General features: G+C 48.7%; 1 protein-coding gene across 2 annotated transcripts; it reads right to left on the minus strand.

The window, feature by feature from the left end:
* Positions 1-41781: 41781 nt before the first annotated feature.
* On the minus strand, positions 41782-191660 carry CRTAC1 (cartilage acidic protein 1). 2 transcript variants are annotated; one of them, XM_087432397.1, is made up of 15 exons: positions 191530-191660; positions 173726-173925; positions 109679-109875; positions 96782-96918; positions 91641-91797; positions 82635-82769; positions 79216-79361; positions 76427-76563; positions 72653-72735; positions 71701-71801; positions 71082-71250; positions 60749-60894; positions 59485-59527; positions 56915-57058; positions 41782-42488 (listed from the first exon to the last, which is right to left on the minus strand). In XM_087432397.1, exons 1-15 carry the CDS (start codon positions 191551-191553, stop codon positions 42349-42351), a joined length of 1959 nt encoding a protein of 652 aa, XP_087288523.1. In that variant the 5' UTR covers positions 191554-191660; the 3' UTR covers positions 41782-42348. The 2 variants fall into 2 exon arrangements, with proteins under 2 accessions (XP_087288523.1, XP_014641119.1); XM_014785633.2 differs by lacking the exon at positions 41782-42488 and adding an exon at positions 55748-56030 and having other exon boundaries at positions 191530-191658.
* Positions 191661-276728: the final 85068 nt, after the last annotated feature.

Consider the following 276728-nt stretch of genomic DNA (forward strand, 5'->3'; position numbering starts at 1 on the left):
GCATGGGCTGCAATTGTAGTGACTCTAGCTATTTTTTAGTATTGGGCTGAAATGAAAAGAGATCTCACTGCCCAGCAGGTTAGCTTCTCTCCTCTGTCCAAGGTTACAATGTGTCAAAACCCCAGATCCCTGAAACTTGTGGCTGTGAAGGGCAACAGTGCTTTTTGGGCTAGCTTTGGGCAATCACTGATGAGAGATACCTGGCATAATGAGAGAGACACTGGTGGGCCAGTGTAGCAGATTCAGGCTTCTGTTGGTAGGCCAGATAGCCCAGATAGCCCAGGAAACGCTGAGAAATCATTCCTTGGCCTGGTGATGCCACTGCGCTTTGCCTCCTGTTGCCCTCCAGGTCTTTGACTGGCCTGCCACTGATTCTTATCTGGTCTCATTCATGTGACTTAAATCCTGCAGCCTGTGTCTATCTGCCTCTGCCCTTTGTGTCAGATAGGATCCATGTAACAGAAGACCCAAATAGACAGTGGCCAAAACCATAATGACACTGAATTATCTCTATAAGAAATCTGATCCAGAGTTGACGAACATCTCAAAAATGTCGACAAAGACCCAGGCTCTTTTGATCTCTCTGCTCCGCCATCCTTACTGTGCTTGCTTTTCTTAAGCTTATTACCCTTTGGTGGTACGATGGCTGCCACAGCTCCAGCCATCATGCCCTCACGCAACCACATTCAAGGTAGGAAGGAGGAGGAAGGGGTAATTTCTAACAGTAAGTGTCTGTCTCTTTTATCAGGAAGCAAGAAGCCTTTTGGCAAATTTGTCTTTATGTCTCATTGGCTAGAACTGTATCCTGACTGCTGGGGAAACTGGGCAAGTGAGAATCTGGGAAAAGCAAATGAGATTACTGGGTTGGCCTTAGCCCAGTCATGATTCATCTTCTGGGACTAGAACAAAGGCAGGGTCTTGGTGAGGAGGAGAGGTAGATGGCTTTAGGGCAGGCACTAACAGTGTCAACCACAGTCCTTCTAATTTCCTGTGTCACCATCAACCTGCTGGCTCAAGTTGTTGGGTCCACCCCAGGCCTGTGTGAGGAGCCCTCAGGTTCTGGAGAAGGGGTAGCACACCTCCTGCATCGTCACACCCTCCTTGGTAGCTATCGATGCCCTCTCTGGGGTTTGTTATAACATCTGTGAGATGGAAGAGATGTCCTTCAACACGTCTCATGGAGTTGCACTCCGCCAGGTCTGTAAGATACGGGTGAGTGAGACAGAGACAGCTCTCACCTCGACATACCTCGAAGACTGCTGACTCTGGAGAACAGAGATTTTTCTGAAGAGAAGGTTGACCATTAGCCCCATGCAAAATTATTCCCCAAATCAAGTGTGGGTAAAATGGCTGTCCCTAGCAGTTGGCTCTTGTTGTAGACAAAGAATTCCACATGTCTGCAGTGCTTTCCCTAGGAGGGGCGTGGTGTCTTCTGCAGGCAAGGACACAGGCTTGGTAGCCCAATGCTGAGATTTGAGTCCTGGCATGGCCAGTGTGACCTTGGGCAAGTCCTTGAACTTCCCTGGGCCTCTGTTTATGCTGCTCTGAACAGCAGACGTAACAGCCCCCTCCAGGGTTGCTGTGAGGATGAGCCGGACCGACCGAGGCCAAAGAACTCTAAAGGGAGACAGCTCTGGTGCTCTAAGTGCCATAGTTATTTCTTGCCTTCAAGGCTTCTTCCATAATTTTCAATTACGTATTTGCACTTGAACTTGGCCACCTGCTGGCTGACTAACTTTGTTAGAAATCAGGACTATGGCTCATTTGGGAGCAAGGTTCTTACACTTCATTGTTCTTTTTGCCTCTTTTTGTTTTCCTAAAGAGCTGGTACCAGGTCTCCAGCTTCTTGATTTGTGGGTACCTGTGCGAGGCCTTTTCCCTCTTTTCTTCTGTTTCTATTTTTTTTCTTTTATCGTTGAGGTAAAATTTATATGCAGTAAAGTCCACAAATCTTTAAATGTACTGTGTAGTTTATGTGTTTTTCCATATGCACACACCTGTGTAAGCTCCATCCAGATCAAGGCATGGAACATTTCCGTCGCTCCAGAAGGCTTCCTGGTCCCCTTCCGTCAGTGCCCCTCATTCCCCCTGCCCGGCACCCACCTTCCGCCCCGTTAACCCAGCTTGTCCTCACACCACTCAGCAGCTGTCCCTGAACTTCATGTGAAGGGGCGTATACACCCTGTACCTCACACTATTCCCCTAATCGCTTCACTTCTCTTTTTCTTCTTCTGATCAATTTGAGGCAGCCTGTCAGCCACTCTCCCTGATGGGCCGAGCTCCTCCCTTCTGGCACATCACTCTTGACGGTCTGCTCTGTCTCCTGAGATGGGCAGAACCCTCAGATACGCCTCCTGTAGCAGGAGGTGTCCCAGGACACGTGGCTACCTCCCGGACCCCCAGACTGGGCCCCTCCTCCCTCCGCCCTCTCCCAGGGGCAGCTGTGGGGCTTCACAAGCTCTGGCCATTGCAGATCCCAGAGGGGCTGGGCCTGGGCTGGGGGCTGAGCACCCTGAGCAAAGGTTTCTGAGAAGTGGCCTCAGAAGAGGACAAGCTGGAAGGCTCTCGAAATAGGGCCTGGAGGGCTGGTCCAGGTACTGGTGGGAGGCAGGAGAGGCTGGGGGCCTTTAGGGAGGGAGTAGACAAAGCTGGAGACCCAAGAGAGGTCTGCAACACAGGAGATGCTCATGGAGCATCCAGGGATGGTGGGCGTGGCCATTACCAGGTGTGAGTGAGTTAGGCATTAGCCCGGGCCTCCTGTGACAGTGCGGGGGCATGGGGCTCTCAGACACGGCCCTGCCTCTGCTGGCTGACGAGGCCAACCTTGGGTGTGGTGGGGCAGGGAGTCCCTTTCCGCCTGCCTGCCACACTGTGTCTTCACTTATTTGCTCATGTAGCATCATTTACTGGGAACACCCTGGGTGAGCCAGGCAGCGTGCTGGGTGAACATAAGGCATCTTAGCCCAAGGGTCTCCCTGTCTAGACCAGGCTGCTAATGGATGCCCCTCAGGCCAGATTTGCTCAGACATGCTTGCTTTGGCCCCCATAGTTTAAAAATTGGAAACTGCCCATAAAAATCTGACTTCTGGCTTCTCTTGACAAATCAGAAGACGTGGCAACCCTGGTCTGCGTTCCTACATGGTAGCAGCTGGCGGGGGGAGAAGTGGCTGCTCCCTTCCCTGACCCCCTAGATGGGCATGCTCGCTCCAGTTTGCCACGGTCCCCACTACTCCCTGTGGCATCATGCCTAGTCCTCTTCACTCTTCATCCCATAGACATTTAGATGACTTGGATGGGAGGAGTTAGTGCAGGCTTCACAGAGGAGGCAGTGGGTCTTGATCTCCTGTTAGAGTGTGCCCCTCTCCAAGTCTTCTCAGTCTCCCACCCCTCGGGGTGAATGAGTCCATCAGATGGTTTCCCGAGGGAGGATTTACAGTGTGTGCTGGGGTGTGGGGGGTGAGTGGGAGAGGAGATGCTGAGGTGATGGCACCAAGGCCCCTAGAAATGGTTCTCAAAGTATTGACCTCCTGGATCAAAATCACCTGGGGATGCTGGTTCAAAACGCATCCTGGCTGCAGCGGATCTGGAGGAAAGTTCCCCAGGTAATCAGTGAGTTCACTCAGATTTGGAAACCACAAAGAGGAGGAGACTGGGACTAAGAGGGCAGTGGGGCCAGAAAAATCCTGTTCTCTGGGGCAAGGCTGGGAACTCCTCTCCACCTTCCAGCCTCCTGATGGAGCCTTGTTCTGAACACCCCCTTGGGCACAGCCGAGGCCCCCACCAGGCTAAGGGCATGAGAAACCTCTACCCCAGCCTTCCTGCCCCTGCCTGCACCTGGAGGGAAGGGCACGCTTGCCTTTGCCAACCTTGTCATTTCCCAGAATGTTTGAACTGTCACCAGGGCAGGGGGCCAGCTCCAGGGAGTGGGATGGTGGCTGGCTGGCAGGTGAGGGCCACCTTGTCTCCCCTTCACCTTCACCATCCAGGTGGCCTGACAAATGCTGGGCTCTGGCCAGTGGGCTGGACCTATAGCTCTGTGCAGGGAAGGAGGAGGATTTGGTGATTTGTTCAAAGAGAAAATGCTTTCCTGAGTCGGGGGCAGGGAGTGGCCTTTGGGGCCTTCAACTATGGGGGTGGGGAGGTGTATCCGGGGTGGCCAGGGCAGGGACGGGTCTGTGGGGAGTGAGTGAGGAGGTGCTCATTCTCAGGGTCTTGCAAGTGAAGTGTGCATGACCCCCAGAGTGAGGGCCTCCTTAGGAGAGAAATGTGTGGGGAGCAAAATGTGAGGAAGTGGCCACCCTGTACCCGAGAAAGAGTGAGTGCCTCCTGCAATGTCTCTCTTGCCTCCGCCTGGTCCCGGTCCTGTGCCCCTGGTCGCTGCACCTGAGGGAGCCTGCGAGATGTGCTGGGATCGCAGGCAAAGGAGGGCATTCTTGTCTCTCAGATGAGACCACTGGTTCTCGACCTTGGCTGCACACTGGAAGCACCTGGGAGCTTTACAAATCCTGTTGTTTGGGCCTCACTCCCAGAGGTTCTGATTTAATTGATCTGGGGTGCAGCCTGCTGTTGGGGTTTTTAAAAGCTCCCCAGGGGATTCTAGCGTGTAGCAAAGTTTGAGAAACTCTACTTGGTGCAGAATGGGTGCTGTTTACTGGTTTTTCTTTCATCGGTTTTCATTGTGAGCAACAGACTACCAAGCACGACACAGCGTTTTATGGATAATACACGAAAACCTACGGCAAAGTGGATGCGATGTGAGGAGAGTGGAAAGAAAGCCTAAGATTCAAGTTCCCAGTCTGTGCCAGGTGCATCGTGCTTGTTATTTAACAACCACCCCTGGGAGGTGGATATTCGCATGCTCAGTTTACATGAGAAGCCCGAGTCTTGGCCACGTTAACATGTCCCACGGCTGAGGAATGACAGAGCCACATGTGACAAGCCGTGGGTAGGAATGAAAGTCAGTACTGTTGCTTTCAGACTAATTTCTGAAACAAAGATTTCTCGGGTCAGCTGGGCCTGAGAAGCCTTCGGAAAGAATTGAGCCCCAGCTCCTTGGTGCCCTCAGGACAGAGGGTGGGGAGGAGTGAAGGCTATTCCAGTTTCTCCTCTCCCCTCAGATTCTGCTCAGAGTCTGGCCTGAGCCAGCTGCCCCAAGTGATTTTAAGGAGAGGTACCACTCTCTCTCTCCCTCTCCTTAAAGCTAAATAGGTCCCTGGACCTAAAGTGAGTTGAATAATGTGATAAGAAGAGGGGACCCCTTTCTCGCCTCCAATCAGTGCGCGCGCATGCACACACACGAGTTGCCACAATTCCATTAGGTCATGGGACTCAACCGGAAAATACTCATGGAAGGGTGAATGGGGGAGACTGTTCAATCAGTCCCGTCATATTGTGGATTACTGAGTAACTTCGTGGGGAGCCAGTTCCAGCGTCCTTGGCAGACCCTCACCTCCTGGCAGACAGACGGTAAACACCACAGGAACAGAGGCTCCTGAAGATGCAGAGGAGGCATTTAAGGTGAGGCTTGCAAGATGCTGAAAGTTGCTATTTAATAAGTAGCTTTATGCAAAAATAATCGTCCCACTGGATCCAAAGCCAGTGACAGTGCTGTGGCAGCTTGTTGCAGTGGCGGCAAAAGTCTGCTGTGTTCTCTGCAGTTCGTTCTGCTTCCTCCGGGTGGTTTAGGCTGGTTTATGCAGGAGCAGTGGGGCGGGGAAGAAAACCAGCCGGGTGTGGGGAGATCGGGCTGCGGTCCCATCTGGCCACTTCCTGGCTACCTGGCCTTGGGCAAGGGGCTTAGCCCTGAGTCCTGGTGTCCTCACATGCATACTGGGGACTTCTACTTCCATCCAAGATGGAGTGACAGGGGCTGGATTTACCCTTTCATCTGAAACAATTAACAAACCAACAGACCAAATACATGAAACACTGGTTTTCAAGACACCGGACATTAGGCCACAAAGTTTAGTGACCCAGAAAGCTCAGTGGTTACCTCTGCTTACTGCCTTGTGAGAGCTTCTAGGTCACAGCCCAGGGAGGGGGACTGAGGCCGGGGTGAGGGGGAGATGTGGAAGCATACTATTGTTAGTTTCTTGTACTCCATGTGAAGTGGTACAGTATTATTTGAAGGCAGATGGTGATAAGGTCAAGATGTATGGTACACACACCAAAGCAACCACTCAAATAGCAAAGGGTTAGAGCTAATAAGCCAATGAAGGAGACAAGATAGAATCATCAAAAATACTCAGTCCAAAAGAAGGTGGGAAACGGGAATAAAAAACAGATGGAACAAACAGAAAACAAATAGCAAGATGACCCAATCAAGCCTAACCATATCAATGATCACGCTAAAGGTAAATGGTCTAAACATCATTTCAAGATTGTTATAGATTTTGGATATGAGCCTATGAGCCCCTTATCAGATAATGGTTTGCAAATATTTTCTCCCCTTCCATAGGATGCCTTCTCATTTTGTTGATTGTTTCCAAGAAACACACTTTAAATATAAAGACACAAATATGTTCAAAGTAAAAGGATGGAAAAAGATATACCATGTTAGTCAGAAGAAAGCTGGAATGGCTGTATTAACATCAGACAAAGTAGATTTCAGGACAAAGACTATCACCTGGGTGATCTATGTCTATATATCTATGTCTCATCTCTATCTATGATATAGGAAACAGTGATCCTTGTCTCATTGGAGTTTGGTAAGAACCAAGTGAGTTAATATCTGGGAAAATGCTTCACAGAGTGTAAAACCTGATACAGATGTTATTGGACCTTAATTGTTAGAAATTGGACTATCTGAATCCTTATAAAGATCCAGGCAGCTGGGTTTAAACTATTTGGTTCTCAAGGGAGAAAAGGAGAGACCAGACAGTGGCTCCGAGGAGGGCAAGTAGGGCAGGCCAGAGTAGCCGGGGCCCAGAAACAACAGTGCAATCGTGCCCCGCCAGCACTCACTTCTTAGACCTGCGAGTTTACTGGGGCCTACGGTAACAAGGGGGCTTGCCTCAGCTGCCGGAGGAGAGACAGGCCCGGACTGAGCCTCAGTCCCATGAACCCCAGAAGCTTTGGTCATCCCAGTGGATGCTGGCTAAAAAGAAAAGACAGTTACTGTGCTAACTCCTTTTTGAGCCTTTTCTCATTGATTAGTCTTGACTGGTTAGAACTGATATCGTCTCCATTTAACATTTAAGGGAATGGAGGCCCAACATCACAGAACCATTGAACCATTGATTCAGGGTTTGGACCCACATGGACTAGACTAGAGCCCAAGACTTAAACATGACCCTAACCACGAGAAGAGGCAAAGGGAAGGCCTCGGTCAGCCAGAGGGTTACATCTGGACTCCGAGGAAGGGAAGCAGGGGGCAGAGGTAGGACAAGCCCCTCGGCCTCACACTCCAGGCAGGGCATCCCTGCACCTCCCTCATCCTCCCTCTTCCCTGTCCCCACCCCTTAGCTGCCTTCAGCAGAGGCCAGCAGGTGAGGAGTGGGGACCAGCAGCTGGAGGGAGCCGGCTCTGGGCAGCAGTGGTGAGGGGAAGCCTCGGGGGCTGCTCCAGGTTCCCTGGACTGCCCTCCACCCACAGTGCCCAGCCCTTGGAGTCAGGAGGTCTCAGCCTGCCTCCTGTCACGCAGAACCTTGGTTTTCTCTTCTAAAGAATGGGATGATAGTACTGACCTCTTGTGGTTGTCCGGAGGTTCTGTGAGACCGAGGCAGTTCTTAATGAAGTGCTGACGTATTGAGACAGGCGTCTAGGTGGGCTAGGTGAGGCCCTAGGTGAAACAAGTCTGCGCAAACAGGAAGCAACATCTGCCTGAAGTCAGCCACACATCCTGTAACGTGGAACAAGTCAGCAGCCGGTCCATGCCTGCCGCAAACCACTCGGTTTGCAGAGAGACCACAAACTGAACATGCAGCTCCAGAACCAATCAGCCAACTGATCATGCGTCCAGAGGGCCAATCCCCAGCTGCGGTGCTCACTTCCCTTCTAGAATCCCATAACGAATCCCCCTCGACCCAGCTCTGCCGCAAACCACTCGGTTTGCAGAGAGACCACAAACTGAACATGCAGCTCCAGAACCAATCAGCCAACTGATCATGCGTCCAGAGGTCCAATCCCCAGCTGCGGTGCTCACTTCCCTTCTAGAATCCCATAACGAATCCCCCTCGACCCAGCTCAAGTCTGCTCTCTCTGCTTTCCGAGACAGTCCAGGCTCTCTGTAGCCTGTCCCTTTCCCTTACCTAATTCTTGCGTAATTGCTTAATAAATAATTAATAAATTATTAATAAAACAGCTTGATAAAGCTGTTTTTGTACTTTATTCTGTGGCTCTTGCTTGAATTCTTTCCTGAGGGTGCCCAAGGACCCACGTTCTCGGGCCTGGGGCCCCGGGTGGGGTACCTGGCCTGGCGACAGTGTGATGCAGAGTTGCAGCCGTGCCTCCACTCTCTGCCCTCCCCACTCCTGACCCTGCCCTCCGCTCCCCACTCAGCATTGTTCTCCCCTCAGACCCTCCTCTGCCTCTTCATTGTCTTGGAGCCCTTGGCTCTGCCCTGCCAAGGGGCAAGTGGGAGGATTCTCCTTCATGACCCTGGAAGGCGGTGCTGGTGGTGAGGGGCAGGAACTGGAAGGTTGGGGGGAAGGTGTGAGGGCTGAGTGAGACTGAATTTTTTTTAGTTTCAGTGGTCTTTTTTTTTTTCGGTTGAGGTGAAATTCACACAATACAATTAACCATTTTAAAGCATACAATTCTTGGCATTTAGTGCATTCACAATGTTGTACAACTGCCACCTTTCTCTAGTTTCAAAATTTTTCATCACCCTAGAAGAACACCAGTACCTATAAAGCAATCACTTCCCATTCCCCCCCTCCCCCCATCCCCTGGCAACCACTAATCTGCTTTCTCTCTCTATGGATTTGCCTGTTCTAGTTGTTTCATATAAAAAGAAGCATACAGTGTGTGACCTTTCGTGTCTGGCTTCTTTCATTTAATGTAATGTTTTGAGGTTTATCCAAGTTGTAGCATGAATCAATACTTAATCTCTTTTTATGGCTGAATAATATTCCATTGTATGTACATATCACAATTTGTTTATTCACCCACTGATGGACATTTGGGTTGTTTCTACCTCTTGGCCATGGTGGATGGTGCTGTATGAACACTGTGAGCAAGTATCTGCTTGAGTCCCTGTGTTCAACCATTCTGAGCCTGTACCTCAGGGTGGCGTGACTCCACGTCTAACTTTTGAGAAACTGCCACACTGTTTTCCAGAGTGGCTGCACCTTCCTTCAGTTTTAAGATTATGTTATTCTAAGTGCAAAGATAATATAACACCGTAGAAAATTTGGAAATTATTTATTGAGCAATTTTTAAAAGTTTTAAAGTAAGTTTAAAAAATTATATATAAATACATGCCTATTGTAACAATTCAAATAAAGAAATTTCTAGAAGAAAAAGGCTCTCTTATCTGTTCCCCCACCCCCATCCTACCCCTTTCCCTGTGGCTGACCAGTGTGAACCCTTTGCTCTGTATCCTTCCAAACATTTTCTAGGCATTTATATAGTTTTTGAATTTTTTTAAACGTAAACATGTTATACTATCCATATTATCTTGCTTTGAAATCTTTCTATTTTTTTGTGTGTGAATTTTTTTTCTTCTTTTGAGGGAGATTCTCCCTGAGCTAACTTCTGTGCCCATCTTCCTCTATTTTGCATGTGGGACAACGCCACAGCATGGCTTGATGAGTGGTGCAGGTCCACACCCGGGATCCGAACCTGTGAACCCGGGCCGCCAAAGCAGAGCACGCCGGACATAACCACTACACCACCAGGCCGGCCCCTTTATTTATTTTTTGTGAATTTTGATTGTTCCGGTGACTGTCTTGGAGCTGAGCTGAGGGTCCCTGGGACCCTCAGATCTGAGGCCTGAGCTTGCCCTGTTGAAAAAAAGTCTGTGCCTCAGGTATGGCCAAGGCTGTCCTTGGGTGGCTGGATAACGTATTGAATTTTCCTTTTGTTTTCTGCATTTAAAAATTTTTTATAAAATGAGTATGAATTGCTTTTATAGTAAGAAAAATGAAGTCGGGAAGAAGAACTGAGGGTTTGCAGGCCCAGGGCACAGCTCGTACCTTAGTTGAGCACTTTATCCCTCCTTGTTTCATAAGGACTTGTTTATGAGTTTGCCTCCCTGGAGGGCAGACAGCGGCTTCTTCATCTCGTGACCCTCCCGACTCCTGCGGAGTGTGCCAGGCACACAGCGGGTTTGCTGAACACACACGTGGCCCCTCCAGGGTTGTGGCTGAGGCTGCAGAGGAGAGGGTGGCTTCCCAAGACCCCCGGGTGCCCTCAGTGCAGGCTCAGAGGGGCACGTGCATCTTCTCGCGGGCCAGGCCCTGGCTGGTCACGCTCCCCCGGGGCATCTGGACTGGCCTCCATGGAAAGCTGGGTGTGAGCACAGGGGCAGTTATTTATGGAGGCCCTGGCCACGGTGCCCGCGGCAGGCGGCACCCGCTGAGGAAGTAATTAGAGTGCTGCCAGGAGCAGGAAGCAGGGAGAACTGGAGGCTCCGGCTCCCTTTCCAGAGAGATATAAATAGCTGGTCTGCTGGCGGAGGTGGGGAGCAGTACACACAGGAATGGAGGTGGGAGCAGCCAGCGCCTGGGGGACTTGGGGGCTCCGGGGTGGGAGCTGTCTTCTTGGACTCATCTGCTAGTCTGGTTTGGGAAGGTGCAGGGGGAGTTGCCCTGGCTGGGAAGGGGCATGTAGTCTGTGTGGGAGGGTGCCTGGCCCAGGCCCTCCTTCCCCTGCCTGGGGTTCCCCCATCTGTCGCCGCAAGGCTAGCCTCTGGGGCTCATCTTCCTGCTCGGGGCTCAGACCACTAGTGGGGGCATCGTGACCGCCCTGCAGACCCCTGCTGGTCCAGCTTCCTGCCTCAACCTTTCCACGAGGAGCTATTAAGGGTCAGGGTGGGATTCCAGAGCCCAGGATCATTTATAACGTTTCCGAGGGAGAGGTCTCTGCGGATGCCGGGCAGCTCTCTGCCTGACTCATCTGAACACTTTATAAATAACCCGGAGGACAGATGTGGGCTGTCCCCCTCTGTGCCCCCCACACTCCGTGAGCAGGTGGCAGGCAGCAAGGGCCCTGGGGCTTCCTAGACATCAGGGCAGAGAGTCCCCACTCTGCTCATGTGCCGGGGATGCTGGGAGGGTTGTTGGTTTCTGGTGCTAGGCGCTGCAGAATTCTGGGGCCCCATGGAGTCCTCCTCTCAGCTAGGTTGTCAGCACCCCACCTTCTGTGGGGTGCTTTGGGGTTTCTGGCTGGGCAACTGAGCCTGTATGGGCTGAACTTTGCTGGGTGACCCTGGACAAGTCGCTTTCCTTCTCGGTCTCAGAGCCCTCTTTGGTAAAACGAGAGGGTTGAACTAGGTAAGTACTAAGGTCCTGTCCCGCGGTTACATTTTTGGTCTGTGTCTAGCACATTGTAAGTGTGGGTGAGTGGCTAGACATTCCCCCACTCGCAAGGCGGGTGTGGGGGTGGGGGGCAGGAGGAGGAGCAGTGACCCACATCTGGAGCCCCGTGTGCTGGACACAGAATCTCTCTAGTCAGGGCCAAGGGGACTCTGGGAGCCCCCAGCCCAAGGACAGCAGCTGGGAGGCTGGGAATCTGAAGGGTGTGCCTAATTATTGTCCCTGAGGAAGAAGAGATATTTGACTTGTGTTGCCACAGAAGGCTGACTAGGACCTGGGGAGCTGATTTCAGCGTGGCATCTCCTGTGCTCTCACTGCTAGAACATTTCTAGCTCTTGAGGTAGTGAGCTCCCTGTCCCTGAATGCATGTAAGGATATGGAGGAAGGGATTCCTCACTGAGTGAAGGGCTGTGGTTCCCAATGTGGCAGGGCATCAGGATCCCTGGAGGAGTTTGTTAATAATACCTACTGAGTGGGACTTCCAGGAGTGGGGGCCAGCAGTCTCTGAGCTATATGGCTCCATGTCAGCCCTACAGTTTCATGATTCTGTGGTGCTGACCCCAGAAGGCTGCAGGTACATATACCCCGGCTTCCCCTACCCTGAATGTGTCCTGCCATTAAGGTTTTGAGCACTTTGCAACCACTGACATAGTGACAATAGATGACGATCACATGGCAACCTCAGGAGACCATGACTATGAAGCTGAATCAATTGTCTTGGCAGCTGCCACAGAACCTGGACAAATGGATTCCTCAGAGGCCACCAGGAAACAGTGTCAGGCATCATGCTTTTTGGGATTATGTGCTGAAAGAGTTTTGGTATCTTTTGAGGGAAACAAACCAGAGGGCCTTCAACAAGACACTCAGCTCTGGGTGCTAGTCCAATTCAAGCTCAGCCCCTGACCAGGGGGAGCCTGGTACAGTAGGAAGAGCGTGGCACAGCAAGTCTGCAGCCCTGATCAGACTCCCTGCTCCTCCTCGCTTGCTGTGTGGCTTTGAACTAGTCCCTTACCCTCTCTGGGCCTCTCATTTGTAAAGTGAGGGAGTTGGACTTTCAAGTCCTCCCTGACCTGACAGGTTACAATACCTCAAAAGACCGGAAGCTGGGATATTTGCCTAGTTTCTGGCATCAAGCGTTGTTCCAACCTGTTTCGTTGCTGCGGAGTCCCGCCTCCTTCTTGCTTCCCTGCTCCCTCCTATTTTATTTCCCAGCATCCGCTGGAAGTGTGGCTGGCTTAGCCAATCAGGCAGGAAGGCCTTGAGCAATGGAGCCAGGATAGTTGGTGGGGAGGGAAGGAGTGAGCATGTGGACATAGGCAGTGCAGACGGGCTGCGAGGTGAGGGACCTCCTACACAGAGGGAGGCCTGGGGCCAGAAGGGGGATTCAGGGTTAATTATTACAAAAGCTCCCAAGGAGTTTGAGGCCTCCCAAGAGCACAGTGGCGAGTGTTAATGTACACGACACTTCTGAAGACAGACCTGGGTTAGCCATGGGGGTGAGCAAGGAGACATTAATGCCGCCCCAGAGGGCACGCTTATGGCCAGGCATTGCATTTCCACTGTTTCCCACTCTCACAAAGCCCACGCGAGAGGCTGTCATTTGCCCTGGTGTACAGATGACAACAGCAAGGCCCAGGTTAAATAACGTGCTCACAGCCACACAGCTGGTGAGAGGCAGAGCAGAATTCGAACTCAAGTCTGGCTGATTCTGAAGCACACAGGGCTCCCTCTGCATCGTGCACCTCCTCATCAGGAGTGTCATTCTCTTAGAGCGTGATGGCACCCATCGCCCAAGGTTCTGCCTACATCTGTCCAGGTCAGGGTATGTGCACATAAGAGAACACATATGAGTTAGGATAAAATTGCACTGGAGAAATTTGAAATATACTAGAAATTTGAAAAATTCAATGTCTGCAGGATTTGAACCTGAGGCCTATCTGGTTGCCAAATTGACTGTTGGCGAAATGGAGGTGAGTAAGCGCTGGCCCCTGGCTCAGGAGGTCAGCTGCAGCGTTATTGCAATGCCTCCTATTCCGGGGAGGAGGGCATGAGCCACGAGGCTGCAGGCAATCAGGGAGGGCCCTCCGAAGAGGCAGAGCTCGAGTTGTCTCTCAAAGGATGAGCTGGAATTTCCATGGCAGTTCGTTGTGGGAGAAGACAGTTCTAGGCAGGCGGGACAGCAGATGAAAGCAACTCAGAGGCAGGGAAGGATGCTTGGAGTTGGGGAAATGGGGGGTAGCTCTCTGGGGCTGGAGGATGAGGCAGGTGAGAAGTCGGGGTGTGAGAGTCAGGGCTGGACAAGAGAGTGGGGCCGCATTGGGAGGGGGTGTGTCTATGTGACTTTGGCTGAGCCTCAGTTTCCTCAGCTGTAAAATGGGAAGAAGAAGGCCCTCTCTCTGTGATGAGATTTAAACCAGATCATGAAAATAAAAGGGGTGGCCCTGAGCCTGGTGCAGGTTTGATAACTGGTTGTTGCTATTGTAGTTGTTGTTGATGATGATGCTAATAATAATAATAACTGGGCTTCTTAGTTCCCCTTTGGTCTATTCTTAACACAGCGGCAAGAGGGATTCTGTTAAAACAAGAGGCAGATCATGTCCGACCCCTGCTTAAAAGCTTCAGGGGCTCCCATCTCACTCACAGTCAAAGCCACAGTCCTTGTACTAGTCTTCCAGCCCCTACCTGACCTGACCTTCCCCTAACCTCTCTCCCATGTGTCCAGTGCTGCTCCCCTTTCACTCTGCTCTAGCCACAGTGGCCTCTTTGCTATGCGTTGAACATGCCAGGTCAACATGCGTTGAACTCCTGCCTCAGGGCCTTTGCCCTTGCTGTGTCTTTTTACTGGACTGCTCCTCCTCAGCTATCGACATGGCTCACTCCTTACCTCCTTCAGGTCTTTACTCAAATGTTTTAGTGAGGTCTCTGGCCAAGCTATCTAAAATTGCAAACTGCCTCCCCTCCCCTATGCCGGCACTCCTCATCTCCCTTCCCTCCTTTATATCCCTCCTCTGCATTTATCACCTTGTAGCATACTGTGTATTTGTATTGCTTATTGCTTGTCACTCCCATTGAATGTAAGCTCCATGAGGGCAGGGCTTTTTGTCTGTTTTGTGTCCTGCTGTATCTCCAGCATCTAGCTCAGAATTGGTGCTCAGTAATATGTGTTGTTATTTTTATACTATTTTCTCTGGAGCATGGAGGGTAGGTTGGACCAGCCTTCCCCTACTGTGACCAGGGGCCTCCAAGCTGGCCTTGCTTCTTTGCTCCTGTCTCTTCAACAGGAGCCCAGGAGCTGCAGCCTTCTAGCCCACAGCCTCGTCCCTCTCTGCAGGCTTCCTCGCGTATTTCAAAACACAGCTCCCTCTGCTTGCTCTGGGGCTCCCTCCCTGCCAGGGAACTCAGTGAGCCTGGGGGTGGGTAGCTGGCAGTCTGTGTGCCATTTCATTCCTGAGGAATTTCCCCAGTTCCCAAAACAGCCCGGGCCTGGGAGCTGCGGAGCCTGCGTGGCCTGACTTGGATCCTGGGAGCAGGGCCCCAGCTGCAGCCCTCCCCATCCAGCTGGAACCCCATTCTGAGGGCTCTCCCTGGCCTTGTGCATCCTCGCTCTTTCTAGATCACTGGGTTGTCTGAGCCTGGGAGGAAGGTACCACAGTCACTCAGTCACTCCACTGGGCCAGGCTCCTCCTCCTTGAGGAGGTCTCTAAGATCCCCTCCTCTCCCAGTAGATCCAGTCCCAGCCCCTATCAAACCTTGTTGGCTCCATGTCCCATTTGCTTCTGGCCTGTCGGAGTGGCTGACAGTCTGGTACATTTCCCGTTATTGTGTCCCCTCTGGGACCTTCAGGAGATGCAATACTTTAATTCCGAGATGTGGCTAATGGAATTGCAGGCTGGCAGGGCTGGGATTTTGGAATAGGCTGGGCTTTAGTCTCTGAATTCCCACCAGGGGAGTGCAGACTCACTGGAAAGAGGACAAGATCTCATATCAGACAGACCAGTGTTGGGATCCTGACTTTATTACCTAGCTGTGGCACCTTGACCAAGTTTCTTGCCCATCTGAAAAATGGGTATAGCAAAGGTACCACCTTCCTCTTAGGGTGGCTGTGAGGATTAAGCAAGATGATGTATATGAGGCCCTCAGAGTGGGGCCTGGCACAGAGTGAGGCCTCAACAAACAGGAGCGCTCCTGCTGCTACGGGAAGCTGGGTCTGTCCTCTTCCTGCAGAGTGCTGAGTCGCGGGCACTGTCCAGCCATCCCAGCAATGCGGGAGCCAGCCGTCCCCTGGAACTCGTCCTGGGCGTGAGGCATGGGCTCCTCCCTCTGGGGCCCAGTTTCTATCTGGCTGGGGGTCTCTATGCAGAACTGAAGCCATGGGGGCAGAGGAGACCACCACCACCTGGTCATTCCAGCTTGCTCTTTCTGCCCGACCAGGCAGGGTCCCTGATGAGGTGGGCCACCCTGGAGCCCATGAGGGAATCCCTGCTCATTGTGTTGGGTGGATCCTTCTGACACTCGGTGACTTCAATTTCACAGAGACCTCTTGAGCATTCCAATTTCCTGCTGTCTTGTATGTAAAATGACCCTAATGAGTGAGAGAAATCCAGACATATATGAGTAGCCATGAGAGAGGATAATTTGCAAATCTCAGGGTGTCAGGTCTGGGAGAGCCCTGAGAGTCATGAGGCCCACCCTTCTCTTTTAAATGATGGAGAACCTGAGGTCCAGAGAGGGACCATGACGTGTCAAATGTCACACAGCTAGTAAGACACTGAGCTGGGATTCAAACTTGGGTTTCCTGACTCCTCATCCAGTGCTCTCTCCACTGCACCCCACCAGCCAGGACACTGTGACTGGAATCTGGCTCTCTCTGACCACAGAGCCTATGCAAGTAACCATTACACCACACTGCCATCAGTTACCTCTTCCCCCCTAACACCTGACCCAGCCTTCTAGAATGAGGCCACCATACTTGTAGAGTCTCCCAGGCTTGGCTAAAGATGGGCTTAAATGCCATTAGGGGTGGCACTTTAGTCCTCCCATTAAGAAACTGTTGCCCAACCTCAGAGCTTTCACGGGGAGGAAACACTTCCTGCCACTAAGCCTAAAATTCACAGGGATTCATCTGATTCCACTTCACTTAACTATACCCTCTCATGTCGTCCTTGATGCTTCTCCTCCCATGGAGGGCTTCACACCCTTAGACTCTTGCAGGTAATTATCCTATTCTGCTTAACTTGGCAAAGCCCAGACTGTGGGTCTTTTCATCTGTTATAATTATTCCATTTCCCATGTTCCTGCATTGTTTCGGGTATTTCATGTCTGAGCATCCTCCAATTTCAGGATATCTTTCTAGAACAGTGGTTGCCAAGAACGCAAAGCCGCAGTCAGGAAAGATCTCATTAGGAGCAGATAGAGGAAGGGAGGGTCCCCACCGGGCAGAGTTGTGCCCAGGCTGCCCATAACAGACCCCTCTCAAAGGTCTTCCCTCCTCCCTTCCTGGATACCCAGGGCTGCCCAGATACCAGTCTGAAGGCAAAGGGGGCTTCCCAAACGCCCTTCAGGGCACGGAGTGTGGACAGAGGCCTCTCTGAACAGGGACGTGGGTTTGCATCCATCTCCATGTCTCCCCTCTCAGCCACTCTGGTCCAACCTTTTATTCATTCAACAAACAGTGATTAAGCATCTGCTACACGCCAGACCTAGAGCTAGGCACGGGGATACTATGGCAAACAGGAGGCATATGGTCCCTGCCCTCAAGGAGCTTATGTGCTAGTGCATGGGAGAGAATAAACAAGCAAAGCAACAGATGCATGTGAGTAGGTGAAGCACCAGGAGGCCACAGGCAGAGTTCAGGGAAGGAGAATATGAGGGACTATCTGGAGTGGGTAGTCCAGCAGGGCCTCTGAGCAGGGGCATTGAAGCTGGGACCTGAAGGTGGGAAGCACCTTGTCAGGGAAAGATGTGGGGAGGTAGGTTTCTGGGAGAGGGGACAGTATGTGCAAATCTCCAGGCAGGAAAGACCTGGTTGAGAGGAGGGATGGGTGGATGATCAGTGTGGTGTGAGCTGGGGCTGGAGGGGGAGGCGGCCAAGACCCGGAGGAGTTTATGCATTATTGCAAGTGTCCGGCTTTCCCACGGACTCATCGTGTGGCCTGAGCAAGTAACGTAACAATTAAGCCTCTGTCTTCTCTTTGGTGGAATGGAGAAAGTAATTCCCCTTCATTAGCTTGTCAGGAGGCTTCGATGAGATCTACGAAAATGCCAGTTTTCCTGGCACAGGGCAAGCCCTCCAGATAGGGAGCAATTCTTATTCTTATTTTCCCTCCTACTTCCTCAAGGAAAAACGTCCCATTGCCTTGGCTCTCTCTCCATCCTACCCCTGTCCTCAATCCTTCCCCTCCCACATGTGGGGCTCCCTCCATTCCACCTGATGCCAGACAGAGCTGGTCAGACTTCAGCCATAATCAGCCCAGTTTTCTGAGCTCGGCAGTTTCCAAATGGTGACGTGATGGGAGGGCCTTCCTCTCACCTTGATTCTCTTCTTTCTTATCTTTAAATAGTTTAAATTAATTATCAGCAGGTACAAAAAGAATATTTCTGGAGTATGTGTGAAGTATGAAGAATAAGAAACTCACCCCTCAGTCAAAGAATGAGAAGGTTGCCTTCATCGGCAGCCTCCTTGGGTGGTTCCTTCCCTTCCCTACAGCCACCATTTTCTTGAATTTTGAGTGTATCTTTTTTTGCTTTTCTTTATAGTTTGCCACTTATGTTTATATACCTAAGTAACGTTGTCTTAGCTTTTGCATGTTTTGGAACTTTATATAAATCGAACCACGCTGTATATATTCTTCTGCTATTTGCCCTTTTTATTCAACGTTATTTTTCTGAAATTCGTGTGTGGTGTTACTGCTATATAGTATTCCATTGAAGGAATAGATCATGATTTAATTATTCATTCTCTGGTCTAAGGGTAGTTGGGTTGTTTTCAGTGTTTTTCTTTTACAAACAGTGCTGCTATGAACATTCCTGTTCATAATGGAACACACATATGCAATGGTATAAATCCAGGAGTAGAATTGCTAGGATTATACGGGATCATGCTAAATTATTTTCCAAAGTGGCTGTGCCTGCTGACACTCCCAGCCATGGGACAGAACTGTTTGCGTTGCTCCACAGCTGCCCAATGCCAGCTTTGTGAGTCTTTGTAATTTTTGCTGATCTGGAGGGTGTATCTCGTTGTGTTCCCCCTTAGTGCATTCCCCAAAGCAGCCATTTTTGGCTTTGCTGAGGTTGAGGTTAGTTACTCTTTTCTCTTCAGAACCTGTTTCCATCCCCACCTCTTCCTTTCTTGTCTACGGCAGAGAAGGATACAAATTTCCTCTCTCACACCCGGTCCTTTTCTCTCTCCTTTATGATCCTACTCCTTCCCTGCCTTCCTGTCATCTTCAGCATCCCTCTATTTGCAATTTCTAGATTTCGTAAATGAATAGTGTGGCAGACAGCGTTGGTTGCATATTCAACCTCTGGCTATTTTCAACCTTTTCTTCCTTGCCTCCCTCCCCCTGTAGAGTCTGAAAATGTTAGATACTCTCCTGGCTTCCCTTGCAGCTAGAAGTGTCCATGTGACCCAGTTCTGGCCAATGAGATACAGTAGTCTCCCCTTATCTGCAGGGGATACATTCCAAGACCCTCAGTGGATGCCTGAAACTGAGGATAGTACCGAACCCTATACATACTATGTTTTTTCCTATACATACATGTTTGAGATGCGACAGCAGAACTAGCATGAATTTCTTTTTCCTTCCTCATAATTTCATGGATAGAAGATTCGTTATTACCATAGATCTTAGCAACCTCAGCATACAATTTCTTTTCTTTCCTTATTAAGTTGAGAACTTTCACCTTTTCACTTAAAGGAAGTGCGTAACGGCTTCTCTTTGGCATGTCCGAATTGCCAGCATCTCCACTCTTGCGCTTTGGGGCCGTTATTAAGTAAAATAAGGGTGACTTGAACACAAGCACCATGATACTGCGACAGTCGATCTGATAACCGAGACAGCTACTAAGTGACTAACGGGTGGGTAGCATATACAGCGTGGATACGCTGGACAAAGGGTTGATTCACAGTACTCAGAATGGTGTGCAACTTAAAACTTATGAATTGTTTACTTCTGGAATTTTCCATTTAATATTTTCAGACAATGGTTGACTATGGGTAACTGAAACCACAGAAAACAAAACTGTGGATAATGGGGAACTACTGTATAAGGGGAAATATTCTAGGAGGCTTCTGGGAAATCTTCTTGAAGATTTATCTCCCTGAGAAAAAGAAGTAGGCTCTCCCCCTCCCTTCCTTCCTGCCGTGGATGTTTATGTATGAGAACACGATGTTTGGAGCTGCAGCAGCCGTCTTGCAACTACTAGGCAATAAGTCTAAAGGATGAGAAACCAATGTGCTTACGATGTTGTAGAGAAAGGATGGAAAAAGCCTGGGTTCTTGGGGACTTTGCTGAGCCACTGAGCTAATACTGGAGCTCCCACCTCCCAGACTTCTTCTTATGTTAATTAAATGTCTTTATTGCTCAAACCCATGTTAGTGCAATAATCTTTTTGCAGCCCAAACATCCTGACTGGGGGGGTGTCTTTGTGTGGATTTCTCTCTCTTGCTTTTTCTGTTCACTAGCTCTTCTTGTACTCCTACAAATTGCGCTCTGTAAAGATTCAGTAATGTAGTTCCTGCCTCTCCAGTTGCTCTTGAACTTTGTGTAATACTTGACACTGTTCATCCAACCTTCTGGAGGACTTTGCCTCCTTGGGCTTCTATGATGCTCCAGGGTCCTGGATCTCCATCTGCCATCCTTCTCTTCTTCCTTTGCTGACTCCTTCTCTTCATAAGCTACCCTTGCTGAAACCTGCTACAGACTAAGAGCCGAACTTGGCTCCTTCCAGAGCCCATTTTATTTACTGCTTACAAAAATCCTGCGACCTAGGTATTATTATCCTCACTTTACAGATGTGGAACCTAGGCTCTTCAAGGTTAATTAACTTGCCCAAGGCACTTCAGTTAGTAAGTGACACAGCTGGGATGTGAACCAAGGTATCTTTGACTTCAATTGCACCATCTTGCCCAAGGCTGGACAGTTGGTCCCTTTCTCATAGTTCTCTTTATCCCTCTCCCAAGGTCAAGTGACCCATTCTTATGGCATCAACTGTTACTTTTATAGAGAGACCTCCCAAGTCTTAACCTATGGTCTCGCACTATCCCCTTAGTCCTAAAAAAATCACTGAAGCTTCTCCTATCCTTTACATCTGGCATGTAGAGTTACCTAGTCTGCCCTTGTGATTTCTGACCATGGCATCTCCTAGCCGCAGAGATGGATGCACGGTCCTGCATCCTCTTTGTCCGCCCCTCCCATCTTCATCTCATGTAATGAGTCAGAAGCAGCAGCTAGTGGCGACTCCATTTAAAATGTTTCTTGAATCTGTCCCTTTGCCCTCATTCTTAGGCAGTGACCCATGTCTGGGCCCCCCCCCCCCGGTCTAGCACAATAGCTTCCTTCCTGCTCTTCCTGCTCCCTCCCCTCCCCTCTAATCCATCCCCACGCTGCTTGCAGAGGACTTGTTCCAGTACTTTGCTTGCCTTATGCCCCTCACTGTTTGGCTCCCTCACAGGCTCCCCATTGCCTTGCTTAATGACTCTTCATTGTCTGGCTCCAGGCTTGTTTCTCTAAAGAGTAGTTCAAATCAGCCAGCATGGTCTGATTCAAGTATACCTTCTTCTTCCTTAACTTCCAGCTGCGCATTTGTCCAACCCTGCCTGTCCTCCTCCTCTAAGTATCAAACAGCTCATCTTTCAGAAACCACCTCTGGACCCTTGGGCCAGGGGAAGACTCCAGTCACCAGACCACTGGGATCTCTCCCTCCTCAGCTTTCTCACAACACTCATTGTCTCTGTGGGTCACTGGGCACCTGTCAGTTGCTTGCTGTGTCATGGTGTCTAAGCTGGGTTTCCCAAACATGATTGGAACCATGCCTCTCCCTGCCTGAGGCTCAGTGTTGTGGAGCTGAATAGAGACATTCCCTTTCCTGTAAGTCAACCTACCTTCCTCTACAAATAGTGTTAGAGCATCTACCATGTTCCAGGCACTATTCTGAGCACTGGGAATGCAGCTGAGGAGACAAAGTTCCTGCCCTCAAGGGGCTGATGGTCTGATAAAGAAAACAGACAAATAAATTTCAGACAGTATGATTGTTTTGTAGGGCAAGTGTAGGGTGCTCATAATAAAGGCATCTAACCGTGGCTAAAGTGCCAAGGAAGGCTTCCCCAAGGAAATAAATTTTATTATGTTTTTAATTTTATTTTTTACAATTCTCAATTTTTTATTATTAGATTCAACAAAAAACAACATTTTAATAAATGTAATCAGAACAAAAAGAATATAGGGAAAAAGAAAATAAAAACTTACTACCCAAAGAAGTAAATTTTAAATTGGGACCTGAAGAGATTTATCCAGGTGAAGAGGAGGGAAAGAACATTCCAGGTAGAGCATATATGAAGGCTCAGAAGTGACACAGAGCATAGTGCGTTTGACGGACTGAAAAATAAAAGTCCAGTATGGCTGTGGCTGGCATGGAGAGCATGAGGAGAGGAGTGGTGAGAAGGGACTGGGAGGGATAGGCCGGGGCCAGATGGGCAGGACCAGAAAAAATAGAAGCCTAGGGTGTGGTGACCTTGGTGAAGAGAGGGTGATACTTTTTAGCTAAGGAAGCTGTAGATACAGGGAAATATCAGGGGGCCCAGAAGGGGGAATAGAGGACGTGGAGGCAAGGAACAGTGAAATGGCTGGCAGAAATCTGAAGACTATGGAAACATTCCAATCACTGGAACATGCCTGTGACTTGCCCAGGGGTCAGAAATTCCAAAAGCTCTATAGGAGTTTACCAGGCAAAGCATGGTATGATAAAAGCCGTGAGAGAGGTATCTATAAAGCTCTGCGTTGGGAGTGAGATGGTTCAAGAAAGGCTTCCTGGGACTGGTGGGCTTTGAGATGCATCTGGAAGGTGGGACTCACAGTGCTGGGGCAGGTGGACTCAGAACGGTGTTCTCTCCTTCCCACGAGTGCCTGGTGCCCAGCCCTTGGCTGATGGCCTCTGGCTCTGGGGCCCACAATGGCTGTTACCCCTGCAGGAAGCACCTCTGCCTCTCCTTCCACAGCAGGAGGTGTCCTTGGGAGAGTGGGGTTGGCAAAGGCCACTTCCTTGACATTCATTTCCTACCCAGCCTCTACCAACCTAAGCAAATAGCTACTCTCTTTCCAAGGCAATTGGACCAACTTGTCCAAACATGCAAAGCCAATAAGTGGGTCTGAATTGAAGTCTTTATCTATTATAGCATCTCCCTCACTGTCCAGAAGAATTTTGTATCATCTACAAAATAAAATTTTCATTTATCTTCATTCCTTCCCATAGAACAAATCAAACATAAAATGATTGGTTCTAACACTATCTCAAAGAAACCCTGCTTCTTTCTCTCCCTTTTCTAGGGAATTTTGCTTTAATTAATTCAACAAATATTTATTCAGCCAGACATTATTCTAGGCATTTGGATACATCAGTGAACATAACAAAGATCCCTGCCCAAGCTTACCATTTAGCAGGCAAGACAAACAGAAGACATAATAAGTGAGCTGTATTGTTTGCTAGAATACATGATGTATGCTATCGAAAAGGAACAAGAAGAGGAACTAAATAGAGATATTCTCTATTCCCATGAGCCAAGCATCATGGCAGAGTGAGTTATTCTCTTTGTCTCTCCCCTCTAAGTTACAACCAATTGGATCCATTGACCAACAAAAGACTCCCTACACAGCACAACAGAACACCTAAGAGATCCATGCATCTATTCCCATGAGCCATCCCACCTTAGTTGGAGGGAGGATGGGGACAGTGAGAGGGAAGGGATAGGACAGGGCTTCTGTTTTTCGCTCTAAGCCCTTGTCCCTGGTTGGAATTTTAAACTAATTGCATGTATCACTTTGATAAAAATAAAAATTAAGTTCAAATAGTGCTGTAACTATATTGGGAGGTGAGGGTGGCAGGGTGAGCTAAGTTCTGTCACTGCAGAAAACAGGACAAGGTTTCTAATGTTAATAAATCAAGAAATAGAACTACAAGCATATCATTTAGCAATGTAAAAAAACTATCAGAAGAATTTGAAGCAGAAACAGCTAAAAGAGTGAAAAGTCCTTTCTTCTAGGGGAGAAAAGACTGAAGGTAGGAAGGCGCAGGATACAGCACACAGGGGACTCTTGCCTTTTATTATAAGCCTTTCGGTGTGTTTGGATTTTTAAAACCATAGGCATGTGTTCCCTTGATGATTGAAAAAACATATTCTGCTAGGCCCTGGGGAGTCCACAGGGGGTGTGTCTTGGGGGCTTGTGCAGGGAGTAAGCGGGTGGTAGGATAGGTACCCTTTCATCCAAATCCGCTTTCTTTATTTGTTTTAGATATTTGACTTTCATGCAAGATTTTGTTTGAACAAAGGGTTCTACAGCTGAAATTTGTTTGAACTCCATGATCCCTTTTGCTCTCATAATTAATGATTCTTTAAAAGCACCTATTACTTTTTATGCTCATGCTTATTTACTTCCTCAAAGAACTTCCATCATTTAGTTAGAAGCCTGCAGTCTTCCCCCAGTGGGTCATGGTTTGAAGTGATTGGTGAGTTTGTTGCCAGTTTGCTTAATATGGAAGTTAGACCCTGCAGTCAATCATTCAATGATTGCTACTCCTGAGTGTCTCTGGAGCCCCTATTAGAACAGGGGCACAGACTTTCAGGTATTCTGCCTGGCCTCCAGCACAGCGGATCTTGTAATGACAGGTAAGCATTTTGGCTAATAGTCCCCTGGTGTCATCCCAGTATCTGCAATTTCCCTTGGGGTAGCTGTGAATTCTTATAAAACCTTGCCTCCCACTCCACTTTCTCTAGATGATAGAGAGAAAGAGATGGAAAGAGACTATGAATGAAGTTAAGAAAGGGAGGCAACCCTCCATTAGCTTAGTCACCTCCTAGTGACTCCACTTCCAGACATGTGTCACGGTCTGCCTGCTCTGGTACTATTTTTAGGGTAGGTCCCCTCCATTCATGTTTCTGGGGCCTTTGCAGTCATTCTTGTTACTGCCTGGCAGCTGCTTTCTTGAGTTTGAGGTTCCAGAGGTTCTGTGTTTCCAGGCACCTTACATGCCATCTTGCCTTTGCATACGTGTCCCTTCATCTGCTGTCTCGGGATATGACACTAGTCCTAGCAGTCCGAGCTCAAATGTCATGTAGTCTGTAAAACCTTTTATGAACCCCAACTCTGAGGAACCTGTCTCCACATTAGCCCTTATCACAGAGTCTGGTCACGACTTGATTATATTTTGGTGTCCTTGAGGGGCTGGAATCATCCCACGGTCATCTTTCTGACTGGCACACAGAGGGTGTTCAATAACTCACTGAGTTAAATGGAGCATGTTTCCTGATATTCTCTGTGCTTTAGGAAACCTTGCTGGGCCTGGAAGAAATGTCACTGTGGGAAGATCTCCAGCAAGGCATTTCCAAAATATTTTCCTGTTTTCCTTTTGAAAGACCAGATTTGGAAGAGTCAGGTAACATCTAGAGAAAGCCTCCTATACTTGGAGGGATCCTGTCTGGGGAGGGAGAATTATTGCCACCATTTTACGGATCAGAGAACTGAGGCTTAGAGAGGTTGCGACTTGCTGATGATCACATAGCAAATAGCAGAGCCAGAGGCTGAAACCCATGTCATCTGACTCAAGGGACACTGTTTCCTACCACACACTTCCTCGTAGTCCCCACAATGTGCTCTGAGATGACACCATTGAAGACTTTCCAGACCACAATTTCCCCCTCAAGCATTCATGCAATTGTTTTCCTTCCAGATCCAAGTGCTGAGAATCTGCCCGTCTCTTCTGCTTTTTCTTCATTTCCCTGAGATTTGCTAGCTCTTTCCCTTTCTTCTCTGCAGTCTACAGGAGTTCATTTCTCTCTCATCTCTTTCCAGATATCATGATTTCCAAATCTTTCAGTTGATTTCTTTTTCAGGCTGTGGTCCTTTTTTTGGAGACTTTCCAATGCAGCCGCAGATTAAAGGATGATAACAGTGAATTAGTTAGTGGATCTTCTTTGATGTTATTTTGTGGGCGAACTCATTAATTTATGACAAAAACATCAAAGACCTAGGCTCTTGCATAGGACTGGTTTGTCCCAAGGCAGCTGGGTAATAATGATTAGTCAGATTAAACCTCAACGTCTTCTCCTGCCTCAGAGTTACAGTCCCAATGACTGGAGTGTGGGAACATCCCATTCCGTAGCATCCCATCACAGCCTTGAGTCAGCACAGTATGAAACTCTCCCCACTCCGAATATGGATCTCTCTCCATGGCCTCTACTTTGATGCCTCCAAGCCTTGAGGTCTGTTGAGATTGTTATAACAAGCCTGGAGGTAATGTAGTGATAAAAGGCTGAGGCTATTAAAGTCTCTTTCCAGTCAGAGGAGCTGGATATTAACAGGGATCGTTCATCCTTGTCTGAATGATGTCAAGGTTCTCTGTAGAGTCCTAGTGCTGTAATTTCAATGGGAAAGAGAACTGTCTTTGGGCTACACAGGAAAGTGCCAGCACCATGCTTGGCACATAGCAAGCTTTCCATACTTAATGGTTGAATGTACTTGTTGAGAAAGGTCATAATGCATGAATCGTCTCTGGCTAGTTGAAGTGGAGTAAGGAAGAGAGCTCAGCTCTTTGCTTATACTGCAAAACCTCCTAACCTACTCACATCTGTGGCCGTTTACTCCTTACTCATTACTTCTTCCACTGTATCCATGGTAGAAAATGGTCTGTGCTCCTCTCCAAAGCCATCCCCTCCACATTTGCCTTGGATCCCATCCTCTGCTGACCCCTCCAGGGCTTGCTTCTGTGATTAACCCTCTCTTTTCTGAGCCATCAACGTTTCTCTCTCTACTGGATTATTCCTATCAGCAAACAAGCAAGCTCTAATGTCTCCCATCTTAAAAGAGCCTCCCTTGCTCCCACTTCTCCTTTAAGCCACCATGCTACTCTTTGCTCCCCTTTGCAGCAAAATACTTCTAAAGAGTTGTTTACATTCTCAGTATCTCTACTTCCTGTCCTCCATTCTAATTCCCAAACCCACTTCAATCAGGATCTCCTCCCCATACTCCACTAAAACAGCTCTTATCAAGGTCACCAGTGACCCTCTTGCTGCTGAGTCCAATGGTCATTTCTCAGTCCTTATCTTATTCTACATGTGAGCAGCACTCAACCCAGCTGGTAAGGTTCTGTTACCAGGTTTCTTGCTTGGCTCCAGGACACCACTCTCTCTTGGGTCTCCTCCTGCTTCACTAGCCACTCTTCTCAGTCTCCTTTTGTCTTCCTAACCTGTAAGTAATGAAGTGCCCAGGATCATTCTTGGACAATTTTTCTAGCTATACCCACTCCCTAGATGATCTCGTCTAGTCCCATGGTTTTAAATACTATTCACATACTGATGACTCCCAAAGTTATATCTCCAATCCTTTACCTCTCCCTTGAACCCCAATTGCCTACTCTACTTAGATATGTAACATGCACTCAAACTTCAAACCTAAATCAACTAAACACGACCAAAACTCTGTATTCCCCATCCCTTCAGGCCTACTCAGCCATTGGTCTTCCCCCTCAGTAAATGGCAATTCCTTTCTTTCAGTGGCTCAGACTTCAAAACTTGAATCATCTGTGACTCTCTTTCATACCACACCCCCAATCTATCAACAAATCCTGTCAGCATCACCTCCAAATTACATCTAGAGTCTAGCCACTTCTCACCACCCCCCCGGCTGCTACCCTGTTCTAAGCCACCACCATATCTTGCCGGGACTACTCTAATAGCCTCCTAATTGGTCTCACTGCTTCTATCCTTGCCTCCCCACAATCGTAGCATCCAGAGTAATCTTTAAAAAACTGTAATTAGATAATTCCATGCCCTGACTCTAAACCTTCTAAGGCTTGCCATCTCACTTTCTGAATAGAATCCAAAGTCCTTACCAAGGCCTACAAGCCCTGTAAGACCTGGCTCCTGCTACTTCTCTGATCTCAGCCCTCCTCTCTCTTCCCCTTGTGCACTCCAGTCTCTCCAGTTTAGCTATATTGGTGTCCCTGCTAGCCTTTAAACATGCCAAGCCCACTCGCCTCAGGGCCCTGGTACTCTGTCCTCTAAGCCTTGTCACTCTTCCCTTGGGTACCTGCGTGTTAAGTTCTTTCATTTCCTTTAGGCCTCTGCCCAAATTCCACCTTATCAAAAGAGCTTTCCCTGACTATTCTTTCTAAAATAGCCCCCACTGCCACTCTTTCTCTCCTTACTATGCTTGATTTTTCTTCCTAGCTATGATCACAACTCAACCTATTTTATACTTATTTGCTTATCTGTTATTGATTGTTACCCCCACTAGTATGTACATTCAATAAGAACAGAGTCTTGGTGCATTTAGTCATCACTGTATTCCAAGCTCCTAGAAGAGTGCCTGATACATAGTAGATGTTCAACAAATATATGTTGAATGAATGGATTTGTTGAATGGACTCATTCAGGTCTCTAGTCATCAGGCAAAGAGAGTGGTTTCCAGATGGTTGTCTAATTAATATGGTTGAAGTCAAGTGTGAGGAACTGGAAGAGGTGTATGGAGATCAGATTATGCATTCATTTATTACCAGTGACCACGATGGGATTCACAGGTATTTTCAGTTTGCTCCTTAATGTCAAATCATTTGCCAAACTCTAAGGTGGAACGAAACATCTGCCTTTAACTTCTTTGGCATGTCACATCCTCTGGGACTCAGTGTGTTCATCAATGAAATAGGCATTTGGAGATGTGGTTACTCCTCTGCCAGTTTATGGTCTAGAAGATGCTGGAGGGAGGCAGTCCACTGAGGAGGATCAACCACACAGCCTCTGGAGCTTGACTGCCTGTGTTTCAGTCCTGCCTCCATTCCTCACAGCCACATGACCTTGGGTAACTTACTCAGTTTCCTCATTTGTAAAGTGGAGATAACAAAACGATGATAATAGCATTTAGTTTAAACAGAAATTGTGAGGATTACATATGTAATACATGTCAAGTATATAGCATATGGCCTAGCATACAGTAAGTGCTCAATAAATGTTAGCTATTAAAAATTAAAAGTTCTGGAGGACGTTCTGAGGGTTCATTGCTATTAACGTGTTTTAGGGGCAGTAAGCTTTCCTAGAATATTAGATGATATGAAATTTTTAAAGGTGTTGCTAGTAATATTGTGGTTAGGCAGGAGGATGCCCTTATTCTTAGGAGATGCATGGTGAAGTAGTTAAGAATAAAGCCTTGCAACATCTGTCACTTACTTTCTAATAATTTAGCCAAAGATATCTCTGTGTTTCCATATCTATCAAGCAAATGTGGCAATACGTTAACAAATGTTGAAGCTAGTGGATACTATAGTTTATTGTGCTGTTCTTTCAACTTTTCTGTATGTTTGAAAATTTCAAAATAAAAGGTTGAAGAAAAAAAAAAAGAAAGAAAGAAAGAAAAGATCCTAGAAATAGTCTAGTGAAGTCCAGCACTCATTTTAGAGAAAGAAGCTCAGATGTGAAGCATTTGCCAAAGGTCATACAGCTGGAGAAGCCTGAGTCAGAGCCCAGACTGCCCATCTCTCCCTTTGTGTGGGTTGTTGCTGTTGACCCTCAGGCTGCAGTGAGCTGCAGAGGAACACACCCAGCTTCTCCTCAAAGAGGCCAAGGGGTTTTATGGGTGTGTAAAAAGGCACCTGTGCTGGTGTTTCCTTTTTTGTTTATTAAGCAAATAGATAGCTCATCTGTTTGGAAGATGTGATGTCGAACATGTGAAGGCAGCACCGGGGCTGGCCCTGCCATCCTTAGAGAGTGGGAATACCAGTTTGGCAGTATCTGCTTGTGGTTTTTGAGTGGTAGTGTGGTGGTGGTGTGTGTGTGTTTAAACTCGGGGATTTCAGAGGAGAGAGGGAGGAGTAAGGGATGGGGCCAGGGCCAGGAAGAGCAGCAAGGAGAGACTGGCTTCAATTCTGGAGCTCCCTGAAAGAAGGGACCCAAGGTATCACTGGGGATGAAACGCGAGCACATATTTAAAGAAAGGAAAAGATTCTCTGCAGTCTGCAGCATCCTCCTCTAGCTAATAGGGTTCAAGGCAGTGAAAAGGAGAGAGGGGAGAAAGGAGGGAACGTCCATGCAAGCCTAGGGAGGGGGGCACAGAAAAGAAAAGGGAGAGAAAGAAGAGAAAAAATAACAACATAGACAGCCTGGGCCACCGCAGGGTAGGGGTTGGGGGAGGAGGGGTGTTGGAAAGGTAAAGAGGCCGCACCTGGGGGCCTGCAAAAGCTTGGAGGACCGTCAGCCTCCGCAGGCTGGAGTGTCTTGTCCCAGAACCGTCCTGCCTCTCTCTCCTCCGGGTTTGGAAGTCCCTGGAGGCCGCGGTAGCGAGTGCACGGCTCCTGGCGCTCTTACTAGGGGGAGGGGCAAGCAGGAGAGGCGGGGCCTCCGGGCCAGGCGGGAGCGGAGCCTCTGGCCACGGGCGGGGCTCCTCTCCGCGGGCGAGCGCCCGAGACTGGGGGCCGCCGCTTCCCCCTCCCGGTCCTCGGAGGCGCCTGGTCCCTCCTCCACCCGCCACCCCCACCCCTGCCGCCGCTGTCAAAGCTAAACTCGGCCGTTGCCTGCAGGAGCAGCGGCAGCCGGCGATCCGGCTGTGAAGAGCCTCGGGCGCGGCCTCGCTTCCCGGCCCGGCGCCCGCATCAGCACCGCGGACAGCACAGCGGCCGTCTCCAGGACCTAGGTGCCAGCCGGCCCAGCAGCCCACGGGCGCCCGGGCCCGCGCGGCTTCCGCATCAGCACCGCGGACAGCGCCCCGGGCCCCATCTGGCCGCCGGCAGCCCACCTGCTTCCCGAGTCAGCACCGCGGACAGCCCTCCCTCGGTCGGCCCCGCAGCAGGCTCAGAGCGGTCAGCGTCCCCGGAATATGGCCACCGAGGTAGGGGGCGAGCACTCAGCCCACAGGCAGTGCCCGTCTGCTGCGGGAACAGATGCCCGCTAGCGCGGATTGGGCGGGAAAGGATGGCAGGGGGAGGAGGGGGAGTTGTGGCGTGGGGGAGATGGGTGTGTGGGATGGAGTGGTTTCCCGGGTCGGGTCCTGAGGGAAGGGGTGGGGGATGGAATTGCAGGGTGGAAGAGAAGGGCTCCTCATGAGAGCTCATCTCACCCCTCGCGTGTCAATCTTCCCCATCTGAGTCCCAAAGCTGTCCGCGCCACTTGTTGGCACTAGCGCCAGGGTTGCTCCAGGGCACCAGCTGGGATTTCCCCTTCCTGGGGACTGCAAGTCTTGAAACCTTTTCCCTAAAGGGTTAGAGATGAGCATGCGCCTGTTTTAGGGGCGGGAAGGCAGCCGGCTGCTGTTGCTATGCGGTGCAGCCATCCAGCTTCTGAACCCAAAAGCCTGGCTAAAAGATAACAGACTTACCTCCACATCCACATTTCCTTTGGGGGAGGGTGGGGACAAAGACATCTTCAGGCCAAAAAACCCAAATGGTTGGTTTTAATGAGCTGCCTTCACCAATCCCTGCTTTTGCATATAGCCCTTTCTTGCTTTTTCAACCCGTTCGAGTTTTCCTGGTGCACACGTTTCCCCTGTGTCTGATGGGAGGAGCTGTCTTCTTCAGGGTGTGCCTATAGGTGTGTCACCTTCAAGGGACTTGAAAGCTGAATCAAAGGACCTGTTAGCTAAAGGCAGAATCTTGGTGGAAAGCTTAAGACATCAGGAATTACCTCCTTTACCCCCTCATTTCATGAGGGCAATGGAGCTCTTTATGTTCTCACTTTATAATGGTAAAGCTAACACATGGAGAAGGGGAGGACCTCTTTGATACTCACACAGCATGTCAGCAGCAGAGCTGAAAGTTTCTTCCTTTGAATTTTTGGAGCGGAACTCGGGACACCAGGGTCTCCAGTTCTGATGTTGACTTCTTTTGTGGTGTTTCCCCATTTTCAATCCAGCTGGAACACAAGCCAGGAGGATAGCAGAGGTTTTTCAATGATTCTATGCAGCGCCTCTGGGCATCCTGGTGAGCAGCGTGACATCAATACCAATTGTTATTCCGCTGTTGTTGTCACCACAGAACAAGGGCAGTTGCTTGGCATCACAGGGTTTTCTGACAAGGTACAGGGTTAGCTATGAGAGCTCGCCCCCCAGGACGCTATGAGGGGGCAAGCCCTGAGCAGACCCGTGAAGCTTGGTTTCTAGGGTGGAGGAATGCAGAGTGCTCCAAAAGTGCCAAAGATACTGAGAAAAGCAGGAAGAACAAAGGGAGAAATGGCCAAGGAGCTGGTCACCTTCCAGACAGGGCTGCCAGACTGCAGCAAAGGCTGCTGGTGTTGGGCAGAAAGGGGAAACTTCAGCCACATGGGCATGGCTGGGCCAGCCAGTGTGGGCAGAGAAGGCGGCATGATGTGATCAGAGATTCCAAGAGGCCCATCTGTCCCAGCATATCCCTCTCAGGTCTGCTGTGGTCCACAGATTCCAACCAGCAGGCTCACATCTGTAGGTTGAGGTGGGGTTTCCAGGAGGCTGCTGTTAGGCATGTATGACTCTCCCCTGGGAGAGGCTTTGCTCATAATGCCTCTGTGAATATAGCACTTTCCTGTGTACAAAGCTCTATCACAAGCATGATCTCCTTTGAGCCTTAGAGCAACCCTGTGAAGTGGGCAAGGATGGTGTTATTATCCCTAATTAACAGATGAGACAACGAGGCTCAGAAGCTTGCCTGATCTTTGTGAAGGAGCCAAGGAAGGCATCATTATCCCATTTTACAGATGATGCAACTGTGGTGCTGAGACTTATTCAAGAAAATATGGCTAAAAAGTGGCAGGGCCAGGACCAGAACTTGAGTCTTCTGCCTCCCTGGCAAGTGCCTTGTCTGCTGCATCCAAGTGTATCCAATTAGCCAATTTTGTTGCCCATTAGAGAGGAGAGCACTAGGGGTCTGGACCTGAGGCTTTGATGGGAGAGGGATGCAAAAGAGTTCAGGAAGGGCTGGAGGGTGGGGACTCAGGCCCTCTGAATGGCCTGGCTGGGTCAGCTTGAGGGAAGAGGGACAGAGGTATGCCCAGAAGGGATGGGGAGTTGAGGACAAACATTGCCCATTTCCCATTTCGGCCTTGGGTGGACTCTGATGGCAACTCTGAGGCGGAAGCCTTAGTTCTGCCAAGACACAGACTGTGCGTATTATCTGGGCTGTGGAGTGAGTCATTCTCCCCAGGCTGTTTTTACTGTTAGGATTGAGTTAAGATTACCAGGAAAAACCTGTTGGGAGAAGGAGAACCTCACGCCAAGCTCCTGTGGCCATTCCTTTAGGATTCTGAATGGGAAGTCCTCAGCTCTAGTAGAAGGTGTTTTGAGGAGAGGGAGAAGGAGAGGGACGAAGAAGGGGAGGGGGAGGTGGAGGGATTGAGAAAGATGGATATCCTTGGATCCCTGGATGGAAGGCATGGAAACTGGATCTTTTCTATTCCCTAATTTCTGTTTAGGAGTTAGCATTAGGGGAGGGGTGTGTGTGAGGAACTCAGAGGAGGGATGAGGCCTCCTGAGCAATACACTGACCTCATTTGGAAACCTGTAAGGATCCCACTTCCTGAGCGACAAACTTCTCCTAATGTGTGTCACTGGGAGCAGGGTCTGCTCTGGGGACCAGTCCAGGTGGCCAAGGACAACTGGGAAATGACTGGCTGGGAGGGGCTCCTCTAAGCGGTGGAGTTTGGCCCCTATGAGATTTTTTTAATGCACCCAAGTAGCTTTATCCAAGCAAAGCATTTGGAGGTTTGATCTCTGAGGCATGGAATTAGCAACCAGCAGACAATGGGTTGGGTTTGGGCCCTAGTGTAGGCTGAGAAGGGAGGCCCTGTGCCCAGGCTTCCATCCTGACTTGGCTGCCTGTGACTTATGATCCTCACTCCTCCTCCACACCCCGGCCAGGGAGCACAGTGTTGGCTCATCAGTTGAATCTCTTGATTGTTGAGTTGGGGCTCAAGTGCATCCTCTGGAATTAGCTGGTTTTTAATGAGGATGGAGATGTGAACCAGATGGGACCTCCTGTTTATCTTGGGCAGACAGGGCCTGGGAGTGCTTGTCTGTACTCCAGGGCTTCTCCTCCCATCGCTGCCAGGTTGGCTCTTTCGGGTGTACAGGCCCTAAATGTGTGACCCGCAGTACCCACTTTCCAGGCAGCCTCCCCATCCCTGTCACACTGCAGTTCAAAAATTGGTGACAGCAGATCTCACCACTGATTTTCTTTCTTCCTCATGAAATGCCTCTTGGTCCTGTCCTTTCTCAGCTGCCAGCAGCCCAGGGGGATGGTGATGGGAAAGAGGGGAGGGTTGAGGAAGGTGAGAAGTTGATGAGAAGCCCAGGTGTCTGGGTCAGTTAAGAAATCTTGGGGGAGCCGCCCAGGGGAGACATAGAGGCTGTGGCCTCACAGAGGGGTGTGTGCATGTTCAGGGACCCTCTTGTGGGATTTCAGAGCATCATGGATCTCTGCGAAAACCCTCACTAGTTTCCTGAAAGCTAAGTAGCTGGCAGTGTCCTGGCTCTAGCTCTGGTCCAAGGCCCCCTGCCATGGTATTCCTTCTTCAGAGATCCTAAACCGGCAGCTCTAGGAATGAATCTGGTTCACAAGCGTGCCTTGTTTGGTCTGCTTAGTGTTTATAAATTTAACGAATATATTGGAAACATTTAAAAATCAGGATATTTGATATTAAGGAAATTCGGGTTTATGGTTTCTCTTAAAATGTCAGAAGTGTGGCAACCTGGGTCCACATTCTCACATGGCAATGATCAGCTGCTTTCTTGAGGCAGGGCATGAGTTCTCTAATTAGTCACAGTCTCCACCTGGCCCACTTATGTGCTTAGCCCCTGTAAACGTTTGTGTTCATAATCCCTGATAAAGCCTGTAGAATGTCAGAGCTGGAAGAGGTTTTAAGTGATTATATAGTTCCAACTTCTCCGTTTCTACTTGAGGAAACAGAGGCCCAGAGATGGGAAGACTTTCCCAGGGTCATGTGGCCAGGACTAGCACCCAGGTCTCCTGCTTCTGGGTCAGTAGGCCATCTTTCCACCAGGCCTTATTTGATACTTCATAACTGAGCCACCGTGGATAGAGAGAGCCTTAAATCCTACTCTTCACCAACTACGGTTGAGTCTGTGATGTGTGTGCTCTATACAGATCAGGGAGACTAAGGCTCTGGTATATAAAATGTGTCTTGATGCCATCTTCTAGCAACTCAAGACCCCACAGACACTTTTCAGGGAGGGACACAGACTCCTAGTCACCCAGAGCCAGGACAGTGTTCTAAGGCTCAGGGTATTGTTGGAGTCAGAAATTGTGTTAACCCCTCCCACTCTGGCTACTTGAGGATCAAAGTATGGATCAAAACCAAGAGGAGGTGGGACTGTATAATGTAAGGTAGCACCCTAGAATCTTAATGGCATAATACAATAGAAGTTTATTTTCTCCTTGGTGAAGTCCAACAGGTATTCCTGATCAGTGGGTGGATCTCAGTGATTCAGGGACTCAGGCTCTTCCTAACTTGTGGGTCCACCATCTTCAACATATGGCTCCATTGGTTTTTGTGGAAGGGGAAAGAGAATGAAGGAGAGGCGGTCTTTATGAGCCATGACATTCATCACTTTCTTTCACATTCCATTCAGTCATATGGCCACACATAACTGCAAGGGAGGCTGGGAATTAATCTAGCTGTGTGCCTAGGAGGAAGAAGTAGCTGTGGTCAACAGCTAGCCAGTCACTAGAGACACATACCTTCATGGTAGCACACATGTATGTGTGCACACATGTGTGCATGTGTGCATTCAGGCACAGAGAGAGGAGGATGTTGGAGGAGAGGAAGCTGAGTCTATATCAGAATGGCTGGAGCACGACTCTTTCCCTTTCTTTCAATTCTCACCACCACTTTTCTTGGTTTAAACCCACTTTAGTTTTCCCCTGGACTTTAGTCTTCAACTGACCCCCTACCCCATGCATGCCCACTTCCCATGCATCCCTCACAGAGCTGCCAGAATGATCCTTCTGGGACTAGGGGAATCCATCCTCAAGATCGACTTGCCCATGTGAGTTAGTTTTAGAAGAGCAGAGGAAGGGCAAATCCCCTTCCTTTCCTTTTGAAAATACAGCACTATGAAACCCTAACCAGACAGAGCAGACACATTAATGAATAACTTATTTCTATTACCAAAGCATTCTTTATTTTTCACTGTTATCACAGGGTCTTAGTAGATGTCAAGGGGACTTCCTCAATTAAAACCTTGATTAGAGGAGCACTTATACATTGTTTCATCAATCACGACACTTTGGGATCACATCTCTTACGTAGAACAAGGTTCACCTGGATTTAGGCAAGTCTCGTTAGCAGTCTCTGATTCCCACCTTTTCAGGACTTTGATCTACCAGTTATCTGCTCCTACTACCATACTGACAACCTTTCTCTCATTACTTATTCTTCCCCCAGCTTTTAAGCCAGTTTTATCTTCCATCTTAAATCCTCCCCTCCAGTAGAAACCCCTCCAGCTCTTTGCCATCTAACCCTCACCTCCACTGCATTCCCATCTCCCACTGCTCTTACCTGATCCGCAAACCAACTCTAGTCTTGCTGCAATCTGCCTCTAGTCGTTGGAGTAGAGCATTCTCTGTTATCTTCACTACTTTGTACAAGCTTCTCTCCCTCCCGGAGTTGTCTTTTCCTCCCTCTCTCCACCCCTCGCCTGCCCTCTACCACCGGTAACTCCTTTATGACTCAATGCAGACCTCAGGAAGCCTTTTCTGAGTGAGCGTTTCTGGATAAGAAGTTACTTCTCCGTAGCATTTATCACAGTTTCATTCATTATATATTTACTTGTCTTCCTCCCTGGAGCTCACAGACTGTCTTTTGCTCAGCAGCCCCAGAGCCTAGCAGTAGTAGGGACTCAATAAATGAGAGCTGAGTGACTGAACGGATTCACCTTAATTACACAGGATGAACTGGCCGTTTGTTCACTCTGCCTTTGGGGCTTCGTCTCCGTGTGGTTCCAGTGTCTGGCATATTTCACCCAGTGGGACACTCATCTGGAACGTGGGTGACTGAGGCTGGAGGTGGAAGAAAGAAGCCCTGTTCTTCTGTGGAATTGAGCCCACTCCCTTCAAATGCTAGAGTCTGTGTCAATGTCAATCTGTAGGTGTGGACAAAGGACAGAAGTCACCCCACTTCTTCCTACCAGGGTGGGGTGTTTCTTCAATTTCTGGCCTCAGCCTACTTTATCCACAATTTTGTCTGGGGGTTTGGACATTCGTAGGCCCCTCCTTTCCTATAGTGAGAAGTGCTAGACATGAAAACCATCTGTGGTGCTCTTTGACCTGGGCCATAACTTGGCCTGAACTCGAATCTTCTCTGAGTTAATGGCCACATCAGGTATTCCTCTGCCCCACACTCGCCCCTCCCAACCCTGTTATAAGCTCCACTGGGCAGGGTCTGAGGCTTCAGTCTTGTTCAGTGCTGGGTTCCCCAAGCCAAGGCCTGACAAGTTGTGAACATTGATACTTGCTGAATGAATGAAAGTGTGAAAGGCCACTGCGAAGTCTTTTCCTCCTGTTAAAATTTGTTTCTGGCTCTGTGGGTGGTTCCAGAGCCTCTCATTTTGGGTCAGCTTTGGCCCTGCTTCAGGCTTTTTCTAGATCTTTCTGGGATAGCTCGAAGCATCTTCTTGGGTGAACTCCACAGTCCTGCTTCCCCAGGGCCTTCCTGGAGCAACTGTAGGGTGGCCAACTTGTCCTGGTTCCCAGGGACTTTCCTGGTTTTAGCCCTGAGAGACCCACATCCAGAAAAACCCCTCGGTCTCGGACAAACCTAGACGGATGTTCACCCTGAGAGCGTGTCTCCTCAGGTCCACAATCTGCAGGAGCTCCGGCGGAGTGCCTCGCTGGCCACCAAGGTCTTTATCCAGAGAGACTACAGTGATGGGACCATCTGTCAGTTCCAGACCAAATTCCCCCCAGAGCTGGACAGCCGGGTAAGGATGTCTCTTTCTAAACTTGGAACACAGGCCGTGATGGAACTGAGGGCTTATTTGAATGTATTTTTTTCCCAGGATAAAAGTAATGTAGGACACATAACTCGTTCAGCCACTTCACATGGAAGAATAAAAAAAGTCACATTAGAATTTCCTGGGGAGCTTTAAAAAATCCCAATGTCTAGGCCACACTCTTAGACCAATTAAATCAGAGTCTCTGGGAGTGGGACCCAGGCATCAGCATTGCTTTACATTTCCCCAGGTGGTTCTAGTCTGCAGCCAGGGTGGAGGGTCTTAATTTTTAATGAGGAATCCCCAAGTGATACAGAATTAGGTGATTCATAGATCCTGCTCTGAGAATCGCTGGTCTTCTAGTACAGTGCTTTTCACACTTGACTGCACATTAGAATCACCTGGGATCTTGTGGAAAAAACTTTGCATGGTGTTAGCTTGGGTGGAGTAGGGCAGTGGTGGTCTTTGCTGCTCTGACCCATCCTCCCCCTTCCCAAACCAACATCTCTTGGAGGAGAGACTTGGGCATGTCTAAGTTTTAAAAGCTGCTCAGGTGACTTTAGTGTATCCCAGAACTGAGAACCACTAAGCCCTTGAACTAGAACTGTGGTCTGTGGACTGGCAATATCAGCATGGCCTGGAACCGCAGAATCTCAGGCCCCACCCTGGATCCACTGAGTCAGAATCTGCATATTAAAGAGATCCTGAAGTTATTCACCTATGCATTAAAGTTTGAGAAGCACCGTGCTGGTTCACCCCTCTCACTGAGGAGAGGGAACTCAGGGCCAGGAAGCGGAAGTGACTTACCAAAGTGAGTGAGTACCAGAAGAGCCTCGGTTCTGACTCTGCTTTTTCACAAGACGCATTTTCTTACCGATGCAGTTGCATCCTTAGTGGGCACAGATAAAACTGGATGCCTTCGTGATCAGAGTCTTGGCAGGGAAAGCTTAGAGACCTGGAGGAAGGGCTGGAGGCTGCTTTTCCCTCCTTCTCCCCACCTTGGGCACAGGGGAGAGCCTGATGCTCCATCACAGAGTCTGCTGAGGGCATCAGAGGCTGTCAACCAAGGGCTCTGCCTATGGCCTCTCCCTCCAGACTCAGCTACTTGGGTGTCTCAGGGACCACCGGCCCCTTGTTAGGCATCAGCTCCTTCTGCTGAGTTTTGCTCCTGGTTCTGGGAGTATATGTAGCCCTCATCCCAGGCTGCCTTAGAGCTGGCCTGGGATTGGGAGAGGGCAGAGGACAGACCATGATCCTTCCATTCAGCAGCCCAGGCAGATCTGAATGGGTTTGGGAAGGTGGGGGCAGGGCCAGCTTTTGCCGATCTGACCCCTAACCAGCTTTTGGGGAGCCATGTGTGTCTCCTCATCTTAGCATGCCTGCCCTTTGGGGTGGGGTGACCCCTGGGGTACAGCAGCAGGGCTTGGGTCATGGGCCAGATGAGCAGAATTTTCTCCATGTGTTCACTCCAGATCTGTGTAGGGACGGTGGCCAGGAACCCCAAAGCTTCTGATTATTCTTGGGAAGAGCTTTTGTCCTAGACAGGCAAGGGAGGTCCCTAAGCTGTGTGATGGACAGTTCTGGTCCGGTGGGGGCGAGTGGGGCAGGGGGTGCTCTGAAGAACGTAAAATATGGGGCAACAGACACTTGGACACCTGCTGAGTTTGGAGCGGGGCCTTCCAGGCTGTCTCGTGTGGGCTCCATGGTATAGAGCACAGACTCCGGTCAGAGCTGTGTGACCTTGGACAAGTCTGCTCAGCATTCAGCGAGTAATTATTGCGTATCTACTATGTATCAGGCACTGGGGATATAGGTGTGAACTCGTGGAGTTTACTGTCTATTAGAGGGTACAAAAAATAAAAACAGCAAGCAAGTAAATATGTAGTAGCTCAGATGGTGAAAAATACTAGAAAAATAACAGGAGAGGTCATGAGGATAGGGAGAGCTGGGTGAGGCAAATGGTGGGGGTGCCCATCTAATAAAGTGAGACCTGAGGGAAGTAAGGGATGAGCTGGGGTAGGAGGTGCCTGGGGGGAAAGCATTGCCGCCAACGACATAGGCACAAAAGACCTGTGGCATTTTCGAGGAGCAGTGGATAGTCGGTGTGACTGGAGTGGGGACTGAGTGAGAAGGAGAGTAGGAGACCAGCTCAGAGGGACCACAAGGCCATGCCCCGTAGGGCCTAGCAAGCATTGTAAGGACTTCTTGGATTTTACTTGGAGAGAGATGGGACAATGTGGGAAGCTCTTGATCTGAGCTGTAACATGATCTGAATTTAACAGGCTCACTCGGCAGGGCTGGGGGCAGGGAGACCAGCTAAGAGGCCAGAGATGATGGTGGCCTGGACCACAGAGCAGAGCTTTGATTGGTGGTAGATAGAATTCGCTGATTCTCTGATATTCTCTGTTCTCTGATAGAATTGTCATGAGGGTTAAGTGAAAGAATACACAACAAATGCCTGGTACATAGAAAGTGCTTAACAAATATTAGCTATTGTGAATATGGGTACAGGCAGGACAGCTTCCAGTTGTCCAGGCAGGACAGCTTCCAGTTGTCCAAATGCACGGGGCTGTCGTGTTCCTGGTGACCTCTCAGCTAGGAGGACGTGCCCCTCCTGGAGAGACACTCCTGAGATCCCACCCAGTCAGTCTCACGCAGTTGGAGTCCCATCCAAACAGGGAGAGCGCCTACCAGTTAAGTCCTGCGCTCTCTTACAGCCGTCAAAATGGGGTGGGGGGGGGATGACAAAGTCACTGGAATTCCTGCCTGATCTGCTGCAGAAAACATTCACATCTAAGATATCGTGGGAGTTTCCTGTTTCCACGGGAGGCCAAGTAGCCATTCTTATTCCCATTTTATAGATGTGGAAACTGAGGTTACAGTAGTTAAGTCATTAGTCCAAGGTCACACAGCTAGTTGATGGCCAAGTCTGCACTGGACCCCAGGTCTCCTGACTCCCAGTGCAGTCCCCTTTCTGCTCCATGGGCACCTGCATCCTCTCTGGTCCTGCCTGTGTGCCCCTATCCCCACTGTGTGGCCCCACCACTATCACCCTCCCTCCCACCTGTGACTGTTCACAATCCAGGGAGGCTGACCTAGGCGTGGACCCCTGTCCCTTTCTCCCTCCAGATTGAGCGGCAGCTCTTTGAGGAGACTGTGAAGACCCTCAACAGCTTCTACGCGGAGGCCGAGAAGATTGGGGGCAGCTCCTACCTCGAGGGCTGCCTGGCCTGTGCCACGGCCTACTTCATCTTCCTCTGCATGGAGACCCACTACGAGAAGGTGGCTCCCTCCCTGACTGCCCAGCGTCCCCTCCCCCGGGGCTCCCGTGCTTCACCCTCATCCTCAACCAGCCCCTCTCCTTGCAGGTTCTCAAGAAGATCTCCCGCTACATCCAGGAGCAGAATGAGAAGATCTTTGCCCCTCGAGGCCTCCTGCTTACCGACCCAGTGGAGCGTGGGATGAGGGTTGTATCCTTCCTGGCTGTTCTGTGTGAGGGCACAGGGCTGCTGACCAGTGGGGTCCCTGGTGAGACAGCCAGGAAATGGGGTCACCCTAGGGCCCTCCACTCAGGGATTTCCTAGGATTCCCCACATCCCTTGTCAGCCCCCACCCCAAATAAATTATTGGTGCTGTTTGTGAATTTCAGGGTTTACTTATACTGAACTGCACTTAAGCAGTGCTCAGTGCATGCCAGATATCACAGTCAGTGCTTTGAAACCATGAATTCATGTAGTTCTCATAACCGCCCCTCAGGTGGGTCACTCCTATTATTCCCCTTTGTAGATGAGCCCACTGGAGTTAAATCAGGGCTCAGGGCCCCCCGGGTGGTGAAGGTCAGAGCCGGGACTTGAGCCCAGGCCCACCCTTAACCACTAGGCTGTGCTGCCCCTCCGGGAACATGCACATCTCCACTTATGTTTACAGGTCCCCAGTCTTGTGTAATCCTTGTCTAATCCCGCGTGGTAGATCCTGCTGTCCCCCACTCACAGATGGGTAAAACAAGGTCTTGCGGGGAGGCTGGCCCGGGGCTGGGTTATAGGTCTGCTCACCACCTGGAAAAGTGTGGTCAAGGTATGCACCTTCCCGCCCCCCAGTTAGCAGCAGCAAGAGTAGAATTGTTGTAAAATAGCTTTTACTGGAAAACTGAGGAGAAAAAGAGTAAAGAAACTACAAATACCAGCATCTTGTGTTCACAAAACCCAAGTGGTGGTGCTCCTTTTTACTGAGGCCTCACCACCTGCCAGGCCTTGTGCTGGCAAGTCAGCGCATCCTCAGGACAACCCCAAGATTCCATTATTACCCTCATTTACAGATGCGACAACTGATGGGTAACAAGTTAAATGGCTGGTCTAAGGTCACATAGCTCAGAGTCGGCGAATTGGCATTTGAACTCAGGACACCAGAGTCCTCATACTTCCCGTGCAGTGACACCACCTCTTGGGCACATCCGAGTCCTGGGATTCCGTCATTAGACACACTGGAGTGTAAGCGCCTGATCCTGGCTGTGCGCCTGCGCAGTACCCGGCCCTACAAGTCTCTGTAACTGGGAGTGCGTGCGCGTAGAGGGCTGGGGTCCAGCTCCGAAGGCCTCCACATCCTCACTGTCCAGGAAGCAGCGCCAGCTCTGCTGCCCGCTCCCCTGCTGGCCTCCATCAGCCGGTTCCCATCCGCCCCTGCTCCGCAGCTCGCAGCCCTCCTTAACGCCGCCCCAGATCGAGATCTCCATCTACGAGGACCGGTGCAGCAGCGGCAGTTCCAGCAGCGGCAGCAGCAGCGGCAGTGGCAGCAGCAGCGGCGGCGGTGGCGGGGCGGGGGCCCGGTGACTGGCCGAGAGTCCCTGCAGGGAGGTGTACAGCCGGACTGAGGGCCTTGCAGACCTGCGGCGGCTGCGCTACCAGAGCACCCGCTTCTGAGTCATTCTCGGGACCCACCTGATGCGGGGGCGGGGGAGGGGGTGGAAGGTGACTGGCCCAGTGTTTCCTGCAGGCCATCAGCCCGTGCGCCCTGCCCCTCGCCGCCTGGTAGGATGGTCCACTTCCTGGCCTGGCTCTTTCCTGGTGGGGCTGGTCTTGGGTCATACAGAGCCAGATCTTCCAGGGGGATGCTGGGGGTGGGGACAACACAATTTGGACGGCCCCTTTCTTCCACAGCTCCTCCCCCAACACCCCAGAATGGGGCCCAGGTCTGTCACATAGAGAATTCCCATCCTGCATGATTCCTCAACCCTAATCCCACATCCACCAGGACTCTCTCCCCTTGGGGCCCTGCTCCTCCTGGCTGTCTCCCAGTGTCTCCTCTTCCTGATGCCACCACAGGGCCTCTGCCTGTCTGTGAGCCTGCCTCCACCGCATTTGAGGTCTGGGGAGACAGGAGTGGTCAGCTTATGGGCGCCGTGGTGGGGAGCTGTTCAGCCCCTTCCTGACCTCTTCTAGACTTGTGGCTTTCCTATCCTCCACCCAAAGCCTGGAAGGCCATCTTGGCCTTTCCGAGAAGTGTCCAACTCCTGAGACTTCGCAGGCCACCAGGCACTGGTGGTGGGGCACACAGCCTGGGGCTCTGGAGAAACACTTCGTAGAGAGATGTTGCCTTGAGGGGTTTGAACCTCCAGAACTGGAGCCAACTTCCTGAGATTAGAACCTCCATGTATGTGAGAATGAGTGTGTGCACAGGCAGGCACGTGTGTGAATGCATATGTGTGAATGCGTATGTGTGAGTGCATGTGTGTGTGTACATGTGTGAATGCACTATGTGCATGAATGCATGTGTGTATGTGCAGGAGTGTGCACGACTGAATGCATGTGTGTGAGTGCACACGTGTGAGTGTATGTGTGCACATGTGAGTGCATGTGTGAGTGAGAGTGCCCTTGTATATTTCCTTGGCTGCTAGGCCAATGACTGCCTCTCTCTGCATCCGGTCTTGTCTTCGTACATGATGGTCTGTGGCTGCTTCCCTCGTGGGTCCAGCCTGTTGAGCTGTAATTAAATGTCCTAACGCCCTTCTCTGCTTGCCTGAGGCTGCCAGCTTGGCTCTTCTTCCTGGCATCTCCCCACCTGCAAGGTTCTCCCCTCCTTCTGACTCGACTGTGTACATTCTAGAGAAGACAAGCTGGGGTTCTAGAAGAGCAGAGCCAAACTTCCGGGGCCTTCCATGCCCTCCTCCCAGCCCCCCATGACAAAGCAATGGGACCAAGGATGCTGCGTATACAGCCTGCCCAGGCTCTGGGCTCTCTAGAGCTGTGTAAGCCAGGCTGACCCTCAAAGGAGCCAGCAACTTGCCGGGGAAAATCAAACTCCTTTCTTGAAAGGAAAGAGGGGCGTCCAGCCAATGAGGTCCTGGCTGCTGAGGCCCAGGGAGGCTGGGGGGAAGGAAGGAACCCTGTCCTGGTGCCTGGGAGACGGACAGAGGAAGGTGCCCGCCTCAGCCGGCAGGAGGTGCTAGAAGCAGCTATGAAAGATCAGCCGCTGCGGTTAGCTTTCTGGAACCAAAGAGCAGACTGATTTTCTTTTGGACACAGGAGCAGCATGTGGGAAGGAGGCACCTCCCCAGTGAGCTGGAGTGAGCAGCCCAGCCCTTGAGCCCAAGTGGGGTCCACCACAGCCCCCTGACCCTAACCCGGCCTGTGCCCACCCTGGCCCACTGTGTGGCTGGACCTGGTGCCTGACCTGTGCCTCTCCCATGCGACGGCTGGGCACAGGCGATGTGGTGGCCTTTTGTTTTATTATTTCTTTTTCCAATAAAAGGACTTGCCCAGCTTGAGGCTCTCTGCTGCTTCTCTCCCCCATGTTGACGGGGGGCTAGTTCTTGGCTCTAGCATCACAGTGAGAGGATGCTCAGCTGCCCATCCACCTCACGCTGAGGAGGCGGGGCTGAGTGTGTTCCTGAAGAGGCAGCGTCCTGACACGGGGAGGATGGACCCTTTCTTCTTGGAGCTCGTGGTCTAGTGGGGAGGCAGACACTCCAGATCCCCTAATCAGGAGCCTTTACAAGGCACTTCCAGCCTTGGGTGGGGGGATCAGGTTGGACTGAAAGCCAGGGCAAAAGTAAGTAATGAATTAATTAAATAAATACCTATTTCTTGAGCTCTTACCCTGGGTTGGGCCCTGTTAGGGGCTGGATCACACAGGTCACTCAGTTCTAAAGACTAGAAAATTATGTGGGTGTTGGAACCTGGCAGAGTTACGTCTTGGATTTTATGAAACCAAATAACATTTACTGAGCACCTACTATGTGCCAGATACTTTGCTAAAACCATGTGCTAGAGCTGGGAGGGCATTTAAAGATCACCTAAATGAGGCCAAATAGAGGCCCAGAGAGGGTGAGTGACTTGCCCCAGGCCACACAGCTGGTTGATGACAGTACGAAGTTTAGAACCAAGGTCTCTGACCCAGTGCTCATGACACCATGGAGATGGCACCCAGATGGAAGTTGCCTGAGGGTGCAGGGTGGCGGGAGTCACACACTCACATCTGTGGGCCAAGAGAGGCTGTCACCAGACTGTGGCGGCAATGGCTCCAGCCTCTGGGTGGGGACTTGGGAGGTCCCCTGTGGACGGTGCTGAATGGGACTCTGGGTGGCTTTCACTTTTGTGCTTCCTGCTCCTAAGGGGCAGCTGGGCCTCTGCCTGAGCCATGGAGCGGGCTGGATTCACTGCCTCTGCTCAAACCTGGAGTGTGTGTGGGTTGTCACAATGGAGGCTGTTCTTTAATATGTGGGTAGGTTCACTCTTTCCTGTTTGCAATGTTAGTAGTAGTAGTAATAAAAATTAAATAGTAGTTAACATTTATTTAGCACTTATATGTGCCAGGCACTCGGCTTAGACTTCATAAGTCACCATTCAACCCTCACCACAATCCTCTAGGGTGTGGACTGTTGTTCCCATTTTACACGTAAGGGGACTGAGGCTCATGGAAGTGAAGTAACTTGCCCAAAGTTACACAACCAGGAAATGGTGGAGCCTGGCTTTGAATCTAAGCAGTCTGACTCCAAACTGTGGGGAAGATGGTAGATCCAGCTTCAGAGACTCTCAGCAGCCTGAGGTCCTCAGCCATCCTAGGGTTGGGATTTGGCAGAGATCCAAGGACAGATTTGGAGCTGTGCCTGGACTCCGGGGCAGGGCTGGCACCTCCAAGCCCAGGGCATCACGGGAGTGTGATGGGTTGTGCTCCCCATGGGCTGTGGGGCCCACAGGGACAGCTTGGTGAAGGTAGGGAGAAGCCCCGTGAGGCTTTCCTCTGCTGGCTCAGTTATGGGTCCGGTCGCAGCCATGTCCCTGCATCCCCCTTGCCAGCCAGGGACAGGCCCCATCAGGCCCGGGGGCAGCAGAGGAACCCCCAGGCAGCTCCAGGCTGCCGTTCTCCCCTCACTGCCGCCAGACACCGCATTCTGGCTTCCTTTGGCACCCTTTCACACCCGGGATGGGGAGCGGGGGTGCGGGGGAGGGTGGTGAAAACCACAGGGTTTACAGAAGCTCGTGGTGCCCCCGAGCGGTGGAATCGTGCACTGCACCCCGGAATCAAAGCGGCCTGGGCTAGAGAAACGCAGCTGCTGGGAAACTTCCCCATGGCCCTAAAACCATCAGCTGCTCCCACCCGAAAGGACTTTTCTGTAGCTTCTGGAGCCGTGAGGCAAAGATGGAGTCCAGTTGGTGGTGGCTCTTTCTCCCTACGGCCAGTCCCTGGGGTGCTGCCTTTTTCCCAGGGGCTCTCACAGCCTGGGAAACCCCACCTGGCTTCTCCACAGCTCGGGCAGGATGTACAGTGAGGAGGGTCCCCTGCAGGAGGCACCCACACCTGGTTTTGGCTTTACCATTCACCAAGGCTGAAGGCATTGCAAACACCACTCCAGGTCAGACCTGAATTGGGGCTCAGGCTTCACGGCAGTGGCACAGGATGGGGACTCTTGGAGACTCAGTCTCCACAGCTGTAAACACAGACACTAACCCTTTACGGAATTGCTGGGACCAGTGCTTTTCATCCTTCGTGCACTTGATGCCACCCAGGGAGCAAGAAAGACCACTCATGTCTGGTCCTATCCCCAGAGATTCTGGTTTCACTGTTCTCGGGTGCAGCCTGGGCATCAGGATTTTTGAAAATTCCCCACAAGATTCTAGTGTGCAGGCAAGGTGGAGAACCCCTGGTTTCGATAGTGCCTGAGACCTGAATAAAGAGCTTTATTGGTTCCACGAAAGCAGCCAGGCACAAAATGAGTAGAAACTCTATGATTCCACTTATAACAAATCGAATACAGGCAAACTAATCTATGGTGTTAGAAGTCAGGACAGCGGCTGCCCTGGGGTGGGGGGTGCTGAATGGAAGGGGGCCTGGGGGGCTTCTGGGTGCGAGCAGAGCGCCGGTCACACGGGTATACTCACTTTGTGAGAATTCGTTGAGTTGTACATTTAAGATTTCTGTATTTTTCTATATGTATGATACATTTCAATAAAATTTGCCAAAAAGGTTTATTGGCTCTAAAATTGGAAAAGAAAGCACAAAATGGAAATTAATGGTTTATTACATACCTACAAAATGTAACATTATGTCAAACAGTCAATTGCAGTTCAGCTGAACTCTGTGTGTGTGTATAATTTAGTGTGGGCTGTGGATATATACAAAAATGTTTGATATGCCAAGGGGTGGGGCCTCCAAAAGAGAAGGTCCCTGGTACCTAAGACAATCTTAAAACAGTCCAGGTTTACACCAGGAGCTCTTAACCTTGACCCCCTCTGCACTTATATGTAAAATGATGTACTTTTATCTGGGGAAGAGAATCCACAGCTTTCAGCAGATTCTTGAGGGGGTATGTGACCCCCTCCAAAAGGTTGAGAACAGCTGGTTTTGAGGAGTCAGGAAGAAACTGGCTACGAATGTGCCTGGCATGAAATTGGTGTTTGGTAATGTCAGTTTCTTTCTTTGAGTCCAGCCTTTCAAGGTTTCCACATGACCCTTCTAAGGTGACTTTGGGAGCATTTATTCTCCTGGCAGCGCCCAGGGCAGACTGTGCCGAGCTCACAGCTCTTCTTTTGTTGTGTGTGTCAGGAAGATTAGCCCTAAGGTAACATCCATACCAATCCTCCTCTTTTTTTCTGAGGAAGACTGGCCCTGGGCTAACATCTGTACCCATCCTCCTCTACTTTATATGGGATGCTGCCACAGCATGGCTTGACAATTGGCGCGTCGGTGTGCACCTGGGATCTGAACCTGCGAGCCCGGGGCTGCCGAAGTGGAGCCCGTGCACTTAAATGCTACGCCTGGCCCCTCACAGCTCTTCTAAGAGGCCATTTAAAGGGCCTGTCATTTCAGCATCTGCTGGACAGCAGAACTTAGCATGCAGCATCCTGGAGCTGCACCAGAATGTGCGGCTTCAAATCAGGGCTAATGGAGGAGGCAGAAGAGTATGAAAGGAGCCAGAGGGCTGCTCCGGTCTGCGGACACCCAGTAATTCACTTCACTGTCCTGAATCCCAGTTTCGTCATTTGTAGAATGAGAGCATTATGAGAATGCGTCTTTGTAAATGATAAGCTGTTTCTCCAGTGTAAGATATTGTTATTGCTGAAGTTACACTAGGACCTCATTCTACAGTGGCCGCATGATACAGATTTATAGCCAGATTTCAGATTCTTGCATAGAATAAACAGATATTTATCCAAGGGTTCACTGATTCCCTAATATATGCCAGGAACATTCGTATACATTATTATTCCATTTAGTTCTCTAACACTCTGGTGGACGGTTACATTTGAATTCTTATTTTATAGATGACGAAACTGATGTTCCAGGGGGTTAGGTAGCTTGACAAGCGCCCACAGCTAGTAAGTGTCAGAGCAAAGACTTGAACCTAAGTGTCTGACTCCAAATCCCGCTCTCATTCTGCCAGTGTGTCACAGTCAGACGAAAGACTCCATTCTACCTGGATTGACTCATGAAGACAGATTCCAGACCCAGAGAGAAGCACGTGGGCAAATGCAGACACAGAAAAATTAGCTTTGCAGGGGCATGAAGGGGCTAGTTATTTTGGAGTAATTCAAGTTATCGATTTCTGTAATGGAAAAGTGATTGGGGACCAGCTACCACCTGAGAGCAGCGCTGAGCAAGGCCCCGGAAGGAGGAAGTGTTACACACAGCTTACAAGACCTCGGGTATGGCGATGGCCTTCTTCCCTGTCCCGGTTCCTCAGCGAGCTCTGGGAGGCTGGGGACCTTGTCTTACTCATTTCCACCACCTCCCTCCCCTGGCCCAAGTGCCTGTCACAGTGCTTTGCCCTGGCAGGTGAACAGGAAATGCAGCCCATCACGGGCTGGCAGGAAGTCACAGGAATATACAGACTGGAAATCCTCAGGCCCCTGGGACAATGTGCCACTGAGAAGCAGCTTAGGCAGGTGCAGACAGGTAAGTGGTCCCTGAATAACTCAATTAAAGGCCAGAGGCAGTGACCCCAGGCCATCCCCTGCCCTGGGCAGCTGCTTTCAGTAATGTTGCTCCGGCCGTAGTCTTGTGGCTCTGCTCATGATCTCCATCTGTCCTGGGAGGGGAGGGGGAAGTGCGCATCCTGACCCACTCAGCCCCTGCCCCATGCTCCCTGAACACTGTTATTTTAAGGGTAAATCCTTGTGAGGCTGAGTGCTTTGCCTGGAAAATGTGGGCCTGGGGCCCTAGAGAGTGAAGTACCGTGGGTGGATGGATGGATAAGTGGATGCATTCAGAGAAGATGGGTACAGGGAGATGACTGATGGATCAGAGGTGAGCGAGAGGGCTGCTGGCTTGAGATGGATGCTCGCAGACCCTGGAGAGGCAGGTGAATGGATGGGCACCAACTGGCCCTGTGATCCCCAGTGCAGATCTAAATACAGGGCTGGAGCTCTTCAAAGGGAAGATGCTGTGCAACCTGGTCCCCAAATGAACTCCGCATTTGTAACTCTGAGTGATGGATGTGTCTCGTTGGGAAGGATTCTTATACATACGACATTGCCCCAGTTAATGACTTATGGATGGCTGTAAAATCAGGCACCGCTAGAAGTGAAACCAGGAGGTTAAAGGGCCTGGAACAGATTTTATACTAATACCTGCATTTTTATCAATCCGGGCACTGTAATGAGCACCTTATATACTTTATCTCGATGAAGCCTCACAACAGCTCTATGAGGTGGCTGTGCCTCCGTTTTGTGGATGAAGAAACTGAGGCTCAGGGAGGTGAAACAGCTTGTTAAAGGCCACTTATAGAGCATGTAGGTGGAGTGTCCATCTGATCCCAGAGTCTCAGTGTGAAGAGAAAATTTTAAGGATAGTTGGAAGGAAGGAAGGAGGGAGGGCCGTAGGATTTTTGGACCAGCTCTCTAAGAAAGAACGTGGCATTTTGGCACATGGGACACTGTCTGCATTGGGTGAAGCTTTGAGACCTCGCAGTTCCTCTCTCCCTCTTTCCTCTCTGTATCTGCCTTCCAGCCCTGTACATCTTGAGTCCGGGGCCCTGAAAGTGCAGAGAAGGCGTACATGGGGTTTACCTTCCTCCTTTTGGCCTAGGCTTGTCCCTCCGCCATGGTCCCCACGAGCAGTCGGGAAACTTGGGCGTGCTTTTCTCCTTCCTCCGGAGCTCTGCACCCAGGTCTGGGGTGGAGGGAGGAGAGCTAGCCCTTAGGTCTTTTTGGAGGGGGGGTGCACTAAATGATTCTGGGGGATAAATCCTTCATGGCTGCTCTGGGGCTGGCCGTGAAGAAGGAGAGTGAGTTACCTTTACAGGAATTATTTGTGGCCCCAGACTTTCCCGGGTTTCCTGTTCCGGGCAGGGACTCCCTGGAAGGGGTGACATGATTCTCCCTGTGTCCCCACCCTCATCCCCTATGCTCCTGGTGCTGCTGCAGCTGCCCTCCTCTCAGCTGAGCAGGGCCCTCTCTGCACCTGGTCCTTCGTTCAGCTCTTTCATCCCGGCTGCGCTCCACGGTCCAAGCCTGGTTCCTTGGTTCACTTGCTGGGCACTTACCCTGACTCTGTTTCTGCGTCAGCAAAATGGAAAGAACAAGCACCACCCCCTATAGATTTGAAATTGTTGATATAATTGTGCTTCTGAAATACTTCAGGCTTTTGGAGAAGGAGGCTGGGGCAGCACTGGGGCTGACTTCTTAGCAAGATTGTCTTTAAGCAGTAGGCAGAGTGAGCAGGGAGGAGCCCCGAGCAGGAGTCAGATTCCTGGCTGGGCTGTGGTCCTTGGGAAAGTCACTGCTCTTTTTTGGGCCTCAGTTTCCACATCTGAAAGGGATGGGGCAGGACTAGATGATTTCTTAGGTGCCGCCGGATTTAAAGATCTAGGCTTCGGTGATGGACGAGGGCCAAATCCCCAGGCCAGTTCACTAGCTCCTGGTGACCCCTGCTCTGTGCCGCCCAGTCGATGCCACGCCCTCCCTGCTCAGTTTACCTTATTTTATGATTATTCTCTCCGAGAATGGCACTGCATGCGAACTAAGCTGAACACATCAGCGTAGTCCAGGCTCTGGGCAGGTCTGCTCTGCTCTCTTATGGCAGTTTTTGGTCTTGAAGTCTCTTCCCTGCGAAGCTGTTAGCTCCTGTGGGTGGCCAGTGTCCTCCACTCCCACAGTCCCAGGTGACATGGGCCGCAGGAGGGTGTGCAGGGAGGCCCGTGAATAGACCCAGGCTCCATCCTGGATTTTGCTAGCTAACAATATTAATAACATTTCTAATTTATCGGGGGCCTGCTATGTGCCAGGCACCACATCAGGTGTTACATCGTCTTGTTTGATACAATACCTCTGTGACGCAGCTATTATCCCCCTTCTACAGATGCGAAAACTGAGGTTCAAGGACAGCTCACCTGCTTTAAGTCTTTGCTCAAATCTCTCTTCCTCATTGAGGCCCACCCTAACCCACCCTATTTAAAACGGTATTCTGCCTCTATCCCAGCACTACCAATTTGCCTTAATGCTGCTCCCCCCACGCCCACCCCCAGCACTTATCACTTTCTAACATAACAGTCATGCATCCCTAACAATGGGGACACATTCTGAGAAATGCGTCATCAGGCGATTTCGTCGTTCTGCAAACATCATAGAGTGTACTTACACAAACCTAGATGGCATAGCCCACTACACACCTGGGCTGTCTAGTACTAATCTTCTGGGACCACCACAGTATATGCAGTCTGTCATTGACTGAAACATCCTTATGCAACACACGACTGTATACCTTACTTATTATGTTGTTCAGTGCCTGCCACACATCACCAGGGCAGGATTTGCCAGTGTTGTTCACAGAAGCATATCCCAAGCCACTAGAACAATGCCCAGCTCATAGTAGGTGTCCAATCAATGTGTGCTGAGTGACTACTGGTTGAATAATTTGCCCAGGAGTCAGTTACCTGGAGACTGCACAGCATAAGGCTTCAGAACACAGGCTTTGGAGCCAGACGGTTGCAGGTTTGAGTCACAGCTTTTGCCACTTAACTAGCCGTGTGACCTTGGGTCACTTACTCTTTCTGAGCCTCAGTTTCTTTGGTAATAAAATAGACTAATAGCATTTACCTCACAGGATGGGTGAGGATGAATGGAGACACATATGTAAAGTTCTTGGCATACAGTAGCTGTTCCATAAATGTTAGCTCCTTTGCCCGAGGAGGGTTTTTTTCTCTTCTTGCTTCTCACTTTTCTGTGATGGCCTACCCTTTGACCACTCTGCTGTTCAACAGCAATTCCTTAAGAGGACAAGCAGCTGTAAGAGGGGGTTGGCATTATCTGTGGAATTAACCAGCCCATGCTCTCTCACCCTCCTTCTTCCTCCTTCTAGGATGCGCCTGTTGCTAAGGAGACGCAACATCAGCCCCTGACAGGATGTAGCTGGGGTTCTGGCCCACACCAAAGGAGAGAGATGATGGCTGACCCGGGGAGGGAGGAAGGGGGAGGGACTCGGCTTGCCTCCTGGGCTGGGAGGCTGGGCGGGGGTACCATTTTGGAACCTGCTGGAAAAACCCAGCTTGTTCCCTGAGAAAATGAACTGTTTGTCCTCCTGTCTCCATGTGGCTCTGGAAAGATGATCAACAGTCCTGTTTGGAGGCTGGAGTCGAGTTCCTGCTTGGGCTGGAGTCCAGTGGCACTGGTCACGGTGTGATGCCCAGGCCCTGGGAGGGGGCCATAGCAGCCAGAGTGACACATAACCAAACTCCTGGCCCTCAGAATGGCACCTCCCCAGAGCAGGGCTGGCAACTGAGTTGATGCTCGAAGAGGCCACGTGGGTGATTCACAGTTCTGCGTCCACGAAAGGGGACTCAACACGGGCACCGCCTTCTCTTCTTGCAGCTTGAACGTCACCGTGGGGAGGCTGTCTCAGATCCCAGGCCCTCCAGGGACTCCATTTCTTCCTTCCCAATCCATCCCTTGACCCTGGGCAGCATGAAAGCTTGTGGCTTTTGTGTAACTAGCTAGGCACCCCAAATGGAGAAGGAAGGGACGGCGGTTAGAGCACAGGCTAGGGGCCGGACTGCCCTGATCAAGTCCTGCCTCCGTCTGTCCCAGCTATGTGACCCCGGACAAACCACTTAGCTTCTCTGTAAAACTGAGATAATTAGAGCACTTTCCTCTTGGGGCTGTTGTGAGGATTACACAAGTTAATTCTTGTAAAGAGTTGAGATCCGACCCAGACACGCCGAGCTCGCTAAATGTAAGCCATTATTGTCATTTTAGGGGGTACATTCCTGGGAAGAGGAGTATTCTTGCGCAGAATAAAAATGGCATTATTATTATTATTATTATTATTGTTATTTGGCTTTTCTTGAAAAATGGGAAGTTCTGGCAGTGCAGGCCCATCTTCCTGCTCTGTTGGAGAGAGTCTGGCTGCCCATTTCAGATGGGGCACATCTCGTCCATTTGCATAATCCCTTCTAGGCCCCTTCCATTATTTGTCAGCCCCCAAAGGCAGTTCCTATTTCTGTTACAAACTCAAGTTCAGCAGAAGCCAACAAAGGTGTCAGGAGCCTGAGCGGGGCCAGGGGACAAAGAAAAGACTGAACTGGCTGTGCTCAGAAGGGGAAGGCAAGGGCTCAGGCTCCAAGGGCCTCAGAGGAAGGGGAGTTGGAAGAAAGAGGGGGATGGGAACCCTGAGGCTGCCCAGCTTGGGTGCGGCTGCATGTCCACCCATCTGTGGCTGGCTGAGCACAGACTAGTAAATGCACTGGGCTGAGCCACTTGGCTCAGAAAGCCTGGACTCCCGGCCCTTCCCACTGGGGAGGCCTTGTTATGTGGGGGCAGGGAATGTTGAGTTGGTTCAGTACCCACCTGTCCTCTGTATCTTTTAGCCTTGTATTTCTTCCAACATAAGCTTCTTGGGGGCAGGGGACTTGACCTCCTCACTGGAGGGATCTTGTCACATTCCTCATGGGACCCAGTGCTTGTCACACAGGAGGTTCTCAGTGAATGCTTGCTGAATAAATATTTGAATGAATGCAGAGAGCTTGCTTCTGGTATAGCAACCCAAGAATTTAGCTAGACTTTCTAGAAAGCCCCTCTGAGTCCCATTCCCATTCCAATGCACTGGGCTTCTCTGTCTGGCTGAAGGAAGGTAGTGTGGGGACAGCAACCATGTCCCCTTCACTTACCATTGTATGCCCAGAGCTTAGCTCAAAACCTGGCACACAGTAGGTGCTCAACCAATATCTGTTGAATGAATGAATGAATTGCATGGGAATCCTTGTCACCCTGGTGTTGGGATACTGTAGTTGTGCTCATAACAGCCGGGGGGATTCTGAACTCCTCTTTGTAACCCATCTGGCCCCACCCACCAAGTAGGGAAAATGACACAAATATACCCTGTCATAAGAAACTCAATGTGCGAGGTTCATGGTTATCACTTATAAGGCATCCTCTGAAGTTTGCTGTCAGCCCGAATCTCCTGATGTCCTTGGCAGTCTGTCTCACTGTCCTGTCCCTTATTTCTCATGCTGTGTGTGCAGCCCCTCAATGGACACTGTATTCTTGTCACTTACCATTGCATTTGGAACCATCGCCTCTGTGCATTTTGGGTTTTACTTATCTCACTATCTTAGATCCACCTGTTCATTTCTAAAATGGCAGCATCTTCCAGAATGACTAGGGAATAGTCTGCACAGTGACAGTGCTGTCTGTTACTCCCCTGACAAGACGAGGTGGTGGAGGAGGGCTCCAGCCTTGGCTCGGGGACCAGCTGGCTCTGTGACCTTGGGCAGATCACTTCATCTCTCTGAGCCTTGTCTCCGGGGCCCTTTCAGATCTTTAACCCTATGTCAACGCACAGGAGTGGGCTTCCCAGAAGGGGAGTGATTTTTAAATTGGTGTAGGCTTTTCTGTGAAATTGTAGCTGTTTTTATTTTAAACTTTTTCATTTAAGCTCCTGTTCCGAGTATAAAAACAGCACTAGCTACGAAAAATTCATATTTTGTGATTTATTGAGAGTATTATTATTATATCAGAAAATGGTAGGGTTTTTTTGTTCAATATTTTTTTAAAAGGCTTGCTGCATTCTTAAGTGTGATTTCATTATATCTTGGGGTGACTTTTTCCCCCATATAGAATCGATCTGTGATTTATAACGAACCTGCACTACCAAGGCTGGCTGTGAAAGCGCTCTCGGGCGTTACATTACTCTCAAAGGATGCTCTGGCTATAGGAGCTTCCAGGTTTCCAAGCATATTGCAGAGAGGACCAAGTTGCAAAGTTCTTTCTAGAAATCAGGGTAACCTGAGAGTAGCCATGCCTTTGTCGAGCCACACATTGAGGGGTCTTAGAAAGGAAGGTGCCCTTAGGGATACACCACCCAACTCTCTTGCCATTTGGATTAGGGAAATTGAGGCCCGGAGTAGAGCAGTGACTTGCCCAGGTAAAAGGCCCAGAGGACTCCCTCCACGTCTGCCCCTTGCTCATCCCACATCCCTCGCCTGGTCCAAACCCCAGTCTCCAGTGAACATTGGTGAACATACCCAAACTCATGCCCAGGGGCAGACATTTTGTCTGTCTCATGATTTGCTTTCCAAGTGCCACACTATGGAAGGGCTGCTGCTAATTCAGCTTTCCAACCAGCATCTACTTGCCCCAGACACATTTTTTTTTTTCACCAGCTAGGCACTAATATACAGCAGAGAGTTTATTGGCATAATTTCTCGAGAAAGAGGCTGGAAGACTTAGCAAGTTCAAACTTTAACATTTTTATCGAGTCCCAAAGCGCCACCCTTTTTCCCTCCCCTCATCACCACCAACCCCAGTAAGGCTTTCTCTACCACAGGAAGTCAGGGCACACAGAGCAGAAACAGCACAGGCCAAACCAGCAGGCACATGGTACGTTATCCAATCAACGGAGCAAGCAGCCACCCAGCAGCCATCTTTGTTAAGGGCAAAATAAGCCCCTCATGACACTGGAGGATACAGAAAAGACAGGACTGTCTTGATTCTTCTGAAGGAGTGAGGGAGGCTGGATGGGGTAGAGGGGAGACTTTCCTTTTCTGTTTTCTCAGAAAACATGCAAAGAAAGGCTTCACAAACAGCTAAGGTGACACAAATATCAGTATCTCCCAACCTTCCCTGTTCAAAGATGGCCACCCCTGCTGTCCATTCAGAGGGATCACGCAGCAGGATCTACTGGGGTGTGGAGAGAGAGACAGGCAGCAGGAGAGATTTAGTTTTCCACAAAGGTTGTTAGTTTTTTTTTCCTTTATTGATGGGATTTAAAGTGCATATAACTGAAGGCAAAGTCCAAGGCTTAGAGAAAGATAGGAGGCCCGAGAGAGAGGCTCAGAGATTCTAAAGGCGGCAGAAGGATACCCACCTAAAAAGGCCACTTGAGCTGCAAAAAGGATGGGGCAGAGAGATAGAGAATGGGAAAAACAGAAAGGAGGAGGGGGTGGGGCGGGGTGCGGGGAAGCGTTTGGGAGGAAGAAGACAAACACCAGTTCAGAAATTCCGACAAAGATGAGTAGTAGGAGCTAGTTTACATGCCAGGTAGGAAAAGATGGGCTGATCGTAAGGTAGGAACGTGTGTTTTAGGAAATGTGAGAAGGGGAGAAACAAGAAGAGCAATGGCCTCTGGCCAGGACACAGCACCCCAGGGGCCCTTCAGATGGTGGCAGTAGTGATGGGGCTTCTCCAAGTCTCTGTCATGGTCTTCCTTGGAGACCCAACAGGGGTACAAGGAGATTCCATCCAGCCAGGAGAAGACAGGGGCTGGGGATCTTGATCCGGGCCCTCTGCACTGAAAGGCAACTTCCCTTGGCTACTAGACTGTAGCCGGGTCCCCACTCACCCACACAGGCTGTGCCATCCTCGTTGGGCTCGTAGCCGCGACTGCACCTCTTGTTGGTCCGGCACCTGTAGCTTCCATACGTGTTGACACACACGGGCTTGTCTCGAGGGCACACAAATGGGAACTGGATGCATTCGTTGGTGTCTGAAAGTCGAGGGGAGCCACTCACCAGGGAGGTGTGGGGCAGTGGGTCCTAGCTCAGGCTCTGCTGCCCCCCTGCCCGCTCCCCCCGCCCCCCGCTGTGACCTTGGGCATGTCCCTTCTTCTCTCTGGGCCTCAACCTCCTCACTTCAGTCCCCTTGGCTGGCTCCTGTACTTGACCTTTACATGTTGGGAGTGCTCAGAGTTTGTCCTAGGTCTTCTCTTCTACCACACTTTCTCTAGGTGGTCCCTTCATACACGGATGATTCTAGACTTCCTATCTCCAGCCGCAACCTCTCCCAGGGGCTCCAGACTCATGAATCGAACGTGCATCTCAAATTTAGTAGGTCTAAAATGGAACTCTAGATTCCCCCAGCCCTCAACCCTCTTCCACCCCCTGTTCCCATCTTCCCTAACTCAGTTAACGCCACCATCATCCACTCAGCTGCTCAAGCACGAATCGGAGTGACCCCGATTTTTCTTTTTTCCTTATCCCTGGAAGCAGTTTAACAGCAGATCCTGTCAGTTCTGCTCCACAGTACCCCTCTCGTCTGTCCACCTCCTTCTCCCTCCTGTGCCACAGCCTATTCCCAGCCAGCACCATCTCTTGCTGGATTTCTGCAGCTGCCTCCTAACTGCCCTCCTGGCTTATACTCTTCCCTCCAACCCAATCTGCAATGCAGCAGCCAGAGCGATCTTTTGAAAATGTGAATCACATCATGCCACTCTCCTGCTTAACAGCAAATGGCTCTAAGGACAAAATCCAGACAGCTGACCGGGGCCTCGAGACCCTCCTTGACTTGGCGTCTTGCTCCTCCGTCCTCTCCAGGCACATCAGCCTCCTTCCTGTTCCTTTCACACACCAAGCCTTTTTTCCTGCCTCATGGTCTTTGCTCCTGCCCTTCCCTCTCCTGGGAAAGCTCTTCCCTTAGCTGTTTCTGTGGCCGGACCTTCTTGTTCTTCAGGTCTCAACTCAAAGGTCCTCTCCCTGACTACTCCATCTAGAACAGTCTCCAGAGAGCACCTTGCTTAAAGGGTTCTTAACTCATCTCATCCAGCTGTCGGGTTGCATGTTTGTGGTCTGTCTCTCCAACTAGAACGAACGCCCCTCCAGAGCAGGCGCTTGGCTGCATCCCCAGCACCCCGCGTGGGGCCTGGTGTGTGGGAGGCACATAAATGTCTGCTGGATAATGACGAGGAAGAGGCGGCTGGACTGGGGGTATCACAGGGTCCTTCCAGCACACAGGAAGAGGCTGGAATTTCTGTGTACATGCACTGTCTATCTTGAGTGGCCAGGGTGGGGACGTGGAGAGCAGAGGGGACGAATTTCCTCCTCAAGCCAGCCCTGGAGCCATGCCCTCCACTTTCTCACCTGTTGTCCTTTGCCCACGCAGTGCCCTCCACTGAAACACTTTCTCCCCTTTCATTGCCTGGCGAACTTATCACCCTTTAGGTCTCAGCTTAGACCTTGCTTTCTCTGGGGCACCTTCCTGGCCCCCCTAGACTGGTTTAGGGCCCCACCTTTGTGCTCCCACAGCCCCAGCCCCTCCCCACCCCAGTCCTGCTCACACCTTTGTGTGCTCATTGCTGTTTACTTGTGTGCCCCTCCCATCGGCTCTAAGCTCCATGAGGGCAGGACTGCGTCTGTCCTGTTTACTCCTGTATCTCAGTAGCAAACCCATCCGCCTGGGGCTGATGAGCAGCTGCAGAGTGGACTTGGGAAGAATGCTGCCTGCTGTCTAAAGGCAGGAGGCGTCCTTGGCTTGACCCCTCACTGCGGGTCATTAGGATGGAAGACATTGGGTTGACGGTCTTGTGGGTGCTGAGCCTCTAGGCTGCCTCTCTCCCACTCCAGGCCCTTAGGGGACTTGCAGAAGGTCACTGGCCCTCACAGAGCTGCCATCCTGGCAGTGCTGCAGCTACTGCCCCCCAGTCCTGCACACGGCTGCAATCTCCCTCTGTACTGTGACCACACTCCACACCTTGGTTTGCTCCAGTGCCCCTGGCAACGCCCACTCCTGCCTGCCAACACCCTTACTCACTGCTTCACTGGCTGGCCAAGCGGAAGCCGCCAGCCCTCCACAGAAGATGAGTGCCCACCCCAGCCACCACAGCCCCCAGTAGCCGGGCCTCCCTGTGAGCACTGTCCAGGCGACTGCGTGTCTCCTTCCCTCTGTATTCACGGCAGGGAAGCGCTGCCGAGGCCAAGGACTGCAGTGATGCAGCCTGCTGGTTGCTAATGTCATTCCCACCTTGGTGAGTTGCATGGTGGTTATCTTGGCATCTGGAGCCCCAGGGACAAACAACACGTTCCCCTCCCCACCTTTCCACCCCTTGTCTGCAACCTGAGCCTTGCCAGGGCCCAGGCTGACATTTCCCAGCAAGATTCTGGCCTCTGCACCATCCCCAGGTGCCTGCAGGCAACTCACCCATGCAATGGCCATTTTCCTGCTGGGAGAATCCTTGGCCGCACTGCAAGGTGGGCAGAAGCAGAGACACTAGTGAGTTGAGAACATCCCATCTCAGATCCCCTCCTAGTCACAGCTGCAGAGCAGCTGTCGCCCTGACCCCAGCATGAGGGGTGCTCTTAGCTCTGGGCCTGGGGGGAGCCTCCTCATTGCCAGGACCCCTTCCCTGGCACTGAGAATAGGAGACCGGGGGGAAGGCCAAGAAAAGATTCAGTTCAAACTCCTGCTCATTCCCCTCACCCCCTTCTCTGAGAGCCTTCCCCACTCACAGGGTGGGCACCTGCAGGCCAGGCGACAGCCCACCTCGCTGGAAAGGGCCGACTGGCCGAGGGGTGGACATCTCAGCAGGGAGAGCGAATCAAAGGCTTTGCAGCTAGAATTTGAACTAATTGAGGCTGAGACCGAGATTTGGGAGTCTGGTCATGCCAGGCTGTGGGGGCTTTGCTATGTCTACATGGAGGTCTTGGAGACAGCAGCCTGGTGCAGGGCGGGGGGCCTCGAAACATAACACTTCACACGAGACAGAAAATGTCAACTGTCAGTTCTGACGAATGAGGGAGGGCAGGGGGGATTACTGGAAGGGCAATGTCCCCCCAAGGCCAGTGCACTAATTACAAAGGTCCTTGAGCTCCTGAGGCTGAGGACGTCGAGCTGCCATAGTTCCTGCGGATCCTGAGCTTCCCTTAGATTCTGTGAGCTCCCCTAGAAACCTCCTTGTAAGGCCCCTCTTCTCTGTGAGTTGAAGTGGGTTCCTGTTATTTGCAACCAAATGATCCCCGGCGGAGTTAGAATCCAGAGCTGTTCCTCAGCGAGCCCCCAGGGGCCCTGCACCCCCCTCAGAAGTGGCAGGAGGCTTTGTCAGGGACTTGGAAAGAGCCTGGAGGAAAGCAGGAGATCTGGGGTCAATTCTTAACTCTGCTCACAAGTGGCTGGGCAGCCCTGGTGGTTCTCTCTCTCGGTCTCAGTTTTCCTCCTCTGTAGAATGGGTGCAAAAATACTTGCCCTGCCAATACCCCAGATTTCTGTGAGGAGCAGAAGAGACGTGGGTGTGATACTGTTGTGCAAACTATGAATGGAGGGATCATTAAGAAGCCTGCCCTTTGCTGAGAAGATTTCCAGCATTTCTAAAGGTGAAGTCTGCAGATTCCTGGGAATCCAGCTTCAGCCCACAGGGTTGTGAGTGAGGGCTGCTTTTCTGGTTATGAGGCCCAGATGCCTTTCTCACCTCCAGTGGGGCTGGGTCCTGAAGTCTGTCCTCATCCCGGGGGTAGGGGATCTCCAGCACCGAGTTGATCTCCTTGCCGGCCACGCTCCGGCTCACCATCTTGCCGTCTGGCCACGTCACCTCCACGCTGCTGGCTTCATCCTTCCCTGTGGGACAGAGGAGAAAGTGTCAGCAGCAGAGGAGAACAAGGTGTGGAGGGGATTCTCAGCAAAAGTATCATCATTTAATGAAAAATATGAATCAAACACTGTCCCAAGTGCTAGGGAAACAGAGAACACAGCAGATGAGGTCCCGCTCCTTTAGAGCAACGCTGTCCAATAGAACTTTCTGCAATGATGGCAGTGTTCTGTATCTGTTTTGTCCCATATGGTAGCCATTAGCCACAAGGGTTGCTGAGCACTTGAAGTGGGACTAGTGTGATAAGGAACTGAATTTTAACTTCTATTTGATTTTAATTAGTTTACATTTAAATAGCCCCGCATGGCTACCATATTGGACAGCGCAGCTCTAGAACTCACATTCTGGCAGATAGGCCAATCAGCATGAGGCTCTTTTGGGGGAGATGGAAAGGCTCGCTGGTATGCAGGTTGACTTTGGAGATCTGGGTTCAAATCTTGGCTGTACCACTTACCTGGTGTGTTGGAAAGGGAATGGTGGGGGATGGGCGTCTGGGAGACCTGGGGACAAATCCCAGCTCTGCCGCTGGCTTGCTGTGTAATCTCTGGCATGTCACTATCTATATTTACATTTTATTTGTTTATATTATTTATTCACAGCCTGCTAGGGGTCAGGCTCTCTTTTGTCACTGGGAATGTCCCTGCTTTCCAGGAGCTTCCACTCTCGTGGAGATAGACAGGCAAACAAATGAATAAATAAATAATGTCAGATATTGACAAGCTCTGTGCAGAAAACAAAAACAGGGCAATGGAATAAAGAGGAACTGGGGGTTGGCTGGGGGCCTTTGTAGCCAGCGTGGTCAGGGACAGCCTCTCGGGGAGAGGCATTTGAGCTGAGCTCTGAAGAAAAGCCAGGATGATAAAGAATTGGAAGGTGGACGGCACAGGGGAAAGACCATTCTACAAAGCCGGGAGGTTTACAAAAGCTGATGGGGAAGCTCAGAGAATATTCACGGTCAATCCATCCACACACGTCCTTAAAGCAACACGTTACATCACTGGCAGAAGGCAGGCTGGAGAGATTTGTCAGGTGTTTCGGCATTGTCAAAGCCGCCCGCTCCCTGAGTAAGGCAACAGGCCGTCACTGTGGCAAGGCCAGGCTAATGGAGATGGATTGGGGTGAGGAGGAGTGGGGTGGTGGGCCAGAGGGGGCTCACCTGCCGGGAGAGGCCGTTCTCCTAGTCAGTCACCTGGGAAGGAGGGCAGTGCTCGGTGTGGGTAGGAGAGAGGGTGCAGCCCCCTCGTTATCACCCACCAGGGCTGACTAGACGTGGGCCCACGGAGCCAGGGGTTCCACACATCCATATACTCCCCAAGCATCATTCGTGGGCTGAATAAATAATATGTCACCCACAGGTATGTGCTACTTTCCCCTTAATGTATACAGATATTGTTAGAAAACCAGTGAAACTGAAAAGTGCTGTTGAATTTACAGTAGCTTTTGGCCATTATTGTCCATCTGTGGAATTTACAATGATAGCTACTATGGGGGCAGGGAGGGGGGTAGTCTGTGAAGCATTTTTATGTATAAAAGGGTTTCCCATATTTTAGAAAAGTGCTGGAAGCCACGTCCAGACTTGGAGTGGAGTCTGTGTGTAGACTCGTCTGTGCAGAGGTCCACTCTGGGGTGGGAGCTCAGACAGCACGGCGTGGAAGGACCCAGCTGCATCTTTCTCCTCAAGTCCCAGGATGTTAGTCTGGGGATTCCAGAGGAAGCAGCAACTTTTTTTGTGTGTGTGAGGAAGACCAGCCCTGAGCTAACATCCAATGCCAATCCTCCTCTTTTTTGCTGAGGAAGACTGGCCCTGGGCTAACATCTGTGCCCATCTTCCTCCACTTTATATGGGACGCCGCCACAGCATGGCTTGACAAGCGGCCCAGGATCCGCACCAGCGAACCCCAGGCCACCGCAGCGGAGCGCACGCCCTTAACCGCTTGAGCCACCGGGCCGGCCCCAGGAAGCAGCAACTTTTGAGCCTCCTCATCTAGCTTCCCGATCCTCCCAGTGTTTGGTTTCCTTTTGCTGCACCACACCGCCCCCCACCCCCTTGGGTCTCCAGAGAAGTCTCTGGAATGTCATTGGAATGTTCCAGCCTCGCTGCTGTGCTGCGAGTTAATGAGGGCAGGGACCAGCTCACACTCCGGAAGTGTCAAAGGTGAGCAGCCCCTGTCTCCGTGGGCACAGGAGGGCAGCAGTACCAGGGAGCAGCTCCCAGAGCAGAGACTCCCACAAGCGTTCAGGTTCTCTTCCCACAGAGACTCCCAGCTTCCAGGCCTGGCCTTCCTGGTTTGCTTTATTAAGCCAGAAAACATTACTCATAAACCCCTGTTGCCCCACTCCTTTCTTCTACAATAATTCCTTTGGGGAAGGGGGGGCGGGTAGAAATGGGATTGGGCGTGTCAACTGCGGCCTTTTTTCTGTTTTGAAGTAGTCTCTTGAGGCTCAAGAGATTTGGCATTTTTAGTGTATACAGAGCCCAAATTAAGTAGCATATGTAAATAGTAAACATTTTGCCATTAAAAAAAAGGAGACAAAGAAAAGCAAATGTTTCTCACCTAAGCCAACAGAACAGCTACATGAATACATTTTCCAGCCTGACTGAAGCGCCACAAATAACTCAAGAGTCACCGAATATTCATAGATAATCACAAATTTACATCCTGTATTTGCAGCACAGAATTGAGTCCTGCTTCCTCCCTTCCTGAGACCGGGAGGGGCAGAGGCTGTAAGTAAGCCATGGAGAGCACATCTCAGTAGGGCTCCCTCCTCTGCCACTGATTATTTTGCTGACTTGGGCATCCCCTTGGGGCTTCAGTTTCCTCATCTGTAAGATGGGGGTGCGACCTAGAATTCTAGCACTCCTGGGAAGGACAGTCTTTCTTCCTTGGAATGTGAGCCCTGCTCTGGCTGATTGTCACCCTTAGCATCCCCATCCCCATCATCTCTTAGACACGGGGGCAGCCTGTGGTCCCAAAGGGCTTTCACTTGTTGGCAATAATACTAGTGAATATGTACCCAGTGTTAGTGCACTGGATCCTCACGGCAGCTCCTTGGGGAAGGTACTAGTTTATAATTTCCATTTTAGAGATGACAGAGCTGAGACTCGGCAGGTGAAGTGAACCGCCCATCCTTACCCAGCTAGGGAACGTGTGATCCCAAAGCCCTTGTCCACTATACCCTGGTTCTACCGCCCACCTCACCCCCACCCCCAGCCTGGCCACGGGCCAAGCATCACGCAGGGATCAGGGATTTAGCAGGAAGGAGACAGCCCAGTCCCCATCCTGGAGGAGCTGAGGCCCGTGGGGGCAATGAACATAGTGATTATGTTATAATAAATGGGGAAAGTGCAGCCACAGCATTGGTACCACTTGGTGAGAGAGGCTGGTGTTACAAGTCATTTCATTTGGGTGTTGCAGGAGGAATAAGAGTTTGTGAGACAGAGAAGGGAAGGAAGGAGCATTCCAGGCAGAGAGCACAGCATGGGCAGAGGTACAGAAGTATGAAAAGGGCGCGTGTGTTTGAAGATCAGGTAGAAGTTCAGAGTGGGGAAGGAGAGTGTGCGAATGTGCATTAGGTGGGGTGGGTGGGAGAGGAGACAGGGGAGGGCCTATGGAGCATTTGCATGTGTGGCTGGCCTGAATCCCCCCTACTGGTCTGTAAGGTGGGTGTGCTACCCCCACTCTCCAGATGTAGACAGTGAGGCTTGGCAAGGTGTAGTGACTTGCAGGTGTCTGAGCTAGGACTGGCACCCAGGCTCCTGTCCCGAGGTATTCCCTCTGCCCCAGACATTTCAAGTCTTCACGCAGCACACAAGTGAGGGGGCCCGGCCCCCAGACACTGCACACGGGCAGCCTTTAAGCCAGTCTGTGTGTCCAGGAGCAGGGTCCCCAGGCAGAGGAGGCCCCATGAACCAGCACAGCCGTGAGTCAAGAGCAGCAGGGAGTCGCCTCTGGCAGCTTTTAAGGACAAAGGCCAAGGAGGCACAGAGAATTGCGCTTTTCAGAAGAATTACAAGCAAAACAGATGGTGGGAATATAGTTGGTGGAATATTTTTGCACTTTAATAAAGCAGTTTTTATGTGGGCCACTGAATTTTCCTTCCCTAAATGAGCACCAGCCAGCTTGCAGGCAGCTCTGAGTCACTTGCAAACGATTTGCTGAAAGGAAGGCTGTGTGTGTGTGTGTGTGTGTGTGTGTGTGTGTGTGTGTTGGGGAGAGAATGGGGGGTGCTCGCTGAGTAGGTGAGCCCCCTAGTCGGGGCTGGTGGGGGCAAGTAGATTATTGGTACTTGTTTTTATTTTCTGGGTTTGGATGAGCTGCCTCAGCGCTCTGCCAGCTAGGAGACGTAGAGCCGGGGTGTGGGGGACGCAGGGGTGGGTATGCGGGGGCTGGGGTGCGGGTTCTGAGTAAGCAGGGTGCAGTGGGCACTCGTCAGGGGCTAGGGGCAGAAACGCTTATTTACGAGCTGAGCCTGGTGGGCCACCTGCACCAGGAGGAGCGGGGTGAGGCCAGGGCAGGGTGGAGACGGGCCACGAACAAGGCCTGGGGCTCCACTGAGCAGGGGTGGGTGGGGTGGGGGCTGATGTCCCCAGAAGGGATAGCTCTACAGGGTGAGGCTGAGAGCCCTCTGCACAACAGAATGGGTCCTCTGGGAACCCGCTGGAGAATGAAACATCGGGTGAGGTCCCTGAGTTTTTATTGTGTGATGGGATGAAGCCCAGACCCTCAGGAGGGAGTCGGGGAGAACACGTGAGGGTCTGAGAAGCTGGGTCCTCTAACCACAGCTGCCTGCTGACCCAGCAAGGCCTGCAGCGTGCGCGTTCTGCAGCAAGTGGATGATGTGGGGACAGGAAGTGCCGAGGAGGCTGTCTGCTGAGAGGCGCACGTGTGCCCCCACATACAGGTCCATGCGCTCTCCACCCCTTGCTGCAAAGGCAGGAAGCGGCAGGGGTGACTCAGGGAGGCAGGAAGGGAGCAGGGTCAGCTGGGGTGAGCGGGAGCATTGTCAGTGCTGGCAGGGGGGCTGCCTGCAGCCCTCTCCCCTTCAGAGACCTCCGCCTTCCAGCACAGCCTCCGGCCCCACATCTACTTCCCCGTCATTCGGTCATTGGGACATCAAGGCAGGCCTCCCTTGCATTCACGTTCTGGACATGCCCTTCTCACCCTCAACGCCACATAACAAACTGCTGGAAACTGAAAGCCGTCGACTGGCCGTCCATAGAGGACTGGCCAAATAAATTATGAATGCTGCCACACAATGAAATACCGCACAGCACTGAAGGAAATGAAGCAGATATGCGCAGACTCAGAATGATGTCCAGGATATATTGTTAAGAGAAAAGAAAAGCAAGTTTGGGAATAATAGGAAGCGTATCATCATTTTTGTTAAAAAAAATCCCAAGCAGTATTTATCTATAAATGTCCTGCTGTGTATATTGCATGTATTAAAAGCAGATCAGAACGATGGAGCTGGGCACAGGCCACCCCGACCACCGTGTTTGAACTGCTCCCTGCCCCTTCCCCTCAGCATTCCTAATCCCCTGACTTTGTTCTGCATTTTCTTTTTTCATAGCACTTAACATATGCTAACATTTTATATATTTACCTAGTTATTATGTTTATTCCGTATTGTATGTTTCTCTTCCTTCCACTAGAATGGAAGGTCACCCACGGCCAGGATCTTCGTCTGGTCAGTATTTGGGACACCGTGGGTGCTCAGTACATAAGTGCTGACTCAGTGAATCAGATGGTCCTGGGGGAGGGTGAAGGGAGAGACGTTTGCTTTTTATTAATATTCCAAACACAGTGGTGAGATTATGGGTTATTTTTACTTTCTTTTTTATGATGTTATATTTTCTAATTTTCCTATAATCAATATGCATTATTCTTACAATCAGAAAAAAAAAATAAAGTCTTCTAGGAACAGTTGCAAGTGCTGCCCCCCCGCAGGGCTCCTGGTGCTGGGACCCTGCCCCTGTGGGGGGCTCCTGGGCTCCTTCGCAGCCATGCCCTCGCTCAGCAAAGCTTGGCTTTGGCTTTCCGGGCTCTGTAGCCCCCGGTCTGTTCCCCTCCCCCTCCACCTGGCTCTGGGTGCCCCCCACAGCTTGGGCCTGGCCTCCCTTTCTAGGCTCCACTCTCAGCAGACCATTCTGTGGACACACTGAACACTCCCACCTCTGGGCCTTGATTCAAGCCAGCCCAGCCCCTGGAATGCTCTCCTCAGCCCCCATCCACACCTCCTAAGTTCCTACCACCCTTCTAGACCCAGTGCTAGGCCCACTTCCTTGGGAAAGCTGCCCTACAGCAGAACTGACTTCTCCTGCCCTGGTCCTCTCACAGACCCTGGGCCAGTGTGATGGTGAATCCAAACCTGCCCTGCACGAGAGCTCCTGTGTCCATGCGCCTTTCACGGGACTGAGCCTGGAGGGCAGGGAGCATTTCTTCTCTATCTCATCTGTCTCTTTCCCATGTCTCTTTGCATCTCTTGGTCTCCCCCAGCCCCTGCCTCTGTCTGTCTGTCTCCTCCCTCTTCTCTCTCTTTCCTCAATCCTCCTTCCATCCAGCCTTCCCCATCGGCTGCCTCTCTTCCTGCCCCATTGCTGGCCCTTCCATCAATCAGGAAGGCCTGTGCTATGCTAGATCCATGAAGGAGATCCTCCCAGATGCAGATGCAGGGACCTTGGAGCTACAGGGATGGAGCCCCCTGACCCTTGCTGTGTCCCAGGCTGCTGGCCCTGTGGCCTGCTGAGCTACCTCGGGGAGTCCCACTGCAAGCCCAAGGTTGACCCCCAGGGGCTGGTCCCTGAGAGCAGCCTTCCATCAGTGCCTCCCTGGGAGTGGATCTGGCAACAGAGAGGAGCCTGCAGGGGATGCCTGGAGCAGTTTGAGCCAGGGTTCAGTCCCAGAACAAATCCCACAGCCTTGAAAAATAGCAAGGATTGGCAGTCAGGAGGGGCTCCCGACTGGGTGCAGCATTCAAACCCTGAGTGTGGGAGGCAGACAGTCGTGAGAGGCGCAGAGGCATCCCACCCAATGGGATGAGAGGAGACCCAGTGAGGCCCGTAACATATGTCTTAAAATAGCAGAGGCGGCCCATGGGATGTGGGGAAGGAGAACCCAGCCCCCGTCCTGGCCTCGCCATTGATTTGCTCTGTGAGCCTCGATTTCCTTATCTGTACAATGGGGTGGGGGCTGATAGCCAGATACCTGGATAAACATCCCATCTACGATACCATGGCAGTCACCTGGGTGTGGACAGCCTCACTTGGGTCACCAGGTAACTGAAGGGACGTAGTTGTCCAGTAAGAAAGAGGCAGAGCAGGAGGACCTTGGCTGGCCCCACACAGAGCAGCTATGGGAGGTCCAGCAGTCAAGTCACAGTGGTCAAGAACTCAGACTGTGGTGTCCAAGGAGTTGAGGTCCAAATCCAGCCCTCCCCACTTTCTAGAGGTGTGATTTGGAGCAGTTACTTAACCTGAGCCTCAGTTTCCTGACCTGTAAAATGGGGACAACGATTCCTAATTCATCACGTTGTGGTGAGAACTGAATGAGGAATCTCATACAACAGCTCTGAGCCCCGGGCCTGCACACATTAAGTGCTTGATTACTGTTGGCTGCCGTTCTTTTTTTTTTTTTTTTTGTGAGGAGGTCTAGCCCTGAGCTAACATCCAACGCCAATCCTCCCCTTTTATCTTGAGGAAGATTGGCCCTGAGCTAACATCCGTGCCCATCTTCCTCCACTTTATATGGGACGCTGCCACAGCATGGCTTGACAAGTGGTGCGTCGGTGTGCGCCTGGGATCCGTCCGAACCTGCGAATCCCAGGCCGCCGAAGCAGAGTGCGCGCACTTAACTGCTTGCGCCACCGGGTCAGCCCCTTGGCTACCGCTCTTTTGTAAGAGAAGACTCTGTACTTGAAAGTCGTCTTGTACCTTTAGGGCCAGCCTAGAAGAGGGCCGCCTTACAAGTGGTGGACCTCCAACTGCAGGCCAACCCCTCCAGGGTGAAAGAGCCCAGGAACGTGCTCATTTAACCAGGCCCTGGGTCCCCCAAATATTTATGCTTCTTTTCCAGACTACATAGATATTATGAGTTTCCTATAAAAATTGAAACACACACGCAGAAACATATAGAAGAAAGTAAGAATCACATAGGCAGGTCTGGATTTGAATCCCAGCTCTGCCATTTACCTCTCATGTGACCTTGGGCAGGTTTCTTAATTGTTCTGATCCTCAGTTTCCCCATGTGTAAGATGGGAATAAATAACACCCATCTCACAGGGTAGGCATGAGGATGAAATGAAGTACAAAGGGGAAAGTACCACTGGGGCCAGAATGAGTAAGAGTTACTATATTAATCCAGACACTCAGAGAGAGTCTCTGTTCACACTTTTTGCATTTTCTTTCAGTTTTTTTCTATGCACATATGATGTGTGTATAATATTAACATACATATATTTATTAATTTGAGGCCATATTGCTTGTTATTTTTATGTTAATATTATATCACATCGTGAGGTGCTAACACATGAGGGAGGGTATCTGATTTTGAACCTAGGTGTATTTGACTCAAATGCTTTCTTAACCATTGTGTTTTAGTAAAGACACTCTTGGCTCCCCACCCAGTGTTTCTCAACATTTTTTCTATTATTGCCCCTGCTCCTCAAGAAGACTTTTCAGACTTTTATTCCCCTAATTCCCTCCCCCAATGTATTTCTTTAAAAAACATTTTATTTTGAAATAATTATAGATTCACAGAAAGTTGCAAAGATAGTAGAGAGAGATCCTGTGTACCTTTTAGCCAGTCTCCCCCAGTGGTTACATCTGATGTAACTACAACACAGTATCAAAACCAGGAAATGGACAGTGGTACAACGTGTGTGTGGTTTCATGTCATTTATGTGTAGATTTGTGCAACCACCGCCACAATCAAGATCCAGAACTGCTCCATCACCACAAAGATCTCCCCTGGGCTGTCCCTTTATGGTCACTCATCCCTCTCCTGGTCACCATTTCTAACTCCTGGCAACCACTGATCTATTTTCTGTCTCTATATTTTTGTCTTTTTGAGAATATTATATAAATGGAATCATTGGCATGTGACTTTTTTTTCACTCACCATAATGCCGTTGAGAGTGCTGCATGTATCAGTAGTTCATTCCTTTTTATTGCTCAGTAATATTCCATGGTGTGGATGGACCACAGTTTGCTGAACCATAAACCTATTGAAGGACATCTAGGTTGTTTCCAGTTTGGGCTATCACAGATAAGGCTACTATGAACAATCTTCAATAGATTTTTATGTGGACATGTTTTCATTTATCTGGGATAAATGCCCAGGAGTGCAATTGCTGGGTCTTACAGTAGTTGTATGTTTAGTTTTTTGTTTTTAAAAGAAACTGCCAAACTATTTTCCAGAGTAACTGTACCATTTTACATTCCCACCAGCAATGAATGAGAGATCCAGTTTCTCTGCATCCTTGCCAGCATTTGGTATTGTCATTATTTTTTATTTTAGCTGTTCTAATAGATATGTAGTGATATCTCATAAATACTACAGATATACTGTATATCTGGTTATGTACTGTATGTATACCTGTGTATTTATACATTTAATAAAAGAGTAGGATTTTTTCACTCCCCCTCCCCCAGCCAAGAACCAATTTTTGCCCCCTTGGGGGTGCCATCACTCATGCTGAGAATGCATGGCTTCCCCAAGCCTTCGGTACAGGGCAAGGCACCAGGGGTTTGGTGAGACTTTAAGCGCTGAGCCAACTCTCAAGAGGCCAGGGAAACAGCTGGTTCGGACAAGTTTGGTGCAGGCCAATGTTTGAAAAACAAGGCCACAGCCTTGGACAAATGGATGATTAAATACTCTGACCCCAAGGTGAACCAGTTCCACAGAGGCACCAGGGTGGGGACCCCTGCAAGGGGTGGGGCATGAAAACCTCCCTCTTGAGCTCAGCTCCATCTCCGAGCAGGGTTGCCTCCGATAGCTGGTGTCCGCCATGACTGTTGCAGTAACGCGGTACTGGTCGGCGCTCGGGCTGTGAGTCCTGCCTCACTCGGCATGCTGCGGGATGCAGTTTCAGGACCCACTGTCCTGACAACAGCTCACTGCATGTTCCCCCCATCCCATCCCCTGGGGCCCTGACTCACCCAAGCCGAAGTGTGCCACAGGCTCCATCTCGCACAGGTAACCCGAGCCCCCGTCGATGATCCTCAGGTGGGCCCCGCTCTTCTTGGTGTAGAGCACAACCTTAGCCCCCCTGGCGAAGGCCCCAAACCGGGTCCGTGGCACCACTCGCAGCCAGTTGTTGCTGAAGCCCTGGAGGAGGGAGGAAGGCAGGCCCTGGCATGAGGGGGGAGGAGGGAGGGAGGGAAACAGAGGGAGAGAGGAGAAAGAGGAAGAGAAGAAAAGGGGCAGGGGAAAGAGAGGAGGAGGAAGCCGGGCAGGGAAGGTGAGCAAGGCACACAGACTGGGTGAAGTCTGGAAAGAGAGGTGCTGGAAAAACAGGAGGGAAAGCCGATATTCAGGAAGAACGGTTTTTTGGGCGAGAGATGCCAGTGGAAGGCAGACGGGCAAAGGGCTTTTCCCGGGAGGCAGCTCTTCTAGGACGTTTACTGTGTTGCTGGGAATTTATTTGCGTCCTCCAGGCCCCGGGATTTCCACCTCCCACTGGTCAAGGAAGCACCCGGGGCTCCTCCACCTTCATCCACCCTAAGCCCCGGGGAGCACATCGGGTTGGATTCCACGGGTGCCGAGGTCCACGCACACCTGGTTTCCCCGGAAGACGGACAGCGGCTGAGCCATGGACTCTCCGTGGGACAAGATGAGGTCCAGCATCCCGTCTCCGTCGAAGTCCGTCACCACACCCCCTGCAACAACACAGATTTCACTCTGACTGTCAGCCAGGAGACCCAAGAAGGGGAGGGGCTCCCCAGCAGTGCCATGTCGTGACGCACGTGCCTGAGTGTGGGGCAGAGAAGAGCACAGCCCCGGGGCAGGAGACTGGAGCTCGAAGCCCATCTCCTTTCCTTTCTAACAGCCAGCTCACGGTAGGAATTCACGGAAGAGGGGCTCCCTTTCCTCTCTCATGGAGAGAGTGGGCGCAAACTACTCAGACCCTGAGGACTTCTTTCTGGTCTTTCTAGATACACACACTTTGTATTTGCACAGCTTTTGTCAATCTATCCAGTGTTTGAGTATACATGATCTCCTTTGGGTCCTCACTACAACCCAGAGAGGAGAGGAGGGCAGATGGAATTATCCCCATTTGATGGATGTGGAGACCAGAAGATAAAAGAACTTTTCCAAGACCACATGCAAGACAACGGAGGACTGGGTCTTGGGACTTCTAATCCAGTGCTCTTTCTCTGACACCAGGCTTAGTGCCAACAGGGGAAGGGTCAGACCGCAGGACCCCCAGCCTCTCCTTTCCATCCCCACCCATTACTAGAGAAGCTACTGCTCGTGGATTCCCAGGCCCCTGCCCTGCCGCAGAGTGGGACTGGGAGAATGGCCCATCCCCTCCTCTGCTTCCTGCCTGGCACTCCCAGGGGCTCCTCCAGCTCCATCTTCACGCCTGCCCTAAGGTCTCTGCCCTCAGAGAGGCAGGGACAGAAGGAGCCCTGCCATGAGATTCTGCCCCATCCCTCCCGCCCTCACCCCAGAGTGTGGGCAGCGCTGAGATCGGGGAGGGCAGGCCAGAGCCCTCAGGCGCCCTCACCTGTGCCCCGGCCCTCGGGCTCCAAGGCATCGCCAGGATTGAGCTCCTCGATGAGAGGGTCACCGTGTTCCCTGCGGATGACACTGCAGGAGAGGAGACAGGCCCGCGCATGGATGAGTAACAAGCTGGCGGGGCCCCAGTTGGCCCCCTGGACCTAGAGGCCCACTCGCTCCATTCTCTGTCCCCCGAGTGTCCCTGGATCCTGCTGTGCGTGGCCTGCCACCTGGATGCCTACAGAGCCACTCTCTGCTCACAGACCCTGCCTGTTCCCTTCTTGGGTTTTAATTTATGTTGGTAAATATTGATTTCTCCTTGTCTAATGGATGAATTATAGACAGCCTGGGCAAGGGCAGCTGATGGATCGACAAGGGGCAGGGACACAGCTACCTTCAACTGACCTTCGCTTTCCTTCAAGGGCCTCTGTGTTTCTGAGTTCTGGATGCTACCCAGGGTTCAACCCCCACTCAAATGCCACCTCCTGCAAGCCCTCCCTGATCGTCCTGCTAGCAGCAACGCCTTCCTGCTCTGCCGTTATCACTCTCTGCCTGTGTTAAAGCTCTGTGTGATGCATCTTATCTCCTCAGTTAGACTGGGAGCTCTCTGCAGCTGGGACCAGTATTATTCACCTTTGCATCTCCCACAGCCTCTAACACAGTGCCTGGCTCTCAGGAAGCCCCAAGAACATGTCCGTGGGATGCAGGGATGAATTCCAGAGGCAAAAGGGAGGAAAGGGGTCCCTTTGGGTTGCGGGGGTTCTGTCTATTTTGAACTCTGAATCGTGGAAATACTTGCTTCAGAAACGTCCATTGTGGAAGTCCAGCTCTTTCTCCACACTGAGGTGAATGCTGATGATGGTGGCGAGCTTTCCTCTCTAATTTTTCTCGCTCATTAGATTCTTGCAGCCTTGGGTGCTCTGCCCTGGATGTGTGCAGCAGTGCTGGGGGGAGGCAGAGGGCCAGGAGGATCTGTATCACTCCTCCCTGCCCCAATGCAGGTGGCTGTTGTCTACCCAAATCACAGAGAGTCACCAGAGGGCTGTGATGTGGCCGGTTTTCCAGGAGGGGGCTGGGGTCCCCTGAGTTGGAGCCTATGGTGGCTGGATGGCAGGGAGTGCTGGCAGAACTGCAGGGTGTCTGCGGGGTGTAGCAGACGCCCAGGGCGGGGGTGTCCTCTGTCCACAGGGCATCTGTGCTGAGCACATCCATGTGTGCAGTCGGGGCAGCAGGCAGCGTGCCTGGTGGGCACCGGCTGTGCGCACACCTGCTGGAGGTGTGTATGTCTCAGCTTGCTCACACCACAGTCCCTTTGACCACTCATGTGCTGCAGACTCTGCCACAGCTGGGCAGACACCCCCTGGTTCAGGTGACAATGCAGTTAAGGGTTCCTAAGGATAGAGCCCAGCAGTTCCGCTGTACGTACTCATTGAACAAATTCTTCTGCAGCAACCTCTGTGTGCCGGGCACTGCGTGGGGGCCTATAGCTATGGTGTGTCTCAGAGTCTGTGAGGACAGGGAATCCCACGCACAGCGCTGAAGGCCGACAGGGAGTGTGGGGCTGAGGGGAGTGCAGAGCTGGGCAAGCTCACCCAGATTTGGACAACCAGGGCAGGCTTCCTGGAGGAAGGGCCAAGTAAGCTGAGACCAGAACGATGCCTGAGTACCTGTCACTCAGAGGAAGAGGGAGGAGCGAGGGGTAGAGGGTGTGGGTAGTGTGAGGGTCTGGGCCTGGCCTAGCCCAGAACTGAAAGAAGCTGGGGGGTGTCTGGTGCTTAGGTGTAAATGCAGGACCATGTGGGACAGATCAGAGAAGGCAATGGGGCGCTGCTATAGGGTTTAGGTGGAAGAGGGGTGTGGCTGGATTTGCATTTTCAACAGCTTGCTCTGCGGGAGTAGACACAGGGAGCCGGCTGGAGGCGGGAGCAGGAACCCCCCTGAGAGAGAGACCGGAGTGGTGTGGTGGAGGGGTGGAGGGAGGAGAGCAGATCAGAGGCATGTTTAGTGGTGTAAGTTGTGTGACCACACATCTCCCAGTTGGCCTGGGGGCGTCTCATTTATGCCTGTTGTCCCACCATTAGTAACAGGCCCCCTTGACCTCTAGTTAAGCATCGGTTTGGGCGATGAGTCCCCTGGTCACCCTAGGCGTCACTGAAGGACTTGCAGACTCAGCCACACCTGAAGCTTTGAGTCCCCAGTGCCTCCTCCAAGGAGCCCACAATGTTCCCCTCAGCGACAGGTGAAAAGCCCACACGGTGTGGGACAAGTTGGGGCTCAGCTTCCAGAGTTGCCGCTGAGTGGCAGCCCCCGCTGTAGCCCCCACACTCTCTGCTGTGTGCTCGGACCCCAGCCATCTGCCACGGGGACTTGGGGCACAGCCAGGTGTACCTGGGAAGTGGCTTCTGCTGCCACCGCGTGGAAACAAACACAGTAACCCACGGGGTGACCACGTGGTGACCCTGTTCACGGGCAGCCCTGGGCCAGCCCACCCTAGGGTGGCCGGAGGGAGGCTGGGAGGTTTGACAGGTGGGCAGGCAGGCGGGGAGGAGAGGTGCCTGGGTTCTCGGGCCACAGAGATGAGAGCACTAGACTTCTGGGTGCTCAGGGGCCCTGGCGAGTGACACTTTATTAGCCCGAGAAGGAAAGCAGTGTCTCTGTTAACGAGCAATTGGTCTTCTGCAATTAATCTGGAAGTTGTGAATAAGCTTTTTGCAAGGCACCTAATTAGTAAATCTGGTGCCTTCGGGGGGTGATTACATCCAGTGAGGATTGATGCTTTGTTAATAATTATATTTTAAAACATGCTTAGTCACAGCTCTCGGCTTTTACTAATAGTTGGGGCCCTCCTGGGGGAGGGGATGGGGCCTTGGGAGCCAAGCAGGTGGTCTGGCCCATTTCCTGAGTCCAGGCCCCAGGCCCACCCTCCTCTCCCTACCTGGTCCTGAGCCCCATTAGCGTGTTTTAGGCCAGGAACAGGGCCATCTCAGGCCACATGAGTCCTGAGGTTTTTCCCAACAGCAGTTCTCAAACTTTAGTCTGATAAGAATCATCTGATGTCTGGTGCACTTGTTAGAAATTGAGATTCCTGGGCCTCAGCCCTCAGATTCTGCACTTTAAATAAGCACTCCCGTGACCGATGCCAATGGTCTCCCTTCTTAGAGAAGTGTTGCCTCTAAAAATCCAACCCTTCCTCCTCAGATGCAATGCTCATATGCTTTGATGCTCAGATGCTTCCATTCTGTAACTCCCTTTTCCTGGTCTACCATTAATTGTCTCATCCAGCATTTTTCAAAGGATATTTTGCAGTGCATCAATCCCAAGAGAAAAATCTTTGAAAAAAGTGTCCTGTGGTCAAATCTATTTGGAATACTCCACCCACCTTTTGGAAAGTAAAAATACTCATGGCCATGTTAAAGGCTCTGAGAAGTCCTGCAGTCAGTAAACCTCCCTGTCTTTCCTTAACCCAGGTGTGCCCAAACAGATTTGACTCTGTCACCCCTTTCTCTGGTTGTGTGGAGCCTGGTTTCTGGGCACACATTGGGCCATGTCCCTCTGCCCACTTGCTGCCCCCCCAACAGCAGGAGGCCAGCTTTCTGCCCAGGATTCGCCCTCCATTCTCACAGCCCCTTGCTCAATCCCTGTCCTTCCCTCTTCTCTGTTTCTTCATCAGGGGACTTTCCTCCGCCTTGGCCCTTGGAGCTTCCCTTCTGAGTCCTACTCCTTCCTCCCTGACCCCCTGCCGTCAAGGGCGATTAGCCTTGAGCCAGGCTGAAGCGTCTACCGGAAGAGGCGGTTGGCTGAGGAGCTGCGGTGGGCGAAGTTGTTGAAGAAGATCTCCAGCTCCTGGTCATTGTCAAAGTCAGCGGCGATGACTGTGCGGACAGGGGAGGGCATGGAGAACTTGGGTGAGGCGATGTCCTGGGAGGAGAGAGGGCTGCAGGTTAGCGGGCAGAGGTGGGGGAGAGTGGGAGTGGGCGACAGGCGGACTCCCCCCACTGTGTGTCTGTGGGGTGCAGTCAAAGATAAAACACAGCCCTACCTAACATCTCCCCTCATCTCCCGGTTAGGGACCTGCAGTGGCTGTATCAGGACCAGAGGGACCTCAGGCTGCTTGTAGAACAAGGAGGTAAGAGGAACAGTCCCAGTTCACACCAGTGAAGCTCTTCGCTATTCCCTAGTTTGGATCAGGTGTAGCCCAGCCGTCAGTCCCCGGAGGCAGCACAGACATTAGCACTCCCATTTTACAGGTGAGGTAACTGAGTCCTGGAGAGGGAGGGGACTTGCCCATAGTCCTAGCTAATGAGTGGGGCTGTAGCCAGGGCTTCTGATTCCAGAGGCAACACCCTTTCTGGTAGGCATCCTTCCTCCTCCGCAGTGAGAGTCAGAAGCTGGGTGGACACTGGAAAATGCTGTGCATTTGAATCCAGGCTTCTCTGCTGACTTGCTGTGTGATCTTAGGCAAGTTACTTAACCCCTTGGATCTCACTTTCCTCATCAGTAACATGGGGATGCTAATAGCCGCCCGGATGTGAGGACTGCATGTAAAATGCTTGGCACAGAGGGGCATGAGATGGATCACGGGCAGTCTGTCCTGGCCTTGTGTCTGCTGTCAGCCTCAGGGAAGGTGGCAGCGGTGGCCGTTAGCTGTTTTTGCTACCTCTGTTACCCAGTGTGGTTTCTTGGGAGTCTGTTGATTTTTTTCTTTTTGAGATGTTTGCTTTGGAGGGTTGCAGTATCAGATACAGCCGTCCAGGGCTCATGAGGAGACCGCAGACCCAAGACAGCCCAGCTTCGACCCCAAAATGCTGACAGGGCCTCGGTGGACCTGCCAAAGGGTCCCAGGTGTGGGACTTGCCTTTAAAACAGAAGAAGAGCTGTGTAGGGTGACCTTTCATTTCTGAGCAGAATACACATTAAAAGTAGGTTTGTCCCTTAAAGACCTCAGGAGCCTGTCTAAATCGCAGGCCCATGTGGAGAGGGCTGGGAAAGGCACAGGGGGTGTCTCTGGGAGTTCCCTCTGCCTCTGGGCCTGGCCCTGCCTCAGGCCTCTGACTGCAGGCCCTCTCTGTTGGCTGCAGGAATGAGCTGCTTGTTCTGGGGAGGCCAGGGAGGGAGGCTGTCCCCATCAGTGCAGTAAGGAGGCTAATTAAGAGCCTGGCCAGCTGGCCTGGGTGGGCTGAGCAGGGCCTTAAGAGCTGGGAACAAAGGGACCTCAGGATCTCTAAGTTGTTATTATTCTATTGATCCTGTAAAAATGGAAACCTACATAGCCCCCCTTGGGGCTGCCCCCTTGGATGCCGGGGCCTCTGAGATCATGTATGTAAAGTGCTTGGCACAGTCCCTGGCACATGGAAGGCACTTGATAAATGGGCGTCTATTATTATTATTATCATTGCTCCCTGAGCTCTGGGGAGCGGCCGTCAGAAGGTGAGCAGGGTTCCTCCGCCTCGGCACTGACATTCGGGACTAGATCGCTCTTTGTTGTGGGGCTGTCCTGTGCATAGTAGGACACATAGCAGCATCTCTGGCCTCTGCACACTAGATGCCAGCAGCACCCCCATCCCATTTGTGACAATCAAGAACGTCCCAGACATTGTCCAATGTCCTGGGGTGGGGGAAAATTGCCCCTGGTTGAGAACCTGGCTCAGAACAAAAAGCTGAATAAAGATGAAAATCATCCAGGATCCCAGAATCAACTGCCCCGAGTTCAGGACACACCTCCTCTCCACCCAGAGGGAGTGGATGGGCCTGAGAACCCCAACGCAGCTGCCTACAGGGGAGGGAGCTTGTGGTGGTCACCCAGACATCAGGTCCCCAGAGACTTCCCTGAGTCCATCAAGCCTCAGACAAATGTTGGAATTTTCTCGTTCTCTCAGAGGTTTTTGGCAAGACCTAGATACCTCCAGAACAAGCCTGACTCCCTGAGATCAGCTTCAACCATCCCATACCCTCCATAGCCCTTCCTGAGAAAGCCCCAAACCACGCTCATCAGGCTGGTGGCACCTCCACTACTGTCACCAAACAGCCCTTTTAAGGAATTCTTGGCATCACAGTTTGGAAAGCTCAGGGAGGGGGCACAGAGAGGGATTTGAGGTCACCTTGCCTACCATCTGCCATTTGTTCTTAGGGGGAAGCTGTTGGGAGCTCTGTGGCCTCAACCTCCCCCGCCCCCCATCCCCCAATGCACCCTTGGCCTGAATCTCAATTTGAAAAGCTCAGGCCGGGGCTACAGATCAGGTTTTCCAGGAGCCACCAGGAAAAATGCCCTCAATCCAGAGAATGAAGTCCTCCTCAGGGGGCCTCCTCTGCCCTGCACCCGCCCACCTTGGGAGGTCGCTCTCCCTCCTCTGCCCACCGCTCTCTCTGCTCCAGGAATTACAGACACCACAGCAGCCCAGGCTGGAGTCCATCGTCCCCCAGATGTTACCTTCCTTGTGGCCCCTGCCCTCAGGCTCTGCAGAGTCACAAGCCCCTTCTCAGCCTGGTTGGGGACACATGCCCAGGACACACCAGGGCCACTAGCAATGCCGGTGGCGGAAGGAAGGGAGGGAGGGAAAGGCCCCTTCTTACCCGAAAGCGGACCTTCCCGTGGGCACTCATCTGCAGATAGAGGCGGTGGGGGCCGTTCCAGTTGCCATAGACAATGTCCACTTTGCCATCACGGTTGAAGTCAGCCAAGGCGACACCTCGCCCATGCTGGTGGGGGTCGTCCACACCTGGGAGGAAAGGCAGGCGCCCTCAGGGCAGCGCCCCCTGCAGGCTCCACAAACACTCACCCTGCCGGAACTCCATGGAGAGCAACAGGGAGCGCCACCCTCCTGTCCCTGCCCTCCTGGGAGCAGACGGGGAGACACAGCTGCCATCTCGGAATTTCTCCTTAGGGGCAGGAGGTGGGACAGCCACCTGGTCGCAAAGGGGACCAAAGACTTATCTTCAAGCAGCATTTGCCCAGCAAGCACACTATTTTTGCTCAGTTTTGGGGTGCATGGGTGGGGGGAAGGTGGAAATTCTGGAGGACTGAAGCCCTCCCCAGCCACCCCCGACACTGCCACTAGGTGACATTACATTGATTGTCACTCTTTTGCTTAAATCTCTCAGTGGCTCCCCCATACTCTCGGGTCAAGTTCAGATTCCTGCTCGGGGAGTGCAAGGCCCCTGCCCGCCTTATCTGGCCTTTATCTGGTACCACTCTCCCCCTTACTCATCAGGTCTGGCCACCCCATGTTCCTTTCATTCCTCAAATGAACCAAGCTCTTTCCAGCTTCTGGGCCTTTGCTCAAGCTGGTCTCTCCTCCTGGAATGCTCTTCCCCTGGCTCTTGGTTATCCGGCTCCTTGTTTTCTTCTGCTCTCAGCCACAACGTCACCTCCTCAGGGAAGCCTTCCCTGACCACTCTCCCGAAAATAGCCCCTCCATCCACCCTATTATTCACCCTGACTGCCTCCCATTCTTTCCCTCCATTGTGCTGATCACATGTGCAATTATATTCCTTTGCTGTTTACTCGCTTACGGCCCTGTTTTCCTACTGGACCTTATGCTCCATAAGGTCAGGGGCTATCTTTGTTAACCTGTGTTCACACAGCATCTATCTCAGGGCCTGTGGTGGTTTTCAGTAAATACTTGCTGAATGAATGAAGCAATATAAATAATTTGACAGAAGGCAACTGGGGATGTTGGTGACAGCAGAGGAAATACCGCACCATGACAGAGAAACCCACAGCATGCCTCGTGAGATCTAGGAAGGGAAGCTTGTGTGTCCAACGTCACCTACTTACACTGTGCCTGCATCTGCCAGTGGCCAGTGGGACTGAGCCGATCCTGGGGGAGGACGGAGGGTGGCTTGCTCAGAGGACGGCCTGACCTCCTGGCTACCCAAGATAAACACGTTCCCTCAGATCAAGTGTGGAGCAGAAAGGTGGTGGATGCCAGCTCTAAATACCCGTGCTGACTCTTTCGGAGGACAAACTGCCATTGGTCATCAGGCCCTTGGAGATGGTAGGCAATAGGACAATATAGTGGTGGGTGGGGATCACAGACCCCAGGGCACTGGGAGACCTTCTAGCTGCAAACACGGAGATCTTGAGGGTGGGAGCCAGGAGAAGGCAGGGGTGGGGCCCCTGAGAACGTTGGAGGCCGAGCACCCTCTTGGGGGGGGGCGGATCTGGAGGATGGGTGGGGTGGGGGGAGAAGAGGGAGTGAGACCCAGGCTTGAGAAAGAGGGTTTGCAAAGGAATGGGGGCAGCCTCTAACCCCTAGGATTAATACCCCATTAATTCTCTGCAAAAATCCCCAGCCCTAATGTCAGTGGCCTTCTGCATTGGCCCATTTCTCTCCTATCTATGAGGCACCTTGACAAGGAGCTGGTTCCTTTTCACGGGAATAATCGGTGCCAGGCTGCATTTCACAGCAGCATCTGTTTGGGTGATGAATGCCCTCTTGACATGTCTTGTTAAACCCCTGCAATCATTCTGACTTTCAATTACGGGCCTAGCACCTCTCCTCTCTCCTCCCGCCTGATACCTTCTCCCACTCCAACTTGTTCGCTCACCTCTGCTTCCATCTCTTTAACACCTTATCAAATCCTCTAGCTTTCCACCACCACCACCTCCTCTTCATCTTATGACTTTGCAGCAATAAGAAAGTTTGCTGCCAGAGTCTATAGCGCCAGGAGGGGTGAGCTGGGTGGGAGGACAGGCAAGGGGAGCTGCCTCCAACTTTAGCTTTGCCCGGGAAGAGAAGAGGGAAAGGCAAGGATGGGGAGCCCACTGGCTACAAGTGTGGGGGGTGTTCAGAATGGGAACTCCCGAGCAGAGGGGGGGCAGCGGGCACTCGTAAGTCACAGAGAATGGACTGGCACATGCCCAGGGGTTTGATGCTAGCTGTCAGCACCAGCTGGAGCTTGCAGGTCCTTTGACCTATGTGTCTAGATCCCCGCTCCCCTCTTCTTCCGGAGGCCAGAGCTCGTCCCTATGCTGCCAAACCTTCTGTTCATTGGCAGGGTGGGGAGAAGTGGCTGAAGGGCAGACTGATTACATCCACAAACTTATCAAGTGTCCATTCTGTCATTCGGCAAAATTTACTGGGTGACCACCGCGTGCTGATCATTGTGTCAAGAATGAATAGAACGGTGCCCAGTCCTTGTTGACATAGACAGATTACTATAATGATGTAGAAGCCTGGGTGAGAGGTACATGCAGGGACAGTGGGAACACAGAGGAGGGACAGACACCAGTCTCTGCCAGGCACCATAGAGGGAGGCAAGAAAGGCTTCACAGATAACATCTGTGCTGAGTGTTGAAGGATAAATAGAAATTCTGCAGATAGAGAAGGGGAAGAGGGCACTTCAAGGAGAGAGAATAGCAGGTGCAAAGGCCCTGAGGCATATGAGGGATGAGCACAGAGGGAGGAAGGGGAGCACAGCTGGGAGCCTGCAGCACTGTTTTGCGTGGATTTTATTCTGCTTCTTATTATAGCGATTTGTTTATTTGTCTGTTTCCCCCTCTAGAATGTTAGTGCCTTGTGTGTATGTATGGGGCGGGGGTGGTTATGGTGGTCTTAGCCCATCCAGGTCAGCATCCCCAGCTCTTAGCACCAGCCTGGCACTTAGCAGGGGCTCAATAAATGGTTATTGGATTGAACTGAATGTTTAAGACAAATGGAGGGCGGGTGGAGAGAGGCAGCTTGGAGGGGAAATTGATGCTGAGAGACTCAAGCAGGACTCAGAGGAACGTGGGCCAATTCCAGTTGCTAGAAAATGGATAATGGTCAGGAGTTCAAGCCCCCACTCCCCCCCAGCAGCAAACATCCCGTGGCCTGAGCCATGGGGGATGTGGAATTGGAGGTGACAAGCAACGTTTCCCTATGTGGTGCAGAGAATAACTTGTCCCGCTCTCCCTGAGGCCTGTGGGGTCATGTGGGAGGGGGCAGGGCAGCCCAGAGTCCTCTGTGGGTGTGGGGGGCTGGGGGACACAGGGCAGTGGCTGCACTCACCAACGCTGGCAGCAGCGTCCACGAAGGTGCCGTCGCCCCGGTTGTGGAAGAGGAAGTTGGGCCCATTCTCGTTGTCACAGAAGATATCCGAGGCGCTGCTGCTGAGGATGGGACCCACGCTGACACCCCGGCCCCCTAGGAGAGGACATGGATCCACAGTAAGTGGCAGAAGCAAAGCCCAGGCCCATGTGGAGGATGGGGGCTGCCTCTGTGAAGCTGCTATGGTGATGCCTCAGAAGAGCCAGGGTGGGTGAATTCCGACCGTCTGGATATATCCCTGAGCCCAGATTTGGGCTCACAGCCCCATCAACCTGTGTGGAGGGTGACCATACTGATGATGAGGCAAGTGAGGAGCAAGATCGAGTCACTTTGTGCCAAAGGAATGATTCCATGACCTAAGGAACACAGAGGCCACCACACAGATCCTTCTCTTCCCCTTGGTGGCTGAATTACAATAATCCTAACCCCAGCTCTACCTACAACATCTGGATCAAGTCACAGATTTCCCTGACAACCCCCAGCCCCACCCTGGGTCACACATATGCTGGTCAAGACATGGAGTGTGTTCCTGTTCTAAGATCCTATAGGAGTAGCTTCCAGCTACAGGTACAAGGATGCTTACTCGACTTTGTCTGACGTAGTAAACAATTGGCAGCAATCTGCATGTCCATCAACAGCGACTGGTTGATGGATTACGGTGCATCCATACGACGGACCATTCTGCAGTGACTAAAAAGACTGGTAGATCCATATGTATTGACTTGGAGGAGTGCCCACGACATATTGTTAAATGAAAAAGCAATTTGCCAAGTAATAGTATTGTGTGATCTAACTTCTATTAAAAAAATAGGAAAATACATGATATTTCTGGACTTGTTTGTGCAAGCTTGTTCCTGAGTTTGGGGAAAAGCGGGACAGGCCACACCTCGAGCTGTTCACAGTGGTTACCTTTATAGGGTAGGAAATGGGGAAGGAAAGAGAGATGGTAGTTGGCCTTTTTCTTGAATGTCTTTGTATTGTTTGGCTTGTTGCAACAAGAATTGGTTCTGTAGTTTGAAAGGAAAAAATCCAATAAAGTGTATATTTTTGAAGACAGAAAGAAATCAAGCCAGCTCTACATTAGGTTTGAAGTCTCCAACATCAAGAAGTCCAATCTTTAGATGTCTTGAACAAACCACCCCCAACCAGTAGGTTTTAAATGAAGCCCCCGAAGCCACACTCCCAAACATTGGAAATACTGTGCAGAACACAGCCTGACCAGGATGAGGACATGGATTCTAGTCCCTGCCTGGCTTTTTATAAGACTGTGTGACTTTGGGCAATTTATCTTACTTGTGTAGCCTCAGTTTCTTCATCTGTAAAATGGGGCTAGCGTGACCTGCCTTTTCTATTTCAGGGTTTTTGAGAGGATCAAGTGAGGTGAGAGATGTGAAGGTCTTTGTGAATCCTACAGCCTCGCTACTCAGAGTCAAGTCCGTGGACCCGAGGTGGGCGCATCACCTGGGAGCTTGTTAGAAACGCAGAATCTCAGGCCCCAACCCAATCAGGACCTGCATTCTAACAGGTCCCCTGGGTGGTTTACGTGGACAGTAAAGTTTGAAAAGTGCTGCTTAAAGGGCTGTTCAGTATGATAAGAATAGTTATCAGAGCACTCAGAAGAACTTGGTTTTTTAAAAATAAATGAGAGCTCAGGCAGACATGAGAGTTGTTGGGCCAGGTCCCCCTGCCTGTCTGCTTCTAGATGAGGGAGAGATTTCCACAAAGTGACTGTACTAATTTGGGATGGAGGTTCTCTTGGTCCCCATGATCCTACTGTCCTCTGAGAGATGCCCCTGGAGGAAATCATGGGGCCATTCTCACCTGTGCAAATGGAGCCTGCCCACCAGGGCTGGCGTTTGGGGCCCGGGGACAGGGTGGGGCAAATGGCACTGCCACTTGAGTTGCTCTCATGGTTGGGCTCCTCGTTAACACATTCTGGGCCCTGTGCCTCCCGAGTCCTCCCAGGTAATCTAATTAGCTTTCAAGGAGAGCCCAAACCTCACGAAAACAGAGTCACTAAATCCACAAAGCTTCTGGGGAGCGTCATCCAAGATGTGGCATGTGCTTTTCATTAGGACGCTTTCAGCTGCCTTCCCTGAAGCCAGCAGGGAGGGATTCTGCGCTACAACCTGGGCGCCACTTCTGCCCATTCAAAGAGCTGCCGTCGAGTGGCTGCTGGCAGCTGCCCTGCCCTGGTCCTGCCAGACTCCAGGCCAGGAGCAGGCTGCCGGGAGAAACTCTCGGCCTCATCCGGGCCCCCAGCCCCCAGAAATTCCAGGCGGGGCTCCGGGATTTGCCGCCATGCAACTCCATCCTTCCTTCCGACTCCGGCATCCTCCCATTTCCTCTCTGCCTCTGGCTCCCAAGCTGTGACACATTCTCTTCATTTTCTACAAAGCAGGTTATTTCCCTCTTGGACAAATTTCTAAATCTTTCTAATTAACTAATTGGGTTGGGTTGAAGCCTTGCACCATTTGTAACCTGTAATTACTAGAAAATTGCCATGGTAACCACACTACTAATTAGTGACAATTTATTGCCATGGCAACCAGACCATAACAGAGATGTTACCCACAACTCTTTCTTGGCAAGTTTGCTGCACAGTTGGAGAGCAGGTGAGTCGACAGTCAGGGAGCCAGCCTCTTGGGCACTGGCCCCAGCAGCCTCAGGATGGAGGGCCAAACTGGGGTCTGAGGCGGGACAGCCAGGTGTCTGTACCCCTCGCTGATGCTGCGGGGGAATCTGCTCTCAGGTCAATCATGTAAGTCCTCTTTAAACCAATAAAATCCATCCATCCTAGGTGTAGCCTGACGCTCCCACTACCTGCCCGGTTCACGATCGAGGCCTCCTATTCAGCAAGTATCTTCTACCCAGACCTTTCCCCTCCTCCCCCAGCTCTTCTCCCTTCTCCATCACACCCACCCTGTCTTCCCCTCCTAAGTGGTAGCACATCCCTTATGGGGCTACCGAGGGGGCAGTTAGGAACATCTTCATTTAGCCTTGGGGGAATGATGTCCCATAGGGAGTTAAACGCCATTTCACATCAATTAATTCTTGTATCCTTGAGGCCAGCACATCCTCCTGGGGACAAGCAGTTCCCCACTTGGGGCTGGAGAGGCAGCCTTGGTAGTGGGAAAGACTGGGGATCAGAAAGTTCAAGCTGTGTGTCCTTGGGCATGTCACTGAACCTTTCTGGGTGTCTGTTTTCCCACCTGTAATGTGAGACTGATAATAATAATAGCTCCTTCTCAGGGCTGTCATAAATATTAAGTGAGTGTTTTTTGGAAGGTACCTTGGAAAATGTCAGGTGCCACATAGTCATTAGCTGGGACTATTTCCCACCTGCTGGGTGAATAATATCCCTTTATTTTCCTAGCACTTTCAAGATTCAAAGGCCTCCTTGTTCTGCTGTTGGGTGTGAATGCTGCTCCCTGCCCTCCCTTCCTGAAGTCTTCTGGCTCTGCCCACCAGGCTGGGTGGGAGCAGTGGAGTTACAGGGGAAACGTGCTCCCCCACGACCCCCTATTCCTCCTGCCACATTCTGGCACACCCTCTGATGATCTGCTCATTGGGTCTGAGTCCCAGGGGGCAGCCTCGCTTACCCTTAAGAACTGTACCCCTAAACCTCTGAACCCCCACACTTGTGCGATGCAGACTCAAGTCCAATTCGGGTGCAGGCGATCCATCTCTCGGATTGCATCTGGGCCAGCCCTTGGAGGTGTGTGTGTGGGGGTGAGGATGAGAAAGAGAGGCTGTGGGGAATGGGGGGGCACGTGCTGCTGAACCACCACAAACAGTGGGCCGGAGGACCCAGGGACGAAGAGAAAGGGGGACTGGCCACGCTAAGGAAAAGCCTCTAGGTTCTTGCCCCGCCTCTGTGCCCTCTCCGGCTGCAGGAACTTGGGAAGTGTGCTCTCCAGGCCCTGCTCTCCCTCCCTGTAAAATGGGTGGGAGAATGAGAAGATCTCCAAGGCTCCTTCCACTCTACTTCTCAGTGCATCCTCCAGGCTGGACCACAGGATAAGCGTGGTTGGGAGTGGATTCCCAGGACCATCTAGAGTCCACACCGTGGAGGCTCTGAGGCGAGGCCCATTGGCCAAGGAATTTGGACCCAGGGGATTATTCTGCTGATTAATTGATAGAAATATGATTCTGGTGGACGCCAAGGCCTGCAGGCTGCCGGGAACATCCAAGATATTGTAAAAGAGAAGCAAAACCACTAGAAAGTGTAGGGGTGGAGGAATGGGCAGTGCGTGTGTGTGCACGGCGCACACACATGTGTGTTGGAGAAGGCGGTGTGAGAAGGGCAGGATGTTAACAGTGTCTCTTATCCCAAACTTCCCGAAAATTCTAACAATAATACTGTGCTGGGGCTGGTGTTGCCGCCCATGAGCCCTCTGTGAGCCGTCTAGATGCTGGGCACGGGTATGGAGGGTATTAGACAAGGACATTCCTTTGCCAATCCTTCCTGCCTGTCCCTGCAGGACATTGAGGGGGAGGTGGCCAGGAGGACAGCCTCCATCATACGCCTGCTGGTGGGATTTCCAAACCTCGGGCACCTGGTGGGCACAGGAGGGAGGCCGCTCCTCTCTGTGCGCCCCTCCAGATGGTGAGGGCGCTGGAAGAAGCTGTTTCAGGAGAGAGGGCAGGTAAAGGAGTGGCAGAGATAGCTCCTCTGGCCACCTGTTGTTCAGTCCTGTGGACGAGGTCTCTCCGCGGTTCGTCTCACCTCCCCATCTTCTAGGTGAGGAAATGAGGCTCAGGGAGGCGCAATCACAGCAGGTAGGCAGTGGATCACAGTTCAGACCCACGTCTGAGTGACCCCAGAGCTGTGCTGTCCCCACAGCACGCTCTCAAACGTCTCTACTAAAGGCCCCGCTCAGCGGAGGAGGGATCTGTACTCTTGGAAAGGCCCAGAGTGACCAGCCACAGGCTGGACACTGCTTTAAAATCGTTTTAGCTGAAGAAAATGCGTACCAAGATTGCATTTGTATTGTATAACATAGCTGTGCTTGTTTTAAAAGAAAAATGATGTCCCTTTCTGTCAATCATCTAACACATCTGACATCCTGTGCATGCTGGTGCTTTGGGTACCCCTGGCAGGCTGTGGCTGCACTCCCTGGGAGTCCTGGGCCCTGGCCGAGGAGGCTGTCACTCTAGCCCTGCCTGTCCCCGCCTGTCAGCTCCGCCTGCGCTCCCACTGCAAGGCTGGTGCCCGCCTGGGAACCTGGGAGGCTCTGTGGCCCCCACTATGCCACCCCTGGTCACCTCTCTGGGGCCAGCTGGTGAGATCTGCCAGGAGGCCTCAGCTGGGCTTCAGGATCTCCATCTCCTCCAGTAATGACTTCCTATAAATCAGATCTGCCCTCTGCTTTGTTCTGCACTGCTCCCAGCCAACAGCAAAACTCCCTACCCAACATCATAAATCCACCTTCATTTTCTTTCCAAATTTCTCTTAAGGCTTCTTTGATCACCACCTTGCAACCCAGACAGATGCTCCCTAAAAGGATGAGGCCAAAAGGCAGGGATCCTGGGGATGGGGTAGAGGCCTGTGGAGGCAGGGTCAAGAGGGAAGAAGGGAAGAGGGATGGTTCCAGTGGAGAGGGGGTGAAGATGCCCACGCTTGTGCCCCGGGCTGGAGGACACACGGGGGGATACACAGAAAATGCCTCCAGGGCAGGGCTGGGCCTGCTTGCTTTGTGCTCCCCTGTGCCTAGCATGGCGCTCCCTACACCCAGGAGATACCCAGCAGAGGGTCCTGGCATCACTGTGTCAGGACCTTAGAGGAGGAGGGTGTTGATATTTGCTGCACTCAGTGGGCATGACCCCTGTGCCACGCCCCATGCCAGGCATGTCCTATATTTACCTCCTTTCATTCTCACAACACCCCCATTTTGCAGATGAGAAAACTGAGGCCCAGAGAGGGTAATAAACTGTCCACTGCTGCCTGGACTGGAGGACGTGGTGGAGGCAGGATCTGCAGCCTGCACTCTGGCTCCAGACCCTGTCCTCTTAGCTGCTCTGCTAGACCGCTAGTTCAAGGTGCTCAGAGAGGCTGAGAGACACGCCCAAGGTCACTGGGTGGCAGAGGCAGTGCAGAGCTCTTGGTCCCCACCTTCCCCCTCCTTGGGTTCCATGCCAGGTCCTCTGCCATGGGGAGAACTAGTTCTCAGGATTCCCATGCAGGGCAGTTCCCGGCGCGTCCAGGCTCCAAGAGGCTGCGGGCAGTGGGGGACATCAGGGCTTGGGATTCTCATGGAACCAGGAACCACGGGGAATGGCCTTCCCTCTGCTCAACTCAGCACCAGCGGCTCTCGCACCACCACCCTCCAGGGGCCCTTGAGTACCCCAGAGAGGGCACGCTGGCCACTAGATGGCACTGTGACCCAGCGGAGCAGCGGCTGCCAGAGGAATCCATAGCCTGGCGAGGAGGCCTCCCCTCCCCCTCCCACAGAGCTGGACAGCCCCGGTGCAGGCAGCGCCATTGCCTGGTCTGCCCACGGGGTTGCCGGGCCTCCCCCTGCTGCCCTGAGCACCCCAGGCCAGGCAGCGGCCTCAGCCTCAAACACCGGGACCGCAATGCAAGTCCTGAGTGCCAGTCCCCGGGGGGGGCTGCGTTCCCGGTGGGTGCGGGCCTTCCTCCTTCACCAGCCCCTCCAGTCTTGCAGGCTGGAGCAGGATTCTCAAGCTGGAGGTCATCAGAAAGGTCAGCTGGTTGTGGCAGTTTAGGCATCAGGGAACAGGGCTTTCCGTGCTAGTTTCTCTACAAACCTCCTGTGCGACCTTGGGCAAGTCCCTTCTCATCTCCGGACCTCGGGTTTGTTCTTTTGCAACATGCGAGGTCCTCCGAGGTCTGTCCAGCAGATGGGTGTTGTGTGGCTTGGCTCCGGACCTACAGCTCCCTGATTGCACATCTGGCCGTGGCTTCTTCCCTCCCAGCCTGCTCAGGGCCCTGCTCCTCACTGCCTGCTCCACCCCCCACAGCTTCCCAGGCCCCCTGGCACCGGCCTGGAGCTGAGCACTGGCCACGTGCCAGAGCCTCAGCAATCAGGCTGGGCTCTGCGTGGTGGCTCTTACATTTGGGGCCCATTCCTGGAGCTCAGGGGGGCTCTCTGGGCTAGTTTTCCAGCCAGATGTCCATGTGTTGCTAACGGAGTGACAACGGGGGCTGCAGGGTAGAGTTGGGGGGCTTGGCAGGCAGGGGAAGGGTGTGCTGAGGCAGGTGGGCAGACAGAATAGTAACTTGGTGGGCCAAATAGGTTCTTGTCAGCCAAATGGCTCTGCAAGTCTGCAAAGCTGCTCTAACGTGTCCTCTGGGCACGCCAGCTGCCCCGGCCTGCCTGCACGCTCCACAGAAGCTGCTGTCCCTTCCTTGAGCTGCTCTGTCCTTCCAGCGCAGCCCAGCACAGTTGGCTGGTGCTCCCATCCCCATCGGTGCTCCTCAGCTGTCTCCTCTTGGTCCCCTCCTTCCCCCTCCTCGGTTCCTGCCAGCCCCTCTGCCAGCCCAGCCAGCGTGAACAACGTCCCCTTCATGCTCAAACCCAGCCGCAACCTTCTGAATTCTTTTATTCTGTGTATAACCCTCTCTCCCAGACCTCGTCTCCCTTCCATCTCATCATTTTCAAGAGCTTCAGCTCTCCACCCTCCTTCTTCTGCAGATCAAGGCACTTAATTGCCAAGCCAGCCCAGTGCACAGAACTGGGAACTATTCAGAAAAATTGACTGTACAAATCTAGCTGGAGCTCCTGTGTGTTTCTTCCTTTTCCCAGGATAACGTGGTTTATTACTGACACGCAGCCTTCCCGCTGCACATTCACGTGTGGAGCTCTCGAGCACTCTGATGGGGCTTGAGCTGTGCAAACTATTTTATTGTCTAGTCATTTGTTCCCACAAACTTTGTCAGACAGGTCAACATTAATCTCCCCCTTTCACCGAGGTGGAGAGCTGGCTAGAGCAAGGCATCATAAACTCAGGGGAGGACTGACAACCCTCTCTGGGCAGGACTTTGAGATTATGGCACCACCCAGGTGTCTAGAAGCAGGGGGACTGCACAAGTGACCCCTCAAGTCCCGCCACCCAGCCCCAGGATTCGGATTCAGGCAGGCTGCCACTTTGGAAGTCTGTAGGGCAAGTTGGGACGGATACATGGGGAAGGTCAACCAACGGGAGAATTTCTACATCCAAAGCACGGGTTGGGTGTGAGTGAGGCCGAAGTTCACGTGAGAAGTTGTGCACAGCTCTGGCTTCTGATTCTTGGCACCCAAAACAGGAACTGGATTGCTCTACCATCAGCAGTCTATTGGCAGATGATCAGACTTTAGTCAGCAGCCAGGCTGGAATTAGAAAAACAGCTCTCCCTAGAAAGATCTCCCTGTCAGAGACTCTGACAATAGGTCCCCCATCCAGAAAGAAGCGGGGGGAGTGTGCCTTCAAAGAAAGTGCTGGAGAGGTTTTGGAACAAGAACACAATTCTTTGAGCTCAGTTATCCGAGACGGGACCCAGCTGAAGCTCAGGGATTTAGCACTCAATTCCTGGCCGCTTACGTGTAAGTAAATAATTGCATCTGCTGTTTGGCAATAAAGAATGCTTTAAATCTTGGCCTTTGCGATTTGTCAGTTTTCTGCTACAGAACCTGTTCACCCATCATTCGGGTTATAGCAGGGAACTGGGCAGGGAATGGTTCCAGGGAGAGGACAATGTTGTGGTGTTCTCAAACTAGGTCTGAGGTCCCCCACTGGGTCCCCCCAAAGCCCACACCTGCCAGATAGTTTGTCAGCCTTGGAGAGGCAGCACTGCAGGAGCCTTCTGTGGGTGGTGGGATGGAATACAGTCTTCATCCTCTCCTCCCCAGGGACACAAACCCACTCTCTCCTGGGGATCTCGGATGAATTAGACTTGGCCTGGCAGGGCCCGGACCCCAGCCCCCAGCCCCTCCAGCTCACAGCCTCTCGTGTCACTCTGCATACCTGTATATTTGCTGACCCCAGCCTCAGCAGCCACATCTCTGAGCGCCAGAATGCCACGGGAGAGGTCACTGGCCTCAGGGTCCATTTCAATGAGGGCATCAGGGCCCACGTTACCGTAGGCATAATTGGCGATGTAGATAGAGTAGCGTCCGGAGCCCTGAGGAGGAAGGGAAGCAGGGTGGGTGAGCGGGCCCGTCTGGGCTCATAACGGTCTTTTCCCCAGAAAGCGGCTCTCCCCCTCTTCCTGCAGGACGGTAGCTCTTTCACGGGGTGAGGTTCTTCTCCGCGGTCTGCTGTGCATGGCCTTGCAGGCTGGCCAGGGCACAACTCCAGAGGTGTTTTCACAGAAGCTACTAAGTGCATGACGCCCCCCGGAGTCCTACAGCAAAGCAGCCCTGCATCTCCTTCTATCCTGTTCCAGAAGAACACATCCTTCCCTCTCCCCCACAACCACCTTTTTATAGACAATTTTCTAATGTGCCTCCCTCCAGCTGAGCTCTCTCCAGCTGCCAGCCAGGGTAGCTGCTCAATAAATATTTGCTGATTGATTGATCTACCAGTTCTCATTATTCTCAGTCTCTCTCTCTCCCATTCAAGCTCACTCCAGCCAAGATGACAAGCAAATTCCTGAGCCATCTCCCTCCGCCCTTCCCACCCTGTACTTCTTCATTCCTCTATTTTGGTAGCACAAGAGACTCAGATATGCACGGGTCCTCCTTCCCTCTTCCATCTGCTTGTTTTCCCCATATTACCAGAAAGAAATATATTGCTTCTGCCTTTATAACACTGTCTCAAATATGTTTTTTCCTTTGCATCCAGGAGAAGCCCAGGGCGCCAGCTCCTTGCTGCTGTAGTCATTCTCTTCTCTAGTCCAAAACGTTGCTGATGAAAGATTCTTTTCTGTCTGTTATTATAATGGTGTTATTTCTTCAATGGATGCCTCCTTTCCCCCAAGAGATCCACACAATTTCCACATCAGTTTTCTAGCTTTCCTCTCACCCTGTTCATCATTTCCCTCCAATTAATCAGACAGTAGATATTTCTTGAGCTCCAACTACACGCAAGGTGCTCTGCTATAAATGTACTTAGGACAAAATCTTGATTCCTAGGTTGCTTATAGACAAGTTTAAAAGCAAGCCATAAACACAAAGCAACCCAAGAGAAGCAGCAGAGTTCCAGGCCATGAATGTGCTCTGTCACCCGCTCTTTACCTGCTTATATTTCTTACCCAGTGGCCCATGAGCAGAACCCCCATCTCATCTAACTGATCACTGACTTTGTACCTTCTTAGGGATCATTTTCTTTGGGGAAGCTGATTAAGAGCCACTGGGTCTGTCTGACTGGTGGGCAAGGCCAGTGAAGGAGCTCAGGGTCTCCTGGAGGATGTGGACACGTCAACAATCAGACAACTATATGCATGATTTAGAGAGAATGTCCAGGATTTCCTGGGTGCAACAAGGGGGGCTCCTAACCCAGAGGAAGGGCACCTAGCCATGGGAAGTTCAGAAAAGGTTTTCTAAGAGGAGTCTCAGCCAGGTGAAGTGGAGGGGAAAGAACCTTCCAGGCAGAGATGAGACAGGGAATGATGCATGCGGGGAAACCACAAGCAGTCCATTCAGTGTTGCTGGAATGTAAAATGCAAGGCAGGGCGTGTTAGGGGACAGAGCTGAGGAAAGGGGCAAAGCTGTTCCCTAAGACTTGTATGCCCCTTCTTTTTTACTTATCTGAGTTTCTAACCTGCTTCCTGGGAATCCCTGGTTTATAAATCCTGTTACTCAAAGTGGTCCCTGGGCCAGCAGCATTGGTGTCATCTGGGAGCATGTTGGAAACATGAGGCTCAGGCCCCACCCCAGACCTGCTGAATCGGAATCTGCATTTTCACAAGGTCCCCACGTGATCCCTTTGCAAAACTGAAGGCTGAGACACACTGCTTTACAATACGGCTTCATGATTAGGCGAGAACTTTGAAAGCTTCTTGCCCATCATGGGAGCCCAGTACATGTGTGTGGAATGATTAGATGAAGAGTGAATGCATGGGGCCACAGGGGCCAGTGCGCCATCGCCATGACTGTTCCCGACCCTGCCAGCTGTTGGCAATCTCATCAACAAATGGCAATTAAGCCCAAATGAACTGAAACGAACTCTGCCGGAAATTAGGATATTTATAAAATTCAGTTATACCTAATTTCTTACTTCAGTGTATTGGGGTGATGAAACTGACCAACACAGATGTGTTAGAGCTGTGGAAGAGTGCAGAGATTCACATGCGAACTTGACTGCAATTAATTCTGGGAGGGTGGGATGACTCCAGGGGAAGGAAGATGTTTCTGCAGCTTGTGGGTCCAGGGCAGTGGGTCTCACCCTTTAGCGTACATCAGAATCACCCGGAGGGCTTGTTAAAACATGGATGCTGTGTCCCATCACCAGAGTTTCTGATTCAGAAGGTCTGCAGTGGGCCCCGAGAATGTGCATTTCTAACAAGTTCCCAGGTGAGGTTGATGCTGTTGGTCTGGGAACCACACTTTCAGAAGCACTCGTCTAGGGATATTATCCTGGGTCCTATTCCAGGCTCTGCTCCTAAGGGGCTCTATGTCCTTGGGCAGGTTCCTCACCCCCTTTGGCTGCATCTCCTCACGTGTTAAATGGGGATCATATTCCCCCTGCTTCCTGGCAGGGTCGTTGAGAAGATGAAGTGAGACAACGCATGTGAAAGGTCTTTGAAAGATAGAAATGCTATATAAACATGAGGCATAATCATTACTGATCAGGGAACGCTTCTTGTAAGAGATCGGCTTTGAGCTGGATCCAGAAAGGTGGGTGAGTGATGAGGCAGCTGAAGATGAAGGGCAGCGGGTGTTCCAGGTTTGGGGCAGAGAATGAATGAGGGCTGCAAGGGGAGAGAGAGAGAAGGGCATGCGTAGGGGTGAGACATTTACCCATGCAGTGGCTCTCAAACTTGAGCCTGCATCAGAGTCTCCTGCAGGGCTGGCTGAAACCCAGATTTCCAGGCCCCACGCCCAGGAGTTCTGATTCGGTAGGTCTGAAGGGTGGAGTGGGGTGGGGCCTGAGAGTTTGCATTTCTAACAATGCTGTTGCTGCTGGAGACCACACTTTGAGAACCACTGACCAGGTAGACTAAAGGTGCCAAATTGGGGCTGTGGGGCCGAGGAAGGAGTAAGATGAATGCTGTAATAGAACCTGTGGTTTGAAATTTATGTCTGATACCGGTTTACCCAGAGGCAGGGTAGCCAAGGGGTAAAAAGCCATCTGATTCCTTTTCAGGCAGTCAGGGCTCAATTCCTGGCTTCGTCTGCCACTTAACTATGTGACCAAAGTCAAGTTGCTTAATTGCTTGAAGCCTTAGCTTCCAGATCTGTAAAATGGGGATAATGATGGCATCTACCTCATAGGCTTATGAGAATTCAGTAGGATGGTGCATGTAAACCACTGGGCACAGGGCTCGGCGTAGTGCTGGGTTAATAAGCATTAGCTATTATTATTATGACTGCTCTTGTGTTTTCCTACATCTTGCTGCATTCTTCTCTTAACTTCCAGACCGGCCTTGACCTCTCCCTACTCCTCGCCTCCACAGGTCTCAGGCCCCAGGGATTGCTGAGGTGGTGGCCAGACACAGAAAGCAACCCCTCTCCTGGTGGCAGACCGACTGTAGGGGTTCTTTCTAGTTCCCCGAGGCTGGGACTGAGCAGGTTGCTAAGTGCCCGCCTGCTGCGCTGCAGGGCCAAAACCTCTTTTTTTTCATTTCACACGGTGCTTTTGTCCTGTGGTTAAACGCGTGGGTGTGCAGATGACCTTGTTAGGACAAAGAGTGCATCTCCTTGTGATCAACCTTCAGACCCTCCCACCAGATCTGAGAAGGTTCCCACCTTAGCCAAGGGTGGGAAGCCTTGGTGCTGAAAGAGTGAGACGGGAAGCCAGGAGGAGGCTGGGAAGAGGCCTCCAGCAGCGGCCAGGCCTGGCACCCCCCCAACCTTCCCCACTCTCGGGGGCCACTCACAGAGCTGCCTTCCCTCTCCCTCCCACCAGGCAGGAGTCCAGGTGGCACGGATTCAGGTCAGGGCTAAATGTGGCTTCGCAGCCCAGCTTGGCTTCTCTTCCCAGCAGCAGCTCGTTAAGAAATAAATATTTATACCTGGCACCTGCCTTCTCCCAAGACCTGGAGGCCCCTGCTGTGAAGATTCACGCTGAATCCCCAATCCCCTGAGAGTGCCATCTCAGGCCTGAAATGAGCCAGCCCCCTTACCCCTGCCCCCAAAATGGGGGCCAGAGACACTCCCGTGGAAGCTGGGCAGCAGCTGGGTCCCTGATTCAGTGATGACCGTTTGTAAAGCCAAGGAGGGGGTGGCAGGGGAGCAGGTGACAGGAGGGATAAATCACCTCCACAGCAAGCCTCCAGCTCCGGCTGGGGCTGCCGAGACGCAGGCCCGGGAGGGGCCCGCCCCACAGGGCAGATGGCTGCAGCTGCTGCTGCCCCTCCCCGCTCGGCCTTCTTCCCCATCCACGTTGGGTTGGCACCTTCATGTAGGGTGGACGAGCAGGGCATGAAGGCACTGATGGAGCTATTGATCAACCAAAGTACTTGCACATTCAGGCAACCCTCCACTCACCCACCAGGAGCCCCTCTGTCGTGCCTTCACTTGTTCCATAAATATTTATGGGATGCGCTATGGCTCAATGCCTGGCACATAGTAGGCACACTTAATAAATATTAGTTGAATGAATGAATGAGCACAGGATTTACACCTAGAAGATTCTGATGCATGTCCTAGCCACATGACTAATCTATTTTGGGTCCTCAGGCAATTCACTGCTCTAAGCTGGGCCTCGGTGCCCTCTGTCCAATGGACACAGTAATGACAGCCCCTGGCTGGCCTCCTCACTGACTGCTGGGAGGGCCACGTGAGAAAGCATATTGTAGCTCATCCTGCAAGCCTTAGTTGTTAGTATTTAGCTCCCACTGTGTACAAGGCACTGAGGGAGCTGCCGAGATGGTGCAGCCCTGGGCTCCTCCCTTGAGAGCCATACTCTGTCCACAGACAACTGCCTGTTGGCTCTCCTCCTGGCCCTTACATGGCTGTGTGCCCCCACTTCTTCCCAGGCCCCCCATGCACCCTTGAACTCACCGTCCTGTCCACGCAGGCCACAGAACGCCCGGCAAAGAGGCTGGCCACGCCGCGGGCCACGTTGACCTCATCGCTCAGGATGTCTTCCCAGTGGTTATTGCGGAACTTGAACAACTTGTCCGTGTACGTGGCCACCCCTGGAGAGAGGAGAAAGAGAGAGCTGGTGGGCGGTGGACCAGGGCGCTCGTATGTCTTGGGGCACCTGCCACAAGGTGGTTGGGCCAGAGGTGGCTGGGTCATCGGCTGCAAGGTGAGCACTCCTTGCAGTTCTCACTCAAGCAGGTGAGACTCCTCTGTTTGGTGGGCATTCAGGTATTTTCAGTTGAGAGAAGAGACTCTGAGTCTTACGAAAATGGCCAGCCCAGGCCATAGGAACTAGGGAAGAAATGTCACTGCTAACGTGTGTCTGAAATGCCCCTCCACAGCTGGATTTCACATTCTGCCCTGTGTTCCTGCAACATCATAAAGGAGATCCTGGGATTGCCAATATTTCAGCACCCAAACTCAACCCTACATTCTCTGCTGGATTGCAGGACCTGATTTGGGTCTAAGTGGTCCTGGCTGGTGGGTGGGTCTCTAAGTCCAGATGGAGGACAGGGCTGGCAGGTGAGCTCTGACAGGTCTGTCACCTCCACTCTCTGGGAACCAGATGGCAGTAGGACAGCACTCAGGGAGCGCTGGGATGCCTATAAGGCAGTGGTTTCCACCTCTTTGGGATACTGACCCCTTTGAGAACTGGATGGAGACTAAGGACCCTTAGTTCAGGGAATCGCACATCTGCACCACACAACATGCCATATGTCACCGCTGGAGGTCTGGGGCCTCCTGAAGCTCACTCATGGCTAAGAAGCTTTGTCCTGGGGAAGTGGGGAAGAACTTTCGGTGGCTGGAGGCTCAACCCTTTAAGGCCGCCAAAGCAGAGCTCTCCCCTCTGCCCGCACCCTTGGTTTATTTCTTGTTCTTATGAGACGCAGAACATTCATATTTAGTTGGGATCATGGGCTATACTCAAGGACTAGCATAGGAAACACAGGAGGGGAGCAGCTGAAGGAGTCAGGGAAGGTGAGTGTGGGGAAGAGTGGACTTGGGGACAGGACCCCTGGACTTGACTCTCCGCTAGCCCAGGGAAGAGCAGTAGGCTTAGACTGAAAGGGGCAGCATGGCACAGTGGTTACGACCTGGGGGTTTGGAGTAAACGGGCCGAGTCCCAGGCTTGGTTCTACCCAGATTCTACTTCTAGCTTCTAGTTTTGACTTTGGGCAAGTTGCTTAGCACCTCTGAACATTGGTTTTCTTATTTGTAAATGGGGACAATGATAATAACCACATTCAAGTTTACTGTGAGGTATACTTGAGATGATGCACATTAAAGGTTTAGCACGGTGCCCCCCCAGAGTGGACGGTATCAGGAATGATTATTCCCATTTCACAGATAAGATACTCCCTAAGGTCGGTGAGGGACATCAGCTCCGTACTGCAGGAGTGTGGTGAGAGCACGAGAATGAACGAATGAGAATGAGTGAGAGTGTCCAGGTGAACGCAAAAACGAGCGAATGAGAGTGCCAGCGCCAGTGTGAGAGTGAATGCGGATGGGAGTGTGAGAATAAGTGAGTGTGAAAGTGAGTGAGTGTGAGCGAACGTGTGTGAGATTGAGTGTGTGAGTGAATATGTGTGAGACTGAGTGTGAGTCAAGGTGAGTATATGAGAGTGTTTGAGTGTGAGCGTGTGTGGGTGAGGGCAGTATATACAGGATCCCTCAGGTGGCTCTGTCCAGGAGAGGACAAAAGGGTTTGCTCTCTGAGCGGCCTCACGCGGGGACGTCCTAAGGCCACAGGGACCCACGGGGCCGTGCATCATCTGTGGGTCTGGAGTTGGCCTCAGGGATGCTCGCCAGACCCCAGGAGCTGGCACGGGAGCAGAACCATCCTGCCTTGCCTGACCCTCCCCGGGGCACTGAGGCCCTGTCCAGGGGAGGGACAGGCCCTTCATCAGGGGAGCCGGGGAGCAGATCCAGGAGACCTGCGGGTGTTTGTTCAGGTGGCGGCTTGGGCCAAGCAGCTGCAGCTGCTGCTCTGCACAGCAGAGGGATGGCCACTGGGGCAACTGAGGAGCAGGTTCCAGACAGACTCAGATGGCCCGAGCCTGCGTCCTGCTCTGACTCCCGTTAGCTCCGGGGCCTCATCCAGCTCCTGATCCTCTTCCGGCCTCGGTTTCCTGTCTGAGAGTTAGGGTAACAGCTGTGCTGCCTCCCTCACAGCGTCACTGTGGGAATTACAGGGGAAATCGCACTGAAGCCCTGGCCCCGGGTCAGGCACCCCCAGATTGCTAACCCTAGCTCTGCACCTCCCCAGATCCACAGCCCCTCATTGCAATCCCCGGGGACCAGATGTGTTTAGAAATTTAGTTTTTCCCTTCATATTTTAGAAAGGTAACACAGTGCACACACCATTTATTACATAACGGCCCCAGCAGGGACTGGGGCGGCACCCCATAATTAAACACATTAACATTTCTGCAGTGAAATATTTGAATATTCACACCAGTGGGATAAATAAAGGCTATAAATAGCTCACGTCAGCTCAGGACAGGTTTTGCTATCAATTCATTTTCCCACAAACTTAAAAAAATCACTTGAGGCTTTCAGAGCATTTTGGATTTCAGGACTAGGGAAAAGAGACTGTGGAGCTAGACTGCCACCCTCACGCTGTTCCCGAGGTGGTGGCAGCCTTGTCATCGCTTCCTGATGCCTGGAGGGCCTCTGAGGATGGCCCTGCTGGCTTCCGGGTCTCCAGCCTTCACCAGCAGTGAGTGACCCTTGTCAAACCAGAGCCCCTTTAGACTGTGCCTCCAGCAGGGCTAGTCCCCCCTGAAATACCGAGGTTAAATTCTACCAAAGCTTGGGCTGGGGTGAGAAAGCAGCTGCCGGCAGCTGGGGCTCCAGGGAGCTCTGATGGCACCTCTGCATTCAGTGGGAGAAATGTCTCAAGCCACCGAGTTCCTGCCTCAGCTAGACAAGAGGAGAAAATGGCTGAGGGTGACCTCTGTCCACCTCTGTTTGCCTCATCACCTCCTATTCCTCATGCTCACCCAAGACAACATTTCCCAAAGCGCGCTTTGTGGAACCCTTGTCTCTGTGAGCTGCCTGGAGAAAAGATTTCACGGTCATCTGAGTTCAGGAAAGACCATACATTCCATACCCCTCTTGGAGATTCTCAATGGGCATCAGTCTATTAAAACTTTGAAAAGTCCTGCAATAAATTACCTGCTTAATTTTATTTAATCCAGCCTTTCCCAAATGTACTTGGCCATGGAACCCCTTTCTGCAGCTCACCTATCAGCATCCTGCAGAACTAACACTGCTCTTAGCAAATTGCTGCCCTAGGGTGTTGATGTCTGGTCAGGCTCTGGGCTTTGTGGCCAGAGGGGTTAAGGTGCCACGTGCTATTAGCCTCTTCCCCCGTTCCAGCCTCCTGGCTTCCGAGCTGACCAGGGAGGCCCAGAAGAATAAACTAATTAAGGTAAAATGTGCAACAGCGATGCAGAGCTTTGTAGATCATAAATGGGAACGGCAAAATCAATGGCAGCCCTTCTTCAGGCAGAGGCCCGGAGGCCTGGGCGACAGGAGGGATGGGAGCCCGTGATTTAGGAAGAGCAAACACTCTGGCAGCTGCAACCTGGGTAATTAGGTGTGTCAGGAAGACAGATAAACAGCGAGCTGTGCGGGTCGATGGCACAGGCAATAAACACCTAGCACTGGCCTCCGGCCCGTGTCAGCACCTAATCCTGCCTTCTGGCTCCTTATAGCTGCACCCTGTCCTGGGGTCCCTCACTGAGAGGGGGCAGCTGCTTGGGAGAGGAGAGGCTGTTAGCTGCAGGAGAGAGAGGCTCTACTGAGTCCCTGGGGGCGACTCTGAGAGGGCAGGGGCCTGGGAGAAACAGGAGGGCTCAAGGGCAGGGCAGGGGGCTCTGGAGGTCACAGCCCCCGTGAGAGGCACTCTGGGGATTCCCATTCCCAGCCTGACTCTGGCATCTTGGCATTAAAGGAGCCTTGAAGGTCTTTGAAGGTCTCAGGAACCACCAGTTGCTGTCAGGCGGCCAGTTGGGAAGGCCTGCTGGGTGCCAGGTTGGGGTGGGAGGCCACAGGGAAGTAGGAGTCTTGGTCTCTGACTCAGGGCGCTTATAGTCCATTTGACAACACGAGGGATGGGTAGAGGAGACACCATGGGACAGTAGTAAGACCAATAATAACTGATATTTCTACAGCACTTTCTGTGTGCCAGGCACTTCACAGATATTCTCTCATTAACCCTCACCATAACCCATGAGATGGTAACTATTTTCATGCCCAATTTACAGACGAAGTACATGAGGCACAAGAGAGAAGGGGACTTGCCTAAGATCCCACAGCCAGCAGAGCCCCTCGGGGCAGGACAGGACAGTACATCTGGGAGATGACATGAGGACAGAAGAGGCCACAGTGATCAGGGAGGGCTTCATGACAGAGGAGGCAACTGAATGAGCACTTGAAGGGTCAGAGTAACAACAGCAATGACTCCCAATTATAGAGCACTTAGTACGGCCAGGCTTTGCATGAAGTATTCTCTTTTACAACCATCATCTCGCCTAAACCCTGCAGCCCACCCTAAGAGATGGTGTAGCCCCATTTTACAGATGGAGAAATTGAGGGGCAGAGAGGTTAAGTCAATTGCCCAAGGTCACAGAGCTAGTAAGTAGTGGAGATGGAAAACCCAGGTCTTTCTGACTCCAAAGCCTGTGCTTCTGAGCACGGCACTCTACGGCTCAGTCAGGCAGAGAGGAGGGGTGGTGCTCTAGGCAGGCAGGGTGGCATAGACAAAGACACAGAGGGGACACTGAGTTTGTCTAGAGAGGAGGGTTTGTGCAGACGGAGGAGGAGAAACATGGCGGGGCAGGAGAGACCCACTAATTCCAGGATTGGGGGCGAAGCGGCCATTGGTGGTTTCTGATCTGAGGAATGGCAGAAGAAGACAGTGTTTCCAGAAGATTACTCCGGCAGTGGAGTGAGGGGTGGGCTGGCAAAGGAGAAAATGAAGTGGGGCGGCCACTGTTGCAGTAGCTCCTGCTTGACCCAGGGTGACGACAGTGGGGGTGGAGAGGAGGCGCTGCGTGCAGGAGGCTGGAGCAGGGAAGACGGGAGGGACTGGCTGGGTGTGGTGGGTCAGAGCAAGCGAGTGGTCCGCAGTATGGGGACAGTGACGGAAGCAGGGGCATTAGGCCAGCAGGGGGTGGGAGCAGGAGCCTGGCTTCAGACAGTTTGCATTTGAGGTGGTCATAAGGGGGCTGAGAAGACACGTCCAAGAGGTCACTGGCCATGAGGGATGGCAGTCTGCACAGCAGTGAGGCTGGAGCCGGGGAAGAGGGAAAGACCAGGGCCATAAACCAAGTCCCAGGGAGCAGCCGCATTTGGGTGTAGGAAGAAGAAGAAGGGGCAGAGATGGAGGAGTCATCAGACAAATAGAAAAGGGGAAGGTTCTGCATTGAGGGCAGCAGTGTCAATCAAGCAAATCAATTCACCATCCCCTCATCCCCTCCACACCCAGCTCTGCCCCCAGAGGGCAACTTGGAGCCACTGGGAGGGTGAGTTTGGGTCACAAAGGGCTCTTCCTAAGGATCGTGGGCCTGAGTGCCTCCTCTCCCAGGGGCTGCCCGCACCCCGGGGAGATGACCTGACTTGTGGTTTGGGATTGGCAAAGAGAAAGGTGAGCCAGTGTGTGTGGCAGGGCAAAGGACTCAGCCTCCAACCTCATTCATAAAGCAAAGAGATACTGCCAAATAGCAGGGTTGGGGAGATAGCCAGCAACATCTCTGGCCTAGGCTGACCTTGAGAAAGTCACAGATTTGTCTTTTTTTATCTCTAAAATGGGATAATGATAATGGCCACTTATTCATCACGTTGTTGTGAGGATTAAATGAGATAATGTAAGTAAAGTACTTGGAACAGTACCCCGCACATGATAAGTTCGATAAATAATAACAGCAAACCATCATCATCATTATCACCATCCTCATCCTCATCATCACCATCACCACCATCACCACCATCATCCTCCTCGTCATCATCATTATCCTCACCATCATCACTATCATCATCATCCTCATCCTCACCATCACCATCATCACCACCACCACCATCATCATCATCTGATCATCATTATCATCCAGGGAATTACAGGGCATGACTACTGCAGGTGCTCATGAGCCACATCCCAAGAGGCAACTGTAACATTAAGTATAAAATGCTTTGTAAGAGTTAGTCAATGAAAAGCCAGCAAAGCAGGCATGGCCCCAGGGGAAGAAAGAACTAGTTCAGGCAAAGGACATTTTTAAAAAGAATGAACCCAGGCTCCTCCCAATGTCCCCCAATATAATTTCTGACCCCAGTCTTCTCCTTCCATCCCAGGGTGAAGAGGGAAATCTGATTAACCCCTGCCAGGCGCTTCACCCACATCAACTTGTTTAGCCCTCTCCATAGTCATGTCAGGAAGATAGATTCCTCACTTTACAGAGAGAAATTGGGGCTCACTGGGTTAAGTCATTTGCCTAAGGTTGCTGTTGTTAAGTGGCAATGCTGAACTTCAAACTGTGGTCTGACTGCAAAGCCAAACCCACCACGTATTAAAAAGCTGGGGTGGGCGGGGGCTGGTGGAGGGCAGTCCCAGCTCCCAAGGAAATGGCTTTATGGTGCTCCTTTGACAGCCTCACACTATCCTTGCAGCTTATGGGGCCACATGGGACCGAGGCACGGGGGGTTTGGGGGCGGGGCGTGCAGGGAGCCCGAGCAGTTCAGGAGCTCATCTCCCCAAATGGGGACAGGCTGAGTGAGCTGCAAATCAGGACTCTGCATCCAAGGGAAACATGGCTGGGGATCAGGAGACCACAGCATCCATTTTAGGGCCTAGAGGATCCTAGGAGAAGAGGGTGGAGACTCAGGGCAGCGTATCTCAGGCTTTACCAGGCATAGGACGTCCTGGACATCCTGTTAAGATGCAGATTCTGGTCTAGTAGTCTGGGATGGGGCCTGAGATTCTGCATTTTTATGAGTTTCCAGCTGTTGCCAATGCTGCTGGGCCAGGGAACATGCTTTGAGAAGCAAGGTGCAGAGTATCTAGGTACAGCCAGACCTGGGCCTGGGTGAAGGAGGGCTGGACAAGGGGTGCACTCTCAAGAGCAGATGGCTCCTCTACTGTGCAGGCAGAAGGGGCAGGAGAAGCAACCGGCCCCCAGTTCCCTCCTTCTCTCTGGCACAGTGACTGACGCCTCCTCTCCGAGGGGTGACAAAAGCCCCTGCTGAAGGCCTGAGTATACCAGAGCCCAGAAGCCATCAAAGAAAAGGGGGATAAATTCAAGCTCATAAAAATAAAAATTTTCCGCGTTGCAAAACCCACCAGGAGTGAAGACAGAAGAAAAATGACAAACAAGGGAAAACTATTTGCAACTTGTACGACAAAGAGCTAATTTTCCTAATTTATAAAGAGGTGTTACAAATCAATAAGAAAAAGGCCAATAATCAATAGAAAAAATGGGCAAAGGTTATGAGCAGACAAGAGATTCAAATATATAAAAATATGCTCAGCCTCACTCATTTTAAGAAAAATGAAAATGCAAACTACATTCAGATACCTATTTTTTCCTATCAGGTTGGCAAATAATAAAAAAAAATGATGACACATGGTGTGGGTGAGAATGTTGGGAAATGCTCACTTGCATCAGGGCTGATGGGAATGTAATTAGGACTGTCCCTCTGAGGGACAATTTGGCCACGCCTATGAAAACTACACATGTATATTCCTTTGATACAGCAATTCCATTCCTGTGAGCTTACCTTACGGATACACCTGCAATTGGGGAAAAAGGCATGTTGTACAAGCTTACTCATCTGATGGCATTCTTTGTAAGGGCAAAAGATTGCAAGCAATCTAAATGTTTATCCATAGAGGACCATTCAATGAATGGCAGATCTATACAGTGGAGTACTATACAGCCATAAAAGTGGGATGGTTCTCTGCATGATGCCATGAAATAATATTCAATATTGATTGTTAAATGAAAAAAGCAAGGGGCAGCACTGTGAGTAGAACATGCTACTATCTGTGCAGAAAAGGAGGGAGGTGCATATAGATTGAAGATAGCAGATCGGTAGTGACCATTCTGTGAACTGAATGAGTGAGAATAAGGTAAGTGGTGGGGCTCACAGTTCATGCCGACCCATCCAATATCATGCTCCCACTACCACAGGCCAGGTCACATGGACAGGAGAGCTCAGGGCCACGCAGTGAAGCAGCTGAGGTGGCCAGCGCAGGACCTGGGGCGATGGGCTCTGACCAGGAGCTGCAGGAGGTCCTGGGCTCCCGGGTGTGGAGGGACCACCTCTTGTCCCCCTTCGTCCTGCACTCTCTCCTACCTGGTTTTCACCAAGTAGTGTTGCCTGAGACACACTGGCTTGTATTTTTCCGGGTCAGTTAAGCCTTAAGCTGGTTTCCTGGTCCAGGCCTTCCTGGGATTGTAGTAAATCTTCCTCCATTTCCTCCCTCTTACCTTCTTTCTAATTCTTAACCCTTGACCCATGCCCACTTGGTACCCTCATCTGGGTGGTGTCTGATTTACACAATGGTCCTTTTCTCTTTCTGTTCTTTGAGTATCTCTCTCCCGTGGGCCAGGAGGGAGGCTGGTGGCTCCTCTGCCCAGGACACTTCCGGAGGCTCTGGCTTTCTTCATGCCAGAATTATAACAGCTATTGCTTAGCTAGCACTTACTAAATCCTAGACACCACAATATGTCCTTTTCCTTCATTATCTCAATTGTTCATTCAAATATATGTATTAAATGTTTACTAAGTGACATAAGCATTTCTCTGGTCCCAGAGACACAGCAGCAAACAGGATAAAGTTTCCATCCCCATGGAGTTGGTAGAAGAGATGAATAACAAATATATAACATACTTCAGACAGTGGTAAGTGGTATGAAGAGATATAACGCGAGTTAAGGGCACACAGAGTGAACAGGGGTATGATTTTAAGGTGTTCAAGGAAGACCTCGTGTGAGGAGGGTCCTGAATGAAGTGAAAGAGTAAGCCCTGAGAACAGTGGTGGGAAAAGCATTTCAGGCAGAGGGAACAGCAAGTCTGAAGGCCTCAGGCAGGAATGCTGAGCAAGAGGAAGAGGGGAGGACATGAGTTCAGAAAAGCAGCCTGGCTCACATCAGGGGGTGTTACAGGCAGTGGTAAAGACTTTGGATATAGTCTACGGAACCACTGGAGGGAGTGGAGCTGATGAAGTTGACATGATTTTTCCTGTTCTACGGATAAAGGGGTTGAAACTGAGAGAGGTCAAGTATCTTGCCCAAGGTTATCCAGTAAGTAAGGGGCAGGTCCCAGGTTGTACAAACTGACTCCCACAGGACACTGTCAGGAGGCGGGGTCTCAGCCCTCTTCTAGGGACTCCAGTGCTGACATCCCAAAGGCTGGCTGCGGGAGAGGACAGGGATGTCCTTCAGTGGGCCCCTCCAACACTCGGGCACAGGCTAAAGGGGCCCCCAGTTTTACGCCATGGGCAGGTGTGGGCTGGCTGGGGGCTCCGAGAGAGGATCTCAGGCTCCCCGCGGTGGGCAGGGTGGCAGTGGCTGAGTGCTTTGCCAGCTGGACCCAAGGAAGTGCTGACACGGTGCAAATGTCCCGGCTCCACACCCCACCCACTGTCGATGAATCAACTGACTCACTCAACTGAAAAATTAACTCAAACCCACAGACATCCCTCAAACCCACAGAAGGTCACTGGGAGGTACACGCCTGGGGCTGAGGCTGCTGGGCACTGTCACCATTACCGCAGCCCCGGGGGCCGGTGAACACTTGTGCCGTCAAACCCAGAAAGCCCAGGACCTTCTCAGGGCCCCTGCTGTGCCTGCCTCCCCTTCTCTCCCCTCTGTCGGCAAACCTTCTCTCAGGCCTCATGGCTCGTGCCCTTCTGCTCTTCCTGGATTTATTTATCAGGTGTTAATGGAGCTGCCGGGATGTTCAAGGGCCAGAGGGGGACACAAAATGACCAATACAGGGACTTTGCCCTCAAGGAGCTTAGAGTCCAGAGGGCTGGGAGAGGGGAGTCAGATACTTAGAGAAATATAAGGCTGCATTGGAGATAGGGTGCAAACTTTGCAAAGGCAGGATTTTTGTCTGTTTCATTCACTGGGGCATCCTCAGTGCCTAGAATAGTGCCTGACACACAGTAGGTACTCAATAAGTATCTGTCCAATGAATGAATACATTAGTGAGTGAATGGGGCTATGGTTAGGCTGAACATGGAACTAACATGACTCTGGGTAGTGGCCCTCAACCTCGACTGCACATAGGAATTACCTGGAGACCCAATAACCGGGTCCCACCCCCAGAGGTTCAGGTTGGACTGGACTGGGGGGCACCTTGGGAACTGGGAGTGTTAAAAGCTCCCCAGGAGATTCTAATGGGTAGCCTGGGCAGAGCACGTCGCTCTAGGATTCACAATGGAACACTCTAAGAGTGTGGGAGGGGCTACTGCTTCAGAGACACCTGACAGCTCCCACCCCAGGTGCTGTGTGCTCGGTGAGTGGGGAGGAGAGTCTGTCCCCTTCCTCCAGCATCCTGCCTGCCAAGCCCATGTTGAACAGCCCCCTTCCACAGTTCTCCCCATTTCTGCTTCTTCCTGGGGACTCACCCCTTTCACAGCTGTCCCTTGCTGCTGTTCCCCTCCTGACCTTGCCCCACATTAAAGGATTGATCAGCCCATCAATTAATTGTGTCCTAATCCAATCTTGGCTTGGTTGGAGAGAGGGCAGTAAATCCAGCTGGGTAATCATGCCCTGATATTTGTGTAGGGATAATTACTATCTCTCAGGCCTCACTTGGTGGCAAGATGAGATGAAAACCCATAAAACACTACTCGAGGCTGTGGCTCATTGTTTCTTGGCTGCACAAGGCTGGCTGCCAGCCAGCCAGTCCCGCCTGCCCCTGCCCCTGGCACCAGCCCCAACCTCTTCCCCTCCCATTCATGCAACTGGCAGGGCTCAACATCAGGGGCAGTCTAGAGGCTGGATCCTGGCTTGGGCTCAACAACCAGCAGGGGCAACATTATGGGCCCAGGGGAAAGCCAGCGTGTGTGGGGTGGGGAGAGGAAGGCAAGGTGGTCCCGCAGTCAGGTATCACCTGCCTTCCGGAGGTTGGGAGAGTCAGGATGGTGAATACACAGGTGTGAACCATAGGGCATCATCCAGACCAACACAAGAGGCTGCTGCCATCTGGAGGAGTCCAGTGCATGTCCAACTTGGCCCCACAGGGACAGGAGGCCCTGCATCCTCCAGGAGGATGTGGACTCTGACTTCCATGCAGATGTTATGGCCCCACGGTAGCGGACTTCATTCTAGTGGGCCGAGCTCAGGCCTAGGGAATGTGAGAGTCAGGGGCTGAGACTTACCTCAACCTGTAGCCCCAAGAACACAGCCCCCCAACACATGAAACACTGAGTGCCCACCATGAGCCAGGCTCTCCACTAGGCCCCGCGGACACAGGGTTGAGTAAGGCCATACAGTGTCTTGTTTAAAAGGATAGATCTGGGGACCAGCCTGGTGGCGCATGTGGCTGGCTAAGTGCGCGCTCCGCTGCGGCGGCCCGGGGTTCGCCAGTTCAGGTCCCGGGTGCACACTGATGCACTGCTTGGCAAGCCAAATGCTGTGGCGGCATCCCATATAAAGTGGAGGAAGATGGGCACGGATGTTAGCCCAGGGCCAGTCTTCCTCAGCAAAAAAAGAGGAGGATTGGCAGATGTTAGCACAGGGCTGATCTCCTCACAAAAAAAAAAAAAAAAAAAAAAGGATAGATCTGTAGTTAGAACCCTGGGTTTGAATCCTGGGACTTATAAGTCGTGTGGCCTTGGGCAAGTCTTGTAACCTCTTTGTGCCTCAGTTTCCTCAACTATAAAGTGGGATACAACAGTACCTACCTAATCGAGCTGTTGTGAGGCTTAAATGAGATCATTAATCTCAAGTGCTTAGATCAGGGCCCAGCACACAATAGGTGCTACTAAAGTACTAGCTGTTATCATTATTGTTACTATTATTCAGCCTTTTGGGTATCAATTTCCATTCCTTAGTGTGTAGGACCTTGCTACTCAAAGTGCGGTCCCGGGGCCAGTAGCATCATCACAGTCTGACGGTGTGTGAGCAATGCAGGATCTCCGGCCCCACCCCAGACCTGTTGAGTGAGAATCCGCATTTGCACAAGACCCCCAGGTGACTCGGATAGAGGCTCTGGGCTAGGAAAGCCTCCGCTAACTCAAGGTCTGTCTCCCTCCAAGCTGTATCCCCAGAACCCCGTGCCTCTAGTCTGGCACAGAGTAGGTGCTCGGCAAGAATTTGCAAAGTGAATAAATAAGCTCAGCTAAACACTGTAGGGGGTCTTGAAGGATTTCAAAGCATTTTGGAAAGGTCCCCTAGAAGCAGCATGGAGCGCGATCCCAGGGGCTCATCTGCTGGCTACGGCGGCCACCAGGCAAGAAGTGCTGAGTGGTTGAGCCACAGCAGGGCCAGTGGGCATAGATGGAGGGCTTAGGAGGATTTGGGGGCTGCTCAGAGTGGGAGGTGAAGAGGACATGAAGTCTGAGGGAGAGGACTGGTCACACCCCAACACCTCCAGGGCTCAGGAGGTGAGAACAAGCTTCATGCACAAGAGAAGGAGGGGTCCTCCGGGGGTCTCTCTGCTGGGGCAGAGCGAGGTCCCGGAGGCGGCAGGGGACTGTGCTGGAGGAGCCTGTGACAGTAGCCTCGAGGCCCCACCCCCACTTGCTGTTGGAAGGAAGAAGGTGGGGAGCAGGAAGAGCCCGAGGCCCCAGATCCTTACCCGAGAAGGCATTATTGGTGTTGAGGAAGTAGATCTCCTCACGGCCATCCCCGTCGATGTCGCAGGCTGTGACCCCGATGGCGTTGCCCTGCCGGTCCCGCAGCGCGTAGTAGGGGGAGCTGCGCTCGTCCACCGCGATGTTCACCAGCCGCTTCTGGGCCCGGTCGTACTTCAGAACCAGGTTGGGACCGTTGTACCTGGAGGAGGAAGCGGAGGGGGCGTTGGAGAGAAGCAGCTGGGCCCACCCAGTTCCACTGACCAGAGAATGGGCTCAGAGTCCTCCCGGCCAGGTCAACATGGGGTAGTTCAGCCCCAGAGCATTTCCAGGGAACCCTCGGTAGCCTCCCCTTGCGGTGGCGGGGGGGTCCCTGGGTGTTTGACAAGAGTCCCTGAGTCAGATAATGGGCCCAGGCAAAGTGAGTCGACTGGGCCCATGTGGGACACAATATAAGGAGCAGGGTGGCGGAGAGGAGTGGGCAGCCAGCGACAACCCCTAAGCACAGGCTTCCCTGAAGAAAGGAAAAACCTCTCTGACATGTACTTTGACCATTTCAGGATAAAAGGCACTTTCATATTTATGATATCGTTAATTTAAATCTAACAACAATCAAGCGAAGTAGGCTTAGGAGGCTGTATTATTAACCCATTTTATAGATGGGGCAATTGATGAGCTTCATCAGGGAAACAGGCTCAGAGAGGTTGAGTGCCCTTCCCAAGGTAACACAGTGAGTAAGTGTCAGGCGCTGGGACTGAACCTAGGCCCTTTCTGTTATCCCCAAAGCCCTTGTGAATGAGCCCTGGAGGAGCAGACGCTTTGTCTTTGAGGTTTGGAATGACTCTCTCCTGACAGAAGGTCCCAGCATTTAAACAGTCCTGTAGCATGAAATTAGCATCTCAGACAGGAGATTATGAACACATCTAAGTCATTAGGCGGGCCTGCTGGATCTCTTTTTCTAAGAAACTCAGGGATTAAAGGGCTCATCAGTCCTCATCTCTCCCGTCTCACTCTCCTGCAGCCACACGGCCTCCTTGCTGCAGGGAAGACATGTTCTTGCCTCAGGCACTTTGCACTTGCTGTTCCCTCTGCCCAGGACACTTGTCCTCCAGATATCCACATGGCTGTCTCCCTCTTTCACCTCCTTCAGGCCCTGGCTCAACTGCCCCTTCTGTGAGGCCTTCCTTCCCACAGTCCTGAAACTTGCAGCTACCCCCACCCTGCACTCCCTATCCCTCACCCCTGCTCTCTTTCCCCGCTTTTACCACCTGCTGACAATTCGCTGTCTTTTTGTGTCTCTCTCCCTTGTCTGTTGGATCCCACTAGATTGTCAGCTCCACCAGGGCAGAACTTTTTGTCTGTTTGGTTGCCCAGGGCCTAGAACAGCGCCTGGCACACAATAGGTGCTCAAGAGATACTTGTTGAATGACTGAATGAACGAAACCTCAGAGCTCACGTCTGAGTCTAAGGGCTTAGGTGTCCCATGGTCGATTTCTTCCCATTGCCTTTCCATCTGGAGAGAGCAGCCTGCCCAAGGTCACCCCCCGACAGCACAGCCACGAATGTCTGAAGGCCTCCTCCCGCTGCCTAGAGCACCGGCTTGCCAGGCTCTCCAAAGGAACGCGGCCAACCCCCATCCATTAGTCCCCGGCCTCCTGCCTTTGTCTTAACCTGAGTGCGTCCATCCTGAGTGGAGTTCAGCTGCGGATGGGCCCTGGCTGAGAACACTCGGGGGAGGGCGGAAAGAACTCTCCAAGGTCTTTGAGAAATCACTTCTTGCTTTCCTGAAACAGATCCAACTTGGCCCTTCCTTCCTCACCAAGATGCAGAGCTGGTGAAGTCTGGGGGATGCTGAGCAACTGGCCAGGCGCCCTTTGGCACCCACAGTATGTGAAAGGGGAGACGGAGCTCATGGAGGCTGAGTCAGCACCCGGGGACGGAAGGTGGCGCCTCACACGCCTTGACAAAGAGCGTCTGAGGCCGCACATCAAGGGCGCAGCGTGACCTACGGGGCTGTCTAGGCAGGAGTGATGGAACGCTAGGGTTCTAGCACCGTCAGCAGCTGGCTCCAGCCCCCAGGGACAGGAAGTGCCTTCTGGTCCTCAGAGCCTCTGGGGCTTCTGTTTACTGCCATCGCTACCGCTTCTCACCAGACACTGTAGTCCTTGAGGGCTAGGCCTTGCTAAAAGCACTTTCACATGCATTGTCTCCCCTGAGCCCCACATAATCCTAGAAAGAAGTAAATAAGGCATTTTTCTAGAAAAGGAAACTGAGGGTCAGAGAGGCAAAGTGAGCTGTCCAAGGTTGCACAGCTCGAACGTGGCACCACTGGGCCTCTAACTATCTCCAGGGTGCAAATCCTGTGTTCTTTCCACGCTGCCTGTGACGCCAACACTCTCAGTCCTCTGCGTTTTTTTTATGGCAGCCTTCCCCAAAGTAGAGACCATGAGAAATGCCCAGGAACTTCATGTAAATGGCGGAGATAACAACCCTACGTTTCTACAGTCCTTTACAGTTTACAAAGCACTTTCTCATCCTTGATCTCATTGGCTTCTTGCAGGTCTTGACTCTGCCACAGATTAGTTTTGTGACCTTAGACTGGGCAGGGACTCTCTCTCGGTTCTGGGTTTCTCTTCTGCAAAATGAGAGAGTTGGACTAAATCACAGGGTCACAGGATGTGTGGACAAATGTGGCCGTGGGGGCGGGCCTCTGGGCCCTCCACGCTGTTTCACCCAGTGCATTTCTATGTTGATGTGTTCTATTTTATGCACCACATTCCATAAAGCATTTAAATAAGGGATTCCGGAGCCAGCGTTTGAAAGGCCCTGGACTGGAAGCTCTGGGAGAGCCCTCCTCGGTCTGCGTCTCTCGGTCCACGCGTCTGACTCCAACGTTAGCAGGTGGGCAGAGCAGGCACATCCTCCCCCAGGCTATGGCTGAGGAGCCACCAGGTGAAGACCAGCGCCGACACCCCCTATTCGCACCCTCTGTCCCTCAGGTCTCCCAGAATGTCTTCACCATCCCCTGGAGCCAGCTCCCAGTGGGAGGTGGGGGCCATGGCCTCTGCACATATCTGGAGGCCAGGCCTTTCACCCCGAATCTGGGATAGCAGGTGTGCACACAAGGTCCCTGCTCCTGTGGTGGTGGCCCTGGGGGAGCAGATCACCCTGGATCATCTCTTCTGTGAAGAACTTGGGGGTGCTAGTTCCAGGGCACCCCCTAAGGGGATGGTAGGGTGGGGTTTCTAGGCTGGCTTAAATTCCCTCTTCTGTTACAGTGAGCACTACAGAGTCCTCCCCAAACCTACATGGCAGCCTGGGATGATTCCCGACACTCTGGCCCCTTCTCTGCCACCACCATCCCTAGGGCTACAGACACGAAGCCAGACCAACAGCTCCTAGGTAGGGTTCTTCACAACCTGTGGTGCAAGGCCAGGGGGCAGGGCACAGAGTTGCCACCCCTCCCTTCCACCCAGCCTGCCCTTTGCTGGGTCTGCTGGACAGATATCCAATCCTCTTACAATGTTCCCCCAGGGTAGCCAGCCTGATCCCCCACTCCCTTCTCCATGGAGCCGATGCTCCAGTGGGTTCCTTTCCACTCCCTGAAGAGGCTTTGCCCTTTCGGCTTCTGTGACTTTGCTCAGCTGTATCCGCCCCCTCCCGTGGAGAATGTTCCCTCCACCCTCCTGGCCTCCAATGAGCCTGCCCCGACCCCTCGGCTGGACGCGATCTTCTCTTCTCCAGGTACCCATAGCGCTTTTGCACTTTGCCTATTCTTGCGAGGGCAGAGTTGTTTGTGTTCCGACATCACTTCCCTCATTAAAACATGTGCTTCTGGAGCCCAGGCAGCATGTGGATGCCTCTCTGCATTAGATGTGCCTAGAGCAACGCTTGGCATAGAGAAGGTGCTCGACAAATACCTGTGTGAGTGGGCGAATAAATAAAAATAATCACGGGGAGCATTCAGGGAGCAGTCACCAGCTTCACAGGCACCAAGCACTATTCGAAGCACTTCATCCCCCCGATCTCATGACAATCCTAGATTTTACAGATGTGGAGACTGAGGTACAGAGGTTAGCCACAGTTGCTAACCCCCCCGCAGTCCCTCTGCGGGGTCAGTTCCCACGCCGAAAGGCCTGGGGAGCTGCATGGCAGCTACGTCAGATTTCACTTTTCCTCTCTCTGACACCTGCCACAGAACTGTTGGGCACTTCTAGAAATCCAGGAGACTTTGAAGCTCAAACGGAGTTAGGAAGTGGGACAAGGTCCCATGTTCTTGAAAAGCAGTTGTGACTTTGTAATACCCAAGGCTGGGCCAGCAGGCAGAAGTGACCGGCTCGGTGGCAACTGGAAAATCTGCTTGAGAGACACCAGCAGGGCACAACTCACACATGGCTGAGTGCTGTCCAATTTGGGTGCCAGTCCCCTGGGACAGGACAGCTGTGGGCGGGGAGGGGCCTGGGCGTGCGCTCCTGGCCCTGCCACCTCCTGGCTCTGACCTTGAGCTTGTCACTCAACTCCAAGCTTCAGCTTCCTTGTCTATAACTCAGGGCTGCTCTACACCCCACAGGGTGGCTGCGAGGAGAAGAGAGCGTGTGACAACACTCGGTAAACTGTGAAGAGCTACGCAATTGTAAGTTCTCATTATTATTTAAACAAAGACAAAAAAAACAAAGGGGCACAATATCTCACTCTCCAGTGATCATTTTGAGAGTTTCCAAACACACTCTAGTGTTTCTCATCCAAAAACATCCCACCCTTGATTTCTCATCCTCTGCGGGTATGTTTCTTAATTCCCCTTTATAACTAAACTTCTCAGGGTTATCTCCATTTTCTCACTGCCCGTTCACCCCACCCCAACTCCCGCAAAGCTGCTCTTGTTACTGTCATCGGCGGCATTCATGTGGCCGCATCTAGGGACGCCCCTTCCGTCCTCACCTCCCTCCGCCTCTCAGCCGTCTTTGGCACAGTGGCCGCTATCTCGGCCTCTACCACACCACCTCCTTCTTAAAACACTCTCCTCTCTTGGCTCTCAGGATGCCATCCTCCAGTTTTCCTGCTCTCTCTGGCTTCTCCTCCTCTTCTCCTTTGCAGGTTCTTTCTCCTCTCCCCTCTCTCTTAATGTTAGAGTCCCCAGGCCTGGTCCTGGGCCCCCTTCTTCTCTCTCTGGCCCCATTCACTAGGGGATAATATCCATTCCCATGACTGACAACTCCCAAATTTATATCTCCAACCCAAATCCCCAGTCCGAGCTCAGACTCATATATCCGACTGCCTGCACGACAGCTCCCCTTGCACGGCCCACAGTCATCTCTGATGGAACGTGTCCAAAATGGAACTATTGATCGCTCATCCCCCTCCTCCCTGCAACAGGCACCCAAGTACTAAAGCCAGAAACCCGGCGTCAGCCTTGGTTCTCCCTCCCCCTTGTCTTCACATCTAATTCATCGGCCAGTCCTGTCATTTCTAGCTCTTAAAATATTTCAAATCTTTTCTCTGCTTTCCTCCTCCACTGCCACCATCTCTGGAGAGCCTCCTTTCTCTGTTTCCTTGCTTGCCCCCACCAATCTAATTCCCCCACACCTGAGCCAGAGTCATCTTTTTAACACATAAATCAGATCAGCCACTCTCCTGCCTGAAACCCTTTGGTGGCTTCCCAATTATGTCGTAATGAAACCCAGATCCCTTGTCATGCCTGGCCTGGGAGCCTAGCTAGGTCTGCCGCTGCCTTGCTGACCTCCTCCAGCCGCACCGGTCTCCTTTCAGCTCCTAATATTCCAGCAGGTGTGGTCCCAGCCCCGGCCCTCTTGCAGGACTGCCCTCTGACCAGAACACTCTGCCTCCACTTCCCTCCTGCTTTGTCCCAGGCTGGCTTCTTCTCTTCCTTTAGTCTCACCTCCAAAGGCATCTCAGAGAGATCTTCCCTCATCGGTGTTCCGATCACTGCATCCACTGTCCTACTCCTGTCTGGTTATCTATTTATTACCCATCTCTCCTAGTAAACCATGAGCTTCACGAGGGCAGGGACTGTGTCTGCTTTGTTCTCTTCCATCTCCCGATCGCCTAGTGCAGAGTGAGTGCTCAATAAACACTTGTAGAGTTAAGAAAAGAGAAGGAGCCTGTGGAAAGTACCAGATCGTCCCTGGGTGGCTGAGCAAAAGGTCGAATGAGCTATAAGTCTCTTGATTTGTCTTGGACCCTCCACTTTCATAGTTCGCAAAAGATATGTACAAACATCGTAAGGACAAAGAGGAGGCTGAGAGCCAGTGTCCTGGGTAAGCGTGAGAGAGAATAACAAAGGGTTATAGATAGACACAGAGGATCCACCTATTTTTCTGTTGAGAATCATCGACCCAGGTGAACAAAAAAATCACTTAGGCAGTTAGATAAAGGAAAGCCGGATAAAAGGATGTAATAATTATTGGGTATCTACTATATACTAGATACTCTGCTAAGTAATTTACATATAATATCCCATTGTACATAAATAGGAAAATTTTTTTAAATTTGAAAGATATATAAAATATGCTTACCTACTTTGAAAATTAAGAACGAGGAATATTTTTTATATTAAAAAGGAAAATAATGAAAAATATACATTTATTCAACATTATAGTCAGGAGAGAGAGGCAGGGCAGAAAAAAGAGACAGATGTATATACACAAAGAATGCAAGATAGAGACACAAGAATATACAAAAATGGAAATTGAGGGACAGTGAAGCCCTGAGCGCAAAGAGAAAAGCACACACGCAAAAACAGCTAAAAAGACTGGCCCATATAGAAACAGAGAGACATGGAAAAAGGGAGATGCAGACCTATAGGGACAAATAGAGAGACCCCCGGAAAGATGCAAAGTCATGGAAATATCAACAGGACTCTGAGATGTTATCATAGAGAAACAACCCATCTTGTGGCCATTTGGGTCATTTCCTCTCAAGATTTTTAAAGATGTGTTGCCTTTTCACAACCACAGGCATAAGGGGGTATTTCATTCTTGGTCACTCTAATATCCTTATTTTATAGGTGAAGAAAGTGTTTCAGAGGAAAGTGACTTTCTGAAAGTCAAACAGCTAATCATTAGACAAAATAACCTGAAAGATAAGCTTATCCCTTAGTCTAGAGCAGGAATCAGCAAACTACGGCCTTTGGGCCAAATCTGGCCTGCTGCCTATTTCTGTAAATAAAGGTGTATCGGAACACAAACATGTCCATTAATTTACATCTTATCTATGGTTGCTTTTGCTATACGACAGAGTTGAGCGGTTGCAACAAAGACCACAAGACCCGAAAGCTGAAAATTTTTACCATTTGGCTCTTTATACAAAATGATTTCCAATCCCTGGTTTAAAGTGTTGTCAGCCTTATATTATGAGTATATTCCAAGTTCTAAGTGATCATTATCATAATAGAACACAAAATTCAAATAAGCTTTAGTAAAAATTAATTTGGGGTCGGTACCCGGGAACACACAGTTTTCTGAAACAAATATTTCAGGGAGAGTACAGGTTGAATTTAAGGGAGATTTTAGATTTAGCAAGGAGATTGTGAGGCAAGATAACCTGCGGGAGGAAAAAGAGACTGAGAAGAGTTGCCTAAGATGAGAACAGCGTTCTATATACGGGGGTTCATCTAAGGCTAAGAAATGAGCAAGAGTGTGTGCCCTCTCAGTGAGTGAAGAGGTGAAAGGGGTGCGGTAGTTGATCTCCAAAGACGGCTGCCATCATTTTCTTTCTTCTCTGTATGCATGTGATACTCCACCCATCAAGAAGTGGAGTCTATTTCACTTCCCGTTGAATATCGGATGGCTGTGTGACTTGCCTCCATTGGCAAAATATAGTGGAAGTGATGTTGGGCCAGTTCTGGGCCTAGCCTTTAAGAGGCCTACCAGTGCCACTTTGTCTCTGGGGGAAGCCAGTCACCATGTAAGAGATTTGACTACGTTGAGACCACCATGCTCCAAGGAAGCCCCATCTAGCCCCAGGGAGGGGCCATGTGGAAAAGCACCAAGGCACCGGATACGTGAGCAAAGACTTCTTGGACCTTCCAGCCCAGACCAGACAAGAGTTGAATGCAGCCGAGTGACACCAGCTGATGTCACATGGAGCAAAAGAAGCACCCCGCTGAGCCCTGCCCAAACTCCTGACCCACAGAGCTCTAAGAAATAATAAATTGTTTTTAAGCTACTAAATTTTTGAAAAGAAAGTAGATAATTATGACCTATCATTTCAGACCTAAAGGGAAGAGGAATTTATCCCTGGAAAATAGAAAAAAGGATTATTCATAAATCAGCGGGATTCTCTAGGATAGCCATTTGAATTCACAGTAGGCAAGTATCCCCAAGGGAGGTCCTGGATACTTGGATCTCAGAATATCTGAGGGTCTGTGTACAGCCTGAGGGTGGAAGGGTAATAAGAAGTAGAAGGGTTCCAGAAACCCTGTTTTTATGCTTCTCCTCCCCCTTCTTCTTTCCTTTCTAGTCATCTCTAACTGTTTCCCATTTTGCATATACAACCTCGAGCATAGATCATTTCTTTGGAAATGTGTGTGACGCTCTTTTTTACCTTTTTACATATTTAATTCTTTGAAAGCCACTGAAGTTAAATAGGATCAGAAAACATATGGGAAGGCATTCAAACAGGAGATTCACAGATTGTATCTTGGAGTAGAATATATCCAGAGGCCGGGTATTAGTTTAAAGGATGGAAACTTTGGTAATGGGAGCATTCTGGGCCTGATGAGAAATCTGAGGCTGGGGATTTTACAGGGGAGTAAATTGGATAAGTCTGGAAAGGGCATCCCAGAAAACAAACAAACAAATTTGATCCTGAATCAGGAGCTAACCAGGGTAGAGAAGACGCCACAAAGAGAGTGCAAAGAAGAAGGTAACTTCAAGGTGAAGGATGAAAAACTTTTTGTCCAAGGGGTGGATGGTTTTTCAAGAAAGGGATGTTTGGCACCAAAAGATCAGAATAAGCTGCAGCAATGAGTGTCTCTGTGTTCTGTGAAAGCTCAACGCAGACTGATTGATTTACGCCTTGCTCTAAAAAAGATCTGTGCTCAGCATGTGCTCTGTGCCCTTGGAATTTCTCACATTTTGATGAGCATGGAAGCACCCAGAAGGCAGAGACTGCCATCTGCAGCTCTATGCCCCACCGTACCTAGGACAACGCCAGGAAAAGAGAGCGCTCAGTCATGTTTGTTGATGTTGATGTTGATAATGATGATGAAGACCATGACTCCATTCCTCAATGTCTGTTTATCTCAAGAAAAGACGAAGACAGGGAGGCAGGAATTCCATGAACTATCAAAGGAGGGATTCAGGTGACAGATGAAGGCTGTGTTAATCAGGATTCTTTGGTTGCAAGTGGCAAACACTCCATCTGAACTAGTTGAAGAATTTATTGGCTCAGATGTCCAAACTGCCAGAACAGCAGGGGTACAGCTAGGCCTGGGGCCACTGGAAGCAGGGTTCTGACAGGAGGTTGTCAGGACTGCATTTCTCCTTTCTTCCTCCTCTCCTGTCTGTCTGTTGGCCTCATTCTCTCACACCATCCTTCTTCACAAGACTTGACCTGTGGCAACACTCTCAGCCTCACACGTCAGCTTCAGTACAGAGAGGAGATGCTTTCTTTCCTTGGTTCCAATATGAAAAACCCCAGGGAAGGGCTCTGATTATTCCAGGTTGGGCCACACGTGCATCCTCAGAGCCAGGGGCTGGGAGCGTATGGCTGACAGCCTTCAACGAGTACCAAAGCCAGTGAGAGTAGCATCTCAGGAGCCACATATTTTCAGGAAGGGAAGTGCCAGGAAGGATGAGGAATGTGTCTCTAGATAGACTGCCACTCATCTGGGTCTATACATTCTGGAGACAAACTTGCCAGGGCCTACTGATGGAAGGCAATGATTCCCTGGCACCACTGAGTCCCTGTGTCCTCTAGACAAACCTCATGGTCCCCTACTACCCTCCAGAAGCTCCAGAAAGAGGCAAACACAGAAAGCAGAATGACTGTTTGACTCACTATGTTCTGGAAATGGGTCCAGTTCTTGACCTCCTGCGTGCTCCTCAGGTCTCTGTTAAAGGCCTCCTTGCCACTTAGAGTGGTCAGGACGAGCCCAGTGTGGGGTGTGGTGGGACACGAGGTGAGCTCTTGCCCAACTCTCATCAAGTTTCCGTGGATTCAGGCAAATCACTTAACTGCTTGGTCACAAAATACTTTAAATCTCTATTTAAACTTTCTTTCCTTCATGCCATAATTACCTATAAGCTTCTAGCTAAAAAGCTGTTGATCTTTGTCTCTGTCTCTCTTTGGGTTGACGAGGTGGGTCAATTTAGGGGCAGGACGGTGGAGCAAATAGCCAATGGATGCTTCATTCTTCTTTAAGAGTAAAAAAGATAAACCAATCATTGTCCAATGAGTTCACTCCACTGTTCTGGGATCCTATTTCCAGGTTGGGCACTCTGCATGACACATGACATAATTTTCTGCTCAGACAGCCTTAGCCTAACATGGCAAATAAGCATTGGCCTCAATCCCAAGCTTTCAGAGGAGTGAGAGGTCACTTCTACTGGGGTAAAATCTTCATAAAGAAAGTGCATTTGATCTAGAACTTGAAGGATGTATAGGATTTTAATAGAAGATATCTAAGTTAGGCATTACAAAAGAAATAGTGTGAGCCGTGAAGCAGATCAAAGAACAGAAAAACATGCTTAGGGAATGGGGTAGACTAGCTGGACGACACAGAGATGTGTGTTGGACAATGGTGGAAAAGAGTGGAAGGCGAACTGGAAAGCGCGTGGCAGCTGAGATTGTGGAAGATGTGGCGTGTAAACTGAGACTTTAGATTTTATCTGGCGGGAAATGGGGAGCTGCTGAAGGATTCTGAACAGGGTGAACCATTATATCAAAGTAGTGTTTTGGAGAACGTTGTCTGGTGGCTGTGTGCCTGAAGGATTGGCCACGGGAGAGAAATGAAACAATAGTGCAGAAGAATGCAAATTGGGTTCCATGAGATTCTTCTGAATTATTCCAAAAACCTCTTCTGAGCTAACTTGAGCAGGTTTCTGTTCCTTGCAAGCAAACGACTCCTAAGACAGAGCTGAGCCAAGAAAGCCCAGAAATCAGGAAAGCAAGAGTTAAAAAGAGAGGCTTGGCAATAGTGCTAAATGCTTCCAAGAGATCAAAAGGTCAAAAGTGGGAACCAGCAAATGTTCAGTTTGAACATTTGGAAGCCATTGACGACCTTCAAGGAAGCTGTTTCCTTAGAGAGTGGATGGACAGCAGTGTAGATGACTCATTGAGGACAAGAAGGGCTCGGAGGGGCTAGGCTACTGGCCAGGGGACACAGAGGTTAAGTGATGGTTTCACCAAGCTCCGGGGCCTGTGCATGTTTGTGGGCAAGAGGAAAAGACCCAGGAGGGCAGTGGATTGAGAGGGCACCTGGGCAAGATACGGCGGAGGTGGAGGCAAATAGAGTATAAAGAACCAGCAGGTGGGTTAAGTCTGGGATTAAGAGAAGAGGAGAGGAGGAGAGGAAGCCAGGATGGGCAAGAAGACAGGACGAGGGGGAAGAGAGCGACTAGAAAGTTGATGCCCAGAGACCTTGGTCTGCTCACAGGTAAATAAGAGCTGAGGTTTTGAGCTGAGAGGAGGGTGTGGAAGTCACAGCTTGAGGAAGGAGGAAGAAGTTGGAATAGCAACTGAAGAGCTAATACATGGCCATTTTCCATTGTAAAAGGGACATGCAGAGTAAGCCACCTGAGAGGGTGAAGTCAGGACAACTTGAGGGGTGGTGAGAGGCAGAGGGCAGGTGGTAGGACAGGCTTAGTCATTGAGGGTGCAGAGAAGACACACTCTGCTCCAGGAGTGGAGCCATCACAACAGGGAGGCCGGAAAGGGGGCTAGGGAGTCCACCTGGGGAGAGGCACAGGCAGAGGTGGAGTACAGGCAGGGCTGTCTCAGGGAGCCGAGCTCAGGGTGGAGGCAGGTGAGGGCAGGCATTCGGGGTCTTAGATCCGGAATGGGTGCTATCTGCCCTCGGCCCTTGGGAGTCGTTGGGTAAAGGTGGTGGGAGCTTCTTCTCTCAGGAGTGAGCTGAGTCCTGTGGGGGCAACATAGAGCAGCAGAAAGTGCCTGGACTTGGAGTTAGTACAGAAAGGCTGAGAGGCAATATAGCTCCCTGAGGAGGACCCTGGCCCGGAAGTCAGACTGCCTGAGGGCAGATCCCCGCTCTGTGACACTCTAGCCACGTGGGCGTCCTTGACAAATCACCCACCCGGTCCAAGCCTCAGTTTCCTGATATCAGCTCCCCTGCCACAGGGTTGTGCCAGGGATTCAGGTAATATCTGTAAAGTGGTTAATACGGTGCTGGGCACAGAGCAAATGCTCAGTAAACACTAGTTAGTCTGTCTTCTTCTCCCACACACACTCAGTGCCTGACACATAATGGGAACTTGATAAATATTTTTGAAAGAATGAATTATTATGATTATTACCTGTGTAGCCTTGAGCACAGAAGACTGTGAGCTCCACGGAGTTCTAGACTATATTTTATTCTTCTAACCCCCAACACAGTATCTGTTTGATAAAAGAACCTGCTTACATCACTAGGAGTCAGTTTCCTTGTCTATAAAGTGGGGCTAATAACATTTGCTCTACCTCACGGTCAAATGAGATAACACACGTAACCGTGACACGGCTGTATGTTTGGCATGTACGTGCACACACACAATATATGGCTGTCGTCTGCAGCAGAGGCAGCTGCCTGGGCCCCCGGGGAGCCCTAGCTCTCCACCCTATTCAACAGGAGCTGAGTGATAGGCCCACTGAGCTGCAGAAATGCCCTGTGAAAGGAAGATGACAGGAACTTGTTGAGGGCCCGGTCAGAAGGCGGCTGTGGTTTTCTCCAGCAAGGAGGAGTCTGGCGCTAGGCACTGGACTGGACATGCGGTATGCAGGAGGCTGCTGTAAGTCAGCCTGGCCTGATGCCGTTGGACAAGCAAGGAGACACAGCTCACTAGACACAGGTCACAGGCCCTGGTGAGGGGCAGAGAACACACAGGTTTTGGCTGGTGGAGTGCAGGGCTGTCGTGTGAAGACAGGGACCAGGTGGGCTCCTGTTGGTCACAGCTCATGGGGGAATACAAATGGCCATCTTCAGATTAGAAAAGGCCTGTCCTTCTAGCCCAGGGCTCTGTCCAACCAGAGTCCTGGCCCAGACTCTAGCTGGGTGGCAGGCCCCTCTTCATGATGATGAGCTTCCCCAATGATGGCTATCTGCTTGGAGTTTCTAACATAGGTCACTGTTGGAGCCGCCTCATCCCTGTGCCTGTCAGCATACATGGACGATGCTGCATTGGCCCCTGCCCCCTTTGCGCTCATAGATCTCCACATGCTCTCTCCAGACCTTGTGAATGTGCTGGTCTGCTTGCTGGACTCCACTCCGTACTCAGCCTGGCTATCCCATCCCACTGGGAAAGTCAAGTTCCTTCCAGTTTCCCTCATGCTGCAGCTAACGGGGGCATGCCCGGCTGTGTCTTGAGAAATAATGGTTGGAGGAAGCAGCAAAAACCTTCTAGTTGCTATGGAGTGTTAACTGATGATTTAAACTCTTCATTTTGATTTGAATGAAATAGTCCTAGAAGAGACTCATGCCTTAAAAAAATATAAAGCTGCCAACTATGACAGGCATTCATTTAGAAGGGTCTTTGTTGCCAAGCTGGCTTCAATTCCCTTAGCCATGCATTAACACTAATCAGAATCTGGCTGTTGGAGCAAATGTGCATTAAAGTTTAGGGATAGAAACTGCTGTGTGTTAAGTATTAGTGAGAAAGTACCAAATGTACCTGGATATTTATTCTTTAAAGTGCCTGTAGTATAAAAATTACCTACCTGACTGGCAATTAAAAATAAAGTTATTTTAATGGCAAATGAAAGGTACACGACTGTAATCTAAGATATTAGGTAACGCAGACATTTTATGTTCGAACCATCCATCTAGATTAAAGCCCTTGCTAGAGCTGGCACATCCTGATGGCAGGAGACCCGCAGGCAGGTCCTTGCTACTCGAAGTGCGGGTGGGGATGGCCGGCACCAGCAACACTGGGAGCATGTTAAAATGCAAAATTTCACACCCTAGATCTCCGAGTCAGAATCTAGGTTTTAAAAAGATGCCCTGGTGATTGCCGTGCACATGGAAGTTTGAGAAAGGCTCATCTGGATCAGTGTTTCTCAAAGAGCAGCTTGTAGACAATTTATACAGGAAACACCTGGAGAGCTTGTTAAAGATGAAAACTCCTGAGCCCCACCCAGACCTTGAATCAGAATGTCTACACGCGGATTCCAGGAATCAGCGTTTCAAACAAACTCCCAGGTGATTTTTATGTTCACCAAACTGTGAGACCCACCCCCTAGTCCTTCCAGTCTCATCCTGATCCATCAAGGACCAGTTGACATGCGGTGTTCTGAGTCCAGTACAAAAGGATCTGGATGGACATCGTCTCTGCCCCTTAGGGGTTTATAACAACATTGTTCCAGCTGAACATGTAGAGAACAAGCTACAGTATAAATACCTGAAAGGATTATAATATTGACTAATTCCCAGTGCATTTGAGTCTCCCTTCCACAATGGTGGATATACGTCCTCCCTGAGGGTGGAGAATAATAGATGTATCATCCTTATCCTTCCTAGTCCTCCACCTGGAGCTGAATAGACTCCCACTCCAAGGGACCATTTATTCTTTTGAGCTACTGAGCAGAGCCCAGCCCACGACTTGGCCACTTGAGCATCCTGCTCAGAGGAGACAGGAAACCAGCGATTCCTTTCATTAGCCTTTTCCTATAAACCTTCCCCTCTTCTGTGCCCACCATCCCTTCCCAGGGCCAGCAAGGCCCGGCCCTCTGTAGCTCTGCCCAACTTGTTCCCAACACACAGGTCAGGAAAGGGTCAGATCAAGCCTAGGCATCTGCGAGCACTCAGTCCTGGGGGATGGCATGAGCTTTCTTCTTTTCCTTTTGATGTCTGTATTTGGTTCCTTCAGAAAGAGAGCCATGAACCATGACACTCTCTTTTAGAGATAAGAGAAAACCAGCCAGCATCTTTTGAAATTCAATGTATAACAAGGGAGATGGGGCAACGTGTGATAGGAGCTCGGCTGGAAGTCTCTGTTGACTCCGAGCTTCAATAAATGGCAAGGAGGCAGGCCCTCAACAGCTGTCCTTTACTGGAACATTGTCTAGGTTGGGCTAATCCGGCTCAGACCTCAGGACTCAAAACACGGAACCAAATGGTCTCGTAGTCTTTGTATGCGGTTGCATAGCGCCTTCTGGTTTACCCACATGTGACTTAATCCTCTCAGCCATCCGGTGGGGGTCATTATTTATCTCCTTTCCCCCTTGAAATGCAACACTAAGGCCAGAGGTTAGTCATGTGCCCGTCACACAGCTGGAAAGTGGCAGAGCTGGGCCTTGAATTTGCTTCCTCTGACTCCAAATTCTAGTTTCTTTTTACCCAACCATAATGCCTTATTTTTCTTCTATTCATGAACTAACATATTATTTTAACTAGACCAGGGATTCCTTCTGGCAAAGCTCTCTCCAAATTATTCCAGAGAGTGCAGAACCAGCACGTGATACCCCCTCAGCCGGTGTAGTGGCCAAAAAAGAGTTACTGCTTCTTTCCTTTGTAGCTCTGGCAAATTCTCGGAGGTGTAGGTGAAGAATCCATGCCAGATGGCTCTCATGGAGAACCACGGCCCAGTTGCTGTGGAATCACCCTGGAGGAACATCTTTGCGGCTGAGGAATATGGCAAGACCAGGCTGGACCCCGGGCCACACAAGCCCCATGTGGCAGCACAGACCTGATTTGGCTCAGCTCCACTTTCAACGCTCAAGGCTAACAGTGAAGTGAAATGAGGCAGGAGGAACTGTGGTGAGAGCAGCGTCCAGGAGGCATCACTGCTCATCATGAGAGCCCCCTCCAGGCCTGGGTGTGGATGGTGATGGAGCTCCATGGTCACAGCTCAACTCAGGCTCCTGTCCACATAATCAATGGACTCAACAGATAAGTGCAGACCTGTTGTCAGAAATGACAATCTGGGTGTTACAAATAACTGACTCAACGTTGTGATCACTGGAGCTGAGGTTCAGGAAACCTGAGCAGGAATCTACAGTGACCAGGAGATTCTGCCCTTGGAAGGGTCTTGAAAGAGCTGAGAAAACTCCTAACAAAGCCTGCTTGCTTATTTCCAGGAATGAGGTGTGTACCTTTGATGTATTATTCCAAGACATGGGGGATCAGAATTGACCACCCCAAAATGTGTCTCTTTGCCTTGATTACTTTTAAGAACAAAAGACTCTGAAAGAAACTTTCACCTTCCCTCTAACTGCCTAGAAGAATTTAAGATAAAAGGCCTTTCCCCTGGACAGGTCATCACTATAGATCTCTCTGGGCATTGGTAGACTGTGAGGGTCCTTGATAAGCCCATTCTCATCAAACTTCTGTTTACCAAACATCTGCTTTTTCATTTCCATGTGAATTGCCTTCCTCCCCTTAGAAGTCCCAAACCACTACCCCCAACATCCTCTGTTGCCTTTAGCTGAAGATGATATTTAAGGTGGCAGCTTTTGCCATTCTGGCGAGTTACTCAGCTTTCCTGAGTTTCTCCCATATATACACGTTAGTTTTTTTTTTTATAATTTTATTTTTCTATTTATTTTTCCCCCAAAGCCCCAGTAGATAGTTGTATGTCATAGCTGCACATCCTTCTAGCGGCTGTATGTGGGACGTGGCCTCAGCATGGCCGGAGAAGCAGTGCGTCGGTGCGCACCCGGGACCCAAACCCGGGCCGCCAACAGCGGAGCGCACGCACTTAACCGCTAAGCCACGGGGCCGGCCCTTCCATATATACACGTTATAAAGCTTTGATTTTCTCCTGTTATTCTTTCTCATGTCAATTTAATTTGTAGACCAGCCAGAAGGACCTAGAGTGGGTAGAGGAATTATCTTCCTCTCCTACAAAGGATTCCAGTGTGTTCCCTACTCCTCCATCTCTGTGAAACAATTCCCACACATAGAGCATGCACTGGGGCCAAGCTGGGGCAGTGAGCCTGGTATTAGTTTCCTGGGGCTGCTGTAACAAAGTATCACAAACTCCCTGGCTTAAAACAGAAATCTATTCTCTCACAGTTCTGGAGTCCAGAAGTCTAGGTATGGGCAGAGGCCACATTCCTTCCAGAGGTTCTATGAGGGAATCTCCTCCTTGTGTCTTCCAGCTTCTTGTGGCTGCAGGTGTTGCTTGGCCTGTGGCCACCTCACTCCAACCTCTGCCTCGGTGATCACACTGCCTTCTCCTCTGTCAAAACCCCCTCTGCCTCTCTCTTTTAAGGAAATATGTGATCACATTTAGGGCCCACCTGGATAATCCAGGAGACGTTCTTTTTCTCAAGATCTTTAATTTAATCACCTCTTTTGCCATATAAGGTAATGCTTACAGGATCCAGGGATTAGGGTGTGGACATTGGGGGCCACCATTCATCCCACTACAGCCGCCTCTGAATTAACTCTTATTGTCCCATAAGACGTATCAGTTAAGATAATAATAATAGTGGCTGGGGAGTTTACTAGGTGCTTCATATGCATTAGCTCAGTGAATCTTCCCAACAAATCTGTAAGGCCATTATTTGTATTCGCATCACAAAGAAAGAGCAGGAGCTCTGAAGTCCACACTCCTTCAGCTTCAGCAGAGGTGTTTGTGTCCTGAGGGGCCCAAAGGTCCTCTAGGACCCGAGGGGAAGAGGAGAGGATGAGAGGGGCTCTGAGCCCCTAACTCTCTTCAACCACAGCAGTTCCACTCCGATCTGATTTAGATCATAGGAGGCTGCAGAAGACTTTCTTTTTGTTCCAAAGGGTTACACTGAAAATAGAGTTTGCAAGCCATGGCTCTGCACTCCACTGCTTTGCATGTTTGGGCAGGGGCCCAGGTTCAGGAGCCCCTGCTCTGGAGGCAGACACACCTGGGCTCAAATCTCCTCTCTATCCTGTCCTTGGGTGAGTTATCCAACCTCTCTGAGCATCATGTTTCTCATCTGTGTAATGGAAATAATAATAGTATCTACCTCAAAGGGTTGTCATAAGAACTGAATGAGATAATGCACCTATAATGCTTAAAAAGTGCTCAATAAAGAACAGTTATTATTTTCATTGTTATCTCCTTTGGCTTATGCATTTCTCTACTGATCAGTTCCCTTGATATTCAACCGAGGACTTCTTGAAAGTGAAAATGTTTTATCCTGAACAGGTGGGTCCAGCTGTTTTTCCCTCACTAGAGCTTCCAGAGGAGAGGGGTGGCGTCAGCCCAGGGCAATGATGTGCAATGTCACTGTTCCTGGCTCACGTATGAGGGCACTGTCATCCACACTATGCCCAAAGGGTCTGAGTCACACACATGGTGATGAATTCAGGGTGCAGCCATTGCCTCAGACAGGAGTCCCCGAAGAGGCTATGATGATGAAACTTGTAAAGACTGGGCCCTGGAGGGAGGTGTGGGACTTTCTTGACATCTTTGATCATCGCAAAGGTTTATTTACTGACATCTGTGGTGTTCTAGATGACCTCGTAGTAGGCAACTGCTGCCTCAGTGACCAAGCACAACTCACAACTTGTAAGGTGCCACGTAAGTGGCAAAGGGAAGCTTATCTGCCTCCGTTAAGGGCTTATGACTACATTTGTTTCCAGATGAAACGCGTGAGTTCCAGGCGGCAGGCTGACTGACACCAGTCTCTTCAATATATTCCAAAATATATTGGTTCTGATTGAATTTTAGAATGTGTCATAATGAGGGCTTAGCATGTATTGACTGCTTACTGCCTGCCAGGCACTGGGCTAAAGACTTTATCTGCATGTTCTCGTGTTCCCCAAATGAACCAATTATCCCTTTTTACAGATGAGGTGCAGGAAGTCAAGTGACTGCCTGAAGGTCACTTAGTTGTGAAGCGATGGTGCACTTCACATGAGACTCTCAACCCAGCCCATGCCCCCACTCTAGGCCCAGCGTTCTCGAGAAAGAATTCACACTGCCTGCCCTTGCCCATCTTCCTTTTGGACAGGATCTTATCCTGATCGTTAAAAATAAATATTATATTCAGTGACAGTGGTAATTAAGCAAAATAAACAAACCAAAAAACACCACCAGCATCAACCAAACCCAAACTAACTAACAAATAAAAATTTGCTTTGGGCCAAATTCTCCTTTAAATCATAGAAATCTACAACTATAGGTTCTCAAAGGAACGAACACGAACACAGACCAGACCATTTCTCTCAAGGCACAGCGGTGTGCAGGGTGACAGATACGCTCTCAGATGGAGGTGTCAGGGGCAGGGAGAACTTTCTGGAAAGTGCACTCTGAGAAGCAGGGCACTCATTTTAAGAGAATGGGCGCCACTTTGGGGAAGAGAAGGAAATGCTCCAAAAAGATGTTGGGATGAGTGATTGGCAGGCTCTCTGCAGGGGCAATGGTAGATTTCTTAGAATGAGGAGAGGTAACAGAATTGAGGTGTGGAAGGGGGTGAGGAGAAAGGGAGTGAGTGATAATAAAAGGAGTATGTTTCTACTGTGGCCTTGGGAAGGTGGGCTTGTCCCTAACAGCATCAGCCATATCTGTCAACAGTAGAAGCAGCAGCTGGTATTCACTGAATGCTTACTATGAACGATGTGCAGCTCAGCTAAATGATCTCTTTTCATCTTCACAACTCTATAAGGCAGCAACTGTTATTATCTCCATTTTACTAATGAGGAAACTAAGGCTCAGCGAGGTTAAGCAACTTGTCTGAGGTCACACAGCTGGAAAGCAGCAGAAGCCAATTTGAACCCAGGCCTGTAGGATCCTAGAGCTCGCTTTCTTACACAGCTTTTTTGTTGCCTTTCACCTGGCTGGCCCCCTGCACTCAGTTTCTGAAGGTGGTATGTTTTTGATACAATAGGGACTGTCTCCTTGCACTGACCGTATCTACTGCATTAGAGTGCGATGGACACTCCACACCCAGGAAGCTGGGTTTAAAGTGGGTGAGAAGTCAAAGACACATTAGTGGGGGCTGGGGGAGGAGAAGTTGGGGGAGGGGCCTAGAAATAGGAAGTGGCAATGACATTCATTCACGTACATCGTACCCTCTCACCACTTCCTGTGTCGATCAGGAGAAGTGCGTTTGCATTTGGGGGACTACGGCAGGTCCTATGAGGCCCTCCTCTCTCCCATCCCTGTACCACCCCCAGGGCTGCATGGGGGAAGTCTCTTCCTTCTTTGCCTCCTCTTACCCCTGCGAGGGTCCTGTTGCAGCCTTAGCAGAAAAATGGGGGCTCCTGGAAACAGGACACTCGTAAAATGGGCAATTCTGTGATAAACCTCTGGCTCCCTCAGCCCCGGGGAACCCTAGGTGAGGGATGCAGTTTAAAGACAGAGAACTGGGCATTCCGTGCCTTCTCAGGCTCAAGGAGAGGACGGATACATCACATGTCAGTTGGCAAAAGAAAGGGGACAATTTCTTCCCTTTCAAAGACATTTCTGTGCATTTAATGGAGAGAGCAGTGGGGGATGTTAGAAATTCGTCACCCTTTTAAGAAGGCGGTGATCTCTTGCTGCCCTAATCCATACCCTGAACCACACTTGGAGAGCTAAAGTGTGTCCTTTTTTTTTTTTTTAATTAATAAACTTTATTTTTCAGAGCAGTTTTAGATTCACAGCAAAACTGAACAGAAAGCACAGAGAGTTCACACATACCCCCTGTCCCTACACACGCATAACCTCTCCCGCTATCTGCTATCTACGTCCCGCACCCCAGTGTGCATATCTTACAATCCACAACCTACGTTGGCACATCATTATCACCCAAGCCCACCATTTACATTAGGGTTCACTCTTGGTTGTACCTTCTACGGGTTTGGAGCAGGTCCTTTTCTTATCTGATAGGAAAAGGAAGAGATGACTGGCTCGTGGCCACCCAGTGGGGCGAGGCCGCAGCCAACATTAGCCTTTAATCCCTGGTTAGCCCTCACACCCACACCTTCTTCGCCAGAATATACAACCAACTGGTCTCCCAGGGGCCAGATAACAAGACAGAGAGACAGAGAGAATCCACATGATGAAACTAACAGGAATAAATTCCATGGGCCTGAAAAAATAAGGACCCCTTCCTGCCCCTGTTGTTTCAAGGTGGGCTTTTCAGTGGTTTATTCTCACTCCAGAAGACACTGAGATGAGACTGGGAGACTGTCTGGAAATCCAAGAACAGAAGGACTCTCCATTCAAGTCTTAGGGCCCATACCAGCAGTGAGTGTACAAGAGTGTAGGGCTACCCTGTGACTCCATGGAATGAGCGAGCCTTTGGAGGTAGATCTGGGTTCAAGCCCCGGATCTGCAAGTTACCAGCACTAAGTGTAGCATTGCTATAAGAATTATAGGATATGATGAGGATCAAGACTGTGGATCAGGGGTCCCCAAGCCCACTCCAGTTCAATGATTCTCTAGGAGGATTCTCAGAAGCCAGCATACAGTACTCATGGTTAAGATTTATTACAGATAAGGGATACAAAGTGAAATAAGCAAAGGGAAAAGTTACGCTGGGCCAAGTCTGGAGGAACAAGCTTCCAAGAATCCTCTCCCAGGATAGTCACACAGAATGCTTAATTCTCCCAGCAACAGGCTGTGACAACACGTGTGAAGTGTTGTCTACTAGGGAAGCTCATTAGAGACTCAGCGCCCAGGGTTTTTATTACGGGCTGGTCACATAGGCACCCTCTGCCTAGCACATACCTAAATTCCAGACTCCCAGAAGGAAAGCGGGTGTTAGGCATAAAGCACAGTTTGTACAAACAGTTTAGGCCCAATGAGCCACTCTTATCAGTCCTGGGGATAGTGGGAACTCTCCCCAAATCCATGATGCCAGCCAAGGCCAACCTTGCAAGCAGGGTTTTCTAAAGACCACAGTTTTAGGCCTGCTATGTTAGCTCTTTTCTGCACAGCCAGCTTCATTGTTTGGCACACAGTAGATGTTCAATAAATTACCACTGCCAGCAGCATCACAGTTTTGTACTGTCCTCTACAGGAAGGAGAGTTCATCATACCAACACTAGTGTCCTCCAAGTCAAACTATGTACCCACTGGGAAAATGAAGAACACATGTATACACATACCCAGACATGCAAGTGTGTATCTGAGATACAGTAACTGCTTACATAATAACCTTTTCCTCTTCAAATGTCAAATCATTACTCTTTCATCTCTGGTCTTAGTCTGCCGTTTACAATTCTGATCAGCGTGCTTTCCGTATCTTCAGCTGAGTCATTGATAGAAAACAGGTTCATCAGGGCAGGACCCGGGACAGAGTCCCAGGTATCTATTGAAAACCTCCCTTCAGCCTTTTGAATCAACTTTCAGGACGTGATCCTGCTACGAGAAGGATCATCTGGCTCATAGGTCAACATGTTAGTTACAATAATACGTGGGGAGGCTGTTGACTGCCTCACTAAAATAAAAACAAGCTACATCTACAGCATTCTGCCAATCCACCAGCCAAATACCTTCCTTGCAAGGAAACAAGGTTACTTGTGTGGGGATTATTCTTAGGCAGCCAGTGCTAGCTCCTGGTGATCACACAGTGTCTTAAAAAAGTACAAGCCATTTGTTCGAACTTACTGTTCTTTAGTTGACAGATACACTGTTTTTTCCCCCCTGATTGAAACAATTTGCCTGTTCTCTTCTCTGCACCATTTTTCCGGGATCACTATGTGTCGTTAGGAGCACAGCTGTGGGGTTCCCAGCTCTGGGATCCTTGTCCTGTGATTTCATTTCAGAAGACAAGATGTGCACCTCACCTGCCTTAGGCTGCAGTTCCCCTCATAGATTATCGGTTCTACCTATCCAAGACTGAAGGCCCCTCATGGAGGAGATGGAAGTCAATAAAAGCTGTACTTCTACTTTCTTTCTGTCACTTGCAACATTATATTCTACTCCTTCCCCCCCAACCACCTATTCTTTTTCTCATCCTTTGTTACTTCAAACAAGAAATAAAACAACACTGTACTCCAGGACATCAATGATTAGGAAAAACAGTCATTAAAAACCCCCCAAAATTCCAGGGGGTTTATTATACTATTCTGCCGACCTTTGCATATGTTTAAAATTCTTCAATATAATTTTTTCCAAAAACCAATGAAAGTAATTTCAATGATATTAAAAAACATAAATTATCAGTCTGGATCTTGGGTCAGAGGGAAAGGAGGGGAGGGACTGAGAATGTGTTCAGGGAGTAGACCAAGTAGAATAGAATCCTGGGGAAATTATTAATTTCTCTAGGGCCTTACAATCCTAAACCCAAAAGCCAAAATGCACTCTCTCCTAGTTCTTCTTCCACTTAGAGAGGTGATGGCTAAGGAAGAAAATCCTGACTCCACATAAGCATAGACATCCTAGCGCTCACATGCCCTGATCTCCCCTACAATAAGCACCTACCCCAGGCTTGCATCTAATTTCAACGGTAACTGGTTAATTTCCATATGCACTTAGTGCCTGTGTCTTCTTTGTCTCCCCTCTTTGGTGGTGTCTTTTTTAGAACACAAGATCCCAGAAGACAGTTTCCATGTCTTTAACTTTCTCTAGAAAGCCTTGGAACATCACTGTGCTCAGGAACTAAGCAGATCCCTATTCCTGGTCATGCAGCCTCCATGCCTGCTGTTCTCCTTCCTCACCCAGTGCCCGTCTGTAGTTGGGCCTCAGGTCACAAGGGCTGGGGCTCTCTGTCCAGTTTCCTAGTCAACACTCCAGGCAAGAGAAAGGAAGAGAGGCTGAGAGGATCAGAAGCAACCTTCCTCAACAAGGCCAGGAGGGGCGGATCACAGCCAGCTAGCCAGGAGAAATTTCTGATCCACAGAAAACAGGACACTGTGCATCAGTAAGAAACACTCAGAACCATTTTTCAAAACTAGCAGCTGTAAAGGAATTAACGCAGATCACTGTTTAGTGCACACGCAGACGCATTCTACCCTCAAAGAGCTCCACAGTCATTATTAAGGAACACATTTCAGAACATAACATTATTAGGCTATTGATTGTTGTTTGTTTCGATGTTTAATTCAGTAACAGCTTGAGTTGTAGAGAGCTTTAAATGAAACGGATGCTCTCAAGACCTGCACAAACGTTCCAATTTTCCACTGGGTTTCACAGGAGCTTTGGCGATGCCGTGGGGACCTGGTGCCACGAGGTTCTTACAGGCAGGGAACTCAGGGGCCGGCTGCTGAGCAAGGCTCTGCGGGCCTTCCGTACAGAAAATAGAAAAGGCGGACAGTTCCACATGAATCCAAACAACATCCGCTCCCTCTGTCACCACGCATTAAATGATCCGGGACCAAAATTCAATACACACCTTGGGCACTCTTGCGGAACGGTACCCGCGCATCTCGGCGGCATCAACATCCCAGGAGGAATAGAAGAGAAAAAAAAAAAGAAGCCTCTCCACTGCACATAACAGAGATAAAGAGAGAGACCACAGTGGGAAACCCCACTGGGACAACAGGACTGAAGGTTCCAAAGGTAAAGCAGGATCATCGCAGCAGCTCCTCCTTGCCTCTGAGGCTGGTGGGTGGGCAGGACCCCAAGGGCGTGCAGAATATCCAGGTACAAGCCAACCTTGAGGCCAGATTTGGAGGTGGCCCAGCCCCAGAGTCCCTGGGGCCATGCCATCATCATTTCCTGTCCATTCCACCCCTAAACCCTTGCCTAGAACAGCCCCCACCGTCCCTACTCAGTGTCCTCTTGATGTTTTCATGCTCTCTTCTTTTGCCTGGACCAGGGATTCTCAAAGTGTGCTCCCCTGACCAGCAACATCAGCATCACCTGGGAGCTGGTTAAAAATGCAAATTTCTCAGACCCCACCCCAGACTTGTCGCATCAGAAACTCTGAGGATGAGGCCCAGCAACGTGTGTTTTTAAAAAGGCGTCCAGGTGATTCCAATGCACGTTCAAGTTTGAGAGCCACTGACGTGGACTATTGCAAAGTCTGTAACAGCCTCCTGCCTCCAATCCATGCCCCACCCTCCACCAGAGCCTTCTAAAACACAGACCTAATCAGTTCGGTGCTTGGCGCAGCCGGCACATAGTAGGTGCACAATCAATATTGATTGACTGACTAAACGAAATATGACCTCTGCTTTTAAAACTTTGATGGCTACTCACGGCCCCTACAAAATAACTAGAAACTCCTCAGTAAGGTAGAATAGTATTTATCTGATTGTTATTTCTTTTTAGTACTATTTTATGAGTAGTTGTCATTTGTGGAGCACCTACATCACGCCAGGCAATTTGGCAAACACTCTGTATTAGGATATCTATTCTTTTTTAACTGGTCAGCCCTGAGAGGTAGAGGTAGGTAGGTGTTCACATCTTTACAGATGAGAAATTGAGGCTCGGAGAGGTTATGTAACTTGCCTAAGGACACACAGGCACCAAAGGATGAGCTGGAGTTCAATCCAGGTTTCTTCATCTCCAAGGCTCATGCCTTAAACATATTTCCTTTCAAAATTAGACTTCAATGACCATTCTAGGCTCTTGCCACCAACACACTCTCACAGGCTTTGGCTTGTGCTGTAAGCCTCTGTGAAGTTTCACCTGATCTTCCTTCCAGACAGAATGAACTACTTGCTAAGTATACTAATGATCCCGTGCATTATGGTGGGTGGCTTATGGGTGGCTAAAGATGCTTCGATGAGTATTTCCTGACACAGGGCTTGGAGTGGGGTCGGAAATGCCTCTTTCTCAAGCACCCACTCCCCATGGTTATTCTGCACACTGATGTTTGAGCCCCACTGGCCTGGCGCGTGAGCTCGTCCTGTCCACGCAGGTCCCCTGCAGCAAACGCACAGGGCTGCTGCGTGACAGGCCATCAGAGAATGAATGAATGAACCCTTTTCTCTTAAAAGGAATGAGCTGGGGTGGAGTGTCCCGTAAAACACTCATAGGAGAAAAGGAGCCACAGCAGACACAGGCTTTCCAGATGTGGCACCAGCTGTTGGCACGGAAGAAACAAGCCTGAGTATGAACAGAAGACACATGTTTCAAGCCACAAAAACTTGACATATAGACTTTGGCAAGGCTTGCCGACCACGTGGCGCTGATAATGTTATTAACGCTGAACGTATTTGCCTGACCTTATCAGGCCTTAGAAAGAGCACAGGAGTCTAAGTTCAGGCGCCAGCACCTCTACCTTCTTTCTCGATAGCTACTGAGCCCATCATTTACCCTGATGTTCCTGAAGTGACTGGTTTTTAAAACAAAAGGAAGTGGGTCATTAGCATGTGTAAGGCGCTTGTCATGATTTGTGGGAAGGCCAATCTGGTGCCCAGAGATGGAGGGTATTTCATTCTATTTGGCGTAACACCAGCCGGGCTGGTAGGAGACCCGGCCTTATCACCCCATCACACTCACGCCCTGCCCTCCGCCTCCTTCTGTTTGACATGCACACAGATGAATTGGAAGGGAGCACTGATGGGCCTGCTGGTCAAACGGGCGGATGACATAAAGCTGGGAGGAAGCCAGGGTTCTCAGTATCAGAGCCAGGATCCAAGGGGGACTATGAGTCAGGCATGATTTACAGGGGCTGCTGGCAGGTCTTACACTTGGACTGTCTCCATCCTCGAAACAAATATTAATTAGTAACTTAAAATAATAGCAAACACGTATATAGGAATAAGTGCCAGAAACTGTTCTAAGCACCTTTATACATATTAATTCATTTAATCCTCAACACCCTCCGAGGTAGGTTCTACTGTTATCCTCATTTTTAAGATGAGGAAATAGGCAAGAGCAGTTACGTACCTTGTCCAGGAGACTGTAAACATTATTGGATTGAACTTCCTTTTTCGGTTCCACCCACCAAATCTCCCCTTTCTTTGTAGCTGCCAAACGTTCTTGAATACTCCCATTGATGGAGCATTCACTACCTCCAAGGGCAACATTTTTTGTGTGTGTGAGCTTCAACTTTGCAGAAAGTTATTCCTTGTGCGGACTGTAGAGAAGCTATTTGAAAAATAGGTAGTTGAGTTGGAGATATTGATGTGACGTGGCTGTCCCCAAAGGTAAACGTCGCTGAAGTCACTGGGGCTATAATAATAGAGATATCGTGCATGAGCTGCAGGAGGTGACAGGGCCCTGCTCTTCCCTGGGCTGTACAGCCACACTCAGAGTGCTGTTCAGTTCTGGGCGAGTCAAGGAACTTGGGAGGCAGGCGTCAAACTGAGCTGTCTGGAGAAGGGTGATCTGGTCAGGGAGAGGAACTGAAACCAGGATTCAGAGGATCTGATGAAGGAGATGGAGATATCTCACTTGGAAATGAGAAGACAGGGGGTCAGGGGGAGAGGTGAACATGATGGTGGCACCGAAGAATGAAGTAGGGCCAAGGACACAGCCGAGGTGAGCAGGTGGCAGGAAAGGCTGATTTTCTTTTTTTTTAACAAACTTCTTAGTTTGGGATAGTTTTGGATTTACAGAAAAATTGTAAATATAGTACAGAGAGTTCCCATATACACCACACTCAGTTTCTCTATCATTAACATCCTACATTAGTATGTTACGTTTGTCACAGTTAAGGAACCAACATTGATACATTATTAACTACATTCTATACTTGATTCAGATTTCCTTAGTTTTCACCTAAGGTCCCTTTTTCCTTCCAGACCCAATCCAGGATGCCACATTACATTTAGTTGTCATGTCTCCGTAGGCTCCTCTTGGCTGTGACAATTTCACTTTCCTTGGTTTTGATGATATGGACAGTTTCAGGGGTACTGGTCAGGTATTTTGTTGAATGTCCCTCCACTGGAATTTTGCTGATGTTTTCCTCGTGGTTATACTGGGGTTATGGGTTTTTGGAAGGAAGACCATAGAGGTAAAGGGCCATTTTCATCACATCGTATCAACGGTACATACTATTAACATGACTGATCCCTGTTGATGTCAACCTTGATCACCTGGTTCTCGTAGCGTTTGTCAATTTCTCCCCTGTAAAGTTACTCTTCTCCTCCCTTCCCATACTGCACCCTTTGGAAGGAAGTCACTGTGCAGAGCCCACAGTTAAGGAGTAGGGAGTTATGCTTCACCTCCTTGAGGCTGGAGTATCTATATACATTATTTGGAATTCTGCTACACGGGAGATTTGTCTATTCTCGCTCATTTAGGGATTTGCTCAATCATTTATGTATATCAGTATGGATTCATTGTTATTTATACTTTGTGTCATAATCTTATACTTCTTTCTTGTTGCTCAAATTGCTCCAGCTTTGGCCATTGGGAGCTCTTTCCGTTGGCTCCTGGCATCTTTGACATACCCCATCATTGTGGGTTTCTTGACCACTTCCTTACATTCTATCACTACCAGATGCCCCAGGTTCATCTTGTGTATTTCCTGCCCTAGTCCTAGAATCAGCCCTTTCTCCAGGAAACCCTGGTTCCTTTTATTGGAGAATGGTTTCAGAAACCAAGATCTGGGGGCTAGGTGTGCTCATTCCTACTTGGGTGTCAGTTACTTCTAGGCTCTCTTAGATGACACAGCAAGGAAATATGTGTGTATATATATCTATATCTATAAATATTTTCATATGTAACCATCTGTATCTATATTAAGCTAAACATGAGCTCACACTGATGTCTCCAACTCTAATCTATTGCCACATGAATCATTCTATCCTAAGGGAGGCTGATTTTTAAGCAACAACAACAAAACATTCTGTGAGGATATGTTAAGTAACCTTATTGTAGTAATCACTTCTCAATATATGTGTATCAAATCATCATGTTGTACACCTTAAACTTACACAATGTTACATGTCAATTATGTCTTAATAAAGCTAGAAAAAAAAACCCAACGTAAAAAAAAAATTCTGCAGAGCTGGAGCTGGTTGCTTCTGGAGGTAGTGAGTGCTCTATCACGGAATGTATTCAAGCAGACTAGGCAGCTACAAGGAAAGGGGAGATCCAGTGGGCAGAATTGAAAAAGTAGGCTCACTTTGACTATGTTCAAGGTCCCTTCCAGCCCTATGACTGTTGAAACAGAAGTGACATACAAGGAAAGAGTATATATGACTTCCCAGAAAGATTCATTGTCTTCTGGCTTTCAGAAGTCTAAGATCTAGGCAAGGAGAGAGAGCTGGCATTTAGGACAAATAAAAGAAGCACTATGCAACAGGTGGGAAATTTATGGCATTTGAAATCCAAAGGAGAGAAAACAGGCTTAAAATATAAATGAAACTCAAAAAGGTTTGAAATTCACAGATGACAGAGCCAGAATGGATTACAAAAGGGGAATGATGCTGGCTTGTACAAGGGACACATGCCAGGGGATGGACGTCTAAGGAGTTAATCTTGCTGTCCCTTTAGGAGTCCTGGGTGTGCTCAGTCAGAGGTACAATTCTTTGTTTTACTACCACAGCCCAGGATCTAGCCAAGGAAAATGGGCAGCTCAGAGTCCAAGAGAAGGAGACGAGGAATTGACCTTCCTGAATACATGGCGAGGGGTGAGTTTCACAGGAAGGGAACGACCCCCTCACTGCAGGAAAGAGGAATCCCTCCTCATTAACAGCTCTTCCTTCCTGCTAAAGCCTTGTCCAGAAAGACCTTAAATCACCTCTCGAGGAAAAAACAGAGACGAAGGGATAAAGAGAGACTTCTTCCACCAAGGGTGGGTCCCATCCCCAAAGATTTTGAGCCTCTACATCTGGTGCCCGGCTCAGAGATTTATTTTTTAAATAATCTCCTTTAGGTGATGCTGATCCTGGAATTTCTCAATCACATTTGGCGCTACGCTGGTTGTCTTAATACTAGAGTCCACCCAGGACAGTCCCAGTTTATGCTTGTTGTTCTGGGTAATTATTACTAGGTCCCTCTTCCTCCCATGTCATGTGCACTGGTTTGGGTGACATATTATAGGGTCACTCTTCTTAACACTGATATGTCCCTGAGCTGCACAGGGAAGGAGTCATGTACTGGCAAGGTGTCCTTTTTGGCCAACCACCGCTATTCCATCCCAGCTCCAATCTGAGAGAAAGAGAGGGTTCTCTGTTGGGATGGGGAGAGGTGCATGTTGGGGCAGGAGAGGGTTCTAGAATCTCCTGGGGTCAGAAGCTTGGGGGCCAGGGAAAAACAGATTGATAAAGTTCGTCGGGTGTTTTGATGTGCCTCGCCTTCCCCAGGAGCAGAATCACTGCTTAAAGAAGGAGCTGGTGGATGCGACAAGGCTGCCATTCTGGCCCTAAGCCTCCCTCTGGGGCCCTTGCCCTTCCTGGCTCTTTCTCCCCCTTCCTTTCTCCCAAGCCTGCACATTCCCCTGTCAATATCAAAGGGCTGCCAATGTGCTTCGCCCTGTTGATGACGGTTCTCTAGATTAAAGAGTTAGCCGATCTTTGGTCAAAAGTAACCATGGAAATCGGAGACATTAACCATTGCCTGCTGGGGACCTCTGATAGGAAACGCTCAGATTCTCTCCACGCTCAGGAGAGACGGGATAAATCACAGGTGACCCTACAGAGCCACTGATCTGAAACACAGATCTGATCACATTGTCGCCCCCAGCCCTGCCCACTCCCAGCCTGGTAACCCTCGGGGTGCCAAAACCATGCCTAAGGGTGCAGATCTCTCCTGAGCTGGGAGGCAGCAGGCTCAGGCACTGGGCTTCTCCTTTCTCTTCCATCCGTTTCCCACTCCTTGGTGACCTCACACAGTATCAGGGCTTTAAACACTATCTATCTGCTGACAACTCCCAAATTTATATCTCTACCCCGGACCTCTTCCCTGAACTCCAGACTCGTATATCCAGCTGCCTGCTCGACATTGCTCTTGAATGTTTAATAGACATTTCAAATGTCACTCGTCAAGAACTGAGCTCTGATGGCCCCTCTACATGCCCTCCTGCTGTCTTTCCTTTCTCAACTCCTGACTTCAGGTGCTCAGGCCAAAGCTTGAAGTCTTACTCAACTCCTCTCGCACCATACATCCAATTCATTAGCAAACCCTATCTCCTCTACCTTAAAATAGACACAGAACCCGGTTATTTCTCACACTTCTCCTGCTAACCTCTGGTCTGAGGCCCATCATCTTTCCTCTGGATTACTGTAAGAACTTCTCAACAGTTCGCTCAGCTTCCCTCCATCCTTCCTTCGGTCTATTCTCAATGTGGAAATGGAGCTATCCTTTAAAGTGCGAGTCACATCACGTCACCCCTCTGCTCAAAATCCATCTCCTAATGGACTTCTTCTCATTCAGAGAAAAGGAGCCAAAGTCTGAGCAAGCAGCCCTGAGGGCCAGCATGGTCTGCTCTGGCCACACTCAGACCTGATTTCTCCCACCCTCCCCTTCCTCACTCTGCACCAGCCCCATGGCCCCTGTGTTCCTGCCTTAGGGCCTTTGTTCAGGCTGGATCCTTTTCCTGATGACCATGGGGTGCCCTCCCTCACCTCCCTCAGGGCTGGCCTCAGACTCCTCGGTGAGGCTTCCTAACACCAAGTCCCAATGCTTTATCTCCCTTTCCCAATTTATCTCTCCTCCTTAGCACTTATGCCATCTAACACATTACACAGTTTGCTTATTTCTCTTGTTTAATGTCTCTCTCCCTCACTAGGACGCAAACTCCACGAGGGCAAGGGTTTGTATGATGGTTCACAGCAGTATCTCCAATGCCAAGACAGTGCCTGACACAAGACGGGAGGCACTACAAGAGTATTGGTGGTTGTGCGAAGGAATCATTAATCTACAAGCAGCACATATAAAGTAATAAGTAAAACACTACATCTTTAATAGGAAAATGATCAGAAGACACAAAAAGACAATTTATGAAAAGGGAACACATCCCGCTAATGAAGATATAAGAAAAAGTTCACCTTCATTAGGAATGCTCTGGGAAATGCATATTAAAACAATAACATGTTATTTTTCTGGTATCAAAGTAACAAAAATAAACCCAATAACAATATCCACTGCTGACATGCACGGCTATACACTGATAGAGGGAGTATATAAATTTGTACAAAGTTTTCAGAAAGCAATTTTGCACATGTATCAAGAGTTTAATTTTTTTCATATCTTTTGATCGATGACTAGGAATCTATTCTAGAGAGAGAGTCCAAAACTCAGATAAAAGCTTATGCATGCTGACGGATGAATGGATAGACAAAATGTGGTGTGTATATACAATAGAATATTATTCAGCCTTAAAAAGGAAAGAAATTCTAACACATGTTACAAAATAGATGGACCTTGAAGCCATCATGCTGAGTGAAATAAGCCAGTCACAAAAGGACAAATATTGCATGATTCCACTTATATGAGGTACCTGAAGTAATCAAATTCATAGAGATAGGAAGTAGAATGGTGGTTGCCAGGGGCTAGTGGGAGGGGCAATGGGGAGTTATTGTTTAATAGGGACAGAGTTTCAGTTTTGCAAGATGAAGAGTTCTGTGGATGGTCAGTGGTGACGGTAGCACGACAGTGTGAATGTCCTCATGTCACTGAACTGTACACTTAAAAGTGGCTAAGATGGTTAGTTTTATATTATGTGCATTTTACCACAATTAGAAAAAAAAGCTACAGGATTGAACAGAGAGGGGCAGCTAAGTTCACCAACAGTTTAATTATATCCCTTGGAGAGAGAGAAAGTATAACATGTTTGTCAAAAATAATTCTTATTATACCATATCAAGGTTTAGTTTGCGGTGTACATTTACCCTGAGAAAAATATTAACAACAAAAACCAAAATTAAAAAAAGCTTATGCACACCATTTTTCACTGAGGTACTATATACAGCAGTAAAAAAAGAAATCAACATAAACATAATACCTATTGATAGGAAATGATGTGTAAATTGTGGAATATCCTTGTAACAGAATATTATGCAGCTGTTAAAAATTATCTTTACAAATACTTTTATAACCTGGAGAAATCTTGTGCTAGAATTCCGAGTAAAGAAGCAGGATACAAAATTTGAAATACAGTGAGAACTTAAGTTTGAAAAAACTACATAGCTTTATTTCATCAATTCCAAGGCACAGATTTTTTTTTTCACATATTAACCTATCTGAAATGGGATGCATCTCACTCTTTGAAAAGAAACATTGTATCAAGCGTAGTTGCACATTCTTAGTGGCACCTAAAGTAATGGCGTGCTCCCAAACGGTCGTATCTTAGATTTAATGAAACACAGTGTATGGAGAAAGACTAAAAGTAATATGCCAAAATGTTAACAGTAATTATATATGTGTTTCTTTATATTTTTTTCATATTTTAAAGAAATTTTATAATGAGCTTGCATTACTTTTAGAATCAGAAATTTAAAAAAGTATGTTAAAAATATCTCCTCGATGACTGTTCATTGCCTGACAGGATAAAGCACAAACTTCTCGGCCCCTGTGCCCTCTGGCTTCTGGCAGCTTTTCAGTGATATCTCCCTCCTACTCTTCTCACTTACTGTACAAACTGACACATTATTCCTGGATCTCCAAACGCAACGTGGTCTTCCATGCCTCCATCCCTGTGAAAATGCTCTTCTTCCTGCCTGAAACGCCCTCCCGGGCTCCCCTTCTCTGCCTGGTGAATTCCTATTTATTTTTCAATGACCCATCTCAAAAATCCTCTCCTCTGTGAAGTCTTCCTGTTTATTCCCCACCCAGAAAGCAACAGTTCCTTCCTCTGCGTACCCACAGCACTTGTTGCTGCTTCTTCCCCCTCTGGCCCAAGGTTTTGAAGAGGGCGTCTACACTCACCATGCCCATCATCTTGCCACACCTTGAAAATCCTTCCCCTGTCCCCATTGAAACTTTCCTCCCAGGTCTCCGCTAACAACCTGCTGAGTTCTAATTCTAATGCACACCTCTCAGTCCTTCTGTTCTCTGAGCTCTCTGAGGCATCTCACGGGCCTCTTCCTCCATCCTGAACCCCTTTTGGCCTGCAGCTTCAGTGACATCCCACTTTTCTAGAATGTTCTCCTCCACTTAACTTCTCCTTCCTGACCATTGTCACTCCATCTTCTTTTTAGATAGTCATTGAAATGCCAGTGTCCCCAGCCTCCCTTCTCTGCCCCATGGTTCTTACTTGGAGGTCCAGTGGGTCTGAGGACAGGCCCTACGGATTTATGCACCTCCCAGAACAGTATGCAGAATTCTGTGATTGTGACAGTGTGCACACTGTACCTGGGGAGATGGCCATAGCATTCTTTGTTTCAAAAAATCCTGTGACCAAAAAAAAGGTTAAAAATGACTGCCCTACACATTCTCCAGTGACCCCATCTACTTTTGATTTGAAGATAAAATACCACTTATATTTTTATCTCCCCTCAAAGAACTTCTAAATGATAGGCCAGCATGCTGCGTGCGGGAGATATTTTTGCATGGGGAGGAGGCGTTTCTCTTAAATCACAACTCAGCCTGCTCTGCCTACACACATTAGGAGGAGGGGAAGAAATCACCGAGACTCCCAGGAAGCGGGTGTCCGTGTGTAGTAGGGAGGACTGGACAGAGCAGGAGCTGCAGGAAAGCAAGACCCAAGAGGAGGGGGCCGGCCAGGCATCTCCCCTGATGTGACCCACGCAGACCCACGTGGTTGTACCTTTCCTCTAATTGCAGAACTGAAGTCTGGTGGTTCACCACTGGTTACTGCCCAGGCAGCGAGGTCATCTGTTTACAACTTAGAAAAAAATCAGAAACAACATTGCTCAGGGTATTTGAATAAAAGTCCCTCTCCGGGACTGGCAAGTCAGCCTCTTTCAACACTTCCCAATCTCCTTAAAAATAAAGAAAAATAATCTCCAGTGGGAGAAATAGCTTTGGTGGAAATTGTCTCCAGGGTTGTTTAATTCTTGAAGCTATAAAATGGATTTCATCCCTAATTCCCCGGCGGTCTGCCCAGCATCCTCTGCACCCCACCCCACTTCACCTCTGCCCCTCCTCCCGAGGTCATCCGCCTGCCTAGGGGGAGGGGTGGACTCCGGCCACCGGGCTGGCTCTGGACTGCCTCCCATTCGGCATCAGAGAGGACCAGCTCGGATCCTAAGGCCGGCATTCATGCTTCCTGCGCAGAGACAGGAAAAAAGACCCTTTTCTTGTGCTTGATATATTTAGTAACGACCTTAAAGAGTCTGCGAGGCTGAATGAATTGGTGCATCTCGCTGCATTGGAAGCAGCTGCCACGGCGCAGACAGGAGGAGGGAGAGAGTGGAGGGAAGAGGGGAAGGCGGGCGGGAGGGAGGCGTTCGGAGGAAAGGAGCGGGAGGCAGGGGAGAGGAGAGGGAGCGCGCGGGGAGCGGCGGGGAGGAAGCCAAGAGGATGCGCGGGCAGCGGCAGAGACTGGCTGGAATGTGCACTAGCCCCTGGCTGTCTCCGGCCTGGGATCGATTCCCGGTGACTCTGGAGGGTTCAGAGCAGGGAGCGGTAGCGGTGGCAGTGGCGGTGGCGGGGGGGGGGGGGGGGGGGCACCGTGGCCACAGCCTCCCGTTAAATCTGGCTAAATGGCAGCACTTAAGGGCCATGTGAAGGAATCCAATTTGCTCGCAAGGAACGTCTACAAATTTATACGTCAGTATTTAACACAAAACGCTCCTGGACCAATCCCAGGGCGGAGAGGGACTTGGGGCCTGGCTCACTGACTCGGCTGGTCCTCACCCTCCTCTCAGAGAGCGCGGGGTGGGGGAGGCGGGCAGCTCCTGTTCCTGACCTGCCTCCTGGCTGGAAGGTTCAAAAGACTTCAGACCTCCCAGCTCCTGAGTACAGAGATGTCCGTTTGGGACGGGGGTGGGGAGGGGTGGGGGGTGTGAAGGGGTAGGGTGGGGAGCTTGCAGACTTCTCTTTCTTTCTTTTCTTCAGAGAAGTAGCTGAAAGAGTCAATATAACTTAGCATCAAAGATGAGAAAGAGGATTAACCCTGTCGGTACTTTGGGCCAGGTCAGGGCTGAGCCATCTCTTCTTAAGGACATGGGGTTGTTTTGAGGTGGCACCATTTCTGTTCGACCTATCAGCCACATCTCCTTTGCAGAGTCCTAAATGGATCCTTTGTGCAAATGACAGAAAGGTGCCCCTTCCTCCAGTCCAGCCCAGCCTCACACTGGGGGTTGGGTGGGTGGAGGGGGGATTTCCAGGCCCCCAACCCACACGCAGAGGCCATGCCTAAATGCTACTTTCTCCTCTGCACCAAGAGCCTTTCCCACCAGAGAGCAGGAAGCAGGGAGCACCTGGGAGAGCTGCTCCTGGGCCTGTCCGGTGAGGAACCAGCTCGCTGCTCCCTCTCGGGGCCATGAATGTCCCCAAGCCATGACGTCATGGAAGAGAGAGGAATCATCTCCCTGGTGTGTGGTCCCCCCTCCCCCAACCACATCTTACATCTTGACCATGGACACAGAGCCCAAAGCCCCAGAGGAAGAGAGATGGGCTTAGCTGGCCTCTGAGGACCAGAAAGACTCTCCAGGATGGGGGAGCAGCTGGCCCAGAGAGCCCCTTCTTGGTTTTCTAGAGCCCAGAAAGGCAGGCTGCAGCACCTTGCTCTCCTCCAGGGCCTTGCTGATTAGGTGGCTCAAAAGCCTGTAGTGAGAGAGTAGACAAACATATTCAGGAGGTCCTCAGTGCTTACTCTGCTTCTAACAAAGCTCAACAGAGTTGACTAGTGATTTTAAAATGAGGGTAATAAAAAAGAAAATGTCTTACATTTTCTTGTCTTACACTTCTTGTAAACAGAGGTAACAGAGTTTAGTAGTTACCAGCCTGGCCACTGGCTCCAGGCTGCCTGGGTTCAAATCCCAGCTCCCCCTGGACTAGTATTTGGCCTCAGGCAGGTTACCTGACCTGGCAGGGCTTCACCTGTCTCACCTGTAATATAGGGATGATAACACAGGTACCTACCTCTCGGGGTTAATGAGATGATCAAATGAGCTAACACACATAAAGCGCTTAGAACAGTGTCTGATACATGGTAAGAGCTTAATAAATGGTAGATATTGTTTGTTTCACTAAAAATGCTCATTCCCGGGTTGAAATTCTGTCTATCCCCTGGGCAAACCAGATGGATTGTCACTTCTTCCACGTAATCTTTCCAGACTTCTCCAGTTAGAATTAATCTCCTCTCTCATCCAGCTTCCAACCACTCTCTGTTCTTGCCTTGAATCCCGAATTTATCACCTGCTATTTTGCGTGCCAGATATTTGTGGATGTGTCTATGGGCTCAGATTGTAATAGATTACAATCTTCTTGACAACAGGGACTGCTCCTTATACATCTTTGTTTCTCCTCAAGTTAGCCAAGTTCCTTCACATAGCTCCATAAGTATTTGTAGCTCAATAAGTTTTGTAGAATTGAATAAAATATAGACAAATATGGGTCAGCTTGGTCATTTTTGTTAATTTAGGCCCACGGATCATCTCCGTGCAAGGTGCAAAGTAGATAATTCCCTCAGTGACTTGAGTCTTTGCAGACCGTCAGGATGTCACAGGGAAAGAGGGAGTATTTGCCAAGCATTTCTACGCAGTTGGTATTCACTGGCAGTTTACTGCCAAAATAGTATTGGGTTTGCCTCGAATGTATGCGTAAGTTCTGAACAGCTGGGCCAGGTTGGGCCCCTGACAGCTAAGAGGGCTCAGGGTAATTGATAAAGGGGCCTCCACTCAAGCATCTTTTGTGACAGGTTCTAGAAGTCCTTTGGCAAGCTGCTCATCATGACAGGAGGTGAATTGTGATGTCTGGAATACTATGGTCGGGGAGGAGAGCAGCAGTTCCAGGAACACTGTCTGGCACATGAGTGAGACGGGAGCAAGGCTCAGGAGCTGTAATTGCATCTCCACGGTTTCTTTTTAGGACAGGCCCTGCTCACCCAACGGGGCAGGGCGCTGTGAAAGTTCCCTCAAATCAAGTCGTCAGTTTTTTCCCTCTCTGGATAACAGTGGCTAGTACAATGATGTTCCAGCTGTTAAAAAGAAAGCCAGCTGTTTACAATCTATGCTAAATTTCTTTCTGGGATAATCTTAATGGCAACTCTCAGGGTACCCATCCAAAGTTGAGACCAAAGGACCCTGGGAAGGGACATCAGCGCTGAGGCCCTGATAGAAACAAGATCTGGTTAGCAAGGTAACCAGAGAGCTAGAAGGCAGCTATGCCATCCTTGGAAACGTGACGGAGAAGAGAAACGTTGGCTTTATGGAGTTGGTTTTTGCTATCAAAACTGAAAACCTATAATAAGAAGTTGCCTATCGGAATTGATGAGCACTTCAGGAGTGTAAATCAGAGTGGCAGGGAGCCAATAGGCTGCAGTCATCAGTATGTATGGCCTGACCCGCTGCGCCTAAGACAAAGGAAGGATTTCAAGCCAGCCAGGACTCCTGCCGGCCTTTCCGGTGCTAAGACCCAAGGCCTTGCTGCTCCAAGTGTGGGTCACAGACCAGGAGGAGTGACATCACCTGGGGGCTTATCAGAAGTGCAGAGTCTCAGGCCCCACTCCAGACCTACTGAGAATCTGCATTTTCACAAGGTCCCCAGTGATTTGCGTGCACACGAAAGTGTGAGAAGCACTGCCTTCAGCTCCATTTCTTACCAGCCCTGTCACCTTGGGAGTGACCCTTTACCTCTCTCCACCTCAGTTTTTTCATACAAAAAATGGGGACCTATACTCCCTTTCCTCTTACAGCATAGGGCTGTGATGAGACTCCCATAAGAATGGTGTAAAGGACTTTCTGGTGCTAGGTAAGTGCCAGGGATTGTTGCCCACCTCTCAAACTTGGCTTGCTTTCTGTTCTTCGCACGCACCAAGCTCATCCTGCCTCAGGAGTTTCTGCACAAGATGTTCCCTCTGCCCTATGACACTTGGAGTCGGTCACTGCCTCTGTGCCCTCATTGCTCTTAAGAACTCAGTAGTGACATTCTTGATGCAGGGGCTCTTCTCTCTGGTCTTTGAAACACTAGCTCATCTTGTCTTTCAAGTCTCAGCTAATGTCATCCCTTCAGAAGGCCTTCTTGCTCCTCCCACTGGACCTGACACTCTCTATCATGTCTCCCTGATTTGCTTGCTTCATACACTTACCACTCTCTGAAATCATCTTGTTCCCTACAAGAGCTCCATGAAGCTAGGCAGCTGCTCTGACTTGTCTACCATTCTTCCAGCGATTAGAACATGGCCTGGTATTGAGGAGGCGTCACACACATTTTGTTGCATGATTTGGTGAATTAACATTTGTGTCTGGAGTGTGTGTAATAACCTATGACTGAGGGCAGGGATGGGAGATGGGGCTGGTCCTTGACTCACCTGGGTGGAGGCCTCAGTGGTGTCTCCCACAAACATCATGGTAAAAGGGTCTAAGGCCCAAACAAAAGCTCCCTCAGCAAAGTTCTTCCTCTAAAGCACAGTTTGCACTGGCCAGGAAGCAGGGCTGGGCCATCTTTTTTGTTTTTTTTTTTTTTTTGCAGGGAAAGATTCACCCTGAGCTAACATCTGTTGCCAATCTTTCTGTTTTGTTTTTTCCGCCCCAAAGCTGCAGTGCATGGTTGTATATCCTAGTTGTAAGTCGTTCTAGTTTGTCTACGTGAGCTGCCGCCACAGCATGGCAACCAACAGATAGTGTGGTTCCATGACCGGGAAACAAACCCAGGCCACTGAAGCAGTGAGTGCTGGATTTTAAACACAGGCCATCAGGGCTAGCTCAAGGGCTGGGCCATCTTAAGCTCATGTGGCACATGAGTTCAGCCAAAACGCTAAAGCAGTGGTCTGAAACGGTGGTCTCCTGACCAGGGCTGATGCTTCAGCCCTACTCCGGACCTACTGCATCAGAAACGATGGGGTCAGGGTCCTGCAATCTGCTTTAAAAATGCATGCTGAAGCTTGAGAACCACGGTGGAAAAGCAGCCGGAGAATTCCCTCTTTGTCCAAGCTTGGGCCTATGAAGCACCTTCAGGGCGTCAGATTTTGGTGTTCAATCAGGAGCTGGGGACCGAGGTCACACCCTGCTGGGTATTTGCTTTTCTTTCTTCAGCCTTTACACAAGTTCCTCTAATCGCCAGGCTGGAAGCGGGAGACAGTTGGTCGGCACCGAGTGATTCTTCTTTTACCAGTGTTTTTTTAGAGTGAGTCAGGCTGATTTAATTTTAATCAGCCAAGGCAGCAGAGCGGTGGTTCTCACCCCTGGCTGCACTTTAGAATCACCTGGAGTGCTTTAAGATCCTGAAACCTGGGTCCCACCCCAGTCAGATTAAATCACAATGTCTTGGGTGGAGTTGGGCACCAGGATTTTTCAAAAAGCTCCCCAGATGACTCTAACTTGCAGCCAGACCTGAGAACCACTGCAGCATCATCAACACTGGCTCTCCCCAGCTTGCCTGATGGTCACAATCACCGGGGGCACTTGTTAAAACTCCCAATTTCCAGGTCCCTCCCCAGAGGACACTGTGAGAGAAGCTGCAAGGGCCTGGGGCTATCTCTTTAACAAACCCTCCAGGTGAGTCTTCTAAACAAGCTTGGGATACACTGGTCAAATGGCCTGTGTGAGCTCTGGGATTGAATTCTAGCTTTGCAACTTAAATAGACCTCGGGAGTTTCTTAAATCTCAGTTTCCTCATCTTTAAAAAGCGGGGAATGATAGTATCTGTCTCAGAGGATTGCTGAGGAGTGCATGAGAAGATTCACATAAAGTGCTCAGCACAACGCCAGTCACACAGTAGGTGCTCAATGAATGTTACTTGCCACTCCCACTCTCAGATAAGGGGAGGGGTTGGGGGAGCTGTATCTAGCAAGGCACTTGCTTCCATCTCAGTTGTGGGCAAATGTTTGGGTCCTATCTACCCTTTAAATCAGAGCCCATGTCTACTTTGCATCTAAGCCTCTTGACCCTCCAATACTATATCCTATGCTCCAAGAGTTCCATTCTTGCCGACTGAAGGGTGGGTCTTAATCCACCATCAGTAGTGTCTGTGAGGAAGTCCTGGGATTCACTTGCACAAAACATCACAACTTGGTTCTTAAAAACAAGGGGGGGATGGAAGAAGTGACTGACTCCAAGTGTCACATGAACAAATCAGGTTGGAGCTAGAAGACACCTTAGATCATGTAGTCCAGCCTCCTCAGCCATGGCTAGGAGGAAGAAGGCTTTTAATTTCCAGCACACTGACACCAACTTGGAGAGAAACTGAGGCATCTATAAACCTGGGAAAGGCTCAAAGTAGTTTGACACAAAGAAGGGATGGAAAAATGACACCACGCAAGTGTCTAGCATTCCTCCAGCATTTTATAACACATGTAGATTTAAGTGCCAACCACACACACACACACACACACAGAGTAGCCATGTGCCCCCTTGTTATTCCTGGATGGAGCGTTGCTAAATAAGAATGAAGGTGTCACTGAGCTCTGGAAAGAACATTCCAGAGACCTTCTCAGTTAAGACAATTATTGAGGAACATGTTTTCAAGTCTATCCTGCAATATCAGACAAAAGAATCTGCAGAATCTCTCTGATTCTTGACAAGGTGCAGAAAATGATCAGACGGCTGAAAAAAACAAGGCTTCTGGAGCCCATGGAATTTCTGCTAAAATTTTCCAAATTAGGTGAAGAGAAACACATAATTGCTCTCCCCACTCTCATCCTGAGGATCTGAAATGCTGAAAAAAATTCTTGAGTGACCCTATGGATGCTGTGATTATGATCATTAAAAGTTTTTCCTGATTATAAAAAAAAGTACTTTGTGCAAATTTTACAAAAATTGGAAAAATACAGAAAAGCATAAAGAAGAAAATTAAAATCACCTCTAAATACACCACTTAGAATGACCATTAATACTTCAGTATATTTCCTTCTAGTCTTTTTCTGTGCATATTTAAATGTTTTACAAATTTGAGACCATACTGTACCAACTTTTATATTATGCTTCTACCCCATAGTTATGATATCATGAACACTTCCCTCATGTTCTTGAATATTCTTTGAAGAGAATTGTTAATGACCACAGAGTATTTCATCATGTTAGTGTTCCATAATTTACTTAACCATTTTGTTATTAATGGATAATAAAGTTGCTTCTGTATTTTTGCTACTATAAAAAGGTGCAACAATAGTCTTGGTCATAAATTTTTGACCACATATTTCTGATTATTTCCCTAGGACAGAGTTATAGAAGTAGGATTATAGAGTCAAAAAGTCTGCATATTTTTAAGGCTTTTAGTACCTTTTGACAAATTTTTTTCCAGATTTTTGAACTCCCGCTGGTAGTTCATGAAAATATCCACCTCACCACATCTTTGCCAATACTGAGTTTTGCCATTTTGTTACTGAAAACTAGAGTCTGATTTTATGCCGCGTCTTGAAAATTCTTAGTGAAGTTGTGGATTATTTTCCTGTCCATTTGCATCTCTTCTTTTGTGAATTATTGGTTATGATTATTTTAAGAATTAATATACAAAATGAAATTATACATATCATCTTACAGGAAATTCATGCACAGGACCACTCATGAGCTTTCTCCTAGCATCTCACTGTGATTTTAAGTTATATAGACTCAGACTCATAAATGGTTATTTTCACCTTTTGCCAGTGGCAAGAAAAATCCAGAAACCATAATCCTATTCTTTTTTACCTTATCTGATTTCATGAAAGCCTCCGACTTACACAAATGATCGCTACTCTTGGAAGATGCTCATCAGTACAAATGTCCACCAAAATGTGTCCACATTTATTTTTCTCTGTGATGCTCTACCCGCAGAAATCTTTGATAATGTGCACATTTTCAGCCCCTTCAAGGTCGTCACAAAAGTCAAACAAGGTTGGGTTTTTGTTCCGACACTCCTTGACATTTCTTTTTCTGATGGTAAGTTATGTCACTAACCATCTTCTAGCATAAAGTTAAATCAGTTGGTGGACAGTAAATCTCTGCTGACTCTGAAGGAGAAGAAAAACCCACTCTGATCTAATCAAATCTAATCACCAAGCTCAAAAATGCTGCTGCTGCTTTAATTTCGATAACAGATCTTCACACAACTGTCAACATCATTACCAAAACACACCAGAAAACTGGATGAAAGCGCAACATGTAGACAATCATAATCCCCCACCATCAATCTCTAGCGGTCCCCAGTTGACAATTCAGATTAGGGCTGAGCCTCTGGGGGACACATTTTGTAAATCAACCTCGAAAAAGAGCTATATTAACCCCAGAAGCACCTCAACTGTGCAAATTCAGGTGCTGGCCAACCGAGAAACAGGAATGCAAAGAGCGACTCAATGTTTGAACAAAGTTTATGGTCTTGCCTATCGGTTATGGATGACACGACATAGACAACCAAGAGTTGAAGGAAGTGGGGGAGCTGTTGCCCATGAAAAGCTTTTCAATGCACAGAGTAAATGAGCATACAAAGTTTGACAAGCAAAAGCCAGGAGCATTGAGCAATGGTGGTCAATAGCAATTCTGCTGGGTAAACCAGGTGGACCTTCAATCCTAGACTCCCGAGATGAACCTTGTATGCCTATGGTGAAACCGAGCATGCTCAGGAGACTGGCAGAACAATGCTTTTGAGAATAAATGCCAAATAAATATGAAACATGCCAAGGGGCAATGGTGATGTCCACCATGGGAGGGAGCCCATCGCTAGACTCCCCTCAATTATCAGGAAAGCCACAAAGCGTTAGATCTGGAAGGACCTTAGAAATCATCTCACTCACCCACAAAGACTTATTGAGCACCTATGTTGTGTCAGGCGCTGAGCTTACACTCAAGAAAACAGGTTTGGAGAGGTTAAATAATTTGTCCAAGGTCAGACAGATAGTTAAAGCCAAGACATCCACTGAGAAACTAGCATTTCAATTTTTTATGACAAGAGATAGAAAAAGAATGTTTGACAGAAATGAGTTACAGAACAAATAAATAATCCAAGACTGTCTTGGAGCCTGCCAAAAGTAGAGATTCTTCTCTCCCTCCCCTTGTTGGGCTGTGATCTTTTGATCACAAAGAGATGGAAATTGCAAGACACCAAGAGACAGAAGTCAATTCTGAAAGCTTCACTGTTCCTTTTCTTCCCTATCAAAAGAAACATCAAGAAAGACCACATTTCTCCTGCCCCCCGCCTGAAAGCAGGATTCTTCAGTTGTTGGGCTGGTCCAGGACCCTGGCCCTGGCAATGGCATGGGAGTGGATGACAGCGCATTTATCCATTTCTCTTGTTTGACTGAGTAAGGACACAGTCAGATGACCACATCAAGATGAGGGTGGGGCGTGGGAGGGTGTATTCCACCCACTTGTTTCAATTTGGGGTGTCATAGTGTCATCCAAATATACGTGCACACAATACACACATACACATTCTTATTTTGGAAACTTAAGGGCAAGCTTTCCCCCAATCTAAGAGAAACTTGAGAAGCAAGAAAGCATGATGCCTACACAAGAGGCTCCAAAGCAGGATTTGGTGATGGATGTTAAGTGTTCTCTTGTTTTAGGTTTGCAGCCCATCCTTGGGCAGAGGACATGCATCCTGCTTAAGAACAACAGACAATAGCCTCTGCCTGTTAAACCTCATCTGCTTCCAATGTGAAAGGGAATATCCTTACCTGGCTATGTCTGGGGGCTGGGTTTGGGGGGTGTTCTCAGGCTGTATGTAAGGGATTTTCCAAAGCGTCTTTAAAACAAAGTCTAATTTTTAGGCTTAGAAACATGTCTCCACCATGGAGTGTGACTTCTGGATAATGAGATGAGCTATTTAATAAACATACCAGACTATATCCATGTAAATGAGTATCTCTTCCAGTCCTGAGTCATCATCCAGAGATGTCAGATATTTATCCCAAGGCTGCCACCATTGTTCCAGATACTTTGGGCACTCCCCAGAGAATTTTCTTCAAGTCGATGCCACATTGTTTGGAATAAGCACGATGGCGGCAGATCCTCATCCTGTGAGGCTGGATTTTATTTTTGGAAACAGTCAAAAGGTTTTTTGGCATTTGTAGCCAAGTCCAGTGAATAACCAGCTGATGGAGGTGGTAACGTTGTTTTGGGTCCAAATTGAGGCATAGTTATAAGGTCACGTGTTCTTGTGTGGCATGGAAACAGCTCCCCAAGGCCATTTCAAATGAGGAGGCCCAGCACCTGGGCAATGTCTGAGCAATGGCAGCACTACTGGACCAGGTACATGACCTTCTAGCATGCCACTGAGAAGAAGATAGCGCTAATTTGGGTGGGCGATGCTCGGTGGGGTTCCTTAATTATAAATAACAGAAACTGACTATGCCTAACTTATGTGAAAAGGAAATCGATTTGGCAGGCTATGGGGGAGCTCGCTGGTTCAAGGGAAGGCAGAAGGACTAGGCTTAGAACGGACAGCTCCAGAAAGAGCCGGAACCCACGGACAGCCTAGCTCAGGTGCTGCAGCAAAAATGACTTAATTCCAAACATTTTTTCCAACCTTGCTTTGCTCTTCCCAAAAATGAGTATCAGGGGAGATTCTAGTTGGATGTGTTTAGGGCTTGTGCCTACCTCTTGGCTCTACCCCTTGGCATCCGATGGAAGAACCTCCAGGGATCCTTTTGGCTTCTGTAGAGTGAGGGCAATATTCCTTGATTACCATTTCTCCAAAACTGCCCGCAAAAGAGGAGAAGCAATTTCCCATGAGGAAGGAAGGGTATTCTTAGGAAGAGAGAGTCAATACTAGGCATCAACAAACGACAAATATGAACCACCACTAAGTCCTACTATTATTATTACTACTTCTGCATAATGTTATGTATAATATTAAGCTTTACTCTATTTGTCAACATTTTCTCACTTTGTAAATTACATTGGCCTCGTTAACCAACTGCAGTTCCATAAGCTGATGGAAGCTTTTCCCTTTATCTAATATCACCTAACAAATACATACGTCTATGGACTGGTCCAACTTCTCCAGGCACAGCCAGACCCTGTCCCTCTCCCACAGAACACTCATGAGTCTAAGGAACAAGCTCAGTTCTCCTCCTCTTCCTAATGAAGAGAGCAGGCGCCCTTCCTGTCTGTGTGTGTGCCTGCCACAGCTACATCTGGCAGTCACCTGAGGCCACACTATGAGGCTGTGACTGAGGATGAGCTGGGGCACCAGTGAAAACAGCCTTTGGTCAACCCAAATGTGGATTTGCCTCTGCAAAGTGCCGAAGTCCCCTGTGCAGACTGAATGTGCATGCTCCCAAGAAAAGCAGCCCCAGTCTGTGCAAGGGAAAACCACCCTCCAACCCCTACACACAGAGGGAAGGCCATGTGCATGCACCACGACCCTATGAACATGATGAACATGCAAGGCAGGCCCCGAGGCCTTCTGGACAGTAGCTGGCCCACCCATCCCAGCCGGTCCTGCACTGAAGTACGAGATCTCCCCAGGAAATGCCCAGAGCTCCAGGGAACCCATTTGACCTCAACGTCCCTGGCCAACAAGGGACAGAAGCACGCAGCTCACTACCTCCCTGTTGAGTCTCTCCAGGAAGTTCTTCCAAGCCAGAGCTCCAGGAGAGAGTTGCAAATGCCGGCCTCAGCCCTCTAAAATGCTGTTTATGGAGGCTCTGACATCTATCAAAGCTTCAGTGTATGGGGGAAGGGGTGGGCTTTGGGAGACAGGAAGTGTGAAGGGAAGATGAGGCTGTAACCTCAGCTAGGAACAATAATGCCTCAGATGAGGCCCAAAAGAGGGAGGAAGGATGCTTGGGCTGAGATGCACAGAGGGTGGGGAGACTCAGGGCTCACAGGCAGCGTGCCACCATACACGAGAGAGTGCAGGTGTAGGATTGGAGCTCGAGACCCTCGGCAAGGACCCTCACCTCTCTAAGCCTCAGTTTCCTAATCTGTAAAACCAGGGCAAGACCTCCCTTTAGTGATCCGATCAGAGATAATGTATGAAAACCATCCAGCCCAGTGCCCGCACATGGCAGGCACTCAATGAAGGGCCACTCTTTCTTTTTGAGATGCCAACATTATATAGAGCATTGCTTTCCAGACTTTGAGACTTCATGTCACAGTAGATTTTCAAAACACAAACTCTGGAGCACTCACACAAGATTGCCAATATTTTATTTTGCCAACTAAGGACAATAAAAAAAAAAAAACTACCATCTGCGATATGATAACCATACATTTTTTTTTTTTTTTTGTGAGGAGGACTAGCCCTGAGCTAACATCCAATGCCAATCCTCCCCTTTTTTCTTGACGAAGATTGGCCCTGGACTAACATCCGTGCCCATCATCCTCTACTTTATACGGGACGCTGCCACGGCATGGCTTAGCAAGAGGTGCATTGGTGCGTGCCTGGGATCCGAACCTGCGAACCCCGGGCTGCTGAAGCGGAGCGCGCGCACTTAACCGCTGCGCCACCGGGCCGGCCCCATAAAAATATTTTTTAATACCAAAAAAAGCAAGAAGGATAAAATCTTAGAACTAAAAACATCAGTCCTTTAGATGGAATATTTTTAGCTTTATGAAAAAAATTACATCATCCTTATTTAGTTAATTTTGCTACCAAATGAAAACAACTTCATTCCAGACTGGTCTGGCTCAGGAACCAGTGGCAGGCAGGAAAGTTTGGGTTTTGGAGCCAAACAGGCCACAAACTCCTCCCAGCTCTGCTTCTTAATGACCTTCATGACCTTCAGTGAGAGACCAGCCCTCTGGGTCTTGCTGTCCTCCTTTATAAACAGGAAACAATAGCGCCTCCATCAATGAGAACACATGTGAAGGGCAAAGCACAGAGATAGGTACACAGTAGGTGCTCATTAAATGCTAATGCCAGAGCCTCCTAAAATTTGAGAGAGGACTGGGTCACTTCCAGTTGTTGAGACTCTTAGTATGTTACAAAAAGTGAACGCTAAAACAGGGTTGTCAAAATCATTCACATAATTTAAAAAATATTCACGTTAGGAAAAAAATGTTTGGAACACACACAAATACGCAGCCAACACATCCAATACAAATACACGAATCTCACATTTGTGAGAGTGAGGCTGGGGCACCATAGTCCCTCCGTGGCCTGTGAGAGGCCCAGGTTAACTCCTTCCTCAGCCACAGTTCTCACGGGTGACACACTCTGAGACACTGATTTTACTCGCTTCTCTTCTCTTTTGTTCTTTTTCCCTGACTGGAGTTCATCTGGAACATTTCTCCAGACCTCTCTACCTTTAGTTCATAATTCTGAGCATGCAGATTTTCTTGGAAATCTAGCTGGTGTCTTTTTTGCATCACTGGATCTCAATAGGTTTCAAAAAGACAAAATTGAGGGTTGGAAGGGAAGATAAATGGGTGCTGAAGTGGATGATTTAACTGAGGGATTCTAGGGCAACCTGGAAAAGGGAAGGGGTCTGCGCCTCAGACTTCTGCGGGTGGTGATGAAGTGTGCCAGCACAAGGCTGTGCAAGATATTCCCAAGAGGCATTCGTGTGTGTACTCGTGCATGTGTGTGTGTACGTGTGCACGTGTGGGTGTACGTGCCTTGTTTCTCAACAGAAATTCAAATTTCCTGTTTCTTTGTTTATGGCTGTCTGCCCCTTTAAAACATCAGCTCCGTGAGAGCAGCGACCATGAATGTCTTGGCCACCTCTGTGTCTCTAGTGTGGAATACAGGTCTGGGCACACAGTAGGTGTTCCTGAGTAAGTGACCATATCATGGTTGTTTGTCTGCTCAGCACTCTGCCCTCTTGGATCTAGGAACAGAACCCCTTATATTTAAGAATCAACCCTTCCCCCTCTCCCAACCAGATGGCTTCCTTGAACCACAGAAATGGGCATGTGGTCACCCAGATTCCTTTTCTTGTAACTGGAACTTTCTTTCTGGTGGGCAGGCTGGGAAGATGTATGCCTGGGAGCTGCTGGCGGTTTTTGTTCCAGACTCACGGAGAAAGACGCTATGAAATCATTAGGCTGACAGACCCAGATACAGAGGCAGGGATGAGAGGCAGAAAGTTAGGGAGAGTGATCCCAGCCGTGTTTTGACTCTGGATCCTGTCAGTCCTGATGTCCCCCTGCTGCCCCTGGGCCGGATTTCTCAAGGCTCAGTTGATCAGATTTTCTTTGAGTTATGTGAGTCACCCCAATAGGCCTTCTAGATCATTTTTTTTCTGAGTAGGGGAGGATAAGTTAGCAAGGGTTAGTGTCTATCGGAATCAAAAGAGTTCTGCCTAATCTAGTTCATTAAAGATGAGAATTGACCAGAAAGTAGCACTCAGGTGTCTGCTGACAGGTAAGACTGTGAACGATCTCATAGGTAGATGTAAGTAAGAAATGATGATGGTGGTGGTGGCTAATACTTGAGTACTTTCCACGTGTCAGACACAGGACCAAGCGTTTTGTGTCGTTCTTTTGTTTAACCACTACCACAGTGTTATCAAGTAAGCTGTTAGTTACTACAGTCTCTACTTTATAGATGGGGAAACCAAAACTCAGAGAGGTTAGGTAACTTGTTCTACAGTGTCACAGCTAGGAAGAAGACTGGAGTTTTAAGGTAGGTTCGCATGACTCCATAATTTCCCTTCTATATCTCGTGTGCATTTCCTCTCTCTCTTCTCTTTTTTCTTCTCCCACTCCTCTGTTCTCCCCTCCTTTCTCCATCTCTTGTCTGAAGTCTCTCTCTCGTCTCCTTTCAATGACCCTTCTCTGGCTCCTTCTAACCCCATTTTTTCAACAGTACACGAGCACATATTTTAAGATCATGGTTTTCAACTCTTTTCAAGTATGAAGAGACCTTTTTAATGTTAAAAAAATCTCCATATAATAGTAGCTGTGCTCCAGTGTCTATTGATAAAATGCCCATGCACAGATGGATTCTCAGATGCCTCGTAATAACTCTGTGACCTCTAGGTTGGCATCCGCTGCTTTAAAACATATGAGAGAATCCACATAACCATCCCTCTTACTGCTACCTGCTTGGTTTATTACAATATAGAAAAGGCTTATAAATGCTACCATAGAGCTCTTTTTTGCTCGCTTTCTGCCTTAAGGCTACTAATTTCTTCCGAAATGTGGTCTTTTTGTCTCTCCTTTAATATGTTTAATTATTTAAGAAGGCATGAACTATGATACTTACATTTTATATATCACCTTTTGATTATTCAGGGGCTGATTAATTCATGGATTGCTCCAGTCACGTCCTTCTCTTTTCTCTCCTCATTTGTTTTATCATTCCATTTCTTATTAGCATCTTTTAGCGAGAATGGACAGTAGGAATGAGAAATGATTCTGGTTACAAATTATGAATTCTGATAAAAGATTTGGTTGGAGGAAATTGAAATTCTTTTCCAAAGTATGAATTTCTTTAATTCATCAGGCATATTGATTCTCTCTGAGCTCAGTGAAGGCAGGAGATGCTGTCATTCAGTACTAACTTCCAGGGCTCAGCAAGGTGCCTGGCACACGGTAGCTTAAAAAGAAAAATTGTAGAATGAATGAATAAGAGCTGACTAATATAATAGGGGTAAATAAACTTTTTCCTAGGTGGGACATTGATTTATAGGAAACTAAGTAAAACACAAGACAACTTATTTTAGGATTGCATGTCTGCAGACATCACAGGATAAAAATGTTTAAACGACTGTGTTAAAAATTAACAACAGAGGATATATAGTTCTAATCAAGAAACAAAAAATGTTCCACAGTGCCATGTTATCCCATTAATGGGAAAAGAGAGAGAGAGACACACACACTGAGGTTTCTAAGATGAGGGTCAGGCCTGGTAAACTGCTACCTTATATTAGGCATTAAATAAACATAATCACGCTCAACCCACTAACAACTGAGCATTTAGTATGTGCCAGGTGCTGTCATAAGCAATTTGCATGCCTTAGCTCATTTGTCTTCACCACAACCTAGGAAGTATTATTATCTGATAGGCATTAGAAAGTTACCAGTGTCCCTTGAAAATTTCTTTAGCTCTCTAGCTTTTTGAACCAAGAATGAAACTGTCTACTTTTTACTTCCTAGTTTTTAAATTAAAGACTTATTTCCCCCATGAAATGTTAGATACGTTCAAAAGATTGACTTAGATTTTAGATATGTCCTTGAAAACTTTGAGATGTCTGTTATTTCATTAGCTCTTGCCTTTTGACATTAATGAATTATCTGAAAAGGAAACTTTTATAACGAGACTTGCCATACTTTTCAAAGTCTTCCTAATTTGTGGAAACAAATGGTTTGCATGTGGGGAATGCAGCAGGGGAGGAACAGGGTTCAGCCTCTGGACCTGTTCCAGGGCTCTGGTGCTGTCCAGGAATCAGGTGCTGAAACGGCTTAACCAAGGCCTTCCCAGGCCAGCCAGGCGGAGCAATGGCCGGAGACGGAAGAGTGCAGCCTCAGCTACAGCTTGGTGCAGCCACAGCTTCCCAGAATACGGAAACAACTTTAAAAGAGAGCAGAGGAACCAGAATTAAGGCCCATCTTATTTGGAGGCGGTTGGGGAAAATGGCTAGCTTCCTTCCACCTCCTTCTTCTTCCATACTTTGCTTTAGCTTGGAAGGAAGGATAGGACAATAGATTACTGATGGAAAAGCATATGTTCAAAAAACACAAGGGTGGCATTTGTACAACCGGTTAGTGGTGTATTCTGGAGAATTTCACTACGTCTCTGAGGTGTTGGATGGGAACCAGGAAGAACCAGGACTGGGAGCTCACTGATGTTGTCAGTTCCTTAGACTACTCAGTCAACAATTATTGTGGTGTAATGAAAGGGAAATGAACACAGACACTTCGGCTGTAATGAGTAAAGGAAGATCAAACCTGTGACATAAAATTCCATACAGGGGGAAAAAAGCCTTATTACCACCTCAGATGAAATGTAGTGTTTATAAGAAACTGGAAAAACTGGAACATTCACAGGAGAGATGAACCTGGTAAGTGTGCTGAACATGGAGTGAGTGTCTCCTCTATAGCTCATGTGATATTCCACTCTGCTATTTCCACATGTGCCTATCTCTCTTATGACTACGATGGCTTGAAGGAAGGGATTTCCTTCTTTCTTGTATCTTGCACCTGCCAAAGCATTGAGCACACAGCAATGTACATGGCAGGTAGACATGCAGGATTTGTTTACTGACTTGATCGACGTTGCTCTCAAGGCTAAGGTCCTTGAATCAGTCAGTTCTGAATATAGCTAATGTTTATTATTTTCATTAACCCCCTTACCTAAGACCCTCCATCCATCCATAAGACCCCTGCCAATTTCATTTCATTCCTTCATCAAACACTGACTATGTGCTAGGTAGTGTAAGTGCACAGATGAAAAAGAGGAAGTTCCTGCCTTTAGGAATCTGCAATCTAATGTGAAAGGGGAAATTTTTAAAAGAATTCTTGATCAAAGTGTGTATATACAACGTTTACTGTTTAATTAAACAACGTTGTGATATTTCTTTGGTTTGAGTTTCCTTTTCAATCTGATCCAGCTAGCAAAAACTCCTTTAGAAACAGGTTAACATTGATTACAGATCGTCAGCTGCTCTTATACATTCTTAAGAGTCTTCTCTCTGACTAGAGAGCCACAGGATCTCCTTTGGGGCTAGGGACAGTTATGTCTGGTCTGCAACACAGCACCAGATAGAGTGCTTGCTCTGGCCTGCAAAGGGGCTGCCCTTGCCTAAATTTACAAGTCAAATTTTGGCATTAGATGAGAAAAGAGCTCTAGAAAAAAAGAGGGAGTGAAGGATTTATTGGATGCATGCCAGGTGCTCCCAGAACCGCAGGAGAGGTGCAGGAATCTCATAGGTCTGAGAACCTCAGGGACAGGAACCGTGGCCTTCATGTCCCCAAGATTCTCTCCTTTTCTTCTCTCTGGGTGTCATGTTCATTCTCCCAGTTTCCTCCATGTGACAGGGGACATGGATATATCCATGGTGGTTTTGTGATATAGCCTTACAACTCATGATCCAAGAGCAAAGATAGAGTTTTCCTTCTTAAATTCAGGATGGGAAATCTCAGACCAAAACACGGATCAGACAGACAGTCTTAGGTCACAGGGAAACCCAGTCTAATCCCTAGTGGCCAAAGGGTACTGGCAGCCCCACAGGATCCTGTGATTAGAAGCTGTCCAAATGAGGGGGAGAGTTCTTCCCGGAAGAAGGAATGATGGTGCTGTGGATGTCCAAAGAGAAAGTTCTGCTACCCTATTCTATGTGATGAACCCGCCAATGCAATGCTGCTCTCCAGGATGGCTTTCCACCAGGGAGAATCCTCATTAACCTGCTCCTTTTTTCACTGCCCACAAACGGCCAGCATACAGAGTGACTACAACACTAGGGCATGTCAAAGGATACTGGGTAGTTGTCCATGACCTCATATGGCTGTAACCATACTATAAACGACACGGAAAGATAACTGCTGAGGGGGAAGGGATCCTTTTTGATGTGCACAGCCACACATTTCCTTGGTTGGCATAGCCAAACACCAGTACCCTTGTATGGTAGCATCTATGCTGGAAATGGATTTTGATCTCCTCTGGAGAGCCACAGTCCCAGGATTTGGCTTGACTGCTTGAGTGCATGTGGTTTATTGCACATGCTTCTCTCCCCATACACACACATCCCTCTCCCTCTCCATCTCACGCCCAAGTCTCTCATGCTGTAGAGCTCTTTATATTTTGCAAGAAGTGAGTTCAAGCATCTCTGAACAGCTAAGGGAGAGAACCTCTTAAATACCACTTCTTTTAGCTGCACATACCCTCCCATGTCTTCTTGGCAATAGAAAAATAAGCTTTGGAGATCTTAAATCTATTGACAGCTCCAGACTTCTGTCTCCATCCATATGATAGATCTCTGAAGGATCCTACCACTACAAAACAAGTACGTCCTACATAAAACATATTTTTAATGTATTACAGGGCTCATAAACTTAAGGAAATCTCCAAGAACCATCTCACACCAGAAAAAAATGAGTTGAAACTAAATCTGGCAGCAGTGAGTGGTAAACCAACAGGAACGAGGGACTCAGAGCCCTGTGAAGAGTATTTCTAACCCTGGAGCTGGCAGCTCAGTGGGGATGCTGAACCTAGAATCCTAATTAAGTCAGGACCCTTGGAGAGAGCTAGAGTGTTCCCAGATCAGTAGGACCCTTGGGCCCTCCGCAGAGGTGAATACAAATCCTCTCTGGTAAAAAGCGTCTCCAATTTAGGCCCACGGAACTCTCACATTTTAAGATCAAGCAAATATAATAAGAAGGTAAGCCACCCCAAATAAGCAGCAGAAAAAATTCTGAAAATACATTTAACCTCCAAGGACTGCAGATACTAGAACTGTCAAATACAGAAAATATCTTTGGATAAAATGTTTAACAGAACAAAGGATGAAATAAACAAGTAAGCAACAAGACATCATCAGAAATGATTAGGGAGATTTGAAAAAGGACCACATGAAATGCCTTGAAATGAAAAACACTTTTTGAAATTAAAACAACAGGTTAGATGCAACTGAAGAAGGAATTAGTAATAAATTGGAAGATATACCTGGAAATTTACCAGAATGCAGCATCACAGAAAGACAGGAGGTGAAATAATATGAGAAAGATTAAGAGATTTGGAGGCTAGAAGGAGAAAATCTGACATATCTGAGTGAAGTCCTAGAAGGAGAGAGTAGAGAAAATGGACAGACTTTTCAAAAGACGATGGCTGGGGCGAGTCCAGTGGCGTAGCAGTTAAGTGCGCATGCTCCGCTTTGGCGGCCCAGGGTTCACGGGTTTGAATCCTGGGCATGCACCGACACAACACTTGTCACACCATGCTGTGGTGGTGTCCCATATAAAGCAGAGGAAGATGGGCACAGATGTTAGCTCAGGGCCAATTTTCCTTAGCAAAAAAGAGAAGGATCGGCATTGGATGTTAGCTCAGGGCTGATCTTCCTCAGGAAAAAAAAAAACACACACACGCACAAAAAACATAAAATAAAATGTAAGACCTATAGTTTAAAAAACATAAATAAATAAAAAGATGATGGCTGAGAACTATTCAGAACTGATGGGAGACATGAATCCTCAGATACAGGAAGTTCAAGCTGAGTTTTTTTAAAAAAGAGATCCATATCTATACACATAGCAGTGAAATGCAAAATCCAAAAGACAAAAAAGAGAGACAAGAGACAGATCACCTACAGAAGAATGACATTACTAATAACAGGCATCTATCTCAGCAACAAATGGCAGCCAGACGACAGTGGAATAATAACTGGCAACCTAAAATTTCGAATACAGGAAAATTCTCTTTCAAGAATGGAGATATAATAAGTATATTTTTAGATTAACAAAAACTGAGAGAGTTTACTAGCATCTCGCATTCAGTAAAGAAACATCTAAAGGGGTTATATCAGGAGGAAGCAAAATGATCCCAGAAGGTCTTTCTGAGATGCAAGAAGGAAAGATTAGCAAGTAAAAATGGATGTGAATAAAGAACATTGTCTTCAGATAATAACAATAGTAATTATGACTGCTAGGGTTTACACAGGGCAAGACTAAAATACTATATGTATGCCAGGAAGGAGTGTTCCAACTTAAAGTGTACTAAAGTCCTTGTGTTGGTACAGAAGGGGATTAAGATAATTTTGAATTTCATTAAGTTAAAAATGTATCATAAAATTTCAAAGGAAACCACTAAAAGAACAGAAGTAGAGGGAATGAATTCTAAATCAGTAGAGGAAAAAATGGGATTTAGAAAACAAGACTCTCCCCCCTCCAAAAAGCCCCTTAATCAACCAATTTTTTTAAAAGCAAGAAAAGAAAAGAAGCATTGAAAACATGGAAATAGAAAAAAATAATATAATAGAGACAAGTTTAAATATATCAATGTTCCCATTAAATGGAAGTGGACTAAACTCATCAGTAAAAGGACAGACATGGTCAAACAGTTGAAAAAAACTTAAGCTGTATATATGCTGCAGACAAGAAACGCACGTACCACATAAGGACTTGGGAAAGGTCAAAGTAGAAGTATGGAAAAGATACCTTTGAAAGATGGAATAGCTCTAATAATATCAGACCAAAAGCATATGCTGGAATAGCGCTAATAATATCAGAGAAAAAACATAATTAGGGATAGACAGGGTGATTTCTAAAGATAACAGCTCCATTCACCAGGAAGATATAAGAATTCTAAAACTGCGCCTAGTAAACTAACCTCAACCTACATAAAACAACACTTGACAGAATTACAGAAAGAACTGGACTTCCACAGTAGGATATTTCAAAAAAAGCCCCTCAGTTATTAATAGGCAGAAAAATATTAATAAAGATTATGATTTGAACAACACAATTAACAGGCTTAATTTAATGGGCATATATAGAATGATAGTTCTGCCTTTTGCTATCTCTATGACCCTCAGCAGATCTCTGGGCCTCAGTTTCCTCATCTGCAAAATGGGAACAACACTATCACTGGCGCTTTCATCAAATCTAAGGTGTCATCAGACTCACCAGTATTTTACATATCTCTAGGAAAGAAAAAATGCCAGTTAAGTGCAAGCTGCCAATTGTGGGTCACATCTCAATTTTAGTGACATTAAAATGTGAAAGAGATGTGTGACAGACTCAATTAAATATTACACATCATATGGACTGCTGCAGTGGTTTAAAATGAGGTGATGTGAGTAAAATACAAGACATATGTTGCTTCTGCTCTCCATCCCTTCCTAACTTTAGTCTGCAAACAGATGAAGGTCGACGAGGGGAGAGCATGGTAAAAATCTGAAGGGGAGGATCTTTGTTTTTAGCTCCTTCGCATTCTTGTGTATTTTTCTAGATACCCGGTCTCAAAAGTAACCGCTTCCTCAGACGGAAAATTAAGTCATAACCATAGCATTCTCGAAAGAAAGTGACTCACCAGGTCAGGAGGACTGGGAAGAAGGGGAGTGTGAGGAAAAACTCAAGAGAGGGAGGTAGGGGTCAGATCAACCCCCGGAGCAGAAGTGATTCTGGGAGTGGAAAGGGCACCTGTACCAAAGAGAAGGGTGGGCTGTGCTGGAGGAGGGGGGTGGGGAGAGAGGGCTGGAGAAGGCCTGTGTGCTGAAAGGCTGTTAGGGTGGGGGGGTCGGCCTCGCTCCAGCCTGCTGTGCACCTGCGCCTTCAGGAGCCTGCAGTGGGGCACAGGGGACATGGATGGCCTTCCAGCCAGCTCACCACTTAAAAAAATGGGGAGAAGAGAGACTAAAAGACAAGTGACTGGAGACAGGGCATACATCCACCTTCTGAATGGATGAAAAATTCAGACTACTAAAAGTAGCTTTGCCGTTTTCAGCAGAGGCAATTTTAGTGTCTTAATTATATTACTATTTTGGAATGACTTTTTATAAATACTCTTCACTCTTTTGTGAAAATCGTTTTTTGTTAAAATGCTTTTTAAAAAAAAAAAAAACAAATGAACAACAACATCCAAGTAAGCCTAAAGCTGTCTTAGACCTGGAGAGGCCTTTGTCCCCTTATTAAACAGACTGCATGCTATTGTCCCCCAGAGGTATCCAGATGCCCCCTCGTAGGCCTTCGTGACATTCGACCTCCTGGTATGCGTGCATCTCTCTGGGGGTGCTGGTCACTTATGACCTCACCTAATTTGGTGTGCTTGTCCCACCAAGGACAGTGAGATTTTTAAAGGCTCTGAATCCCTCTCTCCGCCTCCAACCACCCACGGCACTGGGTCTCAGACAGTGAGCTGCAGGGTGAATTAATGTGGATGGCCACCAAGGAACAAAGGGTGCTTTTGGGGGTTCTTTCCAAAACTGAACATGTTCCTAAGACAAGGGACTGTCATTGATTACAAATAATACTTTTGTTGGTGGTATACTTCTTTTAAATAATATGCTTGTGGGTGGTATATTTCTTTTATTGCTCTGAAATTAGTAAAATAATACTATTAAAATTCTCTGAGGTGATGGCCATCACCTCTCTGAAAAATGACAACAAGCACCTGACCTTTTACCTACTGTATTAGTTTCTAATTACCACAGACTTAGTGGCATAAAACAATACAAATTGATTATCTTACAGTTCTGTATATTAGAAGTCCAAAGTTGGTCTCACTGTGCTGAAATCAAGGTGTTGGTAGGGCTGCATTCCTTTCTAGAAGCTCTAGGGCTAAATCTATTTCCTTACCTTTTCCAGCTTCTAGAGGCCACATATTCCTTGGCTCGAGGCCCCTCCCTTCATCTTCAAGGCCAGGAATGGTGGGTTGAATCCCTCTCACATCGAGTCTCTATGACTTCCTCTTCTGCCTTCCTTTTTCCAGTTTTAAGGATCCCGTGAAACATTGGGCCCACTCGGATAACCCAGGATAATCTCCCCATCTCCAGGTCCTTACCTTATTCACATCTGCAAAGTCCCTTTTACCATGTAAAATAACATATTCATTGGTTCTGGTTCTGGGGATTAGGACATGGGCGTCTTTGGAAGGCCATTACTCTGTCTCCCACACCTTCTGACACTTTGCTCTGGGTGTGTATGGCTAGGGTAACTACATAGGGGCCTCAGACCTTTGAGCTGTCTGGAGACTCTGTGACTTGGTGGAGGTGGAATTTTTGCCCATTGCTTATGGCTGCCCAGGGCTGGGGGGAAGGAGGTTTGGAGGCCGCCATGAGACATTTCTGGAAAACCTGCCATGCACTGCTGAGCAACCTTTTTAGAAAAGTTTTAAGAATGGGTTTAAAAGCCCTGGCTCCTGCTCCAGCTCATGTCTTATTAGTATTCAAAATGAGGGGCCGTCCATGCTTAACCATAGTGGAAGAGTTGGCACCCCGCAATCATTCTTCCGTGATACCAAGGAGAATGAATCTCAGGGTGAAGGGTGACCCATTTAAGAAATATATTTTTGCAGAGGTGGCTTTAGAGGAAGTCCTTTTAGCAGTTTGAATCAGAAAGTATTGAAGCTCCTCAATCCAGTTTTTAACAGCTGCAGCTTCTCTTGCAGAGGTAGAATAGGCCTTTTTTTCCTTCTTGGAACTATTAGATCTAAATTGATAAAGCTCAGACTCTGGAGACTATGTGGCTGTACACATAGTAGGTGCTCGGATAGCTGAATTCAATAATCCCCAAACTCACCTTTTATTTCTAGGCTATAAATAAATAGAAAACGATTGAGATTGGAAACAATTAGGCAATATCTATTAAGATTTAAAATGTACACATAATTCCCAGCATTTCCACTTCTTGGTGTCTATCCCAGAGAAATATTTGCATATGTGTGTAGGGATGTGCAGTACAGCATTGTTTGCAATAGTCACAGAATAGAGACAGCTTAAACGTCACTTGAGGGGTGGCAAAATCAATGTGGTACATTCACACTAAGCAACTTAAAAAAAATAAGCTAGATCTATATGTTCAAACAATGAACATATTAAACAGTGAAAAAAGTAAGTTTTGGGCAGTTTGATTCCTCCAAAAATTATATATTTTGTAAATATATATACGATAGAATTTTCTAGAAGTATAAACACCAAACTGAAAATAATTGTTAATCTGGGAGGGGACTGGGATGGGCTTGGAGTAGGGGTGGGAGAGTTCATAAAGATAGACTTTCACTTTTATCTACAGTGTGTGAATGTTTTTTTTTGCCATAAAATGTATTTGTGTTACCAAAATGTAAAATATATTTTAAATTAAAAAAGAAAGAGAAACTGAATGAAATCTAACATTTTAAGTTGTAAAAACTGATGATCGAATTTATTAAAATATATTTTACAAAGCAACAGTCAGGACTGGAAGTTCAAAAGTATTTTTCCTGTTTTGTTACAAGTGGGTGTGTGTATATATGTACATATACATATATATATACATATATCTAAATATATTTATATGAATACTACATCTATCTATTATATCTACCTATACATACTATGTACATCTATATATGCTGCATGGATTTATATATACATATAATAAAATGCATAATTGCTACTTTGGTTAAATCATAGAAAATATCTCATTCTTTATCGTTGCTCTTTTTATTTATAATGGCAAAAATATCTCCTATATGATTATGATTAATCTGGTAATTGAATACAGTTTGCCTTTTAAATAATTCAATTAACTTCAGTAAATTAAAAAAGTTTTCTGACATAGTTGCAAAATTAAGAAAACATGAAACACTGCTTTCTGATATGTAGCGTCCCTTTAAATGAAATCCTTCCAAGTGTGAAGAATGCGTTAAGGTTTTATCAGATGAACGATCTTTGTGCAGAAAAACTGATCTAAATCGTGATTTAAACTTTACAACCACTACAATCTTTCCATTTGAGCAAAACTTCTGTTGGAAACTGACAGGTAGGGGGATTATCTCAGACCTCTGGGGATAACCCAGGACACAAAAGCTGCTCTAAAGGAATTGTGCAAGATTGACACCAACAGGAATTCCTTTCCAGACTACATGAGACTGTAGATTGGGTGTTTGCTTCCACTGAGAAAAGGGGAAGCCACTGGGCTTTTTATTTACCCAGGGAACCGGTCCTGAAGATCCTCCACAGTCTGTGCGTGCGCCAACGTCTCTGGGGGTGATCAAACCCTCCCCTCTCCAGGCAGGGAGGAGACTGTAGGCGGACCGCAATCACGCACCTGCCGCTTACAGATAGGCCCTCCACTCCACATGCGGAGGCACTCGCCCAGCAGTGGCGGAGGAGCAGAGCTGGCCCCCCCCACCCCCACCCCCCCAGTCCCGGCAGAACAAAGGGCAGGCATTTTCTGCTCCTCCCAGAGTCAGATGCACACACACGCCTTCCATCACAATTAACTCAAGAATCTGAAACACAAAACAAACTCACCCGCAACATGCTCAAAATCAATGCCATCAATACCCAGAACGAGGATACCAAAAAAGCAAAACAAAACAAACCTATTCAAAGGGTAAATACTCAAAGCAACAGGGCTGGAGTCAGACACACGACAAGGTCAACAAATTCAAGACAAGTTCAAGTACCAGGCGCCTTATAAACTGAAGATCTGACCGTTACTCCAGGGGTTGAAAACGTAAACGCCTTCAGGGGCCAGCTAATGGAAGCTCTGTAAGATGATAGAGAGTGGGTCTGTCAGGAGCTGGACCGCAGGTGCCCCAGGTAAAGGCATTCACATTCAATTTTTAAAAATTTCAACTCCTGCTACATGATTCTTAAACAGAGAGTCTACAATCAAACAGAGAAGGAAACAATGTTAAATATGGGTGTAAGGTAGATGAACTAGAATAAAAGTCAGTCACAAATGCTACCAAGGAGTCCACAGGGAATGAAAGGCAGGGCAGTGAGCCTTTCATTTTGGGGGCTCCAGCAACTGGAGCCCCCCAAAACTATAGCTATGGCTTTATTGGAAGGCGAGGGGGGACCTAATGACCTGCCAAGGTCCTGATTTAAATATGTCTGTATAGTCAACCCCCGGTTATCCAGCCCAAAGAAGAAGACAGTGACAAATCATCCTAAAGTGAAGATAGTAAAAAGTTATATTTGCCTTTGGAATGTATTTTGGTACTTAAATGAGAATGCGTCTTTCTGATGCTCTGAGAATTCACGATGCTTCATAACAGCCACAAAGAAGACCTGACCTGGAGCTCGGAGGCTGCCCAATTTCACCATCCTCTCCTGCATGTAACTCCTCTTTGCTGGGGATGAGCAACATCATCTTTCAGAAGAACATCTGGCTGCCCAAGTTTTCTCAGACAGGGGCTGCCTAACTCAACCCTTCCCTGGGAGAAGAGACAAGGGTCTTTCCCTGATCTCTGGCTGATTCAGGATCAAGACCTAGGATGTTTTGGTTCTCATTTCTAGAGGACCACTCCAAAGTGCTTCAAGACCCACAGTGAGCAGCAAGCTGGACAAGGGTTAGACACCTACTCCGAGCTGACTACAAGTGATGGTCTAGCTTCTCTCCATAGAGGACAAGAAAGCAAATTTCTTGAGTTCCTTGGAAGAGAAAGACAAAGAGACCTCACTGAAGAGGAAGATGAAATGAATGCCCAGCACTTGGAAAGAAAGAAGCTTCACGCTCAGGAGATGCAGTAGCAGTCCCATGCTCATCAAAGGATGGATGGGGTGGAGACCTGCGCATGAAACCCATCGTCCAAGATGAAAGGAGAGCATGCTCACTGTGGTAACTGGTGGGGGGCCCAGGAGGAGGGTAGGATGGTTGTCCTGCTGTCCTTTGTCCTCTGTCAGCTCCCAGGGTCTACCAGGGGAGGCTGGTGTCACCTAGCAGGAGGCAGGGCCAACCAGAACATCTCAGACATGCATCAAAGTCCTTTATCCAGAGACTCTGGCAGAGTGGCACATGGCTCTGGGAGGCAGGATCCGCCCAGGCGGGCTCCTCTCTGGTTCAGAGTGACTGGACAGTCTCAGAACTGAACATAGACGAGCTGCTTGGCCCTCACCTTGCACAGATCACCTCAGACAATTGTTACAACCATTTCTGTTTTTTCCTTTTTCTATTACACTCTGCTCTTTAGTTTTTCCTTCTAAAACCCCAGAACTGTGCTAATTTAAACGTAGCTATGTAATTAAAATTAAATAAAATTAAAAATTCAGTTTCTCAGTCACAGTAGCGACATTTCAGTTGTTCAGTAGCCACATGCGGCTAGTGGATACCATATTGGACAGCACCAACATAGAACATCTACATCATCACAGAAAGTTCTATCAGATGGCGTGGCTGATCTAGACTCCCAGGTCTAGAGTCTAGTACCCTGCACTCTTCACGAGGTAGAAGAAATTAATAAATGAAAGAAATGCACTTTACAAAGTATCTTTTCTATACATCATCACCACTGATACTCATCACTGCCCTGTGAAGTAGACAGGGGTAGATTTCAATAAGCCCATTTAACAGATGAGGAAAGTGGGGGCTGTAGAGCTGAGTAACTTGCACAAGATTCACAACTATTGGGTGGTATGGTTCGAATTAAAACTAGGCCTTCCAATTCCAAGGTCAATGCTTTCGACTGTTACATGCAACTGCTACAAATAATGTTACGTGCCAGTGACTTTATTCAGTGCTGCTATAAAAGCTCGAGCCTTCCAGAACAAGGATGACAGGACTCTATAGTGTTTTTATTGATTGACTGATTTTTGAAGTGATAATGAAACTTTGTACAATGTAGTTGAGCAGCTCTAGAGTTAGGGAGCCTTGGGGTTCAAATCTTGACTCATCCGCTTATTATTTACTTGACAGAGGGCAAGTCGCTTCCCATCTCTGAACCCTAATTCCCTTTTCTCTAAGTGGGGATGATAGAATACTTACTTCATAGTGTTGTCAGGAGGATTAAATAAGACAATGCATGTGAAAGGCTTAGCACAGTGCCTGGCACATATTAGTGCTCGATAAATAATAATTATTGATGGTGATTGGCAGAATTTACAATGCATTGTCATGTGCAATAGCCTATTGAGTCTTCAGGACAAGAAGGCATTACATCTATCCTATTTTTACAGATGATATATCTGCATCTCAGCGAATAAAGGACTGACTCAAAGTCATGCAACTAGGAAGTTGTAGATCTAGGGCATGAACTCAAGCTATTCGGACTCCAAATCTTATGCTTTTCTTGCTACCCAATGCTGCTTCTCAGGAGAGAAGAAAGCAGTGGCACCAAGGCATAGTTTAGAGGAAGTTTAGCTATCCCTCTTAATTCCCACCTTCCTCCCTTCTTTGAAATGGACAATTAATGTTTTCTTAGTCTTATGTAAAATGCCCTGCAAAGGCAGCTTTGAGCATCCCCTTCTATCATAATTGTCACCCTTAAGCCCCTCCTCCATAGAGATTCTAGAGTCCCACTGGTGAGGAAGTAACTCCTGCATAACTAAGGAGGCTTAAATATTAAGAGAGTGCCTTGAGGCAGATCATTCAAATTTTCTCCCTGGAAAGCCTGTCGATCAAACACCCTTCTTCTGACCTACCCTCCATCCCACCTCACTGCAATAGCAAAAGGCATGGACGTGGCATACCAGAACCCCAGCCGAGCCCAGCCAAGACCTGTGAGTGAGAATATGTGTTGTTGTAAGCCACTGGGTTTTGGAGTTATTTGTTACTCAGCCTTATCACTGCAAAAGCCGACTGAGGCATCTGTAAACTCAGAGGGGGAGGCACTTACCCTGCCACGACGATCTCAAAGTCCCCATCATGGTCCACATCAGTAACTGCCACCCCATAGTTGAGCTGGGTGGGGTTGCTGTCATAGTCAGGGGGCAGAACCGAGTTGGTGACTGCCGTGAACATGGGTTCAGCCCGCTGGGACCCCTCGGTGGGGGGCAGAAACCACAGCAGCAGCAGGAATAGGAACATCCTGAACATCTGAAACCAAAAGTTATAAATGTTACTGAAAGATCTGTAGCCAGAGCAGCCCAGGACAGTCTAACCCCAGGTAGGCAGGCGCAGAAGTGCCCTTCTCCCCTGTTCTCGGAGGGTATGGTAATTCCTAAGCTGTCGCTTTTTCACAAGACCTGCTCTGACCACTCTCTTTAAAACTGCAACCTGCCCCCATCATGCCTGATCACCTTTACCTTGCTCTTGTTCTTTTTCTATAGCACCTGTCATTGTATAACAGATTATGTAATTTATTTGTTCACTATGTTTATTACTTACTATCATTCTCCCTCTGCTAGACTGTAAGCTCCCCCAGGGCAGGGATCTTTGTCTGTTTTGTTCACTCATGTACACCAAGCCAGGGACAGTGTCTGGCACAATATTTGCTGAGTGAATGAAGGAAGGAAGGAAGGAATGGTAGAGTATAAATATACAGGTATCTCCCATACGCTGGGAGAAACATTGGGAGAACGAAGAAAATAACAGATCTCAGACGGTCTAGCGGTGGGGTGAGACTCCCATGAGTATCCAGGTCTAGAACAACAGCAAAGGCAGTGAAGGATCTTCCTTCTGTGCAACATACCCCAGAGGTAGCCTGGAGGAATCTGTGACTTGGCAGGTTCCCCCAGCCAAGCTCCCTCCCTAGGGCAGCTGGCCATCACCTCCAGACCAGGAAGCAATCAGTGAAGGAATGTATTCCAGCAGCATCTGGCAAGCAACGCATCATTCACTTGGAGAAATTAAACCATTGCATGTGTGTTTTATTATAAATTAATTATGTATAATCCATTGTATAATTCATTATTATATCTCTAACATAACTCAGGGTGTTGCCAAGCAGCCTGGGGCCGTGGAGCTGGTGGCACGCACCCAGGAGACAGATGAGAATGGCCAAGGAGGTGGAAGGACTCCACCCCCTCCAAGCATGAGCAAGGGAGACACTTGGAACACTACAGATGGCACCACCCTGAGACTCTGCCCGCAGGCCTAGACTCAGAACTCACAGAGTGTTCCAAAGGCTCCGCTGGCACAAATCCCACAAAGGCTCTGCAGGTCTTGTCCCACAGGCAAAGCAGTGCCTTCCTGCCTTCAGAAGGCAGCAAACCCCTTCCTGATGGAACTTTTCCTGCTGGCTTGTCAATGCACCTGGCAGCCAAGAGCAAGGCTGAGTGAGGCTGACATCTTAATGAAGAGACGATCTGAAGACTGACTCCCCATATGGAGACTGCCAGCAAATGAGCTTCCTCCAGTTCAGGACCCAGAAACCAAAACGAAGGGCCCAGGCACTGCCTTCAGAGCCAAACATGATTCAAGAGCTTCCCCGATACCTTGCTGGAGAGAGATGCAGGGGCAGGCTCCAATCGCAGGGCAGGAACTAACCTCGAGCCTCCCTGGGAAGGAGGTTCTTGGAACGTGTTCACAGGGCACAGGTTGGGTGTTACACTATCAGAGTGAGGTTAGTCCAAATTACAGAGACATCTGAATGAGACAGCATCTTCTGCTGGGCTGTCTAGTCACCAAACACAAATGCATCACTACAGGGTTCCGTAACTCGGCAGAAAGTTTGACTGGATAGAGGAAACTCATATTTGGATTAATAAGCAGCTGGAGGGAAAATGGGAAGCTAAAGAATATTTTTAATAACCAGTGTAGACATGCTGAAATGTAGCGTGGATCTGAAGGTCACTGGACTTTTCAAGGTCTGACCTCTACTGTCGAGCCGCAAACGAGTTTCAACTTGAGAGCCAAATCCAACTGATTGGCAGTGGCTTGAAAGAGTACTGTGATCAGCGTACAACGTTTGCAATGGGTATGGAAGAGAAAAGTGGCATTGGCATGCCTTCTAGAAGCTAGTTAGTTCCTCCCAGGCACCTGCAATTGGGCTACTGCCACCAGGGAGGCAGGTCCTATTAGGGTAATACAAGCAACTGGTAGAAATTTTCTAATGAAGGCCACAAGGGGCAAGAACATGATCCAGCCTCTTGATTTCTACCTTTTCTGTGAAGAGTAAAATTTCTAATTAAAGGAGCCATCTGAAAGAAGTAGATACTCTGTGTTATCCATGTCCAGATAGGTAACCTAAAGCAAGATTAAAAAGAAATAATACACCTATGGGCTGACCTCTATTTTGCTTGGTGACCTTGAACAAGTCACAGCCTCATTGGGTCCCAGCTTCTCCAAAATGAGGGTTTGGGAGTGGGTCTCTAAAGGTCTTTTCCAGCTCTAAAAATGATAATGGATTAAAGGATTTTTTTTTTTAGAAGCAGACCTTCAGCAGTTTTTCTCCCCAGCTTCTTCTATAAACTTCAGACCAACCTGTGTGGTTTTCCTTTCTGACCACATTAAACATATTTTGAGCAAAACAGCTTTTCAGCAGGGTTCTACAGGAGATCCCTCGCAGGGGCGAAGGCCAGAGAGGAACAAGCCATCATTAGTGTGGAACCTGAATTCACTTGGCATGGGCAGATCAGAGGATGGCTGCCCCCAGCGGGGTCGGGGGAAAGCAGGGCAGGGAGAACGTGCACTTTACATTTTATTCCTCTGCCATGCAAGGCACCCAGTGCACCCACTGGGGCTGCTTAGTACCAGCTGAAAGTTAGAGGGGCAGCTGTAGGCCTGTCTTGATGGTGGATCGGGAAACAGCTGTGGTCAGGAAACTTAGGGAAAGGTCTGGTAAATATCCACCCTCGACTCTCAGGGCTCAGATGAAGGACATCACTGAAATGCTCCTCTATACCCTGGCTACTCAGAGTGGTCCCCAGACTAGCAGCATCAGCATCATCTAGCAGTGCAGAGTCTTGGGCCCCGCCCCAGACCTAATAAATCAGAATCTGCATTTTAACAGGATTTCAGGTGATTCATCTGCACATTCAAGTTTGAGAAACACTGCTCATCCTTAGCTGTACATTGGAATCACTTGGGGAGCTTTAAAAAATACACATGTAGTTTTAAAAATACTGCCCTGTTGTCTGACAATGATTTCTTGGATATGACACCAGAAGTACAGGCAACAAAAGAAAAAAACAGATAAAATGGACTTCATCAAAATTTAAAACTTTTGTGCATCAAAGGAGACTACCAAAAGGCAACCCACAGAATGGGAAAAAATATTTGCCAAACATACATCTGATAAGGGATAAATATGCAGAATATATAAAGAACTCCTAAAACTCAACAACAAAATAAACAGCCCAATTCAAAGGGCAAAGGACTTGAATAGACATTTCTCCCAAGAAGACATACAAATGGCCAATAAGTATATGAAAATATGCTGAACATCACTAATCGTCACTAATCACAGGGAAATACAAATCAAAACCACAATGAGATACCACATCACACCTATTAGGATCGCTATAATGAAAAGCCCACCAAGAATTGTTGGTGAGGATGTGGAGAAATTGGGACCTTTGTGCATTGCTGATGAGAATGTAAAATGGTGATGCTGCTGTGGAAAACTGCTGTGCAGCAGTTCCTAAAAAAATCCAGAATACAATTATCATGTGATACAGCAATTCCACTTCTGGATATATAACCAACAGGATTGAAAGAAAGGACTCGAACAGATATTTGTCCATCATGTTCATAGCAGCATTGCTCATAATAGCCAAAAAGTGGTAGCGACCCAAGTGTCCATCAGTGGTTGAATGGAAAAACAAAATGTGGTACTGACATACAATGGAATATTATGAGCCTTAAAAAGGAAGGAAATTCTGACACATGATACAACAGAGATGAACCTTGAAGACATTTCGCTGAGTGAAATAAGCCAACTACAAAGGGACAAAATACTGTATGATTCCACTTATATGAGGTACCCAGGGTCGTCAAATTCATACAGACAGAACGTAGAATGGGGCTTGTGGCACGGAAGGGAGAATGGGGAGTTAGTGTTAAATGGATATAGAGTTTCATTTTAGGAATAGGAAAAAGTTCTAGAGATGGATGGTGGTGATGGTTGCATAACAATGTGAATGTATGTAATGTCACTGAACTGTACACTTAAAACGGTAAATTTTGTTATATATATTTATATGTTATATATATTTTACCACAATAAAAAAAATACTAACACCTGGGTGTCATCCCAAGATATTCTCACTTAATTGGCATAGGATGCAGCAGGGGCATCAGAGTTTTAAAAGCTCCCCATGTGATTCTAACGTTGCAAAATTTGTGAAACACTTTTCTATACCAGTGCTTCAGAGCTTCTCAAACTTTAATGTGTATGTGAATCACCCGGTAGTCTTGTTAAAATGCAGATTCTGATTCAATAGATCTGCAGTAGGGCTCAAGATTCTACATTTCTAATAAGATCCCAGGAGATGCCAATGGTCCTGGTCCATAAACTACATATTGAATAGTAAGGTTCTATACTATAGCTCCCACAGTCAAGAAACCAGGCTATATACTACAGTGAAGGTAGGAGATTAGTTCAAGAACCTTCTCCTCTGCTTCTAGCTATAAAGAGATGAGATCAATCCTAGGGCTATGCAATCCCCAGGGCTGCAGGCTCAGTTTATCATTATACACTCAAAGTATTAGCTGTCTTCAGCTCAAAGTCAATTTACCACAATTGATAGAGAGTGACAAAGAGGGATTCTGACTGTAATTTTTGCAAAAAAGTGAGAAGAGGGGGTGGGTGGGAACTGGAGGGGCCTCAGGTCAAGGAGACAAGAGATAGCGACCATCAAAGACCAGAGCCTAGAGAAAACGGGGTGTGGGCAGGAATTTGTAGACCACGATGGAGATGCATGCTGTGTTCCCCAAAACCATCCAAATGCCTGGTACTAGTAGGTGCTCAATTAATATTTGTTAAACTAATGAAGGAAGGACTATATCCAAATGATAATGTGAGTCAGTAGAAATTGCTTGCAACTTGCCATACAGTTATTTAAAAACTGTTCTTTCCCTAAAGCAATGTTTCTCAAACTGTAATGTGCTTATGGACCATCTGAAGATCTCGGTAAAATGCAGATTCTGATCGGGTAGGTCTGGGGTGGGGCCTGAGAGTCTGCATTCTAACAAGCTGTCAGGTGGTGCCCAGGCTGCTGGTCTGCAGACTTCACTTTTAGTAGCAAAGCTTCAGACCAGTTGTTCTAAACCTAGCTGCCCAAGAGAATCACCTGGGGAGTGTTTAGGACTACGCTGCTGCCCAGGTGACCTCGCCCAGGTTCTGATTTAATTGGTCTGGGGTGGGGCTTGGGCGCTGTAGGCTTTTAGAAGCTCCCCGGATGATGTTAACGAGCAGTCTGGGCTGAGAACCACTGCCCCAGACTCGTGGTCCCCAGACGGGAGTGTAAGCTGCAAACTGATTTGAAGTGAAAAATGTTTCTGCTACCAAAATTTATCACCAGCTTGTTGAAGAATACGAAGAAAATCTATTTAGCTAGAGAGTGTCAAAGGAGAAGGCAGGATATGGAGTTTGGGGAAGAAAGCAGAGCAGGATGGGACTGCCTGAAGCAGAAGGACAGCAGGCACCCGGAGTGACCTCCCATTTCCCACGGCTGGCTCAGGGGACCTCCTGTCACACTGCTGTGAACATCTGAATCTTTTGGGAGAACGTAGGGAAAAGTCAAAAATAGAATTAAAAAGTAGGTTGGAGTGAACTTGTTTGTTTTCTTGAATGCTTGTGCATCAAGCCCCTACTAGGTGTCTGAGCACTGGGAGCAGTACTCACACGCAGGGGTGGCAGTAAGTGTAAGTAAGTAGTGTAAGTGCAGTGGAGGACATCTGGGCAGAGCAGCCCGCAGGAGGCCAGGCTGGATTTCACAGCAGAGCTTGGGCAGAGGCACACAGGGCAGAGACCGGTACTGCCATCAGGAACGTGGGCCGCTCCTGCAGGGGCCGGTGTAGGGTGAGCCAAGAAGGTTCTTAACAAGATGGTAGAACTCATGTTTCGGGCAGTAAGAAGAACTGCTTTGTAATAATTATTTCTTAAAAATGCTCCATAAGCAAAATTCTTTAACAATTCTCAGCAGGATGAATAGAGAGAGAGAGAGAAAAAAAAAAAAATAAACCAAAGCCAGGAGTCAGGGACCTGGATTTGGATCTTAACCCACCCTAAACCAGCTGGTGACCTTGGGCCTCTTCCGTGATCGTTCTGATCTTCGGCGTCCTCATCTGTAACGTGGGAATATGACGGGCCAAAGTTTCAAGGGTTAAGTGAGCTCGTGCAGGCCTGGGGCTGGGGGGCCAGGGGGGAGGGACCCACGCTTGTTTCCTTTCCTTTCGCCCAGAAAGTGCTAAGGTTAGACAGTCTTTAGACATTGGATGTGGATCACATGCAGCCAAACTCAGTTTTCTGTGGCCTTGGGACTTTGCTGAATTGGGTCTGAAAACTGGTAACCAAGCAACCTAGGTCTCTGCTGTGGGGTCAGGCAGCTGTGGGGAGAGGCTTCCAGGGCAATTTCCAGGGCAAGCTTTTCCTTAGCAGTTATCGAAAGAGCCAAGGACCCCAAGCTCTCACAAAAGCAAGAGCCCCAAAGGCCTCAGATGTTGGGAATTAGCAGGGAGCACAGACCCTTTCCAGACCCCGCAGGAGGGCAGACGAGTGAGGGAGAGAGGCGGCTGCAGGAGCGCTCTGCCCTGTGGGCTGGGCCACCAGATCTACAGGGACCCCTAAAGGAGCATCTGAATTAAGGCATCTTTGGAGAAGAGCTAACAGAAACTGCCCTGGCTCATTCACCCAGAATGACACTTCCTGTGGACCCTGGATGAGCCTGGCATGGTGCTCAGCAGTGCTGGGGTCACAGGGAGAAAGCTAGTCAACATCTGCAGTACAGGCACTGGGTGCTGTGGAGGGAGCACAGAAAGAGAGAGATTAGCAAGGAGCGCAGAGCTAGGGAATGCTTCCACGGAGGTAGGGGTAGGGGAGCTGAATGTCAAAGGATGCTGAGAAGTTAGCTGGACAAGACAGGCAGGAGGAGGAGAGAAAGAAGAGCAGACAGAAAACAGACTCCTCAAAGGTCTGGAGGACCCAGCTGTCACCCCAACTGGCCCTTCTAGCAGTGCCTACTTCCAGGCCCCGCTCCCTGGGCCAGGAGTTAGGAGGAAGCTTCATCGCCCACTCCTCAGGTTTCCATCCAGAGGACCTTCCATTAGACTAGAGCAGGGGTTCTCAACCATGGTGATTTTGCTCCCCGTCCCCCACCCCAGAACATCTGTCAGTGTCTGGAGACATTTTTGATTGTCACAACAAGGGAAGGAGGGTGCTACTGGCATCTAGTGGGTGGAGGCCTGGGATGCTGCCAAACATCCTACAACACACAGGGCAGCCCCCACGACAAAGAATTATCCAGCCCAGGACATCAATAGTGCGAGATTGAGAAACCCTGGAGGAGTGCAACATTCCAGGCCTCCCTCCTTCCCCTGCTCCCTCCTCCCAGGGGCTGGAGCAGGGACTTGGTCGGTTTGGAAGAACTGGGCAGGGAGAGCCCTTTTGGGACTTGCCTTCCTGCAGAGGCCACTCTCTGCCATGTGCAGAGCTTGGCCAGGCGGGCTCAGCCCCGCCCCCACCCACAGGGAGGACTGCAGTGGGAGGTGTGGGCACATTCGCAGGCCCCACGGACCCCACTCCCAGCCAGGAAGCCTGGCTCTCCAAACAGCTGTATCTGTAACGATGGTGGCATTTTAATCTCCATCCGCCTGAGCCCTGCCTCTCTCCTCCCCCGTCTTTTTCTCTCTCTGGTGGTCCTGAATCTGAGCAGGAAAGTCAGATGCTATTCATTGGGTCCCTTCAAACCCCAACATTCAGACTGGAAATCCGGTGTCCTCTTTGGTTCTTACTTCTTCCCCATTCTTCACAACCACCGGATCGCCGAGTCAATTCCGCTCCGTGAATCTTGCAAAGCTGCCCAGTCTTTCCAGGCCTACCACCTGGGATTTGCCCCTTTATCCTTCATTTGCACAATAGCGATACTTGCTAACTGCTCCCCTCTCTTGCTCTCGGCTCACCCCACTTCCACACGGTTATCAGAGCTCCCTTTCTGAATCTTAGAGCTGATCGTGTCGCTCTTCAGCCTAATTTCTGGGACCCTGTACACAAGGCAAACTTTTTTTTTTTTTTTTGCTTGAGGAAGATTGGCCCTGAGCTAACATTTGTGCTGATCTTCTTCTATTCTTTTGTATGTGCGACGCTGCCAAGGCATGGTTTTGATGAGTGGTGTAGGTCCACACCAGGGATCAGAACCCGTGAAATCTGGGCCGCCAAAGCAGAGCACTGAACTTAACCACCACGCCACTGGGCCAGCCCCAAGGCAAACAGATTTTTACCGCAGTTTCATGTAACAAGTACTATTTGAGGAATGGGTAGTAATTATAACACTCACCTACCACCAACCATGTGCCAAGCACTACTCTAACCCTTCACATAGATGATCTCATTTAATCCTCATAGTAACCTTGTGAGGTAGGCACTAGCCCCATTTTACAGATGAGGAAACTAAGGCACAGAGAGGTTAAGTAACTTGCCCAAGGTTACACAGCTAGTATGTTGTAGAGCCAGGATTTGTGTCTAAGCCAATTGGCTCCAGAATTGGTGTTCTTAGACACTACCCTAAGCAGTTACTCTCACTACACCAAACTTGTCATAAACCAAGTGAGATGAGAATACAGTGGAAGGAGCATCTGTGCCTGGGGCAGCTGGGGAAGGCCTAACAGAGAGGTGGTGGTGAGCTGGCCAAAGGGACAAGGCAGAGAAAGTGTTCCAGGCTGAGAGGCCAGTGTGTGCACGGTGGACGAGAGGGCTTGTGTAGCACAATGAAGCTCTGTGTGATTGGAGCACGATGTGGGCAGGACAACTGGTGGGAAGGAGTGTGGCTAAGGAGGCTGGAAAAGACCAGACTGTGGAGGCCTTGGGAGCAACATGAGCCAGAGGGTCCGGGAACAACCTGACTGGAGTGGAGTGTTAGAAAGAACACCGGGGCTGGAAGCAGAGTGGCCAATTAGGAAGCAAATACTGTGGCCCAATTGCGAGAGAATGGTGGAGGCTGCCATTCAGTCATTCACTCATTCATTCATTCAATATTCTTGTGCATCTACGCTACATCAGGCACTGCTCTGAACACTGGGAAAACAGCTGAGAGCAAAACAAAGCCCCTGCCCGCATGGAGTGCACAGTCTAATGCCTCAGCCATCCATGTTTCTGCACCCCATCCCCATCCTGGTCCTCTGCATTGCCAGCCTGGAAGACAAACGCCTCCCCACCCCCCAGGGGCCACCGTGTCCTATGCATCTTCCCCAGCACCAAGAAAACACAAGGCTTCCTCCTTCTTCCCTCCATCTGGAGAGAGCTCCAGACACTGCCTGCAGCTGCACTTACAGACTTGGTCCTGCTCCAGAGAAAGGCAGATGAAAACTCAGGGGACGCAGGCTAGGAGGTGCCACAGAGACCAGCAGGCTAATGAAATGGTGTTTCTGAAAGTGAGAGGACAAATGGATTCTCCTAGCCTTACGCACGGGGCGCAGCAGGTCGTTGATAAGTATTATTAACTGCTCAGACTTCCTGGTCTGTAAAATGGGAAATGAAGTGCATTAATACGTGTTAGTGTTGAGCACAGTGCCTGGCAGGCAGAGAGTCCGTGTACGGTAGGTAATGGTAACAACACTCATACTGTTGCTCCTGCTAACAGATGTTTGTTGAATGAATGAATGCATCTCAGGAGGTGGAGCCCAGGCCCACTAGGTGCTCCCCTTCCGGGAGTACTTGCCACATGTTGACTGGAACACACAGGACTGTAAGACTTTGAGGAATAGGCTTGCTTCTGGTACTAATTTGTCTGGGGACCCTAGTGGAGTTCTTTGACTTCAAATGCAGAAGCCCTCAGTTTACTGTAATATACACATTTATTCTTCAAACATTTAGTAGATGTCTATGGGCCAGGCTGGAAATGATGACTAAGGCATGGCTCCTGACCTCAAGGAGCTACAGTCTACCAGGGGTGAGACACAGTTCAGAGTAGCACCAGGTACAAAGTCCAGGTGTGGCCCATAGGAGGAGGGATTACCTAGGGAGGTGGGTGGGAAGGGCAGGCAGGAAAGGCTCTCTGGGGAAGGTGAATGGGGATTCCAAGGGGAGCTGCATTCCAGGTGGCAGAGACCTAGGGGTCAAAGGCATGGAGGTGACACAGAATGGAGTTGCATCTCTGGAATGCAGTGTGTGGGGTGTGGAGTGGAGGGAGAGACAAGAGGGGAGGGTGCAGAAGGTGGAGATACAGTCTTGGGTGAAGCTGTGTTGGGGCCTGTCGAGCCTGCTTTGCAAAGGTAAGGAAGGAGCCTGGAGTCACACCCTGGGGGAGGTTTAGTCGTCTGGCCAAGACATGATCAGACTCGCATTTTAGAATCTGGGCAGCAGTGTGCAGGCAGATAGGCTGTTTTCTGAAAAGTGAGTATCACAGAGGGGTGGACATCCTGGGGCAGTGTGGGGCACCATGACCTCCAAAGTTCCTTTCCAGGCCTAAGAGTCTATGGGTCAGGGTTTTTTCCTAAATCATTTAAAATGCATTAGTCGACCTTGCTATTTAAAAACATCCTCCCAGGAATCTTTCTGTGAAGCAATGATTCATTCCCTAGTCTGTCTTCAGTGGAAATCCAGATGATCATCTATTCTATCAGCTTAAAGCAAGGTAAACCCACGCTGAGCTTCCTTGCAGCAGCCAGGTGGGAACAGGGAGGGAAGGGGAGTGAGTACCCAGAGGGTGAGGAGGAAGAGAAACTCCGCCTTGCTCAAGGCTCAGAGCTGGCCACCAGCTCACAGGGTGGGCCCTGCGTGGGCTCCTCACACCCTGCTTCATCAGTGGGACCTCTAGAGGTTTATAGAGCCCTGGTGCCAAGTGCCAGCTCTGGGAAGAAGGAGCCAGAAGGAAAGCTGCCTCACTGACCCAGGCCAGTTTGGAGATCCACTTTAATCCCAACCATCACCACTGCCCCAGAAGGGTCACCTACATTCACTCATTCATTCCTTCACCTGCCGAGCACCCATCAAGCCCTTCCACATGTCAAGCACTGTGCTTGGTACTGAGTTTGTAGTTGAGAACAAAAGACACAGTGCCTCCACCACATGGCTTGCCAGGCAGCACTTCTCCTTCCTGGGGACTCGTACTCTCCCACCTGCAAAAGCCTCTTTGGATATACATAGCTGCTCAGATGAGAGGTGCATGATTATGATTTCTGCGAAAAAGTCTGTTCTTAGAGACCAGGTGGAAGGGAACATGACATCACTTAGACAACGGAGACAGAAAGGGCCTGTCTGGTCGACTGCTCTGATTACAGGGACTGACCTCCAGAGGCTAGAGGCCCTGCCCTGGGAATGCAGAACATTCTTGGAGGAACAGGCATGAGATCTACGTAGTGATCCCCCCACCACAAGAGGAGTCTCAAGCGACTACCTACCTCCAATCCTGAGCGCAAGACCAGGGATGGGCCTTCTATGAGGAACACCCACCGAAGGACGCTCCCACCAATCCCACAAGAGTTCATCTGCCCATCCAGGGGGGATCGGGCTCCCAGGCCTGTGCCCGCTCCTGAGAGCTGTGTCAGGGTCTGTATAATGTGTTGGGTCCTTAAAGACCGATAGATATCAAAGGAAGGCAGGGATGCTAACGGAGAAATCCCCACTTGGGCGCTGCCCTCCAGGTAGGTGGAGGCTGCTGTTCGGGAGGGAAGTTCCTGTGGGCCCTCCTCTGGTCAACGGGACGCCCTGAGCTCAGCAGTGATTCCCGTGACCTTGTCACTGTACTTGTCGGGTGCAAACGAAGACAACAGTAACTGGAAACAGTGGGAAGGGTCATTTTACACCCTCTGCACTGGAGATTCTTCTGCGGCTAATTAAAGTAATATGTCAAAACGTCCCTTGGAAGAGATCTTTAAGAATATGTCTGTTAAGTAAACAAGGTTTCACTAATTAATGACACGCCTTCCCATCCCCCATTGAAGTTCCTTGTAGAAGTTCCCTGTGCAAAGATGATTGAGAAGGAAAGGGTGGGGAAGTCGCCGCCTCCCCTTCCCGGAGGGACTGGGGACAAATCCAGTCGCTTGTCATTTGCAGAGCTATCAGTTTCTCCTCCGGATGTTGATCAGATTTCCTGGGCTGGAACCAACTTACAGGGCCAGGGTACTGGAATTTTTCCAAGAAGCAAACGCTTTGCTTCTGACGAAGTCAACATGATTTCTTTCAAGGAAAATTATCTTTCTTGTTTTTAAGCGTCTAGGGTTTTTGAAGGGCTAATCTTTGGGCTTTTCTCTAAAGATAATGATTATGATATACTTATCATTTGCTAAGACCACTCCCCACCACACACACACACACAGAGAGGCATGGGGATGGGGAAACGATGCGCCCAATATTATACAATGAGTTAGTGGCATAGCCAGAAATAGAACTTTCCAAACTCCCAAATTCTTAATAATAGCAATATTAATAATAGTCTCTTTATATTTTTCTAAGTGTTTTCACAGCTCACATTTAATCTTCACAACAACTTTGGAGGAGTCTGGGTAAGTCAGTCTCAGTAGACAGCAGATCTGAGTTCCAGCTTTGCCACTCACTTGCTGTGCGACCCAGGCTGGTCTCTTCACCTCTCTGGACCTCGGTGTCCTCAACTGTGAAGTGGGAGAGTTGGATGAGAATACTTCTAAAATCCCTCCCACCTCTGACCTGCTGTGATTCTACACTACAATGCTCTTCTAGTCCGGGGTTTCTCAGCCTTGGCACTATGGACCTTTCAGGCCAGAAGATTCTTTGTCAGGGGCTGTCCCGTGCGTTGTAGGATGTTTAGCTTCATCCCTGGCCTCTAACCACTAGATCCCAGGAGTCCTCCCTACCCCAGCTGTCAAAATAAAAAATCTCCCAACAGGGCCAAATGTTTGGGGGGCAAGGGAAGCCCTCTAGTCACTGCCCAAGGACTTCAATAAGGTCAAGATCGCGAGTGGTTCAGTGGAAAAGGGTCTTCCTGTCCCCTTCTCTTCTCCAAACCCTTCACGCCTTTCTGCCCACTTTTCAAGTACAACCTCAAGTCCTCTGCTGCTTCTCATTTCTGAAACGCCCTAAGTGGTCCAGGGTGTGTTTGGTGTGATAATGAACCAATTGACTTCATACTTCCTCCTAAGGAGAGCTCACAGGTTTGTGCCCCCTAAGCAACCAGCCAGGCTCCCCAGAAATCCCTCGCAGAGCCCAGGTGGCCTGGAAGCCTGTATCTGCAGCCTGCAGGAGGCTCGGAGAGCACGGATTTGTCAGCACTCTTAAATCACTGGGCTCCGAGGAAGGCTTCTCCCAGCACAAAGATCCTTCCTTAGGAATCAATAGCTCAGGGCCTTCCATCACATTCAGAATTACCCTGGGACCTGTAAAATTTCTTTTCCCCAAGCATGGCAGAACCCCAAAATGAAAACCTCAAGGCGGGGGAGGGAAGACAGCAAGGAGGGAGCCCTGCCAAGAAGGACTTGTCCATCAGCCCAGATGTTGCTGTGAGCAGAGGCTGATGTGCAAACCTGGACACTCGGTCTCATCTGCTGGGAAAAGGAAGACCCAGTGTAGTTCCCAGTGATCCCACAATAATGTCCCCTCCCAACCGAATACCTCTTTACATCTTACCAAGGGCAGAGGCATGTTAAAGACTATCTTCTTTGATCTTCACTATCCTACTCTCATCATACAGTTGCCAGCCTTACCATTTTGCAGAGGAGGAAACTAAGGCATGTAGAGGTTAAGTGATTTGTCCAAAGTCTCTAAAACAGTAAGCGGGGGAGCCAGATTCTAAGCCTGTGCCCTTTCCACTTCACTGGGCTGTCTTCCCAATGAGAGTGGGGTGAGGGTCCACCACCTAGTGGGGTTCAGGAAAGGGGCAACTTCTTGTTTTCTCAGTACCTAACGCCCCTTCTCAAAGTCAATATCCTCTCCCCCATCCCAGCAAAAATCCGGAGATCCTGTGCTATAGCTATATTTTATGTAATTATATTCCTCTGGCCTCATCCAGAACCAGACCAGGTCTTGGGAATGCAGGCACAATTCTTCAGCCAGAGCTGGGAGCTGGTGCAGATCTCGAGCACAGCCTCTCGGCACCCCACTTTAAAGGAGGAGGCTGTTGCTCTCTGATGGTCCACATTATCCTACCACCTCCATCCTCCCCTGGAAGACGAAGACCCAACCTATCTGTGAGCCTGAAGGAGACAAGGAAACTCAAGCATCTTCCCTGGCAACAAGCATCCCTTGGGTGAGCCTTAGGGACAGAAGAGGATCTGCCTCTAGGAATTCTGGCTTGGCAGCCCTGGTTCCTCCTGAGGGTCGCCGCCAGATCTGCCGAGGCTCCAAGGGGGAACTCCATGCAGTGTGCAAAGGAGCAGGGTGGGGAGAGGAAACAGAGGGGGCAGCCCACAGGCCACTCAGCAAACCTCCCTCCCAGGGTCCAGCTCAGATATCGACAGCGAGACTCACAGAACAGAAAAAGAGCAATGGAAATGGTAATATCTTTCAGGTCATCGAAGAAGCCCTAACACGAGGATTTTGCAAAAATAGAACATCCCAGCACTCTGACCTTGAGCTGGGAGCAGCAAGGATGGGGAAATGGGCAAATACTGGTTGGAAACTCTCCACTTCACCCGGGATCTGCGTATTGGAGGTCTCATAGGCAGTGGTGTGACTGCAGGATACAGAGACCTGCCTCCAGCACGCCTTAGCGGAGGAAAGGAAAAGCTCCAGGCCTGGGTTCCAAGGCCACTGTGAGCGACTGGGCACTTCTGATTCCTAAACGCAAGGATGGAAACCTGGAGCCGCACTGCTGTTGCCTAAAAGACCACTTGGAATAATGAGACAAGATAATGGAGGAAGGGGAAAGAGCAATTAGGAATTTCTATTACCTGTATGTACAAGAACTTTATCTTCTCATTCTGAATAATAAATTCAAAGGAAACTTCCCCAAATTTACTAAATTTATTAATTTACCAATGTCTAATCAGTCAGCAGTTGTGAGTACCTATGTGCAGAGAACATAGGCCCACCTCCGTAGTAAAGAGGAAGCAGGTCATGGGAGTGGAAAGAGCTCTGAGTAGAGGACTGGGAATCCTAGGACCTAGTCCTGTCTCTTCCACCAAATAGCCATGTGACCTTGGCCAAGATGCTTGCCTTTATTGGGCTTCAGTTTTATCACCTGTAAATTAAGTGTGCATGTGAGTGTTGGGGACAGGACAGGATTGGACTAGATGCTCTTCAAGGTTCCTCTCCTCTAGCTCTAATGTCCTTGGACTCTCTGAGCCCTTAACGAGTTCAAGGAACACACCAGCCCCAAGCACAAAGGAATGATCTCAGAGAGCGTGGTGGGGCTGAGCACCAGCTCTGTTTCCTGGGGAGGCTGTACTTGCATCTGCCCCATTGCACCCGAGATCACAGGACGACCTGAAGTTCAGGAAGCATGTGGTAAAAGGGTTCCGGTCATGAAGGTGACCGTTGGGGGCTGTTGCCCCAGCTTGCTTAATGCCTTAAGTTATTATGGCCAGTGAAGGGCAAGAAGTGAGAAAGTCAGTGGTCCTGAGCTGGGTGCCTTTGGCGCCCCCTACTGGACACCAAGGAGCCTGCTCCACCTTGAGGCTTCCATCGCTGTGCAGGCGGCAAGGAAGATGGAGAACAGGAGACTGTCACAAGCTAATAGGACTGCCTTGGAGGTCGGTGGTCCTCTCTCTGTAAAAGTCTACATTTCACTCCCTAGAATGACACAGGCCACTGGTCCGCACATTCACAGGGGCACTCCTGTGCAGCGATAGGGCGTCTTAACCAAACATCAAGGTGCCAAGTAATAAACATCAGGGTTCAGAATACCAGATGCAGCCCAGATGGAGAGAAGGGAAGAAAGAGCAACAAGCAGGTATTTCATTGCACAAATCCCCAATGGAGAGAAGGTCTTGGGAAATGCAGCAGAAAAATGTTGACCGCAGGCAGAGGATGAAGCTGGGTTTGGGGGTATGGATTGATAGCCCCCACAAAAGATCTCCAGGCTGAAGCAGATACCCTAGGAGTTCAAAACATCCACCCATGTTCAGAGATGGGGTATAGGTGAGGGATAAGCCCCAAATGAGCAGCTGCAGAGCAGATCACCACCACCCCGCCTTCGACCTTCTGCAGAGTCCATTAGTACCAACTGGAAACCAGAATATTTTAATTGTGGTCCACTGTGCCAGCATCAAGACCCTAAACTCCCTTCGTTGCCTCTTAAATTGACTTTAGGACCTGCCTGCTGCCAAAGAATGTTCTTAATCAAGTCAGAGGCAGAAAAAACGCTTCCTCAAGGGCCATATTGGAACAACCGCCATGTTCCCACTTTTCCATCGTCCATCTCCTCTTCTTCATGGCTGAGAGTGAGGGACAGTATGACTCTCTGAATTCACTCTAATTCAGTCTTGGGAATCTCCAGCTCCAAGTCATCAGGGTCAAAAAAGCTCCCATCAATAGCGTTTCTCTTCCCATATGAATTCTCCCCTAATTCAAGATAGCACTACAAAGCTGGCCCCTATTCCTGGAATCCTCTTCCCTTCCTTTCCACCTGGCTTCACTTGGGAAGTCTTGCACACATCCCAGAAGAGACCTCAAGTGTGACTCAAGAATGTGTCCTGCCTGGAGAGCTGAAGCGCCTCCTGGGATGCACAGAAGCCACACCAGGTGCACACCCCACTACCCCCAGCAGCAATATTCATTAGTCATTCCCGAAGGAAGGGGAGTGCCCCCCTTCCAAACCCAGGAGCATTTCCCAGCCTCTCTGGGAGGCTCCCATCCAGGCTGGGATGACTTTGGATTCTTGAGTTGGTTTCTGCAGAAACTGGACTAACCAGGGCTCGCAACTACTACACTGGGAAGAAGCACGCTGCATTGCTAGGTATGTCCCCAAGCCCGGCCTGCTGCCCCATCAAGGCCTCCGTGTGTCCCCATGGGGCCAAGGAGGACCCCTGGTTCCCTCGGAATGCCTGAAGCTGGCTTGTCTGCGACAGGCTGAAAGGGAAGAGACCACACCTTGGTCCAGCAAAGGCAGCTGGCAGCTACGCCGCGCGGGGCTGGCTCCCGGAGCTCTCTGCCACCTAGTGCTGTGCCCGGGAGCTTGGCTTCCCCGGGGAAGAAGCGCCAGCTCCCCGGGGCTCTTCCCCATCCTGCAAACGTAGGCACCCGGCCGAGGCCAGCAGCTTCCCCGGCCAGGGGCGGACCTGAGCCTGCCTGGCTGAGTGACTCCTCAATACCCCCGGCACATCCCTCTTCTGCTCCGCCCCCTCCCAGACCCGGTGCCCCCTCCCCAAACAGCTGACCTCCAGCGCGCCCAACACCTTCCCTGCCACTGTGCGGGCTGTCGCCCCCACACCTCCGCTCCCACCTCTCCTGCACGTTCGGACCCGCGCCCGCCTCGCCCCCAGCCGGTAGGAAAAGCTCTACGCGCCAGTCGAGTCCTGCGCCTCTTGGCAAGTTGGAAGCCAAGCCGCCGCCGCCGCCTTCGCGGTCTCCGTCTTCCCTGGTTCCCGGGCGGCATCCCCGCCACTCCTGTGCTTGGATCGGGAGGGGCGCGTAAGGCGGGAGAAACTTTCTCCGCCTAAGGGGGGGGGGGCACCGGAGCGGGTACTCACGCCGGGGTCAGCGCTCGGAGCCATCCTTGGGCTCTCTCAGCCCCACCGCCTAGGGGCGTCGGAGCGCGGGCGCTCGCTGCCGCCTCTGCCGCCGCCGCCTTCCAGCTCCAGCCCCGGTCCCGGGCTGGCCTCGAGCCTCCCGCCCCGACGCCGCTCGCTCGCTTTATACAACTCCACTCGAGCGCGCCCCAGCTTATGTAAAGGCTGGCGGAGACCCGCAGCCAATGGCGCGGCGGCTGGAGCTCGGGGCCCGGGGGTGGGGGGCGCCCGCGCGGCCAATCGTGGCCCGGGGAGCCCGGGGAGCCGAGTGGGGGGAGGGGGCGCCTCCCCGCGCTGATTTAGGAGCCGGGATTGCGGTGGCAGCAGCCGGCAGCCGGCAGCCGGGCCGGCCCGGCGCGGCGCGTAGGGCGCTGGGGTGGGCGGCGGCGAGGGCGGGCGCCCCCAGCGCCCCGCCGCTGCGTCGCGTAACCTTCAGGAGGCGGCGGGGCCTAGCGAGGGGGCCGAGGGCGCCTGGCGGGGCGCTGGGGGTCCCGGGCGGGCGGGAAGCAGGGGTCCCCTGGGAGGAAGCGCCGGGAAGGAAGGCAAGGGGGAAGGGAGGGCGGCGAGCTCCGGGGCCCCGCGGCCACCCCTGCGCGCAGAGCCGAGGGGGGCGGCGGCAGCAGCGGCGCTGCCTTCCCGCGTCCCCCCAGATAGCGATCTGGCGTCGGCGGGCCGGGCCGGAGCGGCCGCGCGAGCCGCGCTGATGGCGAGATTTCGCGCTGCGGAGCGAGCGCCGAGCCGATCTTTATCCGGCCTGGGGACGTGTCCGAGCGCCTCCCGGGGACTGCTCAGTATGGAGAGCCGAGCTTCGCGACGGCCCCAGAGGGCGGGGAGAGGGCGAGCGCAGTTCGGAGATCCGGCGCGGCGGCGGAGGCGGCTGCGGGCAGCGTCTCCTCCCCCTAGTCCCCCGCCCGCCCGCCGGCAGTGCCCCCACCCCACCCCACCCCACCCCGCCCAGCTCCCGCCCCAGCCGTGCCGGGGCTGAGCCCGGCCCAGCGCTCTGGTTCGGTGCGCCCTTCCAGCCTCCCTCACCGCTTTGCTCACAGGTACTGCTCTCACCTCCTCGACCCCCAGCCCGCTGCGGTGGGCGGGATGGCCTCAGCCTCTCCGGACCAGGGCCGCCGGGGCTAAACCTGGGAAGGGCGCGCTTGGTCAGCAGTGCCCAAAATACCCGCGTGCGGGGCAGGAAACGGCCTAGGTCGATAACACTCTGAAGTCAAGTTCCTTATTTTGCTCCTAGAATAGAGCCTAGCACGTAGTAGGCGCTCAGTAAGGATTTACTGGATGAATTTTGAGCTTCCATGATAAGGTCTTGGGTTTCTGAAAGCTGGGGCACAGCGCTTTGGAGGAGAAAGACCTGGGAACACGCTATGGAGAGGGAGGGAGCTAGGACTGTTTTCCCATTTATTGATGCCTTTTTGACCATCACCCTGGCGTCTGGGCACTTGACTCTTTTTTTAAAGATTTTATTTATTCATTTTTTTCCCCCCAAAGCCCCAGTAGATAGTTGTATGTCATAGGTTCACATCCTTCTAGTTGCTGTACGTGGGACTCGGTCTCGCGTTGGACGGAGAAGTGGTGCCTCGGGGCGCGCCCGGGATCCGAACCCGGGCCGCCAGCATCAGAGCGCGCGCACTTAACCGCTAAGCCACGGAGCCGGCCCTGGGCACTTGACTCTTAATCAAAATGACTCCAATGTCTTCTTTTATGGAGGGCCCCGCCAGCCAGCCCCTGGCATCAGACCCGGTTATCCCCACATTTTGAGCGGAACTCTCAGGGCCCACATTGGGCCCTGTTTTCAGGTCTTTGTCATAGTCCTCTGGAAAGAAATAGCTAAGCACAAGCAATCTTTCTAGCTTTTGGGGCCCCCAATCTAGCTCAGGTTCTTAACCCTTTGAGGGTTGTGGACCCTTTTGAGAATCTGGCAAAAACTATTGAATCCTTTCTCTAGAAAAACACACACATATTTACACACATGTGCACACATACACACATACACCTCAAGTATAATTTCAGGATCATCAGGGACCCTGAGTCTCTTTTGGGGCTCTGCCCAATGTTAACCTGTTTCTCTAAGGGTCCAGGGCAGTGGTTTATAATTATCCTCCTTTTGGGGATCACATAACCCTTTTGAGCCTTTCAAGAATCTGAGTAATGTTATGGTCTGTTTCTCAGAAAAATGCTCAGTCACATACTCACACACATATTGACATGCAATTTTAGGGGTTTCATGGATCCTTAAAACTTAATCTAGGACTCTGGATGAAGAACCTTCACTTAGCAGCAAAGAGACTCTGCCCCATGGGCACACCTGATCCCCAGCTCTCTCCATGAGTCTAGTCGGCTCTGCACCCTGCTGCCTCATGCTGCCACCCTGTTCTGAGGGCATTCGAGTCATGTGGTGATGGCCCTGGCACCTGAGAGACCATTTCCACACTTGTCTCTCATTTTGATCCCCGCCACCCCCTTAGTGTGGAAATAAGTTGCGGGTTGTCATGTTCTGTCTGATCTATGAGTGTTCCTTACCCAGAAACTCCAACTCCGGGGAGACAGCAAGTGACTGGTAATTAACCGGTTTCACTCAATCCGAAGCATCTGAGCATACCTTTCCTGGTTTGTGTTCTCACCTCTCTCTCTGCAGGAGAAGCTGTGAGCAGCAGCCCCAGCTGTGGAGCCTCACCTCACCTAAACCCGACAGATTTAGCAACCAGCACAGTAATTAGCAGCATTAGCCATCCAGATGTGAATAGTCTCTGTGCACAAAACAGCTCTGTGATGATCTCACACTTTCCTGCAGCTAGCCAGGTAAGGGTGCAACGGACCAGAGGTGCTGGGGAAGGACAGAGCAATGCAAGAAATGACGGACGTTCTCTCCAAGAAGTTCTCCAGGGCATACAATCTGGTTTCTGCTCTTGAACTTGTGAGAGTTGAGCCAGTCAGTGGGCCAGGCATTCCTGGTGCTATAATTTCTAATTCCTTTAATGTCCTCCCCGTCCATTCACTCAGTTCATGTCTGAGTCCACTCAGAGCTCCAGCCCTGCCCTGCCCATCTCGCTGTCGACATCTTGCCCTCTCAAATTACCCAGACACCCTCTGCTTTCTCAGAGGTGCATGCACACTGCTGTGGACTGAATTATGTCCCCCCAAATTCAAGTGTTAAAACTTTAACTTCCAATGTGACTGTTTTTGGAGATCAGGCCTTTAAGGAGCTAATTAAGGTTAAATGAGGTCATAAGGTTGGGACCCTAATCCTTAAGATTGGTAGCCTTATAAGAAGAGAAAAAGACTGGCGATCTCCCTCTCTCTGCACACGCACAGAAGAAAGGTCACTGAAAACACAGACAGAGGTGGCCATCTACAAGCCAAGGAGAGAGGCCTCTGAAGAAACCAAACCTGCTGACACCTTGATCTGGGGCTTCTAGTTTCCAACTGTGAGAAAATAAATGTCTGTGGGTTAAGCCACCCGGTCTGTGGTATTTTGTTATGGCAGCCCAAGCAGGCTAAGACATACACGTTTTAAACACACTCCTTACCCCATCCAGCTTGTTCTGTGTCCTTCCAATCCTTTGACTCCAGCCTTCTCCACTCTAGTGACATCTCTCTCCATACTGTGCCCCCACAAACCTTGTCCATTCTTACCTAGGACACTTGCCTAAAATGTTTCCTCATCTTTTGACACCCAAACTAAGCCTCACCTCTGACAGCCCCTTCCCAAACTGCTCTGGCCAGTGAGCTTTGCCTTTCCGGCTCTTGCAGGTCTGCAATATCTTAGCATAACAATTTAACTCTATTATGCATATTGTCCTGTTTTCTCTTAAATTGTTTCTTATGCACAAAACTTGGCCTTCCCATCAGAATGGAAGTGCCTTTAAGTCCAGAGTTTGCGCCTTATACTTGACTATCTCATAGAACCCAGCATGAAACTGGGCACAGAGTGAACACACTGTATTTGCTGATTAATTTATTCCAATTAAACGTATTTACTTAAAAAATACTAGAAACGTTACATAGCACTTCATTTTCTAAAAGCTCAAGACGTGTTGTGTGTGTCATTTCAGTCATCTTGACAGCCCGTTGGAGCAGGGTTCTCAGGGACTAGCTCTCTCCTATAGTCCAGGCCCAGAGGGATTACACAGGTTACTCAGAGGCACAGAAAGTCAATCCTTCTTTCTCAAAATCAGATTCGCTATCTCTGTGACCCTCACTGATCCGTTTGGCTGTCTTCTCACCCTCCAGATGGAGAGAAAAAACCAGGGAATCACAGATCTTAGAGATGCTTCTGTTCCAACAGATCTGTTGCAAAAGAACAGAGAGGTTGGTACATTTCCTCAAGCCCTTATCGGCAGCCCTTGAAGCCAGGGGCGTTGTAGAATTCAGAAAGGTACCGTATGTTCGGAAACATCCCCTGTGAGGTCTTGGGCAGCATCTCGTAATCAGCCACATTAATATTTCTGCAGTAAATACATCGATGTTCACACTAGGAGGGTGTGAGGATAAAGTCGCCTCACATCAGTGTAGGTCCAGTGTTGTCACCAGATGAGTTTGGCACCAAACTGCCAGAAAAAACCAAAGATCCACCTCTTGATTTTCAGAGATTTGGGAATTTGGAATTGCAGATAAGAGATTGTGGAATGGTATTTTAGGCTTGGTTGTCCTCAAAGAAATGAATGCTTTGTGAAGGTGTGGCAAAGCAGCAATAGTAGCAAATGAGAAACCATAAACTGTGAGAGAAGTGACGGAGTGTGAGGAAGTCACCCCTTCTCAGACCACGTTCTATTGGGTCATAGTCCTGTTTTTCTAAGGAGCACAAATTAATCGGATGGCTGGTGAGTTTCAGATGCACTAGGGTTAACAGTGGCTTGTAAGGGGCAGACGTACAGAATGGACTTTTGCGGGAGGCAAGTAGGGGTGAAGATGACAGAAGCTCTTATAGAGAAGCCACAAACATGATGGACTTCCAGATGGCCAAAGAGTTAGTTCAGAACAGCTTAGAATGGGAGCGCACACTACAGGCAAACTTCTCCGGGTAGAGGGAGGGCAGACCTGGGAAAGGGAGACTAGATAAAGGAGGACATTGTGGAAGACTAGAAAAGTCTGGTTAGAAAGGTCAGAGCCTCTTGGGGCTGGGAGGATTCTGGGGGCGCCGATGCAGGCAGATGTTCGATCATCATGTTAATCTGTACCTGGATGGCGTGGGTGCCTTGAGGTTCTCCCACACTGTAGTGGGCTGGCTTTGCAATCTGTGGGGCTGGCTGAGAGTACGATGCAGGGAGGAGGACAGTGAAAAGGAAAGCCACGGTGGACCCCTGACTGCACAGCTCTCTGTGCCTGCTTGAGATGCTCAGCCAGCAATGCCCTCCACGGTCAGGGGGCTCCCTGGGGCCCACAGTCAAAGGCAGGGAAGTTTCCTCTTGAATCTTAAGGCTAGTCTTGTTACTGACCTTGGTCCTGCTCTGCCTTTGTTCCCAGGTCCTAATACCTGCTCTTACCTTTTTGTTCTGACTGAGCTCTATCTGGTACTCCCAGCTCCAATACCTGGGTCTCTATCTCATTCTCCCATCCTGGTACCCTACCCTATGACCCAGGTGATCAGGGACTAGGATTCTGGGATCCAGACACTCTACTTGTCTCCATGTGACTAAGCCTTTGCCACCTGCTGCCTCACATTTCTGACATCAACTGCCTTCTTGAGCCTCTGCCAACTGCCTCATGCCAGCTTCCTTTGACATGCCCCCAACCTGGCCTCACTTCCTCCCACTACCAGCTGCCAGGACGTCCCCAGACCCTGGCCCTGCCTTGGTGGGTAGGTCTTGATCCAGGTTCCAGCCCCTCCTGGTCTGGCGTATCCAGCAGCCAGGTTCCTGACAGACAAGAGCTCATGGTCATGGTTTAAAGAAGAAGAAAGAACCCTTTAGCTGTTGGGGAGTGGTAGCAGGCAGTTACTAGCAGCAAATGCCAGGGGGCTGCTGGCCTAGGGGTGCCCTGTCCAGTTTCATCCTAAGGGAAGAGAGAGGAATAGGTGAAAAGGGAACAGGAGAGGGAGGTGAACAGGAGGGAGTAAGTAAAAGCAGGGAAAGAATTAGGAGACAGAAAGGAAGGGAGGGTGTTGGGAGAGGAAGCAGAGGGCGGGAGAAGAATGTTTCTCGCCTGAGTTGAACGTCTAAACTGAGCATGAAGATCTTATCGTTGACAAAGAGCTAAGCATTGACACAAAAGAAGGTAGAAAGGGTAATTGAGCCAGGGTGTGTGTGTGTGTGTGTGTCGTGTGAGTGTGTGTGTGTGTGTGTGTGTGAGAGAGAGAGAGAGAGAAAAGAGAGAGGGAGGAGTGAGGCGATAGACTATCCAGAGTAGGTAGGATGGAAGTGGAGGGCTAATAAGAACATGCAGACAAGAACTGACGGCATCTGAGAAAAAGAATCCATGTTTAAAATTGGCAAGGGACATTATTTCTGATCCTGATTTCAGGATTTGTTGAGCACTCCCCTGCCCCCCATCTCCGCACCTCTTGATTCTTCTCTGATTTGTCCTAAAACTCCACTCTCATCTGGACACTAAATTCCATTAAAGATGGAATGGATTTCTCACAGGTTCAGCTTCAGGGTCCTGGAGTATTGCTATGACTTGCCCGATGCAAGGGTAAAAGGACGATAATAAAACCCATTACGGGGCCTTGATAAGAAACACGTGAGATAATGTATGCAAAGCACTTAGCAGAGCGCCCGGCACATAGTGAGCGTTCCATAAATGATAACTATTGTCGTTCTTCTCTTCTCTTTCCTCTGAAGGAAGTAAATTATATTAAAAATTTAAAAGTTACTACCTTAGAGACAGGCACCTCCACGCCCTAAGGATTCCTGGTATAGGAGGGAACGTTTATCAATCCTGACTGACTCTATTCATGAAAGACCCACCCTAAACTGTTCGGGGAAGAATTGAGAACAAGAGAGTGCTCCAGAGGGATAAGTTTGGGAGGGTCGGGGTGGAGGGGGTCCAGATGGGGATGCGTGTGTATAACCTGATAATCGCTTCGCGCCATAGCAATTCGCGCCATAAAATGTAACTGTTTAAATGTTTTAAATTAGCCAATCATGTAAGACCGCGCCAACCTTTTCCCGCTTTATGCTTCCGAATCCTATAAAAGAGCTTGCCCTTTAAGGTTCGGGGTCGACTCCTCTGTCTCCTGCGAGAGATATGTGTCGACCCGGAGCTCCGCTTAATAAACCTCTTACCTCTTGCGTTTGCATCAAGCTCGGTCTTCTGTGTCTGTGGGTCCGCGCCTTCCCGAGGCTGGAGTTGGGGTTCCCTTTTTGGGATCCTACACCTCCCGTCTCTGTGCCCAACCTGTCACCTCAACCTGCCTGTCCTTCCTTTGAAATGCCACTCACTTTCATCTCTTTCTCATCACTCCAAGACTGTTAGCACCTCGCATTTGTGTTCCTACAATGGCAGATCTGTAGGTCCCCCTGCCATCTTATTCTCCTCACCCCAATATAGAGTAATCCTTTCATTTGTCTAGCACTTTACAGAATAAAAAAATCCCCAGTAACTCTTACCTATGAGGTAGACACATGCATGAAGTCTCAGAGAGGTGAAGTGGCTTGCCCAACGGGGCACAGCTAATGAAAGGCAGAGCTGGGATGCCAATTTAAGTCTCTCGGGCCAAAATCAGTGCCATGCCCGCTGCCCACAGAGTCCAGTAAGTAATTGCTTCTTTCACAGTGGTGTTCTTGAGGATAGAGACCTGGTTTTATATTTCCCATAGGCATCTTTAGGGTCTGGCCACAAGAGGCCTTCAATCAGTGTCAACGATTCACTTCTTCTAGGCACCCAAAGAAGCGGAGGGTGACCCTTGGCCTAGCCCCACCTCTGTGGTAGAAGGGTCCCCTCTGCTTCAGTGTTGCTCTGCTCACACCTCAGAGGCAGGAGCCCAGCCCTGACCCAGGGCAGTGCACACGATAGATGAGGGCTGACCGGAAGCAAAGCCAGCATTCCCCACTCTGGTGAGCAAGGAGAAAATCATGAGGAGTTATGGTTGTTTAAGTGTAGCTCCAACCAGCAGGGCATGAAAGCAACTCCACGTTCATTGCGACAGAAAGGAATTGAGAATTCATGAAAAGAAGGCTTTCTTCTCCGTGAGAGTTGTGAGATGTTCGAACAGGATTCCTGCAGAGGTTGTAGAAACTGCTCCCCGGCAGGTCTTTAAGAGCTGGAGCACAATTCACTTTCCAGAGAGAGGTGGGTATGACGACTGTGAGTGCAGGGCTGGGGTACAGGCAGCGGGGAAAGAGGTTCAGGATATCTCAGGAGGCAGGCAGGAGCTCAAAGACCGGGTTGAGAGATGCGGCAGGGAGGGGAGGGCGGGCCCCAGGGGGTCAGAGGTCAGGTGGCAAGAACAGCCTGAACAGGTGGTTGAGTTCTAAGTGGAGAGGCCCGAAGGCTGTTTGTCGTCTGATCTGTCCATTTACGCCTGCTGGCTGGGGCCTGTGGGCACTGCAGCCAAGGGAAGGAGCTCATTGTGGACCCTCAGGGGTCGACTGGACCCAAACAGACAAAGGCCAAGTATTCCATCTAAATAAAGCAGGGTGGGGAGGCTGGCCCACTAATATATCTAATACAAATAAGTAAGCCTGAAGAGTGCTCTTCCTCGGTGCTCTTTAGACAGCCTGTTTGGGGAGTATTCCAGGACCACAAATTACCCAGATAAAAGTGCCACATCTTCCTGGAGTATCTGTTTTTACTAGAAGATTTGCTAGGAGCAAGGGGCAAGAGGAAGAGTGGTAGGTAATATAAGAAATTGAAAACACGCTTTTCCTTTTGATCATCTGGAAATATCATGGAGTCGAATAAAAATTATACATGCACATTTTAGACAGAGCGTGAGCCTTGAGAAGACCTTTCAGGCTTCCCATCGGTGAGACCCTCAGAGCCCTGTGGTGGGGGTGTGATAACCTTTTCTTCTGCTTTTAGAGTCCTTGGGGAGAAAAGTTTTCCCAGGTCTGCTTTAATATTTACAAAGCATTGTCTCATGCGCTGTCTCTTCAGGACATTAAACAAACATTTAGGCACCTTCTGTGGGCAGGCACTATGCCCTTTATGACAAAGAAGTGGGTATTTACATTTCCCCTGCAGTGGAGTTGGGGAAACAGGCCCAGAAAGATGGTGTGATCCCTTCCCCCCAACAAAGTTCTCACGTGGCAAAGCAGGGTTAGGATTGTGGGTGCTCTTTTTCGGCATGCTGTGTCTGTTCCATCAAGCCTGCCTGCGTCCTTCCCTGTGACTCTGCAGTTCCGCCCCACACCCGTCCCCTGCCATTAAGCAATTACACAGCGCTCGCTGCCACGTGCCCCCTCCTAGAGATTTCCAGGCAGGAGGGACAGGTCCACGGCAAATGGGAAGCCCAGGAACTCCAGCTGGTGCCTGTGCTTTTTCTCCTTCTGCCTGGGACTGTGACATGCTCCGTACACACTTATAGATAAGGGCATTAACACAGTCACCAACATCCCCAGGTCACAGGCAGAGCATCCAATTCCCAGGTTGGGCTGGCGGAGTTCCGGCTCAGCGCACAGCCCAGGGGAGTCTGGGATGTGATCAATTCACCGCTCGGCCCAGGATGGATGGGTCACCAGTGAGCATTCATCCAGGGCTTGTTAGGTGTGGGCTCTGTGTTAGGCCAGTGGGGGAACAAAGATGAATAAGACATTCTCTGCCTTCAAGGAGCTTACAGTGCAGCAGGGAATTGATGACCCAGCTCACGCAGAAAGAGAGAGAGGGAATAGGAACGGGCTGGGGAGATGTGGCCAGCAGGCGATGCCCCTCCTACTGCATCTTGCAACCTCTGCCTGGGAACTGTGGGGCAGGAGAGGATTCCCCAGCGTGGTTACTGTGCACTTTCCCTCCCCATCTCTATGTGGAACTCTGCCCTCTCTCTGCTTATTCATGGTCCCCTGGGAGCTGATCCTCTGTCACACCTTCTTCCTTCTCTGCACTTCCCCACAGTTACCACAACCAAAGCCACACGGCCTGTGTTCACCAGCCAATCCGCCTAAACCGTGCTTTACAAATGATAACAGCACATACCGAGGCTGCGTTGCCACGTGCTGGGAGCTGTTCATGTGCTTTGACTGCTTTAATCACCCCAGCAAGCCTATGATTCTATTAGTATGCCCATTTTACAGATGAAAAAGCTGAGGTTAAGTAACAGCAAGAAAGCAGCAAAGCTGGGGCTGTCACTCAAGCACACTGGACAGCCTTTAGCCATTCCACACACAGCACCTCATTTCGGCCTCACAACGATACCGTGGTATAGGTAGATGGGGAAATTGGGGCCCAGAAGGATCAAATGCATTGCCGAGCTCGATTCATTTGCAGGTTAAGTGGAAACTAGAATTCAGGTCTGACTCTTCGCCTGGGGTTCTTCCCAGTACATTTTGTTGTGAAATCAGAAAACATTCCCTGCATGTTTCCGGTAACCGTGTTCCCAACCAGACTTTGAAGGATTGCATCTTTGCGCTTTCCTATTGGGCGAAGACAAGGACAGGCATGACCAGGCACTGGTGGGACCAGAAAAGCTTGAAAGATCGCCACCTGGTGGCCTCCTCAGTGGTGGCCGCTGAAACTGGGCCCAAGGCCTTCCTTTGAGCAGGGGTCTTGGGAGTCCATGATAAGAAGCCAGTAACAGAAGGTGGAACTTATTGACCACTGACTGCATGCCAGGCGCTCTGCCAAGCACTTTCAGTGGCTCTTCTCATTTATTCCTCATATTAACCATGTGAGGTGGGTCCTGTTATCATCATCCCCATTTCAAAGGGGAGGAGGCTGAGGCTCAGAGGTTAAGTAACCTGCTCAAGGTCACGCTGCTGGCAAATTTGAACCTGAGATTCAAATCCAGGTTTGTCTGACCCCAGGGGCCACTTCTACTTCACCACTCCCTAGCCTACCTCCTCACGCCTCACAGCGTCGGGCTGCTGCCTACCTCTCCTATCTCATCCCACAGCCCCGGGGCCCTGGGCTGCAGCCATTCTGACCTTGTCTCTGTTCTTTGAGCTCATCCTCATGCAGGGCCTTTGCACTTGCTGTGCCTGCTGCCTGGAATGTTCTCTCAGATTTACCCATCATGGGCTACTCATCACACAGGTCTCAGCTCATAGAGGTCACCTCCTCAAAGACACTATTCTAACCATCCATCCGAGGTGCCCCTAGTCAAGCCCCGCTCCTCACTGTCCCATTCACTTGCTGCATTGCCTTCTCAGGGCCTAGCACGCTCTGAGATTATCTTCTTTCTCTGTTTGTATGCTTGTTCGTTGTCTATATTCCCCACTGGGGATGTTGGCTCCATGGGGGCAGGCACCAGGCATCCCCAGTGCCTAGCACAGTGCTTGTCAAGTACTTGCTCCATGAGTATTCGCTGGATGAGTGATTGGAGGTGGCAGGGGAGAAAAGGCCCTTTGACCAGTATTTTATTTTATTTATTTATTTTTTTAAACAGTTTTATTTATTTATTTATTTTTTTGTGAGGAAGATCAACCCTGAGCTAACATCCATGCCAATCCTCCACGTTTTTTTTTTTCTCCCAAAGCCCCAGTGGATAGTTGTATGTCATAGTTGCACATCTTTATAGTTGCTGTATGTGGGACGTGGCCTCAGCATGGCTGGAGAAGCGGTGCACTGGTGCATGCCTGGGATCCAAACCCGGGTTGCCGATAGTGGAGTGGACACACTTAACCGCTAAGCCACGGGGCAGGACCGATCAGTATTATATGCATTTAGCTCAGCGGCCTTCTCATCCCTCCTGTGGTTTCCTGTCATCCTTGCCTCCTTCCTCTTTGGACCCCTCTCTATACATCCAGGCCCAGAGGTGAACTGAGGCCAGAGCTAGGACTTGGCTTAATTTGACAGACAGGCAGTAAAATATTAGATGCAGTAAAAATAAGATGGCTCACATTTCTGGTCCTCGGTATTTGACGTAGTTGAGGTGTCCGGGTTTTGTTGGTAGTGCTTGTTGTTAATTCTTGTAATTAGCTTGTATCTTACAGATACTGCTCTTGGTCATTTAAAAAGAGGCTTAATTGGTCATTCAGGCCTGGAACCTATTCTGTTCTCCAACTTTATTACTTCCTCCACCACATTCAGAAGCTGGAAAGGTAGATTAGCATCTCAGGATTATAAACTGCCTGTTCTCACTCACCCACATTTGGATGTGCTCCAGCAAACAGACTCTGGTTTGTGAATTTGAATTGAGAATCCTGCACTTGGAAGGAAAAGCCCAGACCCAGGCACGATTCCTAAGGCCTGCTGAAAATATGAGCAGAGAGCAAATGCTCACACAGATGAGTTTATAGCCAAAGACAGGAGCGATCTCAGGAAGGAAAAACCACAATGGCTAACGGTCATTAGAGCTTCCTTGATGTAATTTTGGAGACTGAGGAGAGCCACAGTCCCAGTTAGATAAAACCGGAAGAACTGAGGTCTGAGCAAACAGCCCCACTGTGGTGATATGGTGGAGAGCAGCACTGGGGATGAGCATGGATGAGGAGTGAGCAGCCAGACCTCTCACCTGGCCCCTCTGTCTCTCTACATGTCCTTCCTTAATCTGAAAAAATAAGACAGAGCTGGCTGGTCTTCTAGATTCCCCACAGCTCTGATGTTCTAGGCCTTTACAGGGCAGGCAGGAGAAAGGGCTGAAGGACAGGAAGCTAACGTGGGTGGAATTCCTCCTCCACATCAGGCACTGAGTGGGCATGGTGGCATCAGGTCCTCACAGCAGCCCCACTAGCATGGTCTCTATTTTGCAGATGAGAGAAAAAAAAAAAAGGAGGTTAAGTGACATGTTTAAAGTCACATAGCTGAAACGTGACAGGGCTTTGCCACAAGGCATCTGGCACTTACAAACCATCTCCACCCGATGTTCCAGAAATCTAATTCCTAGAAGTAGCATTTGCCTCCTGAGGAGCACTGCTCTGGTCCACACAGTGAGTGGGCAAAGGGAGAGCACAGCCGGGGTTGTCAGATTTCTTGGTTTATTTCAACACCATTCTCTGGCTCCTAATTAGGCAGCTCTGGGGGGAAAAGCTAACGTGGATGTAAGTAATGAGCAGAGACTTTGTGTCACAGACTGACCGCAGATACAGGACACAGAATGATCCTGTAATTACACCAGGCAGTGTGTATCGAGGGCCTTGGATGTGCCCGGTACTGACAACTACAACAACAGCAGCAACAACAGCAGCAGCGACAACAAAAGCAACAGTGACAACAACAGCAGCAGCGACAACAGCTGAGGGCTCGCTATGCACTAGGCAGAGTAATGTAGTTATTCCCTATGAGGGGAGAAAGACGCTCTCCCTGTTTGCTGGTTGAGGAGATCAGGTCTCAATCTCTGAGAGAGGAAACAAGTGCCACGAGGTCGAACCACCAGAATTGCCATGTTTCTGCTTCCAGATGGTGGAGAAGGTGTTAACTCACCAAGAAAGCCAAGGAGCCATATTTTCTGAATGCAAAACCAGGGCATGGTCTGATGCATTGACTGGGGATGGAGCAGGCTCTTGTAAAAATCCAGGGGCAGTTGCTATCAGTATGGGTCTCAGCATAGTCACCTACCTCTGGGTGCCCTCTCTGTTCCATGTTCCCCACACCACTCTCTGGCTGCCCAAAGCCCTCCCACAAAGGCTCATCAATCTGGCTTCCCTCCCCCAGAGAATTCTGTGCTCCAAAATTATGACTTCTTATAATATACAACAAAACTAACCATTCTCAGGCCAAACAACCCCCCCATCCCATTTTGTGTGTGCGTGTGTGTGGAAGAGCTGGCATAAGATGATTGGTATAATTCATACTAAGGTGTGAGTGACTAACAAGCTGCCCATTACTGGCAGGGGTCCATCCTTTTAAAGAGAAGCTGGTTTATCCACCAGACACCTCCCCTAATAGGATCCTAGCTGCCTGGCACTCCAGGCTCTGTGGGGACAAGCTGATGGGGGTAGGTGGAAAGAGAGACCATCCTCCCCAAGGGGCTGTTTTCAGAAGGGCGATACTTTATCTCCTCTTTCTGACCTCTGAACAGAGTGTGGCGACACAAGGAGAGCTCTTGGAAAACCCAAAAGTCTCAGTACCTACCCTATCAGCATCATTTCACCTTTCAAGACCCCCTCTTCGATGAAAAACCATTTTAATAAGACTGTAATTTCATTGCAGAATTTTGTAATTAAGTATCCTTAAAAGAAATGAGGTTGCAGGTCCCTATCTCCCAATTTATCATAGACGTAATGCCCCAAGTTACTCTGTGTTTAATCAAGAATGTATCCCTGTTGTAACTGCATGCAGGCCTTAGAGCTAGGATGGGTTCTGCATTTATCATGAAGGTTGCTCTCTGTTCTTGAGATGTTATTCTGTTTACCAAGTTGCAAAATAAATAGTGGCTTCTCAGTCAGAAATAATAGGCTCCCCCTCATCCCTGCCTTCATCCTGGTGCCATGGGCCTCTCTCGCCCTCAGAGGTAAATCGGACATTAGCTCTCCATAGAGAAAATAAAGGTTCTGAATCCGTTTCTTATTTTAAGGAGCAAACGTGCTCCCCCTGCTGGCTGAGGGCAGCCAATACACCGGTATGCTGCAAAATCACAGCATTGTCTTTGGACGCCCTTCAAACCACAATCTGAAGACCTACTATGTGCTAGGTGTAGTGCTGAGAGACATAAAGAGGAAAAGGACCAGGCCTCTGTCCTCAAAGAGCTTAGAGTCTGGTGGGAGAGACAAAATGTGCATATATATTATACACAATACACAACACAATATGTTAACAAGTATTCATTGCCGCATCATAGAGAAGGGAGAAATTACTTCTGTCCTCAGAGACGACGGAGGCTCATGGTGGTGACAGCATTTCACTTCTTCCTGAAAAGGCAGTCGTATTTCAGAAAGTGAAGAAGGAGAGAATGGACAATGTAAGGAGTCCTAGAATGTTTGGGGTGAAAGAAACTTGAAGAATCATGTCCTTTAATCTCCTCCGTTTATAAGCCAGGAAAAGGGACCTCAGAGAGTCCAAATGCCCTCGAAGTAAGAGACAGAACAGAGCCTGGAACCCACGTCTTCTCACTCCAACTCCGGGCTCACCAAGAATTCCAGGCTGAGGGGGGAATGAAGGGGGGAGTGGGGCGGGAAGGGCCGGATAGGCCGGGGAAATGGAGAAAGGAGTCTGAGTCGCAGCCACAAGAAATTCAATCCCACTTACTGAGGAAGTGAAATGGTCTGGTTAATTTAATTTCCTAATTAGATGGAAGTTCAGCAGAAAGACTGCATTGTTAGAAATGTTGATTTTTAAAAACTTCTTAAAATGTTTTATTTCACTTTTCTGCCTTAGCAACCAAAGTAAAGTAACAGATCATTCATTGATAAATCTGAATCTTGCCGTATCTAACAATATTTTTGGCGTAGAGAGTGTCCAAGCTTATAGATATAGACCCTTGGAGGGTGTAAAAAAATCTTCAATAGCAATATACTTGCCTGCCATTTGTCTCTCTATCATCAACTATAGTATTTAGGTTTATTTATCAGAGTGGGGTAGTTGAATACTGAAAAATGTCTGATCAAGTGAGGGTCCTGGCTCACTTTGCTCTGGTTAATTGAGGTTTTGCTGGGTTATTTAGGGTGGTCCCTGCTGAGCCTCCTGCACAGCTCTGCCCTCACCCTTGCAGGGCTGTGTTGGACAGTGGGGTATCAGTGAGGAGCCTGCAGAATTCTCGGGCTTGCTTTGGAAAGGAGCGGGTGGGATAGTCCACCGATGGTGCTGGCTGACTATACTCAAACTCTCTCCACTGGGACCCCCTAAAAAAGTTATGAGCTGTGGCCTTGTCTAAATTGGGTCCCCATGGAATTTGGCTCTCCCAGATGGCCCTCAATGATCCCCACCTCCTGATATTCATGCTGTGTGTAGTCCCCTCCTGCATTACACCAGGATTGATCTGTATGACCAATAAAACACAACGTAAGTGAGAGGATGTCCCTTCCTAGCTTAGGCTATAAAAACACGTTGCAGCTTCCATCTTGGTGACTCTCTTCTCTCTCTCAGATCACTTGCTTTTGGGGAAGCCAGCTGCCATGGCGTGAAGGTCATTGTGGAGAGGGTCATGTGGCATAGAACTGAGGCCTCCAGCCACCAGCCATGTGAGTGACCCTGGAAGCAGAACCTCCAGCCCAGTTGAGCCTTCAGATGACTGCCATCCTGGCGTACATCTTGACTGGAGCCTTAGGAGAGAGCCTGAGCCAGAACTATCCAGATTCTTGACCTTCAGAAACTGTGTGACATAATAAATATTTCTTGTTTTAAGTTGCTAAAATGTAGGCTGATTTGTTACACAGCAATAGATAATTAATACACTAAGCTAGAGACCTCCCGGGATGGGGAACCCTTAGGCACTGCTCTTCCCCAGAACCCCATCTGAGTGTATAGTCTTGACATCCTGGAATCTGAAATCCAGAAGAGACCTTGGAGCTCAGCTAATCTAGTTCCCTCATTTTACAAATGGGAAAGGAGAGGCCAGAGGGGCAGAGGCTTGGTGTGGAGCCAGGCTGAGGCTAAAACTTGGGGCTCCTGATTTGGGGTTCAGCCTTAGTCCCCATGTTTCCATTCCCAGCACCTAGTCAGCTTCCTTGTTCACTGTTTCATTCCCCAAATATATGGAGAATGCCTACTATGTGCTAGGTACTGTGTCAGGCCCTGGGGCACTGTAGAGGCTCTGGGCATATACAGAACTATGGGTCAAAATTTATTTGAATAACACATAATTATAATGGATATCTATTGAGTGAATGAATGAATGAAAAAGACTGGATTACAATCAGGAGACCCACATGCAAGTCCTCGCTTTGCCACAAATATCCTGGGTCTCCTTTACCATTCTCTGAAAACAAAGTTTCCAGGCTGGTGTGCAGTACAAAGACTTAGATTAAGACATAGAATGTTAGAATTTTAAAGCCAGAAAGGACCTTGGCAGGCAAGTGATGCTCTCTTTTTCCATTTTCTCTCCCTTTGAAAATCAGATGAATCTATGGGCCCCTTTAACCACATGCAAAACACTTTGCATACAAAATTTGAGGGATTCCTAGAACATGTGCAGCCCATCCATGGACTTGCTAGGGATCCATAGGCCAAGAGCCCTTGATCTGGTCTAACCTCTTGTTATTTTAAGTGAGAAAACTGAGACCCAGAGAAGGGAAGTAACTTGCCCCACGTCGCACAGCAAAGTCCATGCTTGAACCAGGTCTCCTGAAATCTGGTCCAGCGCTCTCCCCCCACAGAGCCCTGACTTACAGGAAGCACACAGGTCACGAGGAAACCAGCTCTGGCTCCTGAAACATGGAACTTCAGGAAATCACACGCATATTTATTTTCTGTTAATATCTCTTGGGGACAGACAGAGTAGCTTAAATGACCAACTCTGTCTCTAGCACTAGGCTAAAAGGCATCACCAAATACTTCCAAAATTGGGCAATTGGAAAGCACTGGAGATGGGGCTGGCAGACCCAGGGAGTGTTGAGGACGGTGGAAAGTGGAGGAAAGTCTGGTGGCGTGGTGGCTCAGCAGTGAAGTCCCAGGGGCAGTCAGCTTCGCTCTGGCTGCTGGCTACTCCCAGGTGCTCAGGGGCCACCTGCACCATGGAGTGGACAGTCCATGTTTAGAGAGGACCTGGTGTCTCACTATCACATAAAGAAGCAGCTCAACATAGTGTCGAAGAGCAGGGGCTCTGGTGCCATCCTGCCTGGGTGCAGAGTCATGTTTTGCTACTTTTTAGCTGTGCCATCTTGGGCCGCTAGCTAACCTCTCTTCCTGATCTGCAAAATGGGGACCATGATAGCCCTTACACCACAGGCCTGTTACGAGGATCAAATGAGCTAGTTTTTGTAAAGTGCTTAGAACAGAGCCTGACATACAAGAAGTGCTGTATAAATGTATGATAATTAAGGGCGTAAAATCCATCCTTCTTCAGGCATCAGTCTTTCTCTCCTGGGCCCTTCAGAGCAGAGGCCACTCAACTTAAAAAAAAGTTACTTTTTAAAAATCAATGTATACTTTATTGAAGTATCAATTGTCTACGATAACATGCACCTATTGTAAGTGTACATTTAGATGGATGAGTTTTGACACATTTGTATACTGTGTAACCACCACCACACTCAGGCTATAGAACGTTTCTGTCACCCCCAAAAGTTTCCTTGTCTCTTATCCTGGTCAACTCCCCTTTTCCTCCAGCCCCAGATGACCATGATCATTGCCCCCAAACATTATGATGACACATCTCTATCAGTGAGCAGGTGTTGAGCTGCCAAAATATATATACCTCTTTGCAATATATGGATGCATTTACTTATGTATTGTATATGTCCTGCCGTCATTCTGTGTCACACACACTAGGAAAGATTACTTTTTGTTTTATCTTTTAGATTAAAAAAAGTGAGAGAAATTTTTAAGCAACTGGACAAAATGTGAACAATTGGTGAATCTGGGTAGGGGGGATATGAGAGCCTTTTTTAATGCAGTTCATGAAACCTTTCTGTAAATTTGACATTATGTCAAAATAGAGAGTTACAACAGCAAACAGAATAAACATGAGTAGCAGTAGACAGAGCTGCTGTTGAGCACTTGGAGCAATTCTTTCTCAGAACCCCAGAGAGTTACTAAGCCTGCCAAAGCCCAGGCCTAACCCAGCTGGAAGGAATCCGAGTTCCAAGGGTGGGGCCTTGGGCATCTGCTTGGCACCTAGTGAGGGGGTCAGGGCTCCTTGGGGCCACAGGGCCTTTGGCAACGGAGAGTTCCTCCAGCTGGCTGAGACTGCACTGGCCTTTGGGGTAAAATGGGCCAAGCCTGAGTCTGGCGGGCAAAGAGCTGGCTCAAGTTGATGGGGCAGATGTGTGTGAAAATGCTCCGTATCCATAAAGCACTGTATGTGTACGAGGGCTTAGAGCATCCACATCCGTGAGGGATGAGGAAGCTTAAAAGTGAATAAACACATAAATATGATACAAATATAATATAAAGCATCAGCTAATTTTTAGACCATGACTACTGCTGCTACTGTTACTGCCACCACTGCTACTCTCTAGGATGACCAGCCATCCTGGTTGGCCTGAGACTGTCCCAATGTTAGCCCTGAAAGCCCTGAATCCCAGGAAATCCCTCAGTTCTGGGACGATTGGGACAGTTGGTTGCCTGAGAGCCTATCACTAGTCTTTCGACTGCAGTGATCGCTTCAACCTTCACTGTATTCGTCTGGTCAGGCTGCCCTAAGAAAATGCCATGGCCTGGGTGGCTTAAACAACAGTTTATTTTCTGACAGTTTTGGAGACTGGGAAGTCCAAGATCAAGGTTCTGGCTGACTTGGTTTCTGCTGGGAGCTCTCTTCTTGCCTTGCAGATGGCCACTTTCTTGCTGTGTGCTCACATGACCTTTCTTCTGTGTGCGCAGGGGAAGGGGGGGTCTCTCTGGTGTCTCCTCATCCTCTTGTAAGGACACTGATCCCATTAGACTAGAGTTCCCCTTTTATGACTTCATTTAACCTTAATTACTTCTGTAAAGGCCCTATCACCAAATGCAGTCACTTTGGGGGTTAGGGCTTCAACAGATGCATTATGGTGGGACCATCCACCATCCAGTCCAACCACCACCATCATAGCCATATCCATGTAACCAGTCCCTCTCGCTCTTGGCTTCAGCCATACCTGCCCCCTCTTGGGACAGCTCCCCCCACCCAGGTATTCCCCTGCCTTCACTCCCTTCCACCGCCTTCCTCCCTTGATTTGGCTCTTAGCACATTGCTGCTCCATAGGAATGTTCTGTGAATGTCTTTGAACATGCCTTCCCTGGCTGCTTGCCTTGGCCAAGGGAAACCTGGTTTCACAGAAGCTGGATCTGTGAGCCCAGAAAAGGAATTCCCCAGAGCCCTCTCATACCTGCAGCTTCCCCCTTCTCTGGGATGGTCATGACAATGGCCATCTCAGCATAGGCAGCCCACTGGCTGCATGAAAGGGGGCTCATGATGGTTAATGAGGCTCAGGCTGCCAGTCCTCCTGGAGGCTGCTGTCACCCCGAGTCATGCTACAGAGCCCTGGGCTGGCCTCTTCCTGTCGCCAGGACATCATTAGAAATGTTAATTATTAATTATCACTAAAAGCTCTTTTTGCTGCATTGCTGTTCTCAATCACTCTCGCTATCTCTCTTTTCCCCCCTTTCTCACTGTAACTGGATTCTGGTTCCTGGGTCTCCTGTTTTTCTTTTAGTCCTTTTCCTCTGATCACCTCTCACCTGCAGGCTGGGGAGGTGGGGTATCCTGCGGCAAGGGACAGCCAGGGAGAGACAACTGGACACATCCTGTTGCTGTGTCATTCTGGCCAGAGGGTCCACTTCCTTCTTTCAAAGCATTGAGGACTCAAGCACAGAATCTGGGCAAGAATTGGGTTCTGATGTTGTGAAGTATTTTTGGTGAACCTAAGAAACTTCCATGTCTTCCGCCCTTTCTGTACCTTCAGCTCAGGTGCTAAGGCCCAGTTTTATTGGCAAACTTGGGGAGCCATCTAAAGAGATGTAATTTGAAGGAATCCCGGGAGGGCTCCCTTCACCAAAAATGTCCCCTTCACCCTATTACGGTGCCACACTTCCACCCTTGGGGAGGCAGCTTGGGAGAGGGGGAGAGCGCTGGAGGAATCAGGTGGCGGCTCAAAGCCCAGAGTGGTCACTACCTGCTCTGAGAGCTCAGGTCACCTCTTTTCATCTCAGGCCATGTAGTTTAATGAAAAGAATAGGGTTTTGGTGTCAGGAGACTTGGATTTGAATCTTTTCTCTGCCATGTACTTGCTGTGTGGCCTTGGAGAAGTTAGATGATCTCTCTGAGCCTCATCATTAAAACACGGCAATAATCTTTCCCTCTCTAGATTTTTGGGGAATTTAGTGAGATCATGGTTTCTAGCTCCGAGCCTGATATCTTGAGGGGCTTAATAATGTTCATGTCTTATCTATAAAGAAGAGGTGAAGACTCCTGCTCTTCCTATGTGACGGGGCTGGGAGGGTTAAATTTTTGGGCACTTGCTATGTGTCAGCCACTATTCCATATGCCTTATACATATTAACTCATTTACTCCTCATCGCGGTTCTGTGATGGAGACAATATTATCATCACTAGTTATGAAGGAGGCAAGTCAGATAAAGAAAATTAAATAACTTGCCTGAGGTCATGTGCTAGTAAGTAGAAAGGCTAGGAACTTTGTAGGATAGCTTAGGGACTACAACTGTGTTGCCCAATAATGTAGCCACTCGTCACATATGGTTATTGAGCTCTCGATGCGTGGCTAGTCTGAACTGAGATGTACTTTAATTGTAAATTATAACCCCAATTTCAAAGACAGTACAAAAAGAGAGAGAGAATGTAAAATAGTTTATTAATAATTTTTAATATTGATAACATGTTAGAATGGTAGTATTTTGGATATATATTGAGTTAAATAAAATATGTTATTAAAATTAACTTTACCTGTTTTATTTTCCTACTTTTTTTTGTTCTCCCCAAAGTCCCAGTACCTGGTTGTAAGCTGTTCTAGTTCTTCTATATGAACCGCTGCCACAGCATGGCAATGGACAGACAGGTGGTGTGGTTCCACGATTGGGAAGCGAACCTGGGCTGCCAAAGTGGTGAGTGCTGAACTTTAACCACTAGGCCATCAGGGCTGGCTCTCTTTTTCCTATTTTTAATGTGGCTACTAGAAAATTTTAAATGACATACATGGCACGCATTATATTTCTACTGGACTGTGTAGCCTAGAACTGCTGCTCACAACCACCTACTACGTTGTCTCCAGTAGTGAGGGTTTGTAAATACTGAAGCGCTAGGTAATGACATGATAGGAAAATCACCACCAGCTCCCAAGTACAAGTTCATAGGATTTTGTCAATATCAGGAGTCTCCTTACTAAGGCTAGACCTCTCTGAGAGAAAGGATGCTCCAAGCCTTCTCCAGGGCAGCCAAGCAGTGGCCCAGCAGAGACTGAGTCTTTGACGTTGAGTCTTTACCCATCTCCCTGCCACCCAAACTGGAGGGAGTGGTGAAAGGAAAGAGAGCTTGTCCAAGACAAATTTTTGCTTCTCAGTTCCGCCCTAGGGTGGGGTGGGGGCTTACATCTGGGTCAACAGACGTCCCAGCCAGCCGCTTAGAGAGCCCAAGGGTGGGAAGGAAGGCAGGCTCTGCCTGTGCCTGCTCTCCTCAGGGTAACGGCTGATCTGCTTTGCCTGTAGGTTCTCAGGCAGGTCCTGTGTGAGTCCCCCCAGTGGTAGGGAGCTCGGTGTCCTTGTCTGCCCCACTGTCGGATACTTCTACTTTTTAGAAAACTCTTCTTTTTACTGAACCTCCCTTTACTTCAATTCCATAAATAACTCCTGGTTCCATTTTCTGGAACTGTGCTTCTCAAAGTTCCAGAAAATATGGCATGGAGCTCAGTGCCCCCCACCCCAAGACCTACTGAATCAAAATCTCTAGGGGTAGGGCCCAGGAATTTGCATCTCTCTCTCTCTCTCTCTTCCTATCCCCTTCCCTTTTCTCTCTCCCCACTCTCCCTCTCTGTGTCTCTCTAACACACACGCACGCGCACACACACACAGTGTTATAAGAACCAGACCCACAAGCAGGGCTCTCAGCTTGGCATCACAGTGTGATCAGTTGTGACATAGGATGCCAGTAATTTTTCCTAAAAATAAAGTTGCTAAAATTGCAAATTATTTACTTCTTAAATTAAATTGTGCAGATTCTAGATTACTCCTGTAATAGTGTGGCTTTTACTCACTTACATTCCAACACACTTTCTTGATTAGAAGAGAAGAGTGTGGTGTTACTGCCACGTGATGGGCACTGTGCACACCCACACCCCATCTTATCTCTGCCCAGGGATGTCAGTGATGGGGAGAGGGAAGGATGGGGCAACTATTATGCTAGTATTGAGCGCATACTCTGTGACCACCAATGTACCAACAACTTTATGTGTATTATTTATCTGACTCTTACACTAATCTTTGGAGGTAGGAATCATTATTAGCTTTAGTTTACAAATGAAGAAACTGAGAAGAGAGGTTAGGTAACTTGCTCAAGGTCACCCAGCTGGCAAACAAACCAACAAACCAGAACAAGGTCTTGAACAGGTAGGTAGGTCTGTCTACCTTGGTAGACTTTGATTGTCCCTTAACTATTGGAGATGGCTGGGGAGACTCAGATAATCCTTGTCTAAGGGAATCCTGCCACATCTCCATGAGAGGTCCCCAGAGTTGTGAAACACAGGGAACAAGACAAAGGACAGGTCATTACTCTTGGGACTCTGGCCCAGTCCCCACTGCAGGGCACCAGGGAGCCACGCTGGACCCTTTGGAGAACTCTTTACCTCAGTGAGGGCAGCCTAGAAACAAAGTCAGCCTAAAGGCCTATTCTGCCAACTTCTATGCCAAAAAGTCAAAGTCAACCCAACTTTTGGCTTTTAGCATTTCAACTCGAGGAAAGGCCATACTTGCCAGCAAGAAGTAGATGAAAGCACAAGAGGCCAAGAGCATCTTTGTACACTGTGGGTTTATTTACTCCCCATCCCACTCAGGATGCCCCGGTCAGCACCCTCGGCCCTGATGGTGTGTACAATGCTCTCCCTCCTGGGGGATGGGAAAGCAGGAAGAGAAGCTGTGACATTTACTCAAGCACCAGACTCCTGCTGGAGGCCAATTCACTGTAACTAATGTGACTTTGATTGTTGTGACAATGACAAATTATTGTAAGGTCTTTACTTTCCTGCAAGTATGTGGAGGTCTAAAAATGAGGGTCTTCCATGGGCATGTGTTGGGCATGTGAACATATCCGTCTCAGGGGTCCCAGCAGATAAACGTAGTTGGGAATGGCTTGTCTGGATGTGTCTGCTGAGGAAGTCCACACCAGCTTCCACATGACCACTGTCACTTGCTTGAAGCAGCACTCACGTGCCCCTTGATTTGCCCCTTCTCCTGGACCAGTTTCCCTGATCCCTCAAGCCTTCTTTATGGATCTTTCAGCTCCTGCACCATCTGGCTGCCATTCTCAGGATGTGCTCTGATTTCTCAATGTCCTTCTTACCCTATAATGCCCAGGGCTGAGCATTGTGCTCCAGACAGGGTCGACCAGTTCTGAGCACACTGAGGCCATGTTATGATCTAGACCAGAGACACTCTGCCTCCCTTAACGTAGCCAAGATTGTGTTCACTTTACGTATCATGTATCAACCACGTAACACAGTTGGACTGGGCTGAGCTAGTGGCCAACTTACAGAATAACAAACAAATAGGTCATTTTCGCATGGACTGCTGCCAAACCAGGTCTACCCCATCCGGTACTCGTGCAATTAATTTTTAACCTAAATGCAGGACTTTGCATTTCTCTCTTCTCATTCCATCATGATGGTTTCAGCCCTGTGTTCCTTCCTGTTGAGGTCATTTCTTATTTCCAGTCTGTCATCTGTGGTGGTAACTATGTTTCCCAGCTTTGTGTCTGCTGCAAACTTGATTAGAACACCTTGTACATCGTCTTCTGAGTCACAGGTAACAATGCCAATGAGGTCAGCACCAAGGACAGAGCTCTATGACATGCCACTAGAGACCTCCTTTGGGTTGACGCAGAAAAACTAATCGACATTCTTTGACTGTGGTTGCTCATCCAGCTATGACTCCACTTCCTGTCCTCTGACCCAATTCTCATTTCCCCATCACATCCTCAAGGGCATCAGGTAAAGCATTTGTCAAATGCCACGCTGAAATCAAGATGCATTGGGTCCATACTGTTGCCTTGATCTGCTGCCTGAACGAGTGGAATTGTTGCTGACATGTGATGGGCGAGATATTGACCTGTTTGAGGGGATGGAAAAGAAAAATAAGTGTGTAAATGACTGAGAAGACAGGGATTCACTGTGGAAAATATAGGGAAGCCCATTTAATGTTGAGGGGCTAGTACCTAAACCTCTCCTACTGGCAAGTGTCATATTGCTCCCCCAAATGTTCACATCATTTTCTTATAACAATTTATCATGTATGGTAATTATTGCGTGCATTTTTATCTCTCCCAGGAACCTCTGAATTTTTTTTTCTTTTGCTTAAGCCAGTTTTATACCTCTTGTTACTAAATGTTTTCAAAAACAAATACCTTAAGTCAGAGACTATGTCTTAATCCTTGAATAAGAATATATGAAAAGCACCCAGCACAAAGCTTGGCCCATGTAGGAAAATATTAGTTCCCTTTGTGTGCCCATAGCATATACTCAGAGCCTTGTACTCAGCAGGTGCTCGGTAACTGTGTGAATGGATGCTCACATGCCTGGATGGCTGTCTCATATCTCCCTGGCATTCAGACTGACCTCGTAAGGGCATGGGAGTGATGACACCAGGAGACCTGGTGCTCAGGTTTACAGCTGAGGTGAGTCGAATCAGTGCGTGTGTGATTCATGTCAACCAAACCAACTTTACAAGAGGCTGATTGTTAAGCCAGAAGGCAGCATATTGATTTACTCTGAGAACAATTGTCTGACCCCACCTGGAGGGGAGAGGCACATGCCTGGCTGGAGAATGTTGACCAAATAGGCTTGATTTGGTGTGGGGGCCGGGACAGGGGACCCCAGAAGCAGCAAGAGCAAGAACAGAGGATGAGATCAGCAGCATCTGAGGGAGAGGCCAGGACTCCAAGAGAAGTAAAACTCAGTTGATCATCAGTTCTAAGAGTGGGCAAGAGTCTCAGAGTGGGAGACAAGCCAAGAGAGCAGGTGCCAAGTAAGTGCTAGAAAAACTAAGGAGCAAAAGTGGGCATGCTCTGAGAGAGTCCAGTGCTTTTATGGCAAATGTGCCTGGTATGCCCAAAGTTTGCTCTTACTGGGGCCAGGTGCACGGGGCCGGGGGTGGTTTGGCCCAATTGAAAGACCTGGATCTGGGCAGCCTGTTATGACAGTTAAGTGTATCTAAAAACACATTTTTTTCTGCTCCGTATTGGAGAAACACCAATATATCTACACTTTTCAAATCCTCCTTTTAAACAAAATCCCTTCCTTTGTTAACCAAACAGCTCTGTTATTACAAAAATGCTTGCTTCATATTCCACAGATCCCTTACATGGCCAGGATGGGCTTTGTACTCAGGCAGTCTTGGGTTCAAATCCCAGCTCTGCCACTTGTAGCTGTGTGATCTTGGGTAAGTTACTTAGATTTTCCAAGCCTCAGTTTCCCCATCTGCAAACTGGGAATATAATAATGTCTACCTTATGGTACTGTTGGGAAATCAGACTTGACATATCTGAAATGCATGGCAGGTAGTTGTAGTAACTGTAGCTATCAGTATTAACTGTGTGACATTGGATGAAACTCACTTAACTCCTCCAAGCCTCATTTTCATCATGAACATAATGGCTGTGAGGATCTTGAATGGAAAATATTTTGTAAAGTGCGAAGTACTCAATACATGTAAATATTCTTATTACTTACAGGTTACTTAGATAGCTTAGGAAAGCCTTACTCTGCCATATAACCACCAAACCCAAAAATGTGCCCTGAGTAAGGATCCAGAGACAGTCTTCAAAGGGGCCTGTGATAACTTTAAAACTGTTTGCAAAATGTTGTGAGCATCCACATGCAACATAACCTGCTGGGGAGAAAGCCCACTTATTAATTATATTTTCAAAGGGGTCCATAGTCCTTCAAAGGTCAAGAAACACTGCTCTGGGGTCGTGAAACTATAGGAAAACTGTAGTTTCCCACTATTGCTGTTAAATCTGGGTGTGTGGAGATCCTTAGTGTGGAGAGAGAAAAGAGTCAACACTGGACATCTGGGCAATTCCAGATACAGGTCCGTTTCCCTTGGATGTTTCTTCAGCACTCAGGAACCCGGCGTCCTACCCTGCCAGACCCTGCTTGTTTCTAGAAGCACTGCACATGAGCCTGAGCTAGCTACTCAGTCAGTCTAAACAGCCCTGCCCATTTGCAAAGGTCTTTCATGTTGGTTGCAGAGGAATTCCAAACAAGCCTGCGAGCTCATTTGGAACTATGACCCCCATTTTGTCAAAGGTGAAAAGGGCTCAGAGGTGCTCGGGATGGTGGCCAACAGAGTTGATGTGCAGAGTGGAATGAGCACTGTGGGCAGTCGGGACAAGAGTTAGAGGGTCTGAGTGGTAACCCAGGCTTCTCCTCTATGTGGCTGATGGAACAGCCTATTTCAAAGGCTCTGTTTGGCCATGGCAGAGGCTTGGTGAAGAGGCAGACAGCAATTGGGGGTGAGCCCCTTGTCAGATGATGCGTCTGGTCTTGGCCATCTCACTTTCTCACCCACCCCTGAGGTTGGTGAAGTTTGGTTATGGTCCAATGCCAGCCACCTTTGTGAGAAGATGCCATTATCTCTCCCCCCTTCATTTCTCCCTGAGGCAGTCACACTTGGGGTCACTCTCTAGACCTAAGGATCTGTGGGAAAGAGGCTTAGACCAGCTTCACTCTAGGCATTGGGGCAAGCCCCCCTTGCTGTCTCACTCTTCCTTTGGCTTGTGTGACTTTGTATCCCATAGGAGCATCATGTTCTCAGACCTGAGTTTGGATGTTGAAGAGAATAAATCATCTCCTTTGGTACAAGGAAAGAGTGTCCCTGCACAGTCCAGACTACTGGGACATGAGTTCAAAGCCCCACCTAGTCGTGGCAATAATAGCTAACACGTAGTGCAGTGCCAAGTATTAAACTTGGCATTTAATTCTCCCAACAACCTAACAAATAAATCCTATAATAATCCTATTATAATCCCTTTCTAAGAGAGGGAGAATTTGAAGCATGAGGAAGGGAAGCAAATGACCTGCCAAAGGTCACACAGCTAGTAAGTGGTGGTGTCAGGATTCAAATCCAGTAAATCTGGCTCCATAATCCATGGACTTACCCACTGCACCATATTGCCTCTCTAAGAGGAAAGCGCCTTTTCTGGCCCTGCCTCGTTTGTGCACATATCTACATCTGAGTCTTTGCTGGGAAGAGGGGTGCCTTGGCCAAGGCAGAATTTACAAATTCTTGGTTTGAATGGTGTATCTGGCCTCAGTTTCCTCGTTTGTAAAGTGGGGACTGTTCGTGCCCTACTTTCTTACAGAATTACCGTGTGGATCAAATAAGCCCAGTGCAAAGGCTTTGTAAACACTGAGTATTGCTCAATAAAATGCATTGCCATTATCATTACTGGTTGAGCAGCTCTAAGTGTCCCAGATGCCTGGGGCAATGTGCAGCCTATGATTATGCTGGAGCTGGTGACTAGAGCCCTCTCCAGCTGCTTCTCTAAGGCCTAGCCTCTGCATAACCGTTGCCTTTCCCCAGTTTTCCCCCAGAGGAGTTCAGAGGAGGCATTTTGTCCTCCAGCCCAGAACTCAACCCAAATCCGGGAGGAGAAGATGTGCCAGGACACTGACCTGTTTTGCTAAAGCATTCGCCCAGGTGCCCTGGCCAGCTCCCAACACTGGCAACGAATCATCGCCAGCCTCCACCAGCCCCTTGCTGCAGTTTACCATCTCGGTTCTCATTTGCCCTCTACCCTATCCTACCCAGGTGCTGCACTGCACTTCTGAGAAGACCAAACTCCAGGTCTGGAGTGCGGACATGGGGTACAGGAAAGAGGAGTGAAGGAGAAAGAAGAATGGGTGGCCTATGTCATGTTTCTAAGGTTGTCCCTTCTTGCTCACTTCTCACTATTTGCAGCAACAGATTCAATGGAGCATCTGCCTGTGTGGCCAGTAACTCTAATGGCAACGTGAAGGAAGGCTCCAGCTTTTGAGGAGGGCCCACCCTATCCCCAGGCATTTCACTCACTTGAAGTTGGTTTGCTTCTGGAGAGAGAAGCGGTTCCTGGTTGGTTGAGGTTTAAGGGGTGGAGAGAGAAAGTAGTTTCAGCAAAGGAGGGTGCCTGGAGGAGAGGAAGCTGATGACGGCGCAGTAGTTCTAGGAATCAGCCCGGCTGGGAATGGGGAAGGTGAATGGTGGGATTGCTGGGCTCACTGTTTGCTGGACGGGGTCCAACTTGCAGAGAGATGTGGGGTATCCAAGCAGCACAGAGAAGGACTGGCAGGGGCCCGCCTCAAGGGAAAGACAGATCTGGAAGTGGGGCTGCAGTGGGTGGGTGTCTCATGAGCTCCTCATGTTACAGATGGGGAAACTGAGGCCTGAATAGGTGAAATGGCTTGGCCAGGGTCACACGTGTAGTGGCGGAGGTAAAACTAGAACTGGGTTCAGCTAGCATCCATCATCCCCTACAGATACAATATAAATAAAAGAGAGAAGAAAAGAAAAAATTCTCTCTTTGTGATGAGAACTCTTAAGATTTACTCTCTCAACAACTTTCCCATTTGTCATACAGCAGTGTTAGCTATAGTCATCATGCTGTACATTATTACATCCCTAGTACTTATTTATCTTATAACTGGAAGTTTGTACCTTTTGACAACCTATATGAGATGATGGAGGTTAGCTGAACCTATTGCGATAATCATTTCACAATATATGTAAATCAAACCATCACGCTGTATGCATTAAACTTATACAGTGATGGGTGTCAATTATTTCTCAATAAAACTGGAAAAACAAACAAACAAACTAGAGCTGGGTTTCAAGTCAGACCCGGGAATAACTCCCAGTTCTGATGCTTATTAACTGAGTGACCTTGGACACCTTCCTTAACCCTCTGAGCCTCAATTTTCCCCATCACTAAAGTGGGGATGATAACATTGACCTTGCAGGGCTGTTTTGAGGCCTATACGAGATAATCCAGGTAGCGCGCCATCCTTGTCTTTTCCACTGCACACACTGATCTTCCAGGCTGGGCAGCCTTGGCATTTGAGGGATCCAGAGACTTGAAATATTAATAATCTGGGTCGTTTGGAGGGTGGATTTTGGCGAGTGTTTGGATAGCAGAGCAGATGCAGTGAACAAGGAACACAGAGGGGTCAGAGATGCAAGAGGGAAACGTGGACCTGCCCCAGTCGCTAGCTGCACTTTCCTTCCTGCATCTCCTCCCGTGATCACTCTTACTTAGCTATAAAAAGAAGTACATTCATCATTATTTTCTGTTCTTAATGAGGAATACACTATAGCCCCTGATTTTAATTTTGAAGTCACATCTCTCTCTGTCATTTATTCAATACTCATTCATTCAGTAAGTATTTATTGAGCATCTACTCTATGCCAGTCATTGTGCCAGGAGTTGGAGATACAGTAGTGAACAAAGCAGTTTAAATTCCCTGCCCACGTGGAACTTATACTCTAGTGGGGTGATTACCCATCTCTACCCACACCGCTCACTTAATATATTTAATTTCTATTTCTATCGCTTTTCTTCCTTGGCCGATTTTTTTTTGTCAGTCAGTGGTCTTCCATATAGAACAGTCCCAACTGTGGCTGAAATCAATTGCCTGGCATAGTCAGACTTGGTTATAAACCAACATGTAAAGGAAAACAGAATAAGTGGCAAAGCAAATAACACCTCTTCCCCAGGCGACACGCCCACCATGCTGTTTTCCAGGACCATTTCAGTTTGGCTAAATGAGTGGTGGCAACTGGCTGCCCACATGGCCCTCTCTTCTGCTGTTCTGCAGAGTTATTGGGGGAAGCTTTGTGTGCTCTGTGGGTAAAATAGTGCTGGGCATGGAGTAAAGGCTCAGAATTTCAGATTTGCTGAAGAAACATGAGTAGATGGGAAAACGGATGATTGGAGCTTCCTGGAACTGTCTGGGTGAGGGCAGGACAAGGCCCTCCAGTGATCTGCTTTGATACTGGGTGTCTGGCCATGGCAGGGCTTTATGCTAGAGCATAGAGGGGGGATGGAGCATGAGCCCTTTTCTTCTTGCTGAGTCTCTTCCTCCTAGAAACCTAGCTGTTGGCCTTCCCAGCAGCTGCTGAGGTTTACAAAGTCCTATCATGAGTGAGGAAATGTCCTCTTACCCCAGAAATTCTATTCTCAAGAGCAAACACAGAACAAGGGAAAAGAAAGCTGTCTGTTGCTTGTGCAGTAAGTGCCTATAATCTGCTCAGGGAGGAAAACCGGGGCCTTATCCCTCTGAGCAGGAGATTAAAGGCCTGAACTTGTGATTGCTGCTCTGCTGGGGACCTCTGCCGTGCACCGACAGGGAGCCCCGAGAGTGCAGAGAGCACAGCTGCCACTGGAGAAAGTCAGCATGGGGGACCGCCGGTGGCGGGCTGTTGAAAACAAATGGGGCAAAGAAACGGTTCTAATGCTATCGATTGGAGCTGAGGTTTGCAGAACAGCCAGGAATGACTGACTTGCCTTCAAAACCAGTAGGGAAACTGAAGTCAGCGAGCCTAGGACAGATCTTGCTGAACCCTGCAAAAATTTGTCATGTCCCCAGCCTCGAGAATACTCACACATCAACTCACCCACAACCACATCACCGAAACCTGGGCCTGGGGGATGGGATACTCCCAGCTGCCCCTTCTCCTTCTTCTTGACTCTTATCCTTGGATGGCCTCCAGCGTTAATGTTTTCCTCAGCCTCCCACTGGGCTGGCTGCTGCCACCACCACAACCACCACATCTGGCCTCTGACCCCCCCTTGCCACTGTCATCAAGTCTTCCGCTGTGTGTATCGGTACGTGGATGAGCACTTTCCCTCCTCAGGTTAGCAGAGACAACACTGGAGCTTTTGTTGTTGCTGTCATTTACTTGAAAGGAGCTCCGCTAGTAGATTACCAAAACAAATCAGGAGGAGAGAGTACAAAGGCCTAGAAATGGATGAGTTTGCAGAGCGGGACCGTTCAGCCCAAGATAACTCAAGATTAGCTCAGTGAGCACAGCCTACTGGAAATCCAGGTTCCCCTTCCTCCGCCCCACCTCTCCCCTTTCCTCCCCAAAGCCAAAATAGTGCCTGACACTTAATAAATATTTGTTGACTGAATACAAGAATGGCTGTTGTTCAGAGTAACCTTTGGGCTCAGTATCTCCAGCAGCTGTGTGGATATCGGGGAAAGGGCTGCCATCTTTAGAGCGTGAGGGCTTCACATCCCTTTCCAGGAGCTGGAAAGGTAGGTGCTACGGTGCCGGAATTAATAGCATGGGCTTTAGCAGTGGACAGGCTTGGGTACTGGTCCCAGCTCCATCACTGATCTTGAGCAAGGCACTTAACCTCTCTGCGCTGTAGCTCCCTCACGGGTGAGATGAGGACAAAACTACTGCTGTCAGGATGGTTTTAAGGTTGAGAGGGTTCTGATTACTCCAACTAAGTGTTGAAGACTTTTCTTACCTAAAAGTCATCACTCACTAATGGTTTATCAACAAACTTTCTTCCATTGAGGGAGAACTTCAGTCCAGCCCACTTCCCCAGGTCCTTTGGGGATGTTTCCCATGCTCCCTCCCTCTGTCACCACTGCCCCTCCAAATAGAGGTAAGGTTTCCAATTTCCTAGGTCTCTGTCATAACTAATGACTACCCTCTCTGATGGGGCAGTTCCTTTGTGTGCACTATTACATGACAAATAATTAGAGCTCTGTGATGACAGGGACTGCATATCTGGTTCCTTGCTATACCCCCAGGGTCTGGCATTGTGTAAATACTCAGAAAGTATTTGTTAAATCATCTCAGCCAACTGGAAGGTGGGTATTATCATCCCTGTCTTACAAATATGGAGACTGAGGCTTGCTCATGATCACAGAGCAAATAAGTGGTAGGGCCAAGACTTAAACCCAGATCCATCTGATCTCCAAACCTAAGAATTTTCAGTGCCGTGGCGCTGCCTGAGGAAGGGGGTTCTTCTACATAATCCCCAGAGGAAGAGCCCAGGTTGCAGGCATGGACTCGTGATGGTCTCAGGACTCATTCAGCCCCCTAATTACAGAAAGTGTCAGGGAACTCCAGTTCAGTGTAGGGGACAGCATGGCCTCACAAATGTCGTGCATTTAGCCCATTGACTTTTATTGACAGAACATTATTTTCCAGGTTGAGTGAATCATCCTTGGCTGGCAGGTAGAACTCTCTTCATTTTTTTTCACTGCTTCTGAATTCTTGACAATGTTGAGTCATTCCTTGCAGGACATTGCCAATGTTGTGGCAGTTGGGACAATTGATGTAGGCCAAATGGCTTAGTTAGCTAACCTATAGGTTTTCTTTCAACATGGCACAGAATTTAATCCCATTCTAAGCAGTTGAGAAAGAGTGGTGGCAGCCCTTTAATCCCCGCAGAATGTTTTCAAAGTCTCAAGGGTGGGTGGAGGTAGTTGGAAGATGGAGGAGGTATATTTGTATATTTGCAAATGATGAAGTCTTTTAACGATTCAAGCTGGGCTGTTTGCTCTTGAAATAAGACTCAGGCACGCACACAAATACACAAACACCCTGTGATGAAAAACTTGAGTCTTTATTGTACAAACAGCTGTGTTTGCCTTTAAATGATGCAATTAAAATAGTGTTACACGTTAGTAGAGTGTGGCGTAGTCTAGGGACAGTCCTTTGAGAAACAAAGGAAGTGCTGCTGATGGGGTATAGTGCTTGAGAGGCACCTTAAAGGCTGTTCTCTCTCGAAGTCCCTCCACCTCTGTTCTGCTTTGGGGGTTGTATTTTTCACCATTACTCACTGGTAGAGGGTGTGGCGTTGGGCCTTTCATTAAAGAGCAAGAATATAAATAGGTGACAAGAAAGTGGTGACATATTAACACACTGGTGCACAATAATATTTCAGTCATTTTACGTGTCAAGCTAGCCAGCTGATGGCCTGGAAAAGCTGGGAGATTGCGGGTGAGAAGGTATGGTTTGGTTGTGGAGTGCATACTCGTTATTTTCGCCTGTCCAACGTGTTTTTTTTGGTGAGGAAGACTGGCCCTAACCTAACATCTGTTGCCAACCTTCCTCTATTTTGTATGTGGGACACTGCCACAGCATGGCTTAATGAGTTGTGCATACGTCTGCGCCGGGATCCGAACCCATGAACCCTGGGCCGCTGAAGCAGAGCGTGCAAACTCAACCACTACACCACCAGGCTGGTCCCCCAACATCTTTTTTCTAGACATAGGTTCCTGATTTTCCTTGGGGCATCATCCCTTCTCTAATCTGTGTCCATGGAATTTCGGTGGGCAAGTGACCTAGGCTTAGCCAATCAGATCATTGCATTCTTCTCGCCACTGTAATTGGTTCAAGAATAGGCATGTGATTTGAATCAAGCCAACAGGAGGCCTACTCTAGACTTTTGTGCTGAAGCTATTGGGACAGAGTTATATTCTTAGAAGTTGCTAAGCTAGTAGAGTGTCAGGCTGGAGCATGTGGGTCGGGGGTGGAGGACATAATGTAGAGACAACCTATCCGAGAATAAAGGCAGAGGAAAGCAGAGCGGAGAGAGGAGACAGACGTGTTCCTCAGGGCATTATTAGAGGATCACATCATGCCTGAAGCTAGTTACCCTTCAATTTTTAAGTGATATGATACAATGCACTAATAAATTCATCCCTCCCCACTACCCCCCCTTTTCTGCCTAAGCTTGTCACCTAGAACTCTTACTCCTCTTTCTCTCCCACCAGACTGTAAGTTTCCTGAGAACAGAGATTTTTGTCTTATTCATTTTTGTACCCTCAGTATTTAGCATAGTAGGACTTTAGTACTGAACTGAACAGCCAAAGAGAAAAGGTGCCAAGAGGATGCACTTTAAGCAAGGTGGTGCTGAACAAGAAGATGGTCTATCCTGCAGAGGTAGGCTGAAGAGATGTATCTCCTTTCTGGGTCATTTGCAAAGGGCTTGGGGGAAAATATAAGACTGGAGTATGAAGAAGAGAGTGGAGGGTGATCTGGGGAAAGAGCCTCAATGATCATCAGCAAGAAGTGAGTGGGTGCTTCTTGTTACCATCCAGAGATGAGATGCGGAGCCAAATGGGAGTTGGAAAGTCAAGAAATGCAAGAATGGGGGCCGGCCCCATGGCTTAGTGGTTAAGTGCGCACGCTCCGCCACTGGCGACCGGGGTTCGGATCCCGGGCGCGCACTGACGCACCGCTTCTCCGGCCATGCTGAGGCCGCGTCCCACATATAGCAACTAGAAGGATGTGCAGCTGTGACATACAACTATCTACTGGGGCTTTGGGGGAAAAAAAAAATTTAAAAAAGAAATGCAAGAATGCACACCCAGAGGTGAAAACTGGCAAATGGGAGGTGACCGGATGGATTTTGGAGACAGGAGTCGATACCTGTGGTTTGGCATTTGATAGAGAAGTCAGCTCCATTCAAAGGGGGCAAGATGGGAAGAGTGGAGATGAGAATATTGGTTGCCTTCCTGGGAGGCTGGACCCAGAAGGAGAAACAGAGGCAACATTCCCCATTTTTCACCATTCTTCTGGAACTTTTAAATTTGGCGACAGACGTTGTTGGTGTCCCTCTTCCAATTCTGCCTTTTACAGAGGTGAATTAATTTGAGTGGGAGAGGCAAGTTATGGGCTTTAGAAGCATTTCAGCATATCTTGTATTATCTCATAATTAAACAAGGCCCCTGAGAGCAGCCCCTGCTCGGGTGCCCCTCTTCCAAAGTAAACTCACTGGTTGAGCCATTCTCATCCACCAACCAGAGGAGACTACACTACATTTCAAACGAGCTTAGGACACCTGGTATCCAAATACTGCTGAGCCAGGAGCCACTTACTCTTCCATCATCAGACTCCTTGAATCTGTTCTCAAATCTCTGTCTCTGGATGCAATTCTCCTAAACAGAGGCAGGGGAAGGGGTCTTCATGGCTGAGGTAAGGTGAACACTGAATAAGCCTGAGGCTCCAGTGTTGCTGGGGGTGAGGGTGCAGGGACGAGCAATCAATGGTTGTCCTGTTTAGAACTCCTAACCACATTCCACAGGAAATTGTGTTCAGTCTCCTTCCTTCTCCACCCCATGACTCCTCCAAATCCTTACTCTGGCACCAATCAGAAGCTGCGTGGCATCACAGTCTTCTTTTCCTACCTTTAGTTCTTGGAGTTCCTGGCTAGTTGGTCCCCCTCTCCGTGGTGCCACTGTGGGAAAGCGCTATGTGGCAGATTCAGAGGGTGTCACTGATGAGCCCGGAGACCTGATTCTGGGTCCAGCTCTTCTAGATCTTCATTCCTTGGCCTTGGAAGAGTCTTCCCTCTCTGAGCTTCAGTGGCTTGTTGATTTTGTAATCTGGAAACTGACAAAGTGAGACCATTCTCTCACCCTCTCTCTCTCTCTCATCCTTGTCTCTATCTCTTGGCTGAGACGGCTGAGCACTTGACCTCCATGTCTGGGTCTTTCCACGTGAGATGCTTATAGTCTCTTTTGGCTGACCCCTGCTCTTTATACATTCCCTCTCAGCCACACCTTCCAGCACATGCCTGGACTTTTTTAGTTGGGGAATCTAAAATTGACAACAACTTTATAGGAGACTGAAATATTGGGCCATGAGAGACCAACATGGGTTTCAATAAATGAAACTTCAGCATTTAAAAGATTCAAGTCCGATTCCCTCAGGAAAGTCCTGAAAATAAAGATTATCCACTTAAACACCCAAAGATAGCATTTACGAAAAAGGCACTTTGCGAGGAAATCGATCTTAATGTTGCCTTTCACGATTCCAAACCCCTCATGCTCTATTAAGAAGTGGCCCTTTAACCTTTCCTTGGGTCTCTATTCACAAGCACCCTCCCCAGGTGGACCTGCTTCTGCTTGGGGCTTTTCTTTTTTTTCTGTAATGACAGTTATGGGAAAACTGGAGGATTAGCTGTGGTACAGCCACTCTGTGCTGAGCACTAATATCAGGAAGGATCCTGGTCATTTGGTTCCCATCTGTGAGCAATTACACACAGAAGGATAGGTAGTGAGAGGAATGCATAACCTCCAGCTCAAATCTCTAACTTTGGTATTTTCTCTCAAAACTCTTATGCAAAGGATGGTCTTTTAGAATCCTTCGCCTAGCACTCGTGCATGTGTTTGCGAGTTTCCCAGGAAACAGGAAGCAAAACCTCCTCACTGTCATTGGATTAATTTTTTTTTGGTAGCTTAGAAGTTGGGAAAATATCAAGTTATCAAGTGAACAATGATATTCTTTTTTTATCTTAGATTAGCTTTTTTTTTCGTTATAGCCATATTTATATCCATTTGAAAATCAGTAAGACATATGTGTGAGAGGCATATAATTTATTCATTCTATAGGTTTTCCTTAGTTGTCATGCAGACTTGAGGTTCCCATATAATAATTCTGGGGCTTCACTAGGGTCTACTGCCCACAGATTGGAAATGCTGTTCAAGAACCAAAAAAAGTATTGATAGCATATATTGAATGTTTCGTACATGTCCGTCACTATGCTAAGTGTTAAGTGCTTTACATACCTTCTATTTGATTCTCACGACAACCTTATAAAATATATGGTTATATTGTCTCCATTTTATAAATGAGGAAACATAGGCTTAGAGAGGTAAAATAATGCACTCAATCCCACACAGATAGTAAGCGGCAGAATCAGGATTTAGACCCACATATTTCTGATTTCAAATCCATGTTCTTGATCACAGACTAGACTTTAGAATTTAGAATATACAGCAGATACTGCTGTATATCCTTTATAACTGATTACTTTAAATTTAGCTCTTTGTATCTTTGGTAGATCCTGGCACATAGAAAAGGCTCAACAAATGCTTTTTAATTAATTGATTAGTGGTTGAGGGTTTTTTAAAAATTTAATTCCTACGATTTTACTGCTTGTTTCCAAATTGTGGTATTTTAACTTTCTTGAGTATAGGCCATTGAAGATCTTGGATGGTCTTGGTTGACAAGTATCATTTTAAGTTTTGAATTTCAAATCAGGAATTAATAGATAGATGTCAGAAAAGGAACTGAACTTGGAGTCCTGACTCTTGATCTAATTAGGGAGCTTGATGGAGATTATTTTCTTTGTAAACCATGAGCCATCCATCCTATTTCCTAGGGCTTTCAGCTAAGTTTCTTGATCATCATCACCACCACCATCATCATTACCCTAATCGTTATCATTACTATATATTTACGGAACTTCTTATTCTTACAAGGAACTTTTCTAGGTTCTGAGGATAGATGTATAAGGGTATGATATAGGTCCTGTTCTTGAGGAGCTTCGAATCCAGTGGGGAAACCAGAGAAAGCTTCAATATGGAGGTGCATTTATCCTGGACGTTTAGGGGAGAGTTGTTTGGAGGAGGAGAGGAGCAGAGTTAGGACTTGTAATAGTCTAGATAGAGGTGACAATATAAGCAAAAGCAGAGAGATGTGAAAGTGCATATTTAAAGAAATCCATGTTTAAAGAAATGTAAGCAGTAGAATGGAAGGTGTTTAAAAGTTGTAACCTATCTGAAATATATTTATGCAGTGTGAGGTAGGGATCTGACTTTATTTTTCTCCACATGATGGTTAATTGTCCCAATACTATTTAATGAATTGTCAATCCATTCCCATTAATTAAAATCACATCTTTTTCTTATACCAAATTCCCTTAAACACTTGGGTCTGTTCTGGATTCTGTTCTGTTTCATTGTCTTCTTTCTCTCTACCTGAGCGAGTACCACATTATTTAATTTTGGATAGGTTTGTAATATCTCTTGACATCTGGTAGGACAAGTGGGAACACTCTCTTTGTTCTTTTTCAAAACAGTTATGGCTATTTTGCATGTTGACTCCTCTGTATGAATTCTAGAAGGTGCTAATCGAATTCCCTGAAAAATCAGAGGGGGCATAAAGGGAATGCCATGAGGCATAGAAGGAGTGTAATGGGCCATGAGGCCGGTAAGGTAGTTTGAAGGTCAAATAATGGAGGATTAGATTGTCAAGACAAGACATGCAGAGCCCACAGCACTTCTGGGCATTTCTAAAGAAGCTGAAATAACTTCTGGCATCCCGGCTCCTCCCTTAAGAACCTTGCCTGCAATGCCTTGTATGTAGACTCCTACAGACTGACCAGAACATCCATGTCCCCAGAGCCCTGTAGGCTGAAGAGAGAGCTCAGCCTGTGTTGGAAGACCGAAGAAGGACTTGTCCATCTCGTCTATTCAGAACTCAGAAGTGACCTGAATCTGAAACCCCAAGGTGGCTTCTTCCTCTCTGCCTTGGTCTTTTCACTGCCTCTGCCCCTTTTCACATGCAGCCCTCCCTGGCTGCCATCTGTCACAGTTACAGATGATTGGACAAGGATAAGAAGAGAGAGTCAGCCTCCCCTTGTGTCTTCCCCTGAGGACTAATGTCAGCTCTGGATCAGAAATCACGGGAAGCAACCCTGGCCCTTGGGTGAGGCGAGGGAGCACGGAGGCCCTTCGGACAAGCCTCTGAGGACAGGTTGCCCTCTCATCCATCCCATTCCATTAGCTATAAGACAGAGACATGTGTGCAGTGAAGTGCCTCTCTTCTGCTTGCCTCTCCAGTTTCTCTTCTTTGGTTTTTTTTTTTTTTTTTAATTTTTTGTTTATTGCAGTAACATTGGTTTATAACATTGTAAAAATTTCAGGTGTACATCATTGTACTTCTATTTCTGCATGGACTACATCATGTTCACCACCAAAATACTAATTACAACCCATCACCACACACATGTACCGAATTATCCCTTTCACCCTCCTCCCTCCCCCCTTCCCCTCTGGTAACCACCAATCCAATCTCTGTCCCTATGTGTTTGTTTATTGTTGTTATTATCTACTGCTTAATGAAGGAAATCATACGGTATTTGACCTTCTCCCTCTGACTTATTTCACTTTGCATTATACCCTCAATGTCCATCCATGTTGTCACAAATGGCTGGATTTCATCGTTTCTTATGGCTGAGTAGTATTCCATTGTGTATATATACCACAGCTTCTTTATCCATTCGTCCCTTGATGGGCACTTAGGTTGCTTCCAAGTCTTGGCTATCGTGAATAAGGCTGCAATGAACACAGGGGTGCATGTACCTTTGCAAATTGGTGTTTTCAAGTTCTTTGGATAAATACCCAACAGTGGACTAGCTGGATCATATGGTAGTTCTATCGTTGATTTTTTGAGGAATCTCCATACTGTTTTCCATAGTGGCTGCACCAGTTTGCACTCCCACCAGCCGTGTATGAGAGTTCCCTTCTCTCCACATCCTCTCCAACACATGTTGTTTCCTGTCTTGTTAATTATAGCCATTCTGACGGGCGTGAGGTGATATCTCATTGTAGTTTTGATTTGCATTTCCCTGGTAGTTAATGATTTTGAACATCTTTTCATGTGTCTGTTGGCCATCTGTATATCTTCTTCGGAGAAATGTCTGTTCAGGTCTTTTGCCCATTTTTTAATTGGGTTGGTAGTTTTTTTGTTGTTGAGATGCATGAGTTCTTTATATATTTTGGAGATTAAGCCCTTATCAGATGTATGGTTTGCAAATATCTTCTCCCAATTGTTAGGTTGTCTTTTCGTTTTGTTGATGGTTTCCTTTGCTGTGCAGAAGCTTTTTAGTTTGATGTAGTCCCATTTGTTTATTTTTTCTATTGTTTCTCTTGCCCGGTCAGATGTGGTGTTTGAAAAGATGTTGCTAAGACCGATGTCGAAGAGCGTACTGCCTATGTTTTCTTCTAGAACTTTCACAGTTTCAGGTCTTACATTCAAGTCTTTAATCCATTTGGAGTTAATTTTTGTGTATGGTGTAAGGTAAGGGTCTACTTTCATTTTTTGCATATGGCTATCCAGTTTTCCCAACACCATTTGTTGAAGAGACTTTCTTTTCCCCATTGTATGTTCTTGGCTCCTTTGTCAAAGATTAGCTGTCCATAGATGTGTGGGTTTATTTCGGGCTTTCGATTCTATTCCATTGATCTGTGTGTCTGTTTTTGTGCCAGTACCATGCTGTTTTGGTTACTATAGCTTTGTAGTCTATTTTGAAATCAGGGAGTGTGATACCTCGAGCTGTGTTCTTTTTTCTCAGGATTCCTTTAGCTATTCGGGGTCTTTTGTTGTTCCATATAAATTTTAGGATTCTTTGTTCTATTTCTGTGAAAAATGTTGTTGGAACTTTGATAGGGATTGCATTGAATCTATAGATGGCTTTAGGAAGTATGGACATCTTAACTAAGTTAATTCTTCCAATCCAAGAGCACGGAATATCTTTCCATTTCTTTGTGTCTTCTTCAATTTCTTTCAGAAATGTTTTATAGTTTTCTGTACAGATCTTTCACCTCTTTGGTTAAGTTTATTCCTAGGTATTTTATTCTTTTTGTTGCAATTGTAAATGGGATGGTATTCTTAATTTCTCTTTCTGCTACTTCGTTGTTAGTGTACAGAAATGCAACTGATTTTTGTATGTTGATTTTGTATCCTGCAACTTTACCGTATTCGTTTATTACTTCTAAAAAGTTTTCTGGTGGATTCTTTAGGGTTTTCTATATATAAAATCATGTCATCTGCAAATAGTGACAGTTTCACTTCTTCCTTTCCAATTTGGATCCCTTTTATTTCTTTCTCTTGCCTGATTGCTCTGGCTAGGACTTCCAATACTATGTTAAATAGGAGTGGTGACAGTGGGCATCCTTGTCTGGTTCCTGTTCTTAGAGGGATAGCTTTCAGTTTTTCACCATTGAGCATGATATTAGCTGTGGGTTTCTCATATATGGTCTTTATTATGTTGAGGTACTTTCCTTCTATACCCATTTTATTCAGAGTTTTTATCATAAATGGATGCTGGATCTTGTCAAATGCTTTCTCTGCATCTATTGAGATGATCATGTGATTTTTGTTCTTCATTTTATTAATGTGGTATATTACATTGATTGATTTGCAAATGTTATCTTCTTTGGTTTTTATTTATTTCTTCATTCAATAAGTATTTATTAAATACTTGCTATGTGCCAGGTGTTGAGTAAGCAACATGAACAAAATAGACTTGGTTTCTGTCCTCACGGCGCTTACAGTCTGGTTGGGGAGACAGCCAGCAATAAGCTAACAAACATACACATATTTCTTTTCTCTTCTGACCCCCTCTCCTCCAAGCACACCTCTCCCTCAGGAAGCCTCTGCCAGAGATGGGTAGAGGTGAGGTTGGGGTGATATATCCATGTAAAAGGGCTCTAGGCATACCAGCCTGGGGACGGTAGAGTGGGAGAATAATGGTGATTTCTATGTGTAAGTGGCAGTCTGAAAGGGTCTTGAAAATCTTACCTAAGTTCCCATTTTTCTGACTCTACCAGGTGATTCCTGTCTTCCTTTTTGAGAGTCAGATAAATGTCCAAAGTCTGAATAATACCTGCCACTGAATGACATGAACTGTAGGAGGATGGAAGACCTTTTCTGCTGTATGCAACGAGAAGCGAATGGTGAATAATTCTGTATTCAGAGGTGATGGGGAGGAGGACAGAATATTGTGGCAAGGGAATCCTGACTTCCCAGAGGCAATCTGCAAAAATCCTGCTCCGGAGGGGTTCCTGGTGCTGGTGACCATGATGTGATGCGCATGATTGAAATTCTGGGCCAGCTCTGCAGCCAGACTAATCTGAGAGCAAGGAATACATGAAAAAAGGAATGAGCAGTGGTGTGGCCTTGGACACAAAGAACAGGCAAACTCATGGAGAAGATGAGGGGAAAGGAGCAATACAGACCCCAACAAGGAGTGCCAGGGGGCTCGACCAGAGGAAAAATTATGAAGAACTTTGGGCTGCCTTCCAGAACTCCAAAGATGGAAACGTTTTAATATTTGGATATAGCACATGTAATTTGTTGAAAAACAAATAACAAACCAGAAGTATGACCTTACAAAAGTCATGGGGCATCAGTTTCTGCATTTATAAATAAATAAATTGTGGTTAGGAGTATGGAATGGGGTGCTGAGAGTGGTATTTAATGATTTCTAAGGTTTTTTCCACTTTAATATCATGTGATTCTGTTTTTATCCCCATGGAGCAGACACTATGTGTCAAGAAATGTGTAGGGGAAAGTTTTTGTCCTTATAAGTGTAATTTTGGGAATCGATAGGCTCTTTGAAGGGAATAGATATCTCCCTAGCACAGGAACTTGGATAAAGTTTTGTTGGATGGATGAATAAATGAATGAGGAAAAAAACTAAAACATATGAAAATTTCCCTCTTACCTAGGAGCCTAGTTCCAAGTTGGAGATAACAGATAATACACTTGAAATAGTTAAAGACGTCTGCTAGACAATCTGTATTTAGGTTCTAAATTCTAACTTGACTCCCTGGTTCCAGAAAGTACTGTGGACAGCTCCATGGTGCTGAAGGTAGAGCTATAGTGAGGTGAATGCACATTCCAGTTCAGGGTTCACTGACTCGTTCATCCCGCAAACATTCACTGACAGCCTATTATATACAGGCAGCATCCAGGTACATCAGGGAAGAAGAATTCTTTTAGTATTTTAAAGTTGAAGATAATCTTAGTGGAAACGACCAAAAGCTGCTACAACATAGAAAAACAGAAAAGAAAACACAAAAGAAAGACAATTTCAGTTTAGAAAGTTGAATTCAGAAAGATTAGGAAACTTTTCATAATAGCTATCATTTATTGAGTGTTTACTATTGGCCAGGCTCTGTACATACATTCTTTCTAAATATTTCTGTAAGGCGGGAACCCAGAGAGCATATGGGTCCCAAATCACGTGGTTTATAAGTAGGAGCAGGATTAAGGCCCACGTCTGTTTCCCTCCAAAGCATGAGGCCTTTCTAAATCCTCATGGTTCCTTCGATAAGGCCACCATGGGAGGAAGGAACATTCTAGTCTGCACACAACTTACATGAGCTTATAGGGGGAAAGACTGGCTCTTCTGTTCCCCAAACTTCTCTCAGTGTCTCCTTGCCATCTTGGCCCTGGGACAGCACCAAATGGTGAGGAGAGGGAGCAGAGAGTCTCCATAACTATTTAAGATGCATGGGGTATAATAGTCAGAGATCTTTCGGTAGAATAATAGTTTCTCCAACTCAAATAAGCCGAAGCCAAAAGGTAGGTGATTAGCTCACGAGACGAGGAAGTCAAGGAATAGATCCAGCTTGAGATATGCTGAGTCTTGGGAGGGAGGAGAGATGGAGGGATGTTTATCCCACGAGGTCATCATGACATCTGCCCCTTCCTCTGGCCCTCGTTCTCTCCTTTGCTTTATTCTGGAGACAGGCTATCATCACGTGATGACAAGATGGCTGCCAGGAGTCTCAGAATCACACCCTCTCTGATTTGCAACACCAGCAAAACAGTACCTTCTCTCTCCCAATTTCCATGCATCAATCACAGATAAGATTCTGATTGGCCCTGCTTAGGTCATGTACACATACTCTGACCAGGGGGAAAAGGACTCATGGGGATGAGAATGATGGCTCAAATGGCGTCACCTGAAGTGAGGGAGGACCTTCCTAAAGAACCAGAAGAAAGATGATGGAGAATCAGACTGGACAGATAAAAATGTTAAATACTCTGGAGCCCTGTAGTAGAAACACACCCCAGACAGTTAGGCCAAGGGCTCCCTAGATGGTCTTATCTTCTGAGAGGAAAGTAGGGAGGCCGCTGCACACAGGGCCCAGGAAAGGTGAGCAGCCCTGCTCAGTGGGATCTTCAGGGTAAAAAGCAGTTCTGGTTCCTGGTTTTACCTGCAGAGCTCACCTTTATAAGGCAGAAGGCCAAGCCTATCCACAAAAACAATGACCCTCTCTTTATATAATTCCCTGCAGTTTACCAAAGTCTGTCTTACCATCTTCTCCTCAGAGCCTCATAACAACTCTGGAGGTAGTCAGGGAAGGTGGTACTTCCCTGTTTTACAGGTGAGGGAACTGAGGCTCTGAGATGCTAAGTGACCTGCCCAAGGTCACTCGGTTAGTTAAGTTGCAGAGCTGTGACTATCAACCAGCTCCCCAGCATACAGAAATAACTAAAATCCTATGAGAAAAAACTCCAACACGAACAAGACTGGTAAGTGATGAGGGTAAATCTCATTGGCCAGACAAAAAGCTACAGAGGGGAGAGATCTGCTGGTTGGAAAGGCAATAACAGGAAGCTTGGCCGGATTGCCCAAGAAAAGAACAAAGAACTAGCCAGAATTTATAGGTGTGAGAAGAGAAAAATCAAAGAAAGAGATGAGACGCAACCTGCAAAATACATAAAAGGAAATAGAAAAACATTCTTTAAAATACATTAGGAACAAGGGGATGATAAGGAGGAATGTTTCTTCCTAATAGATGATGAGGGAAAGCTGATAATAGATGACACGAAAAACGCATAGGTTTTTAATGCTTTATTAAAGCATTTATTTGTTCTGGGTAGCCAGAACAAACTGCATACAGCCTAGAAGGCAAGGAAAACAATGGGAAGGAGGAAGGGGAAAGGGAACTAAAGCTCTGGGGTCACGAGTGACAGGGAACCCTAGAATAGCAAAGCTGGAGGGACCCTAGATGACATCTGGCCCCACCCCTCACTTTACAGACTATGAAACTGAGTATCAGCGATGGGGAGTGAGCTGCCCCGTGTCACTCAGTTAGTATCAGAAGAGCTAGGCTCCTGGCTCTTGGTTCGGTGCATTTTTCTGGCACCCTTAGAAGATGGGGAAATGGGGAGAGACAATGATGAATAAACCAAGAAATATAAAATCTACTATGGAAATTAGGCAAAAGCACAAATAACATTGATTGAAGGCAGGATGAAGGGCAGGACTTGGGGAGGATCAGGGATACCAGGTAAGGAGGGAGCTGCCATGACATCAGGGTTCAAGTCTTGCTGTTGCCCTGGCCTCCAGTCTTCAGCCAGTCTGGTTTCTCAGGGTCTTGAGGTCTCACACTCCCTCAGATCCCAGGGTCTCTGGGTCATTGACTGTTGTCTGGTGCTTAGCTGCTGCCTGTCTTGCTTTGTCTCTTGAATCAGTTTTCTGTTGCCACAGTAATGCTGTCTAATGGACCACCCCAATATTCAGAGGCTTAAAACAATAAGCATTTATTTAGCTTGCTATGGGTCAATGAAGGAGGCTGAGCTCAGCTGGGAGGCTTTCCTATAACGGCTGGATACTTGCACATTTGTGGGGTGGTTGGCTTGCTGTTGGCTGATCTAGGACAGCTGTGACTGGATGGCTTGGGTGACTGGGATGGATGAGATGACTTAGTTCTCTGTCAAGTGTCCAGCAGGCTAGTCTAGACATATTTTCATGGCAAGGCAGAGGTGTATGGCCAACAAGCCCAACTGCACTAGGAATGGAAACACACAAGTACTTTTCAAGTTTCTACTTGCAAATATGTTTGCTAACGTTTTGTTGGCCAAAGCACTTTACATGGCCTTGTCCAGAGTCAGAGCGGCAGGACTACAACATTACAGGGTAGAGGCTGTAATCCAGCAAGGTCATTAACCAGAGCTGTTAGCACAATCAATCTACCACCAGGCCTCCTTTCTCAGGGTCTTTGGCTCTGCTGCCTTACTATACTTCCCACAATTTTGGTCCTGCTGAGTGAGCTGCTTATCTGGCTCCCAACTCTCATTGCTGAGAGTTCTCTTCTGCCTGGGGTCCCACAGCTCATTTGCCAGTGGGACAACAAGCTGAGTCTCATACCTTGGTTCTGCCCAGGTAGACTTTTGGATATCCCTGTCTAGGCTGAGTTTGCCTTCCCTAGGGGACTGATGAAGATACTGCATGCTCAAAATCTGTCTGCTCCTACCACAGTCTCAGAAGCAGTAACCTCTAAAAGCTCTATAACTGGAAACCCCTAAACCCACAGGCATTCATCAGCTGCTATTCACTTCTAAGTCTTCCCTGCCTATGGACACATGCCAAGGAGAAGCCAGGTATGTCCTCTGCAACCCTATCCTTTGTCCATACCACCCTGGACTCTGTCTTCTGAGAAGATGTTATGGGCTGAATTCTGGTCCCCCCTAAATTCATATGTTGAAGTCCTAACCCCCAATACCTCATAATGTGACTGTATTTGGAGACAGGGCCTTTAAAGAGGTAACTAAGTTAACATGAGGTCATTAGAGTGGGTCTTAATCCAATATGACTTGTGTCCTTATAAGAAGAGATTAGGACACAGCCATGTATCAGCACAGAGAAAAGACCACGTGAAGACATAGGGAGAAGGTGGCCATCTACCAGCCAAGGAGAGAGGCCTCAGAAGAAACAAACCCTGCTGACACCTTGATCTCAGAATTCTGGCTCCACAACTGTGAGAAAAGAAGAGTTCTGTTATTTAAGGCACCTGCATACCCAGTCTGTGGCAGCGTGAGCAAACTAATACAGAGGGAGAAACAGTCTTGGATGTTTGACTAAAGACATCAGGAAGCTTGGAGATAGTCCTCCCTTCAGCACCATAGCTCCAGACCCCAAGACAAGGAAGCACTCGGTGGAGGCACCATTCTGTGAGAAACCACCTCCTGGTTTCCTTTCTGAAGAGTGAGCATGTCCCCTGACCTCCCTACTTGATGGGCCCCTGGTGAGAGCTTACCAACTGCGGGACAGTTGACCTCTGCTTCCCCTAGACAAGGCCCTCAGACAAGGTTCCCTCAGTCTGGCTCGTCTACCTTCTCCTGCCTGGTCCCGCACCCCCTTTTGTCCCTCCCCTCCACATCCCCATCAGGCCAGTTCAAGCAGTTCATCATTTCCTAGCCTTCAATCTTATTGCCAGGACATCAGGTCTGGATTTTCATGAATTTAGAATGTCAAAGCCCATTCTCTTCTTCCTATCACTTTCAACAATATATACTATTTGATTTTTTTTTAAAAGAAAACTATTAATGCTCCTATAATTTGAGAAAGGAGGGAAAGTATGTTTCATTACAAGGCAATGAACAAGGACCCGTGTTAAGTTCTGAGGCAGAATAGCCTGTCACAGAAAGTGTTTGTTGGATGTTGAAGCACAATTGAGATTGCAAAGGATGGGCTGGTGGCCGGGAGATGAGCCAGGGGGCCACTGCCCTGGCAGGGTGGACAGAGCCCTGGGCTATGAGTCAGAAGACCAGCCCGAACCTGGTCAGTCCAGCCTTGTGCTTATTGAGCGTGATGCTCTGTGCCACTTTGCCAGGCACTAGGAATACAGAGTGGAATAGGGCAGACATGGACCTGCCCTCATGGGTGTTCACTCTCTCTCAGTGTGACACTGGGCAGTTCGTTCACCTCTGAGCCTCAGTCTCCCCCTCTCTGAAATGAGAAGTCTGGACCACAATTTCTAATGTCCTCTCCTGCTCTAGCATTCCATAAGGGCGGTTACGAGGTGTTGAGGACTAGATTATGACAGTGGCAACTCGAAAAATGGGAAGAGAGAGATGAATCCAGAAACATTCCCCAAAATGAATCGACTCCTTGGCTATAGGAAAGGAGTGAATCTGAAGAGGCAAAATTGCCTGAGGTTTTTAACCTGAAGGTGTCGTTGACAAGGAAAATGGAAATTGGAAAGGGGACAAAGATGAATGCTGGCCCCAATTAGATTATTTCCTGATAATTATACAGAAAAATGGATCAAAACTATGTTTTCCTCTAAAGAGGGAAAAATAAACTATATGAATGCAAAGGTGTGTGTGGAGGTGGAGGAAGTGGCTGTACATGTGTACGGATGAAAAGATCTGGAGGTCCTAGTGGAAGATAAGGTGACTCCAAAGCAGAAATCAGTACTGCTGTAGAGACGATCACAATGTGGTGGTGTGACGACAGATGGGAATGGCACACGTAGGGGCCATTCTCCGTGTGCTCTGGAGGCCACAGTGCTGGAGAGCAAAATTGCTGGGTTGTTAGTCCATCCCTGAGGCATTGTGAACATGAAGTGATGTCCTTTTTAACAACACAATTTTTCATCTTCTGAGGGAGCTGAGTGCCTGGTAACCCAGCCAAACCACGAGTGCCCACCATTTAGTCAACTTGATAAACACTGTCGTAGTACCCTCCACGATCCAAGAAACAAGCTAGGTGCCAAGGATGCAGAGATGAATAAGAGAGAGTTCCAGTTTATAAAATTAGAGTAGGGGAGGGGTGCAGAGGCTGACATATGACTGAGTCTAATGAAGGCAGCCTGTGAATCCTGCTTGAAACAGTGTTGTAAGCAAAGTGCTGGTGATTAGTTCTGGGAAGGCCTCGTGGAGGAGGCGGCACTTGAACTGGGCCTCATGTGTAATCCGTATCAGAAGAAGTAAGCTCAATGTAGGGATTTATGGAAACATCCCCTGTAGACTGATAGGGGGAGGAGGTGGCATGGGGAGTGGAGAATGTTCTAGATCAAAGATGTGATTAAATTTGAAGGTGGCTGGGGGAGGAAGGAGGGTCTCCTAAGATGACCCTGGATATCTAAACACCCACACAGAACAGAACTAGATACACTGATTTAATTCAGAACTAAGTGGGGCCACCATCTAGAGGATGGGAGAAGCTACCTAGGTAAGTGGGGGGAGAGTCAGCTAGAGAGGGAGGCGAAGGAAGAGGCAGTTACAAGCCTGCAGGAGGATGTGGGAGGTTTCAGACAATGCTGCTCTTTCGGAAGGGTGAAATAGCCAACACCGCAAAGGTGTGGAAGGCTCTGGAGCCTGAGGGACAGTGCGCTGATGAGCTGCTTGGTCAGTGAAGCAAGGAAAGGAGCTGGGATGGCAGCTGAACAGATCTGTGGCGTCAGAGGAGGAGGGAGGCAGTAAGTGGCCTGGGAGTTCTTAGCTCCTACCTACGCTGCCCTGCCTGAGCCGGGGGCTGGAGGTGAGGAGCCGCAGGCTTGCCAGGATCTGCCCGGCAGGGTTGTGGAGCAGCTGTAGGCCTCCGAGCAGCACGGGGAGTGATCAGACTATAACACATACAGCCGAGCTTCTCAGGCAGTGCAGCTGACCAGGTGCAGGCTGCTTACCTGGCGGGTATCGCAGTCAGGGAGCAGGTGTGAGCCCAGACCCCCACACGGCTCCCGCTGGCTTCCTCCCTTCCAGACTGCCTGCCTTTTCCTCCTCTCCTCCCTTCTTCCCTCTCCCTCTCCCTATCACTTCTCTTCCTTTCAACAAAAATTTATTAAGCATTTATTACACTTGTGCTAAACTTTTTTCTCCATAGAGACTTAGAGATCTTTAAAGAGGAGAATCTCAGGCTCAGTTACAGTTACACTGGCCTGGCTCCCAGCCCAGAGTCTTTGCAAGACCCTACCTGCACCTGCATAGGCTGGGCAGGATAAATCTTGTTGGCTGCTCTATTCTTATGCCCATTCCCCAAACTGAAGACATGCCAAAGGGGATCTGAGGTAGGGCTCTCAAGTTCTTGGGCAAAGTCTACTCCCTACACAAGCCTCTTTTCTTCTCAGCCATAATTATCTTCCTAATGTCACTCTTACCTTCTTTCTCCCAGTCTGCTTTACTTTAATTCCTGACCTTAGTTCTGAGAGAAAGCTGGAGGGTTAAGCTGGGAGGGTTATTAACAATATTAATGGCTACCGCTTACTGAACAGTATAATAACATCAGGCATTAAGTTAAAAAAGTAACTTTATTTAATCCTTGCCACAACTTGGTAAGGTAGATATCATACCCCCATTTTTCAGAGAAGCACACTGAGGCTCAGAGAGGTTAAGTTAACTTGCCCCAGGTCATACAGCTACTGAATGGTAGAACTCATATTCCATTCCAGGCCTGTCTGATTCTGAACCTGTGCTAATAAACACCACTTTAGACCAACTTCCTTTACTCTTTAAACAAAGCCTCATAGGTTGTCTCTTGCCTGGGATGAGAGACCAGATGGCCCCTTCCCTTCAGGCGCATCTCCTCTCCCCTGTGAGTCCAGCCACCTTCAGTTCCAGCACCATCCACCCCCTTAATGCATCCTGCGTAGCTATATTACCTACATTGGGGGGTCATTTTGCCCCTAGCTTTTCAGAGTGAGGGGAGCAAAGATAATTTGGCAGCAAAAAGGACAGAGCTCAGACACCCTGAGCTCTAGAACACCCGAGGACAAGGGCAAAGGAGGGAGTCGTTTCCATTTTTCAATCCTGGTGACATTATTGGCAGGACAAGGTAACCAAGCGTTGCCAAAGCTAGTTCGTCAACCTTTGCGCTTTCCTTTCTGGCAGAGCTGACGCTCCGGTCCTGATCCAAGGTGGTGGGGTCCCCGGGGCAGCTGCTGGCTCCTGTCATGGGTCTGTGTCTGCCACCTCCTCTCCCTCCAAAGCCCGTGATTTCCTTCCTTGAAATCCAGAGATGATGTTAACTACGAGACACACAGCAATCGATCTAACATTGTGGTGCATTTTCACAGCCACCATCTCATCTCCACATTAGTAATGAGGCCCGATTCCAAGCCTGCTTTCTGGCCTCTGAAAAGCCTAGACTACGTCCTGAAATTCTGCTCCCCATCTCTGCCTGGATTTGAGTGTTCCTCTGTCTCCTTAGCTGGGTTTGAACCAAATGCGTAGACTCTACAGTTGCCCTGGAGGGAAATGGTGCCAGCCTGGTTTAAGATATGGAGAGACTGAGGCCTGAAGAGGTTATGCCTTGAGGAGGGTACACAGCTACTGAATAGAGAAGCCAAGATTCAAGCCCTGGGCTCTCTCTACTACACTGTGCCACCTCCATCTCTGCAGGGGCTTCCTGGGGGGCAGTGTTTGAACCTGGCCATGATGCACAAACAGGACTTTGATGGTGAGGGAGGGTGAGTGAAAGGCATGAGGGTGGGACAGTGCACAGCAAGCAGTCCTGTACAGCTAGAGGACAGACAGGGGTGGGGATGTGGGGCCCCACTTCGAGGGCTTTCTCTGCCACATTAATGACTTTGAACCTCATTACAGCCATGGCCAATGGGAAGCCACTGGGATTTGGAGTGGGGAGTGAGATCATCTAATCTGGGCTTTAAGGTAGGTGGAAATTCTGAGAGAAATATCTGACACTCCAAAGAAACAGCTGACACCAGTCCTTGGAGAATCAGATGAAAGAATTAAAGTTGAATCTGGTGGTTTTGTCCAGTGAGAATATCACTGGGGTTTGGGGTGAGTCTGAGGCTTCTTGGTCAACAGTAGGAGAGGCATCAGAAGATACTTGCATCCTAAGTGCACTCGAGGCTGGCTCTGGGGTTTGTGGTTCTTGCCGGGGCCAGGGCAGGGGTTTTGGGAACTGTCTCACAGGGCACAGGGAGAAGAGGGGTTCACGGGCTTCCCATCAGCTGAAAAACCAAGTGTCAGAACTCAAGAAAGAGCCAGGAGAGGTGAGAAAAATTACTTTCAGGCCTCAGGACTCACTGGGCAGGCGCACATGGATTAGGGGAAAGGGTCCAGGGCTCTGGGGGCAGTGCCAAGTGGACTTTATGGAACCTCCTTTACGGGAGCCTGGGGCCTGGTCTCCCATGATCTTCCAGGGAGCAGGAGGAGGGGTGCTTTCTTTCAACATGAGAGCCCTTGAAGGAGGAGACTCAGCAGATCCCAGGGTTCCAGCCCCTCGGAAGAAGATGCGGCGGAATCTCCTTGGGATCAGGTTCCTGGGCTTCAGTTAGACAATCACTCAAAAGCAGGCAGGTTCTCAGCTGGGAAGCCGGAGGCAGTTTGGGATTCTCTCCACAAGCTGACCCATGCCTACTGCCCATGCCACCTCCCATCGCGGGCTCCTGGCTCAGTACCCTCTGGCCACACTAGCCCGCTTTCCTTCCTTTAGCTCCCTGTGCCACTCCCTGCAGGGGATTCACACAGTGTCCCCCACCTGTCCCTTTCTGCTCGCCACCCCTTCCTTGTCCTTTGGTCCTTTGGGTCTTGGCTTAGATCCACTTCTTCGTGGGGGACTTGCCTGACGCCCCAGCCTGCAGCTAGTCCCCCTGCCCGGATCTCATAGCTCTCTGTACGTCTCTATCATAGAATCTTCTCGCAGTTTGCAATGTACAGGATTATGTGTATGTGTGTGTGTGGTTGGTTTCATGTCTGTCTCCTCCACTAGACTGTAGGCTCCCTGAGGGCAGCTGCCGTGCCTGGTGTGTTCGGTAGTATACCCTGGACCTGGCACACAGTGGACACTCAGAGGGTGAAGCTCTCTGGGGTTAGCGCTTCCTGTCACTGCACCAAATCGGACATGAGACCGCCCTGTACCATCATATTAGCCTTGGATCTGGGAGTCTGGCGGAGATAAGAGCTCAGGCATCAGTGGGCTGGCAGGGCCACCACAGCCCCGGTGAAGTGTGAAAATCCCTCAAGGGGCTTTGGAGCTATTTCAGGGCATTCTAGGCACATTTACTCAATCATTTAAGAGACTGATTCTTCTTCCTTTTTTTTTTTTTGTGAGGAAGACCAGCCCGGAGCTAACATCCGATGCCAATCTTCCTCTTTTTTGCCGAGGAAGACTGGCCCTGGGCTAACATCTGTGCCCATCTTCCTCTACTTTATATGGGACACCACCACAGCATGGCTCAACAATCGGTGCATCAGTGCACGCCTGGGATCCGAACGGGGAAACCCTGGGCCGCCGCAGCGGAGTGCGCGCACTTAACCGCTTGCGCCGCCGGGCCGGCCCCTGAGACCAATTCTTCTTAAGAGCAGTTCTGCTATGGTTGCCCTCCACCCAACCCAAATCTCTTTTTGCCAGTTTTCTCCTATAATACCATCCAGTAAGAATGCTGTAAGGTGTTCTTGTAATTATTATCAAGACTGCAGAGATGTGCAGAGTTTTCCAAGCAACTTTAGAGCCTTCCTTTCATTTGATACAAAACCTATGAGGTAGCCAGTGCAAGTATCACCCTCCCCATTTGACAGGAGGGGAAAATGAACCCGGAGAGGAATGTGACTTGCTCTGGTCACAGGTTGTAGGAGACAGCAGGTCTGTACTCCTGGTTTTCTGAGTCCTGGGGCAGAGCCCTTTTCTCTATGCCTGCGACGCCTTCACTGGACCTGGTCATCATCGGGACATACTTCTCCCTGATCCTTAGGATCCCAGCTCTGTTCCTCTTGGAGGCCAGGGCAGCTGTTGTTGTTTGACAGAAGAATGAGAGACAGGGAGAGAGATATTCCACTTGCAATCTTTTGCCCACCCAAATGAAACTAACATCTTGGGGTCACTTAGGGACACTCCCTGTGTGTCAGGCACAGTGCTGGAGCTGCCATCCTTGTTACCGCTTCCTGCCTTGTTACCCCTACCCTGGCCGAGAAGACTGCCTGCCATCTCTGTTACTCCCATGAGGTAGGGCTGATACTGGAAACCCATCTTTCAGATGAGGAAACTGAGGCGCAGAGAGCATGACTTGCCTAAGGTCACACTGTTGGCAGCACAGCTAGGATTCAACCCCATCCATTTGACTCCAAAGCCCCTGGGCTTTCCACGTCCTCACACTGCTCCTCAGTACCATGTTCTCCAGGAAGAACCCAAGAAAAGATGAAATGCAGAGGCTGGGTAACGGTTGTCTTTTACCTGAGGAGGCAGGAGTCAGCTGCTCTGAGAGAGGTGATTCCCTCCATCATTCTCTCGACAGGTTTGCAGATGAACTGAATGAAGACGATTCTTCCCAAGTCTGTTGCCTCATTCTTCCCCACACAGGGCAGGCTGTACCCAGAGACCAGAAAGTTTATTTAGAAGCTTCAAGAGTGTCTGCCCCCAAAAGAGATACCAGCAAGCAATGGGGAATTTGTCAAAGGAAAAAATGGAAAGAAGAATAAAGGGAAGTCAGTGGGCAGCAGGGAGAGGAAACAGGAGTCAAGGGGGTGGTGGACGACGAGAGAGAGACGGAAGGACTCAGGAAGAGGGATGGGTGGCCTGGGGGAGGGGTTGGGAACAGGACTGGATTGGCGAGCTGCAATTTGTGAAGTTTACAGATAAATCTTTGTCCTTTCAGCAAAGCTTATCTGTAATGGGCTCGGCTCGCTGAGGCCCCGTCTCCTGTAGACATAAATCATTTTCTAATTTATAACATGAATAATTGATTTTGCCTCTGTAGCCTCAACAATAAATCTCCCGATCACACATGCATAAGAAAATAATAATAATGAAAGTGATCAGGATATGCTGCCATCGATTAACTGTGAGAGGGGCCACTTGACTCGCAATTCATGTTTTAAGTATTCCAGGTGGCACTGTGCCCACAAGCCACTTCTGCCCCTTGCCCCTGGGCTCTGCCTGTCACTAGTGGGGAGTGGAGAAGAAAGGGAAGAGGGCTGAGAGGGGAGGGAAAGGTGGGTCTGGCCATGACTGGCCACAGATGGGATCAATTGAAATGTTTCCTCAATGGTTGTCACTCATTCATTTAGTGGCTCTTTAGGGAGCATCTCTCACCTGGAAGGTCCTGGGACAGGTGTTGTCCAGGGCAAAGCAAGACTTGGTATTTGGCTTCAAGGAGCTTATGATCCAGTGAAAGGGCAAAGCACGGAACACATGACTAGGTGTTCAGGAGGGACTGAAGGGGAAAGAGGCTTTCACTGTTCTGGTGTGGTGATCTCCAAGCCTGGAACCCTGGAGTCCACGCCAACTCCTCCCTCTCCCTCTGCCTCCTGACTGGCTCCTGCAGATTCTGTCTCCAGGCCCTGGAATCCACGCACTCCTCTTCGCTCTCCCACTACAGCCTCAGTCAGGCCTCCATCATCTTTTTCCTGGCGTTGCAATGACCTCCTAAATGGCTGCCCTGCCTCCCTCTTGACCCCTCCCACCATCCATTCTCCTGTAGCCAGAGTTTATCTTCAAAATGATAAGTGGGCTTTCCCACAGGCCCTCGGTTCAAGCCTCCTCCAATCCCCCCACCCGTTGCCTCTCCAGCCTCATCTACCAGGATTCCTTTCCACCTGAGATCGAGCCATATTCAACTTTTAAAAAATTTCCAAAGGTGTCCAGTTTTTCTTTCCAGCCTCAGAGACCTTTCATGTGTGTTCCCTCTGGCTAGAATGCTTCCTCCCCACCCCTGCACCTCCTGTGCCCACTCTTTAGGCCTCAGTAGAAACATCACAACCACCCCAGACTACATTCGATTCCCTGATAAGCAATCCCAACACACCGCACTCCTCCTTCACATCACGCGTCATCTTGGTAATTTCCTGTTCAGTATTTTTACTCTCCGGTGGTGATAAAGTTCAGAAGGCCAAGATCCTTATCTTCTTTGTTTGCCACTGTTTCCTCAGGACCCAGCAGGGTGCCTGGCACACGGTAGGTATTCAATAAATGCTTGTTGAATGAATAAATGACCTTCCTGCCTCCAGCCTATTTCTTCTCTGGATCAGCCTACACAGAATAATTTTTTTTTCTAAACACCATGGCCAGATTATTCTTCTGTTCAAAAATCATCATAGTTGCCACGGCCTGTGAGTGAAGTCCAAATATCCTAGCATGGCCCCGACAGTGGGAACCTGTCCTACCTGGTCATTCCAACTTCATATCTCACGAGTCCTCTCAGTGGGCTTTCTGCTCACTTACTGAAATCCGACTCATCCTTGAAGACGTGGCTCAAATGATAACTCTGTTATAGCACTTATTTCCTCGCCTAACACCCTTTAGTGGTCCCCTTGCTCCTGGATGGAAGGGGAGGCAGTGAAGAGTGTTAAGTGGAAGAATGATGTGGCCAGATTTGGGTTTAGGGTTGGTTGTTCCTAAAGCTTCTTGGGGGATAGATCTCAGGCCGCGGGGAATGGAGGGAGGCAGGCCTTTCACTCTGCACGTGACCTGGGCCCAGCACCTCAGATCCAAGGTGCCAGGGGCTCGCTCAGGGCCTCGCAGTTTCATCATCATCAGACTTAGATTTATACCCAGTCGATGCCAAGGCTGCCGCCATTGTATCCACTCAGTTATGCTGCTGATCCGGCCCCTGGGAGTGTGGTTTCCCAGCTCCCTGGATCCCTGGCCTGAATCCCAGGGTCTCCCTCACAATGGAACCTAAAATTAGAAGCCGTTTTTATAGTGTAAGGGAAGAGGCAAAGGACACAGGCAGGGTTTGAATAGACAGAGTGACACCTGGAGGGCCCTCTGGGGAGCATGGGGACTGGCCCAGGAGGCTCTGAGCACCAGAGGGAGCAGAAGGCAGGCCTTCTGGCAGGAGAGAAAGAGTCCCTGAAGGCATTTGGGAAGGCCTGGCTTCCCTTCCCTCTCCTGTTCACAACCTCTCTCCCTACTCCTTTCCTGGCTCTGAGCCCATGCCTTGCCCAGTGCTCCGTCCTCATCCCCAGGGAGGGCTTGCATAGCCATCAAACCAACACAGAAACATTAGAGAGAGACAAGGAGCCATCAAACCAAAGCCAAACAACGGAGAAGAGGATGGTGGTGCAGTAGGTCCTGGGGAGGGCAGGGATAAAGACGTGGCCCTGGGGATCTGAAGTGACCAACCACCATCTGGACCATAGCAGCTCTTTCTGGATGACAATCTGTGAACATTGCTGCTCCCCCCAAAGGCTGATGAAAATGCCCTAGAGGAGCCCATGTGCCAGGGGGACTATATCACAAAGTCCTTGGAAGGCTCCAATTCTGACATGTGTTCCTAGACAAGTTACCTTCCTGAACCATAGTTTCCTCATATTTACAGTGATTTTTTAAATAGTAGGGTTTTAAATTAAAAAAACCTGAGGTATGCTAATAAAGCACACAAATCTTAAGTATACAGTTGATGAATTTTTACATATGTGTATACCTGTGTAACCATCACCCAGATCCAGATATGGAACATTGTCAGCACTCCACAGGGCTCCCTCGGGTGCCCTCCCAGTCAGAACCACCCACCCACCCACCCCACCCCTGCCCCACCATGGGTAACCACTATTGCCAATTTCTATCATTATAGATTACGTAGATGTATTTTTTTTTTTTTTTTTTGGTGAGGAAGATTGTCCCTGAGCTAACATCTGTGCCAATCTTCCTCTATTTTATATGTGGGTCACCACCACGGTGTGGCTTGATGAGTGGTGTTAAGTCCACACCCAGGATCCGAACCCATGAACCCTGGCCGCCGAAGAGGCGTGTGCCGAACTTAACCACTATGCCACTGGGCCAGCCCCAAGGTAGATGTATTTTTGAAATTTATATAAAGTCATACAGTATGTGCTCTTTGGTGTCTGGATTCTTTCTCTCCAGGAAAGAGTTGTGTAGGATCAAATGACACAGTCTGTATAGATCACCTGGTGTGGCACCTGGCCCACAGTAGCACTCCATGAACATCCAAGGAGGCAGGGGTGGTTACCTGGCTTTGGAACCAGCTCCATACCTTGCCAGCTTTGTGACATGCTGAGCCTCAATATTACCCTCTGTAAAAGGGGATCATAATCGCTACCTCATGGGGTTTTCTCAGGCATTAAATGAGATAAAGAAGGTATAACGCTGGAAAGTAAGTGCTCAATACATGTCCATTCTGTGATCCTCCTCACAGTGGTGCTGAAGCCAACGCCCCAGACTTTGTTCTAGAGAGCCAGTACTTCACTATTTTCCAGGGGTCTTCAGATTGCATTTCCTGGAGCCTGGGGATTCTGCAGTCACGCATCAGAGGCTGAGGGACAGCGGGGAAGAACAGGGGAAGGAGAAAGCTCAGCGGGTGGGATTTGGGTGTCCTCCCACAGGTCAACCAGAGCAGGTCACGGAGTCATCTGGGTGATAAGTTGGGACGATGGCATTTATAAACAGGGTTCTGCTGCTAAAAAGAGTTTGAAAACCACTGTTCTCTTCTATAACCACGGAGCGTTGCCCAACATGCCAGCCAGATGTTGTATAAAGGGGAGAACAAATGAGAACATATCCATGCTAATTGGTTAGACCTTCCTGAGAGCCTCTGCAGACAGATGCCCTCCACTTCAGCACAAGGGCACCAGGAGATGCCACCAGAAATGAATGAAGCAATTGCTTTTTAATTTTGCTCAAGTATAAATTGCTTTTGAGGGACACTTACATTTCTATTTATTTTATGAACTGTAATGTAAGAAGCAAGTTAAATTTCAAAAGAAAAGTTTTCACAATTCTGTCACTTTAATATGGCTACTATGAAACCCACTAATAAAAAGAAGCCACAGTAGGTATCTGTTTTTCTGTCTGCCAAGCAAGCATTTGCCCCTCCTTCGGTACCAGCAACTCATTTTTCCTCTGTGGAGCCCCCCTTTCCCACTCTTGGTCCATGTGGGGTAAATTTGGTTTCAAGAATGCACATATTAGGGGGCAGCCCCATGGCCTAGTGGTTAAGTTGGGCGCACTCCGCTTCAGGGCCCTGGGTTCAGTTCCTGGGTGCAGACCCACACCACTCACCAGTGGCCGTGCTGTGATGGTGGCTCACATACAAAATTGAGGAAGATTGACACAGATGTCAGCTCACGGCAAATCTTCCTCAGCAAAAAAAAAAAAAAAAAAAAAAGAATGCACATATGACCCAGGCCTGGTCACTCAGGGAATTCCATCCCCTTGGCCATAGTGATTGTTTAGGGAAGGGCATCACACAAGCCAGGCCAATGAGATTCCATCCTGGGAGCTTTTGTTGAAACTGGTGGGAAAGTAAAGTTCTCTTTCCCGTTGGATTTGAAAATTGAGCAGATGGGGCCACCATGTTCAGAAAGCCTGCTTGAAAGTGAAAAGAAAGCACAGGTAAAGAGTTTAGAGAGATCAAGAAAGGCCATGTCCTAAATATATTATTTCAGCCCCTGGATCCAGCCATGCCTGAAACATGACCTAACTTTGAATGTTTCAATCACTGAGACAATGTTATTTTTTCCCCCTTAAGCCAGTTTCAGTTGGATTTCTTTCACCTGCCACCAAAAAGTCCTGCTTAATATACAAGTAGATCAAAGCTTAATCATGTAAGTGCATTTCCCATCAAAGCTGTCACCTTGGGAAACCACACTTATTCCGGAGTATTTTTGAGAACTCCTCGTTGAGATAACCCTTAGTACCAATTTAACAATACAGTCATCTCCTTACTTTATATTGTGGCGAGGGAGAAGAGTATTCTGTTTGATCACCTAGTTTGCTCACCAGACTTAATTCTGATTGACCATATCCAAACTCAAATCTACCCTCAGAGGATGGAGACTTGCTGACTAGGATGCCAGCTGAGAATGGGTTGCAGGCATATCTTTGAATTGGTGTTTTGCTTTTCAAGGTGAATGGGAGAAAATTAATTTGCATAGATGAATTGTAGTATGAAATATCAACCTCATTATCTTTGGTCTTACCTCGAAATAATAGTGCTTGTTCCCCTGGCCTCTATTGCTCAGAGAACCATATGGACTCCGTATCCCCCCAGTCTTGACGAGAGGACTGCTAGTCTCATTTCACAAATAAGAAAATCAGGGCAAACTGAAGTTCAGAATAAGGCTTTTTTGTGAAGCTGTGTGTATATCAGGATTCAGAATACTAAATGGAATCACTAAACAAAGAGACCACCATGATGCGGGCCCAGAGGATGGATCTTGGGATCTGGGCAGGGAGAGATGGGGCCCACAGGAAGCAAGGTGAGGAACACGCGCGGGGTGGGGGGTGGGGGGCGCAGTTCAAGCACAAACAGTTATTCACTAGGAGCAGGCTGAGACCAGGTAAGACCAGAGGAGACGCCCAGCAGAGAAGTGAGGACCTGGCTCTGCTGGCGTCTCCTCCACCAGCTGGCAGTGGGTTGTGTGTTGGCCCCACGTGCACAGTTTGTGCTCCCCACAGGGTCCTCGTCAGTGTGTACATGACCTAGGAGAGAGCCAAGAGGAACTCCAAGGCTCCTGGCTTCCAAGCTCTGCCCAAGCTCACCCCGCGGAGAGGTTTACTGCATCCAAGCACATTAATCCCCCCGAGCAGTTGGGCAGGCCCTGGAGATAACAAAGAAAGAAGGTAACAGAGTGGATCTGCAAAGCCTTTAATACACCGCATTAAAGGGTAACGGGAAAATCCATGGGACTATACAACAGGGTCACCCCAACTGCCAGCAGTGCTGTCATTACTGGGACAGTTGGTGCTCCAGCCACTGCAAGGCCACGGGGCAGGGGCCGAGAACCAGGGCCCCAGCCTGACCTCTTCAGAGCTCAAATGGCTTCATGGACTCTTGGACTTCCTACTTGGATCAGAACACCAGGGGACAGCCTTCTTTTCTCCTGTGGGCACACCCACTCTCCTCACCCTGGCCAAGCGACTTAATAATAGCTACCATTTATTGATCACTTACTATGGGCCAGGCTCTAGGCTAAGAGCTTTCTGAATTGTTGCATTTAATCCTTACAACAACTCTATAAATTAGCTACCATTAGTTAGTCTATGGAAACTAGTAGTTTCCATTTTACACATAAGTAAAGCGAGGTCCAGAGAGACACATGTGCCTTTGATCATTGGCTAGGAGAGAGGGTGGGTGGATTAGCATAGATCATAGGATGTGAGAGCTGGAAAGGGCCTCACAGAACATCTGGCCTAACTCCTCTGGATAGAGAAGAGGAGTGACTTGCTCTGGATCACACAGCTGCTTAGTAGAACATGTGTGATTATAAAGCAGGTGTCCTACCTTTTAGTCCTGTGTTCTTTGTCCCCATTATATCATCTGATCATTTCTATCCACAAAGCACTCACTCCACTGGCTTTGGACTTCAGAGTCATTCATTGTAATTAAAGGGATGGTCATTTAGGAATTGTTTCAATTCATTGCAAAGTTACTAAAGCCACTCACTGTGTTCTGAGGGAGGGGGTGCTGAGGAGCAAGAAGGTCTGGCTATTGTTCTTAAACACCAACAGCATCTGGCTGGGGAGGGAAAAACACAGACCTGCAACAACCTTAGAATAATTCTAAGACAATAAATAAATAAGTGTGAGAGCGTGTGATGCCAACCGTGCACACTGAGCATCAGGGAATTCAAAGTCAAGGAAGGTAGGCTCAGCCAGAGAAGGCTTTGTGGAGGCAAAGAGTTTGGAACTGGGCTGTTAAAGGAAGGAGAGACTAGAGAAAATAAGAGGGAGGGGCTTGTCTGATGGCAAAACCTTGTAAGCAAAGGCAAGGGGGCTGGAAAGAGCACAATATGACCTGTTGGACCTACAGGAAAGCAGAATTCATGCTGCAGAAGCAGGGAGACGAGGGTTGGGGTGGCAGGGGAGTTTCGACTCCGTGGGGAAGGCAGTGCTGAGTCAATGTAGACGGCTAAGCGAGGTAATGCAAGACAACAGCAGCCGGCTTAGGAAGATGTAAGTGACGCCAGCCATCCTAGAATATTGGAAGGTTGGAGGACTGAATTCTAGCTAGGAAGGTAATGAAGGAAGTCTTCCAGGCGTGAAGTTGTGGTGGTAGTGGGGGCTGGCGTGGAGGCAAAAATAATCAAGGGGTGAAGCCCAGAGAGGCTGCAGTGAAGGGGTCACCAGCATTTGGTGTCAGGGCTGCAGGACAGAGGGCATCAGGAGGAATTTACATGTTACGGGCTGGAGAGCCCAGGAGAATAGTGGCAAAGTGGGTAGTTTGGGAACTGAGTTCAGGGTGTGGGGTGGAGAGGGGAGAGAGTTATTTGGGAGGAGGGAGATCAGGTCAAACACAAGAAGGCCTAGGGGAAGGGAAACAATTGCAAAAACAGGCCTTGTCTCCCGAGGACCATTTTCCTTTGAGCTTCTTACGGGAAAAGAAGTTTCCGTAAGTTTTTCCCAAATGGTTCTTCCTCTTTGGCCTATCTCCAATGTGCTTGTTTTGTGAGCCACGTGGAGCGGGGTTAAGGTCGTGGGCTCGGGAGAGTGTCAGCTCAGGCCTGGTCCCTGCCCTGCCTTTACGGGCCTGGAGCCCGGGGCAAGTCACATGAAGGCAGTAAAGGGAATAATAAGACCCACCTCACAGCGTGGGCGCGGGGTTAGATGAGAAGTGTGCAAAGTGCTTACCCAGATTCCTTACACACGTATGCTCAGTAAATGTTAGCTACTGGGATTACAAAACCAGCTTTAACACACTGTACAGTTCAAGTTCCCAAACCACCAACGTGGCTCAGGACTTACATGGATTATTGAAAAAAGGTGGGGTCAGAGGAAAGGCGATTGGACAGGGGAAGCAGGAGAATCTGAGGCAGCTACTCGTCCAAACTCACCCCGGAGTTTCTCAAAGAATGGCCAACTGCTTCCTGCCCGGGTCTCCTGCAATTCCCTGGCTCTTTGCCGACCTGGAGAGCTGAAGCTCAGCAGTGGGGCTTGGAAAACTTGGAGCTTTTAATAAGTCCCACAAGTGATTCTAAAGCAAACTGTAGCCTGAGCACCACATCTTACCTGCTCACATGAATCTCCTTGGTGGGATCTCCGGCCTATGCGATCACCGCAAGGTGACAGGGAGCTCACTCCCTGACTGGCCAGCCCATCCATCTCTTTGGAGAGAGTTTCCTGTTAATAAGGTCCCTCCCAGCCTCTTGACCCTCTCGGAGAAATGAGAGGCAAGTGAGAGAAGAAAAGGAAAGTGGGATCTGGCAGCAGGGAAGAGAGAGAGACTGAGGAAATGAGAAAGGACCCGAGCTGGGGGACGAGGGCGAGCCACTGGGATGAGAAGAAGGGAGCGCCAGAGCCGGCTCCCTCCACAGTGCAGTGGCACCGGGTTATTAAAGGGAAGAAGAATGAGCCTCTGTATCTCAGTGGAGCAGGGCAAGAGTCATCAGCAGACGTTATTAAAATCCTTTCCTCACCAGTGAAAGACACTTATCGCTCTTCATCAGCACAGCTCTCTCTTTTTGAAAAGGAAAATCAACTGAACAGGTGGGGACTGTCCTTACACTCCTCCTGTGAAAGAGTCCAAGGCTGCCTCTCAACAGACCCCAAACTGGTGTGGGGCTCACAGAGCACCCCCAGAATGTCAGGAAAGGGACTTTGGACCCCAGCCTCTTGCCACTGTGTTCACGAGGGGGACCTCTGTCAACAGGGAACGTGTGGGCGGCAGTGGCACAGCACCTGGCTGCTGTGGGTCCAGTGGTGACTGACTGCTGCAGAGGGGCCCTGGATCCCTACACAAGAAATCGTTTGGGAGGAGCTCTGCTGCATGGCTGTAGGGGGCAGGGCCTGATCTGAGCCGCAGTCTCCTCGCTAGTGTCCCTGCACCTGCTCTTACCTCCTTCCCTCAGTCCTCTTTCCCCCCAGAGGCATCCCTCCTCAGCATGTCACTTCCTTGCTGACAAATGCTTGCAAATAGCCCACTGCAGCAGGAATCCATCCACACACCTTAGCCCAGGCCCTTAGGTCAAGGCCTTTCCCAGACTGGCCCCAAACGACCCTCCGGCCCTCTACCCACCTCCCCCCACCGGGCTGCAGGTTAGCAGCACCTGTCACGATTCCCCAGCCCACCCGGTCCTTTCATGCCTTCCTGCTTTTGCTCAAGGCGGTTGCTCTGCCTGTAATGCCTTTCTCCTTCTTCTCTGCCAGGTGATCTGCTTAATGGCCCAGCTCAAATGTCTCCTCCTCTGGGAAGCCCTCCCCGACCTCTCCAGGCAGAACTAATTATTTCCTCCTTCAGGCTCCCATAGCAGGCATGCTACTGTTTTAATAATTACCACACTATATTCTAGTTGGTTGTAGTCCCTTGTTTATATCTGTCTCTCCTCATTACAGGGAGTTCTAGCAGGAAGGGGAGGAGGGCTGTATGTTGCTCCTTTTTGTATCCCCCACGTAACTAGGCATAGTTCTTAATAAAAATACCAGCTAGAGTGTGCTGATGGCTTATTCAGCACTCTGAAGTTCCTACATATACATTATTTTATGTAATATTCCAGGTTATTAAACCTGTTTCACAGATGAGGAAACTGAGGCTTGGAGAAGTGAAGAGACCTGTCCAAGGACACATGGCTAGTACATGGCAGAGCAGGGATCAGAAACAGGACCGTCTGAGCTCAATAAAGGTTTGTTGACTGACTGAATGAACTCCCCCAGCCCACCTCCAGAGCCAGCAGCCCTTAGGTAGACGGGTAGAGGGACCTGTGGTGGTGTCCAGCTCCCGAGTGAGATCCCGTCCATCCATCCCCTTCTCCATCTCTGTGAGCTCAGGCTTCTTTGCCTCCACGGTGTCACACCACTTCTCCGAAGTACTTTGTCCATTTTCTCCTGGACAAGATAAGACCCTAGAGAAAGGTCTCTGTCCCCTTCCTAGAACTAGCCCCCATCACTTGGCAACTGTCACTGTCCCCAGTCCAGTAGCCCCTTCTGGCCATCCCCACCCCGTACCTCTCCCCTGCCCCAGCTATGCAGTCAGCATTTCAGCCTCTCTCTCTCCACTAGCCCAGGCCACAGTGCACTTCTGGCCTCCAGCTAAGCCCTGGAAAACCTGCACAGGACAGTGTTCTTGTTTCTGTCCACACGTTTCAGATAACTCTGGAGGGACATAGAGCCCTGGGCAGTTGTCACAGCTTCTTCCTTCACTGGGAGATTCAGGAGTAGCTCCTCTCTTCCCCAGCCCCAGTTTTAACATAACTCTGATTTTACAACTTTGTAAGCTTTCTGAGAACATCGGCTGAGTTTTTTTCATCTCTATAGGCCCACAGGCCCTGGTCCAGAGCTGAGCACCTAGGTGATGCCCGGGAAATGATGAATGACTGCCTTCATGGAAAACACCAAGAACATTCCACGAATACATTCTCAAATACACCACTCTCCATCTTCATATATATACTATCCCTGCATCAGTGCTCTTGGTTTTCCCTCTGGTTCTAGGAGGGATGGTGTCTCTTCTCCTGTCTGAACCTGACGCCTCCATCTCTATTGTGCCCACCTCCTCAGGCAGCAGCTCTCCAGCTGAGGCCCTGAAGACCTCCCCTCCATGTGCTTCCGGGGCTCTAGCATACTGAATGGACCTGCTTTAAAAGACCAACAGGGCCGGCCCCGTGGCATAGAGGTTAAGTGCGCACGCTCTGCCTCTGGCGGCCCGGTTCAGATCCCAGGCGCGCACCGACGCACCGCTTGTCAGGCCATGCTGTGGCGGCGTCCCACATAAAGTGGAGGAAGATGGGCACAGATGTTAGCCCAGGGCCAGTCTTCCTCAGCAAAAAGAGGAAGATTGGCATGGATGTTAGCTCAGGGCTGATCTTCCTCACAAAAAAATAATAAAAGACCAACAGAATTCATCTCATTTCTATATTCACTTAACAGAAGGTAACTGAACACCAACCATGTTCTAGGACCTGCAGTAGAGAGGAAATGTGGTTCAGGGCCACCCTGTGGGGTACAGTCCCTTGGTGGGGGCGAATCACATTGTTTTGTTCACTGCTGGTTCCCTAGTGCCTAGAACAGTGCCTGGTGCACACTAGAAGCTCAATAAGTATTTGTTGGGTGAATAAAGGAATGAATGGCCATTGTGTTTACTGTACTTTCTGTTCATTCCAGATATGTTTATCTAATATCACTATCCTTCAGCCTCTTTTACTCCTGGAACCTCCCTCTACCCTCCCCATCAACCACCACTCAGTTAGTTCTCCTCATGTCATCTCCCACTTCTGTAACACTCCTCTGAGGACCCAAAGTTCCCACTCATTCACTCCCATTATCATAACTCTTCACCCCCCTGGGGTCTTCAGTCTCTTCCCTCCTCTCATCTCCTGAGTCCCCTTATCTGTTCTGTCTTTGCTCACCTCCCTACAAAGCCTGCACCATGACGAGCCATTTCAGCAAAGAACTGGTCATCTCTTCATGACTCCTGCCTTCCTGACCCACCACCTTGCCAGTCTTTGACTCTGAGTGTCCTCTACTCTTGTTTTTTTCTCTGCAAAGGGAGATTGCCCAAGAGCCCCACAGATCAGCATCACTGCAAATGCATGCTGGCTAGCTTCAGCTGCTTGGCAACTCTTTACAAAATGTGTATTTAAACAATTTTCTAAAGCGGAAAAAAATCTCTTTGCCTCCTCATACCAACTGTTTACATAAGTCCGTGACCTTTTATGAAGCATATCATTGTATAAGCATCATTTTCCAGGGTAGAAGTTAACTTATCCATCTTATTTCATGCTGTACATTTTTCACCTAACATTTTTCTGTATACACTTTCTCATGTATTGACAGAGAACTCATATTTATCATTTGAAATGGTTATATAATATTCCATCATATTAATGTTCCATAGTTTGCTTAACCATTCCCCAATTGTGGAGCATTTGGGTGGTTTCCAGGATTTTCTTATATACACAGGGCAGCAATAAACATCTTTTTGCAAATACTTTATATTTCTTTTTCAGTTATTTTCATGGTATATATTCCCAGAAGAGGGATTATTGGGCCAAAGGCTAGAAACATTTTTATGGCTTTTGATGCAAGGTGCCAGACTGCTCCCCAGAAAGACTGTACGAATTTGCAATTCTCCACTCTTTTTATTCATGTTTTGTAGCCTCCTAATGAATTCCTCCAGGGGTTGTTTCAAATCTTCTGGGCTGCCTGGGGGCATCCAGCCACCTCAGCCTCCAGAGGTGACTTTAATGAGAAAGTTGACAGGCATGTGTCCCTCAGTTTCCTCAACTTCCTTCCACATCAACATTTCTGTTTTCACCCTGGCTCCCCTCCTAGGCTGATTTCTCAGGAAGAGGTGTCCAATTTCCTCTCCAAACAAACCTCCCTGCCTACGTACTTGATCTCATTCTCTTCTATCTCTTCAAAACCATGCTGCATTCATTATTCCACTCTTTTCACATCATCCATCTCTCCCTCTTCTCCTGCTCTTTCCCCACAGCGTGCAAAACATCTTCAAGTCTCTCTTTTCCTAAAAGCAATAAGCAATTTTCCCTTCCCCCTCGGAACTACTGTCTTCTTCCATCACCATCCGTCTTTCTGAAAGAATAGTCTACACGTCACCTTCTCATCTTCCAGTTCCTTCTCAGTCACTTACTCTCTTTTATTGATGACCAACACTCAACTAAAACAGCCATCTCAAGGCCACCAATAATTTTCTTAATCACCCAAACAAATGACCTTTTATCAGTTGTCATTCCCACCACCTTGTTGGCTATTGTGTCCTCATTGAAACTTGCTCCTGTCTGGGGTTCCATGGCAGTGCAATTTCCTTAGAGCTCCTTCAATCCTACCAATGTTTTACCTCTAGAAGAATCTGTTCTCGGATCTTTTGGTGAACTTTAAATGATCTCTACCTCCCATTGTGTAGGAGACAGGAGAATTGAGTGGAATTGATCCCACTCCCAGCTCTAGAGGTAAGCTATGACTGATCTAAGCCCATTAGTATAAACCCGCTCCTCCTATCACAGTGGTGGTTCAGGGAAAAGCAGACCAGAGCAATCAACATGTGACATTTACATGTGACCTGTGTGATTCAAAGAGAGCAAAGCTCAAGACTTTTGTTTGATAGTTAGGGAAGCCAGTTCTTTCTCTCCTCTTGGGTATAAATGATAAAGTATAGAAACATACTTGCTGTTGGCCACCATCTTATAACCTTGAGGGAATCTATTACAAAGATGAAGCCAAAACACAGAATAGAGCACAGTTTAGAGAACTGAATCATAACGGACCCAGGTCCCTGACTGAACCGTGCCTGAAGCCCACTCCACTGGATTTTTCAGTTACGTGAGTCAATAAATTCCTTGTATTATTTAAATCATAACGTGTAGGGCTTCGATTTGCAGTTAAAACATACAATCATTATAGCCCTCTTCACTATTCTCCCTTTATACTCTATATCTCATTGCTCTCACCCATTCCTGTAGCTTCAATGATCACATCTATGTGGATGGTTCCTCTATATCCCTAGATAACACCTATCTCCTCACCTCCAACCCCAGCACCGATAGCTTTTTTCTGAGTGCCTGTATGTGGTCTATGAAGCTTTAATCTTAGCATTTAAGACAAAAATTTTCACCACCACCACTCAAGCCAAATCAACCTTACTTCCATACTTCCCCATATCTGATTATTCAGTTGTCCAAGTTTGAAACTTTGGAGTCATCCATATACTTCTCTCCTTCACATCCCACAGCCGCTCAGCTGCCATGACCTCGCTCTTCTGCCTTTGGCTGCATCCTGACCTTCATTACCTCTCTCTCAAATTGACTCTCTTCCCAGTTGCTGTCCTGCCTCCTGGCTAGCCCAGATTCTTCATCAGAAGCATCTTTCTAAAACATCGCAGCAATCAAACATTTTCAGTGATTTTTCAATATGTTTCAGATTTAGTCCAAACTTTCCGTCCTAAATCTGTCTTTCACTACACTGTCTTTCCACTATCTTTCCAGTCTTATAATCCCATTACCTCTCATTGGGGCCTAAACTACAGCCAAACGGGGCTATTAACTATTTCTTCCACACCTTGCTGCCAATGAGATGAATCCCACCTGGTACACCTTCCCTTCCTATTTCCTCTACTGAAATCCTACTCATCCTTTAAGACTCATCTCAAAAGACATCTCAGAAAAATATACTCTGATTTCCCCAAATAGATAAGTATTTTCTCTTTCAAACCCCTCCAACGTGTCACCTTGTGTCACTCATCAGAATAGAAATGCTGACTTTTATTATTATATACCCTAAGCACAGAGCATAGGGCCTTGATAATAGTAGGTCCTCAACAAATACTCATTAAGTTAGCCTGAATCAAGGGCAACCTCATGGAAATGAGATGTCACAAGAAGGTGCCTGAGGAGTTTTATTCTTTTACCCACAGATTTACTAGAACCTCTTTTTTCTTTTTCTTTTTTATATTCCAGCTAGGGATTTATCAAGTCAGTAAATATTTATTTAGTGCTAACTATATGCAAGTTAACACTGGAATCTGAGAGAAGGTAGCATTGAAATTTTGTGCCCTGGGCTGACTCAGAGCTGGGGTTCCAGAGCATGGTCCATACAGATGTTCCTGGAAGCTGAGGGCTGGTCTACCTTCCTACAGTATCAGTATTTAGGGCAAACTCTGAGCTATATAGCTATCGAGACTAGCAGAAAAAAAGGCATTGGACTAAGAGATCACAGACCTGAGTTCTGGGCCTGGATCTTTCACTAACTAGCTGTGTGACCTTGAACAAGTCTTTTAACCTCTCTGGGAGTCTATTGCTTCTTTACCTGTGAAACAATACAGTTAGGCTGCAATATTTCTCAAAGTGCGGTCCTCAGACCATTTGCATGAGATTCGTGTGAATGACTTAAAAAAATGCAAATTTCCTGGACTCAAACCAGTGCTTTTGAAAACGAATCTTTGGGGATAGGGCCTGGGGGTCTGCATTTGAGAAAGCTCCAGATGATTCTTATTTCTACTCAAAAACCTCTGGAATTTTGGAATTACCAGGTTCCTTCTGTTCTAAGATGTGGGGGTTACTGGATTAAGTAACAATATGAGTTATTTTGCAGTGATCGGTAGAATAGATGAGTGAGTGATCCAGAGGGCATCTTGACCTAACGAAGTGTCTATGGAGAGAAAGGTTAGAGAACCCCTGTTCCATGGCCTGTTACCTGGGCCACAGCGCCAGGACCTGCTGCAGCTGCATTGTCTTCTTTCTCATCCCACCCTCCCTTTCTTTTCTTCTTTTCCTTCTTCTCTTCCCTTCTTTTCCCTTCCCCTCCCCCCTGTCTTCCCTCTTCCCTCCTTTCTTTCTCTCTCTCTCTTTCTTTTCCCTCCTTCCTTCCTCCTTTTACTTTTTCATCTTTCTTTCCCATTCCTTCCAAAATCCCACGGCACCTGGGTAAACACACCATTAGCAGTACATTCATTTGCCCTTACCTGATACACTTTTTTTTCAATGAAGTCTTTCCGGCTCCTTCAATCAGACGTTCCTGCTCAGAGCTCTCACGGCACTTTGAACCTCTCTTATGCCATTCATCATACTTCGTCTGTAGTGTTTCTAGTCTACTCTATAGTAAGCCCCTGAGGAAAGCGGCTATTTTATTCATTTTTATTCCCCCCTTCTCCAGTGCCTAGTATGGTACCTTCCACATGTTGAGAATATTTTACATTTATGTAGTGTATACTGGTTTAATAAGTATTTTCACAGGTTTAGTGACTAGCAGACACTGAATAAATATGTGCTGAATGGGTCAAGGAATGATTTCCTCTATTTTCCTCATCCTATCCTTGAGCTTGTCTTATCTCCTGTTCAAGAGGCAGGACCATGCAGTGGCAAGACCACGGACCTTGGGGTCAGAGACTTGAATTTGAAACCTTGTTCTACCTCTTAACAGCTGGGTAGTCTTGGGCAAGTTGTTTAACCTCTCTGAACCATGATTTTATCTGTAAAGTATACATAATAATACCTTATTTTCAGGGCTGGTGATGATGGACTGCAAGTATTTGTGAAAACATCTGGCACACAGCAGATAATTTTAAAATACCAGTTAAATGAAATTCCTCCCTTCCCCCAACCTTTCACCTCCAGTAGAATGTCCCTTAGGACAAACACTGGCTTTTCTAATTCTTTCTCTCCGGATTTGTATGCTGTGTCTTGGTGCACTGCATACAAAGATGTGCAGAATACATTTTGTGGACTCTTAAAACTAGTCAATGTCGTAAGGTGAAACACATATGGAAAACACTCAAACTGAAATGAACAGACAGTATTTGTCAGGATTCTTTGTTGCAAGGTCCATCAACCCAATTCAAACAAGTTTAAGGAAAAAAAGAGAATTTATTGACTCCCATAATTGGGAGGTTCTAGAGTGGGTCTGGCTTTAAGCATAGCTGCATCCAGGGGTTAAAATACTGAACTCAGGATGCAATCTCTTTTTCTCCAGCTCTGGGCCCCTCCTCTATGGCTTCTTTCTCAGGCAGGATCTCTCTAGTTGGTGGGAAGGATGGCTACTGGCTTGCGAACCAAAAGGGCTCGCAATCGATCTTTATGGCTGCATGCAAATCTTATAGAAGGGTTCTCATTGATCCTGTTTGGGTCCTGTGCCCACACCTGGACCGGCCAGTGGGTCTAAAGGACGTAGTACTATGGTTGGCTCAGCCTGGGTCACATGCCCACCCCTGTGGCCCGTGGGGAATGATGAAGTGGTTGACAGCCCCACGGACCACAGGAATGAGGGAGAGAGAGTTCCTCCAAAAGAAGGAGTGTCGGAAGACAAAACTAACTTGTTCAGTGCACAAGTAGAAAATACACCCTTTCCCATAAGATGCTTTATGCTTAAAACTGCCTGCTTTGTGTTAAGGGCCTACCTTCATTTACTCATTAATATATTCATTCACTGTTATTGGGGAAAATAAAACCACTTTGAGTGTCTCTTAGCCCCAGGCCAAGGGCCGTGTGTTGGGGTAAAGCAAAGACGAAGGTGAACCCTGGCTTCCCGTCATGGAGCTTCCAGTCCAACGAGGGCTCAGAAACCTCTCTGCATGGACTGCTGCAGTTCCTCAATGCTCTCCGCTAAATGTCACCCTTGGCTTCCAGGAATGATTTCCAGAAGATTCCAGCTACAGTGTATTATCTGGGAAGAGTATCACTTTATCTGTTTTCATCCGTTTAGCACAATCAGTTTGTTGGCTGAACTGACCTCTCCTGGCAGAAATCATAGTGTCAGAGGCCATGAGATGAAAGGACATGTAAGGCCAGCTCCCTTCAGAAGCTTGTGCTCGGTTCTGGAGGATGGCACAAGGGGAAGATCAGGGAGGATTTTTTTGTTTTTCTTTTGTATTTGTAACTAAAAAAAATATATTTAGTGGGGCCGGCCCCATGGCCTAGTGGTTAAGTTCGGCATGCTCTGCTTCGGTGGCCCGGGTTCAGCTCCCGGGCATGGACCTACACCACTTGTCAGCAGCCATGCTGTGGCAGCAACCCACCTACAAAATAGAGGAAGACTGCCACAGATGTTAGCTCAGGGTGAATCTTCCTCAAGCACAGAGAGGAAGATTGACAATGGATGTTAGCTTGTGGTAAATCTCCCTTATCAAAGAAAAAAAAATTTTGGTAAAATACACAAAGCATAAAATTTACCATTTTGGCTATTTTTAAGTATATAATTCAGTAGTGCTAAGTATATTCATGTTGTGTAACCAATCCCCAGAACTTTTTTATCTTGTAAAACTGAAACTCTGTTCCCATCAAACAGCAACTCTCCATTCTCCCCTCCCCCAGGCCCTGGCAGCTACCATTCTACTTTCTGTCTTGACAAATTTGACTGCTCTAGGCGCACCATATAAGCAGAATCATACAACATTTGTCCTTTTGTGACTGGCTTATTCACTCAGCATAATGTCCTCAAAGTTCACCCATGTTGTAGTATGTGTCAGAATTTCCTTCCTTTTTAAGGCTTATAATATTCTGTTGTATGTATACACCACATTTTGTTTTTCTGTTTATCCATCGACAGACACTTGGATTGCTTCCACCTTGTGGCTATTGTGACTAATGCTGCTACCAACACGGTGGAGGAAGATCAGTTTTGGTGGCGGGAGCCTGAGTGTTCCGGAGCTGGGCAGAATTCACATCAGGTAGGGCCCATGTAGAACCCTAGATGGACAAGCCCTGTGTTTGAGGGGCAACATAAGAGTTCAGGGCGTCCTTTTCTGGGATAGGCTGGGGTTAAAGCAAGAGATGGTGCCCTGGGCCTGAGGAAGCATGTCCATGTTTGAGAGAGAGGATCCAGAAGGAGGGGAAATGCCAAACTTTATCTTCCCCACAATTTGTCCAGCCCTCGCCCTGATTTCACACTTTGTTGGCCAATCTTCGGAACTCTCATCAGGTCGTTAGAGGTGACTTCCAAACTATAACATTGTACTAATTACTTTAGGAGAGATCTTTACTCATTCTTCAAGACCCCCTCCTTCCTCTGCTGAGCCTTCCATTAAAGCACTCCCAGCAGCTACTGGCAATCCCAGCCCACCCCCTAGCAGAGCTTGGCCCTTCTCCTCTGCCATCATCCAGCCCCAGTTTCACTTTTCTTTGCCAGAATTGCCTATATCAGACTTGGTAATTTATATGTTTATCTGTTTTCTACACCAGACTGAAGTTTGGAGCCAGCCTTATGCCGAGTGCCCAGCGCTATTCCTGGCACTGAAGAGATAAATGTTCAATGTGGCTTTGTTTGAAGGTGGAAAAGGAGGGTTACGCTGATTAAAGGGGGCTGCTCAGTGGTGTCCAGCCTCAGTAGACTGTTAGCTGGAGGCTGAGCCAAATAGAAGTAGAGTGTCTAGCGGACTCTGAAATGGCTGCCGAAGACAAGGGAACTAGGTGACCCAGGAGCAGGTTTCACAGTGCAGTAGATCAATACTGTTTCTTCTAAGGAAACAAACAGAATCAATGCCAGCTGCCCCAGGTCTCTGAGCAGATCTGAAAGCCATGGGGCCCATGGATGGATGTTCCCTGCTGATTTTGCAGAATACAACAACGTGTACCCATTTGGGAGACTGGAGGACACTTCATTGAATTTCATAACCTGCAGTTGTACATGGGCCATTGAGGCCCAATACACAAGCATCTAACAACAGAGGAACATACAATTGAAGGGTTGAAAGAGTCCTTAGATATTGGGGCTGGCATTCTTGCTGCCATTCCCTACTCCTCTACTCCCAGCAGACGTGGCCCATTGACATCCACACACTTGCTTGCCGAGCAAAGAGGCAGTCTCAAAATGTTCTCACCAGTGTGTCAGGTGGCCCCTGCCAAACTCCACCACTGGGACTCAATGGGAAGCTTTTGCCTTTCCTGATCTAATCCAACCTAACATCTTCCCAGTAGGACTCCCTTCTATGGCTTTCTGGAGCACTGCTCTAGAGGCTTTGTGAGCCTGTTTCAGTTCTTGAATAGGTCGAATTGTTAAACCTCCAATTGTATGAAAACATATTGTGTTCCTACCGCAGGAGAGGCCCAGGGCTAGGTGTTGAGAAGGTGCTTCCTTAAGCAGGACAGAAGCCTGCCCCCTTGTAATTTCTTCCCACTGGTCCTACAGCTGCCTTCTGGACAGCACACAGTAAGGTTCTGCCTGTGTCCTATGACAGCCCTTTCACTGCCTGAAGATGGCTGTTGTGCCTTCCATACCCCTGCCCTCCCACCTTACTCTTTCTTTCTCTAGAGGAAATCTTCTAAGCATTTCCAGCTGTTTCTTATAGTAGTTGGTTTTCAGACCCCTCACTCTCTGTTAGCCTCCTGTGGTCATACCCCAATTTGTCTACATTCCTCTTAAATTGTGGTGCCCAGTACGCGTCCAGTGCTCCATTTGTGATCTTAACTAATTCGGAGTACAAGCCAACACAAAGGGACATTGAGGTGAATCTTGATAGGTAAAAAGAAGTTCACCAAGTTGCAAGGTGCATCAAGGTATCTCTAGGCAGGGAGAACATCTGTGAAAGTGTGACCACGACTTGTTTGTGGTGGATCATGCAAACTCCTGTATGGACCAAGTCCTATTTTTCATGACTTAACAATTATTCTTAGAATTATAAAAGCTCAGAGTTCCAAAGATCCTTAAAAGGCACAATCACCCATCTGATGAATAAATCACCAGGCTACAACATTCCTTGCAAAAGATTGGAGGTCTTGAGTATCTTCTCTAATGGAGAACTTTGTTTTTTGAAGGCCATTCAATTTTTTGACTCCTCTGTTCAAAAGTTCCTCCTTTTCAGTTGAGACCTGCCTCACTGTAATGTTAGTCATTTTTCATAGTTCTTCAGCATTTGATTCACTCAGCACTCTTCTAGGCATTGTGTGTGTGAGGGTATGTGTGTGCCAGTGGACGTGAGTGCTCCATAGGGGCAATCAAGGTGAAGGGACAAGGAAAATAAACTGATATTTTTGTCTCCAAGGAAACTACACCCTAGTGTAGGGGGACACAAAAAAAGAGTAAAACAAATGCTATAATCAAGACATGGGCTAAATATTGTGGAAGTACAGAGGAAAAGGTAGTTACTTCCAATGAAGAGAACAGAGGTGGCTTGTTCTCACGTCTACACAGCAGCCAGAGTTCTTTCTTTAAAAGCCAAATCAGATCACATTACTCTCCTGCTCAAAACCCCCCAAGCCTTCCCATAACACTCAAAAGTGAACCCAAGGTCCTTACAGTGGCCTGTAGTGTCCTGCATGGCCATATGGCCACCTCTGACGGCCCACATGAAATTTTGAACTTTTCCACTCTGGTCACACAGACCTCCTTGCTGTCCCTTGAACCCACCAGGTTCCTATCTTAGGGCTTTTACACTGGGTGTTCCCTCTCGGGAACTCCCCTCCCTCAGACCTTCCCATGGTTTGCTCCCTCACTTCATTCAGTCTCTGCTCATTTGTCAGTTGTGCAGAGAGACCCCCAATCCCCCCCAACTTGATTGTCACTCGCTATCCTCTTAGCCTGCCATATCTACTTAATAACTGAAATTATTTTTATATTTATTTACTAATTGACAGTCTCCCAATAGAATGCAAGCTCTACAAAGGCATGGATTTTATCTGTTTTGTTCCTGCTGGATCCCCAGTGCCAGAAATAAGGCCTGGCATGTAACAGGTACCAAAGAAAGATTTGTGGAGTGAATGAATGAGTTAATCTTTTTGATAACTTATTCTAAAAAACAAGCAGCTGTTTATATTAACATCCAGTGTACTTGCCTATAGTTTCTAGACACCCCAAGTCCAATCTCTTTGAAAATGAGCCCAAATAGTTTCTCATTTGAAATCCTGGGATATCTTCTACTTTCATGACTTCTCAAAGATTTTGACAGTTGCTCTGAGATCTGCAAATTCTTTCAGCTTTTTGGGAGATTTTTCCACCTGGGCCTAGGGACCTAGAGAAATTGCATGCACAGAGGATTCACATCTACCACAAGGGTTACATTCTAAGTCAGCATAGAGAGCTAAAAGTGACATATCATCGGAATTTTCCTTGAATATTCTTAGCATCACAACAGATGACTGATTCTTTAGTTGTGCACACAAAGGATTCGTTTGTTTGCATTAGGAGCCCTGCAGTATGAAAAATATGGATCTCTGAACACCTAAATCACTCTTGGCCCATTAGATGCTTTTCCTATTGGAGGCATTTGGAAACTGAGTCTGGTGAGTGATGGAGCCAGACTGTCTAATTTTGAGTTCTGGCTCCACTACTTACTTACTTGCTATATGACTACTAGCAAAATATTCAACTTCTCTCTATGCATCAGTTTCTTCATGTGTAAAATGGGACAATAATACTACCTACCTCATAGGGTTATATTGAGGACCAAATTCATTAATGTATATGAGGTCTTTGGACTAGCACCTGGCACATAGTCTTTCAATTAATATTAGCAATTATTTTATCTCCCATCTCATGTTCATACTAGGGCATATGCTCAGTGGGTGGAAAGGCAAGCAGAATGTGCTAGACGATTTAAATTGCAATCCCTTGCTTGTCCTCTCTCACTCTCTTTGCCTCTGTTTCTCTTTCTCCAAATGCCAATATTTGAATTTACATGATGTGACCTCGCTGTAAGTTGCTTAGGTACTTTCCTTCTGCTGGAATTCTACACTTTCTTATATTGATTACCATACATTTCTAGCTTGAACACCTTTCTAGAGACTGGAGAAGGTGGGGAAAAAAAACAAACGTGGAATAGTTTACCTCCTCATCTCCGTCACGTGCACATTCCCACACTTTCTACAAACAGACGGTTTAGCCTCTTCTTGATGTTGTCCTCCAGACAGGGCTACTGAGCCCTGATGGGTGCTTTTAGCTTTTCCTTGAGCACTCGCTCCCTCTCCAGCTTCAGCTTTTTGGACACTATTCTTACAGATTCATGTTCTTCCCTTTCAGGACTGAGAAAATGAAAAAAAGTCAGGAAGAAAGGCAATACCGCAGAAAATTCACGAAAAATAGCCAGCCAGTTTTTTTTTTTTTTTAATGTGAAGAACAACAAAGAGAGAGGCCTGAGGAACTGGCAGGAGGAGAAAGTAGCAGTTGCTGTTATATATGGCAGAAGCTGCTGTCCTACCCGAAGTGATGAATTCCCCGAGGCCGGAGCTTCGGGAGACGTGCAGGGCTCTCTGGGAGCAGCCCGCCTGGGATGCAAGCTGACTGCCAGGGTGTGCAAGCAGTTTTGACCACATCTGGAAAGTTCGATTATTACAGGTATTTGTTTTCCTTCTAAGCCCTTGGACAGAATTCCTTGGTTCTGGCTTGATATTGAGAATACTGAGGGTATCCTTATATAAGAGCTCAGCAAGTGCCGGATATTATTATTCATGTCATCCTTTGGTCCAATACTCGACTCATTCATTCATTCAGAAAATATTTGGGCCGGCCCCGTGGCTTAGCAGTTGGGTGCACGCGCTCCACTGCTGGCGGCCTGGGTTCGGATCCCCAGCCCGCACCGACGCACCACTTCTCCGGCCATGCTGAGGCCGCGTCCCACATACAGCAACTAGAAGGATGTGCAGCTATGACATACAACTATCTACTGGGGCTTTGGGGGAAAAATAAATAAATAAACAAAATTATGAAAAAAAAAAGAAAAGAAAATATTTACTGAGCACTTATGTTCCAGGCACGATGCAAAACATTGAGGATAAAAAGATGTAGTAGACACAGTCTCTGACCTTAAGTCACTTATGTCTAGTGAGAAAGAGAGGCACAAACAGATAATGCTCATACAGCGGGGTAATTGCAATTGTAACCGAACTCAATGGGTCCGTCTCTTGGTGAGTGCGAAGCTGTAAAGCACAACCAAGGCTGGAGTGGGTGAAGAAAAAAGGTCTTTTGCTTGTACAAGCAATGGAGAACACCAAGGGTAGCTCCCAAAGCAGTGCCCCCTCCCCAACCCCCAGCTTAGTGCGGTTGGAGATTTCATATACCAGAGTGCAGAGGGTGTGTTACAACTGTGTAACAAATGGGCCTAATCAGAGCACATGTGCAGGCCATTACATAATGAGTTCAGTGCCATTACATAATGAGCTCAATGCAACATGCCATTACATAACAAGTCCAAGGTAACACTTAGAGCTGGAGCAATTTGCTGGGGTCCTGCTGCAACTGTGTAAGTTTCACTGTAGGATGGCAACATCTGCAACAAGGAGCACATCAACTTCTGAAAAACAGCACATTTAGTCTTCTCCTTGTCTGGAAGACATTTGACAGACTATGCTTAGTTATGGATCCAATTTTCATTAACCCTTTCCTTGCCTGGTTTCTGGTCACACAATATCTTAGGTTGGGTGCCCAGAAGCAGTCCCAGGCAGTGATCCCAGAAAGTAGCAGTAGAGGAATAAGAAGCTGAGACAGGGAAGGAAACGAGACCTACACAGCAGGTTACAGTTGTGGGCAACAGGGGTTCAATCCCAGTGGGGATTTTCCAGAGCTAGTGCAGAAGTTGTCTCAGTGTCGTCCCCTCTGAGGGTGAGAATCTGGGATATTTACTCCTATTAACTCCCACCTTCTGGCTTGCCCTGTTTTCTGGCTGAGCACATGCATGGCCATAGGCTGTAGAAAGCCATGAGTGTGTAGGAAATGATGGTGCCAAGAGGATGTGGGTAGAGCACTGATAGTGTCTGTTATATGCACTTATAGGAACAAGCACAGAGCACGATGGAAGCCCCAAAGAGGAGCTCCCAGCTCAACATGGTTGGGTCCAAGATGTCTTCCTGGAAGAGGTGACAATTGAGCAGTGTCCTAAGGGATGCTTTATTCCACAGCTGTTCAGCAACTACACGGGCAGAGAGTCCCTGATGTCTGACCACACTAAAGATTTTGCGCTGAGAGTTCTCATTTAAAATCCTGTGACTAAGGATAAAAAATGTCTACTTATCACCCTATCCACGCTGTTTGGGAGGTTGAGAACAGGACAAGAACTTAGCTGGCTGACATCCTCACAGCACTGTCCTCCCCAGAACTGAGGAATGAGAGAACAGCAAGCAGTGAGCTTGTGTTTACTCTTTGTAAAGAAAGCCTGAGGACTTTTCTGGGTTCACGCAAAAGCTACCCCAGGTTTCTGTCTATTTATGGATTAGGTGCTTCCTCAGATCATCCTTCCTTCCAAGCGGCCATCCCGCAGCTCTGCCCAGCCCCCAGATGCTCGCTGCATTTACTCCTCCTTCATCAGCACCACCTCCCAATTAGACCAAGGATGTGGCAATCGGACTGCCCAGAATTGCCCTCCCCACCTTCAGCTTGCCCTGAGCAGAGTTCAGATTGCACATTTCCCGACACTCAGAGAGACCCATTAATATTTAGCATGTTACATTTCCAAAGCACTTTGCTAACGTGAATTGATCTTTTCGGCACCCCCTTGTGAGACAGCTCAGTACTGCTAGCGCTACTGGGGACATCGGGCTTTGGGAAGACGAGCTACTTCGGCGAGGGCTACGGCTGGTAAGTGATGGATCCAGATTAGAACTAAAGGTCAATGACACCAGTTGTCTGAGCCTCCAGACATAACTCCAGAGTGGCCCCAACACCCCCTCCCTGCCCAGGATGTCCTGGAACAAACCCAGCCTTCTGAAAGTTTAAATAGAATGGTTTCATCATCTTTAAGATTGGACTGCTTACAAACCAGCTACCATTTATAGAGCCCTTATTAAGTGCCAGGAGCTGGGTGCTTTATATGGAATGAATCATTTAGCTCTCACAACCCTTGCCCACGTTCTGTGATGCCACTACTATTATTATTTTATGCATCAGAAAACTGAGACACAGAAAGATTAAGTAACTTGCTTAAAGTTGCACAGCTAGTAATTAGTAGAGCTAAGATTTAAACCCAAGCCATTCAGCTTCAGAGATCTTTAACTATTATGAACCAGCGTAAGCGTGGGTAGAGGGACCAGGTCAAGAACTTTGTGAAGTTCTGCCTACTCCCAGGCAATTCATCACATGCTTTGCAAGGTTTTTTCTGGAGATGAAGGAATTAGGAGGTAAAGGAATTAGGTGGGGCTGTCTGCAAAAGTGTTCTTGAGGAATGAGAGTGTAAACTAGTCATTGGTTACTTGATTTCCTCTGATTTTACGCTTGGTTCCACATTCTCAGCCCTGCCTAAAAGGACAGAGAGAGGACTAGTTGGTCCAATAAAGAAGTGTGGGACCCATGTGCCACGCATGGTGCTTAGTTATGACACTCACTCTGGTGGGGTAGACACACATGAATAATTAGGATTTGGTGGGGACCACTATAACTAAGTCTTATGAGAGTTCATTGGGAGGAGGAGGCAGAAATGACTTGTTAGTCCAGGGAAGTTTTGTGGAGGTGACATGAGTTAGATCCTGGTGGAGGTGGAGGAAGGAGAGAAAAGGCATTCCAGGCAGCGGGGACAGAACGTATGAAGGAAGGGAGGTGTGAAATAACATGGCAGTTTGGATAGTAACAAGCAGTTCTGTCTGCTGGAGCTGGGCTTCCTGCTTTCTTCAGTTAAGTGGGCCATTTTGGGGCCCCACTGCCTTAGATGAGGGACTGGGTTACAAAGTCTAGGATATCCCTGAGAATGTAACTCTTTGTGACATGTCTAGCCAAATTCTTGATGTTGTTGAGCAGAAAAGATGATTGTTAACAAATATTTATCAAGTTTCTACTACATACAAGGCACTGCTGGGTGCTGTTGGTAAGAGACATGACGTTTTGAGTCCCTGGGACTGAGGGATTGTGCTCTGGGAAGGAAACTTTGAAGAAGGGTCATTCTGCCTCTACTACTCTCCTAAGGAAAAAAAGAATTAACACTGTAATTTAAAAGATCTGTTTGTTCTCTATTCATCTCTGTTCATTACGAGGAGTGTAATGTGTATGGATGAATATGGGCATAATATCGTCAAGCCCTCCTCTCCAAGTGGGCATTGTGGCATTGGATAGTTTAGCCAAACAAGCCTTGAGGTCAAGAGGCAGATGGAATAGCCTTGGCGCAGGAAAGCTAATTGTGAAGGGAGCATGAGTGTGTGTGGTGGGGGTACTGGCACAGCTTACAGTTGGGTAAGAGCATCAGATGCTGTGAGCTCACAGCCCAGAGAGTCAACCAAAACAGTAGCTGCTGCCATGCCCCTTTTAAGGTAGCTTTGATTAGAGGTGGGACAGTTTTCTGGCTCCTAACTTAGGCTTGGGGGTCTGGAGTCATTGCTACCCATCAGAGTTCTCTATCCTGCTTTTTTCATGAATTAAATGGGAACTATCTGTTGATATTCTGCCCTCCTAGTGTCCTAAGAAGTCTTATCTTTCCTCCAGTTGATGCCTAAGATCCATACAATTCTAGATAGTAGCACCTCACCAGGGAAGGATCCAACTACCCAAAAGCCCAATTAAGTTTGGATCCTTTTGTGCTTATTGGCTGGAAATCACAAAAGGAAAGAATTCTCAAGTTTGGAGGGACCAATCAGGGCCCACATTTCTAAGGGGCAGGCTCATTTAGTCCCTCTCTCCTGAAAACATTTTCTCCTCCATCTTCCATACCATCTGGGTAATTATATTGGGAGGATATTAAAACTCCGAGGAGAATGCGAAACGTCTCCCAGTGGGGTTTTTCTCTATATATGCCTTGATCACACTGTCCACTTTGAAGCTAGGCTGGAGATGATCATGCCCTAATCACTGAATAGACAGGCAACATGGAATCCCTCAGAGTCTGAGAACCAGATATCCTCTATTAGTTATCCTAGGACTCTAAAGTGTCGCACTACTAAAACAGGGGACCTGGCATCAGGAGCATCTGTGAGACGTGGTGTAATTTAGTGGCTGAGAGTGCAGACGCTAGAGCCAGACTGTCTTGGTTCAAATCTCAGTTTTGTTCCTTATTAGGCGCATAGCTTTGAGCCTCAGCTTCCTCCAAAGGAAAATGATGGTAACAATAGATCGTACCTTCTATGATTGTGTGAGGATTGACTCAGATCCAGCATGTAAAGGGTTTAGCACAGCTCCTGGGACACATTAAGTCCTTCTTAAATGTTAAATGCTATTATTTATTAAGAGGAGAATCTTTTTCCTCCTCTAGGTGTTTCTTTCTCTTTCTTATGTCCTTGACCCCCAACCTTGACCCCCTCTCTAGTTTACACTTCTGAAGCCACTTGCTCCAGTATCCCCTCCTCTTCTGGTCTGGGATGCAATGGAAAAACAGCTTGCACATGAGCATATTTTTTTTTGTATTGCTTACAGTACCACCTTCAACCAATATGCCACAGTTCATTTTAATCCAAGAGCTAAGGGCACTTTAAACCAGTCTTTCCTTATTTATTCTGTTAAAAAAAAAATCAAGGTCCTTTGGTTTCATGTTCCTTTATTGTATTTTGTAAGGCACCGAGCACATATTGGAAACTATGTAAATGTGAAATACTCTAACAATAGTAACTGAGACAGATGAGAAACTTAAGGAAGCAAATCACCATTTTGAATTTAGCTTTTTATCGATGGGCTGAGTGATTTGGGAGAGACAATGTGGCTCCAAGGCTAAAGAGCCCTCAGGGATTCAGTGGGCAAAGGTTTGAATCTCAGTCACAGCAGCAGCTCTGGTGACCCCAGGCAGGCAGCTTCCTTCCCCTGGACCTCAAAGTCTCCCCATGAGCACTGCGCTTAATGCCACAAAATCATCTCTCAGGGATGTTAAGCAAGGGCTGCTGTCTGTGGTTGTGCAGCCTGTGCACTGCACAAGGGTGCCAGCTGAGGGGGTGAGTGGGGGATGAAATGTAGTCCATGCTCCACTCATCAATCTGTGCACAATGGAGGAAGAGGCACTTTTCTCTAATTTGCACAAAGGTGCTATATGGACTAGCAGAGGCCCTGTATGAAGCAACGTGACAGTGATAGGGCACAGAGCTTAGCACCCAGAATGGATAAATTCATTTAACACACAGTTATTGAACACCTACTACCTGCCAGGCTCTATTCTAGGGGCTGAGGACATGAAGATGACTATAAACAATTTCTGCCCTTGGGTCTTCTCTTTCCTTCCCCAGCCCATCCTCCCCTACATTCAATCTATCAGCAAGTCCTGTTGACTCAATCTGCAAAATATACGTCAAATCCACAAACTTTGTTTCACTGCCAGCACTTTTCATTATATCTTACCTAGACTACTGCAACGAGTGGGCTTGCACTTCTACTCTGGTCCTCCAAACAAAAGCAAGAGTGATTGTATCAAGATGTGAATCAGGTAACATCACTCCCTTGTTTAAACCCTTTGGCGGCTATAATTTAATCCAGGTTCCTCATCATGGCCTCAAGGTTGTGCACACTTGGTCCTAATTACCTCATCATGTCATCTGGATCACTCAACCCACACTCTCTCCATCTGAATTAGTCAGAGTTCTCCAGACAAATAGGAACCAGTAGGATATCTATCTATCTACCTACCTCTCTCTCCCTCTCTCCCTCTCTCTCTCTCTATATATATCCTATATATGTATAGATGTATATGTATATATTTAAAAGAGATTTATCGCAAGGAATTGGCTCATGCAATTAGGGAGGAGGCTGAGAAGCAATGGAGGGTGGAGTAATCTACTTCACTGAGTCCACTTATTCAAATGCTAATCTCATCCAGAAACACCCTGGGAGACACACCTAGAAATAGTGTTTAATCTGGGCACTCTGTGGCCCAGTCAATTTGACACATAAAATTAATCATCACACCATCCCAGCAAAACTGACCATTCTGTCCTTCAACCAGCTCTTTTTGAAGGACAGTTGGATTAGCTCTTTTTTTGTACAGTTGGATTCCTTTGGCTCGAACTTTCTCCCTGGTTCTCCCCTTGACCATCTTTCTCATCATTTGGTGCTCAGTGGAAAGGTTACCTCCTCAAAGACGCCTTCCTGGACTGCCTCGTTATAGCACAGTAGTGCAGTATTCTATGTCCACCACCATTCATTGCTGGAATGTTCTATCACAAAGCAGCCCAGCTCAATTTGTAAGTGTGGAGTTATTTGTTTATTTTCTGTCTTATCTGCTAGATTGTAAACTCATAACAGTAGGGACCATGTTTGTTTGTTCTCCACTGTATTCCCTGTCAGCATCTTACTAGTCGCTAGTGTACAATAATAAATATCAATAAATATTTGCCAAAGAAGTTGTTGCAAGGAATTCACTTAACGGGGGTTAATCACCACAATACAATGTAGAGATGTGTGGTATGACAAAGACAGTGGTGTGCTGGTAAACAGACTCTCAAAAAAAAAAAAGGCCCTGATTTGTCATTTGCTGATTTTCATGGTGGTGTAACTACTCCCATTACACCTGATTTCAAGCCACCAATGATTTAAAAACTGACTTGCAAAATTCCTGAGTATTTAACAGTTGGCTTTTCAAAGCTGGTATGAGCTGGCTCTAGCATATTACTGGAAGAGAGGTCAGCACGGGTGCAATGAGCACCTAGGAAGGAGACTGGGGCAGCAGTATTTCATCCTGGGGGAGCTCAACTAAGGCTTCCTGGAGGAGGTGATACTTGATCTGTGTTTTGAAGGATCAGTGTGTTGGCTCAGGCCCTGTACCTCAAAGGTGGCTAATGTAGACCTACTCCCAGTAGCCCACATTCAACTGTTTCTGGCTCCCCTACTCAGCTCACTTCTGCTTGCCTGGGAGTTATCACTTGACTCAGTCCAGTCCTCAGAAAATCCC

The sequence above is a fragment of the Ceratotherium simum genome, chromosome 6 (genome assembly GCF_057802395.1).
Source record: "Ceratotherium simum simum isolate JZ-2026a chromosome 6, ASM5780239v1, whole genome shotgun sequence".
Taxonomy (NCBI): domain Eukaryota; kingdom Metazoa; phylum Chordata; class Mammalia; order Perissodactyla; family Rhinocerotidae; genus Ceratotherium; species Ceratotherium simum.

Coding starts and splice junctions, on each gene's coding strand:
- CRTAC1 (XM_087432397.1), bottom strand. CDS start 191,553: ATGGCTCCGAGCGCTGACCCCGGC. Junction 91,798..96,781: donor TGGCCTGCGTGGACAGGACG/GTGAGTTCAAGG, acceptor CTTCCTCCTCAG/GGCTCCGGACGCTACTCTAT. Junction 76,564..79,215: donor ACGGGAAGGTCCGCTTTCGG/GTAAGAAGGGGC, acceptor CTCTCCTCCCAG/GACATCGCCTCACCCAAGTT.